The 288,358-nt window shown below is 45.6% G+C and overlaps 1 protein-coding gene and 1 long non-coding RNA gene across 5 annotated transcripts; both read right to left on the bottom strand.

Moving 5' to 3' along the window:
- Positions 1–93,254: 93,254 nt before the first annotated feature.
- ATP10A (ATPase phospholipid transporting 10A (putative)) lies at positions 93,255–279,590 on the bottom strand. Of its 4 annotated transcripts, none has more exons than XM_003828068.6 (22): positions 279,451–279,590; positions 278,468–279,022; positions 196,435–196,639; positions 150,690–150,775; positions 141,753–141,859; positions 140,535–140,666; positions 138,462–138,592; positions 136,224–136,476; positions 132,756–132,973; positions 131,321–131,515; positions 128,278–128,845; positions 122,752–122,855; positions 122,531–122,657; positions 116,466–116,650; positions 109,371–109,698; positions 106,266–106,342; positions 102,238–102,363; positions 97,831–98,031; positions 95,537–95,617; positions 95,353–95,457; positions 94,664–94,851; positions 93,255–94,517 (listed from the first exon to the last, which is right to left on the bottom strand). In XM_003828068.6, exons 2-22 carry the CDS (start codon positions 278,914–278,916, stop codon positions 93,884–93,886), a joined length of 4,500 nt encoding a protein of 1,499 aa, XP_003828116.3. In that variant the 5' UTR covers positions 278,917–279,022; positions 279,451–279,590; the 3' UTR covers positions 93,255–93,883. The 4 variants fall into 4 exon arrangements, with proteins under 4 accessions (XP_003828116.3, XP_054954720.1, XP_063453059.1 ...); XM_055098745.2 differs by lacking the exon at positions 279,451–279,590 and having other exon boundaries at positions 93,255–94,037; positions 94,142–94,517; positions 278,468–279,074; XM_063596989.1 differs by lacking the exon at positions 279,451–279,590 and having other exon boundaries at positions 278,468–279,407.
- LOC134729129 (uncharacterized) lies at positions 178,389–184,920 on the bottom strand. The gene is made up of 2 exons (XR_010110042.1): positions 184,871–184,920; positions 178,389–182,838 (listed from the first exon to the last, which is right to left on the bottom strand). It is a non-coding gene; the product is annotated as an uncharacterized LOC134729129 (long non-coding RNA).
- Positions 279,591–288,358: the final 8,768 nt, after the last annotated feature.

Below are 288,358 nucleotides of genomic sequence, written 5' to 3'. Positions count from 1 at the left end.
TAGTATAGTTTGAAGCCAGGTAATGTGATGCCTTCAGCTTTGTTCTTTTCGCTTAGGATTGTCTTGGCTTTTGGGGCTCTTTTTTGGTTCCATATGAATTTTAAAATAGTTTTTTCTAGTTCTGTGAAGAATGTTATTGGTAGTTTGATAGGTATAGCAATCAATCTGTAAATTGCTTTGGGCAGTATGGCCATTTTAATGATACTGATTCTTTCTATTCATGAGCATGGAATGTTTTTCCATTTTTTTGTGTCATCTGTGGTTTCTCTGAGAAGTGTTTTCTAATTCAAATTGTAGAGATCTTTTACCTCCCTGGTTAGCTGTGTTCCTAGGTATTTTGTTCTTTTTGTGGCAATTGTGAATGAGATTGCATTCCTGATTTGGTTCTTGGCTTGCCTGTTGTTGGTGTATAGGAATGCTAGTGATTTTTGTACATTGATTTTTTATCCTGAAACTTTCCTGAAGTTATCAGTTTAAGGGGCATTCAGGCTGAGACTACTGGGTTTTCTAGATATAGAATCATGCAGTCTGCAGAGAGAGTTTGACTTCAGATGGGTAATTTAAAGCAAGATGATGGAAATTTTAGGAAAGAATCAAACGAAAGTGCTTGAAATGAAAAACATTATAACCAAAATAAAGAATGGCTTTGGGCTTATCAATAGCCTGGGCATAGCTGACGAAAGAAGCAGTGAGCTTGAAGATATGCCAATTCAAAACTGAAATGCAAAGAAAGAAAACAAGATATTCAGGAACTGTGGGACAATTGTGAAAGGTGTAACATATGCATATATGTAATACCAGAGGGAGAAAAGGGAATGGAACAGAAGAAATATTGGAAATAATAATGTTCAATTTTTTTCCCTAGTGAACGATAGATACCAAACCACAAATCCAAAAAGCTCAGAAAACACCAAGTAAAATAAATGTAAAAAACCCTACATCCAACCCTATCATATTCAAACCTCAGAAAACCAAAGACAGAGAAAATCTTGAAAGAAGCCAGAGGAGGTAAAAATGAAATACTTTGATGTAAGTCTAACAAAACATGTACAGTACCTGTATGTTGAAAACTACAAAATAGTGATGAAAGAAAGAAAAAATCTAAATAATGCAAGAAATATTTTGTGTTCATGGATTAGGGAATACAACATAGTAAAAATGTCTGTTTTCAAACTGACATATAGGTTTAACATAATTCCTATTCAAATCTTAACAAGGTTGTAGATATAGACACAATTATTTTAAAATGTATATTTAAAAGCAAAGGGACTAAAGAATTATGAAAATGATGAGTAAAGTGAGAGGAATTACTCTAACAATATTAAGACCTACTGTGTAGCTACATCAATCAAGACAATGTGGTATTGGCAATGGGATAGACACATAGATTATTGCAACAGAACAGAGAACTCAGAAATAGACCCATGTATGGACAGCCAACTCATTTTTAACAAAGGTGCAAAAATAATTCAATGGAAGAAGGATAGTTTTTCCTTCCTTCCTTCCTTTCTTTTTCTTTCTTTCTCCATTCTTTCTTTCTTTCATTTTTCTCCTCCTGCTCCTAGAACAATTTGATTTTCATAGGCAAAAAAAGGCACTTTGACCGAATTATCATGCCTTATCCAAAAATTCTCAAAAAGGAACAGATTTAATGTAAATCGTAAAACTATGAAACTTTAAGAAGATACCTATAAGAACATAAATCTTTGAAACTTTAGACATGACACCAAAAGCACATTTTATAAAAGGAAAAATTAATATATCCGACTTCATTAAATTTTAAATCGAGCTCTGTGGAAAACTCTGATGAGAGAAAGCTATAGACTGGGGGAAAATATTTGCAAGCTGCATATTCAACAACAAAATCCTATCTAGCATATATAAATAATTCTTAAGAGTCAGCTCTTGTTAGAAAAACAAACAATCCAATTAGAAAATGAGAAAAAGAGATGAAAAGACATTTCACCGAAGAAGATATATACATGGCAGATAAGTACATGAAAAGATGTTCACTGTCACTAGCTAGTAGGGCAACACAAGTGCAGACAGTAATGAGATATCATCACATGTTTATTAGAACAACTAAAATAAAAAACAATGACAATACCAAATGCTGGAGGGGTTGTGGAGAAACTGGATCGGTCATATATCACTACTTAGGAATGTAAGAAGATGCAATCACTCTAGAAAATATTTTGGGAGTTTCTTTAAGAAAACTAAACATACATTTACCATACAATTTAGCAATTGCACTCTTAGGCATTTATCCCAGAGAAATAAGAGGTCGTGTCTGCACAAAAACTGTACATGATTGTTCAGGGCAGCTTTACTTTTAATGGCGAACAATTGGAAACTACCAAAACGTTCCTTAGTAAGTGAAGTTAAACAAGCTGTGGTACGTCCATCGTCTATACCATGGAATGCAGAGAATGGACTATGCATACACATAAACTTTGATGAGTCGCAAGAGCATTTTGCTGAGTGATTTTAAAAAATCCCAAAAAGTCACATGTCATATGATTTCATTGTATAGCCTTGTCAAAATGATGACATTATGGAGTTGGAAAGCAGATGACTGGTTTCCAAGGTTAAGGAGGGTGAAGGGAGGGGAATAAGTGCAGTTACCTAGGTGTACCACAGTGCAGTGTCGGTGGTGATGAAATAGTTATTGTGATGATCACATGAATCTGTACATGGGAGAAGAGAAAGAGACAGAGACAGAGCTGTACACTCACACTGTAGCAATGTCAATTTTCTGATTTGGGTATTATACTATAATTATGAAAGATGTAATCATTGTGGAAATCTCAGTAAAAGGGTACATGAGACCCCTATACTATCCTTGCAAAGTCCTGTGGGTCTATAATCATGTCAAACTAAAAAGTCTGGGGCCGGGCGCGGTGGCTCACGCCTGTAATCCCAGCACTTTGGGAGGCCGAGGTGGGCGGATCATGAGGTCAGGAGATCGAGGCCAGCCTGGCCAACATGGTGAAACCCCGCCTCTACTAAAAATACAAAAAAAAAAAAAAAAAAAAAGCTATCTGTGGTGGTGCACACCTGTAATCCCAGCTACTCCAGAGGCTGAGGCAGGAGAATCGCTTAAACCTGGGCAGCAAATGTTGCAGTAAGCCGAGATCACGCCACTGCACTCTAGCCTGGGTGACAGCAAGACTCCGTCTCGGGGATAAAAAGAAAAAATAGTTCGAAAGCACAGAAAGTAGAGTGACAACCCTAGGGGAGGTAGAAAGGTTGTGGAGACCATACAGGAGCTGAGCCCCACAAGTTGCACGGGGCTTCCAGGAGTGGCAGAAGCCTTCTTCTAGGCAGAGATCAGATCAGCCTTTCCAGAAGCATGGAGGTGGGAACAGGTGGAGGATCAGTCAGGGTGCCTTTGGCCAAAAGTAACAGAAGTTTTGTCTAAAAGTGGCTTGATGAAGAGGGGTTTGTTGTAAGTGTTGGCAGTTCTCTGATGGCCCTTCCACATCCATACACTGCACTTCTCTGTGTCCTGGGGAGCTGACCTCACCACCACCTGGGCTCCCTCTTGGATTCAGCCAGTGAATCCAAGAACCTTTTCCTTCCCTTCCCTTCAGGACTTCAGAAGGTGCCAGGTGGCAGAGGTTCTGGTATTTGAACCACCTTTTCCACACTGGGCTGCAGTTTTGAAAATAACTAAAGAGTTACTTGACCTGATCCCTCATGCCCTGTGAATTAAGTCTCGCCAGGTCCCGGGAACCACCTCTTCTTCCTCACCTTCACCGATGTGGTGTAGCAATTCATAGCTTCCTGCTGCTGCCTGTTCCTGGATGTTTTGGCGACCCTTGCAAGTTTCTTTCATCTCACCCACACTTCTGCCACCAGAACCTCCACTAACCTCTTCAGTGAACCCTTTGAGAGTTGTCTATGTTCTGCAAGAATATAATCTGAAATTGAACATCAACTCACATAACAAGAATTCTGGGGCAGATGGTTCCAGGTTTGGTTCACCTGCAAACTTATTTCAACAAGCGTCCAAGCTCTTTCTGTCTTTGGCATATGGTCTCAGCAATTAGTTTCATCCTCTAGCGGTCCAACTTGTTAAGGTTTCAGGCAACCTAATATAAGCACAACAACAGGATTGTCTAAGGGCGACACTGGAGCTGTGTGTGTGTATGTGTGTGTGTGTGCGCGTGCATGTGTCTTTGTATAAAAGCAGAAATGCTTCCATTACACTTCTTTTAGGTCCCATGGGCCAGGATTAGATCCATGTCCATGCCCTGGCTACAGGGTTGTGGAAGTAACTATTTGGTATTTTTATCCTCTGTGATAAGAGGTGGGCTCTGACCACTGGCAAGAAGTGAATGGCAAGATCAATGGGAGGGAGGCAATTAATCATGTCCTCCCGACTTGGAAGATCACAGGCTGACCATGTGGTGGCGTGGGGCTGAGGAAGATGGTGGGGAGAGTGGGGCCACTTCACAGAGAGTTTTGTGTGTCAAAGATGTAATCCAAGAATCATTCAGGTTCACTTAAGGACCTAAACCAGCAGTAAAGTGACAGAGACAGAGCATTTTTGCCTCTATAGCTTCCAATGGTCACTTTCAAGAACCCATACTGGGAGTAAGATGGAATATTCTAGACTAGAGAGGGATAAGTTCCCTGGCCAGTCTGCACAAGGCTCATTGGTTTCTGGGCTCCTCAGTGTATTCCACTTGCCTGCCTGTCTACGTCTGTACCAGCACCACGCCATCTTAACAATGATGACTTTATAATAAGTTTTAATAAGCCCAACTTGTATTTCTTCTTCTAGAGGGTCTGGGAAATTTTTGACTTTTTACAGACTGATATAAATTTTAGAATCAATTTGTCAAGGTCCACAAAAAACTCTTTTGGAACTTTGATTGGGTTTTCATTTAATGTATAAATTAGTTCAGGAAGAAATGAAATCTTTATAACGTTTTGTTTTAAAACTCACAAACACAGCATCTCTCTATTTATTTAAATCATTTTTACTGTCTCTCAATAAAGTTTCAAAATTTTCCCATAGTATTTTAAAACACATTTTATTAAATTATTACTGGCTACTTACTATTTTATGATTTTGCTGTTAATGGCAGTTTTTTTAAAGTACTTTTAAATTATGTCTTGTTAACATATAGAAATACAATTCATTTTTATTTTTACTTAATATACAACAACCTTATTGAACTCGATTAATTCTAACATTTTATCTGTTATTTTTCCATACATAATCATATTATATCTATAATGTCTTATATATTTGTTTCTAACTCTTGTATCTTTGGTATATTTTTCTAGATGGCTAGTACTTTTAATAAATATTTCAATAAAATGTTAAGTAGAAGTGGTGATAGAAAGCACCCTTACATCCTTATTATATTCACAATTTCAAATAGAAAACTTTCAATGTATCACCAATAAAGATAATATTTGCTGTAGGTTTTGTGTGTGTGTGCTTTTTTTTCTTTTTTTTTTTTTGAGACAGGGTCTCACTCTGTTGCCCAGGCTGTGGCGTGATCACAACTCCTTGCATCCTTGACCTTCTGGGCTTAAGCAGTCCTCCCATGTCAACCTCCTGAGTAGCTGAGACTACAGGTGTGCACCATTACACCCAGCTAATTTTTTAAATCTGGTAGAGACAGGGCCTCATCATGTTGCCCAGGCTAGTCTTGGGCTCTTGGCCTCAAGCAATGCTCCCTCCCTCGGCCTCCCAAGGTGCTGGGATTACAGGCGTGAGCTACCATGCCTGGCCTTTGTAGGGTTTTTGAATATTCCTTTTTATCAGGTTATCTAAGCTTTTTCTCTGTTTCTCATTTTCTAGAGGTTTCTAATAATCAATAGATGTCGAATTTTAATAAATCCTTTTCCCACATCTGTTGGGATTTTTCTGTTAAATGATCATGATAATGGGTAAATTATATTTCTTAGTTTTCTATTGATTAAAGCAATCTTGCATTCCGGACACAAACTCAACTTGGTATTGATATACTTGTATTGTCCTCTTTATATATTTTTGAATTTTGCTTGCTATAATGTTGTATAAGTGTGTGTGTGTGTGTGTGTGTGTGTGTGTGTGTGTGTATTCAAATGAGGTTGGCCTATATAATTTTCCTGTCAGGCTTTGCAATCAAGGTTATGTGATCAACTTAATATCAACTTAAAATAGTTTCGAAGTATACACCCTCTCACCAATCTTTGTGTAAGTAAGATTAAAAGAATATTTCCAATTTGTGCCTGAAATTTTCATTATGCGATGATTTTTAAATTTCTGATTTAATTTCTTTAATGATATTAGGACAGTTCAAGTTTAGATGTTCCTCTGTCCCTACTTTTAAAAAATAAATTGGTTGTTAAATCCATAATCTTGATCAGAGTCAGGGGTTTAGATTTTGGCAAGAATACATCATGGCAGAGTTGTACACTTCCAGCAGGAGGCACAAACGTCTGTGTAGCTCTCTCATTGTGATAAGAGATGCCATTGGTGATACTTGCCTAGACCCAGCAATTCACTGGTAGTTACAAAATTATGATAATCTAAGTATATATTTTTCTTCTTCACATCCTGGATGGAATATTTCAATAAAGAAAAACTTTCTGGCTATTATTTTGTTACTGTAGTGTACAGTTTGTACAGGAAAGGCAGAACCAAAGCTTTCATTCTTTCCCTTTATCCCAAAATAATGAATTGCTCTTCCTAGCATCAACCAAATGACACCAGAGTTTTTGCTGTTGTTGTTGTATTATCTTTACAAATTAATGGATTAATAAACACATTTGCTTTGTTTTAGTTTGTAGCATGATTGCCCTTATTAATGCTACAATTTCCCATCTTGTCCACCAAGTGTTTCTTTAGGTTAACTCCTAAATCCTTTTGACACAAACTTAAGAGTCTCTCATAACTTCCTTGTTTTCTAATAATATGGGTTCATCTAATACATTTCCTCCTCCAGAGCCATAAAAGCCATTTCTCTAATCAGCCCTGGTCCTTCTATTGAGAAATGGCATTTAGAGACCACAATCTGGGGATCAGGAGTGCTCATGGTTAATGGGTTGTCATTGTTTCTGTACCATTTCAGTGGGAAGGAGTAGAAATATGTGTTTTGTTTTTTTCCTGAAGATGTATATACATCATGGATTCATATAGACCTTTCCAATTCAAATTTAACACTACAGAAGTTTTACTTAACCTCATTGATCTTACTTCTCTATCTGCTTTTACTGTACCTAAAATTCCCACTAATTTGCTTTTCCCCAAAACTGTATCTGTCTTGAATGTTAGCACTAATAAATTCCCAATTATCCAACTACCTGTCTGTGCTTCATTTACTTTGTTTTGATTTTGATTTTTAGAAATTATTTCTATTTAGTTTTGTCTTATGATTGTAGAAAATATATGGTTCAAAGTTAAATTTATAAAGCATACTAAATTGAAAGAAATCTATGGTTTATTTTTTTCACTTTTATGTCAGTCTATTTTGTGTTGCTGTAACAGAATACCTGAGACTGAATAATTTATACAGAAAAGCATTTTATTTTATGGTTCTGCAGTCTGGGAAGTTCAAGGGGAATGGTGCTGGTGTCTGCTGGGCTTCTGGTAAGAGTTTTTGTGCCAGGACAATACATGGTAGAAGGTCAAAGGGGAAGTGGACATGTGCAAAGAGGGCTCAAACATGAGGAGGAACCTCCCTTTATAACAACCTACTCTCCTAGGAACTAATTCATGCTTATGAGAACTAATCCAATCCCGTGGGAGTGAGAACTCACTCACTACCTCAAGAAGGGCATCAAACTCTTTAGGAGGGATCTGCCCCCATCACTCAACACTTTCCACGAAGCTTCACTTCCCAACACGGCCACACTGGCAATTAAACTACTACACAAGTTTTAATGGGGATAAACCACATCCAAATCAGAAAGAATCACTCCTCATTATTTGTAGATTCCATATTTGCAAGTTTGCTTACTCATTAAAATTTATTTGCAACCCCCAAATCAATACTAGTCGCACTTTGGTGGTTATTCATGGTACAAAACAGTAAAAAAAATGTGGCATTTGACCCATCCCAACTGAGGTGGAACAAGGCAACATTCTGCATTCTTATTTTAGCTCTCATGTTGCAAAAAGGGTCCTTTCCTTGGTCTATTTGTGCCACATTTTTTGAATTTTGTGCTTTTATATTGGTGATTTCACTGTTTAAAATGGCCCCCAAGTATAGTGCAAGAAGACTGTGACATCCTGAAAGAAAATACATGTGTTAGAGAAGCTTTGTTCAGGTATGAGTTACAGTGCTGTTGACAATTAGTTCAATGCTAATAAATCAACCATATAGTACATCAAGAGAAAGGAAGAAGAAAATCTGATGCTTTATATATATGACACCACTCTGGAAATGGGCTAAAGTAACATCTATATGATGTGATGAAGCTATGGAAAAGATAGAAAAGTGGTTAAATTTCTGTATTCATGAGATGATGACAACTAATTAAAAAAAAAGCATAGTCAACAGGATTGTGTGAAGTTGAAAGCCAAAGGAATTGGAATTGGAAAAGTCAAAGGCTCATGCTATTCAAGGACAGGATAATAGGAAACCTTCTCAGCTAGTGCTGGCTGGCTTGCACATTTCAAAAGGTGATATGGTGTGAAAAATGTTAAAATTGCTGTTGAGGTATATGAAGCAGGTCCTTCGGATTAGGAGGCTGCAGAATAATTTTTAAAATATCTGCTGTGTGTTGAATGGGAAAAGGGTTATGTGGAAGACTGATGAGACAACCGGCTCATTTTACAAGGATGTTGGCAAACAAATCTATAAACTACATGTGATCTCCAAAGCCCCTGGCTTGAAATCATTCAAACACCATGCGATTAATTATTTATTAGAAATGTATATATAATAAGGTACGTTTAAACAGAAACACACATAAAACAAGGTTATGTATTGGTTGGTTGACAATAATGTTGTGACCAGAGGCTAATAAGAATCTCTGCATTTTTCCTAGAAGCAGTGGTTCAGTATTTACTAATTCAGTATTCTTGGTGGCTTTATAGAAGATAAATATCATGAATAACAGGAACAATAAGAGCTATCTAAGCTATCACCTATCTATCTATCATCTATCTATCTATCTATCTATCTATCATCTATCTTCTATATCTATCTATCATCTATCTATCTATCTATCTATCTATCTATCTATCTATCTATCATCTATCTATCTAGTCTGATTTAAACCTTACAACATGGGTCCCCAGTGCCTCCCTGGGCTGCAGACTGATATTGGTCCATGGCCCGTTAGGAACTGAGAGGAGGAGGTGAGAAGGGGTGAGCATGATCACCTGAGCTCTGCATCCTGTCAGATCAGCAGAGGCATTAGATTCTCACAGGGGTACACACCCTATTGAGAACTGCGCATGCAAGGAATCTAGGTTGTACACTCCTATGAGAATCTAATGAATGCCTGATGATCTGAAGTGGAACAGTTGCATCCTGAAACTATCCCCCGTCCAGCTCCTTGTCCATGAAAAAATTGTCTTCCACAAAACTGCTCCCTGGTGCCAAAAAGGTTGAGGACCATGACCTTACAACGTATCCTAGAGCTCACTCCCTGGCAATATTCCTTTTAATATAAGTATAGCATTACACCTTGTGCATGTACCATAGTCTACGGATAAGGAGCTGGGTGTGCCAGTCAGCTAAGACTGCCCAAATCCAAGTTCAAGGTCTGAGGTTCCCTGTGCCACACAGATGACTCAAAACCAGGTTGCAAGTCCTGGCATGGTTGGTTTATGTCCACTTCACCCTTTCCCCGCATGTTGTTGGCCTTTGGAGTCCTAGCTTTATGTGAGTACAGTGTGCCAGTAGCCCCATTTCAGAAAGCCTGGGCATTTGACTTTTATTTCTTCTAATCTGATTTCAGTTTTCCTGCTATTTCTTTGTTTATAGAGGAAATCCTGAGGGCAAAATTCACTTTGAGCCTTCAGCTTATTTTTTCTGGCTCTTGTCTTCTTTCAAAGTATGGTCCTGTGATTCTTCACTCTCATTGGCTCTTTGATGCTTTTAAGATAATATAGTTCAACATCCTACAGATATTTTCATTTTTCTCAGAGCAAGGATTGGTCTGAATTACCCAGCCTGCCATTACTAGAACCATTTGTTACTTTTACAGTTGGGGAAAAAATTAAAAAGAAACATCCATGCATATTTGGGAGATCAGTGTCAGTTTTGACTTGTAGATACTGAACCCAAGAAAAATACAACGTTAGTATTTTTCTCCTTTGGGAATAAAATAATTTTCTTTCTCATAGCATAAGCCCAAGCACCTTGGAAGCTAAAACGACTATGTATGTCTCAGAATGTCCCCAGAGCAGTTAATGAGAATGGACTGTGATTTGTAGGGAAGGATTATGAATCTTTTCAGAGACACCTTTCCAGCACACCCACGTCTCATTATCCCAAGTCACGGGAGAGGTTATGGCAGTAGTGTGGCCCCAGAGCCTGACCTTCACCTCTCCAGTGCAATACAGCAGCAAGAGAATTAGCAGATAAACAGACGAAAGAATGAGCAAATGAAGGAACAAACCAAAGATCATTTGTTTGTTTTTTTTTTAATTTTCAAAAGTTTTTTTTTAGACACAGGGTCTCACTATGTTGCCCAGGCTGGTCTTAAAGGAATCCTCCCTCTGTGACCTCCCAAAGTGTTGGGATTACAGGCGTGAGCCACCTCACCCGACCATAGACCATCTGTTTCCAGGCCTGAGCTCGGTAAGAAGCCCAGTGCTACATTTTCAAAGACCTGAGTGGCCACTGAGAGAATATCCGAAGACAATTTAAATCAGACTGTGGATGCAATTACCACGCGCCCGATGATGTGCCTCATTTTCTATACAGAGGCCCTTTTCAGGAGACGCTGTACCTCCAGATCATAAAATCAGGTAGATGACCTCTGCAGATCGGGCTGTTCCCAGGAGGGCTGAGCGCAGCAGTCAGAAGCTGGCACGGAAGGGAGAAGGAGGCCGATGGGAACAGCCCTGACAACAGCCCGTGACAGGGCCGGCCCTTCTGTCTGCACCAGCCCAGCACGCCGGGCTGCACAGCAGATGCTCCAACGCGTCTTCCAGACCTCAGCTTCCACACTGTGACGGTTAGCGAGGCTGACGGGCGTGGACGGCGAGGGGTCGGGAAGAGTGAGAACGTTTAGGATCATGCATGTCTAATTTTATTGAAGCAGGGGCCCATCTAGCTGTGCGGCTGATTCCATATGTCAGGCAGGGCGGCGTGTAAACGGCCCTGAAGTTGCGCCGTCTGTCTGTGTGAACAGGCGCTGCTTCCTCCGCAGGACTCCAGCTGCTGTCCGTGGCCGGGCCATGCGATGGAAATGGAAACAGCAGAGTAAGGCGGTGCTGATGTGTGTGCCCGATTTCTCCTCGGGAGGAAAGCCCTCTTGGTGTTGAAGTGATATTAGTGTAGTCGCCATTCTCTGCAACCACCAAGGGCCTGCTGGATGACTCCTGCTGTCAGTCTTGAACCCATGCTTTGTCACGATGGTATGCAGAGAAACAGCTCTGCCCGGCCGCGCGGAGAGCATGCAGCCTGGAGAATGTTTCTGAAATCCAGATTCTCAGATCAGGTTCTGAGCTGGGGAAAGCCCCATGTCTCTGGACAGCTCTGGTTTCCAGAGTGAATAACCCATCTCCTGTTGGCAGAGACAGCGGTCTGAGTGGGCTTATTCCTTAGCCGGCAAGCCTTTGGCTTTTCCCGGCTGCCCTGGAGCTGCAGAGCCTTCAGCAGGCCTCTCCGAACGAGTGGTCGCTGGATCCCGGTTCCTGCTCCACCAGCAGCGACTTTGGAGGCATTCCCTAGCAGAGGGACTGCGCTGATTCCAGACAAGGGAATACACCCTGTGAGACTGACGCTCCTCACTTCCTCAGTCACCACAGGTCCTCCTCCATCTCTTCTTCTTCTCCTTCTCCTTCCTCTTTCAAATTGCAGTTTATTCTCTTTTTCCAGATTCCATTTTATTGCCAACATCAAACTCTTCTCAGACTTCTGGCACAACTTTGGAAAGGCATAAAAGCCTAAAAAGGAATTAAAAACAAACAAACGGGCAAAAAGCCCAGCCCAGTTCCTGCCTTGCTGTGTTTCCTGTTCCTTTGATTAAGAAAGTGGCCCGCACAACTCACAGATGCGCCTTCTGGGTCCTCAGGGCCAATGCGATTTCCTCCTGAGATAACATATCTGGGCCAGCGTTGAAAATTTACTTTTTTTTTTTCTATTAAGAAACTCTTTCTGGAATTTGTGCCTTGCTGTATTTGGCAGCTTTGATGGATGTTTTGATCATCTATTCTACTGGTTCTTATAATTTGCTGTTTATGTGCCTGGACCATTCCTTGCAGACCTGGCCCACTTCGGGAGTATTTCCATAGGTCCAATGAGGTCTATACAGTGGTTCACTGAGACCATAGTCTTGGAAACTGAGCTGCTTCATAGAGTCTATTTACTTGAAGAAAAAGGTGGCCTTCACGGAAATGTGTGACTTGACGTTGTGGTTTCTTCCTTATTACTTACAGAGATTTCACCATACTTTATATTTACTTTCCTTAAAAATTATGATTATCCCAAAAAAGTTAAACATAGAATTACCATATGGTCCAGCAATTCCAACTTCTGGTTATATACTCCAAACAATTCAAAGCAGGGACTTGAACAGGAATTTGCACACCCATGCTTAGCAGCAGTGTTCACAAAAACCAAAAGGGGAGAAACAACTCAAATGTCCATCAATGGATGAATGGATACACAAAATCTGGTATATCCGTAAAAGGGAATATTATTCAGCCTTGAAAATGAAGGAAATTCTGTCAAATGCTGCAACATGGATGAACTTTGATGACATTATTATGCTAAGTGAAACAAGCCACTCGCAAAAGGACAGATACTGTATGATTCCATGTATATGAGGTACCTAGAGTAGTCAAATTCACGGACACAGAAAGTGGAGTGGTGTTTGCCAGGAGTTAGGGAGATGGGAATGGTGAGTTATAGATGAGAGTTTCAGTTTTGCAAGAAGATTTCTAGAGATGGATGGTGGTGACGTGAATGTACTCAATGTCACTGAACTGGTTAAAATGATACATTTTATGTTATATATATATATATAGATGCACAATAAAAATGTGACTAATTTGGATTTGTATACATTAAACCATGCTCTACCTACAGAGCAAGAGTGCTCTGGAAGGGAAAGGCACAGAGCCTCTGTAAAGGGAGGATTTGGGGCCTGCCTGTAGGCACTGGCTTCCTTTTGTCGGTAGGTCTACATTTGTATACAAGCATTAGCTTGTCTGTATTGCCTTGAAAAAGCTGTTGAAGAATTTTTTCCACTGTCATAAACCAGCCTAAGAGGCCACTGCTGAAACTCTCTTGACCCTATTGGTTTTTTATAGTTTACAGAAAATTAGTTGTGTTTTGTTTGTTTGTTTTCATTTTTGTTTTTTGTTTTTTGTTTTTTTTTGTAGAGATGGGGTCTTGCTATGTTGCCCAGACTGGTTTTGAATTCCTGGGCTCAAATTATCCTCCTGCCTTGGCCTCCCAGAATGCTGGGATTGCAGGTGTGAGCTATTGAGCCCAACCAGGAAATTAGTTTTTATATGCCTAGAGTACTTATTGCAACACCAAAATAAAGGGTACATTGTGTATGGACTTTGATTCCCTTTCTTTAAGTAACCTTAGAAGGCATCAACGTAGAAAGAAAGAGAAGTTTCTGAAAAAGTTGTCAGTTTAGGGTTTATTGCTAAAGGAACTCGAACCAAAGTGCTGGACTGAAGCTCCTGGGTTATTCTGACCCAAAGCATCTTTGGGGCCTATAAGCAACATCGTTAACTGCTGATATTCATGGATGGCTTAGTAAAGTAATCTCACAGTATTGGCACCCAGACAAAGATGAAGGGATAAGGAGAGCCCTTCAATACAGTTACAACATGACTTCATGGTATTTCTAGAACTATCAAGTCCGATTTGGTATGCTTTTAAAGCTTGGGAAATATTTTCAATAGTCAAGTTAAAGTACACTTGATGAAAATGTTTACACTAAACCTAACTGAATCTTTTTGTCTGACTTCTGGTTTATAGAAAACACAGGGAAGAGAGCACCAAATTAAATGACGCCACAGATGACACTGCCATACAAATCCAGAATGTGGGCATTCCGTGAGACATTGTCCTGGCCTCTTCTAACATCATAATCAAAAGGGGCTAAGAACATGAAACAGCCAAATGCAATCTGTGAATCTTGGTTCTTTCCATGTTTTTAAAAATTTGAGCTATAAAATCATTTCTGAGACAACTGGGAAAATGTTGGTATATACTGGATATGAGATGATATTAGGAAATTGAGGTTAATTTTTAAAATTGTGATTATGCTACTGTGGTCACAGAGGAGACTATTCTTTTTCCTAGAAAACGCATGCTGAAGCAGTGAAATGTCGTAACAACTGCAACTCACTTTCTAATGATTCAAAAAACACATGGATAGTTGGCCGGGGGCAGTGGCTCATGCCTGTAATCCCAGCACTTTGGGAGGCCAAAGTGGGCAGATCTCTTGAGGTCAGGAGTTCAAGGCCAGCCTGGCCAACATGGTGAAACCCCACCTCTACTAAAAATACAAAAATTAGCTGGGTGTGGTGGCACACACCTGTAATCCCAGCTACTCAGGAGGCCGAGGCAGGAGAATCACTTGAACTTGGGAGGTAGAGGTTGCAGTAAGCTGAGATCGTGCCACTGCACTCCAGCCTGGGTGACTGAGTAAGACTTCATCTCAAAACAAAACAAAACAAAAAACACACAGATAGATTAGGCAGATACAGAAGTAAATACAACAAAATGTGGAATATTGAATACTACTGTGGGTATGTGAATGTTCACTGCAGTAATCTTTCAGCTCTTCTTTATGTTTCAATTTTTTATACTAAAAAATTGGGCAGAAAATTAACATTCAAGTTACTTTTGGGTAGTCAGTCTAAGCTACAAACTTCTTGCTAGGTAGACAAGTCCAGGTTTGTTCTCTGGCCTCTTGAAGAATTTTTTTGCTGATATACAAAGGAACGCCAGGAAAAGAAATTTAACTTGAGCAAGAGAAGGGAGGCTCGTAAGAGCGTTCCAACACTTAGAACTGAACCTCAGCATGGAAAAGAGAATTTGGAGCGTGGAAATGTGGGGTGCTACTCACCTTACTCAACTTGTCCTTTGAGACTGGGTGGAAGGAGACTCTGAGTCATTAAATCTACAGAAGACTCAGCACCCACCATTGCCAGAAACAAGGGAGGAAGGCCCACATGGTGACTCACATCTGTAATCCCTGTAATCCCAGCACTTTGGGAGGCAGAAGCAGGTGGACAGCTTGAGGCCAGGAGTTCAAGACCAGCCTGGGCAACACAGTGAGATCCCTATCTCTACAAATACTGTTTTTTTTTAAAAAAAAAATAGTCAGGTGTGGTGATATGTGCTTGTAGTCCCAGCTACTTGAGATACTGAGATGGAAAGACAGCTTGAGCCCAGGAGATCAAGGCTGCAGTGAGCTATGACTGTGCCACTGCATTCCAGCCTGGGCAACAGAGTGAGACCCTGTCTGTGAAAAAGAAAAAAAAAAAAGCTTTGGCTGGGTGCAGTGGCTCATGCCTTGCCTATAATCCCAGTGCTTTGGGAGGCCAAGCAAGGCAGGAATGCTGGAGTTCGAGACCAGACTGGTCTACATGGCAAGATCTTAGTGTAGAGGTTAGGCTACGTCTCTGCAATCCTGCACAGGACCTACAGTAACACAGTCTTGTGACTGCTGTTGGGGTCCTTTTATATAAGTTAAGCTTTTGTGTTAATTTTACTTCAATTTATCACAAACTTCTACCCTGAAAAAAATATATCTGGGCAAGTGCCACTTGTCAATAAGAATGGATTAAAAAAGTTTTTAAATTAAAGTGTGATCTTGATTCTTTAAGAAACCTGTTGCACCTTCAAGCAATCTGGTGTGCATTCTTTCTGCCCTGCTCCCCTTCCTACCCCTACTTGTCTGACCTAGCCATCCTTTCAAGGTTCCCACTCTATTTCTGCTCTCTCCAGCTTTCTATCCTGGCCTATAGTCTCATCTCCTGCACCCCTCCTCCCCAATCTATTCAGCCCACCACATTCAAAGCATTCTTTCTCATGTGTAATACCAACCATGTGTCCTCTCTCCCCCCCATTTTTTTTTAGCTTTATTGAGGTATAATTGGCATAAAAGAAACTGCACATAATTAGGTGACTGACTTCTTTCACTTAGCATAATGTCTTCCAGGTTTATTCATGTTCTCACAGACTGTAGGCTTTCCTTCTTTTTTTTAAGGCTGGATAATATTCTATTACATGGCTATACCAATTTTTCTTTATCTGTTAATTTTTCAACAGACATTTGAGTTGTTTCCATATGTTGGCTATTGTGAATAAACCTGCAGTGAACATGGGAGTGCAGCTATCCCTTCAAGATCCTGACTTCAATTGTTATGGATGTATACCCAGAGGTGAGATTTCTGGATCATATGGTAGTTCAATTGTTAATTTTTTGAAAATTTTTCATACTGTTTTTCATGATGGCTATACCATTTTACATTACTATCAGCATTATACAAACCTCACTAATATTTATAAATATTTTTATAATAGTCATCCTAATAGGTGCAAGATAATATCTGATTGTGGTTTTGATGTTCATTTCCCTGCCGATGGGTAAAGCTGAGTATCTTTTTGTATACCTGTTGTCCATCATTTGTATATCCTCTTTGGAGAGATGTCTATTCCAATCCTTTGTTCATTTTTTAACCAGGTTTTTTGTTTGCTTCTGTTTTGCTTTTGTTTTTGCTATTGAGTTTAGGAGCTCTTTATGTATTTTGGAAATTAACCCGTTATCAGATATATGGTTTGCAAATATTTTCTTCCATCCTATAAGTTGGCTTTTTACTCTGTTGATAGTTTCCTTTGCTGTGCAGGAATTTTTTAGTTTGCTGTAGTCCCACTTAAGCTTTTCCCTCATGTTTTCTTCTAGAAGTTGTATGGTTTCAGCTATTACATTCAAATCATTAATCTATTTTGAGTTAATTTTTGCGTTTCATATAAGAAAGCATACAATTTCATTATTTTGCACGTGGATATTCAGTTTTCCCAACACCATTTATTTAAGAGACTGACCTTTCCCCATTGTGTATTCTTGGCATCCTCGTCAAGAATCCATTAGCTATGTATACCTGGGTTTATTTCTGGGCTTTTTATTCTTTTCTATTGATCCATATGCCCATTTTTATGCCAGTATCAAACTGTTTTGTTTACTGGAGTTTGTAACGTATTTTGAAATCAGGAAGTGTGATTCCTCCCACTTCATTCTTCAACATTGCTTTGGCTATTTGAGATCTTTTCTAGTTCCATATGAATTTTAGGGTTTTTTTTTCATTTCTGTAAAAATACCTTTAGACTTTTGGTAGGGATTACATTGAATCTGTGGATTGCCTTAGCAGTATGAAAATTTTAACAATATTAATTATTCTATCCATGAAAATGAGATGTCTTTCTACTTATTTCAATCTTCTGATGAATTTCTTTCATCAATGTTGACAATTTTCAGTAAATTCTTTCATTTTCTTGGCTAGGTTTACTCCTAAGTATTATATATATGTTAAACATATATTATTTATAACATATATATGTTCTGTTATAAAGTTGTTTTCTTAATTTTCTTTTTGGATCATCTGTTCTTAGTATATGGAATTTTGTTCTTAGTATATGGAATTTTGTTCTTAGTATATGGAATTTTTTTTCTTTGGTATGTATTGCCTAGCTTTGGTATGAGGGTAAATGCTAGACTCATAAAATAAGTTTGGAAGTGTTCCCTATTATTTCTTGGGAGAGTTTGAGAAGGATTGGTATTAATTCTTCTTTAAATGTTTGGTAGAATTTACCAGTGAAGCCATCTGGTTCTGGGCCTTTCTTTAGGAGGTGTTTGATTACTGGCTCATTCTCCTTATTTGTTATTGATCTGTTGAGGTTGTCTATTTCTTCTTGATTCAGTCATAGTAGTTGTATGTCTCTAGGAATTTATTCATTTCTTCTAAGTTATCCCATTTGTTGGTTTATTATTATTCACAATAGTCCATTATAAACTTAACATTTCTGTAGCATTGGTTGTGATGTCTCCTCTTTTATTTCTAATTTTATTTAGTTTCATCTCTTTCTTCTTATTCTAATAGTTTGTTAATTTTATCTTTTCAAAGAACAAACTTTAGTTTTGTCAACTTTTTTTCTATTGCTTTTTTGGTCTATATCACTTATTTCTCCTCTAATCTGTATTATTTCTTTCCATTTTCTAATCTTACATTTAGTTTGTTTTTCTTTTTCTAGCTCCTTGAGGTTGTTTACTTGGGAACTTTTTTCTTTTTTAATGTAGGGATTTATTGCTCTAAACTTCCCTCTTAGTATTGCTTTTGCTGTATCCTGTAAGTTTTGGTATGTTTTGTTTTTGTTCTAATTTGTGTGTTTACATTTTAATTTCCCTTTTCATGTTTTCTCTGAACCCATGGTTGTTCAAGAGTCTGTTGTTGAATTTCTATGTTTTTGTGAGTTTTTCTGATGTCTTTTTGTTACTAATTTCTAGTTTTATTCCATTGTGGTCAGAAAAGGTACTTGGAATTACTTTAATCTTCTCAAATTTGTTAACATTTGCTTAATGACTTAGCATATATTCCATCCTGGAGAATGTTCTGTGTGCACTTAAAAAGAATGTGTATTCTGTTACCATCAGGTGAAATGTTCTGCATAAGTCTGTTACGTCCATTTGGTCTACAGTGTTGTTCAAGTCTGCTGTTTCCTTCTTGATTTTCTGTCTGGATGATCTATGTATTATTGAAAGTGGGTATTAAAGTCTCCTACTATGAAGGATGGTTAGCAGAGACTTAAAAGGGTAGGTAGTAGGAGTCTGTGTGGGGAGGTGTGGATGGTCAATTGGTACTAAAAATGAAAAAAATGAATAAGACTTTCTATTTGATAGCACAATATGGTGACTATAGTCAATAATAACTTAATTGTATATGTTAAAATAACTTAAAGAGTGTAACTGGATTGTTTGTAACTCAAAGAATAAATGCTTGAGGGGATGGATACCCCGTACTCTATGATGTGCTCATTTTACATTGCATGCCCTCACCAAAACATCTCATATATTCCATAAATATATGCAACAACTGTGTAACCACAAAAATTTAAAAAACTAAAAATAAAGAAAAATTTTAAAGAAATAAATATGACCTTAAAAAATAAAAAATGTCTCCTACTATGATTATATTACTGCCTATTTCTCCCTTTAGGTCTGTCAATATTTGCTTTATATATTAAGTGCTTTAATTCTGGGTGCATATATATTTGCAATTGTTATATATTCTTGTTGAATCAATCCTTTTATCAATATGTGATGTTCTTCTTTGGTTCTAATCACAGTATTTGACTGAAAGACTATTTTGTTTAAGTATGGCTACCTCTGCTCTCTTAGGGTAACCATTTGCACATAGAATATATTTTTCCATTCATCACTTCTGTTTATGTGTCCTTAAATCTATGGTTGGATTTTTTTGTGTGTGTGTGTGTCCCATTCAGTCACTCTGCATCTTTTGACTGGTGAGTTTAATCTGCTTACATTTAAAGTGATTATTGAAAGGTAAGAATTTACTATTGTCATTTTGTTCATTGTGTTCTGTCTTCTGTTTCGTAGTTCACTTGTGCCTCTCTTCTTCTCTTGCCTTACTTCTTTGTGGTTTAAATCTTTTGCAGTTATATGCTTTGACTCTTTTGTCTTTAACTTTTGTGTATCTTCTATAGAATTTTTTTCTTTGTGGTTACCCCATGGGGCTTCTGTTGAACTTCTTATAGCTATAAAAGTCTGTTTTATGCTGATAAAGACTTAAATTCAATTACATATGAAAGTCCTACCCTTTTACTCCTCCCCAACTTCATATTGTTTTTTTCTGAGTTACTTTTTATATTGTGTATCCATTAATGCTTTTTTGTGGTTTTAGTTATACTTAATACTTTTGTCTTTTGACTGTTATACTAGGGTTTAGGATGATTTACATGCCACCATTATTGTATCATGATATTCTGTGCTTGTCTATTTGCCTTTTACCAGTGAAATTTGTTGTTTAATATGGTTTCATGTTATTGTTTAGCCTGTATTTCTTCAACTTGAAGAGTTCCCATTAACACTTCTTGCAAGGTAGTTCTGGGGTAACAAATTCCCTTAGTTTTTGTTTATCAGGGAAAGTCTTTATCTGTCCTTCATTTTGAAGCACAGTTTTGCTGGGTATGGTAGTTGTGCTTAGCTCTTTTTTCTTTCAGTAATTTGAACATGTCATCTCATTTTATTCTGGCCTGCAAAGTTCCTGCTGAGAAATCTATTGTTAGCCTTATGGGAATTGCTTCATACGTCATGGTTGCTTTTCTCTTGCTGCTTTCAAAATTATTTTTTCTTTGACTTTTGACAATTTAATTATAATATATCTATGTGTAGATCTCTATGGTTTCAACCTTTTTGGAAATCTTTGGTCTTCATGAATCTGGATGTCCATTTTCCTCCCCAGATTTGGGAAGTATTCAGTCATTATTTATTTAAATAGGCCTTCTGCCCCTTTCTTTTTTCCTTTGGAGATTCCCATGATGCACATGTTGTTTCACTCAGTTGTGTCTCTTAAGGCCTGTAGGCTTTCTTCACTCTTTTTAATTTTTTTTTTTTTTTTGAGACCGAATCTCGCTCTGTCACCCAGGCTAGAGTGCAATGGCATGATCTCGGCTCACTGCAACCTCCACCTCTCAGGTTCAAGCAATTCTCCTGCATCCACCTCCTGAGTAAACGAGATCATAGGCATGTGCCACCACGCCCAGCTAATTTTTGTATTTTTAGAAGAGATGAGATTTCACCATGTTGGCCAGGCTAGTATCGAACTCCTGACTTCAGGTGATCTGCCTGCCTCAGCCTCCCAAAGTGCTGGGATTATGGGCGTGAGCCACCATACTCAGCCCACTCATTTTAATTTTTTTAATGCTTCTCTGACTGGGCAAATTGTGTTCCTCTTAATGAAGTTTTAGATTATTTTTAGTGAAGTTTTTCTCAGTTTCTGTGCTCTACCAGGGTGTTATAGCCTCACTCCTGGGTTCTGGAAGGTTCACAAAGGCATTCTCATCTGTGGATAGAAGCTACATCAGTGTTTCTTTAGAGAGACTAGGGCTGGAGGCTCCTTTTCTGCCATGTTGTTGATGTCACCCCTTTCCTCTATTTCTTAAAATACTATAATTTTCCCCATCACTCCTTCAGGATAAAGCCTAAACTCCGTATTTTGTCAGACGAGTTTCTTCATGATTTGGCCCCCACTGAATTTCTAATTTCATCTCTTCTGCTGGCTTCTATGGCTCAGCTTTACCAGATTTTCCATGTCCCCAAACTGAATGGTCTTTCCTTATGTTTTGTCCTGCTTTTCTTCCTCATAATAAGTCTTTATTTAGTATAACTGTGTATTCATACTTTAGGGACCAAGGAAGGGGCAAGTAAACTAATGAAATCTTGCTTTCGAGGAGCTTCCTATCTGGAAGTGGTCAGACAAGAACAAAGGAAAGTTTCAAGTGTTTCATCTCCCATAACATCCTTCTCTCCCTTGTCCACCTGATGGCCGTTCATCTTTCCAAGGTGTTTCCAGACATACCTCCCAGTAATGTATTCCTTGACACTCCTCTGCCCACCCCGTGCTGCCCACTCCAGAACCTCCGCTGTTTGCCCCTTCCCGCTTTGTTTATGGGCCTTTGCATCTTTCAGTAGGCATAGCTTACACTATGGGCATCAGAATTTTGGTCTGTTTCACAAAGGAAAGGAGTGTGCCCCATAGTGACTTAGTGGCAGCTGTAGAAACTAGATTCATAGCATCTCCTCCCTTTGTGTGACTATTTATGATAGTACATTTTGACCTGTGTCATTGGGACCTTCCACTAATTTCATTAGAGAGTACTTGCTTTTCAAAGCAGTGAGACGCTCCTGCACACACAGGAGTGTGAATACAGACTTAGGACCTGGAAAGTTCTGTGCTGGAGATTCATTAGACCAACACATGACTTCACTCAATTATGTGGATTGACCGATGAAAAATTTATGAAAAGGAAGTTTAGTTTATGCTCCTGGTGTCCCTATCAGTGATTACAGCCATGGCTGATATTTTAATCATGAAGGGATAAAGGATTTAAAAACCAAGACAAATTTCCTCCTTCCCATAAAACACTTCTCATATCCCTTGTTCTGCTCTATCATTTTTCAAGGCACTGACCACCTCCAACACACTGTATAATTTACCATCTGTCTTCTCCCCACAAGAAATAGATTCATGAGGAAAGGGGTTTTTCTCTATTTTTGTCGTGGTTCACTAGCGTAACTCAAATGCCTAGAGCAGCGCCTGGTGCATGGTGGCTACTTAAATGTAGCTGGCTGTTCGTATCCATGGGTTCTGCATCTACAAACTCAACCAGCATTGAATTCAACCAACCACAACTCGAAAATATTTGAAAAAATAACAATACAACCATAAAATAAGATAAATTCAGATATACAGTATAACAACTATTTCCATAGCATTTACATTATGTTAGGTATTGTAAGTAATCTAGAGATGATTTAAAATAAATGAGAGGGTGTGCATATATTATATGCAAAAACAGTGCCATTTTACCTTAGGGACTTGAGCATCCACAGATTCTTCTATCTATGGGGGGTTCTGGAAATAATCTTCTGTGATACTGAAGGACAATTATATTTCTTGAGAAAAAGAATGTATAAAAATATAAACTAAGTGTTTAAATACCTTCAGATACAAGAGCTACCAGACTTCGGCCACACTCAGAAGGATACCCCATAAATACACAGTGGCCATCCAGGCATCTTTGCACTCATAGCTGGGCCTAGGGAGGGGGTCCAGCTGGTGATGCAGTTTGTGAGTATGGCTCAGAGGCAAAAGCCAATAGAGCCTGGCGTTGTGGACGGTGAAGACTTCCAACAAAGGCAGACACATGATCAGTCCCTTCCCCAGGGTACAGCTAACTGGCACAGGGTTCCTCTTAATCTGCATTAATGATGCAGATTAATGATTTTAGCAACATGTATACTAAAATTACAGTGATGCAGAGAAGACTAGCTAGCATGGTCTTGACAAGGATGACATATTAATGACAATCTGCATTACTTGAAAACTTTGAAAAACAAAAAAAAGATTTTTATCTATCAAGCACAGGAACAAGAATGCCCAGCGCTTCTTGCAGCCTTCCTCTCCTCTAAATATTTGTGCTGTTGTTTTCTTTTAGAACTTCCCTCATTTCCTCTTATGGATACTGTTAGGCAGTTTTTCAATGAGCTTACCTGTCCCGCCACTTCACATTCTTACCCTGTCCAGCTTGAAAGGCTGGTGGGACAGGAGCACAAAGAGAGATCAAAGGCCATCCTTTTGCCCTGAGGGTAATGGCATGTGGATTAGGGAGCACCTGCCTGGCAATTGGAGTGGCGGAGCACAGAGGCCCGTTCCTCCATTGGGATCAGCAAGGGTCATCTGCCCCGCCTTGGTGCACAGGGATCACCCTCTTCAGAGATGGCGGCCCAATGGGAGTCGGACTCCCTCTCCAAGGGAGCGTTCCCTTTTCCTCTCCCCAGACAGAGAAGAGAATAAAAATACCTCCGTGTGAACCAGGATAACCACCCTTGTCCTTGTGGATTACTTACCCACGCAGTGTTGAGTTTACTCAGAAGTATGCTGAGTCGGCTTAGCCTGGCTTGGGAGGGCCGACTGTGCTAAGCTCATCTCAAACATGCCTGCAGTAACCTCACACTGTGGCTTGAAATTGGCCACAGCTGGTGTATTTACATCGTGGATATTGGCAAATTCTGCAAAGCAGAGTTGGTTTCCCAGAAAGCCACTTGCTAAAGACGTATTGGCCCATGGCCTGTTTATACAGCACAAAGAGTGTATTTGGTCTCATGGCCTGCCCTGTTCAGTGTCACATTATGGACAGAGTGACCAGGAACTGGAAGAGTATACCATCCATGATTATACCTAGGACTGTAATGGGAAAATGCGGATGCATGGTCACTCTAATCATGAACTCTTTGCCAGATTTGAAATTATTATTCCAAAACATAGTTATCTGTTGGCTGTATAACATTCCTTCATTTGGAAATTTAGAGGAGTTTTTTATTCTTCAACTGTTCACAGATTTTCCTAATGTAAATGATATTTCAATAAATATGTAGTAGAATAAATTTCTGAGGGTGTATTTCTAGGGTAGAGGGTATAAATATTATTAAAACTCTAAATACATTTTGCCAAGTTGCTTACCCAGAAGGTTAGAGGCATTTACACTCTCTGTAGTCAGCCCAGTTCACCAAGTTCCTATTTCCAATACTTGAAATAAGGACAGAGAACATTTTCTAACCACCTCTAGCTCCTCTCTGTGCTGAGTCTGCTTTCCAATTAAGCTGAGTATATTCTAGGAATCCAACCAATTCTGTTCTCTTTGGCCCTCATCTGCTCCTTTGCACCCACTGTTCCCTCCACACAGAGGCTGTGGCTCCCATTCCTCTCCTGGAAATCCTGTCCATTCTAGTTTTAGGCATGAATCCCAAAGTCATGATTAAAATTGCACTGGCCAGGCGCGGTGGCTCATGCCTGTAATCCCAGCACTTTGGGAGCCTGAGGCAGGTGGATTACCTGAGTTCGAGACCAGCCTGGCCAACATGGTGAAACTCTGTCTCTACTAAAAATACAAAAAATTAGCCAGACGTGATGGTGGGCACCTGCAATTCCAGCTACTCAGGAGGCTGAGGCAGGAGAATTGTTTGGACCTGGAAGGCAGAGGTTGCAGTGAGTCGAGATCGTGCTACCGCACTTCAGCCTGGGTGACAGAGTGAGACTCTGTCTCAAAATAAATAAATAAATAGTGCACAAAGACACATACTCAAGTGTGTTTATTTATAATAATGACAAATTAGAAACAACTTGAAATGTTTGAAATGTTCAAATATAGGGATTCATCAAATAAATTAATGGTATCTTATGACAGAATAATATGCAGTTATGAATAAAGATTGTGTAGACATAATTGTGCACATGAAATGATCCTCACGAAATGGTCACTAGAAAAGAATATGTCATCAAATAGAATATTAGGGTGTAATCTCATTTCTGTGTATTTAATTTAAAAGAAGCTGGACCTAAAAATAATTTAAAAGTTTTTAATCTATATTTATGACTTTTAGACAGTGAATTATTGAAAATGAATTATTTAGATAGTGAAAAGGCTTTGGGGGAGATTTTCATACATGAAAAAACAGTAACTCCTACCCATACGTCAGGATCCATTCAAATACTCCCTCCATTGGAGGAATTTGAGAAAGCAGCTATGACAGCTCCATTCTTTGTATCTTGGTCAGTCTTTGTGGCTCTTTCTGGATCCTCATATGCTATCAAATCAAAAGGTGTTGGCTTGCTTGTCTTGTCTTTTACTGATTCTGTATGTTTTTGTTTTTACTTTTTGAGATAGAGTCTCGCTCTGTCATTCAGGCTGGAGTACAGTGGTGCGATCTCAGCTCACTGCAGCCTCTGTCTCCCAGGTTCCAGTGATTCTCCTGCCTCAGCCTCCTGGGTAGCTGGGATTACAGGCACGTGGCCACCACACCTGGCTAACTTTTGTATTTTTAGTAGAGACGGGATTTCACCATGTTTGCCAGGCTGGTCTGGAACTCCTGACCTCAGTTGACCTGCCCACCTTGGCCTCCCAAAATGCTGGAATTACAGACATGAGCCACCAGGCCCAGCCTTGATTCTGTATATTTTAAAAGAAAGAAAATGCTCCATCACATTTTTGCTCAAGAATATGCTGGTGCTTCCAGTTTGTTGCAGAGTTTCAATAAATGTTTGATAAATTGATACAATTTAATTTTCCTAGGTGATCCACACCCTAGTAAAAACCATGTTTGCTGAAAGTCTTGGAACACGTGTGTGAGGCCGTCTTAGTAATGCATGACACACACAGAATGATGACATCTATGAGTCCTGGTTGGCTGTGTCGGGTGGAAAACTCATTGCTGGCTGCTTCTGGGGTTTGTGTTGCATTTTCCATGAGCAGCCGTGGCCTGCTCTGTCATGTGGGAGGTCTCAGTGCAGCCAGCACAATAGGCAGGATTGTTGGTCTTGTCCAGCACAGAGCACACTTGGTCCCATAGCTTCTGGGCAAGGATCAGATGAATTCATCCAAGAAAGCCAGTGCTGAAGCCCCAGCCAGAGGAAGCATGATCTGATCACACAGGATACCACTGCACTGGGCATTTTCTTAGTTGTACTGAAATCCCAGAATTGACCAGTCCCTTGTGCCTCCCACCCTCTGCTCCAGTGGAAACTAAGCCAGCCAGGGCTAGAACCAGGATGAGGGCAAAAATCTCTTTGGTCTTATCTTTAGGATTGACAAAATAATTGAAAGCTGTTTGACAACTCTTTGCATATAATAGGCATTTAATAGAGTTTTAATAAAAGGAGTGTATCAGATAAGAAAGCCCACTGAAAATTGAAGCATGATTTCATAATTTGACTTCTAAAATATCAATGCACCAGCCCCAGGGATTTGGGTAAATCTGGACTATTGTATCCTTTCTTATTATTGGGTAATTTTCAAGCTCCTCCTCCCGGCGGGTGGGTGTGGCTATCCCTCCCCAGAAACACCACCCACAGCCCCTGAAGAAGTGTGATCCTGGAGAAATGGGGCTGCGGCCCTGACAGGCTGGGTCCAGCTGCCTCCCAGCCATAAGAGCCTGAGGCTTCTCCTCCTTCCTGAGGATATGTGAACGGCAGTGCGGGGGCCCAGGGCAGTTGTGAGGATGACAGGGAATTCATACTTTTCCAATGGTAGCCAGTATTTTTCCTGACATCTACCAGAGCCTGGAGCTCCCAGAAAGCCTGCCTGGTCCAAATACAGAACTCTCTGCTTTGTGCCGCAGGCTCTGCACGGGCACGCATCAGCCAACGGCAATTGTGAATGTAAACAAAGGGCGGCAAAGCAAAGGCTCTGCAGCAAGGGGCGGATGTCCTAAGGAAATGTATGGGCTCTTCACTTTGGTGGGACTCACACAGGAAGAAATGCCCGGTGACCATTGCTCCTGTCTTAGATCTGCTTTACAGGGAATGGCAGCTCCTAGCATGCAGCAAACCCTGAAGTACAGCCCTTTTCTGTTGAAACCTGCCTTGTAGCAGAAACATTTGTGGATCCTCCTCTCCACGTGGGTGAAGGCCACTCCCCGGGCACACCTGCATATCTCTGCCTGAGGCTTTCCCTCAGTTTCCCCGAGGGGAAAATCACAGGCACATCATGCTGGAAGCAGTTCTCCACCCACCGAGAAGGGGTCTTTGGTGGAGAAATGCCCCAGCCAGGGCCAGCCGCAGGAGTACGAGGCCTGTGCGGGTACATGGGCCCAGCATTGAGAAGGGCCCTGCTCCTGGTTCAGTGTTCTCTGCTGTCATTGACCGTCTTGAAATTCTTTGTTGTTTTATCTCTGACTAGTGCTTTGTAACTGAAGCCTGACGGGGCACTGGAGCATGCATGTCTGCAGAGGAGATTGGTGCAGTGTGTGTCCCTGATGCCCTTCCTTGCCCTCTAATTGCTATAGAGCATTCAGAGTGCCCCAGGAGCACAGAGTTTCCAGGACCTGTGATGCGTGAGAATTCAGAGAGCCAGGGCAAGCCCAAGGTCAGTGTGCCATGGCTGTGACGGAGCAAAGGGGATGTGGATGCCCCCACACTTTCCCATCACACCCAAACTCACTTCCAACGCAGAAAGAAGATACGGGAGCAGCCAAGTAACCCTGTCACATCCCTGCTCCCCCATATCACTACCCTGAATTAGCCAACCACTCCAGCTGACTACACCAAGACAGGAAAGGGAAAGTGGGACAGCCACTGTTCCTTTCCCTCTCCTTCCTTCCTTTCTTCCTTTCAGGGAGAAGGATGCTTCCTTCCTTTCTTCCTTTCAGGGAGAAGGATGCTTCCTTCCTTTCAGAGAGAAGGATCCAGGTGTTGTCGCCAGGAGACTGGGAGGATGAGATGGGTGCCCATGGAGAAGTGAAATAAAATCAGATGAGTGAGTTTCCCACAGTCATTGTTCTGGTAAGAAACATACAGACATTCTGACGTGCAAAATACAAATGGTATAATTTCCTTGACTCTGCCTAGGAGTTAAATGTTGATATTTGCTGTCATTGCACAATATAAAGATGAATGGTGAATGTATGTGTATAATTTAAAATTACTTCTCACTGCTTGGCTGGAATAACTTTGGGTGTGTTCTCCATTGTGGATAGAGGTCCCCAGGAAAACTGGTCTCCAGCTGTCCCTGCAGTTACTTGCTGGATGACACCTCCTACTGGCTGTCTTCCCTCCCTCACTTGCAGTCTTCCTTGGGATCACCTCCCCAAAACAAGACTTGCACCAAATCCTCGAATCAGCTCCTCTTCCACGGAATCCATTGAAAACACCTGTCTGCATTGGCCACTGCGGTTCAGGGGCTGCTGGCAGGGCCGTTTCTTTTGTGGCTTAGCCGTGAGGGGCTCGTCACCCGCAAGGCAATGGAGAGCTCACAAGTGCCTATGACCAGCTATCCCTGGAGCTCACTCTTTCTCAGACAGGCAGGAAACTGCAGTGCTTTTTGAAGTTGTATTGATATTTTGAAGGAAAATATTGTTAGTTTTAGAAATGTTGAAACCAATGATCAAAATATTTTTTCTTAATGTCAGACCATCCCCAGATAAATACCTTTTCATCATTTCACCAACCTGTGGAATTTGTTTTGTAGACACCTGGGGCATTTTATTATTTTCATGAGGCCCGTGAACTTCATGGGCAAAGACAACATGAAGCCTGGAGCCCGTGTTGAAAGTGTGGACCTGTAGTGCCAGGGTGTAGACAGCCACACCGAGCCCTCTCTCTGTTCCTTGTCATAATTCTTTTCTGAATTGCAAGGCCTTCCCTACAGTCAAATGGCAATGAGCAGGTGGCGTTATCAAGGGAGACGGGAGACTGCTGTCCTTAGGTCAGGGGCGTTTGTCCAGGAAAGCTCCTCTGTTGCAGTCTTAGCCCTCACATCAGCACTGAATTATTGAGTGACCAAGGTACAGTCATTCTCGGACAAAGGTCACTGTCGGGACAAAGGTACAGAGACACTTCTCTCATGTCTGGAATCAGAAGACGCAGTGAGCGCCAAGGCCATACTGAACCTTTACAGTCAAATCCTGGTTGAAGGGAGGGCCAGGTATCCCTGGGTGGCTCAGTTAACAAATACGAAATGACAGAGATGCTGCCCTTCCTGTGTCCCTGAGGAGCAAGGGGAACACATTTTAATCAGACAAGGTTTTGCTGTCACTGCTGACACCAGAGCCCCATCTGGTCCTAACAGTGTTGACTCTGTGCTCCCTCTTTTGAGCAAGCACTGCAAACACCACAACGGGCTGTTCCAGAGCACTCACAAGGGGAAGGCGCAATTTTCTGGCTCTATCCTCACCTGACCTCTCTCAAAGACTTCCTGCAAGTCCCCAGGAGGCATTCCCATGACACAAGACCCCTCCTCTGGATTTGTGAGGTGCCAGCTTTGCCCTCTCTCCTGATCTGGTTCAAAGTTGGGTCCAACTTGTCATCACTGTCACACTGACCCTCAGGTGCTTCCAACCATAGAGGGCAGATCACCTTTCCAGAAAAAGACTCAATGCAGCCTTCCTTTAGATAAGTTCTTTGCTTACCTCCTTTTTGGAAGAGATTCTTGGGTCTCTCTGTAACAAGGGGAGTCCCAGGCCCCTACCTGGAAATAGCCTCCCAGGATGATTGACAGGCTTAGAATGGGGCCCACATGTCACTCCCTTGTCATAGAAGCCACACAAGTGCCCTTGGGGTGCAGGACAGCTCAGGGTCAACCCTACTCAGTCAAATGCCCATGCTTTCTCTGAGATAGTCTAATGGCCTCCGAGAATCACCAGGATTGTTTTTAAAATTATTTCCAGAAAGGGAGAAAAGTGGGGAAAGAACTTACCATCACAAATGATCTGTCTGTCACAACCCGGTCTTTGTTTCAAATGAGGATATTTTTTGGAAGACGCTGCCTTAAGAGGACTCCAGCTTACACTCCAATGCCAAAGGCAGGAGAAAGCAACCAAGAGTTAGAATAAGAGCTCAGCTCTGAAGTAAAATGTGTGTTTGCGAAATCTCCAGGCAATCTCTCGTCTGGAAGTGTCGCATGGTGTCTTGCTTGCTTGCCCTTGTGTAGTGGCTCCATTAATCTTCCACGTGGATGGCTACCTTTTGATGGAGCCTCACTGGGAATTGTCAAGGGATAAGAGCTAGAAGGGGAATATGAATGTGAGCTCCATAGTCTAAGGGTCACCTTTCATAGTTCGTATGGTTCATATTTTTCTTTTCGGTCAGCACATTTTTATAAATCACCTGAAAACATTAACATTGATACAATTGCATTTTTAAAGTTATGTATCTGAAATTATTCTTTTTATATGTATGTATAATTTTTAATAACCTACTTGAGAAAACAAGTAGGATTTTTAAACAAGAAGGATTTTTTCAAAGATCATTCTTTTACCCATTTTCCATATTATATGTTATCTATTGCTTTATAATAAATTACCCCGAACTCAATGGCTTCAAATAGTGATAAATATTTGCTGTCTCACAATGTCTGTGGTTATGACTTGGGGTCTCTCTTGAGGTTGCAGTCAGGTGTCAGCCAGGACTGCAGTCATCCAGAGGCTTGAATGGGGCCGGAGGATTCAGTTCCAAGGTGCTATTCACATGTTGGGCAGAGAGTGCTGGCAGGGGTTGCTGAGTGTTGGCCAGAAGTCACTGTCTCTCCTCGTGGGCCTCTCCACAGGCCTCGCCAGTGTGCTTCCAGCACGACAGCAGGCTTCCCTGGAGCCAGTGACTCAAGAAACAGGGGTGGAAGCCACAGAGCCTTTTATGAAACAGCCTTGGGCGTTACACACCATCACTTCCGTCATATTGTGTGGGTCACCCACACCAGCCCTGATTCTGTACAAGAAGTGACTACCTAAGGGCATGAATACTGGGAGGCAAGGATCCTTTTGAAGTCCTTGGAATCTTTGAAGGTAGCTACCACAGTTATTTATTTATTTAGAAATGGAGGCTTGCTCTGTCTCTCAGGCTAGAGTGCAGTGGTGAGATCATAGCTCACTGCAGCCTCAAACTCCTGAGCTCAAGCAATCCTCCTGCCTCTGCCTCCCAAAGCACTGGGATTACAGGTATGAGCTACTGTGCCCGGCCAGCTCCAACAATTGAAATGTCATATTTGTGTACACAGTTTTCTTTATTATTATTATTATTATACTTTAAGTTTTAGGGTACATGTGCACAATGTGCAGGTTTGTTACATATGTATACATGTGCCATGTTGGTGTGCTGCACCCATTAACTCGTCATTTAGCATTAGGTATATCTCCTAATGCTATCCCTCCCCTCTCCCCCCACCCCACAACAGTCCCCGGAATGTGATGTTCCCCTTCCTGTGTCCATGTGTTCTCATTGTTCAATTCCCACCTATGAGTGAGAATATGTGGTGTTTGGTTTTTTGTCCTTGCGATAGTTTGCTGAGAATGATGGTTTCCAGTTTCATCCATGTCCCTACAAAGGACACGAACTCTTCATTTTTTATGGCTGCATAGTATTCCATGGTGTATATGTGCCACATTTTCTTAATCCAGTCTATCGTTGTTGGATATTTGGGTTGGTTCCAAGTCTTTGCTCTTGTGAATAGTGCTGCAATAAACATACGTGTGCATGTGTCTTTATAGCATCATGATTTATAGTCCTTTGGGTATATACTCAGTAATGGGATGGCTGGGTCAAATGGTATTTCTAGTTCTAAATCCCTGAGGAATCGCCACACTGACTTCCACAATGGTTGAACTAGTTTACAGTCCCACCAACAGTGTAAAAGTGTTGCTATTTCTCCACATCCTGTCCAGCACCTGTTGTTTCCTGACTTTTTAATGATTGCCATTCTAACTGGTGTGAGATGGTATCTCGTTGTGGTTTTGATTTGCATTTCTCTGATGGCCAGTGATGATGAGCATTTTTTCATGTGTGTACACAGTTTTCTAACAATGAGAAGGAGGCATATGAAAATGTGTGAACTGTCCTAAGATGAAGCATCTTACATTGTCCTAAAGTGACACCAACCCTCAAGCCCCAGATGTTTGAGTCAGGCCAGCCTCAACCACTCTCCTGGTGTCCTGTACACATCTGTGTGCATGCACACACACAAATACACTCACACTAAAGGCACACTCATACACACTTATTAACAGACACTCGCACTTACACAAACATACAGTAAGTCCTCCCTAAACATCCTCGATAGGTTCACAGTGAAATGATGTGTAATAAAACTGTTTTACCATAGGCTAATTGATATAAACAAGACTTAAGTTTCTATGACATATTTCTGTTCACAAAAAATCACCAAACTTCTTAATAAAGACCAAAACACTTCTAATATTAAACATTGAAGTACATGTGAGCTATACAAACACTTAAGAAAGATTAGTAAAAACTAGTATGAATTATTTACCCACTTATTCCACTTTAGGGTCTCACGTGACAGGAGTCTGTCCCAGCAGTTCAGGGTGCAAACTGGGAACCCGCCCTGGCTAGGACGCCATGCCCTCATGGGGAGCACTCACACAGCCACACTTATTCACACGGGGACCATAGAGACATGGGGATATGCTTTACCTGCACGGCTTTGGGATGTGGGAGAGAACAAAGTACCTGGGGAAACCCATACAGACAGGGGGAGAACGTGCAAACTCCACACAGTGGCCTGGCCAGGAATAGATTTTTAAATCATCAACATCGTAACAAAACAATCTTAAAAATGATGTTATTTGAGGACCTGCTATCCTCACACACATATATGCACACTCACACACACACTCTCACAGACACATTTATGCACTCACACTTATTCACACACCTATATACACACTCACAAAAGCCCACATGCACACTCACACATATAGACACTCTCACATACACATGTACACATATATACATTCACACTCACATGTGCACATACGTACACACTCACCCACACTCACCCACATTCATGCACTCATGTATACACACTGAAACATGCATTCACACATAGACACACTACTCACAAACACACACATGCTCTCTCTCACACACTCACACACTCGCACATATATGCATGCACACTGACGCTCGTTCACACACACTGTCCATGCACTGTACTGAGACCCTTGGCTGACGCTGTCCTCACTGCTCAGCGGCCCCTGCCCCTTTCCCTATGCACACCCCACAGCCTCCCACAGCTGCAGTTTGCTGAGTTGGCTCATTCCATGCTCCAGGCTCTTGGCTTCCCACCTGCTCTAGATGCCCCCTTCTGGTTTTACGTGTGCCCATCATCCTGCACTCCTCTCGGATTTCAGAACCGGATCTTCCTGCATGGTTTTCACAGGTCCCCTGCTTCAAGCTTGTTCTTTCCTTTCATATCAGAAGAAGATTCCCCAATCCAGCGCCAGCCCATCTCTCCTGCTTCTCTCCACTCCAGCTTTGTGACCAGGACCCTGCTGGCAGCAGCACCAGCTCCTTACTGAAAGAAATGAAAGGATTTAGATATCACGGCCATAAGGACCATAGCAAGCGGAAATGAGACACGATTTGAGCTGACACTTCCAGGCATTTCTCTGAGCCTCTTTAGCCTTAATTTGAAAAATTGTCCCTGAAAGCCCAGACTTACATCCACCGGCCACGGGCCATGGGGGTTGATGAGAGGCATCTTCCCCCACTTGCTGTTAAGCCATGCTCTCTGCGATCTCCAGGGCTCATTCCATGTAGGTTTTATTTTCTTAGCACATATTTCTGCCTTCACTGCCTGCATATGGGGCCTTGGAGATATTCCAGCTTAAAAGGGGATTTACACGTCCTTGTGGGAATTAGTACACCAATGAAGCTGGTCACCAGGAGTGAAAAATGGCTCATTTAGGCATCCACAGCCAATTTCATAAAGCAATATACCAAGAGAAGATAAAACATTTTCCAGCACTGGCTGGAAAGCCAGCGTACGAATGGGAAAGCATTTGCAGAAGTCGCTGATTCAGGGTGATGGGTGCCTATGTCTAGGAACGCATGTCTGGGATAAAGAACTCCATGAAACACACCCTTTCCAAGAACGCTGCTGCACGCCAGGCTCTTGGCTAGGCTCTAGGAACACAAAGATGACAGGTGCTCTAACCCTATAGGGGTTAGACTCCTGGCCTGGGACAGAGTCGAACATGCAGATACCAATAGGTAAGCAGATGTCTAAGAGCACAAGTAGCTGTGCCTGCCGCTCCTGGAAAAAGACTGCTGTGTTCACCCCAAGCTCTGATTGTCTGAGTCTTTGGCCCTAAGCAGAAGCACTTCCCTACTTTCCTTAATCTAAAGGTTTAGGCAGGGCAAGGTGGCTCAAGCCTGTAATCCCAGCACTTTGGGAGGCCAAGGCGGGTGGATCACTTGAGGTCAGGAGTTCGAGACCAGCCCGGCCAACATGGTGAAACCCTGTCTCTACTAAAAATAAAAAAATTAGCTAGGCGTGGCTGTGGGTGCCTGTAATCCCAGCTACTCAGGAGGCTGAGGCAGGATAATCGCTTGAACCTCAGAGGCAGAGGTTGCAGTGAGCTGAGATCACGCCACTGCACTACAGCCTGGGCGACAGAGGGAGACTCTGTAGCAAAAAACCAAAACAAAACAAAAAATCTAAGGGCTTAAAAATATACATTATTTACACTTATTTGGATGGCTACTATCCCCAAAAATAACAAATATTGGTAAAGATGTGAAGAAAGTAGAAACCCTTGTGTGCACTGCTGGTGGGAATGTAAAATGGTGCAGCCACAATGGAAGACAATGTAGAATTTGCTCATAAAACCAAAGATAGAATTATTATATGACTCAGCAATTCCACTTCTAGGTAGATACCCAAAAGAATTGAAATCAGGGTCGTGAAGAGATATCTGCACTCCCACATTTATAGTAGCGTTGTTCTTAGCAGCCAAAAGGTAGTAACAACTCAAATATCCATCAACAGATGAATGGGTAAGCAAAATGTGGCGTATGGATACAATGGAATATTATTCAGCCTTAAAATGGAGGAAATCGGAATGCGGCACAGCATGAATGAACCTTAAAGACATGCTAAGTGAAATGAGCCAGTCACAAAAGCACAAATACTGGATAATTCCACTTACATAAGGTGCCAAGAGTCTTCAAATTCCTAGAGAAAGAAAATAGAATGGCGGTTGCCAGTGGCTGGGGGGAGAGGAAAAGGGGAGCTCCTGTTTAATGGGTACAGAGCTTCAATTGGCAAGACGAAGAGTTCTGGGGATGGAGGGTGGTGGTGGTAGCACAGCACTGGATGTAAAAAATGCTACTGGACTTCATGCTTAGAAATAGCCCAAGCTGCTGAGAACCTGCCTGGATTGATGGCACTGACTCTGGTGCGCAGGCTGGTTCCTCCCTTCACTAGAAGCCTGGCCAAGCAGCCCAAGCCTGGACACAGATCCATCATGGTGGGCACCAGCCAGGGTCAGCAGACATGTCCAACTCTGCCGGCATCTGCCTTCTCTCCCCAGGGACCCTGAGCCATGGCAAACTCCCAGTCACAGGCATGCTAGCCCTGTGGGTTCTGCCTAGAACTCAGATGTCCTGTGTGAGAGAGACACTTCCCTATCTGGGCCCCAGAGAGTGTTTTGCTGGCTTGAGGCTGCCATGAGACCACCCTGAAGATGTTTGGTTCCTGGAGTTCCTGCTGTTTCCTGGCTGGCTTCTCTCCACCCTGGAACTTGACCCTCCAGCCACCTCTTGTAGCAGATTGGTTTTCTCTCCTGTCCTGAGAATCCAGTGGCCACTGGTGTCTGGGAGCCAGCCCTGGCCCCAAGGGCTTCATTCTTCAAGTTACCCCCACTGCTGCTGGTTTTTTTGTGTGTTTGTTTGTTTTTTGATGGAGTCTGGTTCTGTCACCCAGGCTGGAGTGTAGTGGTGCAATTTCAACTCACAGCAGCCTCCGCCTTGTGGGTTCAAGCAATTCTCTTGGCTCAGCCTCCAGAGTAGCTGGGATTATAGGCACCCGCCACCATGCCCAGCTAATTTTTGTATTTTTTAGTAGAGACAGGGTTTTGCCATGTTGGCCAGGATAATCTCAAACTCCTGACCTCAGGTAATCCACCCGTCTTGGCCTCCCAAAGTGCTGGGATTACAGCTGAGAGCCACCGTGCCCGACCATGCCCCCGGTGTTTCCACTCCAAACCTCGGAGGTGCGTCTGGGGAAAGCTCTCCTATTCAAGTGTCCACTGCCCCAGTGATGGAGCACTGGGCAAGAAGACACTACAGCATGGGGTGGGGGTGGCTTTGGGACCAGAGGCACATGACATGGAACCTCCACTTTTCCAAGTCCTGGCTCTGCGACTGTGGCAGGTTCTCAACCTCACGGGCTTTGGTTTCCTCTTTGGTAGAGTTGTTGGAGGAAAATCAAATGAAAATAGATACGTGTGAATGTCCCACAGTGTAGGGTGCAGAGGAGGGGGTGCATCAATGGTAGCTCTAAGTGGTGGTGTTTGCAGTTCGGCCTAGGTCTCTGGTTCTTTATCCCGAGCATGGTAGGGCAGATCCCATCCTGAATCACAGCCAATGTTCCCCTGAACACATGGAGGACCCTGGGTGCCCCAGGGGTCAGCGAGTGGAGCTGGGAATTTACTCCACAGGCGAGGGCTCCCACACCAGTGAGAAAGTCTGCTCACCTGAGTCTCTGAGAGGGAAAGTTCAGGAATGCTGATGGTAGAGGTTTTACTGTGGCCATGCTAATGGAGGACTGAGGCTGGCCCCCAGCTCGGATTAACTAATTGGTCACATTGAGTCCCAATTGACTTGCTGGTCAGGAAGCATCTTCAGTTAGTCCCAGAGAGGGTCTGGTATCCCAGCTGGTTATGTCAACGAGAAACAGCACAGGACACTTGTTAAAGGTGGCAAGACAGATTTATTCAGATTATTTCAATGGGGGAAAGGGACACCAGTATAAATGAACTCAACTCCAACCAAGACCTAAAGGTGATAAGGGTTTTAAAAGAGAGAACAGAGAAGGAACAAAAACAGGCTATGAGAAGTATAAAAGGGAGAACCAAAAAGGTGACGAGAGGGGATGTGGGGAAATGAAAAGTTACAGGATTGAAGTAAGCAGGGGATTACTGGAAATTGTTTTGGCGATGTGGGTTGGGACGATGTACATTTTGCAGTTTGGCAGCAAACTGCAAAGACTCAACGTGGGGGCTGGTCATGTTAAGGGACTCGGCCAGTGCAGGTGAAAAGCAGGCTGGAGTGTGGCTGAGGCTCCCAGTCGAGCGTCTGGGCAAGCCCTTTGTGTCTACTGGAGTTTGCAGTTGGAACCAGACAGCCACCGGTTTGGTTAACTCCTTGGAAGATGCTGGTCCAACTGCCATTTCTTCCTTTTACACCTGGACGCTTCTTGAAGCCACCTCCAGGGACATAGTCTTGCAAGATCCTGACAGTTACAGTAGCAATGTGAGCAGCCTTGGGCAAACAATAACAAGGACATGCACTGAGAAGCAAGAGGCTACTTGCCCCTAACAGCAAAGTGTAGAAGGTCAAACTGCCAAGGCTTCAGGAGGGGCGAGAGTGTCCTTGGGACTGAATGCACAAAGGGCCACTGGCATCTGAGTTTGCGTGGGAGCTTGCAGAGGGGAGTGCACCATTCAGTGGGATCCTCATTTCCAGATATTCTACGTTTGTCGTCTGGCTTGCTGTGATTATTGTGCAAAAAGGACTTTCCCCACTTTTATTTGCTTAGTATTGAATCCAAGCAATATTTTCAAGAGCTATTTGTCAGGGGCTGAAAAGATCAAGGAGGCACAAAATCGTGGCTCCAGGGCACATGGGTACCTCAGAACAGGCCTGGAAGGAGTCCATTTGCTGCGCCCAGGACAGTGTGAGTGGCTCACTCCCTGAATCCTAACATGGGTTCACCCTGCCTTCTCTCATGCTGACTTCTCCTACCTGACTTCTGCTCCTTCACACCTGGCCATCCTCCAGGACTCATCCCCCTGGCCTCCACCCAGCTCTGAAAAGCTTTTCCCGGCACCCTCCTCACCAGCCCCTCCCCAGCACTCCTCATTCACTGGTTCTCTACACCACTCCCTGCTGCCCTCAGCAGGACCCTGCTTTGTAAAGGCTTGGGGACTTCATACGTGTGTCTGGTTTCTCCAGCTGCTGGACAGAAGGGCAGAGAAGGTTCTTCAACTTTCGCCATTACACCTCTGAGCACAGTGATAGATGTACTCCTTTTGGCAATGAGTGGGGGACGAGGTGGATGTTTAGGCTTATGCATTCGTAGGCAAGACCACCGCAGTGCCTGGATGTGTCAGGCAGCATTTCAAGCCAAGAGAAACTCAGCAATGGCTGGAGAAAGTCCAGGACGGTCAGGAGAGCAAAGACTGAGTTACTTGAAGCCTGCTGCTCACAGACTCCGGGCAAGCACCTGACTCTAAGCCTCAAAGCCCAGTAAGATCTGGTTCATCTTCCAAGGCGGTGTGGAGAGGATGGCTGTTGCCCTGAAGAGTCCCTTTGCAAGGCCACTTGCCCAGACTTGAGCTGGACAACATCAGCTTTTATGTAGTATAATTTTGCAGAGGAAGGTTCCTCTTGATTTGACCATTTGTCTTGAGTTTTGTTGCCCTGAGTATTGTCTTGGGCATAGGGAAGGGCTCTGATTTCTGGAAGAGGCCAGCCAAGAAGAAGGAGAGCCCAACTCTAAAGAGGACTTGGGTCTCAGGCATCCTGGCCTGGAGAAAGAAATCCGGATCAGCAGCTCGGTTCAAAGGAAGCAGAGCTGGAGTTCCCAGAAGAGGAACACCAGTTGGAGGAACTGTGCTAGGCGTGGAACCAGTGGGTGTGAGTGTTTTTGACTTCTGGTCCAGCTTGGCTCTGGGGCTGTGGTGGACTGAGCCCACAGCCGAGGACAGCTGAGCTCAGCTCTGGGGAACACAGAGGCATGTACACTGCCACAGGCATGCTGGATTTGGTTTGAGCAGAAGTAGCCTCTGTTTTGTCTTCCCTGTGTTTCTCAGCATCGCAACAGTGGAAGCCGACATCACTGTGTGAGTGTGTGAAGCACACCGTTCTTCAGCTCTGCACAGCTCGCTGGGGACTCTGGATCAGCCCAGTCACCTCTGCGGCCTCAGGCCCATGGCCCATGCCATGAGGGGCTGCTCTCTTCCAGTTCAAAGAGGCGATGACTCGGAAGTGCAGACAGACACCGGGCAGCTGAGGGGAAGGCTGCAGGCTCAAGATGGCAGCTGTCTTTCCCATCTGTTTAATTTGCCAAGCAGCAGGATAGAGTCTCCAGGGGCAGGAATGGAGCAGGGTGGGGAGAAGAGGTTTGAAAGGTTATCACAGTTTGAAATTAGCCTAGTGTGGCCGTGTATTATTATTTCATTTTTCTTCTTCTTTCTCAGGCAGTATGGAGACTTTGAGAAACACCAACTCATGTTGCTGAGTTTTCAGAGAAAGTTAATTTCTGGAGGAAACATTTCTAAGTATGAATGAGGACACAGAGAGTTTGGGTCTTGCCATCCCCACAGACTCAAGATCTGCCTCTGTGAGCAGTCTTGGGTAGGAGGAAAAGTTCATCCAGGGCCAGCCGCGAGGTGTGTCTGGGGCCTCCGTGGACTGCCCCGCAGGGCTCTGTTTCCTGGCTTTAAAGAGGTTATGTTTGCACTTTGGGAGGTGAGGCGGGTGGATCATCTGAGGTCAGGAGTTCAAGACCAGCCTGGCTAACATGGTGAAACCCTGCTTCTACTAAAAATACAAAAATTAGCTGGGTGTGGTGGTGGGTGCCTATAATCCCAGCTACTCAGGAGGCTGAGACAGGAGAATTGCTAAAACCTAGGAGGCGGAGATTGCAGTGAGCTGATATTGTGCCATTCCACTCACTCCAGCCTGGGCAACAGAGCAAGACTCTGTCTCAAAAAAAAAAAAAAAAGAAAGAAAGAAAGAAAGAAAGAGAAAAAGAGGTTATGTCGGTTCCCTCATGCACCCTACACATGTGGGCCTGTTCTGAATCTTTCAGAAGCTGCCTCTGTGAAGTTTCCATTCCATTGCAGAACAAAGATCATTCTCTGGTCCAGATGCTCTGAGCTGCACAAATCTGAAGACAAGGAGGGTGGCTGGTGGTAAATGAAGATTATAGGAGGCCATTGTTGTGGACTAAGTCTAGAAATCAAAGTAGAATCAGCCATGCTCAGCAAACCTAAAGTAAGTTGTTATCTGACCTTCTGCAAAATCAGGAGCGACAACACCCTATTTCCCAAACAGACCAGTTTCCATCTTCTGTTGACTTCTGTTGAAGGTCATGAAGCTGCCTCTGTTTTCATCCTTAACTGAAGTCACCTGCTGGCAACAAACAGTTATTTTTCTATTGTTCTGCCTCCTTGTCCTCATCTTATAAGACAAGTAACTGTGAAATGACCAATCTGCTTTTGTCCTGGTTTCTGCTCTCTTCAGCCCTTCCTTCTCTGTCTACAAAGCCCCTCTCTGTCTACAAAGCCCTTCTCTGTCTCCTCTGCTCAGCTCATTGGAGCACTGATCCTGCATTATGGAATGAGGTGTTGCCCAACTCTGGAACTGCAAATAAAACCAGTTGAGATCTTTAAACTAAATTTGTTATAATTTTGTCTTTTGACAGTGGCTAGACCTTAACCCATGGGTGGCTGCTGCTGTGAGCAGTAATTCTCTTTTTCTGTCTGAGCCACTGGAAATAAACAGAGTTACTAATAATAACTGGCCAGGCGTGGTAGCTCACACCTGTAATCCCAGCAATTTGGGAGGCCAAGGCATGGTGATCCCAGCTAACTCGGGAGGCTGAGGTGGGTGGATTGCTGGAGCCCAGGAAGATGAACCTACAGAGAGCCATGATTGTGCCACTTCAAATTAAATGAATAAAAATTTAAAAGCAATGACTAGGAATAAAATGCTAATGAATACAATAAAAACAGATTGGCCTGGGTGCTGTACTCCCCCTGATTCCTGGGAATGACAAAATTTTGAGTAAATGCTCAACTTCAAGATGAAATGGTGAAGTTTACCTTGAGGGATGGTGATGGAGGCTGGTGAATATTTAACTTTTTTTTTTTTAACTTTTAATTTAGGTTCAGGTGAACATGTGCAGGTTTGTTGTATAGGTGAACTCATGTCACAGAGGTTTGTTGTACAGGTTATTTTGTCACCAAGGTACTAGGCCTAGTACCCAATAGTTAGCCTCTAGCTCCATCCATGTTCCTGCAAAGGACATAATCTCATTCTTTTTTAGGGCTGCGTAGTATCCCACGGTGCATATGTACTACATTTTCTTTATCCAGTCTACCATTGATAGGCATTTAGGTTGATTCCATGTCTTTGCTATTGTGAATAGTGCTGCAATGAACTCCGAGTGCATGTATCCTTATAATAGAAAAACTTATATTCCTTTGGGTACATACCCAGTAATGGGATTGCTGGGAACTTACACTCCCACCAACAGTGTATAAGCATTGCCTTTTCTCTGCAATCTCTTCAGCATGTTATTTTCTTGACTTCTTAATCATAGCCATTCTGACTGGTGTGAGACAGTATCTCATTGCGGTTTTGATTTGCATTCCTCTAGTGATCAGTGATGATGAGCTTTTTCTTCATACGCTGGCCACATGTATGTCTTCTTTTGAGAAGTGTCTGTTCATGTCCTTTGCCCACTTTTTCATGGGGTTGTTTGTTCTTTTCTTGTAAATTCAAGTTCCTTATAGATACTGGATATTAGACCTTTGTCAAATGCATAGTTTGCAAATATTTTCTCCCATTCTGTAGGTTGTCTGTTTACTCTGTTGGTAGTTTCTTTTGCTGGGCAGAAGCTCTTTAATTTAGTTCCCATTTCTCAAATTTTGCTTTTGTTGTGATTGCATTTGGTGTATTTATCATGAAATCTTTTCCAGTTCTGATGTCCTGGGTGGTGTTGCCTAGGTTGTTTCCCAGGGTTTTTATGACTTGGGCTTTTACATTTAACTTTTTAATCCATCTTGAGTTGATTTTTATATATGGTGTAAAAAAGGGGTCCAGTCTCAGTCTTCTGCATATGGCTAGCCAGTTATTGCAGCATCATTTATTGAATAGAGTGTCCTTTCCCCATTGCTTCTTTTTGTCAGCTTTGTTGAAGATCAGATGGTTGTATGTGTGTGGGCTTATTTCTGGGTTCTCTATTCTAGTCCATTGGTCTATGTGTCTGTTTTTGTACCAGTATCATGCTGTTTTGGTTACTACAGCCTTGTAGTATAGTTTGAAGTCAGGTAATGTGATGCTTCCAGCTTTGGGTTTGTTTTTTTTTTTCCTTAGGATTGTCTTGGCTATTCAGACTTTTTCTGGTTTCATATGAATTTTAAGATAGTTTTTCCAGTTCTGTGAAGAATGTCACTGGTAGTTTCATAGGAATAGCACTGAATCTGTGAATTGCTTTGGGCAATATGGCCATTTGAATGATACCGATTCTTCCCATTCGTAAGCATGGAATGTTTTTCCATTTGTTTGTATCTTCTCTGATTTCTTTTAGCAGTGGTTTCTAATTCTCCTTGTAGAGATCTTTCACCTCCCTGGTTAGCTCTATTCCTAGGTATTTTTATTCTTTTTGTGGCAATTGTGAATGGGTTCGTGTCCCTGATTTTGCTCTTGGCTTGATTATTGTTGGTGTATAAGAATGCTAGTGATTTTTGTACATTGATTTTGTATCCTGAAACTTTGCTCAAGTTGTTTATCAGCTGAGGGAACTTTTGGGCTGAGACAATGGAGTCTTCTAGATATAGAACCATGTCATCTGCGAACAGGGGTAGCTTTCTGTCTTCCTATTTGGATGCCCTTTATTTCTTTCTCTTGCCTAATTGATCTGGCCAGGACTTCCAAAACTATGTTGAATAGGAGGGGCAGAGAGAGGGCATCCTTGTGTTGTGCCAGTTTTCAAGGGGAATGCCTCCAGCTTTTGCCCATTCAGCACGATATTGGCTGTGGGTTTGTCACTGATGGCTCTCATTATTTTCAGGTATGTTCCTTCAATACCTTGTTTATTGAGAGTTTCTAACATTAAGGGATGTTGAATATTATTGAAAGTCTTTTTTTGCATCTATTGAGATAATCATGTGATTTTTGTATTTAGATCTGTTCATGTGATGAATCATATTTATCGATTTGTGTATGTTGAACCAATCTTGCATCCCAAAGATAAAGCCTACTTGATGGTGATGTATTAGTTTTTTGATGGGCTGTTGGATTTGGTTTACAAGGATTTTGTTGAGGATTTTTGCATCAATGTTGATCAAGGATATTGGCCTGAAGTTTTCTTTTTTGTGTGTGTCTCTGCCAGGTTTTGGTACCAGGATGATGCTGGCCTCATAGAATGAGTTGGGGAGGATTTCCTCCTCAATTTTAAAAAATAGTTTCAGTAGAAATGGCATCAGCTCTTTTTTGTACATTTGGTGAATCAGTCTTCTCCTGAGCTTTTTTTGGTTGGTAGGCTATTTATTACTGCCTCAATGTCAGAGCTGATTATTCATCTGTTTAGGGATTTGATTTCTTCCTGGTTCAGTCTTGGGAGAGTGTGTGTGCCCAGGAATGTATTCATCTCTTCCAGGTTTTCTAGTTTGCGTACATAAGGGTGTTCATAGTAGTCTCTGAGGGTTATTTATATTTTTAGTGGGGTCAATAGTAATATTCCTTTTGTTGTTTCTGATTGTATTTATTTGTATCTTCTCTCTTTTCTTCTTTATTAGTCTAGCTAGTGGCCTATCTTATTATTTTTTTTTTTCAAAAAACCAACTCCTGGATTTATTGGTCTTTTGAATGGTTTTTCGTGTCCTAAGCTCCTTCAGTTCAGCTCTGATTTTGGTTATTTCTTGTCTTCTGCTAGCTCTGAGGTTGGTTTGTTCTTGCTTCTCTAGTTTTTTTTAGTTGTGATGTTAGGTTGTTAACTTGAGGTCTTTCTAACTTTTTGATGTGGGTGTTTAGGGCTATAAATTTCCCTCTTAACACTGCCTTAGCTGTGTCCCAGAGATTCTGATATGTCATATCTTTGTTCTCATTAGTTTCAAAGAATTTCTTAATTTCTACAATAACTTCATTATTTACCCAAAAGTCATTCAGGAGCAAGTTGTTTAATTTCCATTAACTTTCACTTCATACATTTTTCCTGCTGGGTCTCTTTTTACAAGAGGCATGCTTTACTTTGTTAAATTAAAAAAATAAAGAAAATTGAAAGAGAGAAATAAACAGCAATTTTGAAAAGAAAGAAGAAAAGTTGAAATAAAGATGATTAGGGATGGGATATGGGGGGAGATGAGACAGCCTAGGGTCAGAGAAGACCGAGAGAACCTCTCCGGAGTCAGAGCCTACATGGATCTTCCAAGCTCTAGAACCCAGTTTGTAAATTGCATGTGCATAGTGCAAGGACGGTCTGAAGCACAACTTTGTCAAAACTACGGGATACAGAACCTCATGACCCCCATCACCACAGGGCCACAGGGTGTTTGTTCCCAAGAGCCAGGCAGCCCCAGCTGGCATCCATCCCTCCTCCTGGGCAGCATGGCTGAGGGCACATGGTAACTGGGAAAGTCCCCAGCCCAAAGGCCTATTTGAATTAGGACCAGCCAGTGGTGGCATCAGAGATGAACCCACCTCTACAATGGGCAAGTGTTATCATTCTTTGAATAACTGTTATTGAGTCTTTATTAAGAGAGGAGTAACTGGGCATTAGAATTCACATGTGTTGGAGAAAAAGTTTGTGTTTATCTGATGACATAGTCTGGGGCCAAAAAGCTTTATTAGCCACCATTTACAGCTCTTGCTGAGCATGCTCTCAGTGAAAATTCCAGGATTTCCCACTAAAAGTTTGGCTTCCTGAATACTCTCTTCATCCTAAAGTGGAGGAGCATGGCATTCTGAGGACAAGAAAAGGAAAAATGGTATATGATAAGTAAAGCACTGAGTTTTTAATCCAGAGGCTTCTAGTAGCTGCTTTGGGACGTCTTCCACAGGATACAGATGCCTTGTTCTAGAGCTAACCCAATCAGCTTTGTCATGGCCCCTGGGAGGTGCTGTCCAGAGTCCCTTCAATGACAAACTCTCTGCCCAGCTCCAGGGAGTGCTGGTGGCAGGTGGTTTCCAGCTGCCAGACCCTTGGGGGCTGCCTCTGCTTCAGAGCCACCTTGTCCATGGATGCATCCCTCCCTGGGGTGGCCCACACCCAGTGATGGATCCAAGTGGTTATAGGAAGGCCTGTCCATCTCTGTCCACCTTAGAAACAACACTAACTAGCTAAGGAGCCCCCCTAGGGCCAGCTGAAGCCACTTCTGGGTCACCCCTCAGCCCAACTTCCCCTGAACAAATCCCGCTTCTTGCTTCTCCTCCCATAGTGTTGATCCCTAGTAAGCACCCTGTGTGCCCAGCTTCATCTCAGCATCGGCTTCCAGGGAAACCTGACCATGACAACCATCTGACCTAAAAATGCTCAAAGGCAGAACACTGAGGAAGCAAAAGGTTTAATTTATGTACTATGTATATCTGCAAAAACATATTCAACATATGAAGTATATTTACACAAATGTTAATGTATAAACATAAATATTCAAGGTATGTATTTACATCTACACACATATTTAATTATTTGAGTATTTTTAAAGTATTTAAAGTATTTACTAGGAGCTCTCTTATCTAATTCCTGTGAACCCTGTAGTGAGTAAGCATACAGCCAAAATTATTTAAAGTAGAAAATCATTATATATGAGCATATATATATAACATGCACATATGTATATATGTGATGTGTATATATGTGTGTCTATGTAGGCATGTGCAGGTATGTGCGTGGGCACACACATATGCACATCACATGTAAACATAGTCACATATGTGAACATACATATGTATACGTGCATGTCTATATGTATATGTGTGTGTATGCATGTATGTGTGTGTCCGTGTGTGTGTGTATAACATTTTATTTTAACTTGAAGCCTAAAGACATAGATGTACTTGCTGGTCATCTGATTTGATGATTTCAGATCTATATTGACTTCCTGTTCAGAGCACACAGTTGTAATACATTGTCCATATTTATCAGTTTCAACTGATTTAAAGTGACGTGAGAGCTTAAAGACTTTTGGACAGACTCTAAGTGTGGAATTCTTATGGAATTTTACTTCCCTCCATTTGTTAGAGTTTCTTCCCACACACTTAATTGGACATAATGTTTTTTCATGATTCACCTTGACTGAGTCTTTCCAAAGCTTTGAACTTCATTTTCATAGAAACAGTAACTCTTTCCCCACTCATTTTGTCATGGGATTAGGTAATATTTAACTAAATCACACGACAACACTATCTGGGCGCACTAGGGCCGGGCACCAACGCCGCCGACTCTAAGGCGGCGAGCATCTTGATGGATCAGGCATGGGGCTTGCTCCCTGGTGCTCCAGACCCTCAGCTGCAGCCCAAGGATTCCTTCGGGAAGGTGCAGGAAGCTGGAAGAGCCCTGCCAGCCCAGCGAGGCCATTGTGGGAGGGTCTTTAGGAGAGTTTCTCTTGAGTAAGTGTAAATGCAAAATGTTGAACGTCTAGCTACTGTGGTGTCATGTATGTTTTTAAGAGGTGCACACGCTCACTCCCGTCACTCAACCCATATCACTAGGTTTCTCTGTGCTGGGCACTGAAAATACAGTCCCCCAGAATGCAAAGTCCTTGCCTCAGAGGGACTCACAGGTGCATGGCACCAATCTGTAAATAGCTATCCCAAGCAACGAGATAGGTGCTGTGAGAATGTGCAGGTGAGAGAGACCACCTAGGCAGGCAGGGCACAGCCCAAAGGGAGGTGACATTTATTTGAGGCAAGACTTGCAGAATGAATTTGAGGCAGATCTTGCAGAATGAGTAGGAATTATCTAGGTGAATAACTGGGGGAGGCACCTTCCCAGCCAGTGACCTTTAGGCAAAGCCACTGATTTCTGGAAGGCTTCAGCTATCTTCAGGAATGATCAGCAATTCAGTGTGACTGGAGGCCTGTGCATGGAATCAGAGAGGCGGGAAGCACAGAGGCTGCAGAGGGAGAGGCAGAGTGGACGGGAACACTCATGTGTTTGTATATTTATGTTCTCCTCACATACTAATTTTCCTATGGAACAAACAATAATACTTTTTTTTTCTTTGGACAGAGTCTTGCTCTGTCACCCAGGCTGGAGTGCCGTGGTGCGATCTTGACTCACTGCAACCTCTGCCTCCTGCATTCAAGCGATTCTCCTGCCTCAGCCTCCCAAGTAGCTGGGATTAGAGGCACCTGCCACGTCACCCAGCTAACTTTTGTATTTTTAGTAGAGACGGGGTTTTGCCATGTTGGCCAGGCTGGTCTTGAACTCCTGACCTCAGGTGATCTGCCCGCCTAGGCCTCCCAAAGTGCTGGGATTACAGGCGTGAGCCACAGCGCCCAGCGAACAATAATACTTTTTAACAGATTTTTTGAAGTTTTAAAATTTTAATTATTATGGATACATAGGCACATTGGGTACATGTGATGTTCTGATACCGGCATACGATATGTAACAATCACATCAGCGTGATTAGGGTACCCATCACCTCAAGCGTTCATCATTTCTTTATGTTAGAAACATTCCAATGCCACTCTTTTCATTATTATTATTATTTATTTATTTATTTTTGAGATGGAGTCTCGCTCTGTCGCCCAGGCTGGAGTGCAATGGCACCATCTGGGTTCACTGCAAGCTCCACCTCCCAGGTTCACGCCATTCTCCTGCCTCAGTCTCCCGAGTAGCTGGGACGACAGGCTCCTGCCACCACGCCCGGCTAATTTTTTGTATTTTTAGTAGAGATGGGGTTTCACTGTGTTAGCCAGGATGGCCTTGATCTCCTGACCTCGTGATCCGCCCGCCTCGGCCTCCCAAAGTGCTAGGATTGAAGGCGTGAGCCACCGCGCCCAGCCCATTATTTTTGAATATACAATAAATTATTGTTGACTTTAGTCACCCTGCTGTGCTTAACTGAGATTAAATGCAGGTCCGATTAAATGCACCTGGAATTTATTTTGCGTGCTAGAAGGCAGGCATCAAGTGGCTCATCAGATTTTCCAGGACTATTGATTGCATTGTTTTCGTTTGTGCTCACCGAGTAGCAAAGGCTGGCCTGTCATGTATCCCGTGGCCTTGGTGCTGCAGTTTCTACATTACAGGATTCCAGGGGCTTTGCTTACATCATAGTCCACAGGCTGTGCAGTGAGATGCCATTGCACCCCTATGAGAATGATGACAGTGATAAAGGCCAACCACACAGGTGAGGGTGAGATTGTGCAGGACTGAAACCCACACACCGCTGATGCAGATGTCACATGAAACAGAGACTTTAGAGAACTGCCTGGCAGCCTCTTAGAAAGTTAAACATACACCTACTGCACGATCCGGCCATTCTGTGGTACTTACCCAGGAGAAAAGAAAGCATAAGTCTGTACAAAGGCTTTTACACAAACGTTCTTAGCAGCCCATTTGCAATAGCCAGAAACTGGAAACACACAGTTTTATCCACATGATAGATGACTACCCAGCAATAAAAATGAATCAACTATTGATACGCATAATCATATGGGGAAAAAATAAATCTCAAAATAATTACGCTGAGTGAAAGAAGCCAGGCCCCTTCCCCCAAGAAAGGGGAGGGTGCTGTATGATTCCATATATTCTATAAATTTATAAGATGTATATAAAATCCTAGAAAATACAACTAATTCACAGTGCCACCATATAGATACGGCAAAACCCATCAAATTGTATATTTTACATATGTGTAGCTTATTGTATGTCAATTGTACTTGAATAAATGGTTGAGAGTGTGTGTAATCCATGCAGCTACCAGAATAAAGCTTCTCGATCAATAGGTGTTTTGGAATAACAGTTATTTTATTTTAAGTTATTTAGAGACAGAGTCTGGTTTTTTTCTCTCAGGCTGAAGTGCAGTGGCGTGATCTTGGCTCACTGAAACCTCTGCCTCCTGGGTTCAAATGATTCTCATGCCTCAGGCTCGAGTAGCTATTTTTTTTTTTTTTAATTTTTACTAGAGACAGGGTTTCACCATGTTGGCCAGGCTGGTCTCGAACTCCTGACCTCAAGTGATCCACCCACCTCAGCCTCCCAAAGTGCTGGGATTATGAGTGTGAGCCACCATGCCCCGCCAGTAATTTTAATTTTAGATTATATAATAGAAATGGATTTTTGAGTCAATGTGGGAAAGGTAAAACTTTCTCTAATTGTTTTCTGTTTCGAATTAGAAAAAGAAATTTTTTTCATGGATAACATAGAGAATTTACAAGAAGCGTATATGAGTTTCCTGGGGCTATTGTAACAGAGCACCACAGACTGGGAGGGTTTAAACAACAGACACTGGTTGTCTCACAGTTCTGGAGGCTGGAAGTCCAAGATCAAGTTATAGGCAGGGTTGGTCTCTTCTGAGGTCCTTCTCCTTGCCTCACAGATGGCCACCTTCTCCCTGTGTCTCTTCACCTATTCTTCTCTCTAGGTTTGTCTTAGTCTCTTCACATGGCATTCTTTTCCTAGTCATATTACCAGTCATATCAGACTAGATAGAGCTCCACCCTACTGTGGCATGACCTCATCCTAACCAATTATACATAACTGCATGTTTCCAAATAAGGTCATATTCTGAGGAACTGGCTATAGAACTTCAATATATGAATGGGGGGTAATGAATTCAACCCATGACAAAGTTCTACCTTATATTTTCATTCTTAAAAATAATAGAGGGGTTAGGTGTGGTGGCTCACACCTGGAACCCTAGCATTTTGGGGGGCCAGGGTGGGAGGATCACTCGAGACCAGGAGTTCAAGACCAGCATGGGCAACATAGTGAGATCCCCGTTTTTACAAAAATAAAAATTGAAAACTATTTAAAAAAAAATAGAACAAGAAAGAAATGTGCACCTCTGTTTCTGCCATGCCATACTTGGAAATCAGCCAGGAAGGGAAAGCGCTTTTTGTGCAGCAACTCAGGCTGCCTCCTTGTGCTCTGGAAAAGACTTTCTCTCTGCCCCTCTTTGTTCTGCAGCCTGGGGTGCAGGTTTCTGCCAGGTTGGCCCTTCAGGTTGCCTGCTTTGCTCCTTTGGGATGGGCCTTTGTAAGGGTGGCACCTGTGCATGCCACATCCTGCAGGGTTCTAGGGGCATTGCTGCTTTATTGAGGTTTGTTGGTTCGTTGCCCTCCTTTCCTGACCCTCCTTTCCTTAGACTAGCATCAAGTTGTCTACATGAACTGAATTCACCAAAACTGTTGTTAGAGATCTGCTGGTAGCAAGCCCTAAGCCTGTCATGAACAGGCCTTAAAGAAACTGGCCATAAACAGCATTTCTGCAGCAATGTGACATGCTCGTGATGGCTATCACGCACACTGCTAAAAGTTGTTGGTTTACTGGAGCAGGACAAGGAAAACCTGGCCCACCCAGAGTGGAAAACTGCTCAAATCACAAACAATAGCAGAAGCAGCCTGTGCCTTAACAACATGCTTTTGCTGCAGATAATCAGCCAGGGCCTGTTTCTCTGCTCCTCACTAGGAATGCTTTTAGTTAATCTATAATCTGTAGAAACTACGCTTATCACTGGCTTTCTGTCAATAAATGTGTGGGTCAACATCTGTTCGTGGCTCTCAGTTTTGAAGGCTGTCAGCCCCCTGATTCCCACTCTGCACTCTATTTCTGTGTCTTTGTCTTAATTCCTCTAGCGCTGCTGGATTAGGGTCTCCACGACTGAGCTGGTCTCAGCAAGCGGTGCCCAACATGGGGGCTTGAACCCAGGATGAAGAGTCGCTGGAGCGATGGTTGGAGAACATGGAAGTAAGCTGGAGAACACCCGAGTACTCTTAAGCAATCCCCGTGGTGAGTAAGAAGGGGAGCTCGGAAGCATCAGGGTAACAATGGGGCAAGGGTAGAGCCTTCAGCATCTCCTCAGAAAAGAAGGAGTGAAGGTTAGCACTTATGCAGCTTTTTAGTGCAGTAGAGAAATATTGCCCCTGGTTTCTGGACTGAGGAACTATGAATGTAGAGGTCTGGGAAAAGGTAGGCGGCACACTGAAAAAGGCATATAAGGATGGTGCTGAGGATATTCCTGTAACTGTCTGGCCAGTGTGGGCTCTGGTTTGCTCCACCTTGGAATCTTTCCACACAGATGAGGAGGAGGAGGAATCAGAGGAAGAAGAAGAATGTAATGAAGTAACAGAAGAGGTGACAGAGCAGGTTTGCTTGCCAGCTAAAGCGGCAAAGGAGGGAGAGGTTTGTCCCTACCCCTCTGCACACCCTCATTATTTTGAAGAAGAGTGGCCTGACCCTCCAGATCTTTCTTTTCTGGAGGACAGGGGCAAAAAGTAGCTGCCCTGGTGACCGTTCAAGCAGCGCCTCGAGTGACCTCTCTCAGTTCTATTCAGGCAGGAATCCAGCAAGCTAGACGAGAGGGTGATATGGATGCTTGGCAGTTCCCTGTTAGAATACACCCACCTGATCAACAGGGGAATATTATAGCTATGTTTGAGACTTTTCCTCTTAAATTACTTAAAGAATTTAAACAAGTTATTAATCAATATGGACCAGGTTCTCCTTTTGTAATGGGACTGTTAAAGGATGTTGCTGTCTCCAGTCAGATGTTGCCAGCAGGGATGGTAGGATTACTTCTAGGTAGGTCTAATTTAAATTTAAAAGGAGCACAAGTACAAACAGGAGTCATTGATTCAGATTACAATGGAAATTGTTATATCTACTTCTGTTCCCTGGAAAGCAGAGCCAGGAGAGCGCATAGCACAGCTCCTGATTGTGCCATATGTGGAAATGGGGAAAAGTGAAACTAAACGAACAGGAGGATTTGGAAGCACAAATAAAGAAGGTAAAGCAGCTTATTGGGTGAATCAAATTCCTGATAAACGTCCTACCTGTGAAATAACTATTCAGGGAAAGAAATTTAAAGGTTTGGTACATACAGGAGCGGACATTTCAGTCATTTCTCTACAGCACTGGCCGTCCACGTGGCCAATTCAACCCGCTCAATTTAACAGAGTTGGAGTTGGTAAAGCCCCTGAAGTATATCGCAGTAGTTATATTTTGCATTGTGAAGGGTCCGATGGACAATCTGGGACTATTCAACCAATTGTAACTTCTGTACCTATAAATGTATGGGGAGGAGATTTATTACAGCAATAGGGAGCACAAGTGTTAATTCCAGAACAATTATATAGCCCTCAAATTCAGCATATGATGCAAGAGATGGGGTATGTGCCTGGCACAGGATTAGGAAAAAATTTACAAGGGTTAAAGAAACTGCTCCAAGTGGAAGGACAGAATTCTCGTCAGGGTTTAGGATATCATTTTTGATGGCGGCTATTGGTAAGCCTCCAGAACCTATACCTTTAAAATGGTTAACAGATAAGCCAATTTGGATAGAACAACGGCCACTGACTAAAGAGAAACTAGAGGCTTTAGAGGACTTCTAATTTTTACTGAACAATTAGAAAAAGGACACATAGCTCCAACATTTTCCCCCTGGAATTCTCCAGTCTTTGTTATTAAGAAAGAATCAGGTAAATGGAGAATGTTAATTGACTTAAGGGCCATTAATTCAGTTATGCAACCTATGGGCGCATTGCAGCCAGGATTGCCTTCTCCTGCTATGATTCCAAAAAAATTGGCCTTTAATAGTCATAGATGTAAAAGGCTATTTCTTTACTATCCCCTTAGCTGAGCAAGGCTATGAATGGTTTGCATTTACAATTCCTGCGGTAAATAATCTGCAACCTGCTAAGCATTTTCATTGGAAAGTGTTGCCACGAGGCATGTTAAACAGTCCAACAATTTGCCAGACTTATGTAGGGCAAGCAATTGAACCTACTCGTAAAAAGTTATCACGGTGTTACATTATTCATTATATAGGCGATATTCTTTGTGCTGCCCCCACTCGGGAAATATTACTCCAATGTTATGATCACTTAACAAAACTCGATTTCTCAAGCCAGTTTAATTATAGCGCCGGACAAAATTCAAACTACTACTCCTTACTCCTACTTAGGGACCTTAGTAAATGACACTACAATAGTGCCACAGAAAGTAACTATATGTAGGGATCAACTAAAAACACTGAATGACTGTCAAAAATTACTAGGGAACATTAGTTGGATACGACCTGCTCTAGGCATTCCTACCTAAGCCATGAGTAATCTATTTTCTATCCTTAGAGGAGATCCTAGTCTCACTAGCCCTCAACAATTAATAAAGGAGGCTGACACAGGAGTTACAGCCGATTGAGAAGCAAGTGCATAAAGCTCAAATAAATAGAATAGATCCAAAAAATACTTTTGACTTGTTGATTTTTCTGACTCAGCATTCACCTACTGGTGTTATTGTCCAAGAGCAGGACTTGGTAGAATGGCTTTTTCTTCCACATACGAATTCACAGACTGTCTTTATTTGGATCATATTGCTACTCTGATAGGAAATGGGAGAACTCGAATTGTTAAATTGCACGGATATGACACTGGAAAAATTATTGTCCCTCTTACAAAGACACAAATACAACAAGTCTTACTTGGCAAACCCATTTAGCTGATTTCGTAGGTGTTCTTGATAATCACTTTCTGAAAACAAAATTATTTCAATTTTTAAAATTAGCTAATTGGATTCTCCCTAGAATAACTAAATTTAAACCAATTGAAGGTGCTGAAAATGTTTTTACAGATGGGTCTGGCAATAGTAAAGCTTCTTATTCTGGATCAAAAAGTAAAGTTTTCCGGACACCCTATACTTCAGCTCAAAAATGGAGCTTGTAGCTGTAATTGAGATACTGACTGCTTTTGAGATGCCTGTCAATGTAATTTCTGTTTCTTCATATGTGGTTCATTCTACACAGTTAGTTGAAAATGCTCAGCTACAATTCCACACAGATGAGCAACTGATGACTTTATTTACCCAATTGCAAACAGCCGTTAGGAATAGAATGCACCCTTTTTACATTATTCACGTTAGGGCTCATATACCTCTTCTAGGACCTTTAACTGAAGGGAATCAAATGGCTGATCACCTAGTTGCTACTGCAATATCTAATGCTAGACACTTTCACAATTTAACCCATGTCAATGCCTCTGGTCTCAAACGCAGATACAGCATTACCTGGAAAGAAGCTAAAGCTATTATCCAGTGATGCCCAACTTGCCAAATGGTACATTCCTCATCTTTTACAGGAGGAGTTAATCCTGGAGGATTGAAACCTAATTCTCTTTGGCAAATGGACGTCACACATGTTCCCTTGTTTGGGAGACTAGCTTATGTACATGTACGTGTGGACACCTTTTCTCACTTTGTCTGGGCTACATGCCAGTCAGGAGAGTCTTCTGCCTGTGTTAAACATCATCTTTTGCAGTGTTTTGCAGTGATGGGCATTCCAGCTTGTATTAAAACAGATAATGCCCCAGGCTATCCTAGCCAAGCTCTAGCTACATTTTTCTCTATATGGAATATTAAACACATTACTGGTATCCCATATAATTCACAACGACAAGCCATTGTGAAAAGAACGAATCTCTCCCTAAAACAGCAGTTACAAAAACAGAAAGGGGGGAACAGTGATTATAGGACTCCACACATGCAACTAAATCTAGCATTATTAACTTCAAATTTTTTGAGCCTGCCTAAAGGCCAGATGCTATCAGCAGCTGAGCAGCATCTACAGAAACCCGCTGCAAAGACAGAAGCAGAACAACAGGTTTGGTGGAGAGATCCGTTAACAAAAAGTTGGGAAATAGGTAAAATAATAACTTAGGGTAGAGGTTATGCTTGTGTTTCTCCAGGCCAAAACCAGCAGCTGATTTGGATACCATGAAGACACCTGAAACCTTGTCATGAGCCAGATGCCGAGGAAGAGATTTTGCGAGGGACCCAAGGACCACCCTGTTGCAGCCAAGTCTAGACTGACAATAAGGCCTCCTTTCCTCTTTGTAGTGGGTGATTTAAAACTTGATCTGTCTAGATCAAGCTTTTTTTTTTTGAGCTATACTTCAGCTCAAAAAGAGGAGCTTTTTGATGTGACTTGTCAAGAATGTAGATTGTTTTCTTGTGTGAATTCTTCCTTGTATAATCCTGATCATTCTATTTTAGTGGTAAGAGCCCGAGAAGGAGTATGGATACCTGTAAGGCTTTCCCATCCTTGGAAAGCCTCTCCTTCTGTGCATATTATTACTGAAATTCTTCAAAAGATTTTGAGGCACTCGGCGTTAAATTGCTGCTTTAATTTTAGTCATTATGGGATTGATTGCTGTCACAGCTACTGCCACGGCAGCTGGAGTTGCTTTGCATTCCACAGTACAAACAGCAGACTATGTAAATAATTGGCAGAAAATTTCTACTCTGCTGTGGAATTCCCAAACTAATATAGACCAGAAACTAGCTAATCAAATCAATGATCTCCAACAAACTATAATGTGGCTAGGAGATTGAGTAGTTAGTCTAGAATATAGAACGCAGTTACAATGTGATTGAGATACTTCTGATTTTTGCATTACTCCTCATCGGTATAAAGAAACAGAGCATGAGTGGGAAAGAGTTAAGAGACATTTAAAGTGTCATACTGGAAATTTATCTTTGGATATTGCAAAACTGAAGGAACAAGCATTTCAAGCCTCTCAGGCATATCTGACGCTAATGCCAGGAACTGAAGTGCTTGAAGGAGCTGCAGACGGATTAGCAGCTATTAACCCGTTTAAATGGATCAAGACGCTTGGAGGGTCTGTGATTTCAATGGTGATTGTGCCTTTAATCTGTGTTGTTTGTCTTTGTGTAGTCTGCAGATGGGGATCCCAAATCCTGTGAGAAGTAGCCCACCATGACAAAGCTGCCTTTGCCTTTATTGCTTTGCAAAAAACAATAAATAAATAAATAAATAAAGAGGGACATGCTGGTAGCGAGCTCTAAGCCTGTCATAAACAGGCCTTAAAGAAACTGGCCATAAACAGGATTTCTGCAGCAATGTGACATGCTAGTGACGGCTATCACGTACACTGCTAAAAGTTGTTGGTTTACTGGAGCAGGGCAAGGAAAACCTGGCCCACCCAGAGTGGAAAACTGCTCAAACCACAAACAATAGCAGGAGCGGCCTGTGCCTTAACAACATGCTTTTGCTGCAGATGATCAGCCAGAGCCTCTTTCTCTGCTCCTCACTAGGAATGCTTTTAGTTAATCTATAATCTGTAGAAACTATGCTTATCCTGGCTTTCTGTCAATAAATGTGTGAGTCGAACTCTGTTTGTGGTGCTCAGCTCTGAAGGCTGTCAGCCCCCTGACCCCCACTCTGCACTCTATTTCTGTGTCTTTGTCTTAATTCCTCTAGCGCTGCTGGGTTAGGGTCTCCACGACTGAGCTGGTCTTGGCAGAGTTCCATATCCAAATCTGAGTTGCTGTGAAGGTGCAAATTCTTTTAACATTAGAAAAAGGGAATATCCTGCGAGGATCAGAACTCCAAGACAGAGTCTTGGATTTCAAAGCCTGGTGATGGTGAAAATGGTGTGTCTTTGGGGATAGAGAGAACTTTTTCCTTCACATCTCTCACGTTCACCCTTATACATCGTTGCACAGGGGAGCTTGCAGGCTCTGAGCCCACCCTGGCTGTGGGAGCAGGAGGAATCTCTGGTTTGGGTGCTGAGGGGTCCTCAGCAGGGTGGGTGTGTTGGGGAGATGTATAGTTGGCAGAACTGTCCACACGCTTTTCTTTTCTGCCACTATCCTCACTGTGGTGTCCTTGGGAGGCTACAGGAGTCATGGGACCAGGGACCTGCTCAGCTATCCAACCGCTGGCCCCACCGCACACAGACACTTTTGCACAGGACATCACACATCCCAGGGATTGTAACATATTCATTTTACCAACTCTTCCTTCCTCAGCATACAGATGTCCTTCCTGCCTGCAATTAGCACTTCCCAAAAAACTGCCAAGCCACGTATCTACCTGACTTTTCTTTACATCAACCCACACTTCTACTTGAATATTCTTTTTTTTTTCTTCAACTTTTATGTTAAGTTCAGGGCACATGGGGAGAACAACACACACGGGGTATTCTTTTTAAAAAACAGAACAATCAATACTTGCTATCAAAAAATAGAAGCTACACACTTAAATAAAAGATGTTGCCCATGGAGTCCCTAAAATTGTCCCGTGCGTCAGCGGCTGGGTGCACACCACACTCTGCGAAATGGTGATGGTAGGCCTCTGGCCCTTTCCTGGAATTCGCAGCCCCTCATGAGGAGCCCTTTGGAATGAGAGGAAAAATAAGCATGTGGACATGCCCTAGCCGAGGAGTGTTCTTTTAGTATCTGCCAATTGAGAAAATAGACAACGTACAAAGCTACTATTCAGAATGAATTCACCTTATGTTAATGAAAGGGCCCTCTGCAGAGGGCCTGGTGCACTAACCCTCCCTTCCATCTGCAGAGGGCCTGGTGCACTAACCCTCCCTTCCATCTGCAGAGGGCCTGGTGCACTAACCCTCCCTTCCATCTGCAGAGGGCCTGGTGCACTAACCCTCCCTTCCATCTGCAGAGGGCCTGGTGCACTAACCCTCCCTTCCATCTGCAGAGGGCCTGGTGCACTAACCCTCCCTTCCATCTGCAGAGGGCCTGGTGCACTAACCCTCCCTTCCATCTGCAGAGGGCCTGGTGCACTAACCCTCCAATTTGAAGCCACTTTGCAACTCTGTGGCTTCCTGGGGTCTGCAACTCACAGTCGGGAATTCCTGGTTTAGGGGAAAGAGCCAAGACCCCCTTTGTTCCATTGTGTGGACTTGAGCATTTTGCCTTCTAGCTGGTTTTAGGTTCCCCTGACTATGAAATAGGCATAAAAGCTCCTGCTTTTTTTTTTTTAAACCTCACAGATGTTATTTTTGTGAAGACAATGGAAAACACTATTCTTCCACTCTGGGCAACATGGTGAAACCCCGTCTTTACCCAAAATACAAAAATTAGCCAGGCATGGTGGAACTCACCTGTAGTCCCAGCTATTGGGGGGCGGGATGATGGGGAGGGCCGTTGAGGCAGGAGAATTGCTTCAGCCAGGGAGGCAGAGATTGCAGTGAGCTAAGATCATGCCACTGCACTCCAGCCTGGGTGACAGAGTGAGACTCTGTCTCAAAAAAGAAAAATAAAAAAAGGAAGAAATAAGGAAAGAGAAAGAAAGAAAAAGAAAGAAAGAGGAAAAAGAAGAAAGAAAAAGAACAAGAAGAAAGAAAGAAAGAAAGAAAGAAAGAAAGAAAGAAAGAAAGAAAGGGAAAGAAAGAAACTTTTCTAAAGAGGAGAAAAATAATGTTTCTAAATGCAAATTGTCAATATAACCCTTTCCATGAAATCTCAGAAGAAGCTAGGACTCCTGGGAGACAAAGAAGAAAGAAAATATGAATGGAAACGTCATGGGAAGGCCAGTGATCAGTGATGGAGACACTGACCACAAGGGCCCCGGTGACTCAGCTCCTTAATAATCACCAGGCCGAGGAGCCCAGGAAGTTGAGACCACTTGTGATATGGAGGAAACTCGGCAGCATTGGGCTTAGGCGCCTGGCTCCGGGCACTGAAGGGAGGGCTGCAGAGATCATGGGGACAGGCCATTCCTCTTCTCCCAAGGACAGTCTGTGTTACTGCGGAAACGGGCCAGGGCTGCCCTTGAAGTCCTTAGAAATCACACCAAGAATGGCCTGACCACACTGGGCAGGAGGGAGAAGAAAAGGAAGCCCAGGGACTGGGCGGAGAGGGAGAGAGCCTGCCGCAAGGGCTTCAGGGCAGGCGGGGGCTTCTCATTCCCCCCTCAGCTCCCAGAACAAACGAAAGCCCCGCCCTGCCGCCCTCACTCAGTCCTGTGTTCTATTTAAATCCTGTGCCCCATTGCAAGACTGCATTCAGTCTGCATGAGCCTTAGTTTCATAAAAGCCCCCTCACACCGAGGGGACAATGTTCAGAACTAAATGACTGCAGGTGAGCAATTCTCTGTATTGTACAAACTGGGACCAAAGATGACTTTATAATAGTGGCAAGAGACAATCAGGCAGACTGGGAGGACGTTATAAATAGATTATAAGGCTGTGGTGAGTTTATTTTAACTTAAAAAAAAAAAAACCTTCTTTTCTGGTATACCATAGTGAAAATGTAACAGTGTCTGTATGATCTATTGCAAAAAAAATTATCCTTTGTTTCTTGATTATTTTTCTTTTTAATTCAAAAGCCCCAAATTTCTGAGTTTCCATGTTGAGGATAAAACTCCTTTTAGAAAAATTCTAAACTGGGAAAGTAGTGAGGCCCTGATTAAAATGGCAGCTCATTTGGAAAAAACCAGAAAACAGCCCATTTGCTTTCCTGATGTCATCATCACCAGCAAGCATTTCTTGAGCTTTGGTTTGATACACAGACTGGGCCCAATAGAGCTGCTGGGCATGGAGGTGAGGCCAGTCCTCTGCATCCCTGAAGAAGGCAGGCTGTATATGCACAACTGTGCAGGCAGCACACTGAGGACACATTGGATCCTTTGGGATGGCTTCTGGGCTTTCCACTTGAGTCAAACAAAAAGGCAGCAGGAGTACAGAGAGCTGGCTAGTCCCTTCCCCTATGTGAGGACCCAGTGAGAAAGTGCTGTCTATGGACCAGACGATGGGCCCTCACCAGACAGCAAACCTGCTGTGCCTTGATCTTGGACTTCCCAACATTCAGAATGGTGAGAAATACATCTCTGCTCTTTATAAGCCACTGAGTTTATGGTATTTTGTTATAGCAAATGGACTAAGATAATGACTTAACACTGGAACAAGCTGGCAAAGGTGTGGTGTGCATATGTGTGTATGTGCTTATGCGTCCATGTGCATGTATGTGTGTTTATGTGTATCTGTGTGTGTGCACACATGTGTGTGCATATGCGCTTGTGTTTTGAGATGGAGTTTCGGTCTTGTTGCCCAGGCTGGAGTGCAGTGGCGGGATCTTGGCTCACTGCAACCTCGGCCTCCTGGGTTCAAGTGATTCTCCTGCCTCAGCCCCCCAAGTAGCTGGGATTACAGGCGTCCACCACCAAGCACAGCTAATTTTTTGTATTTTTAGTGGAGACAAGGTTTCACCATGTTGGCCAGGCACAGCCCAACTCTTGACTATCCCAGTGTCTGCTTGGTTGTCTTGCGGGATTCCAGGGTCCTGTGAGGTGCTTTGTGCAAAGGGCTTCCACAACCAAGTATGAGCAGATGTTCCTGTGATGAGGGAGTCAGAAGGTTGCAGTTGGACTTTGCTGATAGAATCTCCATTCCTGGAAATGTTTTCCAGAACAACAAAAAAACAAATAATCTGATTAAAAGATGGCCAAAGGACTTGAAGAGGCATTTCTCCAAAGAAGACATACAAATGGCCGACAGGTATATGAAAACGTGCTCAACATCAGTGATCACCAAAAGGAAATGCAAACCTAAACCACAATGAGATATTACCTCCCACTCGTTAGAATGGACAGTATCAAAAAAGTGGAAAACATATTGGTGAGGACGTGAAGAAATTAGAACACTTGTATACTGTTGGTGGTCATGTATAATGGTGCCGCCACTATGGAAAATAGTATGGAGGTTCCTCAAAAAATTATGAATAGATTTACTATATGATCCAGCAATGCCACTTCTGGGTACATATCCAAAAGAAATGAGAGCAGGATCTGGAAGAGATATTTGCATACCCTTGTTCACTGCAGCATTAGGTGTAATAATGAAGAGGTAGAAGCAACCCAAGTGTCTACGGAAGAATAAGTGGATCAACAAGATGTGGTCTAGCCATAAATAGAATATTTATTCAGCCTGTAAAAAGAAGGAAATCCTGTCGCATGCTACAACATGGATACACTTTAAAGACATTATATTAAGTGAAATAAGTAAGTAACAGAAAAAGACGAATATTGTGCGATTCCACTTACGTGAGTTATCCAAATTAGTCTAATTGGGCCAGGCACGGTGGCTCATGTCTATAATCCCAGCACTTTGGGATGCCGAGGCAGGAGGATCACTTGAAGGCAGAAGTTTGAGACCAGCCTGGTTAACATAGTGAGACCCCATCTCTAAAAATAAAAATTTTTAAAAAGATTAAAAAGTAGCCTAACTCATAGAGACAGAAAGTCGAATGGTGGTTGTCAGGCACTGGGAGAAGGGAAAAATGGGGTGTTGTTCAACAGCTATAGTTTTGGTTTTGCAAAATAAAAAGGTTCCAGAGATCTGTTATACAACAATGTGAATATAGTTAACATTACTAAACTATACACTTAAGGATTGGTTGAGATGACATATTTTGTGTTTTCTTTTTTACCACAATTAAGTTTTTTAAAATTTAAATGTACAATATGGTCTAAATCAGACATAATATTTTGGCTATATTTTAATTCATAACAACAGAATTAGATCCCTAAATCTTAAATTTAGCTGGATAAAAAAAATTAGATTCCCTAATTTTAAGAAAACTTAGGAGCGGAAAATTTAAATTTGGGAAATTTTATCCACTAATTTTATTTTCTTCTGCTTAATTTGAGGGAGGAAAAAGACTATTACCCATTGTAGTGGCAGATATTTTGTTCTAGTTCTAAGAAACCAGCTGAGAGCCGAGATTGGGAAGTCTTGATTTAGGGCAGGAATTCTCAACTTGCTGGAGCCCGCCCCAGCTGTCTGTGGGGAACCTAGGCACGCAGGCATTTTTAAACATCCTGGTAATTCTGACTGGCACTCAAGATTGAGAATCGCTGATTTCCAGGAGCAGCATCTGCTCGTACTTGGTTGTGGAAGCCCTTTGCACAAAGCACCTCACAGGACCCTGGAGTCCTGCAAGACAGCCAAGCAGACACTGGGATAGTCAAGAGTTGGACTGTGCCTGGCCAACATGGTGAAACCTTGTCTCTACTAAAAATACAAAAAACTAGCTAGGCATGGTGGCGGGCACCTGTAATCCCAGCTACTCGGGGGGCTGAGGCAGGAGAATCGCTTGAACCCAGGAGGCCGAGGTTGCAGTGAGCCAAGATCGTGCCACTGCACTCCAGTATGGGCAACAAGAGCAGAACTCTGTCTCAAAACAAACAAACAAAAACAAACAAACAAAGAGTTGGGCTGTGGAAAGAATGCAGGAGAAGAGGAGCAAGAAAAGAATGCCTGCCTCCACAAACATAACACATGGCTCTTCCAGGTATGGCATGGGGCCAGGTAAGGTGGAAGAGAAGCTCACATTACCCAGGTGAGAGGAGACCTGTGGACAGAGAGGGGAAAGAGAAGAGCACCCCACTGTCCTGGTTCCCCGCGGCAATGTCACCCTCACAAAGGATGGGTTAACTCTGAACTTATCTTGTCCCCAAATAGGTGCTCTCTCACAGTGGTTTTTGTTGTTGTTACTGTTGTTGTTGCTCCTTTTAGTTTAAATTCTGGAACTGTACAGAAAAATTTAGTAATTCTTAAAATGCCCATGAATTTGTCACCTTTATAACATTTTCACAAGGCCTCATTCTAAGTGGTTCTAACAAATTCAACACCAGGTACGGAATTATTACTGTAGCCTATACACATACACATTCTATTCCTTCCACAACGGAGTGTGAAATCTTCAATCACGATCATTTGCACAGCAGCTCCAGGTCTCTCCTCGAGGCCCCTGGAGGAAGGAGGCACAGTACATTGGATCTGTGAATGAGCAGATACATTGATGAGTGGTGCTTCAGCAAGATGACAGATCTCCCAGGGCAGCCGAAAACATTCAAGTGCTGAAAAATTAAGGCACCTTTTTCCTTGATACTTGCAAAACAGTTTATTCATCATATTGTTTTTACTTTTACTAATTCCTCTGACCATGAGTGACAGGTTTATGCCATTGGATAAGTGATATTGCATCCCAGAGCCCAGAGTCCACTGTCTTCCTGATGAATGACAGAGGCTAAGTGGATGGGTGGGTGGAGAGATGGAGAGGATGACAGATGGAAGGATGCATGGATGTATACATGGATGCATGCACAGGATGGACATATGCGTACATTCATACATGCCTTCACACACATATTCATCCTTCCATACACAAGAAAGACGGATAGGTTGCTATGTAGGTAGGCAGGTATACAGATGAACGGATAAATTGCTTTTGTATGGTCCACAAAGCACTCCAACTTCACATGATTTTACTGAATCTTTGCAGTACTCTTGAACAGCTACTGTCATAATTACTCCTAATTTATAGATGAGAATGCCATACCTGGGTTAAATAACTTGCACAAAAATCACACAACTCGCAAGAAACAAAGCAAGGACTTAGACAAGAGATTTGGTCCTCCTGCAGGCCCTCAAGAAATGGACCCTGTCCTAAAAAATGTCTCTCTCTCTCTCATCCCAGATGCTCTCAGCTACCAGTGAACTACCCTGTCCACAATCAGTGATGAGGTTTACAAAGAAGTACACCTGCAAGAGGTCACATCTGCTGACTCCCACACCAAAGGATTAAGAACTCAAGTGAAGTTGTTCCCTAGCAAGTTGTTGGTTGACAGAGGGAAAAAAAGGAGAGAGCTCCAGACTGCCAAGGCTGCCTGTGTAGGGGAGAAGAGGAGGGTCTTCAGGGGCATAGGGTTGGGGACATTCAGAACTATGATAATGGCCTTTTCTTGATCCACACACTCATCTACCACCAACCCTAGCAGAAAGACAGAGGAGGTATTTATCCATCCCTACTGCTTCCTTCCTATCCTGGTCTAAATCCTTGACCAAGTAGGGCTGGATACCAGGATTCAGATGTCACAATTTTAAGGGGGGTTTCAAGCAGGGGAAATCACAATACTTCATCTTCTCTTGCCATTATCTTTTTCTGTTAAAAATACGAGGTTTAAAAAGCACATAAACATTTATCCATTTATTATTTACTTTGAAATTCAGCCTTTGTTTTATCCAGAACCAAATGCCAACACAGCATTCTTCTCCAGGCTTAATATGACTTATTCACTTAGGAAAGGGCTGGGAGGCTATGAACCTTCTGAAATTAGATGAAAGCTGTGTGTATATGTACATTTTCCGAGGGACAGGGATTATCACTTTTATTGGATTCTCAAAGGATCTGTGTTAGAGACCTTGAGAGGAATTAAACATCTCTGTGAGTATACGCTGTAGGGCTTTGCTGCACTGTCCTTGGAGGCTGTGCTGACACTGACCCCAGTGGTGAATCCCCGAGGGCTCTCATGGGAAGTTAGAAATGAAAGCAGCTCAAATAAAGAAGCCTGACTACTGAGTGTGGCCAATGGGAGAGAGAATCAGGTAGGGGAAGAGACCTCCAGACCACAGCAATTATCAATCAGCATGGGGAGTTGGGAGTCTGCAGAAAAGTTCTTCTTTTTTTTCTAGAAAAAAAAATTTCTTTAAAAAAATAAGGATTCTTCTTGAGGGTGTGTACTTTAGAAGACAATTTGGCATGGCTTAGTGTCTTAGTGTGTCCGGCTGTCATAGCAAAATACCATAGACTGAGTGGCATAAACAGCAGACATTTATTTCTCACAGTTCTGGAGCCTGGAAGTTCAAGATCAAGGTGTCAGCATGGTCATTTCCTTGTGAGGACTCTCTTTTAGGTTGCAGACAGCTGCCTTCTTGCTGTGTTCTCACATGGGGAAAGGGGGGATGGAGAGCGGAGAGAGAAACAACGAGCAAGCCTCTGGTCTCTTCTTATAAAGGCACTGATCCCACCATGAGAACCTTACCCTCATAACCTCATCCAAACCCAGTGATCTTGCAAAGCCCCATCTCCAAATACTGTCACATTGGGGGTTAGGGCTTCAACATCCACATTTTTTGGGAAATGATTCAGCCCATGGCACCTAGTAAAATTAAAGATATATAGTGATGGTTAATTTTATGTGTCAATGTGACTGGGCCACAGGGTGCCCAGAATAAACCTTATTTCTGGGTGTGTCAGGGAGGTTGATTCCAGCACCCAATCCTTTGAAGGCCTGAATAGAACAAAAAGGTGGAGGAAGGAGGAATTTGCTTCATTTTTCTGGCTTCACTGCTTGAGCTGGGACATCTCATCTCATCTCATCTATCTCCTCTCCTCTCCTCTCCTCTCCTCTCCTCTCCTCTCATCTTCTCTGGCCCTCAGACTGGGTTACACCATCAGCTCCCCTGGTTTTCAGACCTTCAGACTTGGACTGAATTATACCACCTGCATTACTGGGTCTCCAGTGTGCAGACATTAGATCATGGGACTTCTCAGCCTCTACAGTTGTGTGAGTGAATACCTCATAATGAATCTGTCTATCTATTATCCATCCATTCACCCATCCCACTGGTTCTGTTTTCCTGGAGAACCCTGACTAACATATGCACATAGGTTGCTACCCAGCAATTCTGACCCTCTACATATGCATTAGAGACACATCCGTACACGTGACCTAACAGGTGCATTGAACACTCTCAGCAGCACTGCTAGCAACAACAGCAGCAGAATGGACAGACACACAAGACACATTCATACTGGGGGACACTGTGTAGCAGTGAAAATAGATGAAGCACATCTCCAGGCATGAGCCAGGAAGGATCTCACCAATGTTGGGCAGGAAGAACTGGCTGCAGAGGATACATACAAGTGATCTGGTTTATATGAAGCTAAAAAATAGGCACAACTGAGCACTATATTGTCTGTGAATATGCACATGTGGGACATGGCTTCCAAGAAAGCCAAGGAAACAAGTAACCAAGTTCAGGGTATTTCCCTGGGGATAGGGTGGCAGGCTGTCAGAGGAGGGCACATTGAGTAGGGGGTCATTGGTATTGGTAATGTTCTCTGTCTTAAACTTGGCTCACAGGATCATAGCAGTTTATTTTATCATTATTTTAAAAAATGTATGTGTGCATATATACATATATATACACACATGCAATATAATACATATTTACATAATGTATGTCACATATACCATATATCATATATAAAGCATGGCACTCTTGTATGCATATTTCTTTTTTTTTTTTTTTTGACATGGGGTTTTGCTCTTATTGCCCAGGCTGGAGTGCAATGGCAGGATCTCAGCTCACCGCAACCTCCGCCTCCCAGGTTCAAGTGATTCCCCTGCCTCAGCCTCCCTCAGCTGGGATTACAGGCGTGCGCCACCATGCCCAGCTAATTTTGTATTTTTAATACAGATGGGGTTTCTCCATGTTGATCAGTCTGGTCTTGAACTCCCGAACTCAGGTAATCTGCCCGCCTCAGCCTCCCAAAGTGCTGGGATTACAGGCGTGAGCCACTGCACCCAGCTTGTATGCATATTTCAAATTAAAAAAGAATCTCATTAGAAAAACAAAATGTAAAAAATAAAAAAATTAAAAATTCTCATTAGAAAAACAAAATAAAATAAATTTTTTTTAAAAAGGGAGAATTAATAAACATTGTAATATAGTCACGCAATGGAATACTAATCAACAATAAAAATCGCAATATTCATATGTATTAACAACATGAATGAATCTCCAAATAACTATGCTGAGATGCATACATCTCACTGTGCTGAGCAACAGACACAAAACAATGTATGCTCCGTGGTTCTGTTGATATGCGTTCTGGGACAGACATAACTATAGTGATAGAAATCAGATCAGTGAAAAGTGTGGGGAATGGAATTGATGAAATGGGCGAGAGGGAACCTTCTGGGCTGATGGAAATGTTCTATACCTTGTTTAGGGTGGTGGTGATGTGGCTGTGTGTTTACATTAAAAAACCAATGAACTGTATCGTACATTTAACATCTGTGCATTTAACTGCATGAAAATTATACCTCAATACAAATGAAAGTTCGGGGTGACAATTTAGCTCCTCCTTTGATTCTGCTGACAACTTCAGGCCTTAGACTACCCAAGGCTTGGAGAGGGAGGCTCTAGGACTGCTGGGAGCTGGCGAGGGCAGGCCATTGGCAGCTTGGCTATGGAGGGCAGGTGGGGGCTTCAGGCCAGCTAGGGGGTCACAGGCATAGAATGTAAAAATGGCCGTTTCAGTAGCCTTCTCTTTTACATCAGAGCCAAGCAGAGTGGACGAACTGACTTTCACCCCGGGATGAGGCTTCAGGGTGGCCGATCCACTCTAGAAGAAGAATTCTAGTTAGGAGCCAGAACTGGGTATTGCAAGTCAGCTCCCAGGAGTGGAGGAAGCTTTGGGTTAGACAGAGGGCACGCTCTGGGGTAACGGAGAGGCTCCACTCCAGGCCTCAGAGCCTGGAGCAGCTGTCTGGTCCTGAGTCCTCTTCCTCATCTGTGTAGCAGGAGCACTCACCACTAGGCTGATGTAAGGCTTGTAGATTACAGTGAGAGGTGCCCCAAGGATTCAGAGCTCAGGAAGTTACAGCTTTTATTATGACTGTGCACGACCTGCTGCACCCCTTGCCTCGCTTATTTTCTTGCTGTGTCATATTTGTCATCATCATCTTCTTCCCCTTTTCTTCTTTCTCTCCTCCTCCTCCCTCTCCTTCATCCTCTTCTCCTTCTCTTTCTCCTCCTCCTCCCTCTCCTCCTCATCTCTCTCCTCCTCCTCCCCGCCTTTCTCCTCGTTCTTCTCCATTTTCCTTCTTCTTCAATTGCAGCTCCCAAAGGCATTCAGCATATAATTTTGTTAATGGAAAAATCCAACTCTGTAAAGTATTTTAAAGAGTTTTATTCTGAGCTAATATGAGTGACCATGGCCCAGGGAACAGTCCTGAGAAAGTCCACCTGAGGTCGTCTGGTTACAGTTTCGTTTCATACATTTTAGGGAGACAGGAATTATAGGTAAAATAATAAATTAATGCATAGAAGGTACACATTGGTTCAGCCTAAAGAGGCAGGCGCTACTGAAGCAAGGGGGTGTAGGTCATAAGTGGTTTCAAAGATTTTCAGATTGGCAATTGGTTGAAAGGATTTAGCTTTGACTAAAGACTTGAAGTCAGTGGAAAGGAATGGTTGAGTTAAGATAAGGGGGTTGTGGGGCCAAAGTTCTTGTTATGAAGGAGGAAGGCTCACAGGTGGCAGGCCTTGGAGAGAAGAATAGATGGTGAATGTCTCCTCTCAGACCTTAAAGGTGTCAGGCTCTCAGTTAATCTCTCCTAGATCAGGGAAAGGCCTAGAAAGGAAAGATCTGGCTGCACTGATGGCGATCTTCTACAGATGCAAATTTTCCCCACAAAAGATGGCTTTGTAGGGCTGTTTCAATCCGTCGGCCTTGTGGCAACCATTTCATTTATTTTTTAAAATTTACTTTTATTTTTAAATTATTCATACAGACAAGGTCTCACTGTGTTGCCCAGGCTGATCTCGAACTCCTGGCCTCAAGCAATCTTGCCACCTAAGCCTCCCAAAGTGCTGGGATTACAGGTATGACCCACTGTACCCAGCCAAAATTTTTTTTCTTTTTTTTCTCTTTTCTTTCCTCCCTCCCTCCCTCCCTTTCTCTCTCTCTCTTTCAAGACAAGGTCTCACTCTGTCACCCAGACTGGGGTGCAGTGGCGTGATCATAGGACACAGCAGCCTTGAACTCCTGAGCTCCAGTAATCCTCCCACCTCCATCTCCCAAAGGGCTGGGATGACAGGTGTGAGCCACCACACCCAGCCAGCCATTTCAGAATGTGTCAGAGAAACATATTTTGGGGTAAAACGTTTTGATCTCCTTCAGGTCAGCTGTCACGTGATGCTACACCAGAGTCAGGATGGAAAATAAGCCACATTGTACTGGGCTAATAGAAAACTGTCTAACACGATTTCATGGTGTGTCAGGCATGACTGAATCCCTGACTTGCATGGCTTCAGGTCTTGCTTATAATTTGGTATCTTACTGGCACAAGAGTCTGTTCGGCTAGCCTTATAATCTCTATTTTAACCTAAATGCCAAAAAACAGGGGATGTAACAAGGTGTGTCTGACCTTCCTTCCCATCATAACTGGGAATTCAGTTTCTCAAGTTTCTCTGGGGTTTTCTTGAGCAATGAAGGGAGCCCATTCATTTGGTTGGAGGGCTTAGGATTTTATTTTTGGTTTACAATTTTTATAAAACAAATAAATTGATATACCCTCCCTGTATTTGGTTTCAGAAATTAAAGAACAAACAAGGCTTTGCAGAAGACTGAGAAATAAAAATAAAATCAAAAGTCCCACAACAAACTGGATGGAATCTCGCCTTGGCCAAAGGCCCCCCAGAGAAAGAAAACTGATTTCCTGGCTCGCCCGTCCTCCCTCCCTCCCTCCCTCCCTCCTTCCTTCCTTCGTCATCCAGGCTGGAGTGCGGTGGTGCGATCTTGGCTCACTGCAACCTTCCACCAAGCGATTCTCCTGCCTCAGCCTCCCGAGTAGCTGGTATTATCAGTGCACACCACCATGCCCTACTAATTTTTGTATTTTTGGTAGATACGGGGTTTCACCATATTGGCCAGGCTGGTCTCAAACTCCTGACCTCAAGTGATCCACCCACCTCGGCCTCCCAAAGTGCTGGGATTACAGGTGTGAGCCACCGTGCCTGGGCACAACCAACCAGCATTTCTTCCTGAAAACAGACCACCAGTGGCTCTGGCCAGTCGAGGGAGGATGCACAGTGAAGAGGGGTCCTCTGTCCACCTTCACAAGCTTTTTGACATCACAAGTCCAAAAGCTCCACCCTCGGATCATGCTAACAACACCGTTTGTTGAACGTGGGCCCTATGGAGAGCCAGGAAGCTCGACTACGCATGCGCACATTTTTCCGTTCATAAATATTCATGACTCCTCCTATGCTTATTGACTATGCATATCTGGGCACACTGCTTAGCATAAATCCCTGACTTATTCTTCTCACTCTCTAGGTGCCTGTTCTGGCTTCTGGCCGGAGGCTACCCTTCTCAGCCTGTCAGAATGGCCACCCTGCAGGCTCAACACTGTATGAGAAAAAGCTCTCCTTTCTAAATGTATGAACCTTGTCGTTCTTCAGTTGACAAGATGAAGCAGGCAGGTAGAAGGGAAAAGGAAGAGAAACTTCGCTTTCGTTTTTATAAGCCGTTTTTCCTGTTCATTAAATCTAATTCAGAAAATGTCAACTGAGTACCTCCTCTAGCTTGGGCACTGTGCTAGCTTCTAGGAAACACGAATAAAATGCTTTCCCTTGCCTGCCTCCCAGAGCTCTCTGGATTTTGTATTATAATAGGCTCAAAAGCTTCTAGAATAAACCTTGGTGAAGAAAACAATTGTTATGTATATCATGCAATCTCCCCCTAATTGATCCATTATATAAAGCCAGAATTTTTATATTTTGAATTTGTTTAAAATTAGAAACAATCCATTTGGTTGGCCAGTTTTAGACTAACTGATGATTTCTGAAAATAATTTCCGGAGGCTTGAGAAGCTGGTTAGTCAAATTGGACAGAATATAAAGTTTTGAAAACAGGCCATGGTGCCTACTGGGGGGGTCTTCTTGCACTTGGCAGGTTCTTTGTGGGCTGATGGTGAAAAAGAAGCTGCTCTTGCTCTTGCAGAAGTTACAGCTGAGAAGGGGACACACGAAGGAAAGCACTTGAAGCGGATATAAGATGAACACTGAGGCTTCAAGTGTGGGCAAGGAGCTAGGGCAGCATGAGGGGTGATCCAGCCATTATGGGAACTTCAAGGGGAGAGGGGGCTTGAGGAATGAAAGGCACATTATTATGAGAAGACGATGAGGCTAGCAGACATTCCAGGCAGAGGGGACAAAGCTGAGTACCAGGATTAATTTTATGTGCCAGCCTGACTAGGTCACAGGCTGCCTAGATAGCTGGTAAAACATGATTTCTGGGTGTGTCTGTGAGGGTGTTTGTGGAAGAGACTGGCATTTGAATCAGTACACAGAGTAAGGTGGATGGCCCTTACTAGTACAGGCAGGTATCATCCCATCTGCTGAGGGCCTGAACAGAACAAAAAGGGAGAAGAAGGGCAGATGGGCTTTCTTTCCTCCAGCTGGGCCATCCCTCTTCTCCTACCCTCGGGCATCAGTGCTCCTGGTTTCTGGGCCTTCAGACTCAAATAGTGAGAGACAAGACTAGCTGGATTTCCTAGGCTGACTAAGAATTCCTAAGCCTAGCTGGGGAAGGTGACCGCACCCACCTTTAAACAAGGGGCTTGTAACTCAGCTCATACCCGACCAATCAGGTAGTAAAGAGGGCTCACTAAAATACAAATTAGGCTAAAAGCAGGAGGTAAAGAAATAGTCAATCATCTATCACCTGAGAGCACAGGGGCAGGGACAATGATTGGGATATAAACCCCAGGCATTCGAGCTGGGCGTGGGCAACCCCCTTTGGATCCCTACCCATTGTAAGGGAGCTCTGTTTTCACTCTATTAAATCTTGCAACTGCACACTCTTCTGGTCCATGTTTGTTCTGGCTCAAGCTGAGCTTTCTCTCACCGTCCACCACTGCTGTTCGCCGGCATCCCAGACTCTCCATTGACTTCCACCCCTCCGGATCCGGCAGGGTGTCTGCTGCATTTCTGATCCAGCGAGGCGCCCATTGCCACTCCTGTTCGGGCTAAAGGTTCGCCATTGTTCCTGCACGGCTAAGGCTCGGGTTTGTGCTAATCAAGCTGAACACTAGTCACTGGGTTCCACGTTCTTTTCCATGACCCATGGCTTCTAATAGAGTTATAACACTCACCGCATGGCCCAAGGTTTCATTCCTTGGAATCCGTAAGGCCAAGAACCCCAAGTCAGAGAACAAAAGGCTGGCCGCCATCTTGGGAGCAGCCGCCACCCTCTTGGCAGCTCTAAGAACAAAGACCCACCCGTAACAATAGGACTTAGACCATGGCCCTCCAATTCTCCACCTTTGGTCTTGGATTGGGACTTATGCCATCAGCTCCTCTCAGGCCTTCAGGTTTGGACTTAAATGAGACTCCCAGCTTTTCTGGGCCTCCAGCTTGCAGTAGTCAGGCCATGGAACTTCTTAGTGTCCATAATCACATGAGCCAATACTTCATAATAAATTTCTTCCTATAGCTATATAAATTGAATATACATATAGATCTATGTATATCCAATTGGCCTTCTCTGGAGAGCTCTAATATACTGAGAGACATCAATGATTTCTCAGTCAGGGCAGGCTAGATAATGCTGAGTAACAGACAACCCTAAGGTTACCATGGCTTAAGGCAGCAAGGTGGATGTATCTCTCATGCTCACGTCATCTTTATTGGCAGTGGGCCCTGCTCCCAGGCTGATGGAACCACCATCTATGGCATCGCTGTCTCCTTGGTCTGGGAGAACCCAGTGAATCACATGCTCTTCAAAGCTTCTCTGCAGAAGCCACACATGTCCCTTTCACTCACATCTTAGTAGCCAAAGCAAGTAACATGGTCACACCTAACTTCAAGGGCATGGGGTCGTGCCATCCTGCCATATATCCAGAATAAGAGGAAACGCTATAGATGAAAGCCTCGAAGCATATTGACCCTTCATGGCGGGTCAGAAGTGGCAGGGGTGAATGGAAGCAGGCTGATGAGATTGTGAAGTGCCCTGACAGGCTCCATAGTTCAGACCCTGGAGCTGTGGAAGGCCTCTCATAAGCAGACTCAGACACACAAGGCATGTTTAAGCTTCCGAAAGAGGATGCTGGTGGTGGGGTGGAGAAGGTCTCAGCAACCAGGGACAGGGAGGAAGATTCTGCATTGACTGTGGGACAAAGTGGAGGAGAGGTGATGAATTTGAGGGGTATTTCTGAGGTAAAATCAGTGGGATTTGGTGAAAGACTTGCTCTGTCAAGAGAGGAATCTAAGACAGGGTGGAGGGTTTTCAGTTGGGAGCTGAGGCCATTGATTTTATGACTAAGAGCAAAGGTTAAGCAGAAACAGAGGCTCGAGGGGAGACAAGCTGGATCTGGGACGCTTGGGGTTTGAGATTCCTGGGGCATCCAGGACATCGCGTCTCCTTGACACGCAAGGCAGAAGCCCCAGGCGCTAGGTTGTTATCTTCGGAGGCTGCTGAAGGGCTGGCGGTGGGTGGGCACCCCGAGACAGAGGGCACATAGTGAGAGGGAGGCTCTGGCTGGAAGTCGGGCGCACACAGGTGGAGATGCAGGGGGCAGCCAGCGGGCCGCGCGTGAACACCGAGGGGAGGAAGCTCCCACGGAGCAGCTTCAGCTTCAGGGACAGCCCTGGCGGACGCAGGGGAGCCGGGGGAGCCATGAACTCGAAAAGGAGACACCCGTGGGATACTCAGAAATCATTGGCGATATTTGAGAGAGCAATTGCAGTGGAGCTGTGGGGGCAGACACCGCCAAAGGTGGAAGGCCCTTCTTCAAAGGGCTTCACACAAGCTCTTTCCTCAGCTCAGAAATTCCCTGGCTTCCGGCTGAGGGTGGTGGCTCACGCCTGAATCCCAGCACTTTGGGAGGCCGAGGTGGGCAGGTCACGAGGTCAGGAGTTCGAGACCAGCCTGGCTAACATGGTGAAACCCTGTCTCACTAAAAATACAAAAATTAGCCCGGCGTGGTGGCACACACCTGTAATCCTAGCTACTTGGGAGGCTGAGGCAGGAGAATCGCTTGAGCCCGGGAGGTGGAAGTTGCTGTGAACCTAGATCGCGCCACTGCACTCCAGCCTGGGCGACAGAGCGAGACTCCGTCTCAAAAAAACAAAAACAAAAAAACAAAAGAAAAGAAATTCCTTAGCTTCCTTAGTATGTAAAATAATCTGGAAGAGCATTTCTCACTCCCCTGGGCTCTCCCCTCTGGAGGCCTCCCCACCCGTTGCGCCCCAGGAGCCTCTACTCCTGCAGCCTGGTGTGCAGCGCCCACTGCCTTCTCCTGCGCAGCCGGGGCTTGGCGCTCCTCTCCCTGCCCATGCTCAGCTGCCTCCGCGCCCGGCGGGGATCGGGCATGTGCTGTGCTCATCTGTGCAGCCTCAGTGTCCGTCTCATAGAAGAGGTCCAGGAAAATTCATCAGCTTTGAATGAGAGGAGGTGGGGGAGCGAGCATACCTGCAGGCTGAGAAGGAGTCAGTCAAGAAAGAGAGGTGGAAAACAAAAACGAAGAAAGACTATGGCATCGGGGGGAGATGGGGCAAGAATGCAGGAGAAGGGATTTCCTTGGCAAAGGCGTAGGGATGCTCCTACCAGGGACAGAATGCAAAACAAAAAGAGCAAGAAAAGTGGTGGATAAATCCACGTCCAGTTAAAGATGGCGGGCTGAACACCCGTATTTATCTCCGCTCCTTCCGGAACCGCAGGAAGTTATAGTTGGGGAGAAAACAGTGTATAGACCGACCTAGTGGACAAGAGCATCCGATGATCAGAGGAAAGGAAGGCAGCAGGGAAAGAACATAGAAGGAGTCGCCACTGAGATGTGCAAAGAGCCCGGAGTCTCCCTGCAGAGCCCGGGAAGCCTGGGCGCCGGGAACCCCAGAACACCAGGAGAGGGGTGCATTGACTGCAGAAGCAGATACCCTCCCCCTACACAGGAGAAACGCATCCAGAAGCCTGTGAACTCTGGCAGTGGGAGAGAGGGGTGAGAGACTGGTGTGAGAACAGGTTACCTGTCTGTTGTGGAAGGGGAGAGCTTCCAGCCCTGCCCCGGCTTGCTCCACAGCACAGGTAGACGCACCTGTGCTGGGTCCACACCACCCCAGGGTGCAGACTGGATGCCTCATTACTATAATAACTAAATAGCCCCAAAGTAAAGACCTGCAACTTCTCTAACTTGGGTCCCAGCTCAATCACCCTAAGGAAAATTGTTATCTCCAATTAGATTTCAATCATTTACTTTTAAATATATACAAAGAATCATCAAACATTTGAGAAAGCATCATACACGAAAGTTAGAGCTCAAAACAAACAGGGAAAAACGTAATATCCCCCAAAATACTGCACCTATGAAAAAAAACAGGAAGGCATTACAAATAATAAAGAACAAGAAAGTGCTTTTAGGAATTAAAATTATAGGCTGGGCACAGTGGCTCATGCCTGTGAACCGAACACTGTAAGGGGCCAAGGCAGGAGGATTGCTTTGAGCCTAGGAGCTTGAGACAAGCCTGGGCAACATAGTGAGACCCCCATCTCTATTAATTAAAAGGAAAAAGAACATTTTTAAAAGAACTTTAAAAATAAGAAATTAAAAGTATATCAAATTAAAAATTTTAATGAGTAGAAAAAGTCAACGAAATATCCTAGAAAATATTTATAGATTCAAAATGACAAAGGTGAAAACATAAAGGAAAAGAGAAAAAGTAGACTCTAAATGTACAAAGAATTATAAATTCCATAAAGGAATAACCGAAGAAATGGAGAGAAGAGGAATTTATCAATAGAATAAGAAAAAACTGTCAAGAGGAAGGGACAAGAGTTTTCAGATTTAAAGTGTCAGTTATGTATCCCAGGAAAATACTGAAAAATTTTTTCAAGTATTTTTTCCAAGGCAATTCATGTCACTGTAAAATGTTTATAACGCAGCTATAAAGGAAAGATCCTAAACACTTCCAGAAAGACAAAATAACAATCACATGCAAATAACTGGGAACAAGGATGGCTTCCAACCAACTTCTAAGCTGCAACATTGCAAGGTGGAAGGCGCTGGAAGGCCTTCAAAATGCCAAGGGAAAGTTATTTTCAACCTGGAATTTCATTGTCAAGCTATTATCAGTCAATTATGAGCAAGGATAAAGCAAGCAAAGGACCTGACCAATGCTCTTACCTTGATCTAACTCTAGTCTGGCTCCTCTGAATTCTGACTGGGCCCCGACCTTGGGCTCTGTTCTTGGCCCACTTACTCTGATCTTAGCAAGAATCCTGCTGAGTCACTTAGTGAAAATCCCCCACCCTTAGTCCGACCACTCTTGCTATCTTATCACCCTGGCTACCTTCAGCAAAAATTCAGATAGGTCATTTTAGCAAAGAACTGCCTTAGCAAAGAATGACTCTTGGTAATTTTCCATCCACCAGCCCCCCACACCTGTTTCTTGCCTATACATCTGCATTTTTGCTTATTGTAGTCAGAGTTGAGCCAGTGTCTCTTGCCTACTACAAAACCCCATTGTGGCAGCCCCCCTTGAATAAAGTCTTCCTTACCACCTTTTACTTAACAAGTGTCAGGAGTATTTTTCTCTTTAATAGATCACACAATTTATTTCCAGTACACTCTTGCTAAGGAAGCTACTGGAAGATTTCACCCAAAATAGGGAGTAAATGAAGAAGAAGGAGATGTCTGACTAGGAAATGGAATACAATGCTGGGGAGGGTGAAGGGGACCGCTCCAGGTGCTAAGTGAAGGCCGGGGCTGGGGGGGAGGCAGGCAGGCTTGCTGCCTGTAGCAGCAGGAGGGGGCTAGAAGAGAGCCCTGCAGGGAAAGACAGAACTGATACCTGCTATGTGAGGAAACGGCTCCCTGGTAAAAACAAATCAAAACCTGACTTGTAGCATTGGCTGATTTCTGTACTGTAAAGCCTCTCACCATGCTGTGTTGAGCAACTAAATTATAGAATTCCTGAATATTTAACAGCAGACTCAGCCAGTAGGAGGTGGCACAAGTACACTGCCCGAACTGGTCCATTACCTGATGTGTTTGTGTGGAAAACAGCATTGAGAGGCATTTTGCTGTCCCATTAGGTGGGACAAGATGAATTTGGGATAGCTATATAGAAAATGAGGCAAAGGGAACAGTCAGTTTTAATTCCAAACAAGTATAAAAAACTTACGTGAGACAGCAAATGGGACTAGCCTAGCAGTATATTGGGCTCAGTGTTGAAGTAAGCAATGAAAACTGATTTAACAGAAATGGGGATAGATTGGAAGCATTGGGGTGGGAGGGGCGGGTAAGTGCTAAGTTTTCATCTCATAGCAGACAGTGGATGGATAATCAATCAATAAACAGGACAACAAGCATTTTTATTTAGAACTTTGGAAGAACCAGGTTGAAAGTAGAATTCAACCTCAGGCAGGGAGGGAGGCGTTGGCAACTGCCTTTTTTAAATGTCATGGTTTAGGTCCTTTTGGGCACCTTAAACCATGAGCACGTAGTCCTTGGGTAGACAAAAAGATTGTGTTTTAAAGGCGATGCGTACTCCAGAAGTGGGGAGGAGCTCAGGCAAGTCTACTGGACAGTGGATCAGGAAAGGGAGGGCTAAGGGGAAAAGCTTCTGCATGCTTCCTCTGTAGCAAATCCACTTAGAGATTCTGATCCTCCTCCTCTACCTCTTCCTCCTCCTTTGCTTCCTCTTCTTCTTTATTATGGTAAAATATACATAAAATAAATATTACCATCTTAAACCATTTTTAAGTGTACAGTTCAATGGCATTAAGTATCATACATTCACCTTGTTGCACAACTATCAGTACCGTTCAACTCCAGAACTTTTTCATCTTTCTAAACTGAAACTCTGTGCTCATTAAACACTAATCCTCATTCCCCCTCCTGTCAGCCCCTGGCAACCACCCTTCTACTTTCTGTCTCTGAATCTGATTACTCTGGGTACCTCTTATAAGTGGAATCGTGCAGCATTTTCCTTTTGTGACCAGCTTATTTCACTGAGCATTCTGTCCTCAAGGCTCCCCCATGTTGTGGCACGTGTTAGAATGTTCTTCCTCTTCAAGGCTGAATAATACTCCCTTGTATGCGTACACCACATCTTCTTTATTCACTGAGTTGATGGACATGTAGGTTGCTTCCACTTTTTGGCTATTGTGAATAATGCTGCTATAAACATGGATGTGCAAATATCTGCTTGAATCTCTACTTTAAATTCATTTGGGTACATATCCAGAAGCGGAATTGCTGAATCATATGGTAATTCTATGTGTTTTTTGTTTTTGGTTTTTTTTGTTTGTTTGTTTGTTTTTTGAGGAACTGCCACACTGTTTTCTACAGTGATTTTACCATTTAATATTCCCACCAGTGGAACAAGTGTTTAAGTTTCCCCATCCCCACCAATACTTGCTATTTTCTTTTCTTTTTTTTTTAAACGAAAAATGCAATAGCTGTCCTAATGGGTATGAAGTAGTACTTAGAGATTCTTAATACTGTACTCAAGTTATTTCTCAATGGAATTTCAGCCACTTTCTCTAATTTGGGTCTGGAGAGAGAGTCCCTGACAGCAGCTGGCATCTGGGAAACACTTACTCAGTGGTGGACATTCTAAACCAGCTGACTGTTCACTACAAACAAGACTTGACCCGACAGATGGCCTGTATGTTCTGTGGGCCTGTAGAGAAGAATCACCACTCAAAACTCACATCTCACTGCCTCCCACCCAACCCACTCGCCGGCCTTTTGCTTTCTAAATGGAGGCATCTGACAGGCCCCACGGTGGATACCCCTCTGTGCACCAGGGATCTCCAGGTGCCCAGGTGATGATGGTTGATGGAAAGAACGTCTTGCTTTGCTTGAGTGTGAGACATTTTGACATTGCCATTTTGATCTTCCCTAAAAGCCAATATTGCACCTTTTGAGGAGATACCCTCTTCCTGCCCACAGCCTCACACATCCTCCCACATCCTCTGCTGTGGAACGGGGCTAAGGGTGGTGGGAAATGCAGGGACAGGGTGGGCATGCCACGTCAAATAAAAAAGCGTATCATGGGTTTTTCTTTTTTCTTTTTCTTTTCTTTTCTTTTCTTTTTTGAGACAGAATTTCACTCTTGTTGCCCAGGCTGGAGTGCAGTGGCACAATCTCAGCTTACTGCAACCTCTGCCTCCCGCATTCAAATGATTCTTGTGCCTCAGCCCCCCAAGTAGCTGGGATTACAGGTGTGTGCCACCACACCCAAATAATTTTTGTATTTTTAGTAGAGACGGGGCTTTGCCATGTTGGCCAGGTTGGTCTCGAACTCCTAGCCTCAAGTGATCTGCCTGCCTTGGCCCCCCAATCTGCTATAGGCATGAGCCACTACACCTGGCCCTACTGCTAGAATCTATTCCTTGTATCTAGTTGTAATTTCGTATCTGTTAACTCATGTCTCACTATCCTACCTCTTCTCATCCTTTAGTAACCGCTATCCATTTCTATGATATGCACCTTTTTATCTCCCACATGAGAACATGCAGTATTGACCTGTCTGTGCCTGGTTTATTTCACTTAACATAATGTCCTCGAGGCTCATCCATATTCCTAGGAGCAGTTTTCTAAGAATCTCTCACTTTACACAAGATGCAATGGCCTTGGCTCCATCACAAGCAGGAGAGAGACACACAAGTTTCTAACTATGGAGTAAGAAACTCTTCTATGATAACAGGTGGACCCTGAAGGCTGGCATGGCCGCAGCCTAGAGGGACAAACTGCCTCTGACGGTCAAACTCACTCTGCACAGGCTTGCCGAGAACTTGAGTGTTCCTCTGTGGGAATGAGAGAATGTGCCCAGCCCAAGTCTTTCCTCTGACATCGGGTGTATCCTTCACACGGCTAGGCTGCTGGTTTGGTAGTTAGCCAGATGGAAACGACCTGAAACTAAGTCTGAGTCATCTGTCTCACTCATCTTTGAATCCATTCATTCATTTGCTCCATCACTCATTCATCGTAGAAATAATTATGGAACATTCTGTGTGAACCAGGCACTGCTCTTGGCACTTGGGATACTGAAGTAAACAAAACAAAGACAAAGATAACCCCCTAACTTCATGGCAGGGCAAAGACAAGGACCAAGGAACATCTGTGTAAAAGTGAATTGGAGAGTTTATCTGAAGAGGGTGGCAGGCATGGAGGAAAGAGAAAAGCTTGAGCCTAGTAGAACAGGTGGGGTGATCATGAGTGTTCCACAGGGTGCAGGGGCCTCACAGAGCATGGAGGAGCAGGACCTGCAGCTCCCTAGTGTGGAGTGTGCCCCTCCATATGCAGGAGGTCACAGAGATCTGGCCCCCTTTGCTGGGAGCAAATGTCGGACTGTGAGTGCAGTCCCAGGGAAGTCAGTGCAGGGGTTGGGGGTGGTGGTGGGGAGAGACAATTGCATCTGGACACATTTTGAAGCTGAACTAAGAAGATTTCAGAAAGGATTGGGTGGGGTCAGAGATGGGGACAGTAGGGGAGGAATGGGGTCGGGGTTGACTTGGGGTGTGGGCCTGTGAGCTCAGGAGGTGTCTGCGTGGAATGGAAAGGTGATTTCTCACTTCGCCCAGGCCATGTGTGGTACCACGTCCGAATGTCTGCACACTTCAGATTCAACTGGACCCCTTTGGGTGTACCCAGAGCTTATTTGCTGCTGTGATCTTTACAGTTCCCTTTCATATTGGGCTCAGATGTGTTGAATGTATCCGACTAACTGAGAATTTGAACGAACAAAAAAGATGATAGGACCAGATAGGCAATTACTGCTGGAAAATCATGGCCTTCCCAACTTCAGTGTTCTCTGCCCCAGAGGCAGGTTTTCATTTTAATGTGAAACTTCAGCTACTGTCTTGGAGGGGGTGGACTTTTCATCTTCCAGATCTGGGGAGGAAGGTTATATTGAGCATTATGGAAGCCGCTTCAGATGCAGATTTTAGGAAGACCCAAGAGAAGAAAATAGGACTCTATGACATCACTTCCATATGGAAGGGAGCTTGGAACAGATTTCCTAGTGCACAGTAGTCTTGAGAGAAGTCACCATGCTGTTTTCCTCGTTCCCACTTGCTCTGCCAGGAGTGATGCCCAAAATACTCCTTCTCGATTGACACTACAAATATATCCCTCTCTCCCAAGAAGCTCATCATGGCTCTGAAGTTCCCAGTTCATGAAATTAAAATTTATCACTATAGTTTTCTTCCCCCGCTCTGAGACAGAGTCTTGCTCTGTCACCCAGAGCTGGAGTGCAATGGCACAATCTCAGCTCACTGCAACCTCTGCCTCCCAGGTTCAAGCAATTCTCCTGCCTCAGCCTCCTGAGTAGCTGGGATTACAGGCACATGCCACCATGCCCGGCTAATTTTTGTATTTTTAGTAGAGACGGGGTTTCACCATGTTGGCCAGGCTGGTCTCGAACTCCTGACCTCGTGATCCGCCCGCCTTGGTCTCTCAAAGTGCTAGGATTACAGGCGTGAACCACTGTACCTGGCCTATCCCTGTGGTTTTTAAGGCTGTATCAAATGGCTCCATTTTACCTCTCTGGGCACATTTTACACACAAATGACAAACATAATCATAATCAGCAACATAATAAGAAGTCTGTAATTCTTTGTTATTTTATGTATTTGTTCGTTCAGAAAATATTAAGCACCTACTGTGCATAGGGCACTGTTTTAGTAGCTGGGAATACAATGGTGGATCTAACTCCAGTCTTCATGGGACTTATAATCCAGAAAAGGATCCCAATAAGAGAAGAATCTCCGTCCGGTAGAGTGTTGGGTGGTCCAGATGAGACACACTCAGAGATGGCAGAGATGATGTCTTACAGGGACTGACCACGGGCTTGAGGCCCCAATGAGGAGTCAGCCCAACAGTCTCTGGATCATCCCGCAGACACTCAGGGTCCAGGATACTAGCAAGACCCCAAGTGAGGCCAGGCCAGCAGGTAAACAGGGTCTAGAGCCCATGAAGCATGATGGTGAGAACAGAAAACAGGTGCCTGCTGTGGGCTGACGCCCTGCACCCAAATGTCTGCTGAGGGATGGTGCTGGTCCAGGGCTTCCTGACCAAGGGAGGTCCATACACCTGGGTGGGAAAAAGATATTTATTGCCACTAATCTCTAACCAAAAGTTAGCATTTCTTTCAGTTATCAATGTGCACAATAAACGACTGTTACAGTACTGGGAGGCAATGTTTGACAGATTCAGCAAATAAAAAATACAGGATGCCTAAATAAATTTCAGATAAACAAAATTTTTTAGTATATCTCACGCAATATTTGACACATACTTACACTACAAAAGTTATTCATTGTTTATCTGAAATTTAAATTTAACTGGTGTCCTGTATTTTATCTGGCAACCCTCTGTCCTGGGGACTCTGTCCCCAACAGCAATCAGCTATTTCCATTCACATTATGCTTGTTGCAATTATCCTGACACACATGTGTGCTCACTATTCCAAAATTGCAGCAGCTATGAAACCAGCTTCCAGATTATTTAATGCATTAATAATGCACATATGTTGTCATATAGCAAGTTGGTTTTTTAAAACTTATTTTGCTGTTTCAGTGTCATTGGTTTTCTCTGTCACCTGATATAGTTCATTTCATGCACTTAGAAGCATGAGTGTGGCGAGTCCATGGTCTTCTGCAGACGACCTTGGGGATCCATGGCATGAAGACAGGGAAAGCTCTAGCAGTGCAGTACCCGTCACCCCTTCTCCATGAGCACAGGCCTGACGGCATCCCCCACGTGCCCCCGAGGCCACATTCCCTGTGCAGTATGCTGGCCCTGAGGGAAGGCTGCCGGATCCTGTGCAGGACCTGAGAGCCCACATGTTGACAGCCCTGATGTCAGCAGTCAAGGTAGCAGGAGCCTCGCAGCCTGTACACGTGGATGACAGTCCTAGCACACCTTCCAGTGGGTCCAGGAGCCCCCACTGCCCCAATCCTTGCAAAACCTTCCCCTCACAGAGCCAAGGTTTGTCTTAGAGGCTGGGCGGGGTGAGGAGACTTGGGGATGAGAGCAAGGAGAAGCAGCCCTACTGAGGAGCAGCCCCAAGAGTTGCTTGGAGGGGACGGGATAAACATTAAATTGTTCCTGCTACCCAGTGGGTGAGAGCAGACAGGCAGGAAGGGCAGATGATTCTAGAGAAAATCCACCACATTTGCTGGTCCCAGTTTTGTCCTCATGGTGCATACCACTGTGTTTATCTCTGTGTATGTCTGGAGCCCTGGGGCAAACCTGTCCCTCCCTCCCTCCCTCCCTCCCTCATCCCTCCTTTCTTCCTTCCCTCCCACACAACTCCACTATGCTAAGCCCCTTCTTGTTACTTTGCTTTGGGTCCAAGCTCAGTGCCTTCTCCTGATGCCAAGATCACATTCTCACCCACTCTGGTTTAGCTCCCCCCACCCCAGCCTGCCCTCCCTTCCTCCCCCACCAATGTCAGCCTCTGCCCCATGTGGCCCCTTCGCAGTGCTTGTTGACACACCTGACACAAAGCTCGTGTCTCCAGTAACTCACCAAACGTACCCAGGACAGGGCCCAAGTGTGAAGCCGTGAGCGCACTGAGGGTGCTGCAGGGGCACCCAGGCCTGGCACAGGCGTGCTGCTCAGTGCACATTTGTTGAATGCGTGAATGAATGGATGAGTGAATTGAATTAAACAGTAGGTGCCACATGAACCCTGATTTAGAAATAACGTGGGTCCCACAAGAATTACCTTTAAAGTGTTTATTTTAATTTACTTATCTCCAAAGGCCAGGATTTGAGAAAGACAATCGGTATGTCTATGCACAAATGGAATTCATATTTTTGACTTACATGTGGAAATTCCTGTTTGCAGAACCTTTCCTCCACCAAGATCCTAGAATGTAGTCCAGGAAGACTCATGCACCAGCCTGCCTGGGCTCTAGTCCCAGCTGCACCGCTACTGCCATGTGACCTGAGCACGTTAATTACCCTTTCTGGGACTTGATGTTTCCCATCTGCACATCGGGTGAAATTAGAATAAATTTTACAGGCTTTTGTGAGGGCTGAGGCGGTCCATCTGCATAAATCACTTTGATGGATGTCTGCCTCATCATGAGAGACACGTCAGGCAGGCGCTTGGAGGGTGCTGCTTCATTTGGTTTTAAAATGTGTGGGTGTCACATCACATTAGGTGGCCGATCTAATGGCCCTAAGGGAAGGACCTGAATTCCTATCCCAGCCTCCCCACGCCGCAGTCAGCTGACTCCAAAGCATAGGGATGCAGGCAGAGATGAAACCGTGTATAAAATACATTTATTTAGATCCAAGAATACGGTTAGCATCCAGCTGCTCCTCCCTCCACCTAACTGTGTAAGAACCAGGCTGCCACACAGAGAAACCTTGGTGCTTCTGCTTCGAGAGAACCAAGTTCATATCATCTCCATCTTAAACACTTTTGTTAAAGCCGCATACCGAGCACACGTATAGCCATGGTGTGTGTGTGTGTGTGTGTGTGTGTGTGTGTGTGTTTGAGGGTGGCATTTGGTAAAGCCCTCTCAGAGGTTACTTACATGCACCTTCAGCCTGTGGGCACTCACTCACCATCACTTTGCTAGATTGTGCTTTACACTGTGCTATGCTTAATAAGAGCACATGGAAACAGCTTTTTAAAAAGGGTGATTATATGTAACTACATATATATGTGTATTTAGGAAAACATGGGACAGTTGTCTTGGAGACAACATCCTCATTTAAAGAGACCCCTCTTAGCCCTGGGCTGGGGTCTCTGCATTTGATTCCCACCCCTGGCTGGATTTGGGAATCCCTGTCAGGGCTGGGGGAGGGAACGAGGGAACCACCAGAGGGAGGGGACATGTGATCCTGGTTCCTTGTGCAGGATCCCCAGCAGGGAGGCTGCAGACAGCCCCACGTGGCCAGCCCGCGTGAGAAATCCAGGCTGAAAATAGCCTAGAGCCTCACACTCTACAGCTCAGGGAGGCACGATTTTTCCTCTAGGGTTCAGAGCAGCGTTAGGAGAGCACTGATGAAATTGCGGCACACCAGAAGCATTGGCTTATTCTTATATGTCACTGGAATACACCGCAGGCTTGATTTTCCTTTAACTCCAGTGCCTTCTGATAAATCTGGAATGTGCATTGAGGAATGCTGGGGGGTGGGGGGCATTTCCTGGGTTCGGGGGCTGTGAAGATCTCTCCCCAAGTCCCCGCAGAGACCAGGCTTTGTGTACACAGCCTCCTCCAGCAGGAGGGCTCCCAGTCTCTGAATGTGTCACGTACACTTCCTTTCAAGGCATCACTATGCGGCTGCATGCTTAGGTGTAGCCGAGAATTGAGCTCCTTCTTCACACAGAGGAATATCGTATCACCTTTCTTTTTTCAAAAAACAATGTATATTATCTTCAGCAATAAAACTGCATGGTTTGCTCTCAGGGCATGATTCAAGAAGAGACCAAATGAAAGGGGCCTTGGAGGATCTTTAAAAAATTCCAGTTTTAGTGTATAGACTTAATGGAATCTCCTTTTATTGAATCTATTTATAAATGCTCAATCCAATTGCGTGGATTTGGAAAGCTAACATTTTCAACACGAGACAGCTGGTGGAATGTGTGCTCTTAGTTCTAAGAATAGGTAAATCCCAAGGAATATATCTGTGCTTCCTGTTGTGAGATGGTGCAGATGTTCTAATAGCAAAGATCAAAATGACATTTGCCAGTTACGAAAATCATCCTCAATTAACTGTGAAAAATACTGTCTCGTCTGTCAGATAATTTCTCCCTCTCTCTCCTCTCTCCTCATTTCTTGTATGGGATTTTTGAGATGGAAACTCCCCATCTTAGTGGGAAGGGAGGGGATAAGGGGCAGAGAAATAAGAAGCGAGTATAAAGTATACAAGATGCTATCATGAGGCAGTAATTCCTGCAAAGGAAATACAGTGTGTGTACAGCAGAAGTGTCTGGCTTAGGGTTGGGGAAGGTGTCCCAGTTTATGTCTGCAGAGGCCGGCCGAGTGCCCCAGGGGAGCTGTCCTGCCCAGCGTGGCTCTTCTGATGGCTTCCGAGCCCCTGGCTGTCAGCCCCTAGTTTTCTCTGAGAGAAAGTGGGAGCTAAAAATAGCAGAATGACTTGCACTGCACCTCCACATCCACGTGTTTCCTGCATCTCGGGCCATAACTCAGGACAGAGATTTATGGCCACCTGGGTTCCAACAAGTTACTCAGGGCTTCCCAGTCAGAGCAGACACATTTGCTGTCATGTTGATTTTACAAGGAGATGAACTTTCAGAGGCTCTGAAAGTGAAGGGTGATGAGGCAAGCCCTGCCACCAAGCAGGCTCAGGCTGGAGGCTCTGGAAGCCTCTCTGAGCTCTGTCTCGGAATCGAGTGCTTTGAAAATATTTTGATCTAAAATTGTATTCCCTAAGGTGCTCTTGCCTCTTTTTTTTTTAATTAAAAAATTGTTGTGGTAACTTGCACATACATCAAATGTAGCATTTTAACCGCTTTAAAGCATATAGTTGGTTCCGGGGCCTGAAGTACCTTCACGCTGTTGTGCAGCCACCACCACCATCCATCGCAGAGCTTTTTCATCAACCTAAATGGAAACTCTGTGCCCATTAAATACGAACTCCCCTTTCCCCTTCCAGCTCCTGGCCACCCCCATTCTACTTCCTGTCTGCACAAGTTTGACTACTCTAGGCACCGCATGTAGGTGGAGTCACATCATCTGTCCTTTTTTTTTCGTTTGTTTGAGAAGGGATTTCACTCTTGTTGCCCAGGCTGGAGTGCAACGGCACCATCTCGGCTCACTGCAACCTCCACCTCCTGAGTTCAAGCGATTCTCCTGCCTCAGCCTCCCAAGTAGCTGGGATTATAGGCATCCACCACCACGCCAGCTAATTTTTGTATTTTTAGTAGAGACGGGGTTTCGTCATGTTGGCCAGGCTGGTCTTGAACTCCTGACCTCAGGTGATCCACCGGCCTCAGCCTCCCAAAGTGCTGGGATTACAGGCGTGAGCCACCGTGCCCGGCCTGTCCTTTCGTGACTGCCCTCCTTCACTCAGTTTCCTGTCCTCTAGGTTCATCTGTGTTGTACATGTGTTAGACATTCCCTCCTTTTAAGACGGAATAATATCCCATTCTATGTAGAGTCCATATTTTTGTTTGTTCATTCATCTGTCGGCAGACATGGGCTATGTTTATCTGTTGGCTATTGTGCGGAATGCTGCTATGAATATGGCGGTGTAAGTATCTGTGTGAGTCCCTGCTTTGAATTGCTTGGGTAGGTACCTGGAAGTGTAACTGCTGGATCAGATGGTCATTCTGCCTTTAATTTTGGGAGGAATTGCCACATTGTTTCCCACAGCAGCTGCGCCATTTTGCATTCCTTCCAGCAGTGCACAGGGCTCTGGAGCTTCCACATCTTCACCAGCTCTTGTCATTTCTTCATTGTTTAAATGATCCAGAAAGCCTTCTTAATGGGGGTGAGGTGCTATCTCACTGCGGTTTTGTCTTTCTCTATTGATTAGTGATGTTGAGTATGCCTTGACTATCCTTGTTATGAGATTTTATATGAATGATTACCAAAACAATGGAAAAAACTCCGGTAGGATATGTTTGGTGGTTGTTTTTGAGGGTAGACCGAGGGTAAGGGAAACCATGGTGCCTGGGAGGGAGAAGGGGTCCTGGGGCAAGACAAGGTGTGTGGAGGGTTACTAGTTTAAGGACTAACCTGTGGTCACTGCTCCTGAGACACTTGTACAGATGTGTGCACGGCCACATCCCAAGCATAACATCCTGGGGTGGGATGAGGAGAAGGAGGGTCACAGGGGCAAGGGCCAATGAGCAGGGCCAGTGAGCAGCATGCAAGACCACACCCAGGGCCCCTCAGGGGCTCGGAGGGCTGCAGGGTGGGCTGCCACTCCAGTGGTCAGCCGTCAGGATGAACTAGAATCTCATTCCAACGTGGAGGGTGGGTTTTACAGGAGCAGCCCACTCCGGTTGAGCGGGGTAGCTCAGGCAAAACCTGCTGGACTCCCCCTATGCGCTGGGCAGGGGCGGAGGAGGCCCCTGCTACCCACTGTCATGGACACTCCTTGGCAGAAATTTCAAACAAGCGTCGAGGAGAGGTGGGGCTTCCTGGGTGTTGGTCTTATACAACTGCTGCTCCCGTGCAGCAGCCCATGGCTTTCAGCTACATCAGCTGCAAAAGAGGTACATTTTTGTCAGAACTGTCCTCATTCTGCAATTTGCTCTCTTCAGTTTCAAACTACTCTAATGTGTCCTCACATGTGTGGCCACACACATAGGACTTTCACAAGCATGAACTGGACCTGACAGCTGGGGGACAACGTTGGCCTTCCAAGTGACGGAGATGTCACTCTGCGGTGGGCCAGGCTTCCAGAGTAGAGCGTTCTGAAGGACTCACCCTTCGTCACTGTCACCCAGAGAAGGACTTGCATGCCCTTTCTTGCTTGCTTTGGCTCATTTTTGAGACTGCCATACCCAGAAGTCCTGAGAACAACAAACTATTTTTTTTTTCTTTGCATTTGAAGAAGGGAGGGGATGGCAATGCTTCTCTCTGGGAGTCTTTGGTGAAATCCACAATTTCCACTGGGCTTCTTAGCCCTGTCTTGGCAGCCTGGCTGGGCTACCTCAGTGCCCCACCTGTCCAGAGCTGTCCTGCGTGTGCAGATGCCGAGGGAGACAGCTGTGAGTGTGTAGCAGTGATGGGCATTCACTTAGTGGATATTTCCCGGCTCCAGCTGTGCTGTGTTTGGGCCACGGAGTGTGATGGGAGACAAGGAGGTTGCGTGTCCCTGGACAGTTACCGCTGTTACACTGATGAAAAGAACGTGATGGCAAGCCTTGGTGTGTGTCCCCAGCCTGGGACGCTGTCCATCAAAGTGCGTGTGGGCATGAGTTTCATGGTGCCCTGACGCCCCTGCAGGGTTGGAGGGCAAAGAAGAAGCTCACCCAGGTCCCCTCAGGCTTGCTGGGTGATGAGGCAGAGCCACCCATGCACCGTGGGGTCAGGGCTCTGGAAGTGTTTTCCAAACAGAATAACCATGGCAGCCTCTTGTACCCCAAAGGCCTGAGAGTGAGTCTTCATCACAGGCCTTGAGCTTGGACAAAGGAGATTCAGGATGAGAAAGACGCTTGGCACTACCTGTCTACACACCTCTGCTGTCTTCCCAGCGTAGGGACTGCTATTGATAATAAATGACTGGTTAACTCAGACGGCCCAGCTAGTCAGGATCCCCTTCTTTGTTTTATTTAGTGATTGTATCCCTGGCCAGGCCTCTTTAAAATTCATGGCTTCGGGAATAATAAATAAATAAAAAGAAACTTCACAGCTTCATTCTGAAGGCATAGATGGGTCAGCCCTGGCTGTCCAGAACATTTTTGCATTTCTCTCTGGATTATTTGCCGGACAGCTGGTCTGTCTTACATTATTTATTATTTTTTTGTCATTTAACTTTGAGATGCAAAGTTAACATCTGTAAAACTAAAAAGATAGCCTTTTCTAAAATAATTAAATTATGAGCTAGGAAATACCACTTTCTGCAGTAAAGCACGAATCTGCCTGTGGCATTAGAGAAGGCAGCTGTGCTGAAAGCTGGAAGGGAAATGGGAGGACAGCCCGGGGCCTGGGGCCTCCCCAGTCTCACCTGGGTTGCTGTCGCCCTCCAGCCAGAGAGGCTGGGAAAAGGTGAAAAGCAGACAGGTTTGCAGTTCAGGGAACAACCTGGACTTTGTGTGCCATTTTAAACAAGAACTGAGGATGCTGAAAATTCCTCATTAGGAAGAAAACGTTAAGAGCCGGCCGAAGTCTGCCCTGGCTGGATGGCTGTGGGTGTGGGCACGCTGCTTGGGGCATTTTGGAAGCCGCGGATGGTCTCCCGGCAAAGTTGGAGGCACATCGTGTACTGGTTGGGCCTGAGCCTGGGCCTGGCTCAGAAGGTGTTGGTTTGTGCCATCCCAAGTCTGAGCCATGTCGTACACTTTCCAGCGAAGGCCTCCAGCTGTGGTTTGATTAATGAGGACCAGAGAACAGCAGTACCATTCTAAGTGACCTGTAAACACTCTTGTCACTTCTGTTGTTCCAAAACACTTGCCCCAGGTTAGGTATAAAGTAAGGTCAAGTAGTTCGAAAGTATTTTAGTGCTTTTAAATACAAACATGAGAAGGGATTCATTCAGTAAGACACCAGGTTGACGTTGTGTGAGAACAGGCTAGGTTGAGATAAAAAAGGAGTTGCAACAGGAAGATCCTCTGGGTGGGGCTCTCAGGGCCCGTGTAACAGCGGCCACACCATTGAGAGGCCCTGGAGATGGCTTCCCTTCGGAGTGAGATGAACCCCAGGGGCCGGGAGGGAGGGAGCAACAAGGCTGTCTTCCCCAGAGCTTGCTCAGACCACCAAAGGCCATCATTTCATTAAAGAAAAACAAGGTCAGACGGCGCTGGCTTACACCTGTAACCCCAGCACTTTGGGACGCTAAGGCAGGCAGATTGCTTGAGCCTCAGAGTTTGAGACCAGCCTGGCCAACACGGCGAAAGCCCATCTATACAAAAAATACAAAAATTAGCCGGGCATGGTGGCAGGTGCCTATAGTCCCAGCTACTTGGGAGGCTAAGGCAGGAGGACCCTGTGGGCCCGGGAGGTAGAGGCTGCAGTGAACTGTGATCACACCCCTGCACTCCAGCCTGGGCAACAGAGTTAGACCCCGTTGGAAAGGAAAGGGGAAGGGGAGGGGAAAGGGGAGGGAGAGGAGGAGGGGAAAGGAAGGGACCAAAAAGCTGGTGGTGACAAAGATGATTTTGTGATCCACAAATGTGCCCTCACCCTGAGTGTGGGAAGCTCCCCTGGACATGGGCTCTGCAGCAGTGGCAGGGTGAACACTTATGAAAGTCTTCGTGCCTTCGAGGTAACAGGTCCAAACAGGGGCATTTTCAGTAGAGATGCGAGGAAAGCAGGAGGAGGGCGAAGCTGAGTCCCGGCCCCTTACCGAAGGCACAGATACGATGAGGGCAGGTGCCTCCTGGCCAATGAGTCAGGGAGCCGGGACCCTCTCTGTGCTCACTCCTCTCCCAGGTCTCTCTCCCTGCTCCTCTCTGCACTCTGCACCTCTCCCCGCACCTCCCTGGCCTTGCTTGGCTTGGGCCACTTCCATGTGCAGGGGAGAAGCTCTGCTTGTAGTTACATCCAAGCACTTGCAGCCGTGCACACTTACAGCTGGGCCTGCATTTTCTAGTCACAAATAAGGACATTGCCTATGTCTCTCTAACTCCTACACCCACTTTTTTCTCTATCTATTCTATAAATGACCGAAAGACAGTCTGGGTATATTTGTGATTTGTCTATTTCTCCTTTTTTTAAATTTGAGTTTCATGTATTTTAAAGCTCTGGTTATTAGGAGTACATCACTTGGGTGATTCTCATGTCCTGAGAAGGCCTTTTTATCACTATCAGGTCCCTCTTTATGGCCTGAAGTTTATGTTGTCTGATATTAATATAACTATGTCTCCTTTCTTTTACATATTGTTTATATATTAAATCCTTTTGCATCCTTTTACTTTCAACCCACTGTCTTTATACTTCACATGCCTTCTTTTGAAGAATGCATGTCTTGTCATATTAGCCAGAGATTACAGAAAATATTAAATCATAATGGGTTACTGCCAGCAATTGTCCTTTACCTCTGATTATCACAGGAATGCCTTCAGTGTTTCAGGATTACCACTCATTCTTTGCTTCTTCAAACATTTTCTCAGCACATTCAAACTGCTAGGTTCTGTGCAAGGTGCCAGGGATCCAAAGTGAAGAGGACATAGTATCTGACCTCCGAGAACTTAGAATTAATTGATTTTGACTTCGAGTTAGGCACACTGTACAACGTCAAATGACCAACCCAGCTATTTTGTCGCCAAGCCTCAGGAAGCCAGCCTTCCTACTTATTTTAGATTTGTTACTAGGATTTGGTAACCTATTTCACCTACGGCTTTTTTGAGATAATCATGAAGTTCGCCCCCCCATATTATGTTCATTTTGACATCAAACTTAGTTGCTTGCCATAGATTGTTATTGTGGATTTCCATAATAATCCTCATCCTAAAGAGCAGCTGTCAATGCCATTTACAACATTTATTTCTCTAAACTGGCTGTGGGATGCATATTCCTGAAGCCAGCGCCAAGGTCATTCCGTTTCCCAAGAGCAAGCATCTACTCTCCAGAGGAAAAGACATCCTCTGGAAGGAAGGCAGGTTATATGTGCAAGGATCATCTGGAAGCTGGGGATCTGGAACTCTCAGATACGCAGGTAAATATGCGTCTAGTCCTTGTACTTGGTGCTCGCAACCATCACCTTAATTCAGGGAGCACTGTCACCTTCCAAAGGAGATTCTTTTCCTACGCCTTGTTCCAAGAACAGAGGAGGTGGCATCAGGCTGGGCAGGGTTGGGACGGCTGTCACCTTCGGTCCGAAATCACTGGCTGAAGCCCCCACCACCCCTTTGTCTCCCCATTTAACAGGGCATAGAGATTCTTCTGACGTCCACTCATGCAGCAGCTCAGGTGTTCTAAGGGAAGTGGACCTCTCTCCCAGCTCCAGCTGGGAGTCCCAGTCAGGACGTTCCCCTCCATTTGCCAGTGAATGGTTCTGAGGATGTTGTGCAAGCTATGCAGGGTGAGGCTGAGGAAACCAGGACTCTGTTTGGAATGTGGAGAGAGGGGCCCTCTGTCTCTTCTGAATAGTGATGCATGGATAAGTCCTGGGGGTGACTCCTGCCAAGCATCCCCATGAACAGAGGCAGACCCAGGACAAAGCTGTCCCTGAAAGCTGGGAGAAAAGCCCAGGTCCAGGCACCCTCTCTTGGGACCTACACTGAGCCTGTGCCTGTTTTTCTGCTTGACTGGAATGAGGTGCATTTTCTGTGACTTGCAATGGCCCACACTCATGGCTCATTGCAGAATGAGCCATGCTTTCCTGATACGCCATGCTGAGGAATTTCCTTGTCCTCAGATCCTATGCCCTCTCTGCATTGCTGTCCTCGAAGACAGGCATCCAAAGAGGCCCTAGGTCCCTCCCACACAGCAGGGAGTACACCCTTCACAGCCCCGGTGCTGAGCAGAGCCAGCAACTAAGAACTGTTTGACAAAGTAGAAAGAAGGGCTCAGAAGATGACATGCCATATCATTGCCTTGGATTGTTATCATTTCCTCCCCTTCCTTTTCTAGTTTTAGAGGGACAGAACTAATGGCTCATTAGAAAAATGCCTGAAGACCACTGAGCTCCTTGGCACGTGGTGCTGATGGCCTGGTGCGGGGTGCCATGGTGGCCGGCTGTGCAGCAGCTTTGGTATGTGCCATGCAGCTGTTTTCTTCATAGCCTCTAAAAGGACTTGCCTTACGGAAGTGCCCTCAGATCATACTCTGTGAGGTCAGGTATTAATCATTTCATACACCAGTGGTAACTGGACACACTGTCTTTGCAAAGTGAAAGTTGTTTATTGCTTGTTATGATTTAACAGGCAAAATACTACACCAGGGATGTAATACCTACAAGGCGGTCTTCCTGAAATGCCTGCCCGGAACAGAATGCTGGGATGCACTCAACTGTGAATTTTTCTTGAGGTCTTCCTTTCCTTCATCTGGATAAAGTGGAGCCCAGCCCTCCCGTGTCAGTGAGACTGGAAGCCTCTGGGGGCCATGTGCTCTGCCCTCTGCCATCTCTGCTCATTGTTCCCCCATGTTCACACCTGCCTGCATTAACTAGGAGCAGTCACACGTTTGTACTCAGTGCACAGTCATACATGTTGAAGAAAACAAATCATACTGCTTGTTCTTAAAAATGAGATGAAAAAATAAATCTAAACACACTTTTCAAGTGTTACTCTTCTTTAAACTTTTATATATGTTAAGGCTCTTCTTTTTCTTTTCAATATACTCTACTTAGAACTTTAAAAAATAAACTTTCTTTTTTGGTACCTCTTGTTTCCTGTATTAGCCTGGGAAACATTTAGAAATACATCTCCCTAGAACTCTTCTGTGCAAATAAGAAACATAAATAATATTAACATTTATTTATATATATTAAAAAAGGCCATTTCAAGGTTTTCACTGTGACCGCCTTGAAGATGCTCCTATAAGTAGTCTGTGGTCTGGCCCCTGAAGTCCTGATCGGCCTGAGTGGGGCTGGACAGGAAGTCCACGTCCCGCTTGTCCATCTGCAAGCCGCTCCGTCCGGGAGAACTGTAAGACACTCCCCAGCCTGCTGACCAGTGACCAGGAGGAAATCCAGTTGAGTAAGCTGAAGGTAGGCAGGCTGAAGAGGGAAGACAGGGGGGTCACCCTGCCGGTGCTGGCAGCTCTCACCTTGGACTCCTCAGGACACCCTCCTGGACTCCTCAGGACAGCCTCCCCTGGCGCGGAGGACATGGGGGCCGGTGCGCTCAGCCCCTCCAGCAGGGTGTGCTCCCTCAACGGCATGCTCATGTCCACTGTGCTGGGCTCCCTGCTGGCCTCCAGGGAGCAGACCGGCTGCTGTGTGTGCCAAGAAGGCTGGGACAGGGGCACAGAGGTCTTGACGGTCCTCCCTGATGAGTGCTCGGTTCCCGAGTCCTTCGGGAGGCGTCCCTGAGCAAAGGTCTCTTTGGGAGCACTGCATCTCCTGGGGGACTTCCTGGTCAACTGACGTGCCAGCTGAAGCTGTGTGGGGAAAACGCTCCCCTGGAGGGATCTGAAAAACAATCTAGAAAAAGTACATTAAAACAAAAAGTGAGATATTCCTGTCAGTGGTGTCTTTGAGCTTCCAGAGACCCACACAGAGCAGAAGCAATGCCAATGTCGTCTGGGCTCACTCGGGGCTCAGAGGCACTATCCCGCTCCGACACCCACCTGGGCAGCAGCGCAGCGACAGGCGTCATCAGGCAAGTCAAGTAAAACACTGGGTCACCCAGTAAGGCTTGCATAGTCCAGTAAGGGTTGGACGGAGGATAGCACGTGGCACAAGACGCATTATAAATCAAAGCCACGGTGAAAAACAAAAGGACACTGAAGCCACACGTTATCCAGTTGAGCCAGGTCTGAGGGGGAATGAGAAAGAAAGGGCTTTTATTTCCACCTAAAAGTGACAACAATGACAATAACAAAAACGTGCCAGTCATCAATGAGCAGGTGTGAGGTTCTGAGGCCTTCAGACACACTGCGGTCTATGACGCGGGTAACCGGTGGGGCTCAGTGAGGCCTCCGGAACCCATGGACCACCCTGGGAGACGCACATGAGGTGAGAGGGAGTCAGGGGCGAGAGGGCAAGACAGGAGGGAAAGGAGAGAATGTGGTGGTGGAAGCGGGAAAGAGGCGGGAGGGAGATGAGCGTGGCCGGGGAAGTGCGAGCAACAGGCTGCAGCAGCTCCCCACACCACAGGGCTCGGAAATGTGTCATTGTCCTTCTCATCACACTGAGGTCAGCTTTGCAGTCTCCTGTCTACTCAAAACGACCTCCCAGACCTCATGAATCTGCAGGGAAGTGTGGGGTCCATGGCATCAGTGCTCTTCTGAGACGTGGCCACGCAGGCGGCTCTTACCCAGGTTTTGGTTTCAATGCCCAGGTGGAGCAGGAAAGTGAGCAGCGCGATTGTCACAATAGGAGTCCCCCAGGTAAACAGGTCCACGCTCGAGTCATAGTAGGCCTGAAAGACAGTGGGGTCCTGGATCTGTAGGTCCCCGGATCCAGCTGGTAAGAAAAACTGCACCCGGGGGCCAACTTACCAGGTAAGGAATGGAAAAGCAAACCAGGCTCTGGAAGGCGGCGTCGGCCATGTTAAACCAGAACGTTCGTGGCCGGTATTCCTGGGACACAAAAACAATCAGTGATGTTACAGTGAAGCATTGGCATCCTCTGTGAAAGCAGTTAGAATAAAAATGGAGTCACTTGTGTTAAAAACAACAACAATAACAACAACAAAAACCCACCCTGAGGAGTAGAGCTGGGAAAGGCCATGAAGGGAGGGTTCTCATGCATAAATACCTGATAACAAAAATGATCATATCCACAGAAAAATATATCTGTAAGGACATGTGCCCAGCAACTGTCTGTCCAACCTCAAACAGGCACCATCTTTGTCATTTATCCTTGTAGTCAAGGGAAGAGCATCTCAAAACGATCATGAAATTTTTTCCTTTACATACATTTGTCTTCCTTTACCTCGCTAAATATGCACATAGCTTACTACAGCACACACATTCCCATTGCAATGCCCTATTCCCAAATAAACACCATTCTCTTTTAGAGAGCCTCTCTCTGTTTGCTATTTAGGTTGACACCTCGAATGACATTTCCTAGGATGCTACACGTAAGTTAATGCACAAGGCAAGCACCCAAGGAAAACTCACTCTCTCAGGACTTTTGGAGACGCGAGGCCCCAGAGTCCCGATGAAAAGCACTACCAAACACCTACAAAACTATCTGCAGCTGAGTCACTCACTGGGAACACCTGCACCAAAAAGACAAGCTTCAGTAGCTCCAGGTTCACAGTAAAAAGATGAAACTGGCCGGGTGCGGTGGCTCACGCCTGTAATCCCAGCACTTTGGGATGCCCAGTTAGGCGGATCATGAGGTCAGGAGATCGAGACCATCCTGGCTAACATGGTGAAACCCCGTCTCTACTAAACATACAGAAAAATTAGCCGGGCGTGGTGGCGGGCGCCTGTAGTCCCAGCTACTCGGGAGGCTGAGGCAGGAGAATGGCGTGAACCTGGGAGGCGGAGCTTGCAGTGAGCCGAGATCACGCCACTGCCCTCCAGCCTGGGTGACAGAGCGAGACCTTGTCTCAAAAAAAAAAAAAAAAAAAAAAAAAGAAACTGCTTTCTGCATCTTCCCAGGGAACATGTCTCTCAAGTAGGAAGTAGGAATAGCACCTGAAATTCCGGGCATTCTCCCCCAATTTGAGCCCTTCTATTCCTTCCACTTTGACCAGGTTTTGCCTCTCTTGGTGGTGGGTCCCTTAGAATGTTTCTTAAGAGTGAGTCTTCACTTTTAAAATTACATGATGGATGTGTCCCAATGTTGAAAGCAAACAGCTATATGCCCATGGGCAGAAATGAAAATAACCTTGATATAGATGAACAGAGTCTCTATTACCCAGGTGACCAAATGTGTATTTGACCCTGCCAAGTACCAGAGCAGCTGGCATGGGACCTGCAGGAAACACACACTGGGGAAGGAGCTCTGGCTGAGCACTTAGGGAAAGTGCTGGCTAGGCTCTTCCTGTGGGCCACTTTAATTCCACAGGACAGGACACACTCCCAGCGTCTTTGTACCGCAGGTGGCCGAGGAGGCTGAGGCCTGGCCAAGGGTGGGAACTCTCCTGAAGCAACAAATAACAAGCAGAGGCCCTGCTCCCCTCCCTGGCCCTTAGCCTCCCAGCACCCCGTGCATGTGGCCTGCTTCTGTGGGAACTGAACATTCTCAGAGGTGGCCAGGGGAAGTTAACTCATCAGTGAATGAATCTGGAATTAGGGATTATTGCAGGAGAAATGAGACTCCATGTTCTTTTTGCCCACATGGAATAATTCAAGGCAAAGAAAAGCACTTGCTGTCTATTTTAATGGCTGGCAGAAACATCTGGTCATCAGTGTGTGAATCTATGTGGTATATTAATGCCAGTATGTATTTAAATCTATTTGCTCTTTCAGTGGCTCAGTGGCTTCCTTGTGGGTTTGTCTTCTTGTTAATTCCCATTCAAAATAAGTCACATTTTCTTCCTTGCTTTAGAAAAATCCCGCCTCTAGCTTCAGTGATCCCCTGTGACTGACTGGACTCTGGGCTTTTCTTGGGCTCCAGGAGACTCTTGGAGGGGGGACAGTTTCGCTTACAACACTTGATGTACTGTAGCCAAGCAGAGAGCAGCCCTTTTTCTCCATCCTCTAGAATGGTGAATTCTAGAATTTCAGTTTGTCCAGGGTGTCCAACTGAAGGAAGGCTGGGGAACTGGCACTTTGGAAGAGTGAACATGGAGGGCAGAGCTCAGGAGGTGGAAGGCGGAGACTCAGGGGAGCTTTACCTCCATGTTCTGGCCACTCTTGTAGACCTGCGGGTTGGTCAGCAGCACGTTGGCTGGCACATCCCTGTCCAGCACCCCAGTCACGAGCGGGGGAAGTGACGAGAAGAGCAGATTAAAGAAGATTAGATACCACTGGTCAATCATGGCAGATGCAGAGAAGCCACAGAAAAACTGGAACCAAAACAGGAGGCCCACGAACATCTGAAATCAAGAAAGGAAGAACAGGAACAGGCGAGTCTTCAGCCATTGCTGAGGATTCTCATCCGAGGGAGCTGACAGGCCTGCAGAGTTTCACAGTCAAGATTAACTGTATTGGCAGCGATTTCTGCCAAAGACAGCCGTGACCTTGAGCCCTGATGCTGGCCTCTGCCTCTCCCTCTTCTTCTTTCCCTTTGCCCTCCTCACTCCCTTAAGAAAGAAGAACTGGCAGTGGGAATTGGGAATTCCCAGGAGCAGCCCTTGCGGGGATGAGATTTTTGTGCTTGACAAGCTCTGGATCATTAACATAAAACAAAATCAAGGTTTCACAGGGGTGTAGGGCTGCTCACATTTCAAGAGGGCCAGTTGAGTATGAGCTGTGGCATCTTCCCTAGTGGACCTCCTCTGTCTGTGACCCCAGACAAAGCCTACCTGTGGCTATATCTCTGCTCCTGTCTCTTCTTTAGTGACCTGCATACTCTCTGAGGAGGTGCAGTGGACAGTGACTGACTCCCACTGAGGGGAGGACACACAAAAGCACAATAGCAAAGCCAATGACCTCATCAACATCGCTGCGGTGACCTGATTGTCCACGGGGACCTCTGCTGGGGGGAGAGGGAGAGGCATCATCTCTGATCCTCATAGCTACAGCTACCCAGCTCAGCAGAACAGGAAAGTGAGATTCAGGGAGGTGGAACAGCCACCTCTGGCCCCTGCTCACTGGGGTGGGAGCAAGGTCAGATCTCTTCTCACTATTGCTAGATTCCTGTATATCAGCGGCCTGAGTGCATTTATACGGTGGACATGACAGTTTAGTGATTGCAAAGCATTCTAACACTCATGAGCTATGTAGCTGGGCACAGAACATGAACTCCTTAGTCTCGCTTTCCTTGCTCATGACATGGGCATACCAATGATACTCAGCCAATGCAGCTGCTGTGAGCAAGAAGCGACCCAGTGCATTTAGAGTACTCATCAGAGTCCCTGGAGAGCTATAGGTGATCGCCTATGGTGTGTGATGGTGAGTGGTATCGTTAGTTCCCTTGTTTGGGACTCAGGCAGGGCGAGTGCTCTTATCCCACATACGGAGAGGGAACTTGAAGTTCCAAGACATCAAGTGACTTGGCTGAGGTCACGGTGTGAGTAAGGAACCCAACTTGTTCAACTGCGATGGGTCTTGGCTTGGAGGGCAGGCACAGTCCCAGCAGGGAACTCTGACGCTAGACAGACATTTTCTGCTGGGCACCACAAGGCCTGGGCTTGGTTCTGGAGCTGCAACTATCTACCCTTTTGACCCTGACTCAGTCACTTCACCTCCCTGAGCTTTTGCCTTCTTGACCTGAAAGTGACTTGTGAAGATCATAAGAAATGATAGCTTATGTTGAAATTACCCACCATGCCACACAGCCTCCAAGTCCTGTGTCAGACTATGATTTAAATGTCTTAATATGCAGCCTTTCCCTACATGCTGAAAACGAACATTTGGTTTTTATTCATTGACTTTCTTCCCTTCCTCACTCCTACGGCTGGCTCTCGCTCACTCACCCCCACAGGCTTGGCCTAGTGAGTCATCGGTAGCAAATACAGTCAAGAGAAAGAGAAGATAAGTACTCAGATAATTGAGATTTTTTTTCCTATAGTACCAAAAAGCTTTCTTCCCAAACCACTGTTGCTATGGAAACCTTTCTTCTCTGCTTTTTATTGGAAAGAAAGGCCACCTTATTCCTAAAACTAATGAATTTCTCATTTCAGGAGGCAGTGATTATCCTTGAACTCCTCATGTAGATTAATGCTTGTTAACAAAGGCCTGGCATTTTTATGGAATAAAAACAGGCGTCCTCTTCTCCTTTCTGTACCCTTCAATGGGGAGGGACTCATCGCAGCAGGCAGGAGGCTGTGCCCATTCCAGGTGGCCACTAGGGCCTTTGTTTGCATCTGAAATGTTTAATGATTTGGCCTACATCATTCTTGCCCTCCCTTCGATCTGAGACATTTTAACTGGGAATTAGGGATCAGCTGGCTCAACTCACAGGCTTTGTTTTGTTTTTTTAAGATTTAAAAGAAGACTGGACATGGTGGTTCATGCCTATAATACCACACTTTGGGAGGCAGAGATGGGACGATAGCTTGAGACCAGGAGTTTGACACCAGCCTGGGCAACATAGCGACACCCTGTCTCTACAAAATAGAAAAAATTAGCTGGGCATGGTGGCCTGTAGTCCCAGCTACTCAGGAGGCTGAGGCAGGGGGATTGCTTGAGCCTAGGAGTTTGAGGATACAGTAAGCTATAGTGGTGCCACTGCACTCCAACCTGGGCAACAGAATCAGACCCTGTCTTTAAAAAAAAAAAAAAAATCCAAAGAAGGAATTAACTTGCTCAAGAACTCACAGCTAACAAGTGATAGAAAGGGGGCTTGGATTCTTCCCTGCCCACCCCCATTCATCCCTCCACTCCTTCGGGAGCTGAGAACCTTTAGGCTTACAACTGTGCACTTGAGGCCTCAAAGCTCTGGGGGATTTAATGCCAGGGCTGGGAGAAAGGAGGTATGAGCCGGCAAGCCCAGGAGTGGTGTGACACAGCCTTCCTCGGATAGTCCCAGGCACAGCCTAATCTGAATTAATGTCTGGGATCAAACCTATCAAGTTAAACATGCCCTGACTGGATCTGAGCAGCTGTATGCATTTGCTAGAAGACGCTCCGAAAAATGAAGGGGGTGAGTGTGAGGGGGAAAGAGAGGTTGGGAAAAGAAAGGCAGGTGTAGCCTCCAGAAAAACAATTAAGAACATGGAGAACCAGCCTGAGCAACAAAGTGAGACCCTGCCTCTACAAAATTTAAAAAAAAAATTAGATGTGCGTGGTGGCACGCACCTGTAGTCCCAGCTGCTTGGGAGGCTGAGGCTGGAAGATCACTTGAGCCCAGGAAGTTGAGGCTGCAGTGAGCTATGATGGTACCACTGCACTCCAGCCTGGGAGACAATAGTGACACCCTGTCTCAAAAAATAAAAATAAAACGAACATGAACAACCACTGACAGTTTAGAGCTAGCTAACTGGAGAGTTTTTATATGGAACTGGAAAAAGAATACACCTTTTATTTTATTTTATTTTCAGAAGAGTATAGGATAATCTTGACACTGGAGTTCTGGTGTTTAGCCAGGTAGATTTATGGGACTACCTTGGAAGATCACCTAGCCTAAGAGTTTATTTTGTCTCTTTGTTTGTACATTCAGCCAAAAGCAGCAGCAGCCTAGCAACTCCTCAGAAAAATATCTAGAAATCTCTTACAAATGGGGCAGAACTCAGGCGGCCATGTGGTCCATCCTGCAGGGCTATGGAGGAGCCCATCTGCCAAAGAAGCAGTGAAGAAGGAACGAAGAGTCCAACGTGAAGATCCACATGAAATGACCATGCAGAACCCTCAGAGAGACAGAAATGTCTGCAGCCAATCTGCCCTGGGTGTGACTTTATAGCAGGGTCACTTTAGCTACAGAATGAGCTCATCTGAGAGGGGTGTGTCTGCTCCGCAAGCCTGGGAGGTGGGAGAGGGCGGGAAGGCCCGAAGGGCACCCCCTTCCTGCTGGGTCTGGGCCTCCCTGACCTAGGGGCTTGCCGCCTGTCACCTGTCCTGGTGTGGGTGTGTCCCAACAGAGGCCGTTCAGTATGGGAATCAGAGTGAGGCTAAGTTCCCTTATTCTGATCCCAGACCACAAAGCACACTTGTGCTTATCATTGGATTTTCCGTCTACTCTAGAGAAAATGCTGATTAGAGGACTCCTGTTTGGGGATATTTTGGCAGCATGCTCCTGAGAAACCCATGGACAGAGTGGTTAGGAGCCTGGGAGCAGGACTGGGTGGCCTGGGGTGAACGCAGCCTTGAAGGTTTACCAGCTGTGTGCCCCTGTGCAAACTGCTAGCCTCATAATTATGCCCCTTCTCACTCTGCAGCCATCAGTGGACTTGCTAGTGTTATCCACCTGTTTCCACCACCTCTCCATAGAGATGCAGCTGCTCTCACGCCCCTGAATTAGACTCTGAGCCTACAGAGCGCAGAGCCAGCCCAGGACAGGGGACAATTACACAGGCGAAGGAGGATGGAGCAGGCTGTCCATGGCCTCCCATCTGCTCCATCCTCCTTCGCCTCATTCAGGCGATGGTCCTAAGAACCGAACCTTCCAATCCCAAAACTCTAGACAGGTATCCAATACCTACTGTGTTTTTGTAGAAGAAGTACAGCACCATGTTGGCAAGTCGGGAGTAGCACCAATGCCCGTGAAGAATCAAGAGCCTCTCCAGGTATCGGAATTTCGGCACCGCAAAGTCGCTGGCCATCACTGCCTTCAAAGGGAGAGGGATTCCTGTTACTGGTGATGCCGACCTGGCGTAAGGTTTGTCTTCTCTTCTCAAAATGCAAGGTACACAACAGGGAAGGAAAATCCCCATTCTGAACACAGTGCGAGCATGGCTGGCCAGGGTCTCCGTCGCTGTCGTCTCCCTCAGCATCTCCTTCCGTTACAAAAGAGGCAATCTCACCCAACACGCTAGTTCAGGGATGTCACCTTATAGGATTCATTTACACTTTCAAATATGTGTCATTAATGGGGTTTAAAAGGTTTTCTTTTTTCCTGCTGTTTTCTCAACAAATGAAAACACACAGAGATACATGGAGTTTATCTGCCTTTTTTTGCCCCCGGATGTCATTTTCCTCTAAATCGGTCCATGGTCACAACCCAAGGATGACCCAAAGCTGCTCCTGCCGTATGTATCAGAGACAGACATTCCCCTGTCCTGGGAGGTGCATTTTGGGCTGTTCCCCCCAGGAGCCTTGGTGATGGGCAAAGCCAGGCCCACGGCTCCACTGGCCTCCCACATACTCCCAACCCAGGACGCCGGGTGCGGGCAGTGGCCGTGTGCAGGAGGGAGTGGAGAAGACGTTTCCTCCATGAACAGGCAGGACCCTGCCGTGGAAGCTTCCCCTGCATATCATCAAGCAAGGTGCTTACACAGTGAAGCCAACTAGGCTGGAAAACACCATGAAAATGATACCTTTTGTCCCCAGAATAATTTGAAACCCACTGTACAATAAATGTCTTTGGAAAAAAAATCAAACAAAGTGGCAGGAAAAGGTAGATTTCTGCTTATCAACAGAAGGTTATTCTAAACAGAATGCCAACCTGCCTTTAACATCTAACTGGTTTCCCTATATTCCAATAATATGTAGAAAGCAGTAAGTTATGCCTCAAATGGTACGCTTGAAATGGAATAGTGTCATGATACACAAAACCTTAGAACATCAATTTTCTGAACCAAAAGTTAAGGATTTCAAAGCAAATGTCCCTCTACCTCTTGCTGTCAACGCATAGGGGCTTAAAAGGTTTTTCGTGTTCTGTAATGCTTTACTCATTAACCCCATGATTCATTCTCTCAAAAATCATTTATTAAGACTCCACTATTGCCAGCCACAGACTTGGAGAAACAGATACCATCAGACACAGTCCCCGTCCTCCACAGAATCAGTCTGAGAAGCTCAGTCAAAAGGGACCAGTGTTAAAAAGAGGCTGATGGCCTACAAGGCCAAACTCTAGGCTGCCTTTGAAGAAGAAACCCCCGCCCTTGAGAACCACAGTCAAACCCCTCCGAGGACGCCTGGCTTGCCAGCCTTCTGCAGCTCCTTCCTCCCCTAAATCCAGGCCTCAAATACAATGCTTGTCCTTCCGTCAAAGTGGCCTTTCCAAAGCCTCCCAGCTTTTCTGGGAATTCTAGGAGAGCAGGATCAGAGATGTTGGGGTCACCTCGTATCCCTGGCTCCCAGTCAGCCTTGGCTCTAGAGGGTGCAAGACAAATAGGGTGAACCAGATAAGCCAGAGCTCACGAAGACAGAACTTCCCAGGAGCTGTGGGATCTCCTTTGTTCCTCTTGCCCCCTGCCTGGGGCAGTCTCCCCACCTTGGCTGAGCTGGGGAGCGCCTGCTCCTCCTGCCTGATCCTCCACGGCTCAGCTCTGACATCTCTGGCATCCCTCTCCCTCAGCATTCCACAGCTCATCTCTCAAAGGGCTCAGCAGGGACTGACTAAAATGCAAGCAACAGGGTCGCAGTGCTGGAAAACCCAAGTGCATAGGATGGTAAGGAAAGGTATCAAGCCTCGTCCCCATCTCACCTAACACATCCCCAGGGAGGATGCACAGCTTTACATATGTGCAGAAGTGCCCAGCAACCTCCTCTCCAGCAGCTACGCCTGTTCAAAGCTGCGTCTCTGGGCACCTGCCCTATGACTCAGCTGTTCCCCTCACCTTGCATGTAGAGCCCCAGGGCTTGGGCTGGTGCTCCCACCTTGAGGAGGAGAGCAGGCATGGCAGCTCTGGCCCCTCCCCAGCCACATGCTCAACATTCAAGTGTTTGATCCAAAAGATGTTTACTAGTCGAGTTTCCAAGCATATGAGGTCAATAGGCACTGCCCCCATCAGATTTTCAGTAGAGGAAACAGTGAAAACAGAAGCAATGCCAACAAAGTCAGAATGAATGAACTACAGTTGACGCTTGAACAACACTGGAGTTAGGGGTGCCCCCGAACAGTCGAAAATCCACATACAATTTCTGACTCCCTCAAAACTTAACTACTAATAGCCTACGGTTGATGGGAAGCCTTACTGATCACATAAACAGTTGATAAACACACACAATGGAATCTACATGTATTTCACATATTCATGACACACCTATGTTTTCCTTAATTTTTTCTTTTTCTTTTTTTTTTTTTAAAAAAAAAAAAAAAAAAAGAGACTGGGTCTCATTGTATTGCCCAAGCTGGAGTGCAGTGGTGCAATCATAGTTCACTTCAGGCTCAACCTCCCAGGCTCAAGTGATCTTCCTGCCTCAGCCCCCTAAGTAGCTGGGACTACAGGCATGGGCCACCACGCTGGGGTTTTTGCATTTTTAGTAGAGATGGGGTTTCACCACATTGCCCCGCTGGTCTCAAACTCCTGGCCTCCAGTGATCCTCCCGCCTTGTCCTTCCAAAGTACTGAAATTACAGGTGTGACCCACCACGCCTGGTCCGCTTTAATTTTTTCGATATTTCTAGGCTATGCGGTTCATCTGCAAGTTTTTTCAAATTGTCACAAATCTCCAAAAAATTTTCCAAATATTTATTGAAAATGTCCCCATATAAGTGGACTCAAACAGTTCAGACCCGTGTTGTTCAAGGGTCCACTGTATTTTGTACATTTACTTAGCAAATGTTTCTTGAGCTTCCCCTTGTGCAAGGTGCCACACTGGGCACTGTGAAGACACAAAGGTGAGTCAAACATGAACACCATTTTCAATTTTCTGGAGGAAGAAAAAATGTGTGAGTAACGTAACATGGAGATTCCAGTCAGATGACGGGGGGGGGGGGGGGCGGGGAGTAAGGCAAGTGTCAAGGACCAGCCATGACGGAACTACTGTGCATCTAGCTTGGGACCCTCCATCTGAGGGTGGAACATCAGCTAAAACTATTAATGAGCTCTGCACAGGCCTGGCATGTAGTACATGCCCAACAGATCATTACTGATCGAACCACTGAGTCAGCAAATGAATCAACCAGCGAGTAAGTGGTGTCAACATCCTGGTTTTTAGAACTTCGGATAAATTATTCCCTAAAATCTCCACCAACCCAAAAATGTTGTGATTCATACTTAATCAAATGTTGGAAACTGTTGTAATACTAAATCCAAAAGAAGCACATTTTTAGTTAAGTCATTTGTTCAATGTCTGACTCCCAGACCGAGAGTGAACACAGTGGCAGAGGAAAGATGCAGAGGTGAACTTCCATGTGAGTGAGGATGGCTACATTCCACCTGTACAGTGACACCAGGCTCCACCTACATCAAAGGCATTTTTTCAAATGGTATTGCTCAGTGTTCACGGACAGTAAAAAGTGCATGCTGGGACTGAGCCATCGAAAGCCAGACAGAAGGCGATGACTCACCTTGCCTCTCTCTGAACCACTTATTTCACAAAAATAGACTTGTGACATGGGAAGACATGCTTATTGCACACTGCTTCATAAACAGGAAGAAGGGCATTCCTCCTTAGCTTGCACTAGTGGCTTAGCAGCTGTATTGAGCATCAGCTATATTAAGGGCAAACCCTTTAGCCTTGTTCAGTAGAGCCCAGAGGAAGTCGGGGACAGCCCACAGGGTGATAGGACAAGAGGTCAGTAGGGCCAACTGGTCACACAGAATAGCCTGATTGGTCTTTACCTGCATACCCTCCTGGCCGGAGATTCCCACACCCACATCTGCCACCTGGATCATGCTGACATCATTGGCTCCATCACCTAGAAACAGCACAGGCAAGAAGAATTGTTGGATTCTAGAAACAGCACAGAATCAAATCAATGTGCTAGATTTTCTTGGGAGTCCCCAGTGAACTCAGTGCAGTGAAAGGGTCCTGGGGAAGATGGGGGAAAAAGGAGTAGAGCATCCACCCTGGGAGAATAGAGTTAAGCATTCAGAATAAGCTAGCGACACCAGGAGATGTTTCAGAAAGCGGGCTGGAGCTGAGCCACCTGGTACGTGGCACCCGCTCTGCAGTGTCGCTCTTACACCAGTAAAGCCCTCATCCTGCTGTCTGGCACAAGGAAAGACGCTATCATCATCTTCATCATCATTAGTTACTGAACCACCCCAGCCAAGCAGCCAAGGCTACTCCCAGCCACACTTCCCGGGCAGTTTCTAAACTAGAGGAAGGAGGTTAAATTCAGCCCAGCACGTTGTGGAGCTCTTTTTTTTGCATATGGATTGCCACAGTATTAGCCATTGTGCTCACTTTGGGGCCCTCTAGGGGTGCAATAAAGGAGAACTTCTCTTCATTCTGTCAATTTGTTGATAGAAAATGTTTAGGAACACAGAGCATGGTCACATATCTGGACACCTTCGGGGAAAGGACAGCAGAGACATAAAGTCGTTATCACTCCGTGACGGTCACCATTCTTGGAACTGGGCAGCAGAAGAGCCCAAATCAGGGCATACATCCCAAGTTGCACAAATGAGAAAAGGTACAGATACACAAAGTTAGAATGACTTGTAGTGTGACTACAGGATGTCTCTTCCCTGTGATTTTCCTGTTCTTTATAATGTTGAGACCAGTATTAACTGATCAGTTTTATATATCAAATTGGAATTCTCTGAAGCAATAAAAATCTGTACAGCTTTCCCCAGAATGTCCCATTTAAAATGAGATATGGTAAAACATGAGATATGGTATGCAACAATGCTCTCTACATTATAAACCACTGGGCACTAGGAGTAGGTCACATCGATGCTTTAACGCATTCTTTCTTTCTTTCTTTTTCTTTTGAGACAGGGTCTCACTCTGTCACCCAGGCTAGGTGGGAGTGCAGTGGCATGATCATGGCTCACTGCAGCCTCAACCTCCTGGGCTCAAGTGATCCTCCCACTTCAGCCTCCTGAGTAGCTAGGACTACAGGTACCTGCCACCACACCCAGCCAGGTTTTGTATTTTTAGTAGAGATGGGGTTTCGCCCACCATGTTGCCCCAGCAGTTTTTTTTTTTCTTTTTTTGAGACAGGGTCTCTCACTCTATTGCCCAGGCTGGAGTGTAGTGGTGTGATCACGTTTCACTGCAGCCTTGACCTCCTGGGCTCAGGTGAGCCTCGCACCTCAGCCTCTCAAGTAGCTGAGACTGCAGGTGTATGCCACCACACACAGCTAATTTTTTTTATTTTTTGTAGAGATGGGGACTCACTATGTTGCCCAGGCTGGTCTCAAACTCCTGGGCTCAAGTGATCTTCCTGCCTTGGCCTCCCAAACTGTTGAGATGACTGGTGTGAACCACGTGCCCAGCCATGTGCTGATGTTCTTATGGGTCATTACTTTCCCGTTTTCTTTTGAGATTCCATTCTGTGTTTCCTTTTCTTTTTAATCAGCCAAGGATTTCCTTCCACTTCTTCAGGAATACCAGACAGCAGTGGCTACGCGGCTGAGCCAGGCACTGGCCAGGCCAGGGAAACATCATTCACGTCTTACTGTGTACTGTGGCCTTTCAGGGCTGACGTTGTCCTCGTGCTCCCAGGGAGGACACTGACGCTCAGAGGAGGAGGCTGGCACAGGGGTGGTGCAGGTCAGCCTGAAGACCATTTCCAGCTTCTCAGGGAAACCTGAGGGCCACCCCAGGCACATGAAGGCAACGATGGCCTCAGGACAGGCCGTGGCTGTTAGGTTCCCCGGGCCTCCTGAACACGTGCCCTGTGCCCACTCTCCTTAGCGGTTACTGGCCTCAGGGTGTGTAGAGCAGGGTCCCCATGACGACCGTGTTCAGGCCAGTGCTCGCTCTCCTCACTGCCACTGTAACCCAGGCTCAACAGCGGTCTCCTCTGGCCAGGTGAGGTGCCCACTGTGAACAGGCAGCAATCTCCATGTCAACAAGCAGGGGCTGTCACAGACCTTTTGCAGAAAATACTGCCAACACTGGCTGATTGATTGGTGAGGGTACTTGATTTCTGATCCAGTTCTCACCTAGGTGTAGATTCTATTTACAGGGAGGCCCAATTGTTGGCATGTGGGGATCACGGCCACTGCTTCCTTCCTGGCCCTCATCAGGAGGTGGTGCTGCTGAGCCCCTGAACCTGTGCTAGAGACTCTGCCTGCACTAGAAGTGGGCAGAGAGGATGTCCTGGAAGGAGGCGAGTGGCCACCATCCCATCCCTAGAGAGGAGCAGACAGGGCTCTCCAGGCCAACAGTGTCTGCCAGGAAAAACCACCATGAGAAACACAGTCCTTAAATAACTGGTGTAAAACTGAGCAGTGATGTGTATCTGAGGATGGACTTATTTACTCAGAAGCCTGTCCCAGAACCATCAGCACAGCTGACAGGAGGCAGTGGGAATTCTGGTCACCAAGCCTCTGGGCCCTTAGGGCGTTACAAAGCCTTGGACACCCGGAGGTTCATGGTGACCAGAACCAGCTGCAAAGGGCCTTCTAAGTTGGCCTGGGCTAAGGCTGAGTGTGTAGTGCCCTCTGCTGTGGCCAGGACAGACTGGGACAGGCAGGTCTCTTGTGTCCTGTCTCCTGAGAAACAGGGTAAGCTCCATCTTGTTGCCGTAAAGCAGCACTGGATTACTGACCTTGCAGCATGAACCTGTAACTCTGCTACTCTCTTTTGTGGCTTTCCAATGTAAACTTTACCTTCGGAACATGTTGCCTGCTCTATCACACTGGGTGTGATTTTACACACACAGAAAGAAAGGTGAGGAAGTGTTTTCCCATCTCGTGGTGTAGCATGGAAGGGTAGAGGAAGTTTGGGTCCAGCTGGGAGGAGGCCGTCTGGCCAGCTGGGATACTTGCCTATGGCCAGGGTCATGGCCTTGAGCTTGCTCCGCACCAGCTTCACCACCATGCTCTTCTGCAGAGGCGTCGACCGACAGCAGAGGACGGAGCGGCACTGCTTGGCAAGGAAGAGGAATTTGTCCTCCAGGTTTTTCTCGAGAGCGTAGGCCAGGCTTCTCCCATCGATCACGAGGCTGGGTCTGCGGCCAGAGGCAGTGGACGTGGAGGGTGGGCAGAGAGAGGAGAACCTCATGCTCACTTTGCCCTTGGTCTTCTCAGGGGCTCTCTGGAGGCCTCTGGACTGCACGTAGCGTAGGCACTGGTCTAGCAGGGCTGCACACGCCTCCTGAAAGGGACATGAGAGGACAGCGCAGTTCCCTCAGAGTCATGCCACAAACATCCCCGCCCTGGCTCAACACCTCTGGAGCTGACATCCTTCCGGGCTCCAGGCTGCAGTACCCGCCTGCCCAGAGGCCACCCTCCAGAAACTGTGAAGTTCAGCCGGAGAGGATGACTTTCCCCAGAGAAGAGACTGAATTGGTGGCCGGGCACCGTGGCTCACGCCTGTAATCCCAGCACTTTGGGAGGCCGAGGCGGGCGGATCACGAGGTCAGGAGATCAAGACCATCCTGGCTAACATGGTGAAACCCCGTCTCTACTAAAAATACAAAAAAATTAGCCAGGCGTGGTGGCGGGCGCCTGTAGTCCCAGCTACTCGGGAGGCTGAGGTAGGAGAATAGCATGAACCTGGGAGGCGGAGCTTGCAGTGAGCCGAGATCATGCCACTGCACTCCAGCCTAGGTGACAGAGCGAGACTCTGTCTCAAAAAAAAAGAGACTGAACTGGTCTAGGTTTCTCTAAGATCTTACTTGATCACCCATGATACAGTGCAGAGGTTGGAATGGACCATCTTCACTTTGGAAGGCCGTACTGTATTATTGTGAAATTGCTGGATAGTTAGACTGAAGGCCCTCCGTGTACTTTTTGATAGTTCTCAGAGGCCCTTACCTAACCCCCCAAGGACTAACTGCAGGACACAAAGCTCTGCAAAAGGCTTTGTTATGATTAGCCCCTAAAGAAATGCAATTTTCAGTATCCTCCCTAAGTTCTCCAATTCTGCCAGGAAAAGAAAAAAAAAGCACAATTACGGAGGCTTTTAATAGGCAAAACTTGATCTGGATTCCAGAGAAAGGAGGAAAACCTACGGTGGTAGCAGCACTAGGGATCAGGGGCAGGAGCTGGAGGCACAGGAGGGACCACCGTCTCCAGGAACAAACACGCTCCGGGGAGCCTGGGCAGCTCCCGATCCTCCGCAGACGGTGAGTCTGCCAGGTCAGTGACCAGTGCCCTGCAACACACCACGGAAATCCAGCTGTGTTCAACACACGCTTACTGAGGATCCTTTGTATTCAGAAAATGAAGTCAGACTAGAGAAAAGAAGACTGAAAAGACACAGTTACTGCCGTAGGGGGAACAGACAGCTGATGCACACACACTCATGGCTGCAGCAAATCACCAACCAGGATGTGCGAAAGTGTGGAGATGGACAGGAGAGGGAGAGCTTTGCTTCCAGGGCATGGGGTGGGATATGGCAGTAACTGGGGAAGGCCTTGAGGAGAATGCAGGATGCCATCACAGGAACTCCATGAGCTCCCTGGACCCGCACAGCAGTGGAGACTCCTCCTTCATCCCCGTTGCTCCCACTGACTGCAGCCTGCACGTGGGCAGGGCGCATAGGCTCACTACTGCAGAGCTCTGAGAGGGAGTAGCAGCCGATGGACTGGGAGAGGAGACAAGTGTGCTAAGGACACTGAATGGGTGGTGGGTATGTCACTGTTACTCTGGTAGCCCCTGGCTTAGCCCAAGGCACCAGGGAACCTGGACGTGGGCTCCAAGGCAAGGACAGAGAGAGCTCCAGGAGACACCTTCTAGCTCTGGCTTGAGGAGTGAAAAGGGGGTTCCCAATGCTCTGAGAAGATGCGAAAGTCTCCAATTTTATTTATTCTTTTTCGTCTATTATTTTGAACTCAGTCCCAGGCAATTTTGCTACCGTGGCTGTGCAGGAATGGCAGTGGCTGAACTGTCTGCTGCCGCAGACTCCAAGGGAGCTAGACCCTCCTTTCCATCAGAGCCTGTGGTGCTCTGTCTTCTATTCTGCCCCCACTTGGCGCTGGACGCAGGAGAAGGGCAGGAAATATGGGAAGAAGAAGGTGACACACTCCAGCTTTCCTGCCAGAAGACTGAAAAGGGGATTCTTGGGGAACCAGAGGCGCTGGAAAAATTGTAAAGAGAAGCTTGGCTAACTGACCCCATAATGTTGTTAATGAATTCCTGGGCTCACCCATAACAAAGCCTTTGAGAGGCAAACTCTGCAACAGACTGCCACCCAAGTTCCAAGGTGACCTGTGGAGGGCAAAAATGCAAGACTAGGTCTTATAAACATATCTGCCTTTGAAACCAATACCCAGAGCTCACAGCCCAAACCCCACAGGGTTGATCACCTGCTTAAAAAAAAATCCACATTCTCCATAGAAGTTTAAAATGGCCAGTGTCATAACATAATATTCAAAATGCCCATGATGCAATCCAAAACTTCTTAGCATACAAAGAACCAGGAAAATCTTAACTCTGTGGAAAAAGACAATCCACAGAAGCCAATGTCAAGATGACACAGATACTGACATTATCGACAAAGAAAGACGAAAACAGCCATTATCCAAATGTTCCAAGAAGTAAGATTGAACATGCTGGAAATGAACAGAGAGACAGTCTTGGCCAAAAAGAAGGAAGATATTTCAGAGAACCAAATAGAAATTTGTGACAGAAATACATTAACTGAAATAAAAAGCTCACTGGATTCTAAATCTTCTATGCAGATACTCTGCCCTCAAGGAGAAAACTATAACTCCACACTCCTTAACTGTGAGCTGTGCACAGTGACTTCCTTCGGAAGAATTCAGTATGGGAAGAGGCAAAGAGTACAGTGACTAAAAGGTCAACCCCAACAGTGACATGGTGTTGACAGCATGTACCCTTGATAGGATATGATGAAAATGGCACTTGACCTCTGTGGCTGTCCTCCTTAAAACCCTTAGCTCCACTTTAGTGATAAGAAAAACATCAGACAAATCCCAATATAGGGGCATTCTACAAAATACCTGGCCAGCACTCTTCAAAATGGTCAAAATCATTAAAAATAAAGAAAGTTTACCGAAGTGTCACAGCCAAGAAGAGTGTAAGGAGGCATGATGACAAAATGTAATGTAGTGTTCTGGATGGGATCCCAGAACAGAAAAAGGACACTAGGTAAAAACTAAGGCAATGTATGAACTTCAGAAAGTAATGATGTATCAACATTGGCTCCTTAATGTAATAAATTTACTAGGCTAATGTAAGATCAGTAACAGAATAAATTATGTATGGCATACATGAGAAATAAGTGTGTACTATCCTCACAGTTTTTCTCTAAATTTGAAACAATTCTATATATAAAGTTTATTTTTGAAAACTCTCTGGATGGGCTCAATGGCAGAATAGACACGACCAAGGAAAGAGCCAGTGAAGATCCGCTTTCACTTAATGAATAGTAAATATATTTTCTCTTCCTTAAGATTTTCTTGATAACATTTTCTTTTCTCTAGCTTACTTTATTGTTAGGAATACAGCATATAATACATACAATAAACAGAATAGGTGGTAATTGACTATTTGTTATCAGTAAGGCTTCTGGTCAACAGCAGGCTATGAGTAGTTAAGTTTTTGGAGAGTCAAAAGTTATATGTGGATTTTTGACTACATGGAGGGATTGGTATCCCTAACCCCTATGTGTTCAAGGGTCAAGTGTACTACAAACAGTTGGAAAATAGAAATTTAAAAATACTACTTACGAAACCTACAAAAAACGTTGTACAGATGGTCCCTGACTTACAATGGTTCAATTTACAAATTTTCAACTTTTGGATGGGTCTTTTGGGGTATTAAATACATTTTCAACTTATGATATTTTTGACCTATGATGGGTTTATCGGGACATAACCCCATCATAAGTTGAGGAGCATCAGTGCTTGGGAATGTATCTAACAAAACATGTATATGATGTGTATGCTGAAAACTATAAAATGCTGATAAAAGAAATAAAAGAAGACCTAAAAAATGTAGAGATATACCATGTTTACAGAGTGGAAGATCAACATGATAAAAATATCAATGCTTCCCAAATTGATTTATAAATTTAACAAAATTCAAATAAAAGCTCCAGCAGGAATTTCTGAACAGAAAAATTAATTTAAAATTCATATACGAAGGCAACAAATAAGAAGACTAGCCAAAACAATTTTGAAATAGAATAAAGTTGGAGGAATAACACTACCAATTTTTAAGACTTATAAAAAACTACAGTAATCAAACTACTACAATGAATCAATACACATCGTATTGGTGAAGGGATAGGCAAACAAATGAATGGAACAGAACAGAAAGTCTAGAAACAGACCCACACAAATATAACTAACTGATTTTTGACAAAGACGCTTTCAACCAAAAAAAGACGCTTTCAACAAATGGCACTGGAGGAACTGGGCAGCCACACGTGGAAAGATGAAGTCTAACCTAACCCTCACACCTTTCATGAAATGTGACCCAAAATGGACTGCATCTATAGATAAGATGTTAACGTGTAATGCTTTTAGAATAAAACACAGGAGAAAATATTCATAATCAGGCACATCTTAGACATGACACCAAATGCATGATACATAAAATTTTTAAAAAACGACCAATCAGACCAGGCACAGTGGCTCAAGTCTATAATCTCAGCACTTTGAGAGGCCGAGGCAGGACGATCACTTGAGTACAGGATTTTGACACCAGCCTGGGCAACGCTGGGGCATCCCATCTCTTAAAAAAATAAAAAATTAGCCAGGTATGCTTGTGCGCTCCTGTGGTCCCAGGTACTAGGGATGCTGAGGCAGGAGGATCCCTTGAGCCTGGGAGGTTGAGGCTGTAGTGAGTTGCGATGGCACCACTGCACTCCAGCCTGGGTAACAGAGTGAGACCTCATCTCCAAAAAAATAAAATAATAAAATAAAAATTAAATTTAACAAGAATAAAAATTTATCAAAACTAAAAGCTTTTGTGAAAGACAATATTAAAAAACAAAGAAGATAGGTATGAAATATATGCAAATCACATAGCCAACAAAGGACTTACATACAGAAAACATAAAGAATTCTCAAAACTGAACATTAAGAAAACAACTCAATTAGAAAATGGAAAAATACTTGACAATTCATCCAAGAGGATATTTGAATGGAAAATAAGCACATGGAAAGATGTTCAACTTCATTAGACACTAGTGAAATGCAAATTAAAACCATAACAAGATACCACTACACACCCCTTAGAGGGGCTAGCAGAAAAAAATCAATGACAATGCGAAGTGCTGGAAAAGACACTGAGCAAAGTAATACAGCACTTTGAAAAGCAGGCTGGTGTCTGGCAGCTTCTCATAAACTTAGACACATTCACATCTGACCTAGGTATTTAAAGAAATGAAAACATGTTCACACAAAAACCTGTATACACACATTTATAGAAGTGCTGTTTATGATTGTCAACAACCAGAAACAACTAAAATGTTCTTCACTGAGTGAATGGATATGCAAAATCTGGTGTTAGTGGATATTACTCAGCATCAAGGAGAAATATACTACTGGTTCATGCAACAGCTCAGGTGAATCTCAAAATTGTTATGCTGAGTGACAGAAGCCAGGCTCTGAAAGTTACACACTGGAGTATTCTGTTTACTTGACATCTGGAAAAGACAAAACTGTAGTTCTGGAGAACAGATTGGTGGCTTCCAGAGGTTAGAAAAGGAGGGAAGTTACAATTGCACGGGGGTAGCATGGCAGACTTTCTGGGGATGATGGAGCTCTCCTGGACTGTGGATAGGGTGGTGTATATACATATACAGATCTATGCACGTGTTAAAATTCATGTAAGTGTATAACCAAAAAAAGAGCCAATTTTACTATATGCTAATTATAAATAAATAAATAAAAGCAATGACCAGGTCATCAGGTCAACCTTTAGTATAAATTCGCAAACTTTCTTGGAGAAAGAGGTCACTTAAAAAAAAAAAAAGGCCCTGGTGAAGGCACAGGCTCTGAAGCAGGGTGACCTTGCATAGATGTGAGAGGAAGGGGGTGCCCCGGCCAGCGTGGCTGTGAAGAAAGGACTGGGAATGGTGGGAATCTGGATCATAGAATCCAATGGAACAAGGTGCGAGAGTCACAATGGCGTCTGTACAATGCGGACAACGGGGCTCAGCAGGCAGCCTTTCCTACACTTACAGATGGAGTGAGAGGCCCTAGAGGCCAGGAGATGAGTGGGGGCTGCTGCAATAACTCACGGAGCAGGAATGCTCCCACCAAGGCCATCTCAGAAAGGGGCACTCCCAAGCGACAAAGTCCCAAGGTCCTGACATATGATGGTGCAGGTGTGGACCTAAGAGGGTGGGGTGGGGAGTCTGAGTGTGAGCCCCAGAGAGGCTGTGGTGGCTTTGGCCACACTGGGGAGGAGCAGATCAGCCACAGCAAGACAGTTCCCTGCTCCATTCAAGAAGCCTGAAAGCCGGCGCAAGAAGTTTTGAGTGGGAACTTCTGCGAGGACTGAGAGCCCAGACCAGGGCAGTATATGAAGTAGCTATTGGCCACAGACTTGGGGATTTAAACAGACAAATCCAACTGGATAAAGAAGTCCTCAGTGCCTGCAATGGTCCTGAGGTGGTCAGTGCTAAATGGACCACTGCCCTGGCTCCACTGTGGAAGCACATGGGACCTCACGAGAAAGTTCTTTGATGACTTGGACACTATGTCAGGAGAAACCAGGCTGAACTTTGTATCAATAAAGCCCAGACGTGCATTCCTTCGGTACTAAGAAATTCCAGCAAACTTTACCTCTTCCAAGGCAATAACATGCACATCCTAAACCCGAACGCGGAGGGTGAGGTCCTTCTCACAGCAGCTGCCAGGAATGTGAGTGTCTGCCAAGGGGGTCACGATAAACATGGACCACCCCAGGGGAAGGAAGCGGAGCCACTTGAAACCCACCTACCTGGGAAGTGGCATTCAGGGTGATGACCTCCTCGTCGTGGTCCAGCAGTTTGCAGGCATATGCAATGTTGACAGCTGTTTCTTGTTTGTCACCAGTGAGAACCCAAATCTGCAGGCCCGCTTGACGCAATTTAGAAATAGTTTCAGGGACTCCGTCCTGCAGGCGGTCTTCAATCCCAGTGGCACCTGGTCAAATGCACAGCAGTGTGAGCGAACCCGCTTCTCACGTGCCCCCCAATCCTTCTGGGGTGCAAATGGCATGCACCAGATACACCAAAGGCAGGCACTGGTACAGCCCCTGTTGCCTGGGCCTTGCCCGGGGCTGGGCTGCCAGTTGTCTGCCATGTAGTGACAGGAAGTCCCCTGTGGAACCATTTCAGGACAGTGGTGGACGCTTTTGACAGCTCTGTCGATGTGACTCAGTCGAGTGCGTAGGAATAACTGTGAGTCACTGAGCACAATTATGTGTACTTACACCAAAGTATCTCAACTTTTTTCTAACTTGTATCTTTACAGATAACCTGAAAGCAAAGCGTATGGGAAGGTGTTGGGAATGACGATATTCGGAGGGATAAAAATATCGTCTTAAAAATTGCCCATCCCATAGAAAGCTTCTGGTGAATGAAATTCAGAATGTCCAGTCTCAACAATGCTTATTACTAGTCACTATAGAAACAGACTTCACAGGTAAGGCCATTATTTCTTGAAACCAAGATTATCCTAAATACGCTTTTTCCACAAACATAAAGAAGTTGAGAGGCAGGTTTTGCCTTTTTGGTCTCAGTATGTTGGGAAAAATCTACTATTGACTGCGGAAATGTGCTTAGGCCTGCCTCAGATTTTTTTTTTTTTATTTTTATTTTTTTAAGATCTGTTTACATCTTGGTGAGATGGTTTCTGTCTTCCCCACTCTGGAAGTGAGCTGCAGCCCCGGTCCCTAGGTTCGAGCCCTGACTGAGGCTCCTTTACTGCGCTACACCATGCTGTGCCCTGTGCTGGGATGCTGCTATGGACTGAGCGTTTGTGTCCCCCAGATCCATAGGAGGGAGCACTAATCCTCAGTGTGGTAGTATTAGGATGTGGGGCCTGCAGGAGGTAATTAAGTTCAGATGAGGTCATGAGGATGGGGCTCCCGTGATGGGATCAGTGTCCTTATAAAAAGAGGCACTGGGGTCGGGCGCGGTGGCTCACGCCTGTAATCCCAGCACTTCGGGAGGCCGTGGTGGGCGGGTCACTTGAGGTCAGGAGTTCCAGACCAACCTGGTCAATGTGGTGAAACCCTGTTTCTACTAAAAATACAAAAATTACGTGGGCGTGGTAGTGGGTGCCTGTAATCCCAGCTGCTCGGGAGGTTGAGGCAGAATTGCTTGAACCCAGGAGGTGGAGGTTGCAGTGAGCTGAGATCATGCCACTGCACTCCAGCCTGGGTGACAGAGCGAGACTCTGTCTCAAGAAATAAATAAATAAATAGGCATTGGAGAGGTGGTTTCTCAATCTCCCCATTGTGTGAGAACACTGCAAGGAGGCGGCCATCTGCAAACTAGGAGGAGATCTCACACCAGACACTGCGAGCTGTTAGAACCTTGATCTTGGACTTTTAGCCTTCAAAAGTGTAAGAAGTAAATGTCTGTGCCTTAAGTCCCCAGTCTGTGGTATTGTGTGACAGCAGAACAAACGAACTAAGCCACCCTTACCCCTTCTTCTAGAATGACAGGACGGCAGGCATGGGGAGGGGAAGGTAGAACTGAGGTACAGTAAACACACAAGTGTACATTTCTTAAATATTCCTTTGATACACTTTCACAAGTCACATACCAGTGTCACCAGCCCTGAGCTCAGGGGGCAGAACATCACCAGCACCCCAGAAGACCGCCTCAGGGGCAAGTGGCTGATCTGCTGTCTTCCAGCTCAGGTAGCCTGGGCCTAGCTCCCATGTCGGGGATATACTGGAAGGTGATGTGGGAACTTGGGGAGGGCCCAGAAAGGAGGAGGGAACATTGCACCCATGCTGCACACTGCTCTGAACCTTATAACCTGAGTACCCTGGGAAGACCACACAGAGTGTGGAGCTTAAGACCTGCTCAGGAAGAAAGCCAGGTCACGCTCTGTGCTCCCCGCGAGCACATCCCCAGCCACCCGGGCACCGGGAGGGCATCTGACCTTAGCTTCGCTCCTCTACCCTGGCCCTTGGGCTCTAGCAGGGGGGCAGACTGTGTGTGGCCCGTGTCCCTGGCTCATCCTGAGTGTCACTTGTACTATGACAGGTTCCTTGATGTCTGGGGAAGACAGGGATGGTCTCGCCTTCCTCTGTGTGTTCATAGTAATTCATTCATACTTAATGATAGTAATAATGATTATAGAGTAAGACTAATAATGGCTAACCTTGATGGATTACTGACAATTTGCCAGGATAACGCTTCCACTACAGTGCTTGAAACATAACCCAAGCAGTTGCCCACTCTTCTCTAAATGGCAACTTCCTGCCTCAAGGACCTTGTGCCTCCCACCTTTGTATCCCAGCTGCCGAGCTAAAGTCCCTCAGTCAAATGTCTGCCAAGAAAGAAAGCAGGGAAGGCCTTGCCGGAAACTCCAGTAAGGAGGGTGTCTGCTGTTTCACAGGAAAAAGTTAACACCTTGAAAACAGAACCTCCTTAGTTCAGGAGCTAATTGGTCAAACTCATGGGCCTCCCACTGGGTCACCCCACCAACACTCACCTTTATAAGGTGTGAGCCTGAGTCAGGTGCAGAATAGCATTGAACTGAAAAAGGAGTTATGGGAGGGACCCCCACCTCGGCATGAAAGACGGCAGAGGAAAGAGTGCCTGCAGGCAGCAGCCTTTCAAGATGATTTGGGGCACAGCGGCTTTCTTCAGCTTTCCAAGGTACTTGTTTGTGATATAATTTATGTGACTCTGAGTAAATGCCACTGTCTTTACGACCTGACCCTCTGGAAGGCCTGGCATTTCTGAGTATCATAACTCAGGAGTTGGTGGTGTGCAGAGCCCAGCGTCACTGTGCTTGGTGCCACACAGCTTTGAATGGGAGGGGAAAGGATTTCACCAACGAGGAAGTTTTAGACATTTAGAGAAACTAGCAAGGACACTGGGGAAAATGAGCAAGAGTATCCTTTGAATTTAGGTTCCTGCCCAGAGCATTAAGGAAAAGAAAATTTCAAGAGCATGGAGAGAATGGAGATCCTTTCTGCTGAAGATAGTTATGTATGGTTCTCTGATGCTATTTAAGATAAGCACCTGGGCCTGGTGCAGGGGCACACGCCTGTAATCCCAGCACTTAGACAGACTGAGGCAGGAGGATCACGTTAAACCAGGAGTTCGAGACAAGCCTGAGTGAGACCCTGTCTCTACCAAAAAAAGTAAAAATTTATCTGGGCCTGGTGGCACACGCCTGTGGTCCCAGCTACTCAGGAGGCTGAGGCGGGAGGATCACTAGAGCCCAGAAATTTGAGCTCACAATGTGCTGTGATCGCACCATTGCACTCCAGCCCAGGTGACAGAGTGAGACTCTGTCTCAAAGCAAAAAAACAAAAAACAAAAAACAAAAAAAAGCACCTTCATGAAAAGATTTGGCTTTGGAATGGTAAAAATATAAGTGGCTGGCTTCACTTTTCTTAATGAAGCTGAGGAGCTGGAACACAGTGCCCGCGTTTGAGCCATGTGAACACTAAGGTGGTGGGTGGCTCTCATACTCTCCAGCTCAGGCCACGTCATTTGAAACATAAACATATCAGGTAGCAGGAGATGGTAAGTGGTTAACAACCGGTCTGTGGGAGGAAGGTCGATTTACTGCATTTGCTCATTTCTGTGGTGTAAATACTCCCACCTTGGCTGACTTCAATCTACTAACATAGCATCAAAAGGCGACGTGAGATTCCTGAACATTTATGTGGGCTACTGCAAAATTCTTCAAAATGTATCCATGAGCTCTGCCAGGAGGCGTGAGCAGGCTCCAGTGCACGGCTGGCACCCATGTGGGCAACCCAGGAGTTCCATCGCTGACACATCTCAGAGCCATCCTCACGTGCACCTGGAGGGAAGGAATCCACCTGAGGATGACAGCGGGATGTGGTGGAATCGGTTTGGAGAAACGCTGATGACCAGGATCCCGACTCCAATCAGAGGAAGTGGAACAGGGGATCGGTAGAAAACTCTGATTTTGGATCTTCACACAGTTGCCCAAGTAAAAATTATAGAATCCAAGCAAGGAATCCCCATGAAAAAGGCCTAAGAAGATGACTGGATCTCAAGTTCACCATGAGCCTCGGGTGCCGCAGGGGCCGTTAACAACTTAGGATATGTTAACAGAGCTGCAGCATCCAGGCCAAGAGAGGTGACCGATGCATGATCACCAGAGAAAGCCTGCAGAGGAGAGGCCAGCTGGGTGGAAACGGTGTGGAAGCACCAACCAGGAGACTCACCACACAACCGCTCAGTGCCAGGCCCTGTGCCTGCGCCACGCTCAGTGCCTCCCGTCATCCCTTCCTTTCACCCTCACAAGAGCCCGAAACACTGGGATTACCACAGAGCAGAACTTGGATGCAAAAAGGATTGAGCCACTTGCCCCAGGCTGTCCGATCAGCCTGCATGACCATCCTGCATGACCAGCTTGCAGTGGCAGAGCAGGGCTGGATAACTGAGTCAGGGCTCCTGGGCTCTGAGAGCAGGGAAGATGGAGAAGGGGCAGCCTGGGACTCACAGCCATCTCCCCAAATAGTCAAGGTTTCATCATGTGGAAAAGGGAGGAGATTCTGTCTGCATTACTCCAGGGGGCGGAACCAGCAAGCACTGTGAAACGGCACCGGAGGGCCAATTTCACTCCATCTGAGAAGTTAGTGCTGTCCAGGGGAAAAGCTCCTCCCTGGGGAAGGTGCCCCATAGTGAAGGGTTAAAAACAAGGCTGGTCAATGAGGCTGGGCGGGCACGTCTGGGACAACCAGCAGATGCCTCCTACCCCACAGGCCTGCACAATACTGTCTTCCGGGGAAGCCCAACCAGTCCAGACGACAGCAGCCCTGCTTTAGTAAGCCAAAACTTCAGGGCCTAAAAACAGGCACAGCCATTTCTCAGGTGTTCCATTTAATTCACATCCAGGGCTGCCACTCATGGTGCCACTGGGCCCCTGGATCCCAGGGCTTTCCGAGTAATGCGTGGCCTCCTATAAGATTCTGTGGGCAAACAATATATAAAATGTGTGCAGATATATGTTATGCCTAGTGTACATTATGCTATTAAATGCAAACCTTAACTATGTATTATACTAGAAATGTAGATGTAAATATATAGCTATCCCAACTCCTCTGCCCAGAAAAAGAGGGCAAGTGAACACCGCCTTTTTGTGTTAAGTGAAGATGAACTCCCCAGGGCTTTGTGCTCGAGAAGTACCATCTGACTCACAGCACCCGGGATGGAGGTGGGGGTGGACCATCCTCAACACCAGCTCTTCAAGGACACACAGAGCATGTATACAATGACTTGGCTATTTAATGAATGCTTTAATAAATAGGAAAATAAATATTTTAAGTATTAAAGTAAGCATTAACATAATAAATACCTTCATTTATCACTAATACTAGTTAGCATTTATTAAGTACCAAGATGAACACAGTTGGAAATGTGGACATATTTCAGTAAAAATGAGCCCATTTTCTTTTCATTCACCTCGAATCTGTGAAACATTCCTAAGATGCAAAATGCAGCAGTTTCTGGGTCCCAAAAGTTTCCCTGTTTCCCGAGGGAAAAATCCTTTCAACTCCCAACTGTCAGAAATCTCACTCCTTGGCTCTATTTTTGGTGGGAAACCAGGTTAAGGGGAAGCATGGCAGCTGCTGTCTTGGGGTGCCTCGGGGGCAGCACGTGCACCTCACAGAAATGAGACTAGGAGAAGATTCAGGCAAGCACCCTCCCGCCTCGGCTGTGCCAGCGTCCTGCCAGGTGGCTCCCTAACCAAGGCCAGCCTGCGGAGCAGCCGCTGACAAGAGCACTCACCCCTCCAGGGCCGTCCCTGCAAACTCCACACTGCCCTTAGGCATGCGACTCTCAAGTTAATTACCTAATAAGTGCAGGTTGGTCTCCAGGCGAATGGCAGACTGGAAGAGGAGCTCCTCGCTGTTTTCCAGGGAGGATTCGGCTTCTAGGTGGCTTTGCAACCAGCAGGCATACTCCTCTTTACTCAGAACCTATGGGAGATACATTGTTGAGTGCTGCACCGGGCGCTGCTCACTGTGGGGCGGCCACCTGCACGTGCACCCTCGTGGAGCTGCCCCCACTCACCCTCTTGGCGATGCACAAGGTGCGCAGGCCTTCCGCCGCATACACGTTGAGGTAATTCTGAGTTTTGCTCCGAATCTTTTTTTGATGCCTCCCTCTGGCGTCAACTAGGTTGGAGAATAAGCAGAAACATGGGTAAGAACTGGCGCCTGTGGAATGATCTTCAGACACTCCGAGATTTACCCCACGTCTGTTCGTTACTTGAGAATAGAGCACAAGTTTTCATATAGAATTCAAAGCAAAAACGAGCTGTTATGTTTTAAAAAAGAGTCTCATCAATATGCAAATGTTTGACTGTTTTATTTTATTTTTTTATAGAGACAGGGTTTTGCCACGTTGCCCAGGCTGGTCACGAACTCCTGGGCTCAAATCATCCACCCGCCTCGGCCTCCCAAACTGCTGGGATTACAGATGTGAGCCACTGCGCCCTGCTGATATTTGGCTGTTTTTAACATCCTTTGTTGAAATAAGCTCATGAAAGTAAAAACTACATCAAAAGTCATTTGGCATCCTTTTGCCCAGCCTATTAAATGGAGGCTCACGTTCTTCCTGTTAATGAAAAGTCTTACTTAATGGGAAGTGCACTTTCTATCCTCAGAACAGTAGGATCCTTACAAGTAGCATTGCCAGATACAACAAACGATGTCTAAATATGGCATAGGACATACTTTTACTTAAAAAAGGACTTGTTTGTCTGAAATTCAAGTTTAACTGGACATTCTATATATATAGTTTGTGAAATCTGGCAACACTACTGACCAGTCATGAGGCCCGTGGCCCAGGAAGGATTATCTACTAATCTAAGTCCACCGCCTGAAAGAGGACCTGGTAAGAGACCCTTTTACATGCCTGACCATGCTGCATTCTCCATAGGGGTGACAGAGCCTTCAAGGGAGTGATCACTGGTTCTTGGAGGTGGAAGAATCTTACTCTTTTCTAAACAAAGTCTAAGTACACATATAGAACATAAACAGATACACAGCATATCTATGTTATTAAAAGGCCATGAGGGGACAATTGAAAAAGAAGTCAGAAAAGACTCTTCATGGAGTTGATAATGGGGAAGAAAAACAGTTGCCCTAGAATCCTTTGCTTTAGGTATTTACATTTCCCGAAAGGATGATGCTCAAACTCATCTGTGTATTCCTGGTATCGTGGTAACACTCTTAGAAGATGCAGATAACCTTTTCCCAGAATCAGATTGTTCCTCGAGCAAAGCCGTGCCTAACTGAGGGGCTTTGGAATTGAAATACTCATGATAAAGCTGTCCCATTGTCCTGAGGAGAGGTGACATGTGGCGTGCACTGGGACGTGCAGTGGTACCGGGTGTGACACTGAGATTAACCACTCTCCAAAACAAAATGAACTGAGCCCACGGAGGGAGGATGGGCCACTCGGGACCCTGGGTGCCCCAGACGAGGAGACAGCCCCACAGGTGTCTGCTTCTCAGGTGGACAATGGGGTGTTTCTTTGCAGGGCCATCTGCACAGAGCCTAGTGACAGGGAGCACCTGGCCTTGCCAGGCAGAAGTGGCTGAGCCCGTTGTCCTCTCCTGCAGACATGGACACACACCTGTGCCCCTTCTGGCGAGATCTGCCCCTCGTTCTTGGGTGACTTTTCCCTTACATGTCCTGCCGCACCTACCACTGGGCAGTCACTGCGGAATACCGAGGCTGGGCTTTGGAGGGTGGGGCCCTTGTGGAGGCTGGAATCGGTCTACACTCTGATGGGGGGTAGGAGAGGATGGGAAGAACTCAAGCTCCAAGGAGACCATCACTGAGGAGCTGGGGGAACCTCTGAAGGAGAATGTACTGGGGAACAAGAGTGTGGATCCCCAGAGGCATTCAGTCAGCCCTGCTCTTCTCCACTTGCTGAAGTGATGCTGGGGGTGGCTGATTTCGAGCTGAAGGCATGGCAATTTTCACACTGCATTTTAGGCAACGGTCATGCAATATTAGCCCTTTCTTTCTGATGTTCCACAGCCACCGAAGTCCTGTGTGTCTTGTCTCCCTATGGTGACAGGAGGAATTCTGTGCCTGGAACTCAGCTCCTTGGGTGAAGAGTGACACCACCTGCGGGAGTGGGACCAGTGCTGCCCGGCGCCCCCTGCTGGGCAGGGACAGTCGAGAGCTCTGTGCTGCAGGACCCTGAGGCTGCATCTGGGTCGGGGCAGGAGCAGGGGGCTAAGGGGCACAGCTCCAGGTGCAGTCTGCGAAGATGACTCCAGTGCCCACTGACCCCAGACACAGCAGGGCCGAGACAGCTGCACCTGACAGTGGGCTGCACCTGATGTTCCCACCAGGAGACAGCTGGCGAGTGGTGCTTGCAGACCCACAGAGAGGCCCTCAGAGGGATGAGGGTAGCCTCTCTTCATGATTTTACCACGTGCTTTAAAATTGCTCCAAGTGATATTTCCATTTCTTCTAAGCTTTACAAGCGATATTTCCCCAATAAGGAGTTATCTTATTAAAATGGTAAACTAACGTGCAGTCCCTGCTTGTACATGCATGTACTCATCATGCAAAAAATATATACTGGTTACTGCATGGTATCAATGTGTGAGGCCCACGCTAGGCAGTGGGCTACGGCCATCTCTCTGTCCTTGCTCTGGGAGAAGGCAGAGTGGCCTCAGGTTTACACCTTAAAGACCACTCCAAGTAGCAATGCCACCAAAGCATAAGCAAGTGGATCTTAACAAGAAGGAGCCAGAGACTTGGGAAAGGTACCGAGTGGACGCTGGACATCAATGTAACAGCAGGCACTGAGCTAGGGGCTCGTGTGGGGACTTCCCGTGAGAGGCAGGCACTGTGATTTCCTTTGTAGATGGGAAACTGAGGCACAGAAAGAGTGAGTGACTTGTCCAGGGTCATCCCAGCCGTAAGTGTAGACCTGGGATTTGAACAGAGATCTGTGAGAATGGGTTGGGGTGGAGTCCCTGCTTGTTGCCTGACACCACACCTGCCAGGGCAGGTGAGCCACGGCCCCATCCTGCTGATATCATACAGTCACGTCCACTATCTGCTCAGCCAACTCGGGCCTCTTCTGGTGAAAGTGTTTCCAGCCCTCTGAAGAGGGCATCAGATTAAGTCTGGAGTGGGACACCTCTGTGCCCTCCTCAGTTTGTCACCTACACACAGGTAGTAAGTTGATTTACACAGGCAGAGCGATTCCCAGGCACAGTGAGCCCTCTGCAATGAGTCTGCACCTATCCACACCCCTCCACCACTCCCCAAGTAAAAGGCGAATGATCTGTGCATAAGGGCAGGCAGTCACAGGTGGATAACTTCCAGGGGACTCCAGGGCCCTCCTGTAGTCGTTCTCTTGGGAAACTGCTGGGGTCTCTGAACTTCCTGAACCTTAACCTGCCCAGTGTTGACACGTAGATCTTCCCTATCCAAAGCTGACTTCATGCACTGCTTGGAAATTCCCAGAGGAAGGCAGAGATCAACACAAGCCCTTGATTAACTTTTCCTATCAATGTCATGGTTTTGATAAGGTGAGAGTTGTGACAATGTCATTACCTGGCCCTTCCATGATGCCATGGATTTGAGGTTCTTTTTCTTATCTGCAGTTACCTGGTTATGGGAAGCTCCCTTCCTGAGACCCAGAGCAAAGCCACGCTGACGATGCCAGGCCTGAGAGGCTCCCCGGCCTGGGCAGGGGCTCCCCCACCCCGACTGTGAGTTTGATTTTGAGTCGGAGGAGAGCAATGTGGATTGTCTTGTAACCGGCATCAGGTGCCTTCCCAACTTGCAGACAAACGAGGAAATCCCTGGCTCACTCAGGGGCCTCTGGAGGCCAGGCCACCACTGTTCCTTTTGCCATGGCCCTCGGCACCTGCTAGTGAACAGGCAGGGGGGCCCTGCCTCTTGATAATGCTCTATCCACTCTGGGAAGGTACCAGAAAAGCAGGGGTAGAAGAGTGAGCAGGTCGTGATGCTAAATTCATTCAATTGAAAGGCATCCAGTTTTCTGGGCTATCCTTGGTAATTTTTTGGGGGGGACGGGGTGGAGTGTGAAATGTGGTCCTTCTTTTATGAAATGATGGCTGATGGTATTAGTGAGACTTAGTGACAGCAGTTCTTTTTGTGTGTGTTCTGCTTTTGAGGTTTTTACTCATGTAAAAAAATATGTTGCCAGCAAAGACAAGCCCGGCAAGTGCTGCGGCCTTCCTTGCACAGCTCACAGGGCTCCCTGCTCTACAGGACTGGACAGGCCTCGCCTGCCAGTGCTGGGCAGCCATGCCAGGGCCACTCCATGCCTTCCCCTTAGACATCACCCGTCATGCTGTGAAGTCTGAAGCCCAGGACCCCTTATGTTGTCTTGAACCCAAGGCTGTGGAATAAGACAGAGAGATTTTTTTTGCTGTAGAATGAAATCACTCAGATAATTGCCCTATTTATGTTTTTCTTTTGCGTGGATGTAAACAATAATCGATTTTCAGAAGAAGCTTCCTAGAACTCAAAATCTGTCCATGAATTGGATTCTTTGCTGACTCCAAGGCAGAGCCACTGCAGTGGGAGAAAGGGAAGATCTCGCCCCGTGGTGGTCATCATCATGGAAGGTCATCCAAACTCCTCTCAGAGACACATTTGCAGATTTAGCTCAGCTGCATTTTGGAGGTCACAGCTCTGTGATGGGGACATGGATTTCCTGTATGAAGCTCTTCCTCCCATCCAATTCTCCATCATGAGTGGTCCTGGGCTTCTGTGCCAGGGGTCCTCTCCTGAGGCACTGAGATGCTGGCAAGAAAGGCCAGTGGGAGGTAAAGTACTCCCTAGCTCCAACTCGGAGCTCCAGAAGGGAGCAACCAGCTTATAGCATTTCCCAGCAGCTGCTGCCCAGAGGTGCTTCCAAGGTGCAGCAAATAGGAAGCCCGTGGCAGGCAGTAGAGCCTCAGCGGGGCCCCTAGGCTCCTGCAGCATCCTCACCTCCACCCAGTTCAGTTCCCTGGAGGTGAGGCTGCACTCCTCCATCCTCTGAGCACAGAGGGAGAGGTGGGTGGCCAAGTTCCCTTTATGAGGGGGGCTCGGCCCTTCCCCTCCCAAGTGCCAGAACAGAGGGCAGTGGGGGAGGCCAGCATCCCTTACTTCCTGGGCCCCCACTGTGGCCCAAGGCAGCCCTCACTTCCTGGGCCACCACTGTGGCCCAAGGCAGCCCCATAAACTGTGGCCTGGATCTCTCTGCTGCACCAGGTCCACAGGGCAGGAAGAACTTTCTAGAGCTACTAGTCTAGATTCTCAACCTTCATTGTTCAAATTTAAAACGTGACACTCTTCAAGTATCCTCTGACCCCCCAGTTCTTGGAGGTGGGGGTGTGCAGGCATGGAAGCCCCCTGAATACTTCCTAGTCCAAACCCTTCAAACAGGCAAACACTGATCTGAAGAAACCATGCAATTCTCCAATGGGCATTTCTGTTGGAAAAGGATTAATGAAAATCACTTTACTCAAGAGAAGGAATTGGGTGGGGATATTTCTCAGGACCTCCTCCCCCGAGCTGGGGTGCAGCTGGGCAGGGGTGAGGGTACCTGAAGAGCAGGGCTGCAGGAGATCCATGACCACTGAGTCGGCCCCCTTGGTGTAGACGTTGATCTCATCGGTAAGCGGGTGCCGGATCACCACTGACATCCTCTTGCGGACGGAATCGAAACCCAGTGTGTGCAGGAGCTCGAAGGTGAGCCTGCCCAGGTGGGGCAGCTCCACTGACACTTGGTCGTGCAGCCGCTCCACAAGCACGCAGTTGTAGGCTCTGGCCGCATACACCAGTGCGGCCTCATCCGGGCTCTCCGCCTCGTACCGCAGCTCGCGCTCTGACTCCTGCTCCTGAGCAAGCTCCGAGGCCCAGTTGTCCGCCTGGCTGCTGTAGCCGTTGCTGGCGATGGCCGAGGTGGGCTGGCCCAGCCTCTCCTCCAGCCTGAGAAGCATGCCGTCGCTGGACGGGGTGGACGGGAAGCTGGAGCCCAACTTGTGGCTGGACTTGTTGGCGGCCAGGCTCCCGATGCTGCTGCAGCCTGAGGTCAGGCAGCTGGGTGTGAACCTCCGCAGGAAGTCTTCTATCGTCTTCACGGGGGACTTCAGCTCAAACCTCACCCTCACCTGCAAGAGAAATGGTCAGAAGGCAGGTGAGGGAACTGCTATGTCCCCCAGAAGCCCCACCCAGGTTCCCACAGGATGCTCCAGGCACTTGGAGGAACAATGACCTCGACTTCCCCACTGGGGTCTCAGAGCACAGATTTCCCATTTCCCAGATTTCAGGCATGCATTGAAATTGCAAGCAGAATAGTGTCGCAATAATAACATGTTGTGCACATTATCATAAAACTTCTTAAAGTATAATAATAATAATAAAAAAAGAAATTGCAAGCAGAGACAGTACTCCTTCCTTGAGATCGTCCACTGGCCTCTTCCACTTCTCTTAAACAAAGGTTATGCAAGATTCTTTCAGAACGTGATTGCCGAGGGCCCATCAGTGAGGCCTGGATGTAAGCAGGGGAGTTGCAGCTGGTGGCATCTGCAGGCTTCTTTTGGGGCTGTCCCTGCACTACAGCGTCCCCTTGCTTTGCAAAAAACAGCTCAGGGGAGCAGGCTCACCATTGCCTGGCACAAAACTGGGCATTTTTTTTCCAATTAAAAAGTCACTTAAACCATCAGTTTATACTTCCTTTGAATTATGTCTATAAAAATTTAATATACAAATCACATTTCCAGTCCCCAAATAATCCTTCTAAGCGCATTAAATACACTGACAAATTGAGGATCCCAAACATTGAAACAATATTTTAACCACCACAGTAAGAAACAAAATGAATGACACATACACACACACACACACACACACACACACAATTGTTAAAGTTTCAAAAAGCTCAATGATAGGGCAACAGAGCCACGCTTTTTACTTGCTCTTTATTGAAAGAGCAAATGTCAAAACAACCAAAATACTGAATTAGCAATTCTTAAAACTGCAATTTTACCATCGCATCCTAAGTTGTGAATTACAGTAACAGCCTCCAGAAAAATCAGGTGTTTGGTAAAGCAAGGCGCATAGAGCCAGATTTTGATATAGGTGCTTTTCCTTTGGTCTTGCTATGACTTTAAATACGCTACATAGCCAGCTGGGAGATACAGGCACCTGCACAGCAATCCCTGCTGGCTCCAAATGTCCTCGAAGGTGGCGCTCACCAACCAATATGTGGGAACAGAAATGCACCCAGAGACATGTTCACCTGCAGCCTGAGTGTGGGTGATTGATAGGCTGTTCCCTAGGTGGAACTCAAGCCGTGTAACCTTCAGCACAAGCCTCAATGACGCTGCCATCTCTCACCCTTCATTTAACATCTGTCAGTCAGGGTCTAGCCCAGAAAAGGGGCACTTCCTGCAGGGATACACACCAGAAGGGTTTTTAATGCTGGGGGCAGAGCCCAGAGGCCAGATGGGGGATGCTGAGGCAGCCAGCAGATGAACTGCAGCTTCGGGAAGCAGCTCCAGCCCAGGGCTGCCGGCCTAAGCCTCAAGCCTGCTGGTCTCTGAGTGGCAGGCCTGTCCACTTGGGAGTCACTGGGTCCAGGTACTGCCAGACATGCTGCCGCAGCAGAGAAAATACAGGCCACCTTGTTCACCCCACATCGCCTGCGGAGGGACCTGCTGGAAGGGCAGACCCAGGAGGCTGGGAAGGGATCCTGGGAGAGTCGGGGGCTGGGAGGTCTATGACACACACCCACCCCATTCAACATTCAAAACTGCCTGGTTCCATATGCATATCACGCTTCTGTGCCCCCTACACTGCTTAGCCCACTGCAGGGCTTTCTGGGGTGCACTGGGTGATAGAGGAGCTTTCATACGTGCAACCTTTCCTCTCTCAGGAGAAAACCTTAATGTCAGACTGAACCAAACCAATTTGAGCATTGCTATATTTCCAGTATCCTAAGTAGCCTCTGATCGATTCTCGACCGCTTTTCATTGAAGAACAATCTTTGATGCCCCATAAATCCTCCCCATGGCCCCACGGCCCAGGCGGGCACCCCAGGCACAGGGAGGAGGCCAATGTGTCTCCAGCTGCATGGCTGGTAGAGTCAGGGTCCATGTGCAAGCTCCTCGTCCCAGAAGCTGGGCCCCCGGCCTGTCTTGTCCTCTCTCCTGTGTGGATCTGGGACCCTGAGGCTCGGGGAGGTTGTCCTGGGCAGCCTCCCTCTGGCCCTGCCCCAGGCCAGGCAGCGAAGGAAGGACCCAGGCAGGCAGGGCCTCCACACACCCACCTGCCTACCTGAGGCTGGCCTATCTGGCTGCCCTGTGTCCCTCCCCTCCCAGGCTCAGAAGTCATCTCTGGTGGGCTGTCCCCTCCCACTTGGCCCCAACCATAGCCCCTGCCCACTACAGCCTGGGACCAACGCTGCAGAACCACAAGCACTGTTTTGCCCAGTATGAAGCACCCCACTGCATCCCCCTTAGGTCACGATGTGCTAAGAGCGCTTGCTGCAGGAAAGGGAAGGGCGCCTGCCCTCAGGAGGACTGACAACCATGGCCCGCAGCGCAGAAGGTCAAGGTCAAGCTCAGGGACCCTCCAGAACTTGCCTTTGTTCGTGGCTGATCCGGGGACGTGACGACGACTGTGTTGCAGATGGTGAGTGCGATGAAGAAATCAAAGACGTCAGACAGCTCGGGCGAGAGGTGGGCCAGCAGGTGCTCCTGATGCCTTGCCACGGCTAGGCTCTTGTCACACTCACTCACCTTCTCCAGCAGCTTTGGGTCGGGCGTGATATCCTTCTCCTGGGGAGAAAGGGAGGCTGGCAGTGAGTCCCACCCAGTAGCCTGCCGAGGATCTTGGGGCGTGACTATTTAAGGTATTTTGATTTTATTATAAGCTGTAAACAGAACTTCATCTCTCATATACATATATGTCATTTTATAATTGTAAATTACTTACAATTTTAATTGCACAAAATATACATAGCTTCTATCCACTTTGTGAAAAAGATGCTTCAGCATTGCCCTCTAGTCTTTTCGCTCTACATTTAAATTTCACATAATCAAAATATTTTATATACATATTGGTGGTTTCCATTTTCTCCAAAACATTATTAATTGTCTGAACTTTTCCAGGCTTTTAAGAATTATTTAAAAACACATTTTAACAACTTGAAAATGGACATGTCATCATTTATTTGACCATCCCTTTATCACTGGATATTTAAATTTCTTTCAGTTTTGCTGATGTAAATTACACATTGATAAACTTCCATATGTAGCAATCCTTGGCTGAATCGCTAAATTGCTAGACAAGAAAGTTTGAATACTTTAAATACTCTTGACTCATACTGAAAAATGCTGTCAGGAAACCTTGTTCCAATGCAGCCTCCCTCCTGCCAAGCGTGAGAGCCCCCACTCCCAGGGGCCCTGTAGAAACCCACCAATCAGCGTCCAAAACTCTAAATCAGCCCTATTTAGATGGCAGCTTCTCTGTGGGTTTAGAAGCACATGAGAGAATGAGGCCACAACAGAGCCCTCTGCTGCATTGGTAAAACATTTCAGAAGTGAAAGGCTCTTTCAGAGGTTATTGCTCACTTCTGCGCCTCTCCCTGCTGGATGATGGTGGTCCATTTATGTCTGGGCGGCTGACAAGGCCAGGCAGAAAGTATTTTATGGATTTGGGCTGGTCTAATTAAAACTCCCTTGGGAGGGGTTGGCTTTGCTTTTTAGCGGTTGTCATCTTGTCCTGAGGTTTTATTTGCTTCATTTGGCAGCACGGGCTTCCTCTTTGTCACCCTTTCTGGGTGACTTGCCAGCAATCAACCAGCCTTAGAAGCCATGCAAAGGGGCCATGTCAGTGTCTTGGAAAAGACGACAGTGGAGAGAAAGTGTTGGCCAGAAAAGCTTCTGCTGAGTAGAGCCAAGCCACCCAGCGACAGTGTATTTGTAGGATTAAATATAGACACCTTCCATGAGCGGGGGATGGTGAAAATGGGGAAGAGATGTGGCAGCGCCCTAGCAGGAGGCCCTGTACACTCACCATGGGGCTGCTGAAGGCCGTGTGCTTGGACAGCATGCTGGCCCTCTTGGCCTCGGCCCGGCTGCCCGTGCGCCGGTGGGACTTGGTGCTCTGGGTTCTGTGCACCACCCGGACACTCTGGTGGCTGCCGATGCTGCCGCGCTGGGACACCGAGCCCCCTCTGGGCACCACTTCCTCCTCCTCCGAGTCTGCTTCCTGGTACCTGGCCAGACGCTGCGCTGTGGGGAGAGGGCATAGGGTGAGGCATCATGGTGGAAGGCTGGGCGGAGAGAACCCATTCAGTGTGTTTTAGGTTCCGCGAGGCTTCCGGCAGGGCAGCCCCAGAGGATTCACCACCCTTGCTCTCTAATAGCAAGGGACAGAGAACATCCTCAGTCAGCTGCAACCTGGGGAGGTTGATATTCTCAACTCTGTTTCACAGAGACTGGCTTTCATCTCAGAGAACGTAAGGAGCTTTCTAAGGTCGCACGACTTAGGGGAAGGGGAACGGGTTGACGTCCAGCCGGTCTCTTCAGGTAGAGCCTAGGTGTACATGGGTTAGGGTGGCAGGTGGCCGGGGGAGGGAGGCAGGACAGAGGGTGGCGGGCCTTCCAGTCATGCTGGGATGACGGTGCTCACCTGGTGCTGAGCTCCTTGCCCACATGGACGGTGGCCACCATCTGCTCCTGTCTGGATGAAATGCTATGGCACAGGGGGGCTCACACTCCCAGATTGCACAGCTTGGACCCCTACAGCTAGGGTTTGGACTCAGCTTTGAAACTCCATCCAAGATGATCTTGACTGTGATGTTGCCCTGCTGAGCAAATTCCCCATGACCTGGTGAACGCTGGGCAAATCCCGTTTGGAGGTGCCTGCGCTGTGGCTTCTTGCTAACCCATGGCTCTGAACCAGTTTTCTGGGTTTTGCCCAGGGAGGACAGCTTGTTTCACCGTGGATGAGCAAAATGGAGACCATTCATGAGGATTACTTATCAGAACAACCGTTTAATCAGAACTTCAAGCACAGGCATGGTGCTGAGTCAAAGCAGCAGGGGCCTGTCAAGAGGCCGGAGAAGGAGATACTTCTGGAGCTGGCCAGCCGCTTGGACCAGGCCTTACACTGCGTATCTCTTAACAGACCCTCTGTGAGAGATGAGAAAAATGGGGATAAAAAAGGGGAAGTCACCTGCCCACCATCACAAGGCTGAGTACTTGCCAATGCCAGGATTCCAACTCAGGGAGATCCTAATTCCAGGAGCAGATGCCCTGCAAATGCCTCCCCAGCTCTCGGGTGGCATCAGCTCAGTGCACCGGAAGCAAGGACACACAGAACCTGGACACATGACTCTGTCCAGCATGAGGTGAGGGGCTGGGCTTCAGCCGCCAAGAAAGTGGACTGGCCCATCCCACCCTCCCCCAGCAGTGGTCCCGCACATCCGGAGCTCCATGGAGCCATCCTTCAGGGCCCCCTCCTTCCCTCAGAGGCTGTGGGGGCCATGGCTGGTATGTTGGTGTTCTGAAGCAGTTTCTGATCGGCAGTGGCCCCTGGGATGCCTTCCATGGCCTCAGGAAAGATGAGGCCCAGGAGCAGGTAATGCCCCCTCCTGGGCATGCACAGCCAGCTAGCTCCAGGTCATCTTGCCAAGCTGTCAGAGGGGGCACACCCATGGCTTCCACAGCCGGTTCTGGTACGTGAGCAGGGCTTGGGGCTCAGAGTCCATCTGAACTCCTTTATGAGTGAGATCTGGAGAGGTCAGATCATAAGATAACTGGCTGATGACGCTCCTTGCCTGGGTGCCTGTCAATAGCTGATCCAGGCACTTCTCTAAAACACGCTGCTGAGATGTATGTGGTTTCATTCATCACCAGGAAGCTCCCTGTGTCTTGAGGCAAGGAAACCCTCTGGTTTTATGGCAGCATTTGGCAACTGTCAGAATCTTTCTGTAATCTTAGCTGGGATCCTGCCCCAGGGAGCCTGAGCTTCCAACTTTATTATTATCTTTTAAATGTATTATTATTATTAATGGATAGATCAGCACTGTATACATTCATGGGGTGCAATGTGATGTTCTGATGTATGTGTACAATGTGGCATGATTAAATCATGCTAATTAACAAATCTGTCACTTTGCTCGCCTATCATGTTTTTATGATGAGACAGTTAAAATGTACTCTCTCAGTCGTTTTGAAATGTGTAATACATTTTTATTGCCTCTGGTCACCTGGCTGTGCAACAGATCTCAAAACCTATTCCTCGTGTCTGTCTGAAACTGGGTCTCAGCTTTAAGGGCTGCTGTAGAACCGACTGCCCCTCTGATCCCCTCAGGACTCTGCTGAGTTCTGTTTTTGAGAAGAGCACACAATGCACTGTGCTGCACCAGGTTTAGCAACTATGGGAGGGGAAGGGGAGGAAGGAGGGAGAGGAGAGGAGGGTAGGAGAAGGGAAAAAGAGAGGAGAGGGAGGCCGAAGGAGGCTGGTGGGAGGGAGGGCGGGTGAGTGGATGGAGTACTGTCTCTGATTATCTATTTTGGGTGGCAAATAAAACTTTAAACAAAGTGGGTAATTTCCTCTGCCTTCTGTTTACTATGACTGCTTTCATTTTGTGTTGAGGAAGACTGTGGCTATCATGATAATCCTTGGTTTTATAAATCTCACAAAAGTGTCAGGTAAACAACAGATGCTTCCCACCAAATCCTTCTAAAGAGCAGCTTCCTAGTCATGCCCGCTTGCGTTCCCTCTGTCCGGTTTTAATTTGCTGTTTCTGTAGCATGGACTCTGTTTCTGTCACAGGCAGGAAATGGACCCCAAGCTGCAGTGCAGGGTGCCCACTCCCCGGGTGCTGCAGCCCCAGGCACAGTGGTGGCGGGGACCCTGGTCCATGCCCTCTCCTGACTGGGGTGGGGCGCTGGCTGCAGTCACACCCTGGGCTTCAGAGGCTGGTGTCTCCCCAGAGACACCAGGTTGAAAGGAGGCAGCCACAGATAAGGAAGGGAGAGGTGGGAGTGGGGACCGCTTCAATAATTGGGAGTGAGGCGATTCATCTTTCCAGTTCCCAGGAACACTGTTCCAGGGAAGAGAATGAAGCATGAATTAGCCAGTGCCCTTCTGAGGATTTTATGACTAGAAAATGGTTGGATGACAACAGAGACATCTCTCTGTCCCTTGGTGTGGCAGAGCAAGGGGACCGGATGCCTTGGGAGTGAGCTCCTTGCGGGTGGCTTGCCTGATTGCTTAGGCGGATGCCTGGCACCCCAGACACTGCAGGAACAGGGCGGGCGGCCGTGCCAGTGCCTGCTCTATAAATAGCACCGGGCTTCAGGCACCTGAGCTGCTGTGACAGCCACGTCTTTATACTCCCTTGAAAATCAGTAATCCCTGAAGCATGTGTGTGTGTGTGTGTGTGTGTGTGTGTGTGTGTCTCCAAACAGCTCTGGATAGGGCAGCTTTCTGGTTCAGCCTGGGTTGGGAGCCCCGCACCCCCAGACTCACCATTTGCATCATGAGAATATTCTACACCAGACACAGTGCATCTTCGGAAAACCATCTTATTCTCTGTCAAAGTGCCAGTTTTATCTGAGAAAATGTACTGTATCTGTCCTAAGTCTTCCGTGATGTTCAGAGCTCGGCACTGTAGCTGCGAGTCTGTTTCTTCATCATACAACTGCATGTCCTGGTTAATGAAGTACACTTGGCATGCTTTAACAATTTCAATGGAAACGTATAAGGAAATTGGGATCAAAACCTGGAAGAGACAAGGCACACAGGATGAATGACCGTGAGGACCAGGGAGCTGGGGAATTACTCAAATCTATTTAAATAACAAATGACTAAAACCGCAAGAAAGTAGGGACTATACTGTACCTTTAAGAGAGCTTAAATAGGTTGGTTTAGAGTCAGTATCGGAAAAGTATTAGAGTATTGGCAAAGAGAATAAACTAGGACAGCTTATGGAGCAGCTGCAGGGCGGGGATCCACTATGGTGTCTGGAAGTATGGTACCCATGGCTTGGATAGAAGCAAGCAAGTTGTGCTTGAGAGAGGCTAGGACAGGAAAGAGAGAAAAGAGAAAAAAAATCATGGCACAGTCAGTCCTCATAAGCAAGGTCACCTCACACCACACTCCATGGTGGCATTCGACCCCCAGGCTTTCCCTGGGCTCCCATCTCCCAGGGATACAACCCCAAGTTCAGGGGGCAGTGCAAACACAACAGACAGTCTTTTTTCAGATGCTGGCCTTGTGATTCTGTGCTCTTCTTGTACAATGCAGAGGAAAGGGAAAGAGGCTTTGAGAAAAACATTCAGTGATGCCTCCATAATTTAAGAACAATTCTCCTCGAAATTAATGTTTGCTTACTCATTTGTTTTTGTAGAGTAACAGTATTGAACTAATGTTTACAGACTCAGAATATCACACACAGACTAACTGGGTTCTCCTGGGAACTGAAGTACGTTAATCAAACACCAGCTACAGTCCTAACTCGAGGCTAGAACAAAATTTGCATTTATTTAGAAAACTAATTTAGACAGTTAAATAAGACTGTTTCCTGTTGTATGAAGCACATATAAGAGACAGCAAAGGTTCCCTCCTAGGCAAAGGCTGAGCCAATGTCCTCTGGTCACTCAGTTCCCAGGAAGGTTGGTAGTGACCCCACTGCCCCCTCGTCCTCTGGACTCTGGGACCCTCCCCACTCTTTCACAGACCTTTCTGGGCATAGATAGCCAGGCATTGACTGAGAGGTGTCAGGGAGGCATGCAAATTAATAATAATAGTAACAATAGCAAGTGCAGATAAATGCAATGTGGATAACCTCAACTAAATCCTGGAGGAGAAAAAGCACATTTATGGAAGGACTAGTGGGATCTGAAAGAAGGCTGTAGTTTTGTTCAAAGCAAAGGACTAGGCTGGGTGCAGTGGCTCATGCCTGTCATCCTAGCACTTTGGGAGACCGAGGTGGGTGGATCACTTGAGGTCAGGAGTTCAAGACCAGCCTGGCCAACATGGTGAAACCCCATCTCTACTAAAAATACAAAAATTAGCAAGGTGTGTGGCATGCACCTGTAATCCCAGCTACTCGGGAGGCTGAGGCAAGATAATTGCTTGAACCCAGGAAGTGGAGGTTGCAGTGAGCCAAGATCGTGTCACTGCACTCCAGCCTGGTGACAAAACCAGACTCTGTCTAAAAAAAAAAAAAAAGAAAAAGAGAAAAAAAAAACAAAGCGAAGGACTAAAGTTGGCTTCTTAGTTTTCACAATGTCCCATGACAATGTAATATGTTCACATTAGGGGAAAGTGGGTGAGGGATGCATGGAAACTCTCTGTAACATTTATTTAGAAAACTAAATTTTATTTTGGAGTAATTTTAAGGTTTACAGAAAAGTTGCAATGACTTTTGCAACTTTTCTGTAAACCTTAAAATTATCCCAAAATAAAATCTATTTTTTTTAAAGTAACTGAAAGGAAAAATAACAAAATGAAAACAGTGACCCAAACCAAACTCTCAAAGCACAAGAACCGTAAGAACAGAAAAGGAGAATTTTAACTTAAAAATCACCCAAGGAAAGATCCCATTGGTGATTTAGGCTGAAAAATAAAAGGCAGAACTCCAGGTAGATATATTTGCCATCTTCCTAGATGCAGAATTTATAGGAAATTCTGAACAGAGTATGATGATTTTAAGTTCTCTTCATAAAAGTAAAGCAATTATTGTATGATACTTAGTATTGTTACCTGCAGAACTATTATCATTGTTAAAAATGAGTAAACTGCAGCTGTGACTGGGGATAAGGAGCTTCCATCAGACTTGGGGACATAAAATAATGACTTCTTCTCTTGATACCGCCATATCCACAGTCCATGTCCTGTAGTAATGTTCAAAGAGAAATGTCATTCATCCAATGGAAAAATAAGAACATTGCTAGCATATATTAAAGCAAAACTTTAATATTTGTTACCTGATGCAAGCACATTTGGTTTTCTTAGTCAGCTTTGCCATGTCAGAAAGCGAAAACACAATGTTCTCAGCACCTTCGATCCAACTTCAGGAAGGAGGTGGGACTTGGTCTCTTCCTTACACTGAGAGTTTCCCATTGTTGGTGCTAAGTGGCACCACTTGTCCCAACACAGAGCTACCCGCGTGTTGGCAGCTGACAGTGTGAGGCGCCAAGACAGAATTTCTTAACACGCATCTCACGAAATACCAGTCTCACGAAATGCGCAGCAAAAAAACAGTCAGTAGGCTCAGACACTGCCATTAGTGTCCTTTCCTGAGATTCACAATTCACATATGGGAAACTCTGGGAAGCCAACCGTAGTGCACATTGCCTAATCCACTGGACCCACACCTGTCTGGTCACAGAAGCCTTTTTCATGTCCCGTACATCTGTAACTTATGCCACTGGGCTGAGACCACATCGCACCCACTTGGTGTAGCCCTACATGGAACCTAACTGCTAGTCCCTTCTTAGGATCCAAAGCCATTTTTTGTTTCTCTTTTCATGAAGTTCCCATTAGTAACATTTGTGCTTCTCCTGCTATTAGCCTTAGTTCGGCACCAGCTTACTGATACTTCTTCCCCTGGAATTACCACCACTGCTGTGATGAAAGCATTCTTCCACTAAGAAATCGTCAGTTCAGAAAATAACATTACAGTCAGCTCTCAGTATCTGTGGCTTCCATATCCGTGGATTCAACCAACCATGGACCAAAAATATTAGGAGAAAAAAATTATATCTGTGTGTATTCCCTAAACAACACAGTATAACCATTATTTACATGACATTTACATTGTATTAGGCATTATAAGTAACCTAGAGGTGATTTAAAGCAGGGGTCCCTAATCCCCAGGCTGCAGACTGGTACTGGTCCATGGCCTGTTAGGAACCGGGCGGCACAGCTGGAGGTGAGTGGCAGGTGAGTGAGCATTCCCACCTGAGCCCCGTCTCCTGTCAGATCAGCAGCAGCATTCGATTCTCACAGGAGCACAAACCCTACTGTGAATTGTGCATGGGAGGGATCTAGGTTGCACGCTCCTGATGAGAATCTAACTGGTGCCTGATGATCTGAGGTGGAACAGTTTCACCCTTAAACCATATCCTCTGCTACCCCCACATCCGTGGAAAAAAATATCTTCATAAAACCAGTCCTCGGTGCCAAAAAGGTTGGGGACTGCTGATTTAAAGTATAGAGGAGGGTATAGGTAGGTTATATGCCAAATACTATTCCACTTCATGTCAGGGACTTGAGCATCTGAAGATTTTGTTGTAGAGGGGGAGTCCTGGAACCAACCCCCCATGGATACCGAGGGACAGCTATACTCTGCCATGCCCATTCACCCAGGCGTTTCCATGTGGCCTGTGCTGATGTAGGCTGCCCTTGAGTTCAAGTCAGTGAGAAACTGGGGTTTTAACTTTTGAGTGCTAGGTTTGCATGTCTGGGGGCAGCCCACCAAGCTCACCTGGAGCCCACTCATTTCTTTCTTTCTTTCTTTCTTTCTTTTTTTTTTGGAAACAGAATCTCACTCTCTCACCCAGGCTGGAGTGCAGTGGTGCGATCTCAGCTCGCTGCAACCTCCCCCTCCCGGGCTCAAGCCATTCTCCTGCCTCAGCCTCCCGAGTAGCTGGGACTACAGGCACATTTTTTTTGTATTTTTAGTAGAGATGGGATTTCACCATGTTGGCCAGCTGGTCACCAACTCCTGACCTCAAGTGATCCGCCCGCCTCGGCCTCCCAAAGTGCTAGGATTACGGGCACGAGCCACTGCGCCTGGCCCCCACTCATTTCCGATCCATCTAGGAGACTTACCGACTGCTGAAAACAGAGACATGCAAACAAGGAGCAGGACACACCAGAGCACGTCGCAGTTCATCTGCCTCTCCAGCTTGCTGCGCTTGTAGCGGGGCCCACTGTTGTTCAGCAGAGCCTTGGTTTCATGTCCTGTCGGGGAGGACAAAGAGACATGGCAAGTCAGAGACTGGAGCTAAGGGACCAGCTGCACGGATGGCGTGGAGGGAATTCCATGCTGCCATTCAGTGGTGCTTAGGTGAGAAGCTCGGTCAAAAAAGCAGGGTTTAAAATTAGTCTTACTTCCTGTTGAACAGGTCTGAAAATAAATAAAATAAAATGAAATTAATCTTATATATATATAATGACTGTGGAGAAAGAAATGGAAAGAAATACACTACCGTGCCAAGAAAGAAGGCTTTGGGTTGAGGTACTATTCAAAGAATTTTTGCTTTTGCTCCTTTCCATTTTCCCAGTTTCCAAATGTTCTACAATGGGGATATGTTATGCTTTTTTTCTTTTTTTTTTTTTTTTTGAGATGGAGTCTTACTCCGTTGCCCAGGCTGGAGTGTAGTGGTGTAAACTCGGCTCACTGCAACCTCCGTCTCTCAGGTTCAAGAGATTCTCCTGCCTCAGCCTCCCTAGTAGCTGGGACTACAGGTGTGCACCACCACGCCCAGCTAATTTTTTGTGTGTTTTTAGTAGAGATGGGGTTTCACTATGTTGGCCAAGCTGGTCTCAAGCTCCTGACCTCATGATCTGCCCGTCTCAGCCTCCCAAAGTGCTGGGATTACAGGTGTGAGTCACCACATCCAGCCATGCTACTCTTAGAAAACGGTGAGGGAGGCCAGGCACGGTGACTCATGCCTGTAATCCCAGCACTTTGGGAGGCCAAGGCAGGCGGATCACGAGATCAGGAGATCGACACCATCCTGGCTAATACGGTGAAATCCTGTATCTACTAAAAAAATACAAAAAAAAAAAGTAGCCAGGCGTGGCGGGCGCTTGTAATCCCAGCTACTCGGGAGGCTGAGGCAGGAGAATGGCGTGAACCCGGAAGGCGGAGCTTGCAGTGAGCCGAGATCGCGCCACTGCCCTCCAGCCTGGGCGACGGTGCGAGACTCGTCTCAAAAAGAAAGAAAAAGAAAAAAGAAAAGAAAACAGTGAGGGGAAGTGCTGGAGAACACAGCGCTGTCTGGCGGCAGGTGGTGCCAGGTGGTGCCAGGTGCCCGAGCCTACCTGCGTAGATGACAATGCCGACGACTGCGTCCGTGTTCCTAAGGGTGCAGCCCCTCAGCAGCAGGTTTTCTTTATACAGCCCGGCCTTTTTCCCGTTGTCATGTATGCTGTAGAGGGACAGTTGGCACATGTCACGTGGTTGCAGGCCTGTGCCTCATGTCTGGAGCCGCACTGCCTTGAGGAAGGAAGGCCCTGACACAATGAAAGCTTGGGGCCGCTGGGATCTGGACTGGGAAGGGTACAGGGGGCCCCCGAGAGTGGGTGGCTTGCCTTGTGGGTCTCTGCAAGAGCTGAGACAGAACTGCTGTTCACTAGTCACTAGGCATCCAGAAGCAGCTCGAGAGCCTGGTGTTTATTTGTTTTGCAGATGGTCTTGTTTTCACTCCGGGACTGATCACCACTAGGAAGGGCAAACCCCCAACCGGCCAAGGAAGGCCTTGCTTGGTCTCTGTACATCTCCTGCTCAACACAGGAAATGTTACTCCTAATCAGTCTCAAGTTGTCATAAAAATACAAACATCTTTCTCCAAAAGGGGACGATATTGGTTTCATTTTTAACATCCTTTTCTCTTACAAGAAGTTATAAATTTATTAGAAATATTAATATACGTGGTCTGAAATGTGGTAAATTCCATGAAACAATTCTATAAATTCTGTTTTACTGCTATTTAGATTCAGAGGGATAGTCTAAGCTTAAGCTACTGGTTTTCAAACTTGTCCTCCGGGCCCACTGATGACCCAGGCTGGCTGGGCAGTCTTGGGCTAGGACCGCCCTGGGACAGATATGGCCCCAGGGGCCAGAGCACAGGTCACAGGGGGAGGCCTCATAACCGGAACTGTAGCCCAGGCCTGCTGTGGTTCCAGGTTTCCAGAACAACAGCAGGGGCCCAGCCTAACCCACCCCAGGCAGGGCCACCAAGGGAGTGCCTTCCGAGAGGCTACCTTTTCACACCCACCCCCCTCTCCGCACACATTCCCCACACTCTCAAGCCCACATGCTTCCTGTATGGCTCTTAGCGTCTCACCAGGGACACCTGCAGGGGTTTCCCTCCTGCCAACTATTAGCCTTCTGACCAGGGAAATAAACCTATGTCCTAGTGAAGAAGAGAAGCTAAACAGTAAAGGCAAGGCTGAAATGCAAGCTGGGAGGATATATTTTCCACAAGTCAGTTATTTACCAACAGCAAGGGTTCTTCGCCAGAGCAGTCACAGGGGGGCCACACAAGGGCTGTTCAGCCAACGCCGTGTCTACTGTTCCCTTGGCAATGCCAAGACGGAGTAAGGTTTTCCTTTAAAGAGAGATTCGAGACGGCAAACCACTTTGCCAGCCACAGCATCAAAAGCCTGGCAGGTATGAGATATCCTTAGGTACAAAACCCTGCTCCGCACTTGTGGAGTGAGGACACCCCCTATCACGTGTCTCCCGCGGACTTCTCCAGCGAAAGCCAGACAAAGACACCATTGCACTGGGACAGTAGAAAATAACAAATCGTCTCCAAGTTCAGGTTATGCTTATTAAGGAAAAACGATAAACTTTATAGAAACAAGAAAAATGTTCTACATTAAATGTTCTTAATTGTGACACTGACTTTTGAGCAACTACTGTGATTTCTGATGAGTCCAAGCCAGACGGCAACTTGGCACCTTGCACAGATGCATCGACCTATACAGGTCCACGCCAGAAGGAAGAGCGAATGCGAGGGGATGGGAACGCACTCCTGCGTGAACAGCCCACAACACAAAGGGGAGGCTGGAGAACGACATCACCATCAGGTGCCTGGTGCCTGGGCTAGAGGCTGCCTTGGGCTTCTGAGAGAGAGGGCCCCGGCCGAGGGCGACACAGGCCCAGAAGCACACAGGCACAAGGCTCAACTCCACAAAGACACACACAAGAAGGTGAGCCGTCAGCTCCGTTGTCATGGGCTGAACCGTGTCCCCTCAGAATTCAGCTGGTGAAGCCCTAACTCCCAGGACTGCAGAATATGGCTGTATTTGGAGACAGGGTCTTTAAAGAGATCCTTAAGTTAAAATGAGGTCCTTTGGACAGGCGTGGTGGCTCACACCTGTAATCCCAGCACTTTGGGAGGCCAAGGCAGGCGGATCACTTGAGGTCAGGAGTTCGAGACCAGCCTGATCAATATGGTGAAACCCCGTCACCAGGTGTCCTTGACTCCTCCCCCATTTTTACATCCATTCAACCTCATCTCCCTGGCTGTGTCTTTAATCCATGCCCTCTTCTGTATATCTCCATGCAGCACTGCTCTGATTCAGGCGTCTGCATTTCTCTGCTGGAGCCGGCAACACACGCTTGCTGGCCTCAGCTCCACTGGCCTGGGTTCCTCACGTGGGTTCCTCACACAGGCATCGGAGCAATCTTCGAGTGTGCGCCTGTGAGTGTCCCCTGCAGGACTCCTCATTGCTCCAGCTTGACGTGGGAACAAGCCGACTCTGCAGCCCCTGCTTGGCCCACAGAAGGGGTGGCTTCTGTGGTTTTCTGCCCCAGCCACCCCCACACAGCACGTTCTGTCCACTCTGTGCTAGCCTCTGCCTGAGGTAGCCCGGCCTTCCGGCCTGGGCTCAGCTTCTGCCACCTTCAGGGCAGTCCTCCATGCCACACTCCCAGGCCCCCCACCCAGGCCAGCTGGCAGTATTCCATCCACTTCCATGTCTCTGCTTCCAAACAGGAGCTGCTCATGTCCTATCCATTGCACACCCCAGTGCCTACCTCAGAGCCTGGCAAACGTTGAAGGCTGCCCGGCCCTTGGCTTTGAGCTGGGTCCCTCCAGTGGGGGATGACAGGAAGGACACTGGAGGAGTGGCTGAGAGCAAGAAAAGACAGGGAGTAGGCTGGGTGCGGTGGCTCACACCTGTAATCCCAGCACTTTGGGAGGCCGAGGTGGGAGGATTGCTTGAGGCCAGAAGTTGGAGACTAGCCTGGCTAACATGGCGAAACCCCGTCTCTACTAAAAATACCAAAAAAAAAAAAAAAAAAAATAGCCAGGCATGGTGGTACACACCTGTAATCCCAGCTACTCAGGGAGGCTGAGGCAGGAGAATCACTTGAACCCAGGAGGTGGAGGTTGCAGTGAGCCAAGATCGTGCCACTGCACTACAGCCTGGGCAACAGAGTGAGACTCTGTCTCAAAAAAAAAAAAAAAAAAAAAAAAGAAGAAAGAAAGGAAGGAAGGAAGGAAGGAAGGAAGGACAGGGAGTTTATTCCCTGCTCCCTCCTAGAGAGGCAGCACTGGCTGGCAGTGTCCCCTGACCAGGGCTATGAGTCTCCCCAGGCATCTCCCTGGTCATGAGTCCCCCAGGGCCACTCTTCCCCATGGGGCATCATGGCAGTGACTGCTCAGCGGCCACTGATCTAGCATCTGCTCTGTCTCCGATGCGTCCCCTACACCCACCCACTCCTGCAGAAACACCTTAGCAAAGATGCACCCTTAACAAGTATCCTTCCTCATCTATATGAATCAGGGTGTTCAGTCTGCTTCCTAAGTGGGTCCTGACTGACATAAGTTGGGAGGAAGGAATGACAGATAATTCCTTCCATTGGCAAATCCTGGGCAGCATTTGCTTTAAAATAATCAGATGTTCATATTTTTGTATAAATAATACATAAAAATAAATAAATATTTCTGTATAAAATAATCAGATGTTCATATCTAACAAAAGTAGTGTGGAAATTACCAGACTGTTTTGTGCTGATGTTCAATATTTTTAAGATATAAATATGTCAACTAAAGGTGGCAAGGTGAAATTAAAACATTCCAGTTTTAATGAATCTAGTTGATGCAGTTTATTTAATGCTTAGTCACTGGCAGTAAAGACATTTTGGATACAGCCCACACAAGGCTCCAACCAGATACCAGGGAGGAGGGGGAAGGGGCCCTGACAGCTCTGTTGTTAGTGACAGCCCTGCTGTCTTTACTAACCACCGTCTCTGAAGGGTGTCACCCACCAGGGCGAAGAGCCTACCCCAAAATGCAGCTGGTGCTCGTGCCGGCCCTATGCGGTTGTAGGAGGCTCTCCAGGTCAGAAGCCTGCTCTGTGGGTTAAGAATGGTCACCAAAGGAGAACAGGGTTGGCTATACTTGTATCCGACAAAATAGACTAAGTCAAAAACTATCCTACAAGACAAAGAAGGGTCAATTATGCAGGAAGACATAACAATTATAAATATGTATGCATCCAATATCAAAGCACCCAAGTATATAAAGCAAACATTGACAGATCGGAAAAGAGAACTAGGGAACCTGCTTTACAACGTGAAATGGAATTTTACATTGGATGACCAACTAACCAGACAACCTCTTTGCTTTATTCTTTAGGGGAAAGTGCAAATGTTTGATTGATTTGTGGCTTCAGAGGTGACCACATGCCATAAAATTGGCTGAGCACAATCAGCAGGGTCAGGCTGAGCCAGGCCTCCATTCCCAGGAGGCCTCTCTGGGCGATGACACCTCAGGGTTGGGGCTAAGGAGTGAGTGCTGGGAACAGCTGGAGAAGGTGGGGAACGATGTTACTTCCAAATCCTAACTCCGAAGATTTTATTAGGGCTTAACTATATGAGGATCCTTCCAAAGCAGCCTTAAAGGGCACTTGAATAATGAGGCTCCTAGCACTATTTTTCTGCCAGCTGGAGATATATTTCACATACTATAATGTTCACTCATTTAAAGTTCATAGAGTTCTGTATTTTGCTTTGTTTCAGATAGGGTCTCGCTCTGTTGTCCAGGCTGGAGTGCAGTGGTGTGATCATAGCTCACTGCAGCCTGGACCTCCTGAGCTCAAGCCATCCTCCCACCTCAACCTCCTGAGTTTCTGTGACTACAGGTGTGCACCACCACACCCACACCAGGCTAATTTGTGTGTGTGTGTGTGATTTTTGTAGAGACAAGGTCTCACTACATTGTCCAGGCTGCTCTTGAACTCCTAACCTCAAGTGAACCTCCCATCTAGGCCTCCCAAAGGATTACAGGCATGAGCCACTGCACAGCCTAATTTTTTTTCTGTTTGTATTTGTATCATCAGAGTTGTAAAACTACCACCACCAGCTAATATGAGAACATTTTCTTCTTTCTTTTTTTTGAGACTGGGTCTTGCTCTGTCTCCCAGGATGGAGTACAATGGCACAATCACGGTTCGCTGCAATCTCTGCCTCCCCCGCTCAAGCGACCCTCCCACATCAGCCTCCCAGGTAGCTGGTACTATAGGAGTGCACCTCCACACCCAGCTAACGAGAACATTTTCATCACCCTAGACCCACGGACAGTCACTTCCCATTCCTATCTCATTCCACACCCCCAAACCCTGGCAACTGCCAATCCACTTTCTGTGTCTAAGATTTTCCTACTGTGAGCATTTCACATGCGACACCTTCTTTTTTTTTTTTTTTGAGATGGGAGTCTCGCTCTGTCACCCAGGCTGGAGTGCAGTGGTGTGATTCTGGCTCACTGCAAGCTCCGCCTCCCGGGTTCACGCCATTCTCCTGCCTCAGCCACCCGAGTAGCTGGGACTATAGGCGCCCTCCACGACACCTGGCTAGCTTTTTGTATGTTTAGTAGAGACGGGGTTTCACCGTGTTAGCCAGGATGGTCTCCATCTCCTGACCTCATGATCTACCCGCCCTGGCCTCCCAAAGTGCTGGGATGACAGGTGTGAGCCACCGCGCCTGGCCACGACACCTTCTAATTCATGTTGTACTTCACATTCATTCCTTCACTGGACTCTCATGTCAGCCTGTGAGGTTGACAGGCAGTCGATGATACCTCCAGGATTAGGAGAAGGCCGGGGCTCAGAAAGGCAGAATAACTTTCCTAAGGCCACTTCCCAGGGAAGAGAAAGAGCCTGTATTCAGACTTGGGTCTTCTTGCTACAAACCCAAACTCAGTTCTGTTCTCCAAGTGCAAACAGTTAATGTTTCAAGTTTGGAATGGCAGGTCCTAAAAGAGGCAAATCTGCCGGCATTCCTGGGCTCTGTGGTGTGAAGGAGGTTACGGGGCAGCAGCTGCCTCATGGAGGCTGCAAGGAGGCCAGTGGGAGGAAGCAAACCAGGGAGGTGGCTCTGCAGCTGAGCCACTTCCTGAGCCTAGACAGCAGATCTACCTCCCAACTTAGCTCCCTGCCCTGGGCATCAGGACTGGCATGGGGTTAAGACCTCCTTTCTCTTTGCTTGGGACAGATAGCATTACCAGGCCCTACAGGAGGGAGGATTCCTGCCCGAGGGAGCACTCCAGCCCCAGGGAGCACTCCTACCCCGGGAGTATTCCTCACTGTGAGGCTGCCCCAGTCCCCTTCAGGCTGATGGTCTGGGGCAGGGCTGCTCCCTCTGGTCGTGCCCCACAGTCACGGGGGGAAGTATTAACACACTGCTGCTCCACCCCCAGAGGCCCCTCCTGACTTGTCTGGCTGGGAGAGGGGCCATCCAGGCCCTGACAGCCCTGTGGCAAGCCCAGAACACCCCGGCTGGTGGAGATGGCGAATCACCGTTAAAGAGCGTCAGGTGTGGAGAGGCCTGAATTGGCTGGGCGCACACTGGCCCAGATGGTGCCTGCGCCCAGGCTATAGGCGGGCTACCAGGGTTGGACGATGGGTGGAGTACACGAGGAGACAACACGACATGACTGAGGGCAAAGCAGGAAAGGATTTCACTCTGGGAGAGCTGCTCTTCTCATGTCCCTTTCTCGGGCAACATGCCGGTGAGGACACCACACGAGGAACGCCTGCTGGCGGCACAGGCTGGAGAAACCCCAGTGGGCCTGGCTGGCTGGCTGCAGGCAGATGACACCCACTCAAGAGGCGTCTTCCCCAGCACCCGGGGGGAGTGCAGCCAGGCCTGGGGGTACACAGCCAGGCAAGGGCCTCATGTGGGAGGCAGTGAGGTGCTGGGGCTGAGCGCAGGGCGGAGACACCACCCCAGACTCCTGTCCTCACCACACTGCTAGAGACAGTGGCTGAGCAATACAATGCTCCTCCCGTCTCCTGAACCAGACTCCTGTCCTCACCACACTGCTAGAGACAGTGGCTGAGCAATACAATGCTCCTCCCGTCTCCTGCACCAGACCCTGCCCCTCTCGTCCACCCCAGCAGAGGGCCGTCACCTTTCCTAGGCTCTGTGGGATCCAGCAGGCTGCAGGCCTTCGTATCTGTCCCTGCTGTGCCTCCACTGCCAGGCACCGCCCTGTCACACCAAGGACAATGAGCTAGGAGTGCAGTCTTCAGAAGAGAAAGTCGACTCCTGGTTTATTTATGTTTTTGGTGGAGTTGGCACCGTAAAATCATTCCAGGGATACCACTGAACATTCTCCAGAGACTGCCCTCACCCCACTCTTTACAATTGTTGTTTCAGGTCAAGATGTCTAGCAACCCAGCACCTGCTCTCTGTAGCCGACTCGTGCCTGGGAATTCCCAGCAGTGCTGAGGATGGTGCCGTGCACACAAACTCTTGGGGCAAGGGATCAAGGAGGCCTGGGGAAGATGGCCCAGGAGTCAAGAAAGACCAGAAAAGCCACAGCACACGGGTTGTGCTGAGTATTTCCTCCCCAAATTGTAGAGGTTATATGCTTACATTTTGTTGTTGAGTTTTACCCTGCTTTAATTGGCTTATTTAAGGGGTGATTTAATGCTATCCATGTCTGATTCTCAGATAATAAGGGCAATTCCAGTGGGACATCACTTGGCTGCAGACACATTTCAGCTTTTGCTGTGCAGAGCTCACTTCCGTTGGGTCATCCCCAGCCCTACCGCCTGCCACTGTGTGCTGGGCACAGGCAGTAATGCTGGAGGTGCTGGCAAAACAGAAGACTCAACCTACACCGAAAGCTCTTAGAAATGGGGCCACTTCCAGAAGCAGATCGCTCCCACGCCTCCGTATGTCTGCGTGGTGGGAGTGGAGGGGTGGGGGGGGTGGGGGAAGTGGGTGGGGCAGGCGAGGCCACTGCCTGGGCCATTCAGCGGCTGCAGGCGTCAAAGGTCCATCCCTGCCTCCAAGCAGGACAGTGCCAGGAGGTGGCCCCTTGTGCTGCAGGCGAGAGGGCTGAGCCCATGGGAGGTGGCTGAGGCATGATAGCTGGAACAGAGCTTGAGGGCAGAGGAAGGTCATGTGCGTCATGCCCCTGTCACAGCCTTGTTCTCCAGAAGACCATCCCCAAGGGCCCTGGCAGGCCACTCAGCAACTCCGTTCTGACACTGCCTATTCTCTTCCATGTTTTTGCCCACAGCACTGACCACACGCACACACTCCGATTATTATGGAAATTTTCAAACAGACATGAAGGTGGTTTCTACTACTCCCCATCACGTGGCTTCAGCAAGTGCCAACACAGGGCCAGGCCTGTGCCCTGATCCACCTGTCTTTCTGTTTTGGAGCAGGAAGGGGCTGGCCTACTAGATACACTCTAGGTTATGCTTATTTGTTTTAATTGTCTTTCTTTCCCCCTAACTAGAATGAAATAAACACAAAGGCAGGAACTTCCGTTTATTCAGTTTACCACATTACATCCAGTGCCTTGAATGCGCCCAGCATGTAACAGGTATCAATAAATACTTGTTCAGTGACTGAGTGGAAGCATACATTCATGAAACTCCACCCGGCCTACTCCTGCTTCCAGGTAATGGGGCCATGTGTGGTCAGCTACACATCTCTGGTCACACCCATCACCTACCCGGGCCTGCTGGCAGGAGGAAAAGCGGTACCTCCTCCTCACAGATGGTAGTGGCAAGCTTCTACTGACAACAGGCTCTTACCCACTACTGACAACAGGCTCTTACTTCCAAAAGCAGCCAAGAAGGCTCAGGTGCTGGGCCACATTCCCAAACAGCTACACCATGTGGCAAAGAGTATTAAACGCATACTTTATAACTGAGAATGTGTATACACCTGCCTATGTAGTTAGCAAACAGAAGGATGCGCGCAGGCAGACGCACGATACTCACATGCAGCCGCGAAACCTACTCAGGTCGTTGTTTGGCTTCTCGCATTCGATCACGCTGGTGAACGTCAAAGGATTGAATTCGGAGACCTAAAATAACAGCACGTAGACATTAGAGAAATCCGGGCTCAGGCTGCGCCGTTCTAAAAGGCACTCGCTTTTCTGTCTCGCATCCGCGGCAGGCACATTTCACCGGGGAAGAACTCTGCCTATGAATCTCCCTGGAAATCCAAGGCACCGCCTTCTCCACTGTATAATAAATAACAGTTAATCATTTTACAACGAATGACAATTGGGGGACCGGTACTGGTTACTGGCTAGTAAGTGAGCAGAAATGACTGCAGCTCTATTGCAAAATGAGAGAACAGGCGATAAAGCAAAGGAGGCCATCAATGAAGCAAAGGGATGAATGAGTTTTTTTTAAGACACACGGCACTTGCCCATTTCTACAGACTTAGAGAAGCAAATTCCACCTGGAAAACAGGAGCTTATAATAAATTCTATTTTTTCAACGTACACTACATGATCTTCATGGGTCTTTGATGAAAAAGATTCACATAGCCAGTGAGTGAGCCAACAACTTCTTTAGTGTTCTGCTCAATTAAAAAAAAACCCTGACAACTCACCACAAAAATGTCTTTAGAATTTTTCCATTGATAGATAAAACAGAGCCTGGCTCATAAGAAAGGCTTAGGAGTGGGGGGAAAGGAGGAAGAAGGGAGAGAAATGGAGGGAATAAGCCTTCAGTATAAATGAGCACAATTAGTGGATTTCTTTTTTATCAGCTCTCTGGTCAGGCCTGGCATTCTACTTAATCTAGCAAGTGTCATAACATGGTAAAAAATCGAACTATCTTTGATGACACACACAAAAAGTGAAGGTGGTTAAAAATTATAGAAATGGCATAAACACTGTTGACCCCACCCCAGGTTAACTATGGCTCTGCCGCAACCACACATTTCCCTGCATAGAATACAGCCATAAAGGTAATTACTCAAAACTCAGTTCCTACTGTTTCCCAGTGTAAAGCGTACCTTAAAAGGGGCGTGTGCTAGATAATCGTAGCTCGATTCAATAACTGAAATTGAAATGCTATTTTAAAAGGCTCTTCTTGGAGTTTAATTAGCCATCAGTCTCTCTTCTCCTTGGACTGAAATGGCCTCTCACTCTATTTCCAGAGCGGGGCTCTGTTTCAAGGAGTCTTGTGTTTATTTAAAGCCTGTGGATTATCTTGAAACCAGTGGATGGCTTTTTCCAGGGCAGACATTTGCAGATACAAAGTACAGGATGGCCATGAAGGCAGTGAGTTCCAGAGAACACCAGGATTATTCTTGGCAGACGAGGAGGGTAGGACTTAAAATATTTTGTCTCTGTTTATTATTCTTTCTCTCTAAGAAAAATGTCATGGACATGGCTCAGAAACAGTAGGACATTCTGTCTCTGGGACTTCAGAGCTGTGTTTGTAATGTTCTACCAACAATCCCATGCCCTGGGGAGTGTGTGCAGGGGAGGTCCCAGGCACGGGACGGCTGGCTTCCTCTGCATCCTTCTGGAACTGGGGAGGATTTGGAGGATTTTTAGAACTGGAGGGATCTCTAGAGACTGGCATGGGCTGAACTGGAGCCCCTCATCCGCCGCTAGAACTCATATATTGAAGTCCTAACCCCACGTAGCTCAGAACGTACCCTTATTTAGAGATGAAGTCTTTAAAGAGGTAACTAAATTAAACTGAGGTCATCAGGGTGGACCCTAATCCCACATGACTGGCGGCCTTATACAAAGAGAAAATCAGGACGCAAAGACACACAGAGGGGAGATCATGCAAGGACACAGGGAGAAGCCAAAAGAAGAGGCCTCAAAAGAAACCATCCTGCTGACCCCTTACTCCAAAATGTCCCGCTTCCAGACCTGTGAGAAAATAAACTTCCGTTGCTTAAGCAGCCCAGTCTGTGGTGTTTCATCAGAGAGGCCCCAGTAAACGAATACAGAGACCATCTTTGAGTTTCTCATTTAAAAAGCATTTCATATCCAGAGCACACCTTCTGGATGAGGAAAATCCTGTTTACATTGCTTATTTCTAGCAACAGGCAACACAGCAACACTCCCCATTTAGGAAATACATTGATTTATCCCTCCGTCCACTCATGTCTACCCCTGACTCATTCCAAACCAGCTTTGAGGTCATGCCCAAGTTATCCATCAGTCAGACTTGTCAACCTGCCCCCTGGAGCATGGACAAAGGTAGAGGCCCCCGATCCACCCTTCTGCTCTGAGCACACTAACTCCATTCTTCTTAAAAAGTAGATATCCAGCTAGGGAAGAGGAGGCAGTTCTAGAGATGGATGGTGGTGATGGTTGCACAACAATGCGAATGAACTTAATGCCACTGAACTGTACACTCACAAATGATTACAATAGTAAACTCTACGTTATGCATATTTTGCCATGATAAAAAATTTCATTTACGACCATGCCACCCTGAATGCATCCAATCTTGACTGATCTTGGAAGCTAAGCAGGGTCAGTACTTGGATGGGAGACACAATTTAAACATTTTTAAGTGGATATAAACAAACTCTGAGAATTGACTGAGAAGAAATGAAATAATCATCAAGTTGAACATAGACCAGAAATCTGGCACCTTTCAGTACAAGTACATAAAGTCTCCCTCGCCAGTAATTCGTGAGGGCACTGCCATTCTGATCGTCATCACCATCAACATAATTACGAGTTTTGGGAGGCTTGCCAAATGCCAGGCATTGTGCTAAGTGCCCTACAATTATCAGGCATCCCTGCTAGAAAGTCAGTTTTTGCACCACCTTCAACTTAGGATCTTTAAGTATCGTGCCCAAGGTCACAGTGGTCTTGGAGTGACAGACTGGAGCTTCCTTGGCCTCTGAGCTATCAGCTCAACCATCGTTACCTGCAGAGACAATCTGGCATTAACAGAAAAAGATTGTGCAAGTAAGCCAGAAAATGTGTAACAGATTCTATAGAAACGTCCCCAAAAATTTAAATTGCTTTTTATTTTTTATTTTTGAGACAGATTTTTGCTCCTGTCATCCAGGCTGGAGTGCAGTGGCGGGATCTTGGCTCACTGCAACCTCCACCTTCTGGGTTCAAGCGATTCTCCTGCCTCAACCTCCCAAGTAGCTGGGATTACAGGCGCCCGCCACCATGCCCGGCTAATTTTTGTATTTTTAGTAGAGACAGGGTTTTGCCATGTTGGCCAGGCTGGTCTTGAACTCCTGACCTCAGGTGATCCACCCGCCTTGGCCTCCCAAAGTGCTGGGATTACAGGCGTGAGCCACCGCACTCGGCCTTAATTGCTTTTTAAAGTTCTAAGTTTCCAAAATTTAAGTTTTAATGTTTTGAAAACATGCTTCAGCTCAACATACCTTAATCTGATCGTAGATACCCTCTTTCCATCTTCAGCAATGCCTGTGGATGTGGGCTTACCAGAGCCCACTCAAAAACAGAGTAAAAAATCAGGAGCCCGGGGACTTAGTGCTAGTTCTTCTGATTAATAAATATGAGACTTTTGGCAAGTGAAGAGAGGGCATTTGGACTTGGATCTCCGGGGTCTCTGTTGCCCTATAAGTCCACAATTCTGTAGGATGTAGAGATGGTTCCAATGAATCCCTGTGCTTGGGATGACAGACGCACTATTGCAGAAACAGCATCACCTGCAAGAGTGCTGCCCACACATGCCAGCTTCAAGCTGAAGCACTACCTTCTGCATCTCTGCTGCAGCACCCCAGCATCTCAGACAAAAGGAAGCGGACACCGTGAAGGGTTCGCCCACTGCAGAGCAACATGTTCAAATAAATATCTCACCGGCAAGAAAGAAAGTGCTCACAGTTTCTGTTGTTGTCTTACAAATATTTCTGAAACTTCTTCGGGCAAAGTGATTTGACCTGACTAGGTGGAAAGAAAGAGGCAGGACAGTGGTGCAACAGAGAGCCCTCCAGCCCTGCTCCTGAACTTGCGTTTCTGCTAGAGACCGCAGCAGCAGGTGCTCCAGGGATGCCCAGAGCCCTGAGGCATGCTTCTGTTTCCTCCTGATGCCTGGACCTCCTCCTGGTGGGACAGCTGTGTCCCCTCTTCAACCACATGGGGGAGGCGTGTGTCTAATTCAGCAGTGCCCAGATTGCTACTTGAATGAATGGTTTGATTCACAGGGGAGATTCTGTTACCAACCTTGTATTTCACATTTGTATTAAGTGAATTGCTACTAAGTACTCAACAAAAGCAAATACAGATGTCCTCCATCTTGAAACAGCAGTGATGTTGGAAAGGGCATTTACAGCCCATTAAAGAGGATACTGTTATTTTTTTTCTATCATAAAAAAACTAAAGAGGTTCATATTGTTTCAGCCATTTGGGTGAGCACACAGCACAGGTGCACACTTGGGTCATCTGCAGGTCCGCTGCCAGCAGGGACCCTGCCTAACGCTCCAGGTGGAAATCTGTGAGTGAGGCCACCTGTCTGGGTCTCTGGATGATGTGGGCAGAGAGAACCCTGGTGAGAGAATGCACAGAGAGCAGGGGCCAGCACCTGCCAGCCAGGCAGGGCCACCGCCTGCACCAGCAAGAAGACGTGGAAAACACACACACTCCCCTGTCTTCTGCATCTGGATCCCATTCTGAAAACGCCCTTTGCGTTTCCCGTCATGATACTCCCAGGTTACAAGGAGGGTGAGGTCCCCCTGGTTCACCTCCAGCCTTGACATCACGCCTGGACATGGTCCTCGAAGCCTCTCAGTGACAAACACAACACCTCTAACTGTCTACCTGGCTTTGGTCTTGCCACCTGCTATGGGCCTGTTTGTCCCTGGACTGAATGATCCCCATCTGATCACAGAAGTTTTCCACCTTAACAAAGCCTTGGAGACAGCTGCTGCCCTACAGGATGCAATCCTCATCCCGTGCAACAGCAAAGCTCTGCTCAGGGTCACTGCGCTGACCTCCTCGGCTGCCATCCCTCCCAGCACCCATTCCTGCCACGCAGGGAACCCTGAGGAAGCCCAAACCTTTCTGCATGGCTTCCTCTGTCTTGCCATCCTACAGCATCAGGCGAAGTGCCCTTCATTTAGCATTTCAGGATGTTGTCTTTTCTGGAGAAGCCTTCCTGACGGCCCCCTGGTAGGGTAGGCAGGTGCCACAGCTCCGAACTTGCTTAGTCCCCATGCAGACGTCAAACCCCGTGCTTCCTGGGTGTGGGTGGAGCTGGCTCCCATTCCTCCTTCACTAGACCACAGGTTCCCTGAGCACAGGTACTCTGTGCCCTTGAGACCATCACAGTGCCTGACACACACATGGTCAGAGGGTGACGAATGCTTATTTCAGAAGGATCTCAGGTGCCACAAGATTCTGGATCACCCCAGAACTCCGTGCTGGGCTCTTGGGGACCTAGAGCCCCTGCCTGCCGCACCATCTGCCAAGAGGGCCTGCTGAGGCGTCTCTGTGGTTCCAGAATGCATAGTTCCTCTTTTTAAAGTGCGGGCTCTTTTCCCCTGGCAGCAATATAAAATGATTTCTTCATAGCCTCTAATCTGGCTCCTTAGCTCCTTACTTATTGATCATGGGTAAAGAATGCCTTCATTAAATTAAGTCAAGCATTTTAACCCAAATTAATGGAATAATTACCCCAACTCTTTTGTTTTGTACTTTCTTTATTATTACTATTATTATTATTTTGTATTTCAATCTAATTTGTATTTACCACTTGACAGTCAGTGCTGTGGAAATTCAAAGGAGGGCGGATGGCCCGATCCCAATACTGAATGAATGAGTGATTTACTTTTTCACTGCCAAGACTGTATTGTCAGGTGAACATTTTCAATTTGCTAAACTGAAACAGCAAAGTAGTCTGTTTTTGTCCACCACGTGTCTCCTGACACATAGTGGGTACTCAATCAGTTATTTACTGAAAAAAAATACCCAAGTGAAAGCGTCTGGTGGCAAGAAACACTGAACGTACAAGGAAACTTAACTCAAAGTGATAATTTCTCCAAGTTCCACAGATTCAATGTTACTCTAGGGGTTAATGCCCCGTGACAAATACTGAATAGAAATGAGCATGAAACCCATTTAGACAGCAATGTAATCTATAATAGCGGCTGTGATTGTATTATTTAAGGTATCCTAAATATGGAAGTGATAAGTAGGTTGGCCCAGCCGCTCATGGCAGGACACTCCACTGCACGTCACACAGCACGTGACGGACTCTGTGAGTGCTGCGTCCCTGCCTGACGTGGTTCTCGTCTCCACGGTGACAAGCTGACAGGGACAATGAGAACTGGCATCCGGGCCTCCGCAGTCCTCTTTCAGAGTCAGCTTCACACAGGTCCACAGGTGGCTTCTGGGAGGCTCACGCCTCAGAGAAACTGATCAAGGGGTGTCTGGGTTCTGCCTTCTTTTTCTAACTGGAGATTTTCTTGCCGCAAGCACCAGTGTTAGAGATCAAGTGGTCCTCCCTTAGTTTCTGAGCAGAAAGGCAGCTTTTCCCTTGTTAAATTCTAGTTGAGAACGCAGGTGCCAGCCTCCCCTTGCCTTTCCTGCCTTTCATCTTTTGTCCCCTTGCCTCCTGACTGTCGCACAGTCAAAAAGCCTCGGTAGATGGTGGCAAAATTCGAAGGCTCACGGTGCGGGGTTAGAGTTTGAAGTCTCAAAATCAAAACCCTTCCTTTCCCTCCTGGCCCCAAACGCTCCATGCTGTTTCAGTGGGCTGTGGCTGTCAGCAAAGCCTTGCTTTCTCCTCCGTCAAATGCACCTAAGAGTCCCTAAGAACTGGCTGTGCATTCAGGCAGTAGGTAATGAGAGTTGTTTCACAGAACACCAAATTCAAACCTAGATAAGGGCTGTTCGTTAAAATTGCCCTCTTGAACGTATTTGTACTTAATCCAACAGGGCGTCCTTGCATGAAACCCGCCTGCAGCCCCTCTGCTGAGCTATTAGCACGGTCAGGTCCACATCAGTCTGTCTGCTTCCACAGCCACAGGCCACTTAGTGCCTCTTCCATCACTACAGGTGGGGGTGATGGTGTGAGCAGAGGCACAGCTTTTGGGTGTGAACGTGTCATGCTTTAGAGCTCACTGAGTAGACAGCCTTGCTGGAGAAAAGGTGCTCTCTCTCTGCACAGCATAAGAGGGGTCTGGAGCCTCAGTTTATTTATAATAAAAGGGACCCTAAAGGCAGAGTTCCATGGACCACAGGGCCATTGGTAGCCACAGAGAGGAAGACCATACTACTATTTTAGAGGCCAATTGGGATGGAGAATACAAAAAGAGGTCAGCTAAGAAAAAACCTCGGTGCTAATCTGGGGAATGATTCCAAGACTGAAATGGCAACAGAAATGTGAAATTCTAAAGCACAACCAGATTTGCTCCGTCATCAGATTCAAAAGAAAAGTTATCCAGCACCAGACGACTGGGCAATTTGGACCAAACCTCCAGTTACTGGCAAACAGAGATGCTGGACAGAAAATTGAAGACAGCTGCCTGGAGGTATGAAGGATTTAACAAGAAAGTGAAGAATAAGCAAGCCAAGAAATAAAAAGACAAAAATCCAGAGTTGAGGCTGGGCTTTGAGGTTTCTTTTCCCTGAGGAGGGTCTACAGCTTCTGCAAGATGTAGTTAAGAGGTTGAGTGGAGCTCATGAGACACATGTTGGTGCTCGGGGCCCATATTAGTTTCCTGTAGCTGCTGTAACAAATGACCACAAATGTGGTTGCTTAAAACAACAGTCATTTGTTATCTCGCAGTCCTGGAAGTCGAAAGTTGGAAACAGGTCTCACTGAGCTACGGTCAAGGAGTTGGCAGGGCTGTGTTCCTTTTGGAGGCTCTAGGAGAGAATCCATCTCTTTGCTTGTTCCAGCTTCTTGAGTCACATTCCCTGACTTATGGCTTCCTTCCATTTTTAAAGTCATCAGTGTGCGGGGATTGAGTCTGTCTCATGCTGTATCACTTTGATAGTGAGGTCTGATTAACAGCCTTAATTCCACTTACAACCTCCATTTCTGCTTGCTATGTAGCATAACATATCCACAGGTTTAGGTGATTAAGATGTGGGCATCTTTCGGGGGACCACTATTCTGTCTACTATAAAACCTACCAAGAGGGGGGCCTGATAAACACCTATGCTTTCTAACGCAACCAGGAAGAACTGCATCACAGAGGTGAACTGCAGAAAAGAGCTTCAACATGGAACTTAATACAACACGGTGCCACTGCATCAAACACATCCAGAACACTGCTGAGCTCCTTTTGTGCAGCTGCTACCCAGCTTAGAGTCAACTGAGTGGCCCAGAAAAATCTCAATGTGAAAAATGGAGTATAATAATTCCAAATTGCTAGAACCCCTAGATACTAAACAAAACCAGCAAAAGTCTTCTTTATATATGTGTGTCTGTGTGTGCACATGTATGTGTGTGTGCATGTATGTGTGTGAGTGTGTGTATATATATATGAAATACAAGGCCTCAAATTATTTGTAAAAAATCAATTTCCAGGTACAATGTCAGACACAGACTCAGGGATAACCAGGCATAACAGGATGTAAAGCATCATGGAAGAACCAACAAAACAAGAATAGGAACAGATCCACAGGAAGTTTAAAATCATGCTTGCTGTGATCATAAAGCTAAAGATGCACCTGAAATTTTAGAACAGCTAGAAATTATAAAATGTGACCTTAGAGATTTTGAAAAAATAGAGCCCACATGAAATTTTCAATTAAAAGCTGACTGCCTGGCTTATTAGCAGATTTGGCAAACACAAAGAGAAAACTAGCAAACTACAAGAAACATGAGAAAAATGGTTTTGAATTAAGCATGGGAAGATGAAAGGATGAGAAGTACAGAAGACAGGGAAGAAACCATAAAGGATAGAGGGAAGTCTAACGTGTGTAATCAGGGCCCCAGAAGAAAAAGAGAGAGAGAATGATGCAGGAGCAATTATTGAATACATAATAGCTGAGAATGTAGTAAATCTGACTAAAAAGCAACAAACCGCAGATGCAAGAACTTTTAAATAGGGTCTGTGAAGGGAGATTATACCTAGGCACATGACACTAAAATGATGAAAACCAAAGAAAATAAACTCTTAAAGGGAAATTGGGGCCAGGCGCGGTGGCTCACGCCTGTAATCCCAGCACTTTGGGAGGCCGAGGCAGGCAGATCACGACGTCATGAGTTCAAGACCAGCCTGGCCAACATGGTGAAATCTCAACTCTACTAAAAATACAAAAATTAGCTGGGTGTGATGTCGCATGTCTGTAATCCCAGCTACTTGGGAGGCTGAGGCAGGAGAATCACTTGAACCCAGGAGGCAGAGGTTGCAGCTTGAACCTGGGAGGCGGAGGTTGCAGTAGGCAGAAATTGCACCACTGCATTCCAGCCTGGGCAACAGAGCAAGAATCCGTCTCAAAAAAAAAAAAAAAAGGGAAATTGATAAAACTTGTTACTGGCACACAAAAACTAAAGAAAATACTAAACAGTAGTGTTAAAAGAGAAGGAGGCCAAGCACAGTGGCTCATGCCTGTAATCCAAACACTTCGGGAGGCCAAGGCAGGAGGATTGCTTGAGGCCAGCAGTTTGAGATGAGCCTGGGCAACAGAGCAAGACCCCATCTCTGCTATAAGAAAGAAACAGAGAGAAGGAAATTGGCCTGATGAAAGGACTAAGATGCAGGAAGAAATGAAAAGCAACAAAAACGGTAAATAAGAAAGTAAATATAAAAGCATGTTGACTGTATTAAATAATAATGTCTTTGGCAATTCATAAACTGATATAATTACAACACAAGAGTATGTAAGTTGGAAGAGAATAAAAAGATGTTTTTTTGCTTAAAAAGGGCCCTTGCATTATTCAGAAAGAGAATACTAATCAATTCATGTTTAATACTGATAGTCAAAGATGCATGTTGTAATCTCTCATGTAACCACCAATATTATAGTAAGAAGCATATAATTTCCAAACCAACCAAAGAAAGCATGATAAACTCAATGAATCAGAAAGAAGGCAAAAATGGAGAGAAAAAAGAATACATCAGGCAGGACAAATAAAAATAATAAATGGATGCTTCACACTCAAATATACCAGTAGTAACTTTAAAAGTGGATGAAGAAAAATATTTTAATGAAAACCCAAAAATTATGTCAGACTGAATCTAAAAACTCAAGACTGTATTGATGAGAAGAAAGACCTAAAGCATGCAGATACTAGAAAAGTGTGAAAAGCTGAAAAAGATATAAATGGCAAAGAGTAACAAAAAGAAAGCTAGTGTGCCTGTATTAATATTAGATAATATAGTATTAAATCAAAAAGCATGTCTCTATATAAAAAGCATTAATTTGAATTAAAAAGTTCAACTCATTTGAAAAATAAAAATGTCTAAATTTAGATAATCCTAATAGCATAAACTCAAATTATACATTACAAAAATTGACAGAAACAAAGGAGACATAAAACAAATCCACAAACTTGGTAACATTCCTTTCTCAGTATTTGATAAAACAGTCAAAAAACCAGGAAGTTATATAATATTTGAGCATCACTATTAATAAACTAACCTAATGGACACGTATAAAACACTGCACACAAGAGCTGTAGAACACAGTCTTCTCAAGTACTCACACAACACTGACAAGTACTGACCATATTCTGTGCCATAAGCAAGTATCAATCAATTTCAAAAAACTAAATTCGTATAGGATTAACTCAAATCAGAATTCACCATAAAAAGAAAATTACTAAAAGTCCCATTTGCTTTGAAATTATGTAATATAATTCTAAATGACCAATTAGTCAAAGAAAAGAAGTCACCAGAGAAATTAAGAAAAATATTTTTGTAAATGATATTAAACATATAGGTTGAGTATCCCTACTTGGAAACTCCAAAATCCAAAATGCTTCAAGATCTAAAACTTTTTGAGTGTTGGCATATGACACCCAAAGGAAATGCTCACTGGAGTGTTCCAGATTTCAGATTTTCGGATTAGGAATGTTCAGCTGGTAAGTGTAATGCAAATAATATCCCAAAAAAAAAAAATCAGAAATCTGAAACACTTCTTGTCTTAAGTATTTCAGATAAAGAATATTCAACTTGGCTGGCTCACGCCTGTAATCCATACACTTTGGGAGGCCAAGGCGGGTGGATCAAGTGAGGTCAGGAGTTCGAGGCCAGCCTGGCCAATATGATGAAACCCCATCTCTACTATAACTACAAAACATTAGCCGGGCATGGTTGTGGGCTCCTGTAATCCCAGCTACTCAAGGAGGCTGAGTCAAGAGAAACACTTGAACACGGGAGGCGGAGGTTACAGTGAGCCAAGATCGCGCCAACACTCCAGCCTGGGCAACAAGAGCAAAACTCCATCTCAAAAAAAAAAAAAAAAAAAAGAATATTCAACTTGTACTATGTATCAAAGATTGTGGGATATTGCTTGCTTTCGGGGAAATTAATAGTCTACTTGACTATATTAAGGAATACTAAAAGGAGAAATTAATGAGCTAGGCACAACTTGTAAAAAAGAAGACTATACTAAACACAATAGCAGAAAAAATAAATAAAAATAACGAATTAAAAGACAAATCTAGGAAAAAAGTATAAATTATATAATAACAGAAATAAAAAAGGGAACATCAGTACAAATCCTACATACATCAACAGGTTAAAAGTGTTATGTGAACAACTGAATGCTAATAAATTTGAAAATTTAAGTAAAAAGGACAGATTAATAGAAAAATACAAGTTTCTAAAATTTAGAGTAGAAAAAAACCCAACATATTCTCAATAGTTCTTTAACATTAAGCAAATTGAAAGGTAATTTGAATCTTTCTGCAAAAAACACTTCAGATTCAGATGGCTTCACCAGTAAATTTGCCAAAAATTTGAGGACGAAATAACATTCAGTTACATAAACTCTTCCAGTAGTGAGAACAAATACTTCTTAATTTATTTTATGAAGCTGGCATGGGCTTTATACTAAAACACAATAAACATATTAAAAAACACAAAAGTACAAGTCTATCTTATTTAGGCAAAAATTCTTTTTTTTTTTTTTTTTTTGAGACGGAGTCTCGCTCTGTCACCCAGGCTGGAGTGCAGTGGCGCAATCTTGGCTCACTGCAAGTTCTGCCTCCCGGGTTCATGCCATTCTCCTGCCTCAGCCTCCCAAGTAGCTGGGACTACAGGCACCTGCCACGACGCCTGGCTAAATTTTTGTATTTTTAGTAGAGACGGGGTTTCACTGTGTTAGCCAGGATGGTCTTGATCTCCTGACCTCGTGATCCACCAGCCTTGGTCTCCCAAAGTGCTGGGATTACAGGTGTGAGCGGCCAAAAATTCTTAATAAAACATTAGCTTACTAATCCCAGAAATATATAAAAGATAATACATTAGGAAGATGGATATAGCTCAAGAATTCAAGATTGGTATGGCATTAGAAAAATCAATGTCATTAGATACATTAACACAAAAAGAGAAAAATCATATGATCAACTCAACTGAAGCAGAATATGCATTTGATTCAACATTTATTCATAATACTTTCTCTTAGCAGGCTAAGAATAAAAGAATCATTAGTTTGTAAGGGCTATTCACCAATATCCTAATAAAATATCATATATAGTGGTACAATGTTCAAATTTTTCCCTTTACACACTGTATCAGGGAAAGAATGTATGATATCACCACTTCCATTTAGAACTGTACTGGAGTCCTTGCCACTGCAATTAGGTAAGAAAAAAAAAAGTATAATGACTAAAAAGGTAGAAATAATGCTATCGTAATTCAAAAATAAAATGACTGTGTAGAAGATCTAAAATAATCTTAGAAACTTATTAGAATTAATACATGAGTGACCAGGCACAGTGGCTCATGCCTGTAATCCCAGCACTTTGGGATGCCAAGATAGGCAGATTATCTGAGGTCAGGAGTTCAAGAACAGCCTGGCCAACATGGTGAAACCCCATAGCTACTAAAAATACAAAAAAAAAAAAATTATCCGGGCGTGGTGGTGTGTGCCTGTAATCCCAGCTACTCAGGAGGCTGAGGTGGGAGAATTGCTTGAAACTGAGAGGCAGAGGTTGCAATGAGCCAAGATAGCACCACTGTACTTCAGCCTGGGCAACAGAGTGAGACTCTGTCAAAAAAAAAAAAAAAAAGAATTAATACATGAGTTTAGCAAAGTTTCTGGATACAAGATCACCTACTATGTCTCTATAGACTGTATGAACATACATACATATGCATGTATACTATATTTACTACATGTAAACACGCACACATTGAATTCATAAGCACACTATTTGTAATAAGCTAACAAAATCACTTTGCTAGGAATACATCTAAAAAATGTATAAGATCTCAACACTGAAAACTATAAAGTATTATTAAGAGATTAAAGATGATGCAAATAAGAGAGAAATAGAGGGAACTGTGTTCTGTGTTACATAGATCTGGGGTCAGTGCCTGCTTCCACCAGCCACACTGGAAAAACTAATCATTCATCAGCACTGCTAGGGAACTTAGGAAAGTCTTGCCTCAGGAGTGGAGAACAATTAACTCTAGATGAGCACTTCTTTAGATCCTCCTAACAAATCAAATTGTCTTGAGTAAATTCACTGCAGTCCTGGGCACAACTCAAGAATATTTATAGTCAAATCCAATATCTGGCATCCTATTAAAGATTATCAGGCATGCAAAGAAGAAAGAAAACTAGGCCCATAATAAAGAGAATAAGTGTGGCCGGGCGCGGTGGCTCACGCCTGTAATCCCAGCACTTTGGGAGGCCGAGGTGGGCGGATCATGAGGTCAGGAGATCGAGACCATCCTGGCTAACACGGTGGAACCCCGTCTCTACTAAAAATACAAAAAATTAGCCGGGCGTGGTAGTGGGCGCCTGTAGTCCCAGCTACTCGGGAGGCTGAGGCAGGAGAATGGCGTGAACCCGGGAGGCGGAGCTTGCAGTGAGCCGAGATCGCGCCACTGCACTTCAGCCTGGGCGACAGAGCGAGACTCCGTCTCAAAAAAAAAAAAAAAAAAAGAGAATAAGTAAGTCAGCTTAATCTAACATAGAAGAGACACAGATGTTAGAATTTGTAGAAAACGACATTAAAGCAGTAATTATGCTGGCTTTCCAATGATCAAAAACTTAAGTAGGGACATGGAAGGTAAAAAAGAGACCAAAATTGAACTTCTAGAGATGAAAGCTACAATATCTGAGACAAAAAATAAACTGAATGAGATCAACAGCTGATTAGAACTTACAAAAGAAAAATATAGTGAACTTGAAAAATAGTAACCAAAACTATCCAAACGGAAATACTAAGAGAAAAAAGAATCAAAAGAGAGGATGGGTAAGTTGTAAAACAATTTCAAGAAGCCAATATTCTATTACTTAGAATCCCCAAAGATGGGGAAGGGTATGAAGAAATATTTGATTAAATAATAACTGAAAAGTTTCCAAACTTAATGAAAACTATAAACCTACAGATCCAAGAATCTCAAACCTCCAAATTATGAAGAAAATTACAAAGCATATCATGATCAATTTGCTTAAAACTAGTAATTAAAAAAAAACTTGCAAGCAGCTGTGTTATGTACAAAAGAACACAAATAAGGATAAGAGCAGATATTTCATTACAAACAATGCAAGCAAGATGACACTTGAGCAACATCTTTAAAGCACCAAAGTGTAAAATACTGTCAACCTAGAATTCTATACCCAGTAAAGATATCTTTCAAAATAAAAAAGGAGGGTGTAAAATAAAGATGTTTGCACATATACAAAAGCTGAAAAAAAATTCCTCACCCACAAATCCATACCAGAAAAAAATGATAAAGGAAGCCATTCAGGCAAAAGGAAATTATCAATTGGAAATATGGATCTACACAAAAGAATGAAGAGCACAGGAAAAGGCAACTGTTTGTTTGTTTGTTTTGTTATTTGACAGCCAGTTCATCCTTAAGCTCTAGGTGATTTTAGTGCTCTTTTTATGAGCATGGGTAAGTAAGACTTTTTCTTATTACATAAATCTCTGTAATATATAAGCAAAATGTATCATAAAAATAACATTTGTTTACAACATATATATATGATGATGATGATGATGATGATGATGATGATGACAGTACAAAGTCTGGAAGGAGAGAAATGGAAGGATACCATTGCAAAGTTCCTTTACTATATGTGAACTGAAATAATATCACTGAAAGGATAGATCAGGATGAATTAAAGATGTATCCAACAAGCCTTGAAGTAACCTCTAATGAAGAGGTATAGCTAATGGGAGAAAAAAGAAGCAGAAAAAGAAGAAAAGGGTCACAAAGAGAAGATGGGAAAACAACTAGCAAGATGATAGGCTTAAATCTAACCATGTCATTAATCACATTAAATGCAAAGCTTTACACATTTCAATTAAAAGGCAGACTCTTTTTTAAAAAAATTAGCAAAAGACTCAATTTCTTGCTGTCTAAAAAAATGCACTTTAAATACAAGATGCAAATATGTTATATAAGGTTATGCTGTAACTAGTCAAAAGAAAGCTAAAATGGCTATATTGCTATCAGACAAAGTAAGTTTCAAAGCAGAGAATATTGCCAGGGATTTATAAAAGGGCCAAAATGCCCCTGACAACAAAGCTTCAAAGTAAATGAAGCAAAACTGATAGATCTGCAAAGAGAAATACACATATCTGCATTATGTTCAGAGGTTCAGTAGCCCTTTACAATAATTCCTAGAAAAAATGGCATAAAATTAGCAAGAACACAGAAGACTTGAATAACATCATCAACCAGTGTTACCTGTTTGACATCTATAAAATACTCCACCTAAAAACAGCAGAATGCACGTTATTCTCTAAAGCACATAGAGCATTTAGCAAGATAGACCATATTTTAGGTCCTAAAACAAGTGTCAACAAGTTTACCATAACTCACATTATAAAAAATATTTCCCATTTGTCTGGGTAATAATTTTTTTGATTTGACCCCGAAAGGACAGGCAACAAAAACAAAAATACACAAGTTTGGTAATATCAAACTTAAAAGCTCCTGCACAGCAAAAGAACAATTAACAGTGTGCAGAGGCCGGGCGCGGTGGCTCACGCCTGTAATCCCAGCACTTTGGGAGGCCGAGGCGGGCGGATCACGAGGTCAGGAGATCGAGACCATCCTGGCTAACATGGTGAAACCCCGTCTCTACTAAAAATACAAAAAATTAGCCGGGCGTGGTAGCGGGCGCCTGTAGTCCCAGCTACTCGGGAGGCTGAGGCAGGAGAATGGCGTGAACCCGGGAGGCGGAGCTTGCAGTGAGCCCAGATCGCGCCACTGCACTCCAGCCTGGGCGACAGAGCGAGACTCCGTCTCAAAAAAAAACAGTGTGCAGAGACAACCTGCGAATTGGGAGAAAATATCTGCAAGCCATATATCCATTATTGCAAGCTATTATTGATTAATAATGGATTAATATCCAAAGTATACAAGGAGCTCAAAAACCCAATAACAAGAAAACAAAAAATCAAATTAAAGAATAGGCAAGGGATCTGAATAAACATTGCTTAGAAGAAGACATACAAATGGCCAAAAGACATATGAAAAAATGCTCAACATCACTAGTCATTAGGAAAATGCAAATTAGAACCACAATGAGATTTGCTATCCTACCCGTCAGAATGGTTATTATCAAAAAGATAAAAGATATCAAATGTTGATGAGGATGTGAACAAAGGGAACACTCATATGCTGTTGATGGAAATATAAATTAGGGCAGCTGTTATGGAAAACTATATGGAGGTTCCCCCAAAACTAAAAATAGAATTACCATATGAACCAACATCCCACTTCTGGGTATTTATGCAAAAGATTTGAAATCAGTTTGCCAAAGAGATGTCTGCACTCCCATGTTCATTGAAGCATTATTTACAATAATGGAATCAACCCAAGTGTCCATCAACAGATGAATGAAGAAAATGTGGTATAGATACACAATGAAATACTATTCAGTTTTAAAAAGAAGGAAATTCTGTCATTTGCAACAACATGGATGGAACTAGACAACATTTTGCTAAGTAAAATAAGCCAGGCACAGAGACAAATATTTCATATACTCACTTATATGTGGAATCTAAAGCAACCAAACTCAGAAGCAGAGAGTGGAATTGTGGTTACAGAGGCTGGGAGTTGGGAGAGATGGGGAGATGATGGTCAAAGGGTACAACATCTCAGGTAGACCACACTGTTTTGATTCCTGTAGTCTTGTAGTACATTTTGGAGTCAAGATATGTGAATCTTCCAACTTCATTCTTCTCTTTCAAGATTGTTTTGGCTATATGGGGAGCCTTGTAACTCTACATAAATTTGAGGATTGCCTTTTTTATTTCTGCAAAAATTCATTAGGGTTTTGACAGATAGCGCATTGTATCAGCAGACTGCTTTGAGTAGTATGGCATCCTAACAATATGAAATTTGCCTATCCATGAACATAGGATGTCTTTTCACTTATTTAAGTCCTTTAACATTTTTTTCAGCAACGTTTTATAGTTTTCAGTATATAAGTCTTTCACCTCCTTGCTTAAATTTCTTCCAGGTATTTTATTATTCTAGATGCTGTTTTCTCTAATTGTTTATTTTATTTTGCGATTTTTGTTGTAAACTAATCATTTATAATTGTATAAATTTATGGGGTATAAAGTAATGGTATAATTTGTGAATACAATATAGAATAACTAAATTAAGCTAGTTAACATATCTATCACTCCAAGTTCCTGACGATTTTGTGGTAAGAACGTTTGAAATTTACCCTCTAGGTAATTTTGAAATGTATAATATTCCATTACTAACTATATTCAGCACACTGTACAACAGAACTCAAAAAATATGTATTTATTCCTCCTGTCTGAGATTTTGCTCCCTTTGACCATCATCTATCTTCCTATCTCCCCCATCCCCCAGCCTCTGTAACCACAGTTCACTCTCTGCTTCTGAGTATGATTGCTTTGCATTCCACATATAAGTGAGTACATGAGATACTTGTCTTTCTGTGCCTGGCTTATTTTACTTAACATAATGTTGTCTAACTCCATCCATGTTGTTGCAAATGACAGAATTTCCTTCTTTTTAAAGCTGAATAGTATTTCATTGTGTGTGTATACCACGTTTTCTTTATTCATTCATCTGTTGTTGGACACTTAGGTTGATTCCCTGAGACCCCCTGAGGAACACAGGAAAAGGCACCCCTAACTGCACCCCCCCACAAGTCACTCTTAAGGGCTGTAATTTTTGCTCCATTTTTCAAGACTTCTTGTGCTTAGTTCCATAAAACATTTGAGTCAAGCTCCCAAGGATATGGCTGGACAGAAGTGTACATTGTCCCCCACCTGTGGCTAGCATAAATAAAGGGCTGCAGTTTCTATCTATATAATCACATATATGTTATATATATCATATATAGTTATATATATGATATATGTTATATATATATATTTTAAAGACAGGGTCTCTGTCACCCAGGCTGGAGTGCACTGCCGTGATCAGAGCTTACTATAACCTTGACCTCCTGGGCTCAAGGGATTCTCCCACCCTAGCCTCCCAAATAGCTATGACTACAAATGCACACCACCACACTTAGCTAATTTTTTGTTCTTGTAGAGACAAGATAAAAAATTGCTGTAGAGATGGGAGTCTTGCCACGTTGCCTAGGCTGGTCTCAAACTGTTGGCCTCAAGCAATCCTCCTGTATCGGCCTCCCAAAGTGCTGAGATGACAGGTGTGAACCACTGTGCATTCATGTGCTGCGGTTTTTTATTTTGTTTGTTTGTTTTTGGTTGTTTGTTTGTTTTTTGAGATGGAGTCTCGCTCTGTCACCAGGCTGGAATGCAGTGGCGTGATCTCGGCTTGCTGCAACCTCTGCCTCCTGGGTTCAAGAGATTCTCCTGCCTCAGCCTCCCGAGTAGCTGGGACAACAGGCGCGTGCCACCATGCCCAGCTAATTTGTTTGTATTTTTAGTAGAGATGAGGTTTCACAGTGTTGGCCAGGATGGTCTCGATTTCTTGACCTCATGATCTGCCCGCTTTGGCCTCAAAAGCTCTGGGATTACAGGCGAGAGCCACTGGGCTGCAGTTTTAAAGGGAACTGACAGCAGTTGCCATAAGTGGTTATTACTGCAGGAGGGCGTGAACTCCAGCTTTTGGAATTCACAGATTTGGATTTGTGTTCTTTTTTCTTACACACACAGGTAAGAGAAGCCGTGGGTGCCTGGGTCAGACAGAAAATGGAAAATCATTGGCTGAGTTGGTCAAGGCAATCTCAGAGGTAAAGTCATCCTGGCCCTGAGAAACCCAATATCCGACATAAAAATTGGATCCCTAATTTCTCAAGCTCTAAATACTTGCCTTCTAGCAGACCTGCCTTTTTCATGTATATTTGGCCCTGTAACCTGCAAATATTTACAGAAGTGGAAAAATCTTACTAAAGATAATCCAGAATTACAGCAGCCATTATGTAAAACGTTCCAGATGAACAAAACTGTTTATTGAAGAGTGCACTTGAGTCCTGGGCTCCACAAATTAGGCAGAGGGAATGGGATTCTTATTGGCATTCAGGATCCTCAAAGAGACAACAGGATTCCAAAATAGCCTTTTATAAAGATTCATTACAAAAAGCTAATGAAAATCTAAAAATGCAAGATATTCCCCATACCCTATCCCACTTTGTCTGAATATTCATGGTCTACTCCTGAATATTCATAGGCTAACACTCTGTCTGAATTGCCTTTTTCCCTTGAAATAGCAGTTAAACAGTTTCCCTATAAGAACTACCCACAAATTCAGGAGATAATTCCCAAGTGACTGATACTCCCTAGACAGAAATAGAGCTCAGGGCCATAGTTCAAAAATTTCCTAAACCTAGGAAAGACCTTCGAAAGTTTTCTAAAGAATTCAAGGTCTTAATTGTAACATATGACCTCTGGATACCTGACTGCCACCAACTAATACACAGGTTGGTGGGACCTGGGGAGGCCCAAAAATGAATGAAAGGGGCACACTGATATTTTTTGAGAATGATGGGAACCTGACAAGTCTCAATGGACTACTTATGGGCCAGGCAATGCTGAAACAGCACAAATGAGCTTTTGAAAGCCATTCCCGAAGTGTTTCAGCTCCATGGCAACCAACAACCCAGAACAGTTTTGGGACTGCCCTGGAGCACTTTCTAATAGGTGACTCCGAAAACAACAGTTTCCAAAAAATTGTTGCCACTTGTGCAAACAACCAGGACACTAGAAAAGGGGCTGTCTCAAAGATTTCCAAGAAAGCCCTTAAAAACAGTCTGCCCAACCTCTGAAAATGGTCTCCATGTTAACCACCAGGACAAATGGGCCTCTGAGGGAAGCTTCAGGAGACTTCTACCTAATATGCTTTGCCCATTCATTAGTAGCCTCTACCCCCTAAGTCAATAATCTAATTAAGAAACGAAGCTGAAAAGTCCAACTCTGGAACTAAACCTGTCTTTAAAATACAATTTTCTGAAATTTAGTTAGCTAATTTTGAAACTCTTTGTAAAAGAAATTTACATCTATAAAGGAAATCTCCATTTGTAAGCGTGTCTCCTTCTCTGTACTTAAACCACTAGAAACTTTTGCTTTGGGAAAAACATCGGTTCAACCTTCACATAACAAACCTTACCTTTCTTTAATGTACTTTTCCTGGCCATCTTGCCTTAACTGGGCCTTTACCCCTTCTTTGTTTTGGCAAATAATAGTATCTAGATCTAAGTTCTGTTCATTGTTTACCTTGTTTCATTTGGGAGCCATCCCTTTGAGACTGCAAATTTAGGGTTGCCTAGCTGGCAATTGTTTAGGACAATGGAACAGGTAAGCAGAAGATTGACAAAGGAAGGAGAGAACACTGGCAAATGAAGAATCTTGTCAGATCTGCTCCTATTTGTGTGTCTGTTTGTCTATATGTCTGTATGTGTTCTGTGTATGTGATATTTCTCTGCCAAAATATATGAGAGCTCGGATTAATTGGCTTAAAGAAAAGTGAGTGCTGGCCAGGCGCGGTGGCTCACGCCTATAATCCCAGCACTTTGGGAGGCCGAGGCGAGCGGATCACCAGGTCAGGAGATTGAGATCATCCTGGCTAACACGGTGAAACCCCGTCTCTGCTAAAAATACAAAAAATTAGCTGGGTGTGGTGGCGGGCACCTGTAGTCCCAGCTACTCGGGAGACTGAGGCAGGAGAATGGCGTGAACCCAGGAGGCGGAGCTTGCAGTCAGCCGAGATCCTACCACTGCACTCCAGCCTGGGCCACAGAGCAAGACTCCGTCTCAAATAAAAAAAAAAAAGAAAGAAAGAAAGATAGAAAAGTGAGTGCTTAAATCAAACATTCTATCTGAAAGAAACAGAACAACTCAAATGACTTTTGATCCACATTACCTGGGTAAATCTTTGGTAAACAAAACTGGTTTAATGTTGCTGGTTTAATGAAAACAGTTGTGTCTTCTCATCAGCAAAATACCTGTGTATTTAACTTTAGGGTTTTTGCTTAGGTGCTGACTAACATTTGCATGTTGTAAAAATGGTTCACAGGGAAAACTTGAGATGATGGCTAGTTTAGTTCAATGTCTCATAAAATGTTCATAAACAGCTCAAATATAACTGTTAAAATGAGTAAATTAGGTACATTCAAACAGCCATAAACATTTATAAATGAATTCTTCATAGTTCAAAAAATCTTTTTGGTAACTTAAAACCTTCAAGTGAAATTAAGTAATAGATACTCATTAAATGTTTAGGTCATTTCTTGATAAGTTAAAATACTAAGCATTCATCATTAACAATAAGTTAAAAGTTTATATACTTTGACATCTTGTTTTTATATGGTAGAGAGTAGCTAAATATATTTGGGTCTGTTAGTAAACATAAAACAATTGTTCTGTGAGGAAGTTACATGTTTCTAGTAATTATAAAATTTAAATCCATAAAATATTGGTAAGTGACAAATAAAAATTGCATATTTCCTAGCTTTTCACAAAAAATAAAGGTTAAAATTCTAATTAATATAGCTAATTAGAACTACTAGAGAAAAGGAAAACAATTTTGTATGCAAAATGTACAAAGAAAGTAAGATGTGTTTTTGGTGAGAAAAATCTTGAGAAGATAGAAGGATATATTTTATGTTAAAAAAGAGCAATTCTATCTAATTCAAAGGTTATTTAGAGGTTTTCTTCAAAATATAGATTTAAGGAGGAAATAGAAAAAAGGCAGAAAGGAGCAGTAAATAGGAGAGATGAGAAAAAAAGGTGTAAGTATGAGGATTTGTTTTTGGTAAAAAATTAAAAAGTTGAAAAAGAGTAATTTCTTTCTTTTGCATGAGAGATAACTTTGTGTGGTCAAAATTGTTAGATATGAGTTCTAAATTTCTTTTCAAAGAATTAATATGTCAGTATGTTCAATTCTTTGCCTTCTACTTCTAAACTTAACTTCCTCGTAAAGCAACCTTTTTTGATCACCTGCTCCACCCTAACTGATTCCGACCACCTGCTCCACCCTAACTCATTCCGACCACCTGCTCCACCCTAACTCATTCCGACCACCTGCTCCACCCTAACTCATTCCGACCACCTGCTCCACCCTAACTCATTCCGACCACCTGCTCCACCCTAACTCATTCCGACCACCTGCTCCACCCTAACTCATTCCGATCACCTGCTCCACCCTAACTCATTCGGATCACCTGCTCCACCCTAACTCATTCTGACCACCTGCTCCACCCTAACTCATTCTGATCACCTGCTATCTGCTCTCCCCTGACTCCCGCCAAAGCACTTACCCTGTCATTCTCTTTAAATTAGCCCATTGGAACTAGTTTAGCCTGTGCAATCTAACCCTAGCCAATAGGGGACCGACACAGCACCAGGGGCCACGTGCGTCAGGGATAAGAACCCCTTCCCCTCCTTTGTCCAAATGTGCACTCGCCATTGTTCCATCTGTAAGGGCGCACCCTTCTATATAGAAGTAACTTGCCTTGCTGAGAATTAAAAGGAACATTTTATATGCGAGTGCTATTTCTTTTGTGGCACCGAAACTTTATATATAACAATATATATAACAAAATGATAAAGGGAAAAGGCAAGTAAATTTTTATCCTCAGGTAGAAGGCATAGGACAAAATGGAAGGTTTAAGCAAGATGTAGGTTTGTGCAAGATTAATCTCATGAAAATATAATTTTATGTGTGATCAGATTGACTAAAATTAGAAAATTTAAGTTTTTAAAAAACTGAGCATTAGTATGAAAAGTACACTGATGGGAGGGAGGAGTTTGAGCCTCTGTGTTAGAACAAGGTTTTCTTGGAGCATTGCTCTGCCCTTAATAGAAAACTGTGGGCCAGGTGTGGTGGCTCAGGCCTGTAATCCCAGCACTTCTGGAGGCCAAGGTGGGCGAATTGCTTGAGACCAAGAGTTCGAGATCAGTCTGGGCAATATGGTGAGTTCCTATGTCTACACAAAGTTTTTAAGAAAATTAATCGAGCATGGTGGCACATGCCTGTAGTCCCACCTATTCAGGAGGCTAAGGTGGAGAATCGCTTGAGCCCGGGAGGTGGAGGTGGCAGTGAGCTGAGATCACACCACTGTACTCCAGCCTGGGTGGAGACCCTGTCTCAAAAAAAAAAAAAAGTTTTTCTTTACCTTTTAGGTAGCTGGCCTAGGAAACTGATTCTATGTTTAATCAAGATAATTTATTGTGCTTTGTGTCTTTGAAATCTTCTGTCACTTTGGTTTTATTTCAGTGATCTGTGTTCTATCTGATCATGTAATTTTTTTTGTTTTTCTTTGAGATGGAGTCTCACTCCGTCGCCAGGCTGGAGTGCAGTGGTGTGATCTCGGCTCACTGCAACCTCCATCTCCTGGGTTCAAGCAATTCTCCTGCCTCAGCCTCCCTGAGTAGCTATGTAATTTAAACCTTGGATATTTGACAAACTTTTCAAAAAACTTTTGACCGAAATTAACTTTAGGACATTCCAGAAAGCCCTGGAACTTCTAAAAGGAACTGTAAAAGAAAGAGATTAAGCCAACATGGGCTTATCAAATATTTTAAATTATATGGGAAGCACTGTCAAAACATGGAATGATGTTTAGCCTTCGAGTGACAGTTATATGGATGTGTTATTAACAGATGTTCCAAAATTGTATAAAGTTCCTAGAAACCTATGTCTTCATATAAATGCTATCAGTCATAATTATGGTTCACGAATAACCAAATTTCCTTGTCAACTGCATTGCCATAGCCATTTTAAGCCTTGGTGTTCATAGCAATTGCTTTATTCCAATGCCTTTCTGAAAGCTACTCGTAAGCACTTACAATCTTCAAGTGTTATGTCTTCAGGGCAGTTCATGGAAAGAATGAAAAAAACTCTGACAAGCATATAGTTTCTAATAATTTTGAGTTCATAGCATTGGACTGAATTTCCAAAACTATAATAGCACAAAACTGATGGGTTTGTGCTAAGCAAGTTCACAGCAGGAATTAATTACATGGGGCTGGGCATGGTGGCTCATGCATGTAATGTCAGCACTTTGGGAGACTGAGGCAGGAGGATGGCTTGAACACAGGAGCTTGAGGCTGCAGTGAGCTATGATCGTGCCACTGCACTCCGGCCTGGTGACTGAAACATACATACATACATACATGCATACATACATAAAACATGTGCCTACCATATGCTTCAGCCATTCCACCTCTGGATTTATCTAAGAGATGTGTCTAAGAGAATGAAAGACTATGTCTTTGCAAAGACTTTTATATGAATTTTTATAGCACATTTATGTATCACAACCAAAAATTGTAAACAACCCAAATGTCTATCAACAGATGAATGAATCCAAAAGATACATAGTTGAGCTATACTATATATCTCAACCAAATACTACTCTCAGTAAAAAGAAATAAACTATGAATACCTACAACTTGGATAAATCTCAAAATATTTATACTGAGAGAAACAAGTCAGACGAAAAAAGGACACACTGTATTATTCCATTTCTATCTCTTAAAAATTCAAAATAATCTACAGAGACTGAAAGAAGATCAATGGTTGTCTGGGGCCACTCTCGGTACCAATTTACTGTATGAGTCTGTTCTCACACTGCTAATAAAGACATACCCGAGACTGGATAATTTATAAAGGAAAGAGAGTTAATTGACTCACACTTACCACAGAGTCCCCACAGGGGCAGCGCCTAGTGGAGCTGTGAGAAGAGGGCCACCGTCCTCCAGACCCCAGAATGGTCGATCCACGGACAGCTTACACTAAGTGCCTGGAGAAGCCACAGACACTCAACGCCAGCTGTGAAAGCAGCCAGGAGTGGGGCTGTACCCAGCAAAGCCACAAGGGTGGAGCTATCCAAGGCCGTGGTAGCCCACCTCTGGCATCAGTGTGACCTAGATGTGAGACATGGAGTCAAAGGAGATCATTTTGGAGCTTTAAGATTCAGTGACTGCCCTATGGATTTTGGACTTGCATGGGGCCTGTAGCCCCTTTGTTTTAGCCAACCTCTCCCATTTGGAATGGCTATATTTACCCAGTGCCTGTTCCCCCATTGTATCTAGGAGGTAACTAATTTGCTTTTGATTTTATAGTCTCATAGGCAGAAGGGACTTGCTTTGTCTCAAATGAGACTTTGGACTTGGACTTTTGGGTTAATGCTGGAATGAATTAAGACTTTGGGGGACTGTTGGAAAGGCATGGCTGTGTTTTGAAATGTGAGGACGTGAGATTTGGGTAGGGTGGAATGATATGGTTTGGCTGTGTCTCTACCAAAATCTCATCTTGAATTGTGGCTCCTGTAGTCCCCACATGTTGTGGGAGGGATCCGGTGGGAGGTAAATGACTCAGGGGTCGGTTCCCCCCATGCTGTTCTCGTGACAGTGAGTTCTCACGAGATCTAATGGTCTTATAAGGGCCTTTTCCCCCTTTTGCTCGGCACTTCTCCTTCCTGTCAACCATATAAAGAATGACATGTTTACTTCCCCTTCAGCCATGATTATAAGTTTCAATAGGCCTCCCCGGCCATGCCAAACTGTGAGTCAGTTAAACCTCTTTCCTTTATAAATTACCCAGTCTTGGGTATGTTTTTATTAGCAGTCTGAGAGTAGACTAATACAGGAACGCAGTGGCACAATCATGGCTCACTGCAGCCTTGATCTTCTGGGCTCAAGAAATCTTTCTGCCTCAGCCTCCCGAGTAGGTGGGACTACAGGAATGCACCACCACGCCCGGCAAATTCGAAAGAAAAATGTTTGTAGAGACTGTGTCTCACTGTGTTGCTAAGGCTGGTCTCAAACTCCTGGGCTCACGTGATCCTCCCGTCTTGGCCTCCCAAAGTGCTAGAATTACAGGCATGAGTCACTGTGCCCAAGCCTATTTATTTATTATTTTAGAGACAGGGTCTCACTCTATTGCCTGGGCTAGTGTGGAGCGGCACAATCATAGCTCACTGCAAACTAGAACTCTTGGGCTCCAGGGATCCTCCAGCCTCAGCCTCCTAACCAGCTAGGAATTGGCGTGGCACCATGCCCAGCTAAGGTGTAAATTTTCTGTAGAGACAAGGTTTTGCTACGTTGCCCAGGCTGGTCTCCAACTCCTGGCCTCAAGTGATCCTCCCACCTCGGCCTCCCAAATCTTTGGGATTACAGGCATGAGCCTGGCCAAATTTTACATTTTAAATATGTGTGGTTTATTTTATGTCAGTCAGACCTCAATAAGGCTGTTTAAAAAACGAAAGGGCAGCTAAAGTTTTCAACCGATAATTAACAATGTTTTTTTTTCAAGTGACACACATTTTCCCAAACTTTTGGTTTTTTGAAAGACTCTTACTGAGCAGCTAAAAACAACCAGTTAATGAACTGCCTGTCTTTAAGAAACTACTGTCATCTGACTTATCCAAGGCTATTTTCAACTTAGGGAAAGGGAAGCTTATTTTTGTAAGAAAATAATTGCTCCTCCACCTGCACTCAATTCATTCTCGAGCAAAATTAACCTGCTGAGAATAAGGGTGTTATTTTACGTGCCTAAATTGCTTGCCCATGGAATTCTTGAAATAAATTATTTTCACTGGGACTGGGCATCCTTTTAATTCTAGATCACTAATTTAACATCCGCTCATCTGTTGGTCTTGAATATCAGCAACCAGTGAGTCCGACTCATCCCAAACGACAGCAGATGGCCAGGCTCCTCCCCCTGCATCCAGACTCACTTCCTCCTGGTGAAGTTGGCTCTCCAGCATCCCTTCCAGCACTGGGCTCCCAGAAGGATGCCTCTGAGGCTTCCACGCACATGAGTGTTAATTTTATGTGTCAACTTGAGTGGGCCACAGGGTGCCCAGATTAAAGATTGTTTCTGTGAATGTCTGTCCTCTGTCATTATTTGGAAAAGCTGGAGGAACACAGGATGCAGATTAATGAAGACCAGGACACAGCAAGACACTGATTCTGCAGCACCTGCTGTAAAATGATTCACTCCAGGAAGCACAGGATCAGTGCAAATAAGTGCTGTTAATAATTAACTACTTTGCAGATGAGAGCTGGCCAGCTATAAGCTCCTCCCCTGTGGATCAATCAATAAGCAATGGAAATAAAGCATCCCTAAAATTATATCTATAGGAGAACACCGTTTCATTTTATTTTATTCAGAGCTTTTCAAAAGTACATTTTTTTGTAAAAGATAACCTCTCTGTGTCTTCTTTTAAGTGCTTGATTAGTGAAGTATGAAAATATCAACTATGTCAGGAAAGCAAGATCACAGAAGCGGATTATCCCACTTGCATGCAAAACCAAGGACAACAATTAGAGAAGAATATGCCTCATTATGTCCAGGTGACACCCATGCAATGCAGGGCTTCTCAGTCTCCAATGGGCACATGAATCCCCCAGGATCTTGTCAAAATGCAGATCCTTGCCTCAGTGGATCTGGGCGGGGCCTGGGACTCTGCATTTCTTCAAGGCACCGAGTGAGGCTGATGCTGTTATTCCACTGACCCGACAAAGACTTACGAAAATGAGGAATCCTGGGCAAAGAGCTTTCCAACCTAAGGTGCACCGTGCAGCGCGGGCTTCCAGGACTCAGGATGTTCCCTGCTACAGATGGCAGGTTTGAGTCCCCCAAAATGTATATGTTAAAACTTAGCCCTTAGAATGTATGTGTTTGAGTCCTCCATGTATATGTTAAAACCTAGTCCTTAATTTGATGGTATTTGAAGGTGGGTCCTTGGGAGGTGATTAGGGCATGAGGGTGGAGCCTCACGAGTGGGATTAGTGCCCTTCTAAGAAGAGACACTCACTCGAAGTTCTGCCTGTCTCTCTCTCTCTCTGCCATGTGAGGACACACAGTGAAGGTGGCTGTCTGCAGGCCAGGAAGAGGGTCCTTGCCAGACGCCAGATCTACTGGCGCCTCAACCTTGTACTCCCAGCTTCCAGAACTGTCAGAAATAAATGTCTATTATTTATACGTGACCCAGTCTGTGGTCATTTCATTACAGTATTAGGAACAGACCAAGATATTCCCTTTCCAACAATCTGAGCTATCCTTCACTTCTTCCCATCACCTGAAATACAAAGGGTTATCACTCAGCCTATGATGCTAGAAACCGCAGACGCTCTACCTTCGGGTTTAGGAGTGCCATGAGCTAAAAGCTCCGGCCTGCTAATGGCAGAGGGTAATTGTGGCTTCCATGACTGGGTTCAGGAAATGAGTACCATTGGGGACCTGAGACTGCAGGGAAAGGTAAGAAAATACACTTCATTCTATTAAACCTCCCGGCTGAAGTGTTTGTCTGCGGAATGCTAGTGAGGATGCAGGACACACATTAAACAGCATCAAGACTTGCTTCTAGACGATTTTCTCCTTGAAGCCTAGACTTTAAACAGCCCTGATGTTTCAGGTGAAGGTTCTCTGGGGAGCACCAGCAGCCCTGTGGAGCCCTCATGATGAAGTCAGCACAACACAGGGGGGCAGGGCGGGGGTGTTGTGTCTGCCTGGCACAGCCTGGTGGCTTCGTGGAGAGACAATGTTTAACAGCCAGTAGCATAGTAATCCAATATTCTCCACTCCTCTATAGAATACCTGCCAATAATGACAACATGTGAACAAAGAATTCCCCTTCAGCATCAGAACTTTCCATTAGAAACACGTCTACCTGCTCCTGCCTTTGATATCTCAGAAGCCCTCCAGAACATTCAGCGTGTCCAACTTGCTCTGGTTTTCTGGCACCAAGAAAGCTCAGGTTAAAGTCAGAGACTTAGCGTTCCCACCCACATTCCAGAATTCTGCCCGTGTAGAGCCTCTGATGATATCACATCCCTCACCGCGGCACTACAGCTGTCCTGCTCTTATGTGCAGGTAAGCGGTCACTCCTGAAGTCCTGGGCAAGGAAAAGATCGTTGAGACGCAGCTTCCTCCTTCCCAGAGCTCGGGCTGGAAGCTCCCAGCCCTGGACAGCCAATTCTCATCTAATACCCAAACTCTCCAGCCTCACCTTAATTCTTCCAGCTCTGTGGATTAGACAGAGGTATTGTATTCATGATCAAGTTCTTCTCACAGAGATGCAAACCCTTTTCTCTATAACTTCACTCCTGGTGCCGGTCTCACCTTTCCTCCAGTAGCCTGCCTTTCAATGACAGCAGCAGCAGGGCAGTGCTGAGGGCGGCCACCCTTCTGAGCACTCACCACCTGCCAGGTGCAGTGCAAAGGACAGGCTAGAAGGACCTCTGACATCATTCCCATTTTGCAGATGTATCAGTCCGTTTTCACATTGCTAATAAAGACATACCCAAAACTGGGAACAAAAAGAGATTTAATTGGACTTACAGTTCCACATAGCTGGGGAGGCTTCAGAGTCATGGTGCAAGGTGAAAGGCACTTCTTACATGGTGGCGGCAAGACAAAAGTGGAAACCCCTCATAAACCCATCAGGTCTAGTGAGACTTATTCACTGTCACGAGAATAGCACAAGAAAGACCAGACTCCATGATTCAGTTACCTCCCCCTGGTTCCCAAAACATGTGGGAATTCCGGGAGATACAATTCAAGTTGAGATTTGGGTGGGGACAAACCATATCAGCAGATACTGAAACTGAGGCCCAGAGAGGTCAAATGATGTTCTTGGATTACAAGCTAGCAAATGTAGGAGGCAGACCCCAAAGCTCACTCTCCATGCCATGCTGTAGCCTGCCTGTATAATCAAGTGTCTCACTGTGCTGTGGTCAGGCTCTCAGACCCAACATCCTCAAGCCCCCAAATGCTCCACCAGCATCTCCCTCCCCAGGCCCAGCCCAGCAGCCCACACCCCTCCTGAAATAGGGCTTCCCTCTGAGCCAGCAGAAGAAGTGAGGAGGGCAGGAAGCTCCACCAGCCTCTATTGTAATTGGATCTTCCTGCTGGCAGTTCTCGGTGACAAGAAAGGGCCAGGTGGTGCTCACATGCACTGAGGAACCACACGCTCAAACACTGCCTCCAGGCCCCAACCCAGCCGCTTCCATTCCAGCACCCTGAGCTCAGTGTCTGTGCCGCCTGCAAGCGCTCCTCGGGCCTCAGCAAAACATCCTAGAACACAGCCAGGTGCCACGGGGACTAGAGCTGCAGCTTGAGAAGGCACCAGTCCCAAAAAACTCCCGAAAAATACTCTAATCGGGGTTTTGTCCATACTTTAAACTAGTGGAACTGTTTCTAAAAAAAAAAAAAAACTTTAATGGGCCCCATATAACTTAATACATGAACATTCACAGGCAGACATATACACATACACACACTTTGCCCTGCCTGGTTTCTTGGCATCAGCAATTTCTTTGAAGAGGGCTGCTCCGCTACGTAGCACATTACAGTCAGATGTGTGGGCAGCAATCAAATTCCCTTCTGCCTGTTCTGGTCTAGAGAGCCATTCCCTAACTTTACCATGGTATTCACAGGTGACACTCACCGCTGCAGGCCTTTCAGCCTGAGAGTGCCAAGGTTAGAACTGCAATTTTGGTGCATCATTCTGGCAGGTGCTGCAGCAGAACGTAGGGCTTCCTGCAGAGAGGAGATGGGTGGACACGCTGTGGCACCCCTGAGACGGTGAAGGGGGTGCCATGCAAGGCTGCTGTCACCAGGAAGCAGAGGATGGATGGAGGCTGCACCACGTCCCGGACAGCGAGTCTGCTGGGAGACCTGGATGAACCGGGGCTCAGGCAGAGAGGCATGGGGTTGGGGAGTGCTGTAAGAACAGGATCTGGAGCCCAATGCTGGGTTTGCAGCACAGCCCCTCCTCTGACTGGCTGCATAGTAGGGTGAGCCCATTGACCTGTCCAGACCTGGATCCCTTTATTTGTAAAATAGGGAAGCAACTGTACTTATCTCAGGGTGGTGGTTCTTAGTGCAGAAGAGCCTGGAGCACCCCAGTGCCTGGCCCACCCCACATGAGGGGAGTCAGAATGCAGGGGTGAGCCCAGGCCTTTGGGACTTCTAAAGCTCCTCAGGGGAATCCCACCTCGGCCAATGAGACACTAAGAGGCTAAAAACTAATGCGTGCTAGCTGCCTGTGCTAAGTGCTGGCAGATGTTCTCTGCAGCCACTGCAGTGAGCAAGGACCCAGCCGCTGTCACCTCGCTGAAGTACTGTGCTGTAGACGGAGGTAGGTGTGCTCACTGGAGTATGGGACCCTTGCGGGCCCTCTGTCTGAGACGCATCTAACATGCCAACCTGGATGGGTGCATGGGCAGGCACTGGGCATCCCTGACCTGGGAGACACTGGGGTGAACATGGGGCCAAGGGGGTCCAACGGGCGCACCAGGGCTGGCTCCCAAAGTCCCCTCACCCCTGTGAGGCTGGTTCCTGGACTTGCACGAGCAGAATCTACAGGACTTGGCAGCTGGTTCTCTGCACTGGATGAGGGACAGCCAGGTCAGAGGGAACCCCAAGTGCTGGGCCGGCATGACGAGGAAACCGCTGGACCCTTCACAGGACACAGCACGCGAGCAGCTGCGATGGAGGGAGGGTCAGTGGCTTGGGCCTCCAGAGCTGTGGGCTGGTGAGCGGCAGGGGCTCCTGGGCCACTGCTCCTGTCACTGTGGCTCACAGTCATCACTGTGGACTTTCTGTGAAAGATGTAATCTGAGAAAAAATGGCATTGTCTGTTTAAAAGAAAAGCAGTGCTTCCTAATTCCTTCTACTTGCAAGTGTGGACTGAGAGGCAAAGCTCCGGGCTGGGCACCTGGACTCCCATCCTGTCCGCCCCAAGTGCTTCAACCCCAGACCCAGGTCCAGGTCCGGCCTTGTGTTTCCAATTTCTAATTGACTCTCAGCAGAGCTCTCTCTCTCTCTTTTTTTTTTTTTTCTTTTGAGACAGGGTATCACTCTGTCATTCAGGCTGGGGTGCAATGGCACAATCTAGGCTTACTGCAACCTTAACTTCCCAGGCTCAAGCAATCCTCCCACCTCACCCGCCCAAGTAGCTGGGCTAATTTTTTTTTTTTTTTTTGGTAGCAATAGGGTCTCAATTTGTTGCTCAGGTTGGTCTCAAACTCCTGGGTTTATGTGGCCCTCCCACCTTGGCCTCCCAAAGTGCTGGGATTCCAGGTGTGAACCACCATGCCTGGTAGAGCCCTCTTTTCACTACTGGTGTAAAACAAGTCTGGATTACTTTTATAATGTTAAACAAGCAGGGAACAGGAAAAACACTACGTATTGCTTCCGTGGAAATTATGTCTTCCTTGAAGGAAATGCTAAGAACTTTTAAATGAGAGTTTAGTTAAGGGTTGAAAGGTTTTCCCTCACTATTTCTAAGGGAAATGTTTAATAGAATTTCTGTCCTGACATTGCTTATTAATGCCTTGACTCTCACACGCACATGCATGCACACGCGCTCCAATACTGAAACACACTCTAATCAGATTTTCGAAGTCTGCCCCATAGTAAAATCCTAATTCCTTTTGATCCACTGTTATCTACAGAGCTTTTACTTTTACATGCATATAGGCTGGGCATGGTGGCTTACGCCTGTAATCCCAGCACTTTGGGAGGCTGAGGCGGATGGATCACGAGGTCAGGAGTTCAAGACCACCCTGGCCAACATGGTGAAACCCTGTCTCTACTAAAAATACAAAAAAATTAGCCGGGGGTGGTGGCGGGCGTCTGTAATCGCAGCTACTCGGGAGGCTGAGGCAGAGAATTGCTTGAACCCGGGGGGGCGGAGGTTACAGTGAGCCGAGATGGCACCACTGCACTCCAGCCTGGGTGACAGAGGGAGACTCTGTCTCAAAAAAAAAAAAAAAAAAGACATGCATATACTAACCATAACCATCAGCTTCTTAGAACACTGCAGCCAGCCGGGGAAGTGGCCATCCTACCCCGGTGCCTCAGCCTTCAGCTAACTTTCTGGAACTGCAGTTTCTAGCTGTAGGTTCATCATGAGAAAGCATTTCCTCTTCCTGACAGTGGAGAGAATTGGGATGCAGTGAAATGGATTGATCTGAGGTGATCAGCATGGTGATGCCACTATCCAGGAATGGCGGTTACTTTCACTCTGAACCTGCACTGTGAGGGGTTGAATTCTACCTTCCCCAGATTCATGCGTTCAAATCCTAACCCTGGATACCTCAGACTGTGCCCTTATTTGAAGACAGTTTTTAAAGAGGTAATAAGGGTTAAATGAGGTGACTGAGATGGGCCCTGATCCAACAGGACTGGTGTCCTTAAAGAAGAGATCAGAACACAGACATACACAGAGGGACGACCACCTGCAAGCCCAGGAGAGAGGCCTCAAGTAAACCAACTCTGTCGGCACCTTGATCTCAGACTTCCAGACTCCAGAACTGTGAGAAAATAAATTTCTGCAGTTTAAGCCGCCCAATTCATGGCACTTTGTTATGGCAGCCCAAGCCAACTATGAGGTGTGCATTTAAAACGCGACCCGGGCGAGGTGGGGAGGGGCCCCACCCATGTTTTCAGCCATCCCTCCCAGTGGATTTCAGCCAGGACACCCCCGGAGCTTGAAGCTGAGACTTCAGTTGGTGTCCGCATTCATGGACTCCTGCAGACTAAAACCTCAAGTGAGCAGAGATGACCCCAAATTGCTGGGTGGGTCCCAAGGCCACAGAGCCATCACAGGGTGCTCCCTTCCTCCTCACCCAGACATAAAGTCTACCTTTCTTTCTGGTTCCTCAGGGGATTTCCATGCCGAGGTGGAAAGGTGAGTTCCTGAGTGCTGGACCCAGCAGGAATGGCTGGCGCTCCTGGCTGGAGTGATTCGAGGTCACGGGGGCCATGTGTTCTCTGGGGACTGGAACACCAGGCTGACTGTCATGGCTCAGGGACACATCTTGCCTTGTGCACCAAGCTGCCACCACCGCAGGTCTGTGTTCTTATTGGATGAGAGTCAGATCCCCTAATGTGGCCTACAGGAACCAGGGACTTAAGAATTCCCTTCCCCCAGCACATGCAGTCCAGCGAGTGCAGGTGGGCAGCCAAACACTGCATTTACAACATACGCTTTCAAAACATTCCAGCCCATCAAATTGACATATGCGTGCCAGTGCCTGGGATGTTAGAAATGCCTCATGCCGTATGTCTGGAGCATCCACAACAAATACTAACAGCAGGAGTTCAATTGTGAAGTGCAGAATAAGGGTTAAATGAGGTGACTAAAGTGGGCCCTGATCCAACAGGACTGGTGTCCTTAAAGAAGAGATCAGAACACAGACATACACAGAGGAACGACCACCTGCAAGCCCAGGAGAGAGGCCTCAAGTAAACCAACTCTGTCGGCACCTTGATCTCAGACTTCCAGACTCCGGAACTGTGAGAAAATAAATTTCTGCAGTTTAAGCCGCCCAATTCATGGCACTTTGTTATGGCAGCCCAAGCCAACTATGAAGTGTGCATTGAAAACACAACCCAGGCGAGGTGGGGAGGGGCCCCACCCATGTTTTCAGCCATTCCAGACTTGACCACAGTTGGGGATCGGCCCAGCCCAGCCCAATCAGCCTGAGCAGCGACAGCAATGGTGACGCTGCTCTGCAGAGATGGCCCTGAGGGGCTTCACAGCCAGGCCCTGCGCCCCAACTGTTGGCCGAGAACCTGGCCCACCACTCACTTGGACCCCAGCAGGCCAAGGGGCTGACTCCCTCTGAGTCTCAGTGGCTCCTTTGCTAAATGGGAGTAATAACAGCACCTTCTCAGAGCTGCCAAGAGAACTAAATGAATGAGGGCCTCACACAGGCAAGTGCCCAGTGTCAGATGGCACTGTTACCCAGCCAGGAGAAGGGAGTAGTGGGGGTCGTCACTCTCACCAGAGGGTTGCAAAGGAAAATAATAAATCTCAGGACCCCCAAACTTAGGCCCAGAGGTGGAGCCAGGCAACACCCTGTTCCAGATGAACCGCTCTCACTGGCATTACTCATCATCCAACGCCCCAGGGACAGGCAAGAGGCCTACAGCATCTTTGCAAGGCTGCCCTGCAGGGCAAATGCACCTGACAGCAATACCTCAAGCCTGCCCTGAGGATGACTCTGCGTGGCAGATGTGCCTGAGTATGTGTGCTGAGCTAGGACATCTGGGCGTGGCCAACCCGGAGATTTGTTCTTTGTCTATGATAAACATCTGAGCCCCCACCTGTCCTGTGGAACTCAGGCCGCACAGGGGATTGAGGCCCTGAATTTTGGGTTAAATGAAGGCTTCCAGGTAGAGGTCGTTTAGGGGAAGGTGTTAAGTGAAAATGCTGTAGAAAGTGCATGCTGTTTATAAGCGGTAGTGGTTTTCCTTTTCAGCCCGCCACCACCAGACTCTCTCCCCTCTGTGTAAGCCCCTAATCAAACCCCGTGTTGCATGTGCTGGCTCTGGGTCTCTTCTTCAGCCTCTTGGACTTGTGCCTTCCCCACTGAGGTTAACAGGGGTGCAGCACAACATGCCCCCCGGGATCACTCATGAGGACATTGTTTGCTGGCCACCCATAAACAAGGACATGCCAATCATAACACAAAGAGCCCGGCACGGCAGCTCACGCCTATAATCTCAGCACTTTGAGAGGCTAATGTAGGAGGACTGCTTGAGCCCAGGAGTTCAAGACAAACCTGAGCAACATAGTGAGACCTTCCTATTGCTATAAAAAATAAAAAGAAAAACATTAGGTCTGCGATCTAAGTCTAGCTTCTAAAACTAAAGTCTGTTGGATTCCACATTAATAATGTCCACTAGAGGCTTATCTTCCCAGCTACAGAACAAAGACAAGACTCCTTCCTCCACCCACCCAGAGATGTCTGCATAATTGACTCTGTGCTTTTTCTCTTCACACATTGACTTTGTCTGATGTAAAAATGTGGATTTACTGGACACCAACTGAAGTCTCACAGGAAAGTGACCATTCCCTGGCTGCCTACCTGCCCCTCTTCCTGTGTGCCTCCTCCTGCTTTAAGGAAATGTATGAAGACTACACCTCCTGAAAGCCACCTTTTTTTTTTTTTTTTTGAGACAGAGTCTTACTCTGTCACCCAGGCTGGAGTGCAGTGGCATGATCTCGGCTCACTGCAACCACCTCTGCCTCCTGGATTCAAGCTATTTTCCTGCCTCAGCCTCCCAAGGAGCTGGAATTACAGGCACCCACCACCACTCCTGGATAATTTTTGTATTTTAGTAGAGACGGGGTTTCACCATGTTGGCCAGGCTGATCTTGAACTCCTGATCTCAGGTGATCCACCTGCCTCAGCCTCCCAAAGTGCTGGGATGACAGGCGTGAGCCATCGCGCCCGGCCTGAAAACCTCTTCAGAAATCAGTCTGTGATTCCTATTTTACCGGGACACATCCTAAAGCTGGCTTAACAAACCTCAATTGATTGATGCTTCTGCCTCAGTCACTCATTTCAGTCATCAAGGGTTACCAGCTTTCTGAACACTGACTCAGAGCCACCCCAATTCCAGGTTCTGGGCTGTGGCTGAATCTCTGGTCCATAGGAGATTTGCAGAAAAAGTAGAGCTCTCTCCTCCGAACGTCCCCCACCCACCCACCAGGCCCTGAGGTCTCTGATGCTTACGGCAGTCTGATCTCAGCTTCAGAACCCGACTTTGCACCCAAAACCTTTCCGTGCCCACTTTTAGCCTTAAAACAACACTCAAAATCCCCGAGAGGGGTTTCCGTGGCCCACGCAGGCTCACTGGGCCGAGATGGAGATGTCAACCTCAGAGTCTGTCCTCGCAGAATTTCCTGCCTGGTGGTCAAGGCTCCAGAATGCTTGATAAAGGCCGGATGAGCAAATCAGCTATTTGAAGTTTTGTCCAAAACAAACCTACATCCATAATGCTTTGAAGTTGGCCTTCTTTACCACACAAATGAAAGGGCTTGTTTCTCGCCAAGGGCTGGTGCCAGTGCGGCAAAGGTCAGTTGTGACAGGTGAGTGGAACGACCCTGAAGCTCTGGCACAATTCCTAACCTATGAACACCCCGGCATGCACCCAATCCCCCACTCTCCGGAACCCCAGGGAAGACAGCGTGGCCAGCAATGACACCCACATTTCTTGTCCTTTTACAGTTTTGGGAAGCGGGGAACATAAGGCCTTCTGACAGACACACTACTGAAAAGGGCTTTGTGAAAACTGACAAATTGAAGAAGTTTGCAGGCCTGATCTCAGCTTGGTTAAAAGTCTCACTGGGGTTCACGAAGTCATTTCCTTGGCACATGGATTATTCATTAGCAGTGGTGAAAAAGCCCTGAATTAATTTCGACACTAAACCCAACTGAGATGTCAGGAAGCCCAGTTTCATCCACATCCCAGTAGGCAATAGTGTTTTCTGAAGTCGAGTTCTTGCTTTCCTTAAAGGTCAATTCCCTTATAAGGTCTGGTTTATGTGACTATATGAAACTGCAAATGTGTTCATGGATCTCTGCTGCTGTAGACGGGCGAAACTCTAAGGAAGCCCTAATACCACAGTGAGAACCAAAATACAGCCTTCCACTTGAGGAGCACTCGCAAACCGAAAGCATTGCATAGGTTGAACGAGGGAAGCTGGCTCTTACCAATTCACAAAATTAAGATAACTCCAATGTCTGCGGAGGTGCTCTGACAGGTCTTGCATTGTGCTCTGTGGACACAAGGAAGTTCCCTCTTGTTGAAAGCTGTGCTCACAAAACAAGCAGAAGGGAAATGACACACAGCACAGGGCCTCCACCAAGGGACAAAGGTTCCAGAGTCCAATCAGCAGAAGTGGATTGCGTGGGCACCCCTCACGTAATGCATGGGCTCACAGCAGGTCCTCAATAGTGAGATTGGAAACTCCAGATTCCCCCAGGGAGCACTCTCTTGCAGAGCAATCCACTTCTGCAACGCTATATCTTAGCCCAGGAGGGAACATTCATCCTCTCCTAAATTTAGAGATAATAGAAAGTGACAACCTAATAAAGCAATATCACTTCATTTTGCTTTCTTCTTTGGAACATATACTTACTTGCACACTCACTTGCAAAAATGTTTGCACTCACACCTGTCTGCATACACACTCACACAAACATACACACCTAAACATCCACACACACACATACACACAGACATTCACTCACTCATGAGGAGATGCCTAGTGTTAACTGCGTCGATCTCACATTGTCACCTCTTCCTACTGGTAAGGATATCCCTGCTCCAGAAACACACATACACACAGAGGAAGTTTCAAACCCTTTGCAATTGCTGATGCAATTAAACTACATTTAGGAAAATTGGAAATTTTATTAAATTCCCCTGTTTTTTTTTTTAAACAGTGAAAATACAGTTAAAGAGAAAAAAAGCATTTCACATTGTATGCTACCTTGAACAGAATTAAAACATCTTACTGCTTTGGCTGTCTTTTTACTTCTGGAATAAGAAATGATCATTTCCAACCACACAAAAAATTTTAAGTTTCCACACAATATAAGAAGATCTTTTTGGATAAATATTTCAGACTAGCCAAATTATTATCAACTTCATGGCATTAATTTATTCATTTAGATCAGAGGTCCGGGTGCGGTAGCTCACACTGGTAATGCCAGCACTTTGGGAGGCCAAGATGAGTGGATCACCTGAGGTCCAGAGTTCAAGACCAGCCTGACCAAGACGGAGAAACCCCGTCCCTACTAAAAATACAAAATTAGCCGGGAGTGGTGGCACATGCCTGTAATCCCAGCTACTTGGGAGGCTGAGGCAGGAGAATCACTTGAACCCGGGAGGCAGAGAGGTTGCAGTGAGCCGAGATGGTGCCATTGCACTCCAGCCTGGGCAACAAGAGCAAAACTCCGTCTCAAAAAGAAAAAAAAAAAAAAGATCAGAGTGCTGGTGCTGCACTCTCTGTACATGGTGATTTAATAGACTATAAATTAAAGGCAAAGAATCCATTATGAAGTCACCAGAATTAAAAAAAAAATCTTCTTCGGGCCAAATTTATATTGCCATGAAATAAACACAGTTAATATGAAAAAACATGGTATGTCTCAAATAATCATATTACCTACCGAACTGAATTTCTCTGAATATCCACACTTGTTTGAATTAAAATTTTAATCTAAATAAAGTTATTGTATTGTCAAAGTCATTTATTTCTGTCTTTCCTGTTACAGATTTAATGTCCTTCAAGAAAATTACGAGATTGTTAAATTTAAAAACAAAAATGTCTCAGTATAAATTATGAGCTTGTTGACTATCCTTCAGTGTATAAGAGAAAAACACGGAAGCCTCTTTGTAAAGGCTTAAAACTGACCGATCTAATTACCATACCCAGGCAGCTGTCTTTATTTTCCACTTAAGATGATAGATTATGCTGCCTCCTTCAATTCCACGGCCAATGTAGCTAAATTTCATTAAAGACTAACGACTTGAAAAGCTTAGGGAAAAAGAGACTTGGGTACAAAAACTACCTTGCAAATTATACTTTTTCACTTCTAGTTTTCCTGTGATAGAGACAATTTTGGAAGCATGTGTAGGTAGCAGTTTTTTTAAAAAAAATATTTTGTCTTCTACATATTTGGACTTTTAAAGTCACTTTCTAAGCTTCTGAATTCTGTCAAGTAACTTGGGGTGGGACTGACTCTCCTTTGTAAAGAAAACCGTGCTGAGTCACAGCCTGAATACACCAGGCCCCCCAGGGACTGGTCACAGTGTATTCACAAAACAGGGGGGAAGCCCTGTCTCCGCCTTGGCATCACTGCTGACCTGACTGTGAAGGTACATGTTTAAGAGCAGTGTTTGTCCAGCCTAGGAAGTTTCCATACTCCTTTTATCTTTCTTCCTTATTTGGAACACGCACCACTGTGCACACACACACATGCACACATGTGCACACGCCTGGGAAGAGTCAGCAGCAGATCTTCCTGCAAGCCTGACAATGACTACTCCCCACAGCGCTGCACAGAGGACGTGGGTGTGGCTGGGATTGTGGGCACTCATCCAAACAGGTCCACCCAAGAGACAAATTGTTGGAAACTATTTTCTCAGTAAACTAACCCACACAGAAGTCACCTCTGGGACGGCTCTTCCCGACACTGACGTGTCCTCTGGGTCTGGACTCTCCAGCTGTTCTCAAGCAGGACAGCCCTGTCCCCGCCTCACCCCGGCTGAAATTCCAACACTCATCTGACATTTCATATCCCTGTTTCTGCTTTCTCGTCTACAGTTAGCACCGAAGACTTCAACCGTCTACCCAACTTTTCACATAGATCATGTAAGCACTATGGGAGGAAAGATGCTCCCCAGTTTTGATCAATGCACCTCCTAGAATGGCGTTAGAAACATAATAAATGCTCAGTACGTATCTGCTGAATGAATTAAACCTTACAAAAATGAGTCTTTGAAAACACTGAGTTTTATACAAAATTATCAGTCTAGGGATCTCCTAGTTCTGCAGAAATGACAAATGTTACAAATGAACTAGAAACTGCTACCCACAGAACGTCTGAACGTATGCACCTTCGTGGCAGGGCTGCAGGGCTGCACAAATGTGCAGGTGAGAGACAGCAGACACCCCACGCAAAGTGGAGGAACCCGCTCCGAATCCACACTGACGGATGGGGTGGGGGAGGGGAGGCACCTTGGGAGAATCTCCTGACTTCACTTTTTCTGTTTCTCATCTATAAAATGGTGTGATAATCATTATCTCACAAGATTTATACTTAAACTCTGTGGAATTGTGTTTAAAAATGTTTGCTCTACTACAGTTGTGGGAGATACAGTAGGCCTGGCGTGCAGGAGGCTGAACAAATGTGAGACATTGCCTGACAGTGTGATGCTCCACACGGGGGCCTCTCTCAATTCTTGGATAACATCCATTCAACTCCAACTCTTACATCAAATCTTTACGTCTCAAGATCTCTGTTTCTTTTGCCAGAAGTGAAATAGCTGGGTGATTTAAGGTCCCGGAGCCATCAGCCCGGTGTCTAGACCTCGCCTTCAGATGCTGGGGTCTGGGTGGGCCATGCCCACCGCCTTCCGGCTTTTGTTGTAGCCCCTCAACACTGTGCACTTTTTCCAATGCTCTTCATTAAATACAACCCTATTCCACCTCCGGGGCACCTTCTGACCGACGTCATTCCCCGTAGTGCCTGGCACCCGAGACCTCTCCATCCTGGCCTTCAGAGTCAGTTTCAAGCTCCTCTTTCTGGAACCTCCCTTGACCTCTCATGGCCCCAAACCCCTAACAAAAGCCCCCTGGACTCATCTCACTGCTCCATACTGGGCATCGCTGGTGAATAGGCCTGAGTCCTCCACGTATTGGTCCCGTGGCTGGTCTTTAGGTGAGGTGTGTGTGTGTGTGCATGCGCGTGCGTGTGTGTGTGTGTTGTACCCGTTCCGCACTGCCCACCCCCTCCAGGTTTCTCCAGGGCTGGCCTGCTCCACACTTTCCCCATCTCTCAGGCCAGGGTACCCTGGACATATTGCTGCAGGTAACTTGGGCCCTCTCAAGCCCAGGCTGCTGCTCCATGAACCCTCTCAAAGGTGGGGCTCCACGGCGCTGCTGTCTAGAGAGCTGCCACCAGTCTTCATCCACTGCAGCGAGGGCGTGGCTCCAGCAGCGTCCAGTGGCCAGCAACTGCTCCTGGCATCTAGCAAGTTCTTATGCTTGGCACCTCCCTGGCAATAGCCTCCCCGGCCCCCAAGGGAAGGCTTCTAGCAGGTTCCACCAGTGCAGCCCCTAAGTACCTTTTCTGCCATCCCCCAATTTAAGGCTGTGCCCCCTGCCACGGTTCAGGGATTGGGAGGGTACTCTTCCCTGAGTGGGAGAACTCTGTCTCAGAGCCAGGGGCAGTGGCTGTCCCTTCATCAGCTATTCCCATATATATATATATATATATTGGAGACAGAGATAGGGTCTCTGTCCCCCAGGCTGGAGTGCAGTGGCATGATCACAGCTCACCGCAACCTCAAACTTCTGGTTCAAACCATCCTTCCCATTCAATCCCTTGAGCAGCTAGGACCACAGCTGCACACCACGATATGTGGCAATTTCTTTTCTTTTTTTTTTTTTTTTTTTGAGATGGGGTTTCTCTGTGTTGCCCAGGCTGGTCTGGAATTCCTGGCCTCAAACAATCCTCCTGTCTCAGCCTCCCAAAGTGCTGGGATTATGGGCGTGAGCCACTGTTCCTGGCTCCTATATTCTTCAGAGTCCTCTTTACTTCTTGTTTATTTATTTTTTAAAGATAACAGCTTTATTGAGATATAATTCACATATCATTACTTCTTATAACCCAATCCCCAACTAAGAATTCTTCACATCAGACTTTCTCTGATTGAATCATGTGTGGTTTCTGTCTCCTGACTGGACTCTGCTGGATACCCTAAGTTCCTGCATTAATGCCACGGCCCGCTCTTCTCCTTAAACTAAGCGTTGCAAATCACTTCTAATTTAAGTGATTTGCAAAGGGGCTCCCACTTCCAACTGATCATTCATTAAACTGGTAAAATATTATATTGTATTTCACATAAGTCAGTGTACAGATTATTACCAGTTCTTAACCTGTCTGAGACAAGCTAACTCAGTATTACAAAAAAACTAATTGAAACACAGAGTACTTAAATGTTCTTGGCATTTGTGGTTTTTCAATTGCTGGGGTTTAAAAGTCAAGAGACTTGCTTCCTTTATTTTCAGTGGGGTGGTTCATAGATTTCAGAATATAATGCATAAATGGGAATTTGGATACCAAAAAAATGTCTTTGGACCTTTAGGGAAAGAGAAAAAAAAAAAACCCAGAAAGTCGGGGGAAAAAGGTAATTGGGACCAGAATGTGCCTGCAGGTAAAGAATTTTGGTGCTAATAAAACAATTTTTTAAAAACCCTCAGAATTGTTTAGGCTGTTAATTTGGCCACTTTGACCAGATCATGGCTCAAAGCTACTTCCTCAGCATTCCTGGGGCCCTGAGAAGGGTGATGTAGATGTGTTGGTCTGCAGCCGTCCTCGAGTTTCAAACATCTAACTTGTAAGCAGCTTATTTATATAAAGCACCACTGAGCTATGAAGTGCTGCAGTTATTGTTTGGGTAAAAAGTGGGCGGCGGAGGACTGTAGATACGACTGGGTTCAGAAGTTGAAGATCAGAAGATAGGAAATGGGGAAGTTCTTATTTATTTTTTTTGAGACGGAGTCTCGCTCTGTCACCCAGGCTGGAGTGCAGTGGTGTGATCTCGGCTCACTACAACCTCTGCCTCCCGGGTTCAAGCGATTCTCCTGCCTCAGCCTCCCGAGTAGCTGAGACTACAGGCATGCACCACCACGCCCAGTTAATTTTTGTATTTTTAGTAGAGATGGGGTTTCACCATGTTGGCCAGGATGGTCTCGAACTACTGACCTCAAGTGATCCACCCGCCTCGGCCTCCCAAACTGCTGGGATTACAGGCATGCGCCACCATGCCCAGTAGAGGAAGTTATTCTTGAGAGTTGATCAAGGAGATCTATCTATCTGCGGCGTTCCCCTACCTGCCATGCCAAGTGTGCATGCTCCACCCTCCAGTGCTTAAATTCTGCTGTATTTTCCACCTCGTCTGAGGTTTCACCAGTAGATACTCATCTGCATTTGTTTAAGTGACACTCACCCTCTGTGCGTACAGGCTGCTCCTCTCAGAGGTGACATTCGAACTATCAGCCCTCTGCCTGCCCCTAACTCTAGCTGAGACCCCGGGAACTGAGAGGGGATGCTGTCCCTGGCTGATGTCAGTGTTAGTTCACATCCCTGCAGAGGAGACGGGGGCAGGCCTAGGGGAGAAGCTGAGAGTGAGACCGGCTCACGCCCATGACTTCCTGAAGAGAGCCGGGGGTGGGGGGTGGGCACGAGGACCTGGGGCGAGGGGGTGGCAGCGGATGGGGCCCACACTTATCACCAAACCCTGGAGCACAGTCATGGAGAAGCTGGGCGCCGCCGGGCTGTGCCTCGAAGGGTCCCTAACTCTTTCACCAGCTCTCCTGATCTAAATGAGAGCACTCCATTAACAACAACAAAACTACTATTTTTAATTTTTATGTCTGCTTTGCCTCATTCCAAAAAGATTTGAGGCAGCTCACAAAAATACACTTGGCATAAAAGAAGGTTAAAACACACACACACACACACACACAAAGTAAATGAGGAAATCATGGCGGAAATCAGCCAGGTTGGAACAGTCAGGCAGACGCTTGTGTGGTACCGACGCCTGCCGCAGGCAGGCCGGGCGGGCGAGGTGTGGAGTACCTGGCCTGCTGCAAGTGTGTCAGGCACCTCCCCCTGTGACGGTGACCGGGGGCATCTAGAGCGGAGACAGGGATGCTAGAGCCCCCCACAACCCTGCCCAGCCAATCGCTCACCCCCCCACTCCCTACAGTGCCCTCGCTGAGGTCCACAGACAGCAGAGCCCACTGCCCCAGGGAAGTCCGATGGGCTGGTGCCGAGGCCGATGGGAGAGGGCACTGTCTGATAGAGGAGGAAAAGCCCAGTGGCATCCTCCCTGTGAACCAGAGGCCGGCTTCCCCACCCTTCAAGGCAGGCCGACTCAGACCTGCTGTCTAGGCCAGAGCAGGGCTGGGAGAAGGAGGCTTGGGAGGAGAAGGCTCAGGCCAGGCCCATTTCCTTGTAGGGTCTTCCTGATCTCTGAGGGCTCCTGCCCCTGTCAGTTCACCTGGCATTAGCACCTTGCACTCCCGGCACAGACCTGGCGGGTGGGGCCCTTTCTCCCTGGAGCAGGGACAGAGGTTGGGCAACCCGATGGAGTCGGTGTGTGCAGCTGTCACACCTGCTTCCCTCCAGCCTCTCACCCCTCACCCTGCTGCACGGTGGCCGGGGCACACCAGAGGCAGGATTCAGCTACGAAGACCTCGCGCTGAACCCAAACACCCTTGAGGAGAAAACGTTCCTGAGCATCCTGGTGGGAACAGGCCGTGACTCCTGCTGTGTTGCCATTTAGTAAACCAGTGAAACAGCTAGGTACGTGTTGACCATCAGCTGCTCATAAATGTTCCTTGTAACTTTACAGGAACAAATAACATTCTGAGAAACTTAGACATGCACAAGAGAAATCAGAGTCAGAGAAACTGAATCCTGCTTCCCACAGTCACAGGCGGGTCATGGGCTCAGGTAGGTCAGGGGTCCTCTCAGACCCTCAGACTCGTCTACTAGGAAAAACAGCCTGGTCTGACAGAGAGGAAAATGCAGGTGCTCTGAGCCCCAGAAGGCTGTCATGGGGACACTGTGTGGCTGTAATGCCTGCGAGGCCCTGGAAACGTGGGTCACTTACCAGCTCCGAGAAGCCGCGGACCACCTGCCGCCGCTTCAGGTTGGTCTCTCCATCCAGGTTGGCGGTCTCGATGTGGCATAGCCCGTCGGGGTCACTGGAGGAGAGCAGCAGAATGTCCGCAGGGAAGATTTCGTTGCAGCGAAGACGCACAAAGTCTCCCACGTGGATTTCTTTCCAAAATCGGTTCACGTATTTCTTTTCTTCCCTGGAAAACAGATTTTGATTAACAAAACTCACGAGACATTGGTCGTGGCTGGATCTGGGTGATGGGCACGTGGGGCTCATATGGCAATTCTTTCTACCTTTGCATAGGCTGAAAATTTTGATAATAAACAGGTGTTTTAAAAAGAATATTTGGCCGGGTGTGGTGGCTCACGCCTGTAATCCCAGCACTTTGAGAGACCGAGGTGGGCAGATTATGAGGTCAGGAGTTTGAGACCAGCCTGACCAACACGGTGAAACTCTGTCTCTACTAAAAATACAAAAATTAGCCGGGTTCGGTGGTGCGTGCCTGTAGTCCCAGCTACTTGGGAGGCTGAGGCAGGAGAATCACTTGAACCTGGGAGGCAGAGGTTGTAGTGAGCTGAAATCACACTACTGCACTCCAGCCTGGGCTATAGAGTGATATTCCGTCTCAAAAAAAAAAGAAGGAAAAAAAAAAGAATATTCATACCACTGAAGCTCACTCAAAGTAAAAGAAGAAAAGAGTATTCATAAAGGCCACATATTGTATGACTCCATTGAACAAGCAAATGCATAGAGACAGAAAGTGGATTTGTGGCTGCCAAGGGCTGGGGGAAAAGGGAGTACCAGTCACAGCTTAACGGCAAGAGGCTTCTTTCTAGGAAGATATGAATATTCTGGAATCAGTGACAGTTGCACAACACTGAATGCACTTGAATTTTTCACTCCAAAATGGTTAAAATGACCATTCCTAGGTCTACACTCAGAAGAGCTGAAAGCAGTGACTGGAACAGGTATAGCAAGCCAATGTTCACAGCAGCATCACTCAGAATTGCTAGGAGGTAGGATAATCCATGTATCCATGAACAGGTGAATAATAAACAAAATGGAGTATTATCCAGTCATGAAGAGAAGTGCTATAATACTGAAGACATTGTGCCAAGTAAAATGAGCCATTCACAAAAGGACAACTCTTGCTGGTTCCACTTAATATAAGGTGCCCAGTGGGGGAAAATTCAGAGACAGAAAGTGGATTAGGCACCATCAGCGGCTGAGAGAGGCAGAATGGAGAGTTACCATTTTATAGACACAGAGCTGCTGTTTGGGGTGATGGAAAAGTTTTGGAAATACATAGTAGTGATGATTGTACCACACCATAAGTATCACTAATGTCACTGAATGGTACACTTAAAAATAGTTAAAATGGCAGATTTTATGTGCATTTTATAATTTAAAAAATGTAAAATGGTTAAAATATTAAATATTATATTTTGCATGTTTCATCATAATAAAAAATAATTAAAACACGTTAAGCCATGGGAAATGGGACTTAAAGTGCAGCAGGTAAGGGAGATACTTGGCAGTTGGAAGGCCCCCTTACCTCCCAGGGACACATTCCAAGCCACCTGCTTAGAACAACACCCAATACAGTCAGCCTGCAGAACCTACAAGTCACTATCAACAGATATTTAGATTAAAACATAATTTTTAGATTTCTTCTTTAATTCTTTTTCCTGGAATAACAGGCTAACTAATGTCACAAAGGTCATTTCTAAGAGTTCCTTGAAGGCGGTTTTGGCCATTTTTAAATAAGTGGAGGAACATAAATTTATCTGAACAAGGTATGTTACACCTTGGAAACATACCTTGGAGAGGAAATCTCATTGAGAAATCCTCTGGGTTGCCGGGTGCCATGGCTCACACCTGTAATCCCAGCACTTTGGGAAGCTGGGGCAGCAGGATTGCTTGAGGCTGGGAGTTTCAGACCCGCCTAGACAACATAGTGAGACCCCATCTCTACAAAAAAATTTTAAAAAATATTAGTTGGGCATGGTGGCATGAGCCTGTAGTCCCAGCTACTTGACAGGCTGAGGCAAGAGCCTCACTTAAGCCCAGGAGATCAAGGCTGCAGTGAGCCGTGATGGCACCACTGCACTCCAGCCTGGGTGACAGAGTGAGGCCCTATCTCAAAAACAAAGAAACAAAAAACCTGTCCTCTGGGTGATACTGTAAAAGAGTAAAAAGCACTAAAACACATTTCATGTTTACCATAACCATCTTACTAATCCTCCCATCCTACACCCCCCATAAAACTCTACTCTCACCCGAGTTCCAAGAGAGCAAGGAGTTTGGTTTGTATCTGGAGGTGGACTGTGTGGGCCACATCAATCAGCTGCCTGAGCACTGGATGAGAAGTATGGAGAGTTTGCAGAGCTAGGAAGCCACACGCCAATTTTCTCACTTCTATTTTATTCCCCTGTGTGGATTTGAGGGACCCCTTGGCAAAGTTCCAGAGGCTCCTAGGAAACCATCGGCTGCCCTAGATGCTGAAGAGAGGAGTGTCCCCTGCCATTTTAAGCCTCTACTTTTTTTTAAATCCTCTAATTCAAGATCCACCAAACCAGTTATGTACAAAGCATAGCTCTGGGGCACTACGTTGGGAACAAAGATACATTAGATGATGCGGTTCTGACCTCGAAAACAAATGCAAGGCAAGCTATCACCACTAGAGAGCGCCCTTTGGGGACTGCAGAGTCAAGCCCCTGAAAGTGGTCCCAAAGTTGTTCTTTCTGAGCTTACCCAAGCATTCCTCAGAGCTGCTTCTCCTGCTGTGACAAGCTCGGTCACCTGCAGGCCATGTGGTCCCAGCATGGTCAGTTCAGGGAACCATGGGGTCCTCTGGCCATGCAGAGGCTCGTTCCTCAGGCCCCAGCCCGAGGTCTGAGAGGAGGCATGGCACTGGCCCCCATCCCCAGGCCGTCCAGCTTACGAAGGCCAGTCGGACCCCTTCTGAGCACAGACAGGAAGCTGTGATGACTGAGACACTGACATATCTAGCCATGTGCCTACTTCCTTTTCCAAAGGTCAAGCCTTGACTTCATGTCATTACAAGCTTTTTTGTCCTTCTTCCTTCTCATGAGCGTCTGCTGGGCTCCTACAGAGGACACGAAGCCATTTGAAAGGGCCTGTCCCTTTGGAAGAAAGTTTCCCAACGCTCAGTCACAGTTTGCTCTCAGAAGAAGGCAGCCTATGCCCGAGCATCGGCGGGGCAGGCTTTGTTGCGATGGGGTCCCCAGGAGACCGGGCAGTCCTGGGCCTCACCCTGGGCGGAGGAGGAGAGACACCGCAAGGCACTGTCTCTGTTCAGTTTATGTTAACTACATTCCATGTATAACTCTCATCCAAAATAAAGTCAGTTTCCATCTGCTTTGTAATCATAAAACAATAGCTTGCCTGCCCCATCCAGGAGGCTTTTAAAATAGAAACTTCAGGGGAGGCATCTGGGCTCTGAAGGAGATTCCCCCCTGAGGACCCTCCACACTTGGAGAGATGGGGGTGCCACGTGCAGACCTCAGGTCACTGTCCTGGTTTGTGGGAGCGGGGGAAGGGGTTCCTCATGGGCTGCAGAAAGACGCTGGCTTCTAAGAAAAGGCCCTGGCCAGGTGCAGTGGCTCATGCCTGTAATCCCAGCATTCTGGGAGGCCAAGACTGGCGGATCACAAGGTCAGGAGTTTGAGACCAGCCTGACCAACATGAAGAAACCCCATCTCACTAAAAATACAAAAATTAGCCAGGTGTGGTGGCACGTGCCTGTAATCCCAGCTTTTCGGGAGGCTGAGGCAGGAGAATCGCTTGAACCCGGGAGGTGGAGGCTGCAGTGAGCCGAGATCGCGCCACTGCACTCCAGCCTGGGTGACGGAGCGAGACCCCATGTCAAAAAAAAAAAAAACAACAACAAAAAGAAAAAGAAAAGGCCCTGCAGTCCACGGGAATCCCTACCAGGGACAGACCCTGGAAGACTCAGATTCAGGAGCCCCTTATGAAGGAACAGCGGGACAGGCCCCTCCTTACTGCAGCAGACCAAAAAGGCAAGAGATGCCTCAGGGGTCCAAATCCTGCAACCACTCCAGCTGGAGCACCCGGCAAAGAGCCTGGGCCCACATCAACCCTGCCATGTCACCACTGGCTGCATTTCCCTAATTTTTATTCTTCTTATGATATAGATATATATATAGATATAGATATGTGTTTATATATATATCTATATCATAGATATATATCTTATGATATAGACAGATATAGATCTGTGTTTGTATTTATGTACAAATCCCCTCCTTTCCATGGGGGGATATCTTATTTTTTCCAGCCTTTCCTAATGTCCCCTGAACTGTGTCCCCCGAGAGACTATTTGGAGAGAGAGGCTCTAAAGAGGATTAAAGTTAGAATGAGGCCATAAGGCTAGGCCCAAATGCAATGTGGCTGGGGTCCTTATAAGAGAAAGAGGCAGCAGAGGCGTGCGCACACAGCCGTAAGGACAGGGAGAACACGGCGAGGGGAGGGGCCTCAGGAGGACCCATCCTGCCCACACCTCGGTGTCTGACTTCCAGGCTCCAGAACTGCGAGGTGATACATTCCTGCTGTTGAAGTCACCCCATCTGTGGTCCATTGCTACGGCAGCCTGAGCTGACGAATACACTTAATAACGTCCATTCTCTTGACTCTGGCTGGAAGGAGCAGCTCACAAGCTGTAGTGACAGAAACTGAAGGGCAGGCAGAAGCAGTGAGTGGCAGGAGAGGCATCTCACCCTGCAATCTGTCCCCATGCACAGGTTCTACATACCCCCAAGACAGAAATCGAGCCCACTGGCACAACACTCTTAATACCAGCCACTCAACCATGCCCTTCTTGAGGCTTTTATCAGCACGGACCTCTAGAGACAGGAAGAACGGCTGGCTGGGGAAGTCTGCCTGTGCTGCTGAAGAGGACATCGTTGAATGGGCATCCAGTTCTCTGGCCCTGGTGGCTGGAATGGGGGCACCACCCACCTCGCCCAGGGGCAGGGTCTGCTTGGAGAAGGGACAGAGTCCAACAGTGACCAACTTTGAGTTCAAGAGGCTGGTGGGGCTGTGCGGGGTCTGCTCTCCGGAGGTGTCTCCAGCTTTGAAGACAGGCAGATGGAGACAGAAATATTTGGGGGTCTTAAGCACAGAGGTGACAGCAGCCCCCACTGTGGATGTCATCACTGAGAGCACCAGGGAGAAGTGTGGGGAGAAGGAGAGCTGAGGGCTGAGCACAGGCCATGCAGGCAAGGTCGTGCCCAGGCGGGGAAGCCAGCGGAGTGGCTGGGGGCAGAGAGGCGCCACGCCAGCACACGGCATCGGGGTGGGCCAGGGCTGACCACACAGGGCCCGGAGGACACAGGGTTCCTGGGTTCCTGCCACCCCAGCCAGCAGCCACAGGTCTGCCTCCACACCTCGGCCTTCACCTCCCACGGCCGAGTGAACACGGCTGGAAGGACATCTCGAATGTGTGCCCGTCACCACCGCAGTTTTACTCCATTTTTGGAGACAGTAACTTCCAGTGGCACATCCATGAAGGCAGACAGTCCTCTTGCGCATCACTCAAGCACATTTCATGCCCAGCTGTAGCGAGACCATGTAGTCTTTTGAATGACAGAACTGTTCTTCAGAAGTGGACCTCCCCTACAAGGGCCATGGACGACTAAGAGCTTGGGACAGGTCTTTAGGCCACACCAGCAGGAGCTCTAGACGCTAAATTCCTCTCAGCATTGAGACATCATTATCATCTTTTTTTTTTTTTTTTTTTTTTGAGGCGGAGTCTCGCTCCATCCCTCAGGCTGGAGTGCAGTGGCGTGATCTCGGCTCACTGCAAGCTCCGCCTCCTGGGTTTACTCCATTCTCCTGCCTCAGCCTTACGAGTAGCTGGGACTACAGGCGCCCGCCACCATGCCCGGCTAGTTTTTTTTTTTTTTTTGTATTTTTAGTAGAGACGGGGTTTCACCGTGTTAGCCAGGATGGTCTCAATCTCCTGACCTCATGATCTGCCCGTCTCGGCCTCCCAAGTGCTGGGATTACAGGTGTGAGCCACCGTGCCTGGCCCATTATCATCTTAACTGTAATAACAACATTAAAAAATCAGCAAAGCTGTGCTGGATATCCTATTATGACCCAGGCCTGCACAGAACATTTCACAGTCTCTCTCAGTGAACCCTCCCGCGATCCTGACAGTATGTTCCCACTTACAGACATGGAAACCAAACGCGCAGAGACTGACCTCCCAAAAGTCACACAAACCTGGGTGACTCCAGGGTCTGGGAAGCCTTAGAGAGATTTGGTTTTGAAAGCACATCTGATCTGGTAGCCTAAAGGAGGAATATCTCATGAAGACTATAAAGTGCTAAGCAAAAAAGTTCTTCCATTTTTCCCTTTAAAATTATGCAGTGCAGAGACTAATGTGGTCTGAGATAAAATATCACTAAGCTTGAGAAACGGTGGAGGCCGGGCATGGTGACTCACATCTGTAATCCCAGCACTTTGGGAGGCTGAAGTAGGAGGATCATTTGAACCCAGGAGTTCAAGACCAGCCTGGGCAACATAGTGAGACCCCATCTCTCCAAAAAATACAAGAATGAGCCAGGCGTGCTGGCACACCTTGGTCCGAGCTACTCAGAAAGCTGAGGTGGGAGAATGACTTGAGCCTGGGAAAGTTGAGGTGGCAGTAAGCCCTGATTGCGCCACTGCAGTCCAGCCTGGATGACAGGGCAGGACTCCTTCTTAAAAAAAAAAAAAAGAAGAAGAAGAAGAAAGAAAAAGAAAAAGAAAAGAAAAAGGTGGGAGGAAAGGCAGACAGTTCCAGATTTGTGCCAGTGTTTGACACAGACATGGAGTAACACCGTTCAGTCCATTTGCCAAAACCACTTCCAACGTGCAAACAACCGGAGGGGGCTTGTCCAAGATCAGGGGTCACCAAACTGTGTTTTTTTTGCTACAAACTGGGAAGTGCCCCCTACATCGGCCTGCATAGATGAGGGATGAACTCCTCCCTCACTGGTACCACCTGCAGTTGGGACCATCTGAGGTGTGGCCACAGAAGGACACTGCCCTCCCCCGGGCTCACCTTGAGGACTTCCCTCTGGGCTAAACAAGCCACTGAGAGAGTTCCCGCTAGGGCAGGGTAGCTGTTTATTCCCCTGGCTTTAATCAGGCTGATTTGGTGGCTTTGAGAGGTGCTCCCAACGTGGGCAGGGCACACCTGACACTTGAGGGGCCCCAGCCTGGCCACCTGACAGGTTCCTTCTGCACAAAGCCGCCATACCCTTCCTCACAAAATCCCTCCTGCAGGAAACATGTAGGAGCAGCACCAAACAGCTGGCTTTGGAATGATCAATAATTAACGAGGGTGCTTCACATCTGGCCACTACTTTCATTTAGGGTCACAAAGCCACGGTGCACACACAGTCTCAAGTGCATTGATGACTCATCCCCAGTAAGACAGGGCGCCAGCCCAGAAGCCTGGACTCTGAGTGCCTGAGTTCCTGATCTGCAGAACGGGGGTCTGTAGGATCGCTACAGTCTCCCCCAGCAGACACTGACCCGTTTCCCCGTAGCCCTCTGCTCCCGTCCCACCCGCTTCACGCTCTTCTGGCTGTCACCAGACTGTCAACAGTGACTGTTCAATTAAGTGAGAGGCCGTGGCCACTATTTTGACTTCACATCTCCTGTTTTCTTTTTGAGCATGGTTTTTCCTCACTATTATTGTTGAAGTGAGTGTCTGATTTTGACTAATACAATCAGAAATAGTACAAATGAGCAGCGCGTTATATCTTATCTTTGATTTGTGGTTTGGAATTAAAACAAGAGCTGTTACTTTGATTTTTTTATTAGAAAGATGGTAAGATTGCTTACAGGATTTCCATGAAATGGAGAACACAGACAGTACTGCTTGAGGTGCGGTGGTATATAAAATATGATTATGTGATTAGTATCATTCTGTATTATTTCACTGGAAGAGAACAATTAATCCCTACAAAGAGAAAGCTCCAATTAAACCTGTGTTACATTCGACTAAACCTAGAAAAATCTGGATGCTTTGTGCCTTATAGATGAAACAGGTAATGTGTTATTTTGCGGGGCTGTTTGTTTTTGAGACAGGGTCTTGATCTGTCATTCAGGCTGCAGTACAGGGCTGTGATGATAGCTCACTGCAGCCTCCAACTCCCAGGGCTGAAGGAATCCTCCCTCCTCAGCCTACCAAGTAGCTGGGACGACAGGTGTGCACCACCACACCCAGCTAAGTTGTTTTTTATTTTTTGTAGAGATGGGGTTTCACCATGTTGCCCAGACTGGTCTCGAACTCCTGGGCTCAAATATCCACCTGACTCAGCCTCCCAAAGTGCTGGGATTACAAGAGTGAGCCCCTATGCCTGGCCAGAATACATTTTTTAAGAAAAAAGAAGACATGTTAAAGAACCTAACATACAGACCAACTAGATTGGGGCCTCCCAAGTGAGGTCAGCCTGGGGGACTCCTTTGGCCAACTAACAGGAGAAGTGCGTAACACTTTAAACAAACAGAGCAAATGTGAAACCAGGACACAGTGAGGCGGGCCCTAAATGGGAGGATCACCACAAGAGATCCAAGAATCTTGTGGAATAATCATTAGTGCCAAGGCCGATGCCTTGGGAATAAGAAAACCCTTCTTGGAATTTATTTTTCATATGGTGGACAAATAAAGAAGTGTGTGTGTGTGTGTGTGTGTGTGTGTGTGTGACAGAGACAGAGAGAGAAAATAATTTTACATCACTTAAAAAAGACCAAACAAGACTCTAAAATTATCGCAGATTTCATATACACTCATTATACATCAGGCAGAGAAGCAGAAAGCCCAGAATGCCAGCAACAATAGCTTTCAAGGGTTTCTCCGCCATCAGCGCTGTTGAGATTTGGGGCTGGATATCCTTGATGGTGGACAGCTCTGGGCTCTGCACTTTGCTGAGCACCATCCCCAGCCTCCCCTATAGATGCCAGTAGGGCTCCCTCCCCACAAGTTGTTACAACCTAAAACAGCTCCAAACATTGTCAAATGCCTCCTGGGGGTGCAAAATCGCTCCCGGTTGAGAAATGCTGCTTTAAAACACCCAGGACAAAGATTCTGGAAAATGGATTATTAAGTAAATGTTTACAGAACCAACGTATTTTTAAAATCACGAAGGCGAGAACTCAGCACTGAAACAGCAATGGCAAAATCCGCAGTGGGAACGTGAGCCAAGTATGTTGCATAACGCTCAGAATGTGTCTTCCTTCCACCATAAACTGAAACATCTGCTCCTTCAGTGAGACGTGCTAATGGATTCCGAATCTAATACTGAAAGTGAGAGGCAGTGAGAAATGATAGTTGGAGTGCTTTTTCTGGAGTGAATCTTCTGATACCAAAATTGCCAAAAATACGGTAGTGTAGACTAGATGCACAAAATGTATTTTCTGAACTACTTTCTATTCTGTATGTCTCCTCGAGGTGATGTGAGCTCTAAGAAATGTCCCAGATGTGTGGAAGCACATGTGTGCATGGAGCAGACTGCTCAAATGAGTCAAGCTGAATGGAAAATACTGGTCGCTCTGTGGTAAGTCAGAAAGGGCTGAACGTTGTCCCAGCGGAACTCACCCCCAGAAGGCAGGGCCTCTGGCCTCTTTTTAGAATGAAGAAAGGATGCAGAGTCTCTCAGCCCAGAGAAAGTGACACACCATGCTATGCTCACATCACATAATTACTCACTACAATGCAACACTGAACACCCAGATTAAATCTATTTTCCCCAGGAAACACTAGTTTGCGAAAGCAAACCGATGCCTAAAAACAATATCACTTACAAACCTCTTAGTAAGTTTTAACATGAAACTTTTTTTCTGACAAATCATTTCTACTGTGGCCTTTTCTGCATATAATGGTACATTCTCAAAGTATCTTAGTAGACCTCAAGACATCTCAATAATACTGCCCACTAGTAATGGATGTAAAACACTCCGGGGCACTTCTAGAGTTTTCAAGGTAATTTCTTATGCATTAATTCATTCATTGGTATGACAATCCCAGGAAATGGGCAGGAGTTGTGCGCTCCTTATTCCTACGGAGAAGTTTTGCATTGTAAATATTTTTTCCTAAGAGGCTGTAACAATTCACACTCCTCCATCAGTATCTAAGAGTCTCCAGGCCCCTTTTTCTGCAAAACCAGCTGCTTTGTCTTTTTAAAACCTCCCTGCAAGTGTTTTTTGTTTTTTTGTTTTTTTTTAAGACAGGGTCTTGCTCTGTCGCCCAGGCTGGAGTGCAGTGGCACGATCTCGACTTACTGCAACCTCCGGCTTCTGGGTTCAGCAATTCTCCTGCCTCAGCCTCCCCAGTAGCTGGGATTACAGGCGTGCACCACCACACTTGGCTAGGGCAGGACATCTACTTTTCTTTTAATGTGCATCTCCCTGCCACCCAGACCACTTGGCAGGCTCCTCTGTGAATTAACTCTGCATGTTTCCCCTTCAATCTTTCTTTTTTTCTTCTTCTTCTGATTTATTTAGTTAGAGACAGGGTTTCACTCTGCTGCCCGTGCTGGAGTGCAGTGGCACAATCTAGCTTACTGCGTGGCACAATCACAGCTCACTGCAGCCTCTACCTCCTGGGCTCAAGCAATCTTCCCACCTTGGCCTCTGGAGTAGCTGGGAGTAGCTAACATTCACCACCTGCCCAACAGTTTTTTAACTTGGTTGTAGAGATGGAGTCTTGCTATGTTGCCCAGGGTGGTCTCAAACTCCTGGGCTCCAGCAATTCTCCCGCCTCAGTCTCCCAAAGCACTGTGATTACAGGTGTGAGCCACCGTGCCTGGCTTCCCTCATTTTTTCTATTGTATTCTTTCCTCTATTCTTGACCACGAAACCTGTGAGAGAATTCATATTGAAAATATTAACCCCTTTTCTGTCTTTTGCCTTGCAAATATTTTTCTCTAAGAGCCATGGTTTGTCGGTTTTAAAATTTCTAGTTGTGGCATAATTTTGTTATATAATCCTTTCAGATTTTTATATAGGTAAATATATCTGACTTCTCCAGGCCTGGCTAAGACAGTCACCTATGTCCCTGTATTATACATGTTGTTTCCAAGTATTGCTTGTTTGTTTTTTGTGGGAGGAGTGCAGAGTATTTTTTTTAAAAAAAAAACATTTAAATGGTCAAACCAACTGATGTTCATTTTCCTCTGTTATGACCTGAGCATCCAATGCTGCTTCTTCCAGACAGCCAGTTGTGTCAATATTGCTAACTAGTTCTTTTCCCACTGAACCTACATACCCACTCTGTTACAGATAATATCATTTGATTTGGGCTTACTAGGTTCCATTAATCTACTTGTCCTTTCTCATGTCAACCCCACATGGCATGGTAGTACAGTATGTTGGATCAGTGCCACCATCAGCTTCAGTGCTGAGAGTCTTCATGCAAAGGTACCTGCTCAGGGTGGAGCCCAGAGACAGGGCCCTGGGCCAGCACACTGGGGAGGTCCTGCTCTGCTCTCTGCAAAGACAGTGGCCACCAGCCCTCCCCCTGCCCCAGCCAGTCTGAGGTCCCATAGCCACCAGGAGGGCTTAGGCAGGATGCCCCAAAGCCTCAACAAACACCCATGCAGGTCATTTGTCATAGAAAAGGGGGCCAACCCCAGACCCACGTGGGTGACAGATGTTGCATGTATTTAAATGACCCTGCAAATGCTCCCAGGGGTTAGATGGCCTACTGCAGCCTCTATGTGGATGTCCAACCCCAACCCCCCAAGCACTGGCCTGGGGAGGGTGAGGCCCGCGTTTAGAATTCAGATCTTAGAGCACGAAGCGCGCACTGCACCAGGCACCTCCAGAGTGTTAATTCACCTCCAGGAGACTTGTTTGGAGTGTCAGTTTTGTTGCTTTGAGGTCCATCTCCCCTGCCAGGGCAGGGCTCTCACCGCTAAGACCATCTTTACCTGCACAACTTCACCTGCAGCCCCAGTTCCAATATCTGTTAAAAAAGTTGCTCCTTTTCAATTTTTTTTTTTTTTTTTTTGAGATGGAGTTTTGCTCTTGTTCCCCAGGCTGGAGTGCAGTGGTGCAATCTTGGCTCACCGCAACCTCCACCTCCCAGGTTCAAGCAATTCTCCTGCCTCAGCCTCCCGAGTAGCTGGGACTACAGGCATGTGCCACCATGCCCAGCTAATTTTTGTATTTTTAGTAGAGACAGGGTTTCTCCATGTTGGTCAGGCTGGTCTCGAACTCCCGACCTCAGGTGATCCACCCACCTCGGCCTCCCAAAGTGCTGGGATTACAGGCATGAGCCACTGCACCTGGCCTCAATCTTATTTTTAAGACTGTCTTGGCTCATTTGGAGGCATCATAAATGTTAAGGCCATTTTATTCAATTCCAAGAGAAGCCTCCAGATAGAAATGCATGCAACTCTTGGGAGAATGAGCACTGCAATCATACCTGCTCTTCCCGTCCCACCCAGGGCCCTGGGAGATGCTGCAGTGCCTCATGCACGCTTACACCCTTTAAAAAGATATCGCCACTTTCTTCATGAAGCTCCTAAGCCTCTTGTTAAGTTTCTGAGTACTGTGCAGTTTTTGTTCCTATTTTTGTAGACCACCTTCCCCACTTCCCCTTCTAAGTGCTCATTGTGCTCCCTGAGTGATTATAAGTAGTTCTCTGTAAGTGGCCACAGGTCTTCCCCAGCAGCTCCACTTCGCTGGGTGTGAGTTCTGTTTGTCCAAACCCTCTTCCGCTCCCTGGCAGCCAGGACCCTGCGGATGAATGGTTACTATTTTGGTTAGCATAGCATGCTTGGGTCAGCTTTCTAAAGTGATGGCAGATCCCTTTCTTAGAAAAGGTGAAGTGGCCTCCCAAGAGTTGTGGGCACATAACTTCCCCCAAACCTCCCTCAGAAGCAAGGGAAAATCAGCCTGGGGAACCAGGGCATCCAGTCGCCTTTGCATGCACAATTGACCTCTTTTCCACTGGAGGCCCCCAGACCTCTGCAAGCCCAAGTTTCCTCCAAGATGCTCTGCTCTGTGGGACTCACCCCAGGGTTCTCCGATGCCCCACCAGTGCTGTCTAGGGACGCAGGGAACCCAAGTCCTGCCCCAGATTCCCAGGGATACAGCAGCTACCTCATTCAGGATGTGTATGGGAGGGAGAGAAGGGTTTTGTCCAGGACACCATTTCCCCAGAGTCCCCTGATTCCTCTAAATCAGAATTCTGAAGGTGAAAAGGCTTCACTGATTATAAGGTCCCTCTCTCTCATTTTTCATTATGAGGGGATTAAAAGCCAGACAGGCAGATTGATTTTCTCACTCATGTGAAGGTAGCAGCCTGGGTCAAAGCCCTCAGATGTGCCTTTCCCTGAGGCTTCTCTTGCAACAACTTACTGAAAGCACTCACCCTCCGATCAGTCCCTTACTAACATCACCCTGCCCAGAGGCTGGCTTCTCCTACCACGCAGAATTAAAAATCACAAAGCAACCTCTTTAATAAATAAATAAATATAAGAAGCAAAAAAAAAAAAAAAAATCTCTGGAAATATCTCCAAAAAATATCACAATATTTCTCCATAACATATTTACTGCAAATATCCCTAAATTGTAACGGGCTACAGAGTATGATCAGTAAAGTACCTTAAGCAAACAAACACTGCCCGGTCTTGGAAGACCCAGCCCTGGGAATAGAGGGGACTTTAACATATGGATCAAAATATACTATGGAGACATGATTTCCCTGGGCACAGTGTGCAGTGACCTAAGACACCTTTGTGAATCCCGGCTTGGAAGCCGACGTCAATTTTCCCAGTCAAGCATCAACAGCAGCAGTGCCCTCGCGAAACTGACTTTACCCGGTAATATTCCGAGAATGGATAACAAGGCTGAAACGCAGAACTAACTACAAACTGAGTTTTCCTCCTTGGGTAAAATACAGTGAGAAGGGCCATGCAGATGGTCATCTTCTCTGGAGGCCACACACGTGGATTCCACAAAGGCCATTGCAGGGTCATTGTCACCAGTCAGTCTTGGCAGTGTCCCTGGAAGGTGTGCCATTCCCATTATCAGGATGAAGAGGGGGTTGAGTCAACGCCCAAAGACTCACAGCTGGAGGTCAGAACAGCAGCTCTAAGGAAGGCCCAAAACTCAACTGGCTCATGCCTCCCAATTTTAGAGTATTTGGGAGACAGGAAGTGCTGAGAAACGGGCATTGCTAAATCACAGTGGTTCTCTCCTATCTTTATTTAGGAAAAAAATTTTTTTTTTCTTTGGGAAAATTGTGTAGGTTACAACTGGCTATATCCCAGGTATCTTATGTGACCGCGCAAGCATACAACAATGAGCAGCTCCCCTTCTGAGGGACTGAATCAGCCAGGGCATCCCCACCTTCTCAGCACGAATCACAGCCACACAGCCCAGCCCACCCGGGGCCTGGGGGCCACCCAGGACACCACCGTCCACGTGACTATGACACAGGCCCACGGAGGGAGGGCCTGCGCCAACTTGGCACCTTCAGTCCAATGTTTAACATCTAATGAATGGCGACCTTGGGCTTTCCCTGCCACCTGCTGAGAAGAGAGAGTGACAGCCTCTTCCCTACACTCTGCCCAATGATTTGAGATTGAATACCTTTCCTATTGTAAATAGGAACAAGAACTGTTTTAACATTTTTGGATTTCTGATGAAGGGAATAACAACCTAATGCCACAGAATGAGCTCTGATTTTGGTTTTAGTCATATGTTATGACACTTATGCTTACTAGTAGGGGTACTTGCTTTCCCAGAGTGTGCCAGACAGGCACTAGCACTAAGACATCTGTCTGGAAGTATTTCTTTAGATATCATTTTATTCCTTCACTCTGCAGTCCTGTGTAATAATACACACTGGGAAAATTTTGACGTGTGCTATAGTGTGGACGTTTGTCCCCTCCAGACCTCTGCTGAAGACCGATCCCCAGCGTTAGAGGTGGGGCCTCATGGGAGGTGTCTGGGTCGTGGGGGTGGATCCCACATGGATAGATGATTGCCCTGGGGGTGTAGGGGATGTGTGAGAGTTCTGGCTCTATTAGTTCCTGTGAGAGCTGGTTGTTAAAAAGAGCCTGGCACCCCCCTCCTCACCCCTGTGATTCTGCTCCCCTCTCCCTTCCCCTATGAGTGGAAGCAGCTTGAGGCTCTCACCAGATGCAGATGCTGGTGCCATGCTTCCTGTACAGCCTGCAGAACCGTGAGCCAAATAAATCTCCTTTCTTTGTAAATTATCCAGCCTCAAATATTCCTTTATAGCAACACAAAACGAACAGGGACAATATGTGAAAATAGTTTGTTTCAGGGCTAGGCGTGGTGGTTCACATCTGTAATCCCAGCACTTTGGGAGGCCAAGGTGGGAGGAGTTCAAGACTCGCCTGAGCTCTACAAAAAACAGAAAGAAAATTAGTCAGGTGTGGTGGTGTACCCCTGTGGTCCCAGCTACTTGGGAGGCTGAGGCAGGAGGATTGCTTCAGCCCAGGAGGTTGAGGCTGCAGTGAGCCACAATAGCACCACTGCACTTCAGCCTGAACAAAAGAGCGAGACCCTGTCTCAAAAAAAAGTAGTTTGTTTCAGAGCTTACAAATATGAGTGTGGCACTGGCCTCTTTAATGCACACTGCCATGGTCTAATTATGGCCTGTGTGCATGCATGCAGCAATGCCCGAGCAGCTGGAGTTGGAAAAGAAGCCTCCGTTCATGCACAAACGTGGTACTCATGAGTCATCGGGGAGCTGCTAGCCCACCTCACAACGTGGCTTCTTCCCACCCACACTGGGGGACCCTCTCCCATAGTCATGGGCCCTCCACAGGTGAGGCAGACATCGTCAGAGCCACATATGTCCTGGGCAGGTGCTACCTGCCTGGAACCTGCCGGAGATCCCTCTGGGATGGGTCAACTAGGCCACAGGACAATGTGACACTTGACAGAAGGTGGTGACAGCTGTAATTTGAGCTGGCCTTGTAGAGGCCTTCCTCCTTCCGTAGCTTTGGAGATGTTTAAAAAATTTAAATTTTAATTGCCAAATAATAATTGTATATAGTATGAGGCACAATGTCATGTTTTGATACATGTATACACTGTGGTATGGTTAAATCAAACCATTAACATCTCACATACCGATCTTTTTTTCTGATGAGAACATTTAAAATCTACTTGTTAGCAATTTTGAAATACACATTGCTATTAACTATGGTCACTGTGCTGTACAACAGATCCTAAAACGACTCCTCCTGTCTAAGGGAAACTTTGTATCCTTTGACCAAAATCCCCCCAAGTCCCTTCCAACCTCTGGTAACCCCCATTCTACTCTGCTTCTATGAATTCAACATTTTTAGGTTCCACGCGTACGGGAGATCATGCAGTGTTTGTCTTTGTGTGGCTGGCTTATTTCACTGAACATAATGTTCTCCAGGTTCATCTGTGCTGTTTCAAGTTCTAGTAAGTTGGAAATGTAATTTTTTCAGAAAAGAATTCACAAAGTACATGTCTTTGTGAATAAGGACTCCTCAGTGGCACGAGGACAGGCTAGCCCCCTCAGAGAGAGTCCCCTGAGGCCAGTGCCATGGTGGCTGCCCTGGCCCCTGGCCCCTGCCCCCACCCTACCCTTTCAGAGGTTCTGTGCTCCCTTGAACTCAATTCTTCCTGACTTTCTGCCACACTTTTCCATTTTGTGCTAGGTTTTCTCTTTGAAATTACAGACTCTCTACATACGGAGACATGACACGCTCTGGGCTCCAGGTGCCAGTGCTGCAGCTCTGGAGCGGGGTCAGTGGGTCCTTGGGCCCCTCCTGGGGGGACAGCCATCCAAGAAGGGCAGCCCAGCTCCACAGCACGCAGATCCTTCTCTGTCACCAAGGTCAGAGCTGGGACTCCTCTGGCTGCCACTCTTTTGGGGCAGGCAGATCACCAGGAGACTGCCGCCCTGGGGGGTGAGGGTGGGGAGAGAGATCTTCAGCCCTGCCTTTACCCTCCACGTGCCGGCACAGCCATGCTACCCGATCTCACCCTGGGCTGGCTCCTCGTCTATGTCATATCCTCCAGGGACATCTACAGGGATTCAACTGAAAGTGTGTTACCCAGAGAGCACAATAAGAAGTTGTCCAAGGAGAGAGTTAAATGTAAGACTTCTGTGTTGTTATAGACTTCATTTTAAGCTTCTTAAAAATATAACCCTTGCAAAATTCGTCAGGGTCACAAATCTGGAATCCGGCCTAGTTAACTGGAAGAGGGAGGGAGGCCCCGGGTTGCATTCAGCCAGCTACTCCCATCACTGGAGTTAAGGAGCTCCTCAGCTTCACTGACATAGGCAGTCTCAGCAATGAGAGCCCTGCCCTGGCAGGGGAGATGGACCCCAAAGCAACAATATCAAAACTCCAAACAAGTCTCCTGGAGGCGAATCAACACTCTGGAGCCGCCTGGTGCAGTGTGCGCTTCATGCTATAAGGTCTGAATTCTACATACAGGCCGCACCTTCCCCAAGCCAGTGATGGGAGGCGTGGGGGAAACCAGTGCCTGTCCAGCCCTCCCCCTGCCCCAGGCAGTCTGAAGTCCCATAGCCACCAGGAGGGCTCAGGCGGGAATCCTAAAGCCTCAACAGACACCCACGCAAGTCCATTTGTCATAGATAAGGGGGCCGAAGCCCAGATTCATCTGGGTGACAGATGTTGTGTGTAATTAAATGACCCTGCAAACGCTCCTGGGGGCTTAGACAGCCTACTGCAGCCTCTACATGGATGTCCAACCAAATGGCCAGGGCGGCACAAGGCAGCAAAGATCAAGTCCACAGAGAAGGCACGCTCTTTTCCTGCGGGCACTGTGCCGGACTCCCATCTGGTGAAACAGCGCCCAGGTCTCCACGGCTGAGTGAACTGGGCAATCCTCAGACACTGAGAGGGAGAACAAACTGCAGACTGTGGGGCAAAACCGATTCTGTGATTCTGTTGGAGCTGCCTGACAGCTGTGCCCGTGTCCCTTCGCTCCTCCTCAGGAGGGCACTGTGCGCCTCCCGCATCCACCAGCCCGGTACAGGGATCCCACTCGGAGGCCCCCGACTGGCTTGAGTGGTTTGCTCTGTGTCCCCTGTAGAAGAAACAAACTCCCCCGTCCTCATGTAACGGAGGCTATGTGACTTTAAAAAACAAACCACAAGGTGCCTGTTTGGCCCCTCTCTTTCTCTGTGCCTTTCCTTCCTCTCCCCATGCCTGCTTGCCCGCAGTTATTTTGGTACAGGGGCATCACTAGTCATCGATAACTTCACATCCTAACTCGGGGGCCATCCGAATGGTTACGGAACTTGTTTTTCTTTCAAAGAACAATGATCCTTCGGTCACGCAGACTTCCCTGATAGTGTCTGGTTTGACTGGCCCAGAAAGGTGAGCAACTTTCATCCTGGGCTCTCCCCTCTCGCATCCCTGCCTTCCTCATAAAAGCCTGCGTTATGTCCAAACGCAGGTCGGATTTGGGAGCTCGTCTCTCCCGGCCTCACATTTTTTGCTCCTGAGCGCTGATGTGTCCGGTGCTCAAATGTAGCTTTTGGGAATTTATAGCCTCTAAAGGCTGGCACTACAAACTCAGGGGTGGGCAGCCCGGCCCAAGCACCCTAAACTCAGAGATGAACCAAAATGGTGTTCAGCAAAATTCCTCACTAAGAATAAAAGCAAAACAAACAGACAAAAAAACAAAGTTAAACTAAATAACATTCATTGGCATGTTCCACAAAGAAATAAAATTCAAGACAGGCATGGAAGTGCACGCCTGTGGTCCCAGCTACTCGGGAGGCTGAGGTGGGAGAATCGCTTGAGCCCAGGAGGACGCGGCTGCAGTGAGCTGTGATCACGTCACTGCACCCCAGCCTAAGTGACAGAGCAGGACCCTGTCTCAAAATAAATAAATAGAAGTAAAATTCAACAAACCCAAAGTACATATAGCTTCAGGGCATCACTGTCCAGTCCAAACACATCAATTTATAATGAAGTATTTATCAACTGGTACATTTATAAATTAGGTAAAAGTTCTGGAATACAATGTATCTCTTCCTGGCCAACAATAACAACAAACCCAGAAAACCCAACAGAGTGGAAACAATTCTTCACTAATAGGAACTATTGATGGATACCTCTAACTCCTCCTCAGTCTCAGGAATTCTAAAGAAGGAGGAAAAGCGACAAAGAACCTTGTCATTAGACACCAAACTCGCCTGGGGGCCAGGGTGAGGCAGGCGAGGAGCTCACATCAAGTGCAAAACGCAAGGGTGCACGCAACAGCTCAGGGATCAGGATGAACACTATTTTAATGCAATATCTTTTACGAAACAAAACGAGTGAACAAATATCCCTGAGGAAGAAACATTGACATTTAAAATAAAGACAGAATCGGCATTGCTGAGTTTTCTTTGGCTGCAGGTTCCCATAGGGCTTCAGTGAGTTTTCTATGTCCTGGACAGATAAGCTGCTTCCCTTGCTCTCCTTGGCCCACCCCACACCAACTGAACACCCCAAGAACCATTTCCTTCCTTCTCTGATATCCGCCTGTCCCCTGCTCCTGCCTCCCCAGGGGACACAACACAGATGTCTGCCTCCCAAGTGCCTCTCCTATCCTGCCTGAGTTCTCACCTGCCCTCCCCTTGTGACCCAGCGGTTGCAGCTGGGAGCTGACCACGCTCCTTCACTCCACGCGTGCCTGCTGGGTGCTGCTGCTCCCTGGCACTGTTCCACCGTGCGCCTTCCCGGAAGAAGCTACATTCTGACACGGCAATTTCAAATGGGGCAAATGAAGAGCGAGTTTACGGAGGTACAAGCACCAGGAGGAAACACGAACACTTGAAGATGTTCATGCAAACTCAGCTTAGCTTTGTGTGGAAAGGTCTCTGTTCAGCCCCCACTCTGGGGGCCCCCGAGGCTTCCCACCTACCCTAATTTCAAAAGCTGGTGCTCACAGTAACTACTTTAACCATGTCTTTCTGACTTCATTTGATCTATTATTTTTTGGTTTAACTTTATTACCAATATTACAACGACATCAGGAACCGAGTTCCCATAGAAGTCAAGCCTGTCTCTGTCACATCTTCCTGGTGTTTGATGAACCCGCTGTACTAGATGCTGACGCTGCTCCTGGCTCACTGTCATGGGGTTTGGTAAGTCTGCTCCAGATGAAGGGAAAATATGTTTTCCTTTTACAAAACTAAAAGAGAAAGACCTTTGGGGTGACAGCCTCTCCTCAGCACAGGAGAGCAGTTAGGTGCACAAGGGGTATCCCAAGGCTGGTTGTGGGGTCTATGCCCCCATGTGTATGAACCCACAGGCTGTCCTGTGCATGCTGGAATTTGAGGACATGTGCTCCAAATGCCCAAGGCCACTCAGCCATCATCACCTCGAGGCCCAGGGAGAGCTGATGCAGGTGTCCAGGGGCCCTTCCACTGCACTTTGGCTCGGGGCATGAGGTGGACCAGCAGAGAAGAGGAGCGAGGGGTGGGAGCCAGACCTCCAGGGTTACACTGCACCAGCACTTAAGAGTTCACAGCCAATCACGGCTCTGAGCCTCAGCATCCCCATCTGCAATGTGGGGATAACACTGGCAGTGCCTGTGTGGCAGGTGGTAGTCAGGGGGACTGTGTTAAGCTACATGCAGCGCTTAGCATCCTGCGTCAGGCAGAGCACTGAGAATGAGGGCGGACGAGAGTCCTGGGGGCAGATGCGATGCTCACGCCTGGTCAACTCTTGGGCAGCCAATGGCCACTACGCTGAGACTTCAATTTGCTAAGCATGTTACAGTGGTTTAATCCGGTGTGGGACAGCTTCGCTTCAGGAAAAACACACTTTCCAGCTTTCTCAAGCCCCGTGACGCTGATGTGTCTCTGACTTGCCTGGCCTGCTCTGGCTTTGCTGAGCACTGCTGGGCAGGAATGGCATCACAGCCCACCTGCTGGAAGGCCCCCGTGCCAGTCTCTGAACCCCGATGGATGTATCTGACAGCATACAAAAGCCCCATGTCCCTAAACCTCCCCAGTTACTGACTCGTTACATGGATAACAGATCCAGGCGGTGAACAGCTGGCCACCTGCACCCTACAGAAGGCTCCACACCTCCCTGTGTTCCGGAGCCGAGGATCTCATCAACTCCTTTATGTTAACGCGGAGAACACGAGATCTGCAGGACAAGGGCATGTGGCCTACTTGGGTTCAGCACCAAATACAAAGCCATCTTTGTTCTCCCAAGAGCCTTTTAAAATAATTTTCCTGTGTTGACTCAGTAAAATGTTGCTTTTGGGCCAAAACTCTATTTGGGAACTCTCCGTCTGGATGCTTTTCTTCTTAGAACAGAACAGAAATTGGGCAGAGTGCACCGTGGAAACACGTGCGTGTGCCTGCGCCGCAGCACAGACCGAGCTGTTCTCAACGTCGGAATCTCAGCCCGAGGCTGTGGCACCCAGCTTCAGTCCTTGCAAACCTTGAGGACCATGTTCCTCAGCACCTCCCACTGCAGGCTTTTTGTTGATAAACGTCCAGCAGGTTCTCTCAGGCCCGTGAGCCTCCCTGTTGTAGGCTGGGGCTACCCAGACCTTGCGTGCTGTGTTCCGACCACTAGGCACATGAACTCGCTTCCTGGGGCTGCTGTAACAGGTCACCACAAACCTAGTGGCTGAAAATCACACACGTTTATGATGTTATCGTTCTGCAGGTCAGAATTCCAACACAGGGCCCACTGAGCTAAGGTGTCGGCAGGGCCACGCTCCTTCCTGGAGGCTCAGTGGAGAATATGCTTCCCTGCCTCTCCTGGTTTCTGCAGGCTACCTGCATGCCTCAGCTCACGGCCGGCCGCCTTCTCTGTCTTGAAAGCCAGCAATGGTGGCAAGTCTTGCGCACTGGGCCACCGGCACTCTGGTTCCCTCATCTGACTCTTTCTTCCACCTTAAGGACCTTGTGATTACACTGGGCCCACCCAGATGATCCAGGAGAAATCTATCTCGAGGTCACTGAGGAGCTCCTGACTTCCCCTTTGCCCTACAACCTAAAACATCCATCAGTTCCGAGGATTCAGATGTACACATCTGTGGGGGTCATTAATCTGCCTAAAACAAATCATGAACAGAATTTAGGTGAAACTGCATTTTACATATGAGTGTGTGGCCAACACCAGTAGGGCTGCTGTTTTAGGGGTTTTGCCTAGAACCTAGTTTCCTCCAGGTGCTTTTATGGCCAAGGGCTGTGTCTTTGTGAGGTGAGATAATTCCTGGCAAATCCGGGTCACGAGGACACAGCCACATCTCACCCTGGGATGTAGCAATCTCGGCACCTGCGAGGAGGGAGACGGGTAGTAAGCAGACAGCTGGCCTGTGACACTGGTCTGTGCTGGTGCCTCCTTCCCTGTCTCAGGCACTTCCGCCACACCGTCCCCTCCAATACCTGAATGATGCTTCGCCCACTGGGCTCCTCCATTCATTCATTCATGCATTCATTCAGGAAACATCTGTTGGTTCTGCTGAGCACACACCAGGTGCTAAGGATACAGTGGGGCACAGGGTGGGCACTGCCCATGTCACATGTCCTCTGGGTGCTGGGACATTTTCTCTCCTGCTTCTCGGGTACAAGGACTGAAAGGCTAGGACAACTCGCCCTCTACCAAGAGCTTTGCAAAGTGACAGAACTGAAATGAGGAGCCCAAGTTGCTCTGTCTGTGTGAATCCGTATGAACCAGGGGCAGCTTCATCCCCAGATGCAGCCTCAAGTGGGCCAGTCCTGTCCTACTCCCAAGTATCCGTCACTGACACTTGTTCTACACAGGTATACGTTCCCCGGGATCCAAGGCCTGTGGTCATCCTGCTTGCACTTCCGGGACAGCCCGCAGTGGGCACTCCGGCAGGGCCTGTGGAACTGAACAGTGGATTCAGAAAATCTGAGAATGACACCCAGTCTTTACCATGATGGACCTCGCAAACCTCCATGGGCCTTGGCTTCTCTGAGTGTAACTGGGAGCCGCTGCTGTTCTCCCAGGCACAGGCCCCCATCGCCTCTCCTGGCACGCATGTGCTGCTGCTGGTCTGCCTGCGTATTGCTTCGCCCCAAGACACATGTGTGTGAGGTATTCACATGAGTGTGTGTGTGTAATTGTGCTTAGTGTGTGATGTGAGGTGTTTGTGATGTGAGGCTGTGTTTGTCAGTACGCAGCATGGTGTGTGTGTGCATCTGTGTGTGTGCATCTGTGTGTGTGTCTGTATGTGTGGTGTGTCTACGTGCATGGTGTGTGTGTGTGTGTGGTGCATGCCTGTGAGTGTGTGGTGTGTGTGTGAGGTATAATTGTGCTTAGTGTGTGATGTGAGGTGTTTGTGATATGAGGCTGTATTTGTATGTAGCTTGGTATGTGTGTGCATCTGTGTGTGTGTCTATATGTGTGACGTGTGTGTCTAGGTGCATGGTGTGTGTGTGGTTATGGATGTGTGTGGTGTGTGAGTGTTTGTGTGTGTGTAATTGTGCTTAGTGTGTGATATGAGGTGTTTATGATGTGACGCTGTGTTTGTGAGTACATAGCATGGTGTGTGTGAGTGCATATGCGGGTAGGGGTGTGTGTGCATCTGCATGTGTGTGTGTCTGTGTGCATGGTGTGTGTGTGGTGTATGTATGTGTGTGGTGTGTGTCTGTGTGTGTGTGAGACGTGTGTGTGTACATGCATGAATGAGCACATATGGCTAAACACGGAAAGGACAAATGACAGGCAGTGGAGTACAGTGGAAAGAGCTGAGGCCTTAAACAGGTGGCCAGGTCCAGGTCCAGGTCCACCCGGCCACCGACTCCACACAGGTGCCTGGAGAAGCATCTCACTCCTGTGAGCTGAAGCCAAGCCGTCTCATCTGTGAAATGCGGTTAACGACAGTAGGCCAGTCACCTCTCAGCACAGTCTTTAAGAATCGAATGAGAATTCTTCCAGCACAAAGTAGGCCTTTGCTGAATATTTAACATATTTCAAATAAGTGTTTGTTGAATAGTTGAAAAAATTGATATGAAAGTTCTTTTAGAAGTAAAAAATAAAATATGATAGAAATGTGAGAAATTTTAAACATTGGCATTTTAGATTTACTTAAATTATAATAAAGCCTGGGTAGGTGGAGGCTCTTCGTTTGGAAAATAGAAAGGCGGGTGTGGAGGAAAAGGAAAAATTCTTTTGAAATAAAAGGCGCATTGCCAGAATGGGACCTGTGGCAGCCATGGTGAGCGGACGGGCCATCACGCGGGCATTCTTCCAGGAGAAGCCAGTCCAGCATCCACACACAGGGCCCCGGCAGCCTACGGGACCCCTGTCTGCCACGTGCAGAGAAGCTGCACCCAGTGATCCTTCTCAAGTTTGTTTTTGAATGACTGGCTGGATCTGGGTGACTCACTGTGTGCCAGGAGCCCACGCTGGTCTGTGGCAGCCGGTCCCTCCAAGGGATTGGAGCCACGCCACCAGCCACACAATTCCAAGTTCCTTCACTGTGCCTATGGGTCTCGATCCAGGAAAAGAGATGCTGCCTTCATTGTTGAAAAAAGGTCCTTTGCCACAATGAATTTTTTCAATGGCAGCACTTAGCAATGTATGTACCCACTCACTGCAGCACACTTTACACGCGTCCGTATTTTTGTGCTATCTCTGAGTGAGAACAGAAATGAATTGGCTACTTATATATTTTGATGGGGAACTGAATGCACTAAAATCTAAGTAGGTCTCAGATAAAAGTCACAGTCTTCAGCCAAACAAACGCAGGTCTCATTCCTCTCTGGCACTTCCTGGGCCCTCAGACTGGAGGGGTGTGTCTGTCTTACATGGGAAGAACATGAAGAAATGCTGCATCCATATGTGAAACACAAAGGCTGCGCTATTTTTTTCCCCCAAAATTAAGTCTAGGGAATGCCAAACACTTTATAATTGGCTTCGTGAAAACAAGGTCTTGCCTTTACTTTAAAAAAAGAAAAGAAAAAGTAAACCTGTAATTCCCATAATTCACAGAGACTAAAGGAAAATGTATTTTGAAATCAAAGATGGCAGGCACATCTGCCATTTATTTGGATTAGTTTTCCCAAGCCATTTACCTGAATGATTACAAGCAGCCCCTTACAACCTTGAGAAGAAACAGAAAAGTGCCAAATTTTTAGCACTTTTTATTTTCTAATGCAGAAAATTAAATATCCTTTTGGTCATGCATCAAACAAGTGATTTTTTCATTCATTCCACGTACTACCTGAAACAGCCACAATTACACAGGTCCATATACATGTGGTTTTTTTCTAACAAAAGTTACACCAAGTGTGCCTGGCTCTCCTGCCTCCCCTTCCACCTCCTCCACCTCTCTGCCACCCTGAGGCAGCAAGATGCCCTCCACTTCCTCCTCAGCACGCTCAACATCAAGATGACAAGAATGAAGATCTGTATGATGATCCACTTCCACTTAATGCATAGTAAATGTATTTCCTCTGCCTTAAGATTTTCTTTTCTTTTCTTTTTTTTTTTTTTTTTTTTTTTGAGATGGAGTCTTGCTCTGTCGCCCAGGCTGGAGTGCAGTGGCACGATCTCTGCTCACCGCAAGCTCTGCCTCCCAGGTTCACGCCATTCTCCTGCCTCAGCCTCCCGAATAGCTGGGACTACAGGCGCCTGCCACCACGCCCAGCTAATTTTTTGTATTTTTAGTAGAGATGGGGTTTCACGGTGTTAGCCAGGATGGTCTCGATCTCCTGACCCCGTGATCCACCCACCTCAGCCTCCCAAAGTGCTGGGATTACAGGTGTGAGCCACCACACCCAGCCAAGATTTTCTTAATAACATGTTCTTTTCTCTAGCTTACTTTACTGTAATAACACAGTATATAATGCATCTAATGTACAAAATATGAGTTAATCGACTGTTTATGTGATTGGTAATGCTTCCAGTCAACAGTAGGCTATCAGCAGTTAAGTTTCAGGGGACTCAAAAGTCAAACACAGGTTTTCGGCTGTGCAGGGAGTTAAAGGTCAACACCCTTAAGCATTGTTCAAAAGTCAGCTGTACATTTACTTCTCTTCCTCTCCACCATAAATGTTCACTTACTTCAAACTATAACTCCTTCCCTTTCTCCAGAAACTGAAGGGAATGAATTTTTCTCTAGTATGTGGAGATCGCACCATTCTGACCTCAGCTTACGCTTCCACTCACATGTGTGTTTCCATCAAATGGAGGGGCATCCGCCGGGCTGGAAAGAGCAGCTTTGGAGGAGCAATAACAGAGCACAAGCACGAGGAGTGAGAAGTTCATGGCTTTTAAGGAATGGCTGTGATGGCTGTGAGATGAGGAAAACAGCCTTCACTCTTTTCTCCCCTGGTGGCATCCTTAACGCTTTTCAAGCATCTGCTCCAATGTCATCCACTCTCCTCCCTGGAGCATTACTGGCTGCTTGACCCTGTCCTGAGCACCCCGCCCCAGGCAGGTGGGGCAGCCAGCAGGGTGGTCCCCCCACCAGCCCAGCGGCCTTCCTGCCCACCCTTCTGCGGCTAAGGGCTGGCTTCAGGCCGTCTGCCTCTGTGTCCAGCCACAGGGGCCTCCCAGATATATTAAAGTGAGCTTCACTAGCTCAATGAATGAAGGCTTTGAAAGTTCTTGTGACGACAACTGAACACTCCCTGTGAAATAACAGTTTTAAATGAAGTTGTCATTCACCAAATATTTTTAAAACAAAAACACATGGGGCTGAGTGTGGTGGCTCACACCTGTAATCCCAGCACTTTGGGAGGCCAAGGCGGGCAGATCACCTGAGGTCAAGAGTTCGAGACCAGCCTGGCCAACATAGTGAAACCCCACCTCTATGAAAAATACAAAATTAGCTGGGCATGGTGGTGCACACCTGTAATCCCAGCTACTCGGGAGTCTGAGGCAGGAGAATTGCTTGAATCTGGGAGGCAGAGGTTGCAGTGCGCTGAGATGGCACCACCGCACTCCAGCCTGGGTGACAAGAGCGAAACTCCATCCCCCCGGCCAAAAAAAAGAAAAAGAAAAAAAAAAACCCAACATGTATTGGTGACAACCGGGGCTCTGAAATAACTTCCTTATGAATTCTGCAGCTGTTTTGTAGTGGAGGTGAAGGTCAATTGAACGATTTCTTTGAGGAATACCACAGTAGAACACACCAGTAGGAAAAAAAAACAATAAGCAATCATGAAAGAATATTTAAAGTTAAATCTGTCATATTTACTTTTCAAAAGTGACACATGTATCACTGGCTGATAGAACACACCTCGAGATTTAACTCTTTGTTTTCATGCTGGACGTAATAAACGTCCTTAATTTTGCAATATGAAAACAGCATTGCCATGAATCTTCCCTGTTCCTCAAGGTTATTTTCTGGGTCTAAGGCTTGTTCTCATTGTTGCATTTGTCTTTTGTCAAGGTCTCATCATGGGTTTACTATCCTGCAGGGAATTTTAGATTAAGCAGCTGGCCATAAATTAATGGTCACATGAGGAAGAGCAAGGAAGGATTACCTCAACACAAGTCACAACAGCTCTCATAGAAACATGCTCCAGTTTACCTCATTTTGCAGGTGTGAGAACAGTTTTGTTTTGTTTTTTGAGATAGAGTTTTGCTCTTGTTTCCCAGACTGGAGTGCAATGGCACAATCTCGGCTCACTGCAATCTCCGCCTCCTGGGTTCAAGCTATTCTGCTTCCTCAGCCTCCGGAGTAGCTGGGATTACAGGCATGCACCACCACGCCTGGCTAATTTTGTATTTTTCCTAGAGATGGGGTTTCTCCATGTTAGTCAGGATGGTCTCGAACTCCCAACCTCAGGTGATCCACCCGCCTCGGACTCCCCAAGTTCTGGGATTACAAGCGTGAGCCACGGTGCCTGGCTGAGAACAGTTTTATAAGTAACTACTGATTCCCAACTCAGGTATTTTTACCCCACTCTTTTCCCCGATTGGGTGGCTGACCTGGATCTATGTTATCTTTGTGCCAGTATACCAACTTTATGCCAAATGCCATACATTCTTTGAGGGAACCTGGAGCAGCTCCTTGAGTGAGGTGGGATTTGAGTTTAGGATTAGAGGGTGGGGAAGGTGGACAGGCATTAACATTAGAGCAGGGTTCCCCAGGCTTTGAGGGAAGACTGGACGTAGTTGGGAGGGTGTGATGCTCTCACTACGTGGCCACGAGATGAAGGTGGGGCATGTGGAGAAGCCAGGTACAGGCAGTAAGGGTCTAATGGAAGAGGGGCCACAGGGTTGGGAGAGGGGACATGATGCCTAAGTGAGAATGTCCCTCTTGTGTCCCTGAAACCTGAGCCCTGCAGATGCTTCCTGAAGGATGGAAGAGTCTACACTGTGGGTCAGGGCTCCCCAGTGGCCGCAGATGGGATGAAGCCACCACCAGAAAGAGCCCAACTGAGTGTGGGGTGGGGTGGGCCCTGCAGGATGTCACATGAAGAGCCCATGAGATAGGAGAGAGGAGCATATGTCTGGGGCGGGGTGAGACATGACCCAGGCATGCACTCCCCAAACCTTCAGACACAGCTTACTGCATGGTGGAGGAATGGAGAACATGCATTTTACTCTGATTTTCTCTAAGGAATAAATTTTATTTTAAAATCACAGAGAAGGAAAAAATCAAATGGAGTATCAAACCTTAATTTAAGAAATCCATCTGCTTCATCAAAAATTTGCTGTGAGCTTTTAAGAACAAACAGGGAAAATTTACTTTATTCAAGAATGATATTCTTTTTGTAAAGCCTATCTTCAAAGTAATACATTATTCAATTTCTGCTTTAAACCCTTCGTTTTTATTCATTTTCCTTTTCTTCTTGAGAAAATCTCAAACTCACTCATGGTTCCATATATGTACTACGTGCCTGAGAACAGTGCTGTTCCCCACAGACGGGCTGGGAAGGCAGGAAGACAACCCCACTCCTGCATTTAATCTCTGGTCTCCAGCAACATACTGTAACTTAAGCATGGGAAGATCCTAAAACACATGACAGGTGAGGAAGGGACTGGAGACACCTAGTCCTGTTTCCCACAACCTTCATTCTCAGTTCCACCTTGGACTGCTGCTGCCTGGGTCACCTATGAAGAAGTGGCCTGCCCTGCTAGTCACAGGTTCCAAGTCGCCCCAGCTGGAGAGCTACAAGCACTTCCTGAAAATCTGGGACATGCATGGTGAACCATCCAAACGGGAAGAAGGTCATTACAAAAAAAAAAAAAATGACGGAACGTCCATAGTGGAACCTAGTCTTACACATTAGGCTCATCACCTAGCAACTAGAACCCTTGCTGAGGGTTTCCACATCACTTCCTGATCACTCCCAGTGACCCACAGTGGGGACGTGTTGGGGAGATGATGGATGCGGGGCTAGAGCAGGAAAACCATTCTCATGCTCCTCATTTCCCCCCAGACCTTCTAATAAGATCTGCTGTCAGAAAGCCCAAGGGCCTGGCTTAAGATCCCCTAACATTCCCTGTCCCTGGTCACCCGAGAGGGCAGAGCCCACAGGGAGGACAGCTCTGTGAGTCACCTACCGGGACCAAGCCCTAGGTACCTGCACCGCTCAGCGGTCACCACTGCTTATCAGCAGTTCCAGCCCAGCCCGAGGTTCTTATGGTTCCTTTAAATCTGAGGATGTCCTAGGAATGGGCATCATGTGTTTAGTTGCTTATTTTCAAAGTGTAGCAGTGCCACTGGGACTCTGGGCACGGGGACTGTTTTGCAAAAGTTGAAAACACACACGGGTAAAAGCCGGTCAAAGAAAGCAGTAGCCAAACTAAAGTCAGGTTATATATCCAACAGGGCTTTACCTCATACCTGCCTACAAAAGGCACAAGATCAACAAGGCCTGTTTGTACCACGGTCTGAAAAACGAGCCAGCACAGCCCTGGGCAGGACGAGGAGCCCTGGGCAGGACGAGGAGCCCAGGGCTGCCCAGGTTCTAAAAGTAAAAGCCTCCCACGGAAAATAGCACGCCAGGGATTCCAACACGAGGAATCGAGGTGGTTAGAGACTCATTTTCAGAGCCAGGAAGGTGAGATGCAGCCAAGACCCAAACACCATCAATTACGTCTGACAGCTAAGAGGAGGGCAGCCGAGATCCTCAGGTGTAACCACAGCCTTACAAAGGCACACAAAGCCAGGACGGTCTGATCTGAGAGTCAGCAGAAGCCTAGCTTTACATATAATGAAGCCGGGGCTGGAAGGAGGCGGGAGGATCATGTTACATGGCGGGGTCTCCCCCAGATGACCTTAAGGGCAGCTTGGCAGGAATTTTACTTCCTTGCATTGATTAAAGCCCATTAACAGCCTTAAGTCCCTAGACAAAATAGCAAAATAGGTCCTGGACGATTCAGCGCGGGGTGGGACACAAAAGGGAGGGAGAAGTCAGTATCCAGGGGCACTGCCCGGACCCAGAAGGCGGAGGCTGGGATGTCCCCAGCAGAAACGGACTTCCCTGGGCTCCAGCAGGCTCTTTGCGGATAAGGGATTGGAGTGAGTGAGAGGAAGGAGGAGGACAGAGGCAAACTTTTCTTTCTGCCCAGTTCTAGGCCATCAAGGGAGTGAAGGATCCCCAAAGACATAAGGCAGAGCTGGGAGAAGAAAGGAGAGGAGGAAACGAAAAAAGGAACAAGAGGTAAGGATGAGGAGACAAAACAAATGGCATGGAACATGCTAGAAGCCTTCCAATGACTTCCCCATGCGGAAACTGCACACCCGGGCATCCCTCCCGGCTTTCTGTGGATGGGCCCATCCAACGCAGCTCTTGTTAGAGGAGTGCACACGCCCCTCTACTATTTGGTAAGTGTTTGTTGCAAGACCAGTGCACAGGTGGGACGTGATCTGAAAGTTTACAAGAAGGAAGTGAAAAACCACTTGTGAGATTGTGGGGAGAAAACGCTGGGAGCCCAGAGACACCACAGGCGTCAGGAGTCCAGGGACCATGCATGGTGGTTTATCAGTGGCAAGGAGACCAAGGTTTGACCCAGCCTGACCTCGTAGTGCTTCCTCGTCCAGATGGATGTGGGCTTGTCCTCCCATCACGCACCTGTCCAAGCTGGCTGCACCTGCACGGACTGCTCTCCACTCTGCAAGGGCCAACACAGCTCACACCCACCCTGATGCCAGAGGAAACCAAGGTACACGGCTGGAAGCTGCCAGTGGGCAAAGCGCTCCAGCCCCAGCTGGTGCAGAGCATCACGGAGAGACTGCTATGGCTGTCACCCAGCGCACACTCCCCGTTCCACCCTACATGGCGCAAACACGCTCCCCTAAAATGGAGTGAACGTTTATAGCGGCAAAGATGGCAGCCAGGGTTTGGGTTTGGCACTCTAAGAAACTGACGCCTTGGAGTTAAATCAACCAAAATGACTTTTAGTTTAGTTTTTTTGTTGCTAACAGTTTCCTTAGTTTCTGACTTTTCTCTGGTGAAGAGCACAGTATCAATCACACTTCAAAATAACAAGTCAGGAAACAGGAACCTCTCACTCAGATCCTCACCCTGTTAAAAAGACTTTTGTAGTTTGGATATCATGACCTGTACTAAGTACAAAGCTCTATTTGTTTCTACTTTGTAACACAGAGTGTTATGTTCTATGGTTGCTACACAATCACTTTGAGGAAACATTTCTATAAAAATAAATAAGTTTCTTTTTTCATTCAAAGCGAGGGAAAATAACAAGGACGCCCTAAGAACACCCACAAACCTTTTCCAAGAACACTTGCATTTGTTCCTGAGCTGTTAAGAATGCTTTGCTGATGATATCAAAGCCCTTTAATTTATCTACAATCGACCTGACTTAAACACAAAGGAAAAAATACTCATTTTGTTTTACTTTAAATTAAAACAAGCTATTTTTGTTGTTGTTGTTACTGGGCTGTCTCTGTTTTTCTCTGAACGCAGGGGAATACAGTATTCTGAAGCACTGCATGATTATTCTCTCTTGGCTGTGGAAGGGTGGCCAAGCACACTATTGATCTCTGAGTGGGATTGTTAGAAGGACAAAGTGTGATTTCACTTTGAAAGTGATTACAAACCTCTACTTCTCACTAAGATAGAATAAAAGTGCAGTGCAGGATTTACTCTTCTGCATCAAATAAGTAAGAAATGCATGTTAAGAAATGATTTTTAGACACAGGAATGAAGGACAATTATCCTATAATAAGGCAAAACAAGGTGAGCTCTCTGTCCCAGTTCATCATCTGAGGAGCCAGGCAGAGCCTGCAGGCGCCCTGAATGGAGCCCCACGGAGACACGGGCAGATCAAGTTTGTAAGGCAGCGCCCCAGAAGGAGAGCTCTAGTTGTCTCTGGAGGGTACCCTTGAGATTGTGGCTGAGGCTTGATCAGTGCATGCATGTGAGGAGACTTCCCCAAGTTCAGGGAAAGACCCAATGGTAAAAGCAAAGGAAAGTTTATCTGGAGCTCACCAAGATCCAGGAATAGTCCTTGATCTCACCAGTTAAGGTAGAAATTCACAGGTCATCAGGTAGAGTAATCTGATGGGTATTATCTCAGCGCTAGGGGAAAATGCCTGGATTAAAGGCTGCTTTGATCCCAACTAAGAAAGGTTAAAAGTAAGCCTCCACAGGGCCCACCTGTTCTGAGTAACTTCTCTGCATCCTAGAACAAAGCTCAAGAATATTTATATGAACATAAAAACGTCCAGCACTTTGTAAGGTGAAATTCACAATGTTAGATTTCCAATGGAAAAAAGCAGGCATGCAAAGAAGCAGAAAAACACAACCTACAATAAAGTATCAATCAATAGAAAAAGATCCAGGAATGGCAGTGATGATAAAAGGAATAGATAGCAGATAAAACACTTGTGAAATATCCCTGTGTCCAAGAAGCTAGAGGAAAGATTAAGTTACATAGAGACATGGAATGGATTAAAAAATAAAATTTTTTAAGATCCAAACTGAACTTCTAGAGTTGAAAACTACAATGTCTCAGATGAAAAACCCACTGATGGGATTAATGACAGACTAGACATCACGAAAGAAAAAAAAGTTAGTGAACTTAAAGACAAACCAATAGAAGCTATCCAATATGAAACAGACTTTTTTTTTTAAAGATAAGGAAATGAAAAGTGCATTAGTAATCTATGGGACAACTTCTAGTAGCCTAATCTATCTGTAAATTCAAGTTTGGGGGGGTGGGAAACAGAGAAACATGCTGAAAGAAATAATGATCAAAATGTTTCCACATTTACTGAAAACCATACAGCCACAGATTCAAAACACTCAGTAAAACCCAAGCACAGGAAACAAGAAGAAAACTACACCCAGGCTCACCATATTCAAATTGCTTAAAATCGATGATAGGAAAAATCTTGAAAACTGAGAAAAAAAAATTAATACCTTATATATACAGAGAAGTAAAGGTAAGAACTATAACAAATGTCCCATTGGAAACAATGAAGCAAAAAGACAGAGGAGCATCATATGTCAGGAAGTGAAAGAAAACTGCCCGCCTAGAACTCTGCACTGGTGCAAATGTATTTTAAAAACGTAGGAAAAATAAAGACTTGCTCAGACTTACACAAAGACATTCATCATGGGCAGACCTGTACCATGGCAAATGTTCAACGAAGTCCTTCAGGCAGAAGGAAAATGATGCCAGACAAAATCTGCGTGTACACAAGGAATGAAAGTCACCAGAAATGGCAAAGATGCCCCTCTGCCTGGTTCCACCAATGATGTCTGCAGACCAACGTGATTGGGACTGGAATCCAAATCCCATTTGCCCTTTTCCTCAGTACCATCTGTGATGACAGGAACCTCATCTTCCTCTGTCTCTTCAAAATCGCTCTGGAATATACCCACTTCATTGTGATCCCTGGAGTCCCCACAGTCCTAAAGCTGGGAAGCTGGGCAGGTGGGAGTCAGCTACTTCTAAAGACAAGTGAATAAGCCTTCTTTAAGTTAACTTAAGCTACCGTGCATTGCCCTTGGAACCGTTCTGTCTTATTTGGGAAGTCATCTGGTGTATAAAAAGTGCAAACACTTTTTATTTCCAAATCTGAGGACAGACAGAAGAAAAAGGCAGAGCCAGCTACATAACCTGGTACTGCAAAGCTTGTCACAGCCTGGCACCAATGATGAAAAGCCAGTGAGAAAATGCACAAACACATACATTTTTGTGTATGGTGTGTACCTTACAAATATGAAAAATCCACCTGGCTTATGAAGAATGTATACACAGGAAGGTTCTCTCAAAGAATCAGAATGTCCTTTTAAGGAAAAAGATGCCCAACAGAGTGTCCTGCTGGTTGTTAAAATCAACTTGATTAGATGGATCTCCCTCCATCCCCTAAACCCACTACCAGGTCGACATCACACCACCAGGCACTCAGAAGTTACGCTCCATGGAACCCGACTACTATTCTCCATCATAAGAAAAACAAAACCACAAATAAATGCCTACTCACTTAAACAACCCAGTTAGTTGAAATTACTGATAAAGGGAGATCATCAGTGCTCAAAATGTTTCACGTGACTTCCAGTTTCAGAACATGCATGGGCTTCTTGGGATGTGACCACGGGCAGGCTGCTCACACACTCTAAGCCTGTTTTCTCATTTTATATGTGCACAGACTTCTCATTGTGTAAAGGATGAACGGTAGCTCCCTATCTGCCTCAAGGGTCTATTCCCGACACTTTAAAAATAGCATCTACACAGTGCATGGGCAGTCTATTCCATGGGGTTTTCGAGATGCCAACCAATGATCCTCAATAAACTCTGTTCTCAGAGCTGAAAAAAAGGAGACGTATGAAAAAGACAGTTATGAAAATCTCCATGCATAGCTTGTTGTACACCTCAGACAGCACTGGACTCCACGGGCTCCGGGCCCCCCTGGGGCCAAACTGCTCTGCAGCCACACAGTGCCTCCATCACCGGAGCTCCAGTACCCATACACCCCAGCGGCATCTCGGTGTGGACACGCCCTTCTTCCGGCCCCTCAATTCCCGCAGCCCTTCCCACCAGCTCTTCCTTACTTTCCATGCCAGTAAAGACCAGGCAAACAGAAGATGGAAAACTTAAATGCATCAGCTTTGCTACTTTTTAGCAGATGTTCTGCAAGTTGCAGAATCCTAAAGAGCAAAGAAACTTAAGAGTTCACCTCTCGCAACTGTTACCCATCACACAAGATTATGTCTACAGGGTACTACAGAAACACAGACTAAAACCAAACCCAAAAATGAATTCTGCAAAAAAATTTGTTAAGCTTATTTAATCATTCCATTTTCTGCACATGTGAAAAACTGCTTTTTCCACGAAAATAAAATGTTGGAAATGTTAAAAGACTGTTTCTATTTGTTAGCCATTTTAGGAGAAAAGCTAACTTTATTAAGCAACTAGCTCGCCTGCTTAGAGTAACACATTTTTGCTTTATATAGAGTATCTTTGCGTTTTAATTGACTTATTTTGGTTCCAACTCTTGCAAATGTAAGGAAATTTTGCCTAACTCTATGTTAATAATCTAAGGGTTAATCTGACAATTGTGTAGGGTGGAAAGTTTTAAGAAAAGAAGAAATTACTTAAATATTTTTAAATCAAAGATTTCCAGGGTAGAAGATCTAGAATGCCAGTAATAATTGACTTATAGGAAAATTAAGAATATTTTTTAAAGTGAGATATACTTGCTTATTTACTATCAATAATATTTGAAACTTAGAATTTAAAATATTTTAAGTTGGTAAACAGAACTTCGAGAACAATAAAAATTATTATAAGTGAAATGAAAGATCTTATGTTGCTTCTCTGGGTTTTGTTTTATTTTGCTTTGTTTTTTTGTAGATGAGGGGTCTCACTTTGTTGACCAGGCTGGTCTCAAACTTCTGGCCTCAAGCTGTCTTCCCACCTTGGCCTCCCAAAGTGCTGGGATTACCGGTGTAAGCCACCACACCCAGCTGCTTTTCTAGTTCAGCTTTTAAAATTAAAGGTGGAAAAATATGGAAAACCAAATGAAAAACTTTTTCCTTTCTGACGGTCCCTAAATAATAAAATTGGTTCTACATATAATATAAATTCAAGTTTGTGTTAAGTGATGGGCACAGTAAAAATATGAAATACAGAATTCTCTGCAATTTTTAGAGAGCTTTTTAAAAAATATTTTCACAAGTACTGCCATTCCATTCATACCTCTTTAAAAAGTAACAATCCACCATGCGAAAGATTTGTGTACTTCTTTCCCTAACCTTGCAATGTCGGTGATAATGCTATTCAATTCTGAGACGGTATGATATTGTAAAGAATTAACAAATGAGAAGAAAACATAATTTTTTTGTCTTAGTCACATTATTTTTTAAGGTATGACCTATCTGCAAAGTGAAAAGATCTAAGATCTCCACTTTTAATGTATTACTCTCCTTGTTAGGGAAAGAAGAGGCTTACAAAGAAAAATCTGACATAAAAATGGATCTCAAAAATCCAATTGTAAAAGAAATAAAAAAAATTCTGTTGTATCTTACACTCTTGGCTATAAACGGTGTGGGCCTCTAACCTAAAATTTGTTAATGTGTAGGAAAAAAAAATCCTACCTGAATTTTACAATTTAGCTAGTCTATATAATATACTATCTATAATGCAACTTTCTCTGTCTTTCTCTCTCTCTGTTTTTTGGTTTTGTTTTTTTTTTTGTTTTTGTTTTTTTCTTGAGACAGAGTCTCGCTCTGTCACCCAGGCTGGAGTACAAGGGTGCAATCTTGGCTCACTGCCACCTCTGCCTCCCAGGTTCAAGCAGTTCTCCTGCCTCAGCCTCCCAAATAGCTGGGATTACAGGCACCCACCACCATGCCTGGCTAATTTTTGTATTTTTGGTAGAGACAGGGTTTCACCATGTTGGTCACACTGGTCTCAAACTCCTGACTTTGGGTAATCCTCCCACCTCAGCCTCCCAAAGTGCTAGGATTGCAGGCGTGAGCCACGGCACCCAGCCTCTCTCTCTCTTTTAACAAACAATGTGGTTTGTATCCAACTAGAAGATGAGGTTCTTATTTAAATTAGATCAGTTTAATAAATCAATTTCCAATTTGGATAGTATAAAGACAACTGAAATGCAAATATTAGCAATATGGGGAAATACAACTTCACTTAGCATATTTAATCCTATAAAAGGGTCTCAATAAGATTGATAAAATAATTTACAGAAGTGCAGAAAACAACTGCTCAAATGCACATAAATTATTCTTTCCTTTCCCCCAAATCTCTAGTCTACTCTGATTATAGCTGGGAGGACACTGGTCACCACTATGCTTCAAAAGAAATATCAAGGTTCAATTGTCAGTTCAGCTCAATACATGGATATCCACCTCTACACATTATTTAACCTTTCCTGGGGTCAGATTTCTTGTCTCTAAAATGGGAACAATACAACACAGGGCTCTTGTGAAGATGAAACGGTTTAAAGAATTTGAAAGATTACATGTAATAATATGATGATGATAAAATTCTGTTTGCAGTGTACATTCCTTTAAAGAGAATATACAAAGTTGTATTCATTTTTGTTTTTCACTAGAAATTAGTTTTAGTATTCTAGTTAATTTTTGGCTGGTCAGATGGTAGTGGGTTATCAGAACTTATTAACATTGGTGTCACTATACAATCCCCCCACTGCTAAATTTTACTAGCTTTTAAAAAATTATTTTTAAAAAAAGTAATTTGCAGGAAATTATTTGAAACATCTGGGATGTAAATTCACTAATATATTTAAAAAACCTAGAAACACATAAATATCTCATACTATTATTTATTTGAACTTAAATCCCACTAAAGTGATCTCTAAGGAAACTTGAATTTTCAATTTAACTTGATTTTTATGCAAACTATGTAAAAGTCAAAATATTTGCTCTTTATAGGAGATACTCCTAATGCAAGTTAAATCTAGAATAAGTTTTTAATACGAAAAATATATTATAAGCCAAATATACAAAAAAAGGTTAAAGAAAGGTAGTAAGTTCATATTAAACAAGTATTTTTAGAAAACTACAAAACATTAATAAAATAAACTGTAGATGACACAAACATGGAAAACATTCCATGTTCCATGCTCGTGGACCAGAATAATTACTATCATTACAATGACCATACTGCCCAAAGCCATCTACAGATTCAAAGCAATCCCTATCAAAATACTAATATCACTTTTCACAAAATTAGGAAAAAACCATCCTAAAATTCATATGGACCCAAAAGTGAGCCTGAATAGCCAAAACAGTCCTAAGCAAAAAGAACAAAGCCGGGGCATCACATTATCTGACTTCAAATTATATCTGAAGCCTTTAGTAATCAAAACAGCACAATATTGGTACAAAAATAGACACACAGACCAATGGAATGGAAGAGAACACTGATACATTCAACTGATCTCACAAAGTCGACAAAAGTGTAACACCAGGAAAAAGGACACCCTTTTCAATAAATGGTGCTGGGGAAATTGGATTGCTATATGCAGAAGAATGATCTGGGACCCCTATCTCTCACTCTATACACAAATCAAGATAGATTAAAGACTTAACTCTAAGACCTGAAACTATAAAAGTATTAGAAGAAACCCGAGGAAAGACTGCTGGACGTTGGTCTAGGCGAAGAATTCATGACGAAGACCTCAAAAGCACAAGCAACGAAAACAAAAATAGAGAAATGGGACTTAAACTAAAAAAGCTTCTGCACAGCAAAAGAAATAATCAACAGAGTGAACAGACAACCTGCAGAATAAGAGAAGACATTTGCAAACTATGCCGCTGACAGAGGATTAACATCCAGAATTTACAAGGAACTCAAACAAATTTACAAAAACCAAGTAACTCCATTAAAAAGTGGGCAAAGAACATGAATAGATATTTTTCAAAACTAGACATATAAATGGCCAACAAGCAAATGAAAAATGCTCAACATCACTAATCATCAAAGAGATGCAAATTGAAACCCCAATGAGATACCTCCTTACACCAACCAGAATGGCAATTATTAAAAAGTTAACAAATAACAGGTGCTGGTGAGACTGCGGAGAAAAGGGAACGCTTAAACACTGGTGGTGGAAATGTAAATTAGTACAAATCTATGGAAAACAATATGGAGATTTCTCAAAGAACTAGAAATGGAACTGCCATTTGACCCAGCAATCCCACGATAGGGTATGTACCCAAATGAAAAAAAAAATCATTATATCAAAAAGACACACCTGCACCTGTATTGTTATCACTGCACTATTCATAGTAGCAAAGATGTGGAATCAACCTAAGTGTCCATCAAAGGATAATTGGATAAAGAAAATGTGGCATATATACACTGGATACTATTCAGCCATAAAAAGAATGAAATCATGTCTTTTGCAGTGACATAAATGGAACTGGAGGCTGTTATCTTAAGTGAAAGAACTAAGAAACAGAAAGTCAGATACCACATATTCTCACTTATCAGTGGGAGCTAAATAACATGAACACAAGGATATAGAGTGTAAAATGATAATACTGGAGACTTGAAAAGGGGGGAGGGCGGAAGGAGGTGAGGGATGAGAAGTTACTTAATGTACATTATATACATGTGGTAGATACATTAAAAGCCCAGACTTCACCCCCAGGCAAAATACACTTGTACCCCTTCAATTTATACAAATTTTTAGACATTTAAAAATTAAAAACAGCACTAAAGGAAGGAATACATTGTATTATAGATATAAATAGAAATACATATAGATAAATAAAAATATGATAGAACTACAGGATCATAATTTTAAACCTTCAATAAATAAGCCAGCTTCACATGAACAATATGCATCAGCAATAACTAGCTCAAAAATCTGGGAAAAGGGGTTTGTCCACGGAAGGTAGGTCCATTCACCATAACACAAAAATTACAAAAGTTAAAGAAGTAAATTTCAAAATTAATGGACAGAATGTCTATGGAGAAAATGGCAGTACTTTCTGAATGACTTAAAAAGGAAAACTGGGCTAATACAAAGACCTACCGTGTCTTAAACAGAAACACAATATATCATACTGATGTTGATTCTCCTGACAGAAGAGCAATCCCAACTAAAACTCCAAAGTCGGAGACAGAACCTGACAATAATTCTAAAACTTACACGGAAAAATAAATAGGTGAAAATACACAAGAAAACATTTTCAGAGGTGGGTTTTCACCACTATGTGTTGAAATGTTTATAAATGTTCAGCATAGTGTGCAAGATAATAGCAGTGGTCTGGGGAAAATGTTTTAAAAAGAGTACAATAAAGGTCGAATTTTATGTGGTAAAGAAGAGTAAATTCAAAAATGCTGCTTGGGAAAATTTATTATATGAAGGGGAAAAACAACACCTGTACCCAAACAGAATACACATTTAAAAGTTTCAGATAAATTAAAACATAAAACCATAAGGCAAACAGAAATAAATGTAGGCAAATATTTGCATATTTCAGGGTTCGAAAGAACTTTTTAGTTAAAAAGTACTTAAAAGGGAAAAGGTTGATATATTGGAAGGTATGCAAGTTTTCCACTTTATGTGTCAAAAACTCTCTAAACAAAATTGAAAGTAATGATAAAGTGGGAAAAATACTTGACAGATAAAAATAAACATACATTATAGTCATATCAATATATCCTATAAACTTTTTAATTGAAAAAACCTTAATTTTTAGAAAAACTGGCAAAGAAACAGGCAATTTAAAGAAGCAGCAGACTGGGCACAATGGCTCATGCGTACAATCCCAGCATGCTTGGAAGCTAAGACAGGTGGATCCTTTGAGCCCAGGAGTTCAAGACCAGCCTGGGCTACACAGCTAGACTCCTACAAAAAAAGTTACCTGGGTGTCATGGCATGAGCCTGTGGTCCCAGCTACTCAGGAAGCTGAGGTGGGAGGATCACTGGAGCCCGGGAGATCGAGGCTGCAATGAGAGCTGTGTTCTCACCACCGCACTCCAGCCTGGGTGACAGAGTAAGACTCTGTCTCAAAAAAAAAAAAAAAAAAAAAAAGCATATGGCTAGTGACCTTACAGAAACAACACTGAATAGATAAAAACTGGAAACAAAAAGATGTCATTTTTGCCTGCCTTAAAGGAAAGACCAAATTTAAGGGGGTGGCCCAGTGTCAGTGAGAGTTGGGGAGGGGCCTCTCTGGGTGAGCATTTCAACTGTGGCATCCAATTTTGGAAGGGGCTTTACTTGAAATCACTGGAAGAGTGCACAAATTTGTCTACAAGGATCTATGCCCAGGTCAAAACAAATAATGAAGTCAATGGTCACAATCTTTAGAGCAGAAACATTGTAGTCTTTAGAAATCATATTTTTGCAGAATATTTTATGGCACAGGAAACATAATATTGTTGGGACAAACATGGGACACAAAACTACAGCTATGCCAAATTGGTAACAGCTCTGAATGGCAAAGAATCCTGCAAATGATGGCTGTTTTCTTCCACATTACTCTAGGGTCCAAATGATCTACAGGAAATACTGTGTACCTTTTAGAATTATGAAAATTCAGTCAACCCTCCAGTATGGAATCCTGTGGGAAACTGGTTCTAGGAGTCCCCCATACCAAAATTCACAGATGCTGAAGTTTCTGATCTAAAATGGCATAGTGTTTGCATATAATCTATACACATCCTCCCACAGACTTTCAATCATCTCTAGATGCTTATAATACCTAATACAATGGAAATGCCATGTAAATAGTTATTATATTGTATTGTTTAGAGAATGACGACAAGAAAAAAAGGTCTGTACGTGTTCAGTATAGACCCAGTGATTTTTGTCTTTAATACTTTTAGATCTGAATCCAGGGATGCAGAACCCATGGATACGGAGGGCTGGCTGTGTGTGTTATTTACAAATATATGTTGTAGGATGCCAAGTTGTTCGGTAGTACTTCTGAAAACACAAATAATGGTAAATAATAACCTATGTTTTTTCAGCATTTCATTAACATTCTAGTCTGGATATGTAACTTTGGGACAGGTGTGAATTTTATTGATCTGACCTATGCTTTGCCCTCCCATTTCTGCTGGCCTAATGATCAGAGTGGCAGGCAGGCCACAGGGTCCTGACACACCTTTGCCTATCGCACAATAAGGCTACATGAGGCAAGTAATACTCCCAGTTTACAGAGGAGCACAAGGCCTAAGTGTCGCACCCAAATTGACACAATGAGCTTCTAAGCAGAGTGGAAACAAAACCCTGACCTGTCTCACTCCAAGGACAAACCTAGTCACATACACTCTGTACCCCTCTCTCTCTCACACACATACAGAACCTGCTGCTTAGAAAATAATTATTAGAGAAAATTACCTTAGAGATAACTATTTCCCCTCACCTTTTATACCTTATACAAAGCAGTATATCATCAATTCACCGTTGAATCAATGTTTAACTGCGGTAAGTCAAAGTTTTAGCCAGATAGAATTGCTAATTTCAACCTAAAATAAAAACAAGCTAGATTCCTATGTAATATTTTTTCTTAGACTTTCCATCTAGGATTGTAAATTCTACCTTCACTAAATTGTGAGTCATTTAATCTAAATAACAACTCTTTTTTTTCAAGGACATGAAAAAAATAAGAACTATTGATGCTTCTGCAATGCACAAACTTTCAGAAATTAACTATTCAAAGAAGCAACATTTTTAAAATTAAACTTTTATTGTTTTTGAAAAAAATCTCAAGAGTGAAACAGAAATTGGAGTTTGGGCTTGGAAAGCACACAGTGTTTTTAAACTAATGGAGGGTTTAATATTTTAAAGAATCTGGCTTCAATGGTATGGCTAATGGCATTAGCAACAGAAAAAAACCTCTTCTGCATCTTGATTACACATTAGCAACAGTATCGATGATAGTAATAGTACAGACAATTGTTCAACTCTTATAGATCATGAGGAATATTCACACGCAACCTCATTTAATTCATGCAATGTTTTCAGAAGAGTTACGTTACACCCATTTAATAGAGGATAAAATTGAGACCAGAAAAACAAAGTGGCCTGCACAAGTTCAAATAACAACTGAAAACTTGAGGACGTCCCCCAGGTGCCCTTCTGTGGGGTCAGTGCCCTTACACAGGCATTCCTCCTGCTTTGGGGTCAGATACCCACTATGTTGTATTTCAAATGCTAAGATTTAAGTGACTGGACCAAATTGTTTCCAAATAGAAGTCTTCCAAGGAAGTTACGGTACAATTTATTCACAGCACCAAAAGCATTACTTGAATTAACTCAACTATTGTTGATCTTTAATTTCTATAAGGCAAGTAAAAAATTTTCATAGCTTAACATTGCCCACAACCAAAATGTTCTCATAAATTCATTGTTGACATTAGAGCTTTTAAAATAACAATGTAGTAATAAGCAAACTTCAAGTTAACACATTTCCCAATTCATTACTATATTTAAAATAAAATAGCTACTTACTTTCCTATGCACGAGGGGTTGGCAAACTATTTCTGTAAGGAGCCAGAGAGTAAACATATTAGGCTCTGCAGGTCATGTGAGTTCTTTTGCACCTATGCACCTCTGCAACCACAGCACGGATGCAGCCACGGGCAGTGCATTAGTAGAACAGCATGCCTGCATGCCAGTAAGACTGGATTTACGAAAATGGGGGCTGTAGTTTACCAACCCCCACGACTTACTAAAAATTTGCTACAAGGCAAACTTACTTGTGTATGAACATAACATTTATAGATTACACTTCCTACTATTAAAGAGAAAAAAAAATATTTCACTAAACATAGTAATTGAAAAAAACATTTCTCAGCCTGGCAAGGTGGCTCATGCCTGTAATCCCAGCACTTTCAGAGGCCATGGCAGGAGGATTACTTGAGCCCAGGAGTTCCAGACTAGACTGGACAACACAGTGAGACCTCTATTAAAAAAATACAAAGAAATGCTGGGTGTGATGGTGTACACTTGTCATCCCAGCTTCTAGGGATGTGGAAGCAGAAGGGTTGCTTGAGCCCAGGTGGTTGAGGCTACAGAGAGCCGTGATCATACCACTGCACTCCAGCCTGGACAAGGGAGCAAGACCCTGTCTCAAAAAAAAAAAAAATAGAAAAAAGAAAAAACATTTCTCAACTCATTCCTCTTCCTTACATTTTTAACATTCTCACTTTTTTTGTGTTTTTTTTTTTTTTTTTTTTGCATTTTAACGAAACACATTTAATATCCTATGTTTAGGAAGTCAGTGAAGATGGTGGAGTGAAGGACCTCCAAAAATTATCCCCTTCATAAAAGCAGTGAGAAAGAACAATGGCAAAATACCGTCAAAATCAACTTTTTTCAGGTCTCTGAAAATTAATCAAATATTAGCAACAATCCAAAAACATTTATTCAAGAAAAATGGCTGAAACTCAGTAAGAACAGTGAGCTTTGTAGCGTTTTACGTTTCCGTATTTCCTACTCTCCTCACTGCAGCTCCAAGGTAGCCTTTAAAACCAGCCATTAGGCCAGGTGCTGTGGTTCATGCCTGTAATCCCAGCGCTTTGGAAGGCTAAGGCAGGAGGTTCGCTTAAGCCCAGGAGTCTGAGGTTGCAGTGAGCACCACTGCACTCCAGCCCAGGTGACAGAACGACACCTTCACTCTGGGAAAAACAAAACAAAACAAAACAAGAAACCAGCTACCGAAGGGCAAAATACGAGGTTGGAGCTCCTTCAAAGCCCGTATCAGAGAACTATCATTAGTTGACCAGGCTGCTTTTCCCTGGAAAATCCCATTCACAAGTCTGTGTTTATTTAACCTGACTTGGAACTCACCCATTAGGAAAAGCGTTTTCACTTGACATTTGTCAAATTAGAGGCAGTTGTTTAGAACATCTGAGATGGTGGCTATGAGGTGGGGCAAACAACAAGCAGATCAAAATCTTAAAAAGAAAGCCTGAGGAATGAGATATTAACAGAGGGCTTTGAAACTCCAGCATATTCCTGGGAATCTCTAAGACCACACCCATGTGTAGGAATATAAACATGCTCAGAGCTATGCATACACTCAGAAGGGACATGAGAGGGCCATGAGCCCTCAGCTTTGGCAGACATGAGGTTCTGCACAAGCAGGAATGAAGGCTAAGACAGAGAGGTAACCACCTGGCTCAGAGTTGAAGGTGTGCCCAAAACATGCACACATAACATCAGCAAAGATTAGGAGACTCTGTCCATCATTATTTGACCACTAAGATAATCAAGCACAGTCTTCAGTGGCTACCACAGGACAAAGAATACAGACCTTACAGAACTGGTTCATAAAAGTCAATAAATAAACAACAATAGCAACAAACAGCAACAACAAACCCTGGGGAGAAAAAAAGAATTCAATTTCCAAAGTTTCCACATTGTTTTATTTTAAATGCCATTTTCAACAACAAAAAAATTATGAGACATGCCAACAAATAAGAAAAGAAAGTCCATGCACACAGGAAAAATTGTCCCCAAGCAAGCTCAGATGTTGGAGTTACTAGAAAAAATAAATATTTCCAAAAAATTAAAGAAAACCATGTCTACAGAAAAGTATGATAATAATGTCCCATGAAATAGAGAATATCAATAAAGAGATATTGCAAAAAAGAACCAAGTACAAATTCTGGAGTTGAAAAGTACAATAAATGAAATAAAAATTTGAAGATCTCAACAGCAGATTTCTGAGCAAACAGAAAAAACAATCAGCAAACTTGAGAATAGGTCAATTGAGATTGCTCAGTATGATAAACAGACAGAAAAAAAATGAAGAAATAGCAACAGTCTCAGAGTCCCATAGGACATCATCAAGCAAACAGATGTATGAATAATGGGAGTCCCAGAAAGAAAAAAGAGAGACAAAAAGAAGAAAGTACAGTTGAAAAAATAATGACTGGATTGGGTACGGTGGCTCATGCCTGTAATCCCAGCACTTTGGGAGGCCTAGGTGGGTGGATCGCTTGAGCTCATGAGTTTGAGACCAACCTGAGCAACATGGCAAAATCTCATCTCTACAAAATAAAAATACAAACATCAGCCAGGTGCGAAGGTGCACCTGTAGTCCCAGCTACTTGAGAGGCTGAGGTGGGAAGATGGCTTGCACCCAAGAGGTGGAGGTTGCAGTGAGCCGATATTGCACCACCGCACTCCAGCCTAGGCAACAGAGCCAGACTTTGTCTCAAAAAGTGGAATCACCTGAGGTCAGGAGTTTAAGACCAGCCTGGCCAACATGGTAAAACCCCATCTCTGCCAAAAATATAAAAATTAGCCAGATGTGGTGGTGCACACCTGTAATCTCAGCTACATGGGAGGCTGAAGCACGAGAATCATTTGAACCCAGGAGGCAGAGGCTGCAGTGGGCCTAGATCGTGCCACTGTACTCCAGCCTGGGCAACAGAACAAGACTCTGTCTCAAGAAAAAGAAGTAATAATAATAATGATGATAATGATAATGGCTGAAAACTTCCCAAACTTGATGAAAATCATCTATCTGCACATGTAAGAAGCTAAATAAACAATTCCTAGTTAGATAAACTCAAAAGAGATCTAAACTTATACATATCATAATCAAACTGTCAAAAGCCCAAAGCCCTACATTCGGTAATGAACAGGAAGAACCTGGAAAAAAGAAAGAAAAAAGTGATGCAAGTCATACAAGGGATCTTCAGTAAGTTTAACAGCTGACTTCTGATCAGAAATCGTGAAGGACGTGAAGGACAAAAGGGAGTCAGGTGACATCTTCAAAGTGCTGAAATAAAGACTGCCAGTCGCTAATTCTATATTCAGCAAAAACTACGCAAAATACATAGGTGAAATTGGACATTCCCAGATAAACAAAAACACAGAATTCACCACAAGCAGACCCCTCTCCTACAAGAAATAATAAACAGAGTCCTTCAGGCTGAAATGAAAGCACACTAGACTGTAACTTGAATAGATCAGAAGAAATAAAGAGCACCAGTAAAAGTATCTACTAAGTAAATATAAAATGCAAAGGTAGTTTTTCTTTGTAACTCTTTTTTCCCCTTGATTTAAAAGACATAAAGCAACATTTACAAATCTATGTTGATGGGCATACAAGGTGTACAAGATGTAATTGACAGGACTTGACAACACCAGCACAGTGGAGGGAGGATGGTGGGGCTACATATGAACAAAGTTTTCATGGCACTGTAATTAAGGTGGTATTAATCTGACCTACATTGCTGGAAATTTAGATGCTAATTAAAACCCACAAGGTGATTACTAAGAAAATAACCCCCAAAGTGATAAAATAAATGACAAGGAGATAAAAATGGCACACAAGAAAATATCTGTTTGACAAAAAAGGCGGCAGTAATGGAGGAATAGACAAATAAAAATACCTAAGACATAAAGACTGCAAATAGCAATATGGCAGACTTAAATCCTACCAACTCAGTAAGTACATTAAATGTAAATGGTCAAGTTCTCCAATTAAGAGGCAGAACTGACAGAATAGATTTTTTAAAAAGCACAATCCATCTATATGTGATCTGTAAGAGACACACTTTAGATTAAAAAATACAAATAGGTTGAAAGTAAAAGGATGAAAAAAGTTATACTGTGCAAAAAGTAACCAAAAGAGAGCTGGATTGGCTATATTAGTATTAGAAAAAAAAATAGACTTTAAAACAAAACAATGATACTACAGATCAAGAAAGACATTTTATAATGAGAAAAAGGTCAATCCATCAGGAGGCCATAACAATTATAAGCAAAAATGAAGCTAACTGTAAGTTCCCAAAACAAATGAAGCAGCAAATGACAGAACTGAAGGATGAAAGAGACAATTTAACAATAACGGAGAATCCAATGCCCCACTTTCAACAATAAATAGAACTAGCAGAAATTAACAAGGAAATAGAAGACTTGAAAAATATTATAAATGAACTAGACCTGACAGACAACTGTAGAATACTCTGCCCAACAACAGTAGAATAAACTTTCTTCTTAAGTGCATGTGGTGTGTCCTGTAGTACATACCATAAGCTAAGCCACAGAACAAAACTCAGTAAGTTTAAAGGATCGATACCATACTAAGTAGGCTCTTGGAATGAGCTTAGAAATGAAATCAATAACTGAAGCAAATTTGAGAAAGACATACATACGTGGACATTAAACAATCCACTCTTAAATAACCAATGGATCATAGGGGAAATCACAGGGAAATTAGGAAATACTCTGAGGTGAACGCAAACAAAAATCCAACACACCAAAACATACGGTATGCAGCTAAAGCAGGGCTTAGAGGGAAATTTAACACCCCGTATTTGATATCATTTGTATTGCTTTATCCAGTCATTAGCATTTCCACGTAACCAGAAAGTATCTTAAAATATAATTTTAATAAATACACAGTATTCCAGTAAGTGAACCATGACATCTAATTATTATATGGATTTGGCAGCACTCATGCTGTGTTTTACATGTGCTGTTGTAAAAACTGACTATCCTCGGGCACTGTGATCTTTGACTGCATCAAAGATTATCTTCCCAGGATAGATTCATAGAAATGGAATTGTTCACTCAAAAAGGTAGGCATTTCTATGGCTGGTGATTCCTGGCAACCTTATTAATAAAGCTTTGCTCCACATCATGCATAACGTTGGAACATGTGCGAGAAAGGAGGGGGTAACAGACACACAACTCCAGTCTGTTTGCAAGAACCAACATGGAGTAAGGAGGTGGAAAGTCGATGCAAATTTTATTTCCTTCTTTCCCATTTTTCTGGTAATAACACAAGTGTACTAAAATAATGTGGTGAAAAGTGCCTCTTTACAGACAAATTTTCATAAAGCCTGCTCACATCTGTCTGGGAGAAAGGGGGAGGGTCCGTTCAAACCTCTCCATGGCTGGGTGGTGATGTCACCTGTGATGATGTCACCTCACAGCACCCAGATCAGTGACTTTCAGAGCTTTGCATCCATTTCCCCTGAACTTAGGCTAAGGAGGCAAGATCAGTTCCATTTTAAGGATGAATTAAAATGGGATACCCAGGAAAAATGTCTTAAATATGTGAATAAATGAGTATTGAGTGTTGATGTTATTTGTTCTTTCAAAAAAATTTTTTTTTCTTGAGCAGGAACCAAGCATGCCGCCACACAGAAAACAAAGCTCTTGCTCCCAAGAGTTAACATTCTAATGCGGAGGAGGGTGGGTAGAGAAACATCTAAATGCCCAAATCCATACGTGGGTCAGACTGTAGTAAGATAAACAGAGTAGGGACAGAGATGAGGCATTTAGGGAGGATCTCCCTGGGAGTGCGACGCTGGGAAAGGTGCCTGAACTAGGCAGGAGCCAGCAGAGAGCTGGGGGAAGGGGCAGCAGCCCAGGGCTCTAAGGCAGGGCTCGCCCTGGCGTCCCAAGAGGCCAAGGCGTAGTGGGATGGGAGGTGGAGAGTGAGGGTGCGGGGGAGGGACACAGTGGGCCACCAGGTACAGGACCCTGTGGGTCAAGCAAAGACTTTGGATCTCACTCCCAGGGAAGGGAAGACAGTGAGGTTTCCAAGAAGAGGAGGGCCCTGGTCTGCTTTCTATTGTAAGGAATCACTTTGGCCATTGGGTGGAGGATGCTCAGGTGTGTGCTAGGGGCCGGGGTGGAGGCAGGAGGTGGTTAGGGTAAGCTAGGAGGCCTCGGCCACCATCTGGAGGGAGATGGAGGTGGTTCAGGTGGGGAGAAGTGCGGTGGGCAGCCAGGTCCAAGGCCTCAGCCAGCAGGAGCTGTGAATGGAGCCACAGAGAGGAGGAGGCCTGGTGATGTGCCGCTGCCAGCACAGGCACCTGGGGGTAAATGCAGGAGAGGGGGTGCAGCCATGCAGCGCTGGCCTTCCTGGGTCATCCCCACCTTCCCCTCATTCAGAATGGCCTCAGAGGCCAGGCTCCACTCTCCTAAGGGGTGCTCTGCAGAGCCACCTTGGGAAGTCACTGAAAGGGGTGGAAGTGTCCCTCTATTGTGCCCTGAAACTGGCGGCCAGCCTGTCCAAAACCACACAGTTCTGCTAGAGGGAGTGGTAAAGGTTAAAATTCCCACCACACTGCCCCTTTGCAACAGCATTTCTCAAGCGAGAAACTGACTTGGGCTTCTTTACACCTTCCTTCCTTTCCAAAGAAAACCACGCCACAAGTTGAAGAATCTGGAGATTCCTGAACAGGCTCTCAGGAGGAGACCCAGACCCTTTCTCTCCGGGGGGGTCCTGTGTCCCTGCACTAGCCACATGATCTCTAACAGCCCAGTTCGCCACGGCCCCCTTCCGTCTTCCCTCACTGTGGCTCTGGGGTCTTCAGTCCCAAACTCAGAGGTGACAACTTATCTCTGTCCCCCTGCGTTGTCCCATGAGGTCATGACATTTTAAGATGGTCTATATTAAACCCGTTTCAAAAGAAACAAGTGGCTTTAGTAAACGTGCCACCTGATGAGGCTTTCAGCACTTACCTGCTCCTGGGAATCACTGTTTCAAACCTATGGACTTCATTTCCTCAGAATTTGAAAGGAAGCCAGAAAAATGATTCACTGAACTATGTTCTCAGAGGGGGACGGCAATACTTCCCAAGCTTCAGAGCTTTGGCTGTGCCGGGCCTCCCTTCATCTGGCTGCTTCGCTACATGATTCAAGGCCAAAATTATATTTGGGGCAAATGATGAGTCTGCAATGAAATGCAAACAAAAGTCCCAGCCACCCACCCCACCTTCCCCACCATGCCCTGCCCGCTCCTCAGCAGACAGGCTGGACCCCGTGCATACCCAGCACCCTCCACAGTGTCTGGATGTCTGGGACCGCTGCCCATACCCTCTCCCACCTCATTCCAAAGCTGTGTGTGGCTCGGGGGCCTCGGGGGCTCCACCCCATATGAGATTCTCTCCCCGCTGCAATTACACATTGTTGGGCAAGTCCTGGAACTGTAATGGGCTCTGCGTGTTTGTGCTACCTCAGAAAAATGCTGGACTCACCCATGTGGACAGTTAATCTCCTTGACAACATTTTCCTGGAGAATGCTGCGGGCAGGGAATTCCTAATAGGGGATGGAACTACATTTAGTCATTCTCTAAAAATACATGTTCAGTGTGTCGAGATGTGAAAATGGCTTTTTGTGGAGTGTAAATGACGGCCACTGACTTAGCAATATCCTCATAATTCTTGGCAATCAATGACAGTCTTCACAGATTCAGCTAAATACCATATGGATCGATATTTTGTGTTTCCTGAGTTTCTATCTGTCCACAAACTCTGAGCTCACACGATGTGCAAAGCATGGTACCAAGGGGAACCTGCACCTACAGAGGCTCCTACGGGCACCACCTCACTGCCTGACCCAGGTGAGGGGATCTAGAAGATAGCATTGTCATATATTTCCAAAAAGCCACACAACCTTCTGAACCTCCTGCTGTTAATAACTCATTATTCATGAGCAAAATGGAATGCTTAAAATAAACAAGCAAACAAAAACCCTCCAGTGCCAGTAGGACAGTGCCAGTACGTGACTTTGGCGATTACACTGTGTTGAATGAATAGTGTCCCCCAAAATTCATGTCCATCTGGAACCTCGGAATGTCACTTTATTTGGAAATACGATCCTTGCAGATATAGTTAGTTAAGATAAGGTTATACTGGAGTATGGCGGGCCCTAACCCAATGACTGGTATCCTTATAAGCAGAGAAAACAGAGACACAGAGACTCATGAGAGAGAAGACAGCCATGTGAAGACAGAGACAGAAATCAGATCAACGTGGCTGCAAGACAGGGGACGTAAGGACTGGCGGCCACCACAGACGCAGGAAGAGGCAAGGAAGGATTTTTCTCTAGAGCCTTCCACAGGAGCACGGCCCTGCCCACACATGCTGGTCTCAGCCTTGAAGCCTCAGAACTGTAAAAGAATACACTTCTGTTGGTTTAAGCCACCTGGTGTATGGTAATCTGTTATAGAAGCCTCAGGAAACTCATTCAGCAATGGGTGGAAAATCTGAGTGCTACTCTCCTAGCAGACACAAGGCCTCATTTCAGCAAAGGCAGCTGCCTGTGAGTGTGCCGGGCAAGGCAAAGACATCACAAAGATCTGTCATGTTCTGGACCATTGTCGCAGTCTAAAATTGGCATCTTTATATTTAAGGTTGTCAATGACCAGATTCCATTTTTTGTCGTATGCTTACAGGTCCTATGTAAATTCGTTTCCTTTTTTTTTTTTCAAACACATTTCCTTTTTTGAATACACTCTGCTTTCGTGCGCTATATGTGAAGCAGAAAAATAAAACAAAAACAGGCAACATCTAGCCTTCTGCTCAAAGAAAGGAAATGAAAAGAGTATGTTACTGGATACTAAACTACAGCTGGAGAGGAGGGATAAGTTGTGGCGTTCCGCAGCACTGCAGGGGGACTATAGTTAACAGTAATTTAGTGTGTATTTTCCAATAGCTAGAAGAGAGGATTTTGAATGCTCCCAATAAAAAGAAATAAGTATTTGAGGTGATGGACATGCTGATTATCACAATTTGATCATTACAAACCGTATACATAGGCAATATCACTCTGTGCTCCACAAATGTGTATAATTGTTATGTGTCAATTACATTTTTTTAATCTATTTTATTCTTTTTTTTTTTTTTTTTTTTGAGACAGAGTCTCACTCTGTTGCCCAGGTTGGAGTGCAGTGGTGTGATCTCGGCTCACTGCAACCTCCACCTCCTGGGTTCAAGTGATTCTTGTGCCTCAGCCTCCCAAGTAGCTGGGATTAGAGGCAGACATTACCACAAGTGGGTGATTTTTGCATTTTTAGTAAAGACGGGTTTTCACCACGTTGGCTGGGCTGGTTTCGAACTGCTGGCCTCAGGCAATCCACCCACCCTGACCTCCCAAAGTGCTGGGATTACAGGTGTGAGCCACTGCGCTGGGCCCATGTTTTTTTATTTTTATCTTTAATTGAAAGAATAAAAAGCATGAATGCCTGCTGGCCATTCTCCCCAAAAGACCTCACTGAAAAGCAACACTGAGGTCTCTCAACAGCCAGAGAAGTCCAGCCCCGCAGAGCCGAAGATGACTGGTCTGAGGCCTGCTCACCATGAATTTCTTGTGATAACCCTCACTTTTATTTATTTAAAGAGCAGTTTGACAGTAGAGTACCCCTCCCACACTTCTCTTCACTCTGGAGTGAAAAATTATTACAAAATGGATCACGGTGGAATGGCTAAATCAAGCTAATTAACATGCACCGGGCAGTATTCCATTTTTTCTTCCTCTCAGTTCCTATGTTATTCCTGCATACTTCATGGACTTAATTTTTTTGTGCTAAGAACACTTAAAATCTACTCTCAGCCGGGTGCCGTGGCTCACGCCTGTAATCCCAACACTTTGGGAGGCTGAGGCGGACAGATCACGAGGTCAGGAGATTGAGACCATCTTGGCTAACACAGTGAAACCCCATTTCTACTAAAAATACAAAAAATAAGCCGGGCGTGGTGGCAGGCACCTGTGGTCCCAGCTACTTGGGAGGCTGAGGCAGGAGAAAGGTGTGAACCCGGGAGGCGGAGCTTGCAGTGAGCCCAGATGGCGCCACTGCACTCCAGCCTGGGCAACAGAGGGAGACTCTGTCTCAAAAAAAAAAACAAAAACAAACTACTCTCTCAGCAAGTATACAATACATTGTCATTATTTATTATTATGCTATTATATGCTATTAACTATTAACTATGTGTGTTATTAACTATTCATTACTCCACAATGTATATATATTTCAAAACATCATGTTTTACACCATAAATATACACAATTTTTTGTCAATTAAAAATAATAATTTAAAAAGTCCGTGCTTCAAACGGCATAATCAAGGAAGCAAAGAGACAACCTGCAGAATGGGGAAAAGTTTTTGCAAGTCCTATTATCTGACTGGGACTTGTATCTACTAAAAACTGCAACTAAATAATAAAAGGCCGAATTTAAAAATGGGTGAAAGATCTGACTAGACCATTCTCCAAAGATGATACATAAGTGGCCAATAAACACATAAAGCATCATGTGCTTCACATCAGTAGCCATCTGGAAAATGCAAATCCAAACCACAATAAGATGTGACTTCACACCCGATAGATGGCCGGAGTCTGAAACAGACAGGTAAGCATTGGAGGATGTGGAGAAAGTGGAACCCTCGTAGAAGTGCTGGTGGGAATGCAAACAGCTCTCCAGTTAAACCTCAGGGGTATCGTGTGCTCCAGCAAGTCTCCTCCTAGGGACATACACAAGAGAAATGAAAACACACGTCCATACACTAACCTGTACACAAATGTTCACAGCAGCATTATTCATAGTAGCCAAAAGTAGAAACAGCACCAATGTCCATCAATGACAAATGGATAAACAAGATGTGGTACATCCATACAATGGGATACCATTTAGCAATGAACAAAAATCAAGTACTGATACAGGCTACAATATGAATGAGCCTGCAAACATGCTATGTGAAGGAAACCAGTTACAAAGGACCATGTATTACACATGATCCATTTTTGTGAAATGCGCAGACTAGGCAAATCTGTGGAGGATTAGGAGGTGACAGCTAAGGAATATGGGGCTCATTTTTCTGCTAAAAATGTGCTAGGCCAGGTGCAGTTGCTCACACCTGTAATCCCAGCACTTTGGGAGGCCGAGGCAGGATGATCACTTGAGGGCAGAAGTTTGAGACCAGCCTGGGCAACACAGTGAGACCCAGTCTCTACCAAAAAGTTTAAAAACAAAAATTAGCTGGGCATGATGGCATGAGCTTGTGCTTCCAGCTATACCTGGGAGGCTGAGGTGAGAGGATCACTTGAACCCAGGGGTTCCAGGATCCAATGAGTGATGACCATGCCCCTGCACTCCAGCCTAAGCAATAGAGTGAGACCTTATCTCTTAAAAATTAATCAGTTAATTTAAAATGATCTAAAGTTGATTGTGGCAATGGATGCAAAACTCTCCCAGATACTCAAATATATTAAAAAGCTACTGAATTGTATACTTTAACTGGGTGAATTGTATGGTATGTAAAGTGGGTCTCAATAAAGCCCCCGCAGGAGCAGCAGCCCACAGAAGCAGCTCTCTCCCTGGTCGCAGTGAGGGCAGGGACCATAGCTGCTTTCCTGACTATGGGGTCAGCACAGTTTTTGCCAATTGTCCTGAACAGGGTCCCAAGCCTGGCCCTTTGCACACAACAAGGCCGGCCATAGGAAACTTCATCCTTGGGCACAGCCTCCTCCCTCCCAATCAGTATTCCACTTTTATATTTTCTTTAAGAGACTGGGTCATACTCTGTCACCCATGCTGGGGTGCAGTGGTACTATCATTGCTCACTGAACCCCAAACTCCTGGGCTCAAGCGGTCCTCCCACCTCAGCCTCCCAAGTAGCTGGAATTACAAGCTCGTGCCACCACGCCCAGCTAATTTTTTATTTTATTTATTTATCTATTTATTTTTGAGACAGAGTCTCACTCTGTTGCCAAGGCTAGAGTGCAGCGGTGCAATCTCGGCTCACTGCCAGCTCCACCTCCGGGGCTCACGCCATTCTCCTGCCTCAGCCTCCCGAGTAGCTGGGACCACAGGTGCCTGCCACCACGGCCGGCTAATTTTGTGTATTTTTGGTAGAGATGGGGTTTCACTGTGTTAGCCAGGATGGTCTCGATCTCCTGACCTCGTGATCCTCCCACCTCGGGCTCCCAAAGTGCTGGGATTACAGGCATGAGCCAACGCGCCTGGCCTAATTTTTCAATTTTTAGTAGAGACAAGATCTCACTGTGTTGGCCAGGCTGATCTTGAACTCCTCACCTCGAGTGATCCTCCTGCCTCGGCCTCCCAAAGCACTGGGATTACAGGTGTGGGCCCCTAGCCTGGGAGTATTCTACTTTTTCTTCCTCTTAGTTGCTATGCTATTCCTGCTCCTCTTTTCCCAGCTATATAACTTCACCTCTCTCTTTCTAACCTTTCCTCTTTGCTAATTCTCTTCTCTTTCCAACTTCCTTTCCGCGGGTTGTCTGAACCAACCATCCTACAGGTCCAGCTTGGCAAGAGAAACACACCAACAACAGAGTGGCAACGCTGGCTGCAAAATGAGAAGCATTTAAGGCTCACGGTGCAGGCTGAACACCAAAGCCAGGCAATCACGCACGTCGATTTCATCAAACTCCTGTCTACCCAAGTGAACATCAAGGCTGGACAGGCCCAGCACCTTCTGAAGGGTGTCTTCCAGGCAGCGCGGCCAGAGCTGAGCAGCCTCCCTGTTCCCTCAGGCAGCTTTGTCCCTACCGCTAGCAAACACACACACAGTGCCAACCATGTGCCAGGAGCCATCCTGAGTCCTCTGCAGCTATTGGCTCATGGGCGCCAGTGCCCATAGCAACCCTAGGAAGTGGGCACTATTGTTACTGTCGGTTCACAGTAGGAGATGAGGGCTGAAGTCACTTGCAAAAGTCTCCGATCCAGCAAGACCGTCTATGCATGTGCTGTCCCTCTCCCTGGCCTGCAAGTCTCTCGAAGGCAAGACCCAGTATTTACCTTCAGGTCCACACACCACCTGCCATGGGGCTCTCTTTTCTTAAAAAAAATTATTATATACATATAAGGTACAAAACATTATATTTTGATATACATATAACGTAGTGAAATACATAGAGAAATGATCACTACAGTCAAGCAAATTCACATATCCATCATTTCACAGAGTTACCTCATTTTTTTTTTCGGTGAAAGCACCCAAAATCTACTCTTTTAGCCAATTTCCGGTATATAATACAAGAGTAACTACCATATTAGCTTCAGTCCTCATGCTGTGCATTAGACCTTGAGGCTTATTTTTCCTACCTGCCCCTCAACAGGGTTCACAACAGCATTATTCAAAAGAACCAGGATACAGAAGCAACCTAAGTGTCCACTGAGGAATGAACGGATAAAGAAAATTGTATATACACACAATTCAATACTATGCAGCCTTTTAAAAGAAGGAAATCCTGCCATTTGCAACGATGTGGATGAACCTGAGGGACTTGAAGTGAAATAAGCCAGACACAGAGATGCTGTGTGATCTCACGCTAACAAACAATCTTAAACACATGAACAGAGTAGAAAGGAGGCTCCCGGGGCAGGGAGTGGGAGAAATGCGGAGACGGTGGTCACAGGGCAGGAAGTTTCAAGGCTGCAGGACGCATAAGCCTAGGGCTTTCCATGTAGTAGATGTTGATGCTGACTGGTCCTGCTGACCTGAAGATCAAAGCCGAAAGTGTCTTTCAGCCCTCAGAGGATTTCCCATCTAACATGAACGAGCACCACTGGGTAATGGACCAGAAGGCAAGCACGTCCACAAACAGCAAACTGCCCGAAAGGCACCTTCCTGCTTTGCGCTGGCTGGCAGGGTCCTGGGAAACAGCTCGAGGGCATGGGGAAGGCTCTGGGCTAACAGAAGGGGAAACTGCTCAGGAGCACGTGGCAGGCTCAGGTGGAAGGGGAGCCAGGCAGTGGGGAAGACGGGTGGGGAGGGGGGAACTGGTGACAGTGCTCTTGGAAGGAAGGTATGCTGGAGCCTCTCACTGCCCCTTGGCAGTGTGGAGGATGGACGAGGGACAGCTGAGCTGCCAGGGCTCCGGGCCATGGAGCTAGTTTGCATAGATTAATGTACAAGATTCACTGTTTTAGTAAAAACTAGGGCATCCTGGGATTTCAACTTTAATACATTTCATTAAACATGAACCAGCATCCAACGTGTAGAGCAATGATGAGGAAAGGTATGAAAGTCCATACCCTGTCTGGACGGCACTTGTTTGACCCAATTTGAACATAACAGAAACTGTGATGCTTTGATGTTTCAATCAAATGTGAAGCCAACACACTCAAAAAAGTGCTTATTACTCAGAAATAAGAGCCTAAGAGGCCTAACACTTTGGAATATACTGCCCATCTCACCCAGGTGACTTGCCTGCACCTGGCAAGCTAGGTGTCTGCCCAACCCTTAGATTCCTTCAGGGAGATAGGAGTGAAAGCCCTGGAGCTGTCCATTCCAAGTGCCTTGCCTATGCCCAGCAAGGTGACAGTGACACCTTCACATCCCCAGCAAAGCCACCCTTGGCAACCTCCCTAACCACACTGTTAATATGAAAGCCTAAGGGGCCTCTCCCACCATAGAATTACAACCTCAGGGCTTGGCTGGGAGCTGAGGTGTCGCCCTTTAATCTCCATCCTAGAATCATATTTTAGTAATCCAGCAACGGAGTGTTATTACTCAAGTGCAGATGAAGTTTTGATTTTCTGCATCTTTAAACTCACTATGCAACAGAGTCCCTCGGGGCTTTTTAAGAGAAGCAGCCCTTTGAGAGTTGTGGCGCTTGATGATAATATCGCATGTGGCACTTCCTTAGTACTTATTTCCCCTGAGAAAATGGGGAAAGGACGGGCTTTACTCCAGGGTACTACTGCAGTGTTAGAAGCAGCCTTTCTTTATGGTGAGCGAGCAGTGTGTTTGCAGAAGCATTTCCTATTGAGAGCTTCCTTGTTTTCCCATATAACTGCAAGGCACCTGCTCCGAGTTCACTGTAAACTTGTCTGGTGGAGCAAAGCTGGTTCATTCAGGAATATCCCATAGCAGTATAGTATTTATTTCTCTATGGTGTCTATTTCTCATAAATGTGTTACAAAGGCGTGTTTACCTAGGTGACAGCAATGACTTAACAGCGGGCTTGTATCCAATACCCATTCTGTTTAGAAGACACTGGCTACACCTTAGCTCCAGTTTAAACTCCAGTGTCACAGGTGAAGGGCTGTGATATTCCCAGGATCAAGGCTGGGATAATAAGTAACTCCAGCGTATGGGCATCGGCGCATCCCTGCCAACTGTAATTATCCAAATTGCTCATAACTACAAGAACAAGTACATTAAAATAAAGTACTTTTGGTATTTCCAGGAGTTAATGTAATCTAATCTTCCAGAGCATTTTATGTACACTTTATAACTAGACAGCCAAGTCTCCTTAGAGGCCAGGTCTGGGGAAAAAAAAGCAACATTCTCCCACTCTCCCTCAAGTTACTCATAAATCTTAATGCTTATCTTCACACCTGTGAGAGATGCCGTTGACCAAGATCTTCATCTCTGCTGGAAAGAGGGTAAATCTACACTAGCCCTCCTTAGCAAGGCGGCAGGCTCGTCCTCTCTCCCACTCTGCAGAGCATGCTGGGTCCTGAAAACCTCACATTCCCACCACCGGGCACTCCGTTGGCAGGAGCCCCACCTGGGCAACATGTGCACTGGGCACACCGAATTTCCATGTCTTCTTCTTATACTGACTCATTACCATTAATAACTCAATGGTCATATTTTAAGCTTTTTATTTTGGAATAATTATAGACTCATAGGAAGTTGCAAAGAAATGTACAGGGAGGTCCCATGCACCCTTCACCCAGCCTCCCCTAAGGCTACCATGCCCCAAAACCAGAGGACAAAATCAAAACCGGGAAATTGGCATTGGTACAGCCGACAAAGCTTATTCAGATTTCTCTAGCTTTAAGTGCATTCGTGTGCGTGTGTGTGCGCGTGTGCATCTGTGCAGTTTCTCAACCACAACCAAAATACTACCCACACACAATCAAGATGGTACCAATGGGACAAGACCCCTCATGCTACCTCTCTGGGGCCACGTTCACCCCTCCCGCATCCCTAACCCCTGGCAAACACTAAGTTGTCCCTCATCCCCCTAAGAATGTTATTTCACAAATGTTCTATAAATGGGATCACGCAGCATATATCCTTTTGAAATTAGGTTTTCTTAACTTTTATTTTAGGTTTGGGGGTTTGTTACACAGGTAACAAACCTATGCACATGTGAAGGTTTGTTACGTAGGTAAACTCACGTTATAGGAGTTTGTGTACAGATTATTTCATCACCCAGGTATTAAGCCTAGTACCCAACAGTTATCTTTTCTGCTTCTCTTTCTCCTCTCACCCTCCACCCTCAGGTAGACTCCAGTGTCTGCTGTTCCCTTCTTTCTGTTCATAATTCTTATCATTTAGCTCCCAAGCTTTTTCCATTCACCAAAATCTCCTTGAGGCCCATGCAAGTTGCTGTGTTTATCAACAGCCTGTTCCTTTTTACTACTGACTAATATTCCACCGTACGGATGGATCACAGTTTCTTTAACCACTCACCTTTTGAGGAACATCTAGGTTATTTCCAGTGTTGGGTTATTATTTTTTTAAAAATGCTGCGATGAACATTTCTGCAAAGCTTCTCTGTGAATGTAAGTTCTCATTTATCTGGGGTAAATGCCCAGGAGTGCAACTGGTGGATTATATGACAATTCTATTTTTAGTTTTGTGAAGGGACTATTTTCCAGAGTGGGTATGTTTCACATTCCCACAGCAACGTAGGAGAGATCCCGTTTCTCACACCCTCAGCAGCATTTGGTGGTATCACTCTTTTTATTTGTGCCATTCTGATAGATGCGCAGTGGTATCTCTGAGTGGCTTTAATTTGCATTTCCCTGTTTTGTAAAGATGTTGAACATCTTTTCATGTGCTTACTTGCCATCTGTATACCTTCTTCAGTGAATGTCTCATGTCTTGCCCATTTTTAAACAGGATTCGTTGTTTTGTTAATGTTCGATTTTGAGAGTTCTTTACGTATTCTAGATATTAGTGCTTTGTTGGGTACGTGATTTGCAAATATTCTCTCTCGTCTGGAATTTCTCTGCTCTTTTTCATTGGATCTTTCCCACAGCAAAGGATCATGCTTTTGGTGTCAAGTCTATGAATTCTTTGCCTAGTCTTAGATCCCAAAAATGTTCTATGTTTTCTTTTAGAAGTTTTATCGTTTTACATTTAAATCTATAATCTTTAACAAGTTAATTTTTATATGAGGTATGTGAGGTTTAGGGTTTTTTTTTTTCTAATGGATGTCTAATTGCTCCCACACCATTTATTGGAAAACTATATACTTCCTCCACTGAACTGATTGTCAAAAACTAATTGGGCATATCTGTTGGGACTTATTTCTGGGTTCTTCACTCTGGTTCATTACACATGTGCCATCCCTTTGCTGATACCACACTTTGCAGCTCCACAGTAAGCATTAATATTGGGAGAAGTGAGTGCTTCCACTTTATTATTCTTTTTGAGAAATCTTCTGGACATTTTTGGACCTGTTTTTCCACGTAGAATAAGCTTGTGTATGTCTACAAAAAAAAACATTGCTGAGGTTTTGATAGGAGTTACGTTAAATCTATAGATAATTATAGAGAAAACTGACTCACTATTATGTTCATTTCTCCGATCCATGAACATGGGAAGTCTCTCCATTTATTCAGATGTTCCTTGATATTTTTCATCAGCATTTTGTAATGTTCATCCTGCATCCTGTATGAGCATTGTGAAATTTATATGTAAGTATTTTATTTTCTTGGTGCAACTGTAAATGGTATTACGTTTGTGATTTCAGTTTTCACTAGTCCATTGTGGGGATACAGAAATGCAGTCAATTCATAGCCATGGATCTTGTATCCTGTCATTGTAATGAGCTCATTTTTCAGTTGTAAGAGGTTTTGTTTTGGGTTTTGTAGAATCAGTCTTTCACCCTTAACTGTGAAACTGGTTGTAGGTTTTTTGTAAATGCTCTGTATAAAGGAGTGGAAGGCAGTTCCCTGGGCCACCTGTTGCTGTGGTGTGGGTGGATGGGCAAAAACCCCTGGGTCTGGGTCTCCTGGAGCCACCGGATAGGGAGTGGTCCACACAGCAGCATCAGGCTGTCCACTGGTGGCTTGGGTGTGGAGCGGGCCTTGGGCTCCCACTAGGTCTCACTGAGCTTCCCCTTGGGCCTGACAGAGCCTTTTGGTTTTGCTTTATTTTGTTTTCTCTATACCTGTTGGCGGTTCTGGTTACAGGCCTTCCTGTGCCCACACTGGAAGGATACAGGAGATAAAACAGAAGTCCAGGGTCTCATGGTGTTGATACCCCCTCATGTCCTGAGGCCCCAGTCAGTCTGCCTGCTTTTAGTTTCCAGCGTCCTTTTACTGTTTCTTGTTAAATTATTTACTTGTAATCACGGGGAGGAGCAGGGAAAAATGAATCTACGCCATCTTGTTCTAAAACCAGAAGCCCCTGTTTTTAAAGTTTTCTACCGTGTTTCAGTGCACTGCCTAGAAAATAAAACACTGGTTTTCATTTCCTTGTATTTTGGGGGATATTTCTATAGGAGCCAAATGATTTTCATACTAGGATGAATAGAATGAATATGTCAACAGTCTTTTAGGTCTCAGTCATAAACATTATCTCTGATTGTATAGATAGGTAAACGTCTTTGACTCCATAATCAAGCAGACTTTTTTTTTTTTTTTTGAGATAGAATTTCACTCTGTCACTCACAGTTCAGTGGCACAATCATAGCTCACTGCAACCTTGAACTCCTGGGCTCAAGCAGTCCTCCCACCTCAGCCTCCCAAGTCGCTGGGACTACAGATGCACATCACCACAACTGGCTATTTATGTATGTATACATTTTATAGAAACGGGATCTCACTATGTTGCCCAAGCTGGTCTCAAACTTCTGGCCTCAAGCAATCCTCCTATCTCAGCCTCCCAAAGTGCTAGGATTCCAGGCACAAGCCATGGTGCCTGGCCAAGCAGGCTTACTTAAATATTAAAATGATCACCCTCCATTATCCAGAATTTCAAAACCTATTGTTCTAAGTGGCTGCCAGGAGGTGCCAACAGTTGGCATGAAATTAAGCTAAACTCATGTCAAGCGCAGTCACGCCATGTGCCTCCTCCCCGGCACCAGAGGGCTGCCATGAACCCTAGGAGCCGCAGGCCCACCCTCCACCCCCCAACCCCACCATCCCAGGGTGTGACCTTGGCACTCCACCTATCACCACCCAAACCCACATCAGTGTGTGCAGAGGCTCCCAGGAGCACAGCTCCACATATGTCAAAGCTCAGAGATGAAAGGAAACTCCTCAGTGCAAGCGGAGAGAGATAGATGTGATTTAAACGGGGAGTGGGGAGCATCATAAATTCACCAAGAATCTGGCTGAACTGTGCCTCTGTATAGACAGGATGATAGATTTTCCCAAATCAGAGCCCAGACTTGGTGCAGAAAAGAGTTACTCCTCTCCGTGCAGGAATTCATCATTTGCATCCCGCATCACAGCAAAAGCAGGCACAGAGGCTTAGAGCCCTCTTAGACATCTATGAGTGAATACAGCTTCTTATAAACATCCCTCCCAGACTCCATCTACTCAGAGTTTATCCAGGCATCCAGAGTAGAAAAGGTCCTTTGGGGATATTCAAGGAAAACTGGTCCCCTGTAGAAAGACAGACGCACGGCTGCCACAGGGAAACTCCCATCTGAGCTATCTGGGAAAATCATGCCATGCCCACAGCTCCCGTCGCAGACCCCACTAACTCTAGAAGCTATTTTTGGATGCACTTTCCGGTTAACACAAGAAACTAAGTTCAAGAACACGGACCAGGCACTGGAAGGGCTGGAGTCTCCCTTTTAGCCGATTTCCTGCTTCCCATGGTCTCGCGGAGCTGTTTTAGAGTGCTTGTCTGAAATGACACTATCACCCACCGCCAAAACTGAGACAGCACCCACCACACTGGACACCTGTGTTCAAGACAAATCGAATAGAGATATCACCTGATTTTACTGTCACCCCAAGAACATGAAGGAGTCAAAATTTCAGAAACTAATGATACAAGGCCACAAAGCACACGGTATTAAAACATACCTCTGTCATACACTTTGCTCGCATATTTGTTATTTACAACGGGTATGTGTCACAACACTGCAATTTGAACATTTTCATAAAGACGAGGGGAGAATCTGCCATTCAGTAGAAGGGACCCTGAGGGAACAGGTGGTGCGTTTCTCTCCACGGCACGTCTTTGCCAGCTGGAGCCTCTACGAAAGGGAGGACTCATAAACTGCAACCTCAAGTTAAATTATGAGGCAAGTAAAAGGGAATTTTATGGGTCTTCCTAAACTGAGGAAGTTTAAGAGATATTTTTCTATTTTATCACCACGTTCCTAGTCCATTTGATTTTATGATGTCATATTTTAAAATAAAGGGATATTAATTGCCCAGGTAATCAAAAGTAAATCAAATAATTGAAATTGTTTTCTTTCGGAAAAAACTCTCCATTTTCCTGTGAGCTTTTAAAATGTAGGGAGAACAAGCACTTACTCAGGGTGCAGCCCCCCAACCTGATCCTCCTGCCCGCCCCACGCACCCTGAGTGGCAAAGGAAGAAGAGGGCTCCTGCCCCTCCTGGCTGGACCACCCTGAGAGGCTGCGGTGGGCAAGCAGTGAGGAGGGCAGACCTGGCCGTGCACCAGCTGCCAAACAGCCAGGACTTGTGGACCCTGTGGTTTGCCGTCTGGGGACATGCTTAGCCCCTGTCTGCAAAATGAGACAAGGAGGGGCTGGCAGCCTGCACCGGCACATGAGGTGGCTTCAGCTTGTCTTAAATGACAGGTTTCAGGCATGGCTGTTCTCCCTGTCCCTCCCATCCCCAGTCACTGTGTGCTTCCGATTTTATCCAAGGGGCACAGGCCTGAACAAGGGCCATAGCAAAGGGATGAATGAAAAGGTTTTCCATAAACTCCTACTAAATACCCGGAGAAAGTGGTTCTCCACAAATCCCCACCAAACACCAGGAGAAAGTGTGCGATGAGGTGGACACTCACCAAGCAAGACCTCGCCTCTCACGGAGTCCCTCTGGCTGGTGCCTCTCGGGAACTGCGGGGAGTGCTGGCAGGCAGCTTCTCACTACTGACTGCCAGGAATCTGGGCACGCACAAGGGACACAGACTGAATGTATTAACGAAGGTGGCAGTGACATATTCAACAAAAGGCCAAGAAGACCAAGTGAAGCCTTCAAAATCAGGAAATCAGCACGGACCGTTTGTGTGTTTGTGTGTGTGTGTGTGTGTGTGTGTGTGTGTGTGTGTGTGGCCACCTGGGTGATGGCCGAAGTTAACTGTGATAAGGCCGGGCCACCTCCACCAACATACACACTGAGCCTCCCTGGAACTGCTTCGCATACTCTGCCTCGAGCTCACAGTCATGTCCCTGTTACCAGAGAGTAGGGCCTTACAAGAAGTGTCAAGGTTGAGAGAAAGTGTGGGATGACATCTAGGCAACAAGACCACAGACAGGGCACCTGACCCCGCCCACGCTGACAGCAGCTCTCCTGGGCTCCCTGGCCAAAGGACTGCAGGGAGGGGAGTAAACACCCAGCCAGGGCCCGACACCTCTCCACTGGCAGCAGCAGCGTAGTGAGTTAAGGGGCCACCTCCCTAGAGGTCCTGAGAGCAGCACAAATGCTACCGTGGGAGGGTCCCCAGGGTGCATGCTGCCCTAGGCACCACCCCAACAAAGCCGTCCTGGAATCCATGCAGAATGTCTCCACGGACGAAAAAGGCAAGATACTCAAACAGACACTGGTACACCCATGTTCACAGCAGCACTGTTTACAACAGCCAAAAGGTGGAAGCGCCCAAGGGTCCCTTAACAGATGAATGGATAAACACGATGTGGTGGTGGGTTCATGCAATGGAATGGTGTCCGCCTCAGAAAGGAGGCTCTGGCACACGCTCCAACACAGATGAGCCTTGAGGACACGATGCTGAGTGAAATAAGCCGGTCACTAAAGGACAAGTACTGTGTGATTCCGCTCACATGAGACACCCAGGGCAGTCCACTTCGTAGAGGCTGAATGCAGAAAGGTTGTTGCCAGGGGCTGGGCATGGGGGAAGGGGGAGTTAGTGTTTCACGGGCACAAAGTTTCCGTTTGGGAGGATAAAAAGTGTTGGAGAGGAGGGCGGCGGTGATGCTCACAACAATGTGAAGGTATTGAATTCCACGGAACTGCACACTTAAAAGGGTTAAGTGGCTAATTTTATGTTATGTGTATTTCACCATAATAAAACAATTTTTTAAAAGTAAAGCACAAGATAGAACACGCTTAAGGTTATAAGGCTGTGTGTGCCAGTGGAGCACAGCTCAGCTGCTCAGTGTGACAGTGACAAGCCCCAAGTTAGCACGTGGTCCACTTCCAGGAAGTGGAGGAGTCAGAGCGCCCACACCTCATGCCTCAACCTTCAGAACTGACATGCTCAGCGCAGAAGGGCCACCCCTGGGCATGAGGGTAGACCGTGGTGGTGGTCCCAGACTGCTGGGCGTTCTTCAAGCCTTCCTAAACATCCCTGGATAAAAGAGACAGCATGAGAATCAGCTAGCCTGACATGTGCTGGACACGTGCCTGACACGTGCAATGTTCCTTCAGTGATCTAAAATGACATCACAACATAAAGCTCCTGGAAGATGTTCTGGGTAGTGGTGCCTCAAGTGATGCCCACACACAAAAACATACACCATCACAGGAGTGCAGAAAAACACTACCACCTTTGTTTCTAATTGTGGTTCATTTTATTTTCATTTATATTTTGTATGTTTCAATAGATGTAAGATATTTATGCATTACATGCCTGTAATTTATAAATAAATACACACACCCCCACTTTGGGTGCACATGCCCACTTTTTACTGATAGAGGTGTGAGATCAAAAACATCTGAAGACTGCGGCTGTAATGAACCAGCTACACTAAAAAGGATCAATAACATATACATTTTTCTAAAAAGCATCCATAGAGCATCTTTGTCAGCTATCCTTGTTAAATTCTGGGTATTGGCTTTTATCAGGATAACTATCTGGTGTTAGACACTTTCTCAAAAGCCAGAAATATTTAAACAACTTGATCTCATCCACACACATCAAAGATCAAAGGGACACAGGAGGCTCTGACTGAGCAGCACGCGCAGGCACTCAGCCAGTGGCCCTGAGTAACATCTCTTGGGACCCCAGAGCCCCAGGGCCACCTGTTCTGCTCCCAAGCTCTGCCCCTTTTGGACTGAAACCTCCCTCTCTGGGCTCCCATTTCCTCACAGGAACAACGAAGAATTTATAAGCTCTTCACAGAGCTAGCTAAGAATGGTACCATACAAATTCATAAAAATTCAGGCAAGTATATGGTGCTAGAGAAATACGTGAAGTTTTATCACTAAGTATTTGAACAACAATTTTAAAAAGCACCTTTTTTCCACCGTATCATGATCTTTGGGGGTCACGGGGTCTTCATGATCCCACTAAGCAATTTGGAGCTATTCCAAATATTCCTAGCTAATTCAAACAGCTACAGCCTTTTTTTTTTTGTTTTTTTGGTTTTTTTTTTGAGATAGAGTCTCACTCTGTCACCTGGGCTGGAGTGCAGTAGTGCAATCATAATCACGTCTCACAGCACTCTTAACCTTCTGTGCTCAAGCAATCTCAGCCCCCCAAGCAGCTGGGACTACAGGCATGCACCACCATGCCCAGCTGATTTTTCGTATTTTTTGTAGGGATGAGGTTTCGCCATGTTTTCCAGGCTGGTATCCAACTCCTGAGCTCAAGCAATCCACCCACCTTGGCCTCCCAAAGTGCTGGGATTACAGATGTGAGCCACCACACCTGGCCTACAGCCATTTTTTAACGGAAATCATCTTAATCAATATTAACACACAAAAAGCTGTAGTTAAGAAGGTGGTTTCTGCCAGGCATGGCAGATAGAGCCTGTATTTCCAGCTACTTGGGAGGCTGAGGCAGGACTGTGTGAGGCCCAGAAGTTCAAGACCAGCCTGGCAACACAGCAAGACCTGGCCTCTAAAAAGTGTTTTTTTTTTAATCATCTGTAAAATGAGGATGCAAAACAAACAAAAAAATAAACATGGTATCTGTTTGTTAAACTCTGCAATGAACACATGTATTAGCTTCCCGCTGCGGCAACAAATTATGACAACTTGGTGGCTTGAAGTAACACAAATTTGGGGAGTTTTATTTTATTTATTTCATTTTATAGAGATGGGGTCTTGCCCAGGCTGGAGTGCAGTAGCATAATCACAGCCCAGTGCAGCCCCAGTCTCCTGGTCTCAAGTGATCCTCCTGCCTCAGCCTCCTGAGGACCTGGGACTACAGGCTTGTGCCACTGCACCGGCTAAACAAATCTGTCATTTCACAATTCTGGAGGTCAATCTGACATGGATCTTACTGGGTCAAAAAGATGGTTTCGGCAGGGCGGCGGGAGAGAATGTTTCCTTGCCTTTTCCAGCTCCTAGAGGCCTCCCATACTCCTTGACTCTAGGTCCTCCACTTTCAAAGCCAACAATGGCAAATTAAGTAGTATTCATATCGGATCTCTCTGCCCGCTCTTCTTCCACTTTTACAGACTTGTGATTACACTGGGCCCACAATTCACTCCAGAATAATCTCCCCATCTTTTTCCACGAGAAAGGGGAATTAGAATTGGCTGCAGTTAAGGTGGCACCATCAGCTGATTAGCCACCTTAACTGCAGCCAACTTTCATTCCCCTTTTTCATGGGACCTAAGGGAGGGCAGTAGCTCCAGGGATGTTTTACAATTTAAGTTCTATTATTATTCAAGCACTATGGGGCTGACAGGTCAGGAGAGGACTGCCATTGAAAAGAGGATTTGTTACTCAGAGTCCTCCAGAGAAGGAGCTCGCCACACCTACCGCTGTGGGAGGGGGAACATAGGGGAGACCAGCGTCCTAGGAGGCAGAGACCTTGGTGAGAGGAGGGAGAGTCTTTTCTGTGCCTTCCATGGGAAAGAACAGGAGAGGCGGGGTAAGCAGGTTTAGAATCCATTAGTTTGAATAACCTCGGTGGACCCTGGGACAAAGGGCTGTCCCTAGCTGCTTGGTGGCTGGACCTGGGGTGACGAGAGCAGGTGCACAGTGGATGAAACACAGAGGGGGCCGAGGGTGTGGACGTTGGATTGGGTGGCTTGCACACGTAAGGCATGCTGCAGCAATGCTGTTTGCTATCTCTAGGAATTATCTAGCCCTGGGAGGGCCTGTCCCTCCGGAGGCAGCAAGGCTCCAGATGTCAAAGCACCAGACAAGAGAAAATAAAAAGACATCCTTAGTACAGGAATGAATAAGCAGGAACTGAGTTTAGATGTCACTGCATGCAGTAGTTGGGAACAGAGCCAAGAATTACAGACACCACCCTCCCTCCTTCTACGCCTTCTCCAAGTCGCAAGGGTGCATTATGAAGGAATTCCCATTAAGTCTGGCCAGATGCTTTACAGAGGAATTAACACAGGATAGGAAACTGAAAGGAGAAAAAGAGAAAAGACCAGAAACGGAGGAATTTAACCGTGATCAAGGAGGAGCACGGCGCAGCTGCAGGACTGAGCTCAACTCTGGCTTTCACCTCCATGCCAGAGAGAACCTGAGGGTCTCTGTCAGCATGGCCTCCTGGCCCCCAGACATGCTCCCCATGGATGTGAAAGACCACAGGCAGCAGCCAGATTTCTATGGAATGAATCAAACTTTCCATCCTGCTTAAAAGCAATGATTTTCTTTCCAAAAAAAAAATAAATGTGTACATGGAAAATATTACAATGCAAGTCGCAATGAGAGTTAAAAAAGACACACACATCTGATTTGACTAAAGTCTGTCCTGGCAACACGAATAAATAAAATAATGACAATGACACGACGGCACTATGAAATGCCATTACCTAGGTTTCTACCAATTAATTATGAGGGACAAGACATACATAACTAAATATAATTAAATCACGCAGGTCGATAAGATTACCCTTTTTGAGAAAATAATTACATGCCACGTATATTTTGAAACTGTTCAGTGGAGGTGAACAATTGTAGCCCATTATGTGTATGAGACATTCTGGAAAACATCGCTTTGACTTATGTTCAAAAACGGTTGGCTTGTTCAGAGAGAGAGAGTCAGTGGGGAGCACCCAGCAGGAACAGGGGCCTCCCCAGCTCGCTCTCTCCCTGCCTCGTCTTTCCTCTCACAATGCTCTCGGTTTTCTGAGTCAACCATGCTCCTGGGCCAAGGTGCAGCACTGGAGATGACCGAGACAGGCAGCGTGGATGCGTTTTGTAAGGGAAACAAAACTGATTTCCAACTTGGCAAAAAGCAACAGGAGAGGCCCCGGCTGTGTCTGGTACCGCCTCAGCCGAGCCCTGAAGGGAAAGGCCCAGAAAAAGGGATGTGGCCACACCCTGGGGGCCAGCCCACAGGCGAGGCGAGTCCCCAGGCGCCATTCTACGCGGCCAGTTTTGGAGAACTGGAACTGTAGAGCGTCCGGCGGCAGCGGACCCAGCGCTGCTCCTTCCTCCCTCCCTCCCTCCCCAGCCCCGGTGACTCACTCCGCGGCCCGGGCAGGGCGAGACCACGCCCACCGCCCCCCAAGACCTGGCCGCGCTCACCTCCCCTCCTGCACAGAGCACCTAAGGGCCCCAAGATCACATCTGAACAAAGGATGGAACTTGGAACTTACATTTACCTTTCCTGCCCCTGACTTTTTAAACTGTTATTAGAAGTATACAAAAACAAAAGGCAGGACATAAAAGTAGTGAAATGTTTTAAACTCTACAAATGACTCAGTTCAAATGTGCGGTGACAGCCTGGGTTTCCTGCCATTTCGTTAACCCCTCGTGTACTGGATTCTTTTAGAAGCAGTAGTTTCCATGCCAGACATCACTTCTTGGGGGAAGCAAAGCAAACAGAGGCTGGGGAGGGGTGAGTGGGGATCTCGGAGACTCCGCCGAACTTGGGGAGGGAGCCTTGTCAAGTCTGGCCTGGCCCACGCTGAGGTCCGTTCGCACCCCAGGACCTTTCTAGAAAAGTCCTAGATTACTATACAACAGGCAGATCTGATGCTGAAACAGAAATAAGGCAGGTCTCTGAGCGGATCTAAAGTTCCCTACTATGCAAGAGCTCACAGGCCTCCAAAGCACCTACTAAGCACCTTTCTGAGAAGACTTGCATGGAGGGCTCTGTTCCAAGGCTCTCCATTCGTGGCCTAGGTTGAGTTTCCTTTTGAAAACCAAGACTTACTTTAGGTTTTTTTTTTTAATTGTTATAACTGTTGATTAGCAAAAATCAATCAAAGACATCGTTAAATGGGCCAATGAATTTACTTCATTTTATGTTTTCAAAACAAACCTTCCCCCTAAAAGGTTATTACCAAATCCAATTTCATTTACAATATACGCCACATTGCCATTTAAACAAAGAATGCTTTAATGTTACCATTTCCCCAGAATGCTTCTTCTAGTGAGGTACATTTTTCAGAAGACATTTGAGCCAACAGAGGGTATCTCTGGATCCTTGGTGGTCCTCAAAATTCTCAGTGGGGATCGGATCTATTCCCAATATTTCAAAATTCTTTCCAAAAGCTGTCCATTTCCTCATGGTACAAGTATACAGCTAAATGACACCTAAAATTCTTTGGGCTTGGAGGCACAATTCAGTGTCTTAGCAATGTGGACAGGCCAGGTGCGGTCCCAGTATTTTGGGAGCTGAGGTGGGATGATTGCTTGAGGCCAGGAGTTCGAGACCAGCATGGGCGACACTGCAAGACCTCATCTCTAAAAATAAAACTGTTTTAGAAATTTTAAAAAACTGAGGAAGTTTATTTTGATCAAAAGATCTTAATAGCAATAATGATAGCAGTTGTAACAGGAATACTAATGAGTTGCAACTAAACTTTTCAAATTCTTACCTGCCTGCCTGCCTGGCACTGTAGCCCACCCTCTCTGCATTATTTCACGTATTCCTCACAGCACACCAGAAGCTGCTATCTTCTCTCTTCCCCTCCCTCCAATTTAATGCCATCCTCCCTCCTATTGAATGCCACCCTCATTCCAATGTAATGTTATACTCCCTCCTATTGAATGCCATCTTCCCTCCAATTTAAATAAGAACACTGGGATGAAGAGAAATGCATTCTGCCTAGCATCTAACTGCTGGCAAGGGTCTGACCTCATTGAGGGTGTTGGGGCTCAGGCACCAATACCGCAAAATATGGCACTTTGATGCGCTGAACTGAAGAACCCTCAGCGTCTCTCTAACCGCCCCCCACCCTCACCTCTCAATCCTCTGTCTCACCCAAAGCCCAAGATGAACTCCTCCGAAGTTCCCTTCTCTCCCTAAAATCCAGACACTCCAAAGAGGAAAACAGGTTTTTATTAACTGAATTCATATTGTGGGAAGAAAAACTGAAGTCTGTCAACACAGCTGGACAGGCTTTTGTCACAAACCACTGTCTGTTCTGCAGGCCTGAAAGACTGTGGCCCAGACTATGGTGTGTTCTTCAAGCACAGCGAATTCCCCTAAAACTCATTTACTACCCCCGTACAATCATCCCCACTTCCCATCTCCCTTTCCCCTGAGAAGGAGGGTATATAACCCTGCGTACTCCACTGAGATTGGGCAATCATTCTCCTACAGTTCTTCTGTGCTATGCATGTTAATAAATGTGCTTGCCTTTTCTCCTGTTAATCTGCCCTTTGTCAGTTGATTTCCAGCAAACTTTCAGAGGGCAAAGGAGAAGTTTTCCTCTAGCCCCTACAAGGGCGTTTTAATTGTCTCTAACTTAAAATGAGGACAAAAATTCTTAATTGCCTAATAAAAATAGTTTGGTAGGCAAAATGTTCCAAAATACAGTATCCCCAGTGGAAAAATAACCACAAGGTATGTGCAGGGTAATTCATACAAACTGCACTCCGGGAAAATGCAAAACAAGTAAACATAGAAAGTCAGGCTAAGAGTCTTCTAAAAAAGCAGACATCAAAATAGCTCTTCATGCTTCCTGTAAGTTCTGTCAGTGTGCTAAATATGGCAAGGTGAGTCTTGTACAAATGTGCACAGTGGGCTCCCCTGCTGCAGGAGTTCAACAAGAAGCTGAAGCACCATGTTGTGACCAGCAGGAGTCTAACAGTCACCCAGCCCCTTCTCAACCTTCCCAAAACGTGGGGAAGCCCTGTCTTTAAAAGGTTCTTCCAAACATGCTTCTCAGTGAAGGCCTGACTGGCCTTTGGGAAAGGGTAGTCAATGGGGCAGGACCTTCCTGGGCAGGTGGGGCCATCACATGTCAACCAGCAACCCCGGTTGTGAGTACCAGTGCCAGGGACACTGCCAGTCACTGTGATTGTTAAATGTCTACCAACACGTCGGGAAGGAAGTACTCCCCCCCAGATGAGACCCCTGACCCCTTACTTGCAGGAAGGATGGAACCTGAGAATTGACAATCACCACAATGAATGACCATTAAATGAGCACCATGCAGGCCATGGCATAGCACCCGGGAACAGGCAGGTGGGGCTTCAAAGGCCACTGAAAGGTACAGAAGAACTGCATTAAAAGTGGCAAGACCTGGTGGAATCCAAAAGAATCAGCACAAAACAACCAAAAACAAGACCACTTGTGGTTCCAGTGAGCTATGATTGCACCAGTGCGCTCCGGCCTGGGCAACAGAGTTAGACCCTGTCTCAGAAAAAAAAAAGAAAAAAAAAAAAAAGACTCAGGAGACAACTTGATTGGTTCCTACTGACCAAAGAAATCAATTACAGTAATAACTGCAATGAACTAAAACCAATAAATTATATTTAAATCCACAAATTCATAATAATATATTTTTTAGAAAAGTTATATAGCCCTCAGGAGAGGTGGTTGGTTCTAGAGCTGGGCCAGCCAAAATAGATGAGCCTGGAACAGCCCATGTAGTCAGAGAGTAAGGGAGAGTTCAGAAAGAAGAAGGCCTGGGGCCTGTGAAGGACAGGACAGCCAGCTTGAAAGAGCTCCCAAAAGCCACAGCCTGGAACAGTGTGAGCAAAAGGATCAATTACATTAATATCCACTGATCATCCCCAGAATAAAACAAATTTCCAGTAGACTACAATGACATCAGTCATGGAGTATACAAATTAATGAGAAAGAAAAACAGCTGTTCTAAGAATTCTAGTTCATCAATAGAGAAGGAATGGGGGAAAGAAAATCCCTATTAGACCACACTACAATAATTACTACAGACTTCATGGAAATAGAAAGGATTACAAGTGCATACCATCAGCAACTCTATGACAACAAATTATGTGACTCAAAGAAATGGACAACTTCCTAGAAAGATACAACTATCACAACTGACTTGAGAAGAAATAGTAAATCTGAACGGAGTCATAACAAGTAAATGGGTTGCAATAGTAATCTTTAAAACTCCGCACAAAGAAAAGCCCAGGCTCAGACTGAAGTTATCTTCCATGTTGAATTCTTCCAAGGATTTAATGAAGAATTAATACCGAATCTTCACAAAATCTTCCAAAAAAGAAAACAGGCCGGGCGCAGTGGCTCACACTTGTAATCCCAGCACTTTGGGAGGCCAGCACTATGGAAGTCAGGAGTTCAAGGCCAGCCTCATCAACATGGTGAAACCCGGTCTCTACTAGAAAAATACAAAAATTAGCCAGGCATTGTGATGCCTGCCTGTAATCCCAGCTATTCGGAGGCTGAGGCAGGAGAATCGCTTGAACCTGGGAGGCGGAGGTTGCAGTGAGCTGAGATCACCCCATTGCACTCCAGCCTGGGCAACAAGAGTGAAACTCCGTCTCACAAAAAAAAAAAAAAAAAGAAAAAAAGAAAATAGTGGAAACATGGAAACACTCCCCAACTCATTCTTTGAGACCAGTATAGTACTTTTCTGATATCAAAACCAGACAAAGACACACATACGGTCCCCAATCCCAAATATCGCATATGAATTCAAATGCAAAATTCTCCAACACATTCTAGTCAATGGAATCCAGCAAAATATAACAACAGATTGTACACCATGGCCAAGTAAGTTTTATCCCAGGAATGCAAGACTGGTTTAACATTTGAAAATCAATTAATGAGTATATGTCATATTAATTGAACTACATATAAAAGCCACATGATCATTCCAACAGACGTAGAAAAAGCCTTTGACAAAATCCACAATTCTTTCTTGATGCAAAAACACTCAACAAAGTAGGAACAAAAGGGAAATTCCTCAACCTGATAAAGAGCATCTATAAAACCCCACAGCTTGAAATCTTATTGGTTAAAACACACACACACACACACACACACACACACACACGCATGCAAACAGCTAGCATCATACTTAATGGCAAAAAAGAATGCGTTCCCCCTAAGATCAGGAGCAAGAGAAGGACATCCATTTTTGCCATTTCTATTCAACATTATACTGGAGCTTCTAGCCAGGGCAATCAGGCAAGAAAAAGAAATGTAAGGTATCAGGTTGAAAGGGAATAAGTAAAACTATCTCTGCTTACTGATGAATGGTTCTATATGGAAAAGACTAAGGAAGCCACAAAACAATTATTAGATATAATAAATGAGTCAGCCAGGTGGCAGGACACAAGATCAACATGTAAACATACTGACCAAAACTTATTAATGCATTAATGGAAAACTGTTTAGATCTAAATAAAGAATGTGACTTAGTGAATAGCTTTGTACTAATGTTATTTTCTTGGTTTTTGAAAATTATAGTGCAGTTAAATGTTAAAATTAAAAGAAGGTGGGTAAGGGGTATGCATCTGTACTATTTTTGCAACTTCTCTGTTAAGTCTAAAATGATTTCAAAGTAAAAAGCTTAAGAATTTTAGAAAGCTAACTGGTTACTGATATGGGTTGGCTCTCTGTCCCCAACCAAATCTCACCTTGAATTGTAATAATCCCCACGTGTCAAGGGCAGGACCAGGTTGAGGTAACTGAATCATGGAGGCGGTTTCCTCCATGCTGTTCTCATGATAATGAGTGAGTCTCACGAGATCTGATGGTTTTACAAGCGTCTGGCATTTCCCCTGCTTGCACTCATTCTCTCTCCTGCTACCTTGTAAAGAGGTGCCTTCTGTCATTATTGTAAGTTTCCTGAGGCCTCCCCAGCCATGCAGAACTGTGAGTCAATTAAACCTGTTTTCTTTATAAATTACCCAGTCTCGGGTATTTCTTCATAGCAGCCTGAGAATGGACTAATAGAGTTAGCGTTAGATGTTAGTGATCCAATATCAAGCACTTATTTCTCTTTTACTATATAGGCTGGACCACTGGGAAACCAGGGAGTAGATGAGGGGAAGTGTCTCTTTATAAAAGTATTGCCTATAATAAATTAGGACACCACCATTTGGCAACCTCTAACAAATCAATGGATATAGGCAATGATCATCAATGGCTGTCAACATCACAAAAAGACAAGTGAGCACACGTGTCTCCTAATGGAAGTGCAGAACACCACCTAGGAATGTGGAGACCAAAACAACAACAACAACAACAAAAATGCAAACCTGAGCCTGATGAAACACTGAGGAAGTGTGCAGACCCTCCTAACAATTCACAGGAATTACAATAGAAAAAAAACATGTTACCTGAAACCACACAGAAGTAATCAGCAGTATTCAGGCCCTGGAAAACCCCATAGGACAAATAACCCAATTTCTTCAAAATAAGTTGCAAGGGAAAAAAAGAAAGAGAATAGAGTTTTCTGGGGGAAAATCTATAGACTAAAAGTGACTTAAAAGATTTATCAGCCACCTGCTGAGTAGGCCTTATTTATAGTGAATTCAAACATACATATTGAAATGTACACATCCCATTTATGAGATAAGTGGAAATCTGAACACAGACTGGGTATTTAACAGTATTAGGAAATTAGGCTGGGCACACTGGCTCAGGCTTGTCATCCCAGCACTTTGGGAGGTCAAGGAAGGAAGACAGCTGGAGCCCAGGAGTTGGAGACCAGCCTGGGCAACATAGTGAGACCTTATCTCTATGAAATTTTTAAGAAAAATTAGCCAGGTGTGGTGGCGTGCACCCGTGGTCCCAGCTACTCAGGAGGCTGAGGCAGGAGGATCACTTGAGGCCAAGAGATGGAAGCTGCAGTGAACCGTGATCATGCCACTGTACTCCAGCCTAGGCAACAGAGCAAGACTCGGTCTTAAAAAATAATAATTTTTTTTAGGTATGATAATGGTATTTATAGTTTAGTTTTAAGAAGAGTCATGCTTTTCTAAAGACAAATACTGACACATTTACAGGTGAAACATCATGATGTCTGGAATTTGCATCAGAATGACAGAGGAGAAGGGAGTAGGTGGGAATACAGATAAAATAATGTTAGCCATGAGTTGCTAATTGTTGAAACTGGACAATGGTACATGGCAGTTCGTTACATGTGCACATTTCTATGTATGTGAAATTTTCTAGAATAATTATTTTAAAGAGGCCTGTTGTTCTTGGGGTGGGAATAGCAAGTAAGGTAATAACTGTGAACACGGGGTCAGAGCAGGGTAGATTTGGGCTCAAATCACGGTACTGCCATCTCCTAACAGTGTGACCTTAGGCAAGCTATTGAGTCTTGAAGCCTCAGTTTCCTCATCTGTGGAATGGGGATGTGGAAATGATATGATCGTTGGGAGGATAAAATGGAATTGTGCATATAGAACATTTGGCTCATATTAACAAGTAAAAAAAGAACTGCCTCATGAACAAGCCTGCCTTTGGATGACAACCAAGGTTTTAGGAAAAGAAACGTTCTTTTTCCACTGCAACTTAACCTCATGAGCCCAGTAATATATGATATGTAACAGGCACCGAAAAATTATTTCCAACAAACATGTGAATGGCAATGTGGAAATAATACTCCGCAAGCGTCCAGTGCCCTAACCTACCTACAGGGATGTCAACCCTGCTTAAGAAGAACTGGCGTGGTCCCTGCGCATTCTTAACTCCTGGGTCTTGTCCTGGTGTCTCTGCTTTTGCAAACCTTTTACCCAAATGACAGAGATGCTGTGCTTCCCAGGGGAAAGATGGGTTGACTGCTGGCCTCTTGTTGCATTAAGAGGGAGGGATGGAGGGAATATGCCACGAAAGAGCCAAGGGTGCCACAGAGGAAGAGATGAGGCTCACCTGGAAGGGAAGGGAAAGAAGCACGGAGAAGGAGTAGGAGAGGGGAGACAAGAGAAACAAAAGCCCTGGCAGAAAAGAAAACAAAAGGAGGACTTTGTTGAGTGAGAATCTCACCTTCTCATCTGCTCAGCTCTTCCAAAACAACAAAGCATGAAGGGCAGGGGACACGGGTTGGATAAATAACCCTGGTGGGCTGGGAAAATGGAGTGAAAATCAAAGTGAGGGGAAGAGACCAAAAGTAGGGCAATTCCAAAATAAGCAGAGAGCACCTCCTGACTACCTGTTTCCCAAAAGATGACGGAAAGACACTGAGATGCTGCCCTCAGACCCAAGCACAGAGCCCAGAAGATTCAGGGAAAAGTCGCCTCCGGTTATTTCCTGCAGAAATACTGCTGGTTACATCATCCTGGAGACAGACACTGAAAGGTGTCAATAAGATTATATTCGAGTCATCACAAAGTACATAGAAGCAAAAGCGAGAAAAAAAAAAGATAACAACAGCCTAGGCAGGCTTTGGGGAACAGATGAAATCACTGGCCCAGGTCCTCCTCCAGCAGCACCCTTGCAAGCCACACTCCATTTCTGGGAGCAGGGCTCCAGGTCTGCTGATTTAAGGTTTCCCCCCTCACCCCTGCTGGGGAAGAGGTGGATGAGAAAGCTTTCTGCAAGGCACAAAGTCTTCCTCTGATAGGAGATCTCTGCTTCCTGCCTGCAGAACTGCCCGCCACTCTCCCAGCCTGGGCTGAGTCCCTTTGCCCTTCTCTTCCCCTCTCCTCCTCCAGCCCTGCCCAGCAGGACCCCTGAGGTTGCTCTGCTGCCCCCTCAGCTCTCGGCCCCGAGGGATGCCCACCCTGTTCCAGCTGGACACTCAGTGTTGGAGACCGATGTCAGCTAAAGGGAAGTCCAAGCCTCAAATGAAAGCCGGAGGCCACATCCCCCTCGACTCTTACCAGGGCTCACTGAGTGGCAGGGTCTCAAGCGCAGGCAGCCCCTTTCTTCCCACCCGGGGCTGTGGGAAGATGGCTTCTCTGAACAGCCTTAGCCAGCACCGAGGTCCATATGACCAGAGGGGCTTCCCACACCCTCCCATCACAGTGGACCACAGCTTAGTGACGCTGGGTGGGTGGGCCCTTCCCCCCTGCAGGCGCCACAGGCAGGACCTAACCCCCCCAGAATCACCCAGTGCTCCCCCAACCTGCTGAGCATGGCTCAAGAGGGTTTTCCTAAATAGCGCGTGAAATCCATTAGGAGAAAATGGGTTCAGAAGGAGGAAACAGAGGACTGCTTCTCAAACACCCTGGCCTAGGAAGCTACATTTCTAACAGGCTCCAAGGGGATTCTCACAGAAAGGGGCCCAAGGATGGTGTCACTGAAAAACAGCACATAAATAATAACATAAACGATGACGCACTACAGGCTACACATCCACATACAAGGGAATGTCCAAGAAGTCACTTCTGGGACAGTGGCAGCAGGTAAGACTTCCAGCTAAAGTCTGCTCATACTCTGCGTGAACAATGTGTTGCACGCTTGGACTGACACTCCTATGCACAGCAGCTAGAGCAGCAACACTTGGAGGAAGCGCCACACAAAACAGACCTAGACAGTTCACAGTCGTGCGTCTGATCTTCTCTGCAGTCAACCAAACGCACTGCACAGACCTTGGCCTGACACAGAAGTCATTTCCTTGGCTGCTCTGTGCTGTCTGGGTGCCAGGTCCCGAGAGACAAGGCTTCATGTCGATGCTTCACCCGAGTGTACCCTAGAACCTGTTCTCAACCTCTGTGTCATGACCCTGTCCACCCCCCGCCCCCGATCTCTCACTGCAGCACCCACTCTCTGCCCCACCTTGCTTGGCACCATTTTCCTGATCCTCACACCACCGTCCCAGACTCTTGTCCTGCACTGGGAGGCCTCGCCAGACATGGAGCCTGCATCCCGGGGCTGGGAGCCCCACCCAGGACTTCACCTGGTAGACATGCCCTATGGTGCCATCTGTCCCTACAGTAAACTCTGGGTGAAACCAGCCTCCTCCTCCTTCTATTCCCAGGGCCTGGCACCACCTCTTCCAGCCTTTCTGGGACTGGAAGAATTTGACCTGCCTTCCCAGGGAACAATAAACAGAAGTAGGGCATTGCGCCCACTGTCCTCAAGGCAGCTGGGAAGTGAATGAAAAATGCTGACAGTTCCTTCAGTAAGGAAGAAGACAGAGTCTGAGGGAGAGTTAAGATGCCTGGAGTCAAGGGCAGAGTGGAAGGGGAGGGGAACGTAGATGGATGTAGTCCAAATGGAAGCTAAAGTTTCAAAGTCCCATGAAGCCTTACAAGGCCATAGAGACAAGAGAATAGCTTTTAGATCCCAACCTCAGTTTCCTCATCTGCAAGATGGGTGTGATAGTTACTATAAGGATCAAATGACATAATGGATTCAAAGCACTTTGCCAACTGAAAATAAACTGTATTTCTCCTGAGGCATAAGTATTTCTAAAAAGGAGGCTACAGGAGTTACGGGCTCAGTAATAACAGGAAGTGGTATCTGTGCAAAGGCTTAAAACTGTTGAGCCCCACCAGGGCTATGTGGTGGAGGCCTCGCTCAGGGGACACGGAGGGCATTTGTGTAAGGGGTGCCGCTCTTGTCCCTGCTCAGGCTTCTGGTAAACAGGGGCCAGGAAATCCCACAGCCTGGTCTAATGACAGTCACGCTTGCTGACTGGCCAAAGGGCAAGGCTTGGGAGCAGGCAGAGTGGTGTTTCTGAAAGTGTGGGCCATCATATAAGAGTTACCTGCATGCTAATCTAATACATTCCTGGGCTCAATCCCAGGCCTGCTGAGTGAGACACTTTGGAAAACTGTTATTTTAACAAGCGCCTTCAGTGATTCTTACAAAAGTTTCAGAAGCACTAGCAAAGAAATATTCAAAAAGCTGTGCGGTCGGGAAGACCTGGGTCAAATCCCAGTACCACGACCTTGCTGCTGTGTGACACTGGGCAGGTTTACTTAACCTCTCTGAACCCGTTTACTCTGTTTACAAAAATATGGAGCATAACCACTGCAGTGTTGCTGGGAGGGTGAAAGGTACTCAACTACAGAGGCACGCATCCATGGCTTCATCCAAGCTATGAGTGCCTGTGTCTAAGGCATTCATGAATGCCTACGTCTAAGAGGCAGGAGCCACTCCGACCCTCCTCTTTTAGGGGAACAATCTGCCACTAAGAGAGCATAGGGCTTCCTAGAGTCTCCCCATGCATAATGGAAGCCAGATACCGCTAATGTTCTATTCAGAAGCGCATCTCAGTCCCTGTTCCGGGGTCAAGCAAGGTGAGGCAGGAGGTAACGATGGGCTGAGCTTTGGAGGAAAGCTAAGACGACCCACCTTTCTCAGGGACAGGGCCTTGAGGTGGTCCAGGCTGCTGGACACAGCTCCAAGATGGATCTACCAAGGGGCTCCCTTGGGGTGGAGAGCATAAAGGATGAAAAGGCCGCAGGCCTCTGGACAGGTCCGCCCGAGACTCTAAAACTCAGGGAGGGAAAAAGAGCAGGAGTGGTCCATCGCAGGGTCACCCCTGGTACTGCCCGTGGCAGGGCTCACAAACACCCCACAGCCTCTTTCCCCCAGGAAGCAGGTTAAGATGAAGAAAATTAGGCAGGCAGCTACCGGGCGGTGCCTGGCTCGCGGCTCATGGCTCACAGTGGAGGATGGACACTGCTGTTATTTCCCCTGCCCTGGTACCTGGGCCGTGCCAGACATATCACCACTTGGCAGCAGTTTCACTTTGCTGCTGTCCTGAGCCGAGCTGTTATCAGACTGAGCTTTACTGTCCTGTGCCGGCTGTTCAGAGACCACTGTGCCTGGCCGAAGACTGAGGCAGGGACTTCAGGCCAGGGGGCCAGGCTGGCTTTTCCTGCCTTTCACTTCAGGTGGGAGCGGCTGTGGATGAGGATGTCCAGCGGCCGTCGGTTTCTAGCCTTGGGATCATTCTGGCCCCGACACGAAGTGACAGGGGATCCCCACGCGTCCCCGCATCCAGGGCGCCCCTTTAGCTGCGGCGGGGGCACAGAGAGGCCTTGGCGGCGCTGTGGCTTCGGTCGGCACCGGGTCCCGCGCAGCCGGGCCCTCCACCCTGAGTGGAGCTGCCTTCTAAGCACCCAGCCCCTGCCAATCACTGCGCCCAACACCAAGTTCCCGGGGCGCCCTGCCCTGCGCCACCGCGCGCTCGCTCGCCCGCCCGCCCAACTCACCTGCTGAAGACCAGGCAGCCCAGGTGGTTGATCTTGTGGTCGGAGCGGTGGCGGCTGTAGTCCTCCCACAGGTCCCTGAAGGCCGTGATGGCCAGGATGAAGAGCACCGGCGCCAGCGCCAGGCCGGGCTGGAAGGCGTTCACCGCCGGCACGAAGTTGAGCAGCGCGATGAAGACAAAGTACACGTTGGCCGGGCGGTGGAACTGCTCGAACAGGTTCTTGGGCAGGAAGGACAGCAGCGTGTACTTGGTAGTCTTGAGCCGGTTGTCGGCCAGGTGCTGGGCACACCCGCGCCGCCGTCGCCGCTCGCCCTTGGCCGCGCCAGCCGCAGGGTCCTCGGCGCCCGGGGGCGGCAGCAGGTTGGAGCGCACCGTGCGCGTCCTGCCCTCTCGGCGCCTCCGCCGTCCCGGAGGCCCGGGCTCCTCGGTCCCCGCCGGCTCCCGCTCCATGGCCGCGTGTCGCCGTGCCCGGCTCCTCCGCCGCTCACGCCCGCCCGCGCCGGCCTCTTAGGTTATCATCACTCGCGGCCCGGGCGCGGCGGTGCGAGCTCCCCGCCTGCGGGACGCACGGAGACCGCGGTCAGCGCGCCGCCTGGCCGGCCCAGCGCGCCCAGCCCGCGCCCAGCCCCGTCCACTCCCGTCCAGCCCCGCCGCCCGGCCGCAGTCCCCAGGGCGCAAGCTGGGCGGGTGCCGCACAGAGCCCCCTTGTCCTCGCCGCCCGCCCCCGGCCCGGGTCGTTTCCGCCGCGGTGGCCACGGCCCCGCCCTCGTTCCGCGCCCGGACTGGGCCACGCCGGATAGCGGGAAACAAAAAAAGCCCGAGCTGGAAACTTCAGAGAGGTTTAGTTTCGTTTCCCAGAAGCATCAGTTCGGTCCCAAAACGCTGCAAACGCGCGCTGCCTGCAGTAGGAGAGAGGAAACCGCGAAGCGCGAGAAAAAGCGCCCCCGTCCCCAAGCAGCCCGCGCGCCCTTCCAGGGGCCAGACCTGCTCCATCCTGGACGGCGAAACGACCTCGGGAGACCCCGGTTAGGACCTTACTCCAGGGATCAACTGGAATCAAAATCCAAAGGAGCCATGGCATCCAGTGCTCCAATTTTTAAGTCTTTTTTACGCAGGACCTCTGCTCCTGGGGAGCCTTGGGAAGGGCGATTCCGTGTTGCCTCTTAAGAACTTCTTTCCTACCCCACTTCCCAGCCCCCACCACTTTCAGATTCCGTTGTTGGGCGAACTAGACCGTTTCCTTTCCACCATCATCATTACTGCCTTTCCTTCCTCTCCTAAATAAATTCTTTTTCTTTTTCCTGTTCTTTCTTCATGGAAAGGAGAAAATATATCGCTATAGCAAAGACAGAATTTGGTTTGCAGGTATTTGAGTGTCTGTTTCCCTCCCTGGGAAATCATGAGGACCGAAACGCTCCTTGTGCGCTGTAGCTCTGAGGTGGCTGTCATGGCCCAGACGGCGGGGGAGGCGAGGATGGTTGTGGGGAGGCGAGGATGGTTGTGGGGAGGAGAGGGGAGCGTCAGGAGGGTGTCCCAGAAGTGTGGGGCGAAGGGCTCCCCTCCACATCATGGGGCATCCGAGAAGGGGTGGGAGAATAAGCACGGCATGGAAAAAGGAGCTGGGAGTCCCCCACGTACGCAGTGAGACCCCACAGATGTCTCATGGCTGTGACTGTTTGCCTCCCACTCAAGAAGTACAGAGATGAGAAGCAGTTATTTCTTGCCCAGGAGGCCGTGGCTGGGGGGTTGGCCGTGGCCCCAGCCTCTTCCTGGGGGTGCCTGCTAACAAGGCACTGCCCTGGATGGACTCAAATCACTTACGTCTTCCCCAGGACCCTGGCTTGGGGAGGCCCTCCCCTCCAGCACCCTGGCTTACCCGGCTCCAGTTATGACATTCTTACATCTCTGCCCAGTTTTGCCACCATCCACAATGTTGCCCAGAACCCAGTGTTAGAAGGTAGAGTGGTGACAGGTGTGAAGAAAATAATCCCATCCCCCAGTCACAGGGGTGGGCTTTTGAGATGTAGAGGCCCAGATCAGGGAAAGGTTTGGCTGAAGTCTGCATTGTTGGGGAAAGGAGTCAGGTCTCACAGTCAACCAGCAGAAACCCAAACGGAGCATCAACTGCAAATGAAGGCCCACAGCGCCTGCAGTCTTGCGGCCTCACATCCCATGGCTCCGTGTTTTCCTCTACCAGCCCACCTGGTGACCCCCGAGGCCTTCGGCCTCCCTACACTTCGGCCTCCTGTCTTCACAGGCATCCCCGTGGACCCTTCGCCCAAAGTCTCCAGGGGTGTCCGCGCCTACCAGAGTCCCAGCTTCAGCCAGTCCACACTGTTGCCAAAGTAATTACCGCCTCATTCCATTTGCTTACCCTGGAGCTTCCAGGAGTACTCCTGGTGCTTACAAAGCCAAATGCTGATTCCTCAGGCAGAGGTCCCTTGAGGCCCTGAGGGGAACCACCTTGCTGATTTTCTTCAGCCCCTCCCTGGTTCAGGCCCAGCCCCAAGGTGAGAGGTCTCCTTATCCTTCTCAGAACAGTCCTTACTCATCCCATCCACATTCCGCTCTAAGGTTCCAAGATTCTGTGAGTCACAATGCTCCTCAAGTCTGGAATCTTTTTCCACCTGCTCTTCCCCAGTGCAAAGTCAGGATTTCCAGGAAGGCCTAGCTCAGCTCACCTCCGGAAAGGTCTCCAAGCTGTGTGATCTGGGGAATCTTGGAGGGGTTTTGAGCTCAGGTGTCTTCTGCCAGCTGGACTCTGAGACCCTGGCCTGCTGGGGCGAGGATGAGGCTCTGATGTGGTCTGGTCAACTCAGGGTTGGCCATCTGCACCACAGGGCTCTAACAAGGGCCTGCCATAGGCCATGAGAACCACTGTAAGTGTCCTTGTTCGGCAAATACTCATCACCTGCTGTATGCCCGGCAATGTTCCAGGCACAGGACTTCATCGGAGAGCTAGAGAGGACAAGACGTTGTCATGGAGCTGCAGCAACTGAACGAAAAACCATGAGAGCCCACGGAGGGCTTTGGGAGGGATGAGGGATGGCCTTTTCGAAGAGAGGCACTGGAGTTGAAACCTGAATGGGACAAGATCAGGTGGAAGAGGCTTCCAGACAGAGGGGGCAGCTCTGTCAAAAGGTCCCAAAGAAGGAGAAATCTCAATGTGTTTAAGAAACAGGTGGGGCTTCTGCCTCACACTCATTCTAAAACCTTCAACCCCACAGCTCCTGCTTTAGGCAATGGGGACACCTGGGAAACACAGTAAGTTTCTGCTCCCCGGAACACTAAGTCCTCACGTGGGAATCCCAACAAAGATGGCTCAGAAAATGAAGGGACACCTGAAACCAGGGCTGGGAGGGGTGGGATCCTGCTCTTGCTCCTGTCAATTGGGTGGTCCAAGGAGGCTTCTCAAGCAACACTGAGCGGAGGCCTAGGGACACAAGCTGTGCAGGCACCTAGGGAAGAAATGGTAAGCACGGGGCGGGATAGGGGGCGTTCAGGGATTTCAGGCCCAGCAAGGAAGCCGGGGTAGCTGGAGCTGAGTGGGAGATTGGAGACGTGGCCGAGAGTGAGGTCATGTGGGGCCTTGTGGATCCTGGTGAGGATTTTGGCTTTTGAGCGAGAGGGAAAGCTTGGGAGGATTTTGAGAAGCGGCATCAAGTGGCTTTACCGAGGTTTCCAGAGATCACTCCTGCTGCAATGTAAATAGAATGTAGAGGGCCAGGGCAGAAGAAGGGAGACATCGTGGCGAGCGGCCACTGCAGTGATCCTGCAAAGGTGCTGTGGCTCAGGCTGGGTGGCCATGGTGGAGGTGGGACATAGCCTCCTCAGAGCATGCAGGACATGCTGTTGGAATGGTTGTGGGATGTGCAAGAGAGGAGGTGAGGGCGGCCCAACAGTTAAAAACCCAAGTTTCATCTAGTGAGTTGGGAAGACAGGATGAGGCAGAACTGGAGGTGCCCACCAGCCCTCAGGAGCAGGAGTCGTGCTGGCAGTGGTGATGTCAGTCTGGGGTCAAGAGCAGGTCTGGATGCAGGAGAGGGTAGCCATGAGGAGCAGCAGAGTGGCCAGCATTTAGGGCTTCACTAGCCTTTGGAAAGGACAAGTCTCTGGATTTGCTCCAAGTGCAATAGGAAGCCATGGGCTGCCCCAAGCAGAGAGGCGTGAGATGAGAGGATCTTATATGCTCTTTTAATAGATAGAAAATTGATTCCGAGCAGAGTTGGAGCAGGAGAGGTGTAAATTAAGAGGTGGCTTAGACCTGGCATTGGATAGACAGACATGGACAAATTGGAAGTACGTCTTCCAGGTAGAGCTAATGTGACTGGCCAACAGGTTGGATGTTTCAGTGAGAAAAATAAATGAAGAGGTTTAAGGAGAAAATGCAAGCTCAGCATAAGCCATGTTAAGTGTGAGATGGCAAGTGGGCAGTGGCGTATCGAAGACCGGGCATGACAGCAAAGGTCCACACTGGTGACACAGCTGTGGGGGATGCTGGGAGACACCTGGGGGTTAGAGCTATGTGATGAGATCACACTTAGATGCGCGAGATGCACACAGGGCATAAACAGAGTGCAGAGAAGAGACTCTGGGTGTTACTTTCCAACTAAGAAGTATAGAGAATTGAATGAGACAATCATCAAGATTGTTTCCAGTTTTCAGATACCAAGAATCAGTACCTCTAACGGCTGGTGAAATAAATAATTATGGAATAAGTAAGAATCACAGTCTAAAACATTTTAACCTGACAGCATTGTTTAATATTTACTCTAGTGACTGCCCTTACAAATAGGCATAACAGATTCTGACATTTTTAAAATTTTTATTTTAAATATTTTTAATTTTTTGGCTGGGCGTGATGGTTCATTCCTGTAATCCCAGCACTTTAGGAGGACGAGGTGGGCAGGATCACTTGAGGTTAGGAGTTCAAGACCAGCCTGGACAACATGGTGAAATCTCATCTCTACTAAAAATGCAAAAATTAGCTGGGCATGGTGATGCACACCTGTAATTCCAGCCACTTGGGAGGTCAAGGAAGGAGAATTGCTTGAACCTGGGAGGTGGAGGTTGCAGTGAGCCAAGATTGTGCCACTGCACTCCTGGGTGACAGAGCAAGACTTCAACTCAAACATAAATAAATTATTTTTATTTTTAATTTTTAGAAAGAGACAGGGTCCCCCTATGTTGCCCAGGGTGGCCTCAAACTCCTGGGCTCAAGCAATCCTCCCACCTGGGTCCAGCCAGATTCTGAAATTTGTAATATGAAAAACCAGGCACAGATGCTACCTATTAATTAATATGGCCTCAGCATCATCCAAAAAGTTCCAAAATATAGAGCTGTGAAATTTTGGACAAAAGTAATTAACTAATGATTGAATAAGCTAAATCTGTGATTATGTACATAATCCTAAAAATACAAAATTCTGGCCAGGCACAGTGACTCATGCCTGTAATTCCAGCACTTTGGGAGGTCGAGACAGGCGGATTACCTGAGGTCGGGAGTTCGAGACCTACCTGAGGTCGGGAGTTCGAGACCCACCTGACCAACACAGAGAAACCCAATCTCCACTAAAAATACAAAATTAGCCAGGTGTGGTGGCACATGCCTGTAATCCCAGCTACTCGGGAGGCTAAGGCAAGAGAATCGCTTGAACCAGGGAGGTGGAGGTTGCAGTGAGCCGAGGCTGTACCACTGCACTCCAGCCTGGGCAACAAGAGTGAACTCCGTCAAAAAAAAAAAAAAAAAAATTCTAGAGAGAGAAGCAAAAATTTATATTTTTTATTTTTAAGCTTTTCCTTATCCCACATACCATCATTTCTAAGGAATTCATAGTTTGATATGCCTGCCTGAGATAATTTGTTCTCCGTTTTTCCAGACTAAATTTCCTTTACAAAACACATGATATTTTTCAAAAAGATAAATGTACAGTTGTGCTGGGGGACTGGGAAAAAGTACCTTCAGAAGACGAAAAGATATCTCAGAAGATATTGAGGGATGTCAGGAATATATAAAACTGATGAGCACATTAGCGGGAAAGTCTAACACATACAAGAAAACATACTGTCCACGCGCGGTGGCTCATGCCTGTAATCCCAGCACTTTGGGAGGCCGAGGCGGGCGAATCACAAGGTCAGGAGTTCCAGACCAGCGTGGCCAACAGGTTGAAACTCCGTCTCTACTAAAAATACAAAAAATTAGCAGGGCATGGTGGCGCGCGTCTGTAATCCCAGCTACTCGGGAGGCTGAGGCAGGAGAATCTCTTGAGCCTGGGAGGCGGAGGTTGCAGTGAGCTGAGATCGCGCCACTGCACTCCAGCCTGGGAGACAGTGCGAGACTCAGCCTCAAAAAAAAAAGAAAAGAAAAAAGAAAACATATTACAGAGTTAAGTAAGCAAGGACACTTTTTTTTTAAAAAGTGAGCTTTCCCAGTAGATCCCTTGAGAAGGCTCAAAATCAGAGAAAGCAGGCCATTCTAGGATGACGCGCAGTTGGGAAAATAACGAGGCCGCCATGTTGCTGCATCCGGGATGCCACTGCAAGTCCCACGCTGGTTATTTCAAGTAGCTGCTCTTAAGACCGGCTGCTCCTTAAGGTTACCTGATGAGCTTCTAATGCCCAAGCAATGCCCAAGCCTTGCTCCAGACTCAGTACACATGGGGACCCAGCACCCAGATTTTTTAAAAGCTTCTTGGGTGATTCCAATTGCAGCCAGGTTTAAGAACCTCTGGTCTATATCTGCAATGATAAGCATGAATCTATATTACAGTCAAGAGTCACTGGATTGTTTTAGAACAACTGGTAACATGAAAAAAAAAAAAAAAAGCAAACTTCACCCAAGTGAGTTTCCTCTCTCTGAGGAAAAAGAGCCAATGCAGAACACAGACAATAACATTAGAAATCACCGTTATTGTCCTTAGATATCCAGCAGACCAGCCCATCTATAAAATTGCCATGGAAAGGAAGTAAATGAGGAACAGCCAAAAATTCTTGGAAGTAGAAAGCACAGCAGGTAACACATTTAAAAAAACCCACAAAGTGGCAACATTAACAATCTAGATGATCATATTGGGGAGAGGGTGGATCCAGAAAAATCCCTCTCACTTTTGCCTGCGCCAGTAGCAGACCAAGAAAATTGGGACAGCCCTTCAGGAGACATCTAGGAAAGATGGACAAAATGCTTACAAAAAATATATTTTAAAGCCACAGGGAACTAACAGGGCAACTAAGATAATGAAACCAAGACCGGGCAGAAGGAAGACACCAGAGAGCTCAGCCCAGCTGGGTTGCAACTCTCCAGGCACTTCCTACACAACCCACCCAGGGCTCCACATCCCCTTCCAGCTCTATTTGAATTTGCACCGATAGGCATCCCACGTGTTAGCTGACTGCCTCTTCTCCTTCGTGGCAAGACGTTCAGCTCCACAAGGCAGGAGTCAGTGTCTGCCTCTTTCACTGCTGCAAGGTAGCCCCTGTGCCTAGAAGAGCACCGCGCAGGGTGGCTTCTTACTAAATATCCAGTAGATGAATGTTCACCTTCATTCTGTGATGGAAAAACATCAACAGAATTTTTTGAGAAGTAGATTTTGAATATAAGCTTCTCTGTTAGTCAAACTGATATTCAACGATCCTGACAATTAAATGCATTTGCAGACAAGCAAAGACTCAGAGAGACAGCACTTGTGCTTGTGTGCTGAAAGAAAAAGTATTTACCTTGATATCATGCTAATGTATTTATATAATAAACAAAATATAAATTAATAAGGAATAGGCACGTATTTCGAATAGATTAACAATCTCCAGAAGATCTTGAATGGGTCCTCAGAATCTCATCTTCCAAAACCACGCAATGGAGAATATTTGACAAAGTTTACAAAATAGTTTATTCCTCAATTTTATTTATAATGCAGTACAAAAAGATATTGAAACCCTCTCAATTTATTCTGCAAGGTTAGCAAAACCTGCTATTAAAACTGGATAGCAGAATTGCAAGGGAAAATAGTTTACTTGTAGTTTTCTTTTTTATTCTATAGTAATATTTATAGCTGTAAAGGCAAAATCTATCACTATTTGCAACTTTGTGAGGTTTTTTTTTTTTGAGACAAGATCTAGCTTTGTCACCCAGGCTGGAGTGCAGTGGAGCAATTAATTACAGCTCACTGCAGCCTCGACCTCGTGGGCTCAAGTGGTTCTCCCATCTCAGCCCTCCAAGTAGCTGGGACTATAGGCATGCCACTATGCCCAGGTAATAAACTGTGGTTTTTATCAGGGAAGTAGTTAGTAATGAGGCTAACTATACAATAAAGATGTACAAATCAGTAAGTTACTCCTATGCAAGCAATAGCCAATTAGAAAATGCAGTAAATGAACAAAAATGGTCTCATTTTTAGAATAAAATATTTAAGGAAAAATAACAAAAACCAGTTCAATATGTTTGCAAATAATTGTAGCAAACAACAGCAGCAGTAATATTTGGCCTGTGTAGCACATGTAACACCAGCCAGGCATGTGCTTCTCATTTTATAGTCATTTTCTCCACCCTCCTGGCCATTCGCTGAGGCAGGAGAATGTTTATCCCAATATTATAGACGAGAAGTATGTTGTCACATGACTAGTCAACTTAAAATTTTACTGAATGTGATAAAGGAAGATCTCAATAGATATGAAATATGCCATGTCCCTGAATGGAACTCTGAAAGTAACCAGTTGATCTTATACATTTTCCGAACTAATATTCCAGCTGGATTTATTTTTTCAACTCAACAAATGAACTATAAAATAGCTGTATTAGTCAGGATTCTCCAGAGAAACAGCAAGAATAGAAGATAGATATTAATAGAAAGATAGAAATAATAGCTAGCTAGCTAGCTAGATAGATGATAGATAGATAGATAGATAGATAGATAGATAGATAGATGATAGATGGATAGAGATGACAGGTAGATGGAGGAATAGATTAGATAGATAGATATTTAAATGGATGGATGGATAGATAGAGATGATAGATGATAGATTAGATAGAGAAATGATGGATAGATATGATAGATGATAGATGGATGGATAGATATGATAGATGTATAGATAGATTAGATAGATATGATAGATGATAGATGGATGGATAGAGATGATAGATGGATAGATAGATTAGATAGATAGATAATAGGTAGATAGATGATAGATGGATAGATAGGTAGATAGATAGATGATAGATAAATAGATGGGATAGATAGGTAGATGATGATGGATAGAGATGATAGATAGATGGATAGATAGATGGATAGATGGATGGATGGATGAGAGGGGACTGACTGTGGGAATTGGCTACAAGGATTATGGAGACTGAGAAGTCCCATGATGTGCCCTCTGCAAGCTGGAGAATGAACGGAGCCGGTGGTGTGGCTCAGTCCAAGTACTGAGGTCTGAGAGCCAGGGAAGCCAAAGGTTTAACTCTCAGTCCAAGGTCAAAGGCCTGAGAACCCGGTGGGCCACAGCTGTAAATCTTGGTGTGTGAAGGCTAGAGAACCTGGAGTGCTGATGTCCAAGGCAGGAGACGATGGATGGCCCACTCCAGAAAAGAAGGTGGTTCACCTTTCCTCTGCCTTCTTGTTCTATCCAGGCCCTCAGCTGATTGGATGGTGCCTACCCACATCAGATGAGGGCAGATCTTCCTTCCTCAGTCCGTTGATTCAAATGCTAGTCTCTTCTGGAAACACTCTCACTAAACAGACCCAGAAATTGCATGAGCGTCATGGTTCATGCCTGTAATCCCAGCACTTTCGGAGGTCAAGGCAGGAGGATCACTTGAGCCCAGGAGTTTGAGACCAGCCTGGACATTTTAGCGAGACCCATCTTCACAAAAAGTAAAAAAATTAACCAGGTGTGGTGGCATGCG

The sequence above is a fragment of the Pan paniscus genome, chromosome 16, assembly GCF_029289425.2.
Source record: "Pan paniscus chromosome 16, NHGRI_mPanPan1-v2.0_pri, whole genome shotgun sequence".
NCBI classification, from domain to species: domain Eukaryota; kingdom Metazoa; phylum Chordata; class Mammalia; order Primates; family Hominidae; genus Pan; species Pan paniscus.
This window is presented reverse-complemented; position numbering and strand designations above follow the sequence as displayed.

Coding starts and splice junctions, on each gene's coding strand:
- ATP10A (XM_003828068.6), bottom strand. CDS start 278,916: ATGGAGCGGGAGCCGGCGGGGACCGAGGAGCCCGGGCCTCCGGGACGG. Junction 128,846..131,320: donor CGGATCAGCCACGAACAAAG/GCAAGTTCTGGA, acceptor TTTCTCTTGCAG/GTGAGGGTGAGGTTTGAGCT. Junction 94,852..95,352: donor GCATTGAAACCAAAACCTGG/GTAAGAGCCGCC, acceptor ATTCCCCCTCAG/ACCTGGCTCAACTGGATAAC.